Genomic DNA, 286,874 nt, shown 5'->3' on the forward strand with positions numbered 1-286,874 from the left:
AAACCATGATAGACTGAAGACAGAAGTTATCCTGATAGCAGTTAAAACATCACAAAGCCATTTACCTAATGTCAACTAGAAATTCCATTCTTGATATCAAAGTCACTGTCAAATCTGTTGTCATTGTTAGTTTTACAAGTTGTACATGTTCTACCATGGCGACAGTTCAAAGACAAACTCTAAATAAGAAGAAAATTATTTCAGTTATGATCATCTGTAACTAAACAATAAAATGAATTAATGAGCCGGAGCAAATCATTTTAAAAGTAAAAAGCCACCCCACTCCTTCCTTGTCTACACTTCGTTGTCAACACCTCTCCTCGTCTGATGATCGTCTCCTGACTCCTGTCACCACAACAACAACACATGGCCACAGGATGTTAGTTATTGTGCAGCCAAACAATGGAACTCTCTCCCTTTCCACCTACTGACAATTACATCCTTCAAATGTAGACTACAAACGCACATCTGACAACAGTTCACACTTTGTCACACCTGTGTTCGTTGATGGTCAAACATCTCGTCCTGCTCCACTTCCCTCTGGTGTCCCCCAAGGCTCAGCACTCGGCCAGGTTGTGTTTATTGTGTACACAAACTCACTTTCATCATACATCAGTAACATCAAGTCTCACAAGGTTTATCATCAATGCCTTGTTCACGTGTTTAAATCAACTAACTCCGCTTGACAAAGTTCTGATGCTGTCACACTAGGAAACTCGATCTACATTGCTGCGACTTTTTTACAACACTCTGATCCATTGTTTAAATAACAACCACCTCTTGTACTGGCGACACCATCAAATGCAGTGACGCATTTTTGTATAAACTAGTATATACTAGCGGCACCCTAAAATACAGTGACACATTCCACACTTGTCACACTGATCATACGACTGGTGTCTGTGTGACATGAATCTCACTGTAGACGATGTCGCGCCGTGTGATGCTGGCTTTACGAGTCGCCGCGTGTCGTCGTGTCCTTCCTGCTGTGGTGACGACGTGCGATGCTGGCTGAGGCTGCAGTCAGTCTGGTGCCGCCCTCACACCACGTGACCACGTGATCGACCTCGTCCTCCAAATCTTCACTTATGTTTGTGTTTAAACTGTGTTTTATTTGTAGCTGCGTTCTCTGCCACAGAATCGTGACATTCCCTTTGAACTCAGTGCCATGAACATTGTCAGGTAAGTGTCAGATAGGGACAGACTGTCACCATTAGCATCACGTGACGAACAGGGATTATAGTGTCAAAGTTAATGACACGCCCAATAGGACAAAGGGCGGGGACTGTATCACGATGATATGCGATTACTAGACACAAACATCGAGGTTCCTAAATTAGACCATGACACGTCTATAAGTTCATAAGTTCCCCTGGGTAAATAAATAACTCATTATATATACACCATTTAAAATGTATATTCCAAATGATAAATAAAGCAACTTGACGGAGACTTGGGGAGGGGAGGGAACCAGAGAGTGAGAGAGCAATGGAGTCACAGGTCCCGCCAGCAGGTATCGTGCGACCTCACGGACAGCCACCGGCCTGGGAGACAGGCTCCACAGTATCCCCGAGAGGAGATCTGAACCCAGGAAAAGGTAAACGACAGGTGGACAAAACAGACACATTCTATCGGCAGCTGGATGATACCAACGTATGCAAACACCTGTCACCGCAAACACCTGTCAGATATACAAGTACGTATATACAATGTCTACACAAACACGTGGAACTCGTGTAAACCTGTTGTCTTCCATCCCACACTGTACTGACACACATGGTGGAGAGCTGACAGAGACCGGTGTGTAACTATCATCTCTGTATGGGGAATAACAAAGAAATTTTTTTTATTACTTTTTTCTGTAGGTATACAATTCCTTCTGTTACAATAGAAAGAGAAAATTTCGCTAAAACCAATTTATTTCATTTATATCATACTGTAAAGATACTATCCAATTCATTTTACGTATACAGTTAAATTGTCTAGCTATAGAATGCCTTCGACATTTATAAAAAGAATTGTATAGCTACAGAGATAAAAATATTTTAAAATTCTCCTCTTACAACACAACAATATGGCAGTTACAGATGTGCTCATACTATCAATATATACAGAGATGAATACAAGTATATTTTGAAATAATTTCTCTCTCACATACGCGCGCGCACTTTACATCCACATACATTCACAGCAACAATAGAAACAGTCAATGACCTCAGGTCACATCCCGTGCCCCCGGACTTGGCTAACTAGGCCAGGAGGCTACGAGAGAGTCACGTGACTCTACAGTTCACAAGCACGCAATATTCCTAGGCCGACTGTACAACAGTTTCAATTTTCTCCAACCTTCCGCGACCGAGAAAAATAAAAGCGCTCCATTAGACCACTTTGGCTTCGTGAGTGGCGTGTCTGGGTGCCTGGGTCCGGGTGTCGGCCATCAGCTGGGTACACAGACAAGCAAACACACTCGTGCAACCCTCCAGTGAAGGAAGGATGGCGACAGTCAAGGTTTACTACTTTGATGCTGCAGGTCGTGCCGAGATCATCCGCCTCGTGCTGGCGGCCGCGGGAATCGAGTTTGACGACATCAGGTTCCCGTATCTAGTGTCAGATGACTGGGCGACCAAATACAAGCCACGTGAGAAATAATTCTGATCATAGATATTAAATATAGTTTGTGTAGTCGTCGTACATTCATTTAACATATTCTACCTTTATTTCCTTGAGATTTTAAAATTTTCATTGACATGTGAATGTTAGGGGTATCCTGTCTCAGTTTCTTATACTCTAAGATCCATGTCAGTCCGTATAAGACATAGGTACAGCAATAGTTGTGATCACATGACAGAAGTATAACTTACATCAAGTCTATAAGTTGACCGAGCATTGAGCACCTTGATGCAGCGGTATTACAGGCAAAGTTGTTTTTTTTAATTTGGTGATTTGCAAGTGTGGCAAATATAATATTGTGATGATGTGTAAATAAGAATATTGTGAACTAGTGAGTAAGAAATAGCCCACACTTTGACCTCCACTCTGCATTCCTTCGTGTTTTTTTAACCAGTTCATGTTTGTTTATACATGTTGTGCTTGTTTGTACTCGGGTGTGACGACTACATCACACGACCTCTCCCCACTGCCTCTCGTCTCCTGTGAAGAACATCAGATCGCCTTCGTGTGGGGAAGTAGTGTACTATTGTTATTATTTGTGAAACACGAGAATATCAAATGATATCTAAAGCGGTTGGAATGTACTGTTCCCGCTTCAAACTTCAACCACCACTACCACCACCAGTGAGTTGCAAAAGGAAATTGGTGAAAAGATAATTCTCTGGTGAACAACACTCACACAACACTCACACAAAACATTAACTAGACAGGATGCTCTAAACATCCGGCTACTTTTTTCCAGTGGCACCATTCGGCCAGGCGCCATTCGTAGAGTACAATGGAAAAAGATATGGACAGAGCACAGCAATAGCCAAGTTCTTTGCCCGAGAGAATGGTAAGTACCCGGGGTAGATGAAGCTTCTGCGCTCGTGCCTCTCCCAGTCGTGTCAGAGAGTTTGTGAGGCACCCTACTTTACACCTGTGGTGTGCATCGATGGCTGAGTAAATAGAGATGAGAACTATTTGCTTCTCCTTAAGTATGTCGAAGAAAAAGATTTAAAGATTCCATCACAAAACAAACAAGTTAAATGTCCTAGTGCTATCAGACCAAATGAGAAATAAAATGTCGAGACTAAGGGACAGCGCTGTATGACTGTTTGCCTTGGGTTCAACCTCTCGCAGACCAACACCAGTTCTTGTGCAAATCTCCAGGTTTCTATGGCGCCAACAACCTGGAGGCTTTTCGCATCGATGAAGTGGTGGGGCTGGTGCAGGACCTTTTTACTGTTACTGCCAAAATCTATGTGGAAAAAGATCCCGTGAAGAAGGTATTTGATATCCACAGCGCGCTTTTATATATATCTACAGTATATAACAACTGTTATCGTATCGTTTAGCTCTTGCGAGAATCTCGTTGCTAGGCTTTACTCTTGGTGAAAAACTTGTTTCTTTACCAGGAGGAACTCAGGACAGCAATGGTAGAAGGCGACGGTCCAAAGTTTTTCGGTTTCTTCGAGAAACTTCTGCAGGAGAACGGAACTGGGTACTTCGTAGGTAATCAGGTGAGTCACACTTTGTAGCCGATACGTTAGAAGCAGGACTTGAGGGAAAGGGAGGGGTTGCCCCTGTAGGTAGCAAGGTGAGTGACTAGTTTTCAGGCGACAGGGGACAACATCTGCATGATAAGGGTCAAGAGGACCTTACAAATTGTCATTGTTGCTGATTGCGTGTGTGGATGCGTGCGTGCATGCGTGTGCCTTTTTGTGCGGGCTTTTGAGGGTCCTTTACATCGTCTGTGTGTGCGTTCGTGTGAACGTGTGCAATTGTGTTTCGTATTATTCAGTGAGCCCGTGTGTGTGTGTGTGGAGGTGGAAGGCGCACGTGTATGGGTGTGTGCGTGTGTTTGTATGTGCTTACCTGCGTGTGTGTATGAGTAATATGCTGGAAGATGCGATGTCAATGTCGTGTCCATGTTCCAGCTGTCTCTGGCTGACCTGATGGTGTACGACATGGCCACACAGCTCCGCAACACCTTCAACTACGATGGCCTCGCCCACTTTCCAGACATCAAGGCTCTGGTGGAGAAGGTGACAAGCAAAGACAACATCAAGAAATACATCGACAGCAAGAAATGAGCAATCTCTGTTGTCTTTGGTTTGTTCAGCATACAGCAATAAACAAAACTGAACAAAATGTTTGATTTTAAGACCTCGATGCTTGGGAATGAGAGCTCGGGAATAGAAATTTTAAAATATTGTGACATTGAAGAGGCTACAGGATGATTCTCAACTTTTTCTTGCTTCCTGCCACAAGTTTTAAGTCGAAATTTTCTTGACTTTTTGTGATTGTCTTTTCATTATTTGTCCTTTCGCAGTTGCTCTAACAGATGTCCGCTTGGTTTATCAAAGTTCCTGAAACAAGCCCCGAAAGTTTTAGTCCCACGATTTTATTTAATGAGTCACACATTCTGCATTTCTGTGATCGACTGGGCAGTTTCCTCTCTTAAAGAGTATTTTCGTCGAGTTAAATCAAATCAAGATATATATATATTGTGACATTGAAATGTAATTTTTAAATGAATCATACGACCGAGGGTGGAAATGAGAAGTAGAAAGAAAATAGCAGAGCAGTGGAGTGGTAGATCAAGCCACCAAATATCATGCCACGTCACGGAGACACACCTGCCCAGAAGACAGGTGTGACACACACACAATCTTCCTGAACCCTGATCTGAATCCAGGATAGCAGTTATAGGTCACATGGACTAAAACTATCAGGTACATTCTGCAGGTGAACTATACAGACGCAGGTAAACTGTTTGCAAGATTACAAGAATGAAGAAGGATGAACACACACGCAGTTCATCCCTCGACAAACATGTTCAAAGTGTCTCAACCCCCTCGCAAAGCATACACATCATTGATATGCATCGCCTGGAGGTGAGAGTTGATAAGAGACATGATAATGTCGGTCACGACAACCGCTAAAGGTCACGGAATCCCAGACAGGGAGTGCGTGTGTACCTTTACAGAACACAAGCACTCAACATGCTTTTGGAGGCTGGGTCCTAATGATGGAGCAGTTTTCTCCAACCTTTGACCATTGAAATAAAATAAAAAAGCGGTTCGTGAGACCAGTTTTGCTTCGTAAGTGGCGCGCTCTGGGTACTGATGTCGGCTGCAGGAACAAGTTAGAATTACAAGCAGAAAAGCTCGCCAACACTCGACTTCAATAAAGATGACGAGTATCAAGATATTCAATTTCGACTCCGCTGGCCGGACTGTCTGTGAGGTTCCCGAACCACAGTCCTGATTACAGGACTGGGGGAGCAAATACAAGCCACTGGGGAATACTTCTGAATATAGGTACATAAAGATATCATAGTTCATTCATCATACATTCGTTTAATATCGCATTATTTCCTTGACATCCTTTAAAACTTTACTTCATTGAATAGGATCCAGGTAAGACATTCAGGGGCTATGTACCCCGTTTATCCTGATGAAATGACCTGACAGCGGTCCCCCACCTTCCCAACCAAATATCACGACTGGATCATACAACATTGGGATTCTGTGCTCAATTCATGAAATGGTTACATTTTTTTAAAAGAGGGTTTGGTTAAATAATCATTTTGAGACACTTTTCTAATATTGTAAGATGCCAGTCTTCAAGGTTTCCATAGCGACCATTGATTCCTAGCGTCAGAAGGTATAACGGTAGATGACATGGCGGCGGACACCTCGTCAGTTTATCACTTGCACGCAAACAGGTTTTAATTATGGTTATAAGTTACTGTGCCAAATATCATTGATTCATTGTCATGATGATTGTGATATTTTAATACACGACAGGTGTCAAACGATGTTCTAACCGTGTCAGAATGTGGACATTGCTCCTGTTTCAAACTTTCAACTGCCCACCACAACAACCACAAATAATTTCCGAATTTTTAGTTAAAGGGAAAATTACTGACGGTAAATAACTAGAGTCAAGTAGGGAAAAACTGAGCAAATTCAGTTGCTGAATGATATACTGACTTCAGCTGTATAAACTGCAGCCACCACAGTTTGTGAGAGTGTCTGTCCACACAACCCATTCAAACATGTGGAAGTTGTGAAAACATACCCATGCGACCTTTGCTACCCTGTCATGAATACAGATAAACCTGACCTGAAAGGTAAATAGACGGGTATTGTAAGGTCGATCGAATGACTAAGCAATCCCATTCACATACCCCGATAAAGACAGCCATCTGGTTACCAACCATGACTAGAGGACACACGCACGCTTCTCTGGTGAGTGGTTCATCGCGCGCTGTGCGCCTCACTCAGCAAGTTTCTCGAACGTTCCCCGAGGCACATAAAGGTGAGGGTTGAGAGACTAAAGATCACTCGTGTCCCGCCAGCAGTGCGTCCGGAGCATCAACGGTTGCAGCGCAGAAAGCAAAGATGGCGAACGTCAAGCTCTTCTACTTCGACTCTGCGGGTCGCGCGGAGCTGATCCGCCTGGTGCTGACGGCGGCGAAAGTCGAGTTTGATGACGTCAGGTTCCAGGGGGATGACTGGCCCGCCAAGTACAAGCCAGGTGAGAAATGTTGATGACTATAGCTAATAAATATATTTAAAGGTTATGGACTGATATTCATTGATTGAAACATGTACCTTTGCGCGTTTTCACACCTTTCCTGTGATGAGTGTATCACGTGATGGAGTCTGCTGACTGCATATTCGTACATAAATTTTCTCTTTTGTGATTTTAATGCCTTCGATTTTTTATAATGTAATTTTTCAGATTCTTCTACTTACATCGAGGGCTAGATGTTAAAAAAGTATAACTTTTGCTCATTCAGTTACCCTAGTAAATAAAGATTTGTCATTCCAAAGAAATGACAGTGTTGTTCTCCACTAAAGGATTGGGTTTAGCGGGTCTTAGCATCTGCTACCTGTACTCCTAAAGCTGATATATATTTCAGAGATGTAAAAGAGCATGTAAAGATTTTCTTGTGTGGACAAAAGACACGAATGTTCTTGCCATCCTGTCCCAGCTTCCAGTGCTACAGAATCCCATTCTGCAGGGTTTCCATGGCGACGATTGATTCATCTGCGTCGTGGCTATAACGACTTCTGAGCAAATACCAGATGTATAACTTACAAGTCTTATCTAGTTTACTGTGTTAGCACATTCTTTCTCACTCTCTCTCACACACACACACACGACACGCACACACACAACAGTACACGGAGCGCCGACACAGGCTGATACAAGTTGAATGTTTTCTTATCGTTATCGCTATGTTAGTAGTTAGATATCTACCAGTGTTTCTTTATCTGTCGTGATATATAGATAAGAAGACTGTGACACATGATACGATCCATCAGTGTCTGAAGAAAGAATGAACTGCTGTCCTGTCTACACTCACCATACCACGACTACAAATACACCATTTTAAAATTACTCACTACTGAGACATCGAGCCTTCTAGATAATCCAGAGGCTAAAACATGGAAAAAAATCATCATCATCATCATCATCATCATCATCATCATCATCATCATCATCATCATCATAATGCATGATTTGTATTGCCATCATCACGCTCACCAAAGAGCAAGCTCTCAGAGACAAGTAGGAAGCAAGGACAGAGCACGAAAGACAGAAGGAGAAGCAACTGTGCAGACAAGTAATAAAAGACAAACACAGAAGACACAAAGAGAAATGTAACCTAAAATAACATTTTTAGAGAGGAAATCTTTGAGGACAGGAGGTAAAAAAATTACTTCCCCTCAGTCAAACATGATCTCGACCACAAACAATTGTGCTTTCGATTTCTGACTTTTTTTTTTTCGGCATGATCTACAGGACGATTATTAGTGGAAATGGGGATAAATGTTTATTTGAATAACCAATTATTTAGAATTAAGATGCTATTTTACATCGATAACATTTTTTTCCAGTGGCACCATTCGGCCAGGCGCCGTTTGTAGAGTACAATGGAAAGAAGTATGGACAGAGCATCGCAATCGCCAAGTTCTTTGCCCGAGAGAACGGTAAGTACTGGGGTCAATAAAACTCTGAAACTTGCCTACCTCCTGCGTATCATCAAGGCTGCTTGTTTTGATGTCAGGGTGTTTTATCAATGAATTAAAAAAATGAAATCCCGAATGTTTCTTTTCAAAGAGGGAGGGAGAAGTTTTATGAAGAAATATAATTTCAAAGAAAAAGAATTAATTGGAGTTAAATTAAAGGTAAAATTAGTTTGATTTCCGATCATATGAGAATAAAATTGTGTTTAAAATAAAACAATTGCACCTTATAATTGTGTCAAAATCAACATCGTCTTTGTGCCCAGCCTGTCGCAGACTTTCAGTAGTTCTTTCTTCTTGCTTGTCTTCAGGACTTTACGGCGCCAACAACCTGGAGGCATTCCGCATCGACGAGGTGGTGGGGCTGGTGCAGGATTTCTTCACCGTTTTGGTCAAAATCTTTCTGGAGCAGGACCCTGCCAAGAAGGTATTTAGCATCCAGAGCTCACATTCATTCAACGACTGATCTGTCCCTTTCGGCTCATGTGAGGACAGGGAGGTCTTTACCTGGTCTCCATGACAACAGCATAGTGTGTCTGTGTAGAGTTGTAGAGGGAGAAATAAAATATGAGCAGTTCTCGTTACACATCTCCTGTACTAAAGTGTCTACTTTTTTTATTACAATACTTTTGTATCTCACGCTGTTCTTTTCAGGCACTTATCATGCATCATCTTATTTATCAAATTGTTTCTTCCAATATTTTTTTTCCTATTTCGGTGTTGTGCCTTTCTTCACTCGTACATACATTTAAACTAACGCTTCAGTAAAGATGAAGGAGAAGCAGATTTGCTTGCAGTTATGTCGGTCTGTCAGACCATCCAACTCCCTCTGACATAGAAGAGATATACAGTGTCCAAGCCTTTGAACTAACGTTCACGACATTTTATTATTTATGTTTTTCTTGTTTATGTACTAGGAGGAGATAAAGGCAACTATGGAGAAGGACGATGCCCCCAAGTTTTTGCGCTTTTTTCAGAAGCTTTTGCAGGAGAATGGAACTGGGTACTTTGTAGGAGACAAGGTGAGTTAGTGTTTGGTCAAGAGGATAATGTTTATAGTTTGCAGGCGTGTGTGTGTGTGCTTGTGTGTGTGAGAGAGAGAGAGAGAGTAAGTAAATACACACGAGCGTTGATATTTAGGTAATATGCAAGAAAATGTTTCATATTCCGTGTCCATGTTCCAGCTGTCTCTGGCTGACCTGATCGTGTACGACATGGTCACACAGCTCCAAAAAACCTTCAACTTCGATGCATCTACCGACTTTCCAGAAATCAAGGCTCTGGTGGATAAAGTGGCCAGCGACGAGAACATCAAAACTTACATCGACAGCAAGAAATGAACATTGTTTACTTCCTTTCCCAAGCCGAAGAAACAAATAAATGTTGAATACGCTAATAAACAAACTTTGTCATTGAACCACCATCTTGTGAGCAGCCTGCGCCATTTGTAGTCATGTCACCTCGGTGACGTGTCACTGAGCGAGTAAGTGTGAGTCTGCTCACGATATCTTTCGTTAAACCTTTCACCTGTTCCTTACTCTGGGATTTCTCATCAATATTGTATGTCTCCATGATAAGGATTCCGAGAAACCTGCAACTGTCCATCTGGTGACTGCTCAGATCCTGTTGCTAATGCTGAGCAGCTGCTCACGTCACTGCCTGTTGCGCAGGTCCACGTGGTGTTAAACTCAGTAAACTACTACTAAAAACTGTAAACCTACCTCTGCTAGTGTAAACAATGATTGTGATATGTGAGCTAACATGCATAATAAAGGCTGGGCAACATGTCTGATGTTAGGCGTGCAATGGAAGGGACACTGTGAATGCTTGCTTGAGAAACTGATCCCATAGTGCCACGTCACCATTGTATCTCACTAGGCCACCGTCAACATGCCACCACGTGACCGCCTAATGGCATCTCGTCACCACCGACTTGATGTCACGTCACACACGCGACGTTGATTAGCCGGTCACGTGATGTCACATGACTATTGCCTCCCCACTAATCAACTCCTCTTGATGTTACATTGCATCATGCACAAAGAAACTTCACTGACCAGTAATTCCGCATATATTACAGTCTGGTAATATCCAGTAATGTTAGTACGCAATCTTATCATAACATAGGAATCTATATATTGACTGATCACGTGACGATAGTAAGCACAGGAGTGGGTGTTAACTCACCATAAAACAAAAATCGGCCAGACTCTTAAACCATGGATTTTTCTATTTTTATTTCTGTTTTTATTTTATTTATTTATATATATATATTTTTTTTGCTGTTACCGCTGTTTTCTCTGCAACCTCCCATCAGCCCCCTCTTCACCAGCTACATGGTGTTTTGTCACACTCCCCCTAATGCTAAGTAAACTGCAATTATCGCCACATGCTTACACGTGTTGACAGGAAATAAACAAACGCCAACAGACTCCACTGGTCGGCTGTTCTGTGTTTAGCCAAAGCTGGAAAGCAACGGAATGTTAACGGTTGAGAGTATGCAAGTAAATGTGTACGTGTTACGACTTTCCAGATCCCCACAACAACAAAGATATCTCTGGCTGTCTCAAGGAATGTTTGTATAGAAAACCTTACCTAAGAGGCTTCCTTATGTTTTCACTGAAGTGCATTAAACTTTTCATCTTCCATATTTATTCCAGAAATTATAAATGCATATGTTTATGTCCCGCATGTTTACTCAAGGAATTGTGGTAAATGAAGTAAGCATACTATGTAATTTGTTCAGCTCACCTATGATTGTATTGACTGCAGTTCGCTTCTCTGTCATTCAGTGTCATGATGCCATGGAAGTAAAATGTTATATTTTACAAAATCTCTAGCAAGCACACACGTGCAATCTCCCATGCTCGACATGTCGGTCGTACTTCAAATCATGTGACCTTTGCAGGCAGACATTAATTACTGGGAGCAGGTCTCCTCACATCGCTGTTATATCATAGTTATGATGTTATTTTATAAAGTTATAGGTTTATACTACTAAAGTCTTTCCACCGTGTTAAAATAAAGACAGACAAAATCCTTAACTCTGTGACATATCTCAATAACCAACTCGTGCAGCTGGTATTACCTACAAACACCATGTACAGAACGAGGTCAGAAACACAGACATCATTGTACATGAAGACATTTATATTTTCAAAACCTCAGACGGAGGAAGAGCTGAGGCCATGTGTTCACTGGAGGAATCTCGTTAGATGAAAGATGTGCCCGCCACTCGACCTGTAAAAACAAAACTGGAATCGGTCATGTTCGTAGACCAGGTTCATGCCTAGAAGAACGGTGCACGACATCGGGTCATACAGGTTAAAGGTCAAAGAGTAAACGTCGGTCACATTACTGCATGTGAACAAGCCGACGGATGAAATGTCGGATTGTGCTGTTTACTCGTAAGCTGCAAGAGGGGCGGAGCTAAGCCAGGGAACGCAGGCCTGCGGGGGAAAGCGACCCTCAACCCTCTCAGTTCAAGCCAAGGATGGCGGCCGTCAAGCTGTTCTACTCGGATGCTCCTGGTCGCGGAGAGATCATCCGTCTGGTGCTGTCGGTTGCTGGAGTCGACTTTGATGATGTGAGGTACAAATACGAGGACTGGCCCAAGTACAAACCAGGTGAGAAGTGTTCTTGACTTTAGCTTCAGAAAATATTCTTTACGAGATCCACACTTTCCGACACAGTTTCTCTAGCTTACCTACATGTGTTCTTACTGTCTGCTGTCAAGGGGCCTTAGTTAGTATCTCTTGTCCTTGCATGGACCGAGAGGACTGCTTGTTTATCCAGGAGACATATTTTTACTATGCAATCCCGCCTTTCATTTTGCAGTTCTGTTCTCATGTCAGTCAAGTGTTGCTGTGTACCTCTCAATGTGGGTTAAAGTCTAGATTATTTTCTCTTCGTCACTGCCATGCCCTAGCGGGACAGACCACAGTTGGAAAAGCGTGACCCAGATAGATAAAACCCTTTCGGAGAAGAAAAGGTTCCGCACTAGAGAGCAGGAATGAATCAGCAAAAGTAGAAGTCTATGGAAGTGTGCATTTGATAGTAAAGGAACAATATTTATGAACCACTTTCTAGTATTTATGAAGATATTTGTTTCTTATCTGCTGTCCACGTAAACATAAAAATAAATTCACCTTTTCAAATTCAGCTAGGAGAGGTTTTTAAAACTACCCGACAGGAGCAATTGCTGCATCACTCATGAAGACAACGCGCCATTATCTCCCTTAAATATGCTCCACCTGGGACACAAAGCTAAATATTTGAAACATCAGTGGTTATTATTGCAGTTGTCATGAAATTCTTATTTTGGAAATTACCTTCCTTTTATATCATGGGGAAGAAACTGATTAAACTCAACACGTAAGCTCACCAGCTTTCATCGAAGCTTTTACACCGAACTGCAATTTTACCAAAGATTAAAGAAAAGTAACCTTTATTCACACAACTGTCCCATCGTTCAAATGGCTATATTTTCTTCCAGAGGCACCGTTTGGCCAGGCGCCATTCATAGAATACAATGGGAAGAAATATGGACAGAGTGTGGCAATAGCCAACTTCTTTTCTCGGGAGAACGGTAAGTACCCGGGGTAGAGTATCTGGTCTTGCCTCTCACCTTTTGTAGTTGTGTCAGTAAGTTTACAAGTTTTAGACTTCCTGTATGTATGTAGCAACATGTCAATACATGATTGAATGAAAGTCAAGAATATCTTTTCTGACCTTAGATGGTCATGAAGAAGGGGATTATGTGAAAACTAACAATGTTTGGGTTAAGTTTGAATTCTCGCAGACTGACAGAAAAATTTTGTTTTTTTCTCGATTGTACAGGTCTGTATGGCGCCAGCAACCTGGAAGCATTCCGCATTGATGAAGTGGCGGGACTAGTGCAGGACCTCTTCACTTGTCTGATCCCAGTCTTCATCGAGAAGGACCCTGCGAAAAAGGTGTTTACCCAAAGCAAGAACGGATCGCAAACTATCTAATCTCCATGCTAGAGCGGATCTCCCGATCTTTTGTATATTACATTTGTTCTGTGTGTTGTTGTAGTTATTGTTCTAGTCATTTTTTTCTGCATGAGAATTTCTGGTCCAAAGATTGCAACTGTTATTTTCTTTCTGTGTTCATAGGACACGGATGTGTTTGTCCCACACGTGTTTATACTACACTTCGTTTCTCAAGCATCAAATTGTATCTTGTATCATTTGTCTTGTCTTTGCGATGTTGGGCCTTTTATTCCGCGTCCATAAACTTTCATGGCACTGCACCCAAGAGGCCAGAGAAACCAGCTTTTAGTTTGCTTTCAGACTGCATGTCACTATGTCGGAAATGTCCCACCACCAGTCAGTCTGAAGAGGTCCGAGGGGTTCAATAATATAAGAACAATTAAGCTTTTTTCATTTCTAGGAGGAACTCAGAGCCGCGATGGTGAAGAACGACGCCCCCAGATTTTTCGGCTTCTTCCAGAAGTTTCTTCAGGAGAATGGAACTGGATACCTGGTAGGCAACAAGGTAAGTTTGTAGACAAGTGAGACTTTGTAAGATGAGTGTTTGTGATTGTCGACAGGATGTGATTGGGTTTTGTTTCGTTGAAACTAGAAAACCCTTATTGCTGCAATAAAAACTTCGTTTTGGAATATGCTCTACGTTCTTTTTATTTTGTCTACCTGTCGACTCTTTCTGCTCTCACTCTATTTCTCTCTCCCTTCCCCCATCTTTTCTGTGTCTGTGCATGCGCTACAGGTTCTCGCGTATGTTTGAGTAATTTAACGGATTTTATGTCATCCCTGTTTTATGACAATGTTTTATGTCATGTCATTGTTTTATGTCAATGTTTTAGCTGTCACTCGGGGATCTGATAATTTACGACATGACAACACAACTTCTGAAAACCTTTCAATACGACGCGGCCGCCGACTTCCCGGAAATCAAGACTCTAGTGGACAACGTGGAGGGCAATGAGAACATCAAGGCCTACATCGACAGCAGGAAATGAGAATCGAATTTTTTTTTTTAATCCGGACATTCATATAGCAACCTGTCTTTAAAGCTAGTCTCAAAGCTTACTGTTATACATAATACCAAAGTTCTACCTAAACATAGCAAGCTCGCAACTGTTGCCGACTTTTCCATGAAGTGATGCTCGATTCCTTTCCGTGGTGATGGACATGCCTCAAATAAAGTCTTTCTACCGAATGTCCATTTGGCCTTTAAAGCACATTCGCCTGTCCACTCATGTGTTCAGTAGCTGTAAGAGCATGCAACGTTGACAGTTCATGAAAAATACGAAAATGCAGTGGCAAGGGTTTCAGTATTACCTGCCAGTCCCAATATGGCTGCTCATCGCCGTCAAGTGTGTTGCGAGGAGATAACAGGGAGACCATTGTACAACCTGACCCCAGTGACGAAGCAATATTTGTGACCAAGGCCGTTTACAACTTCTTCTAAAGGTAGCACAGGACATTATCTTACCTTTGTCCTGCTAATTATTTAAAAGATGATTTTGCATCTCTGATGTCCTGTGAAGGCGAAGATTGCCAAACTGTCCTTCTAAGTGTTTTATCAGCTCCATTTTTTTACCAACGTCGTATATGAGAATAAAAAAAAATTCGACCAGACTTGACAATCTGTCAGACTTCGTGTTAAGTTCGAGAAGTGTTGAATGTTGTTTACATGCACACTAATGCGCATTGACAAACACGTGTGAGATTGTAGTATACGGCTCATGAAGGTGGCAATGTGAAGAATTAAGAAAGATAAAGATTGGAGCGAGAGATAGGGCATGTTGTGCAGATATTGTGATATGTCGTCTATACATTTTTCTTTCTTTCACTTTCTGTCATGCTGAGATATGGATGAGCGATGCCGTGTTTTCTTTTTTCTTTTCTTTATTTTTCTGCCTTCCTTTCTTGACCATCCCACTAAATGCTGGCAACTCGTTTTTCTGCGAAACATGCCGGACCTGTACACTAAGCTCCCTCTCTCAATTTTTCATGTTGACTGCAACTGAAAACCAACAGCCTCCACGTTCCTTCTTCGTCGTCTGCAGGAGCTCGTCATTGTTTGTAATTCGTTGTACCTATGCAGGAGCAAAATTTAAGTAATTTTTTTACAGTACTAATTAATGATGCCTTGACATGCTCAAATAAATATCACTGAAGAGACATTTACAGACACAAGTGAAAACAATTTTATTTTCTCAAACCCCTCCCCCTCTACTTCCACCTTCCAACCCTGGGTAAACCATGACAAATGTAGCAGTTGACAGCAACAACAGCAACAACAACAACCGACGTATGATCTATCCGTCAGGGCGAAATCAAAAGGTGGAAGGGCAAAACTCCGGGCTTTTCCTGGAGTTAGACTGGCTACCTCACACTTAAATATAGCCTTTTGTTTTGTTTCTGCTACACAAGATGGTCACTTCGGCAAGAACCGTAAAATACGAACTTGACACTGTGTTAATTATTCAAATCATTCCTACGTTTGAATCATGATGAAATCGTGCAGCACGTCGCACATACAGTAATAAAGTATGTATATCTGCAGACCGGACATAAGCAGCCTCCATGTTTTTATGGTTTGTGCACGACCTCAACCCTTCACCATGAGCAGACGACTTGAAGTTGGAGGGTGGAGTGGCGTACGAAAACAACTGGTGACCCTGAGACCACCTATCACAGGTGTACATGGAGAGGAAGATAATCTGTGTCTTGTCAGCCACACCATAGACAGCAGTCAGCGGCTGCTGATAGCAAAGCCACGTCTGCTGCAAAGCCTCGATTCAAATCAAAGATGGCGGCCGTCAAGCTGTTCTATTTCGACACCCCAGGTCGCGGGGAGCTCATCCGTCTGGTGCTGGCGGAGGCAGGAGTCGAATTTGAGGATGTGAGGTTCAAACAAGAAGACTGGCCGAAGTACAAGCCAGGTGAGAGGTGTTGCTGACCTTTTCTTAAATATTCACTAACTTTTCGAAAACGCTTCACTGGGTGATCAACCGGACACTTGTCTTACAGTATGCTGTTCTGGCAAGTTTATTTTTCATTACATAGTTGTTGGCGACAGTTCATTACTATATTGAACAGTGTAATTATATAATTTGCGAGACGGACGGGGTTACAGAAGGTCAGATGTCACTTGATCCCACCCGTTTCCACTCGTCCGTGCACGTACACCTGACGACATGCGAGAGGAGTGCTGGAAGACAAAAGGAAAATAATCGCTGACATGCGATAGCAGTCATCTGATATATTCATGCTATTCTGCTTTATGTTGAGGAGTGACTGTTTCTACACTCAACTGTAGATTAAGGCGACAGTTTAAAGGTGAAGACTAAGAACAGACCCCAGAGAGAAAGTAAACCAAACAGAACTTTCGCTGACATCTTTGACATTTTCCTCACATTTTAATTAGATATTCATAGGCGATTTCTTGTCTCCAGTCCAGTGCCAATGTTAAAACAACAATATATTTTACATCAAACATTTTAGAGTGATGTCGCCTCGTCTACTGGCTGGAAGGGGGCAGAGCTCTATCGTATTTTTGTTTTATCTGATGTCATCCTATGTTTTCAAATAGATTAATATATTTTTCCAGAGGCACCTTTCGGCCAATCCCCCTTCATAGAATACAATGGGAAGAAACGTGCACAGAGCGTGGCAATAGCAAACTTCTTTGCCCGGGAGAACGGTAAGTTACTTCCCTTTTGTACTTGGTAGACTCCCTTTCCTAGCTGCATCCTGTATCAATGGAGATGAACCAGTGTATGGTTCGGATTTGTTGTTTGTGTGTGTGTGGAGTGGAGGGGGAGAGAGAAGAAGTTAGAGGCTAGATAGCAGGGCAGAAGAAACGAAGGACGTCCCGATTTCCGGCCTTTTGATGTAGTGTTTAGAATATTATTGTCAGCATTGCTGTCTTTTCTTGTCCTCCGTAATTATCGAAGAAATTGCCATTTCGGGATAGCGTACGGAGTACGAAACGGGAGGCAGGGGTCTGTCTTGATCCATGTCCACCTAGCTACAGTTTCTTGATCGCCAGAAATGGAAGATAGGGTGATCGGGGTATCTACAAACCTCACTGTCCCTCTTCCCAGACTTCACGGGATCCTATCAAATAAAAGACTCTTGAAGACTGACAGAACATTTTGTTCTTTCTTTGCCTCTACAGGTCTCTACGGCGCCAACAACCTGGAGGCATTCCGCATTGATGAAGTAATGGGGCTGATGCAGGATTTCTTTAACTTCTTGGTCCCAGTCTACATGGAGAAGGATCCTGCAAAGAAGGTATTCGCCATGCTAGAGTGGATCTCAAACTCTCTAATCCTCGTGCTAGAGCAGACCCAGTATTTCACAACTGTTTTTTCTTTGTTGAACTTTGCCCTTTAAAGGCTTGCTGACGCTCTAATCAGGTCCGTCCTGTCATTGCAGTCAAGAGTCTAGTGATGGCAACATTTTACTTACTCATTTATCATCATCATCATCATAATCATCAATCATCATCCATCATCAATCATCATCTTCATCATCATCTTTATCATCATCATCATCATCATCATCATCTTCTAAGCTAACTGTTGGACATTTTTTTCACAAATATCCTATCCTCACACCACAATGTTTTAGAGTAGTGCCAGACAGGACTTTTCACTGTTTTAGCTAACTTTGTCTGTTTCTCGGTTTTATGTATTTTTCATTGTAGAAAGGATGAGCTGTGTGTATGTATGTGAGACTGTCAGTCTGTCTGAAGAAGCCCGATGGGTTCCACAATGTCAAACACATGAACTCTTCACTTGTAGGAGGAGCTGAGGCTAGCAATGGTGAAGAACGACGCTCCCAGGTTTTTCGGTTTCGTCCTGAAACTTTTGCAGGAGAACGGAACTGGGTACTTTGTCGGCAATAAGGTAAGTTTGTGGACAACAGGTGAGTGAGAGTTTGTAGACGACAAGGTGTGTTTGTGGTGGCAGGACCCAAGTTAACACCTGTAGTTGCTTAGATGACAGTTTCGTTTCTATAGGTCGGAGGAGCGGAGTGTACGTTTGTAGACAGTCGGATGAGTAAGAACTTTCTAGAAAGGTTGAGTTTCCATTCGTGGGCCCTAAATTCTTTGAGTTTGTAGGATCCAATTGGAGGGAGCTTGTTTTTGTTTATAGGTAACGCAGGTGAGTTAGAATTTACCTTCCTCCGAAGAAGCCGAGTTTCTTCAGCAACTTCACGAGAGAGGAAGGAAGAATGAAATACCTTCTTTATCTAGGGTTGGGGAAGGGTGGTGGAGCTGTTGGGACTTCGCCATTGTTAGCAACAGGTCATGAGTTTGTGGTTATACTTATGTACGATCACGTGACCTATGTGATTCTCTGTGGACGTCTGACCGTGTGTGTGTGTGTGCGTGTGCGAGTTCGTGTGTAAGTAATGTGGAGGGACAGTTTTTCACTGTTCGTGTCAATGTTTCAGCTGTCACTGGCTGACATTATCGTGTATGACATGGCCACACAGCTCCGGGATGTTTTCAGCTGCGATGTGGCCGCCGACTTCCCAGAAATCAAGGCTCTGGTCGAGAAGGTGTCAAGCAACGAAAACATTAAGAAATACATCGACAGCAGGAAATGAAAATTGTCTTCTGCCTTTCACAGGCCGACAAAAGCAAAATAAGTTCTTAATACACCTGATTGACAAATGTTTCATAAAATCATCACATCGCAATCAACTTGCACGATTTCTAGTGTGACCATTGCTAGTCGCATGACAGTGAGTCAGTGTGAGGGTAGATTGGTCGGTCGGTTAGTGGCTGATTGAGTGATTGTTTTATCAAAATATTTATTTTCCTTTTTCACCTTGTCTGCACTCAGATTTCTCATCTTTCAGTTTTTCTTTGTCCACCATATAATTGCCCTCTGACCTGCCGTCCCTCCTGCTCTGCAACTGTCCATCCCTCAACCTGCTCATGTATCATGTTACTCTCAGCTCTTGTCCTTCTCACAACGCTGGACGCAAAATCTACTCAAGGAAAAATAATATGACTAACTAAGAATCCAAACGATGAACAATACCAGAACTTGAATCAGAACTTTCACAAGAGCTGTCGTCCTTTTCGGCCTCAGTCTTGCGGTGTCTTTGTCATTGATGTGTGTCTCACCCATGAAAGAGAGAGTAAGAGACTATTTACATCTCTTTCAACCAGACATTCACAAATTAGTAACACATATACAGCCTATTAATTAAATGAAAAGGACTGAGCCCTAAAGGGATCCATGTAAAAACTTCGCGGCCATGTCTTTCTAGTGTGTTAACTGACTTCTATTTATGGAAATAAAACATTTTACAGACTATAATCCTTCCTTAAGTAAGTTGTAGTTATCGCCACCTGCTTACACGTGTTGAAAAGAAATAAAGAAATAAAGAAATGTCGACAGACTCCGCTGGTCGGCTGTTCTGTGTGTGTTTAGTTAAAGCTAGTAAAACAACAGAATGCTAACAGTATACAAGAAAATGTTTACGTGTTAGAAAGAACGTACGAGGAAGATGTTCCAGACCACAACAACAAAAGTATCTCTGTCAAACACACACTCACAAATAATATCATGCTTGACATGTCAGTTGTTTTTAATTCAGACAGGTCATTAATTAGCTGGGAGCATGTCTCCTCACGTAGCTGTTGAAGCGTTCTGCTAGAAGTTTCTGTACTTTACACTTTTCGTGATGTCCGGTGGTATGTTACAGCCTTTCTAAGAAAAATCTGATTAAATTCGACAAATTATTTCTCCTTGGACACTTAAAAGGTTACAGGGTTGTAGTACTAAGGTCTTTCCATCGTGTTATACCTGTGTATTATAATAAAAATTATCAAAATACTTAACTCTGTGACATATCTCAATAACCAACTCGTGCAGCTGGTATTACCTACAGACATCATCGTGTACAGAACGAGGACAGGACGAGGTCAGAAACACAAACATCTCGATTGTACACGGAGACACATTGTCCAATCCTCAGATAAAGGACGATCTGGGGCCAGGTGTTAACTGCAGGAATCTGTCAATCATTAGATGAAAGATGTTCACGCCATGTTCATAGACCAGTTTCTTCATACCTAGAAGAATGGCGCACGACGTCGGGTCAGATAGGTCAAAGGTCAAAGACTAGACTTCGGTCACGTGACTGTGACTTCGCAGTATATATGAATGTGAACAATCCGTCGGGGTATATTGAATACTCGTGTGGTGCACTCGTCTACCCTAAGTGCGCAGCTGCAAAAGGGGGCGGAGCAAAGTGAGGGGTTGACGTCGAGGGTCAAGGAAACACAGACCTGCAGGGGAAAGCGACCCACAACCCTCTCGGTTACAGCAAAGGATGGCGGCCGTCAAGCTCTTCTACTTCGATGGTGCTGGTCGCGGAGAGATCATCCGTTTGGTGCTGTCGGCTGCCGGAGTCGAATTTGATGATGTGAGGTTCAAACTGGAAGACTGGCCCAAGTACAAACCAGGTGAGAAGTGCTGCTGACTTTGGCTTTAAAAAAACAACCTTACGAGGTCAAAAGTTCACTAGCTTATCTTCCCACATGTGTTCTTCCTGTCTGCTGTTTAGGCTGTTAGGTTAGTTTACATACTGATTGTACACCATCTGTAGACTATTAATGTGTTCACTCCTTTACTCAGTCTGCGAGGCGTGCTCACCCGGGAAATTGTACTCAAGTAATTACCCCGATGAAATAAAACGACAAAGTGGTTTGACCTTTGTGCTACAGCAAGACTTGTTGGTATTTCCTGTCCATGCATACAACGAGCGGACAATGTCAGTGACTGCTTGTATACAGATTATTAGACTTCTAAAATTCAACCCTCCCTTCAAGTTTGCACTTTCGTAGAAAAGAAGATAAAGATCGTTTGCTAACTTTTGGAGGCAGGTTGGAAGTCAGGGGGTTAAGGTTGGAGACAGAATGATTATTGAAACTTCAGATGATAAATGAAGCAGGAGCATTGGAGATTTCAGATAATAAATAAACCAGAAGAGGGGGTGAAACAGGAATACCAAGAAACATCAGCGTTGAATGTTTGCTCTCACTCATCATCACACTCGCAGACGCGTATGTTACTGTAACCTTTGAGAGGACAGAGGTTGCTATGTAGGACACAGCTGCAAGCTAGAGTAAAACCTGAGTGGAATAAAAGATAAAAGTTTGTAGTGCAGACTGTGTGATATGGTGTAGTGCATGTCATCTCTTTCTGACTCCCCGCCGTGTGAATGTGGCTGATAAATTCTCTCCTGTCAGTCCAGTGTTGCTGTGTACCTCTCAATGTGGGTTAAAATCTAGGTTATTTACCCTTCGTCGCTGACATGAAGCGGGGAGAAAAAAAAACGGTCGAAAACAGTCAACGTGACCCAGTTAGCAAATAACCTTTCGGAGAAGAAAAGGTTTCGCATGAGTAGGAATGAATTGGCAAAAACAGAAGTCTACAAAAGTGTGCACTATATAGACAGGGAGCAATATTTATGAACCACTTTCTAGTATTTGTGAAGAGATTTGTTTCTTATCTGTAGTCGAGGGCAATTTCTCAGCTAGGTCATGTTTGAAAAAAATACCAGAGGTGAGCAAATGCTGAGTCATGCCGGCAGTGCGCCATCATCAACTGACATTCCCTCTATAACACATTTGTTAAACGCAGTCACGTTGACCACAGTTACAACCATAGTTTCCAGCGATTGCTACATATTTCACATTTGGTATCAACGATGACATTCACAAGACTTAGGTTTGGATGAAAAAATCTGTTGAACAATAAAAGCTGCGACACTTATACATGTCTATGACATTTGTATTTCAACCAACGATTTTATGACATCTTCCTTACATATGAACCCCTTGGGACATAGAGCTAAGCACCTGAAACATCAGTGGTTACTATGACAGTCATCAGGAATTCCTCACCTACGAAACTACCTCCATTTTTATCACAGCAAAGCTTTACAAGTGCAATTTTAGCCAAGGATTAACTGGAAAGTAACGTTTATTAACAGAGCAGTCCGTGTATTCAAATAGCTACAAATAGCTACAATTTCTTTTTCCAGAGGCACCGTTTGGCCAGTCGCCATTCATAGATTACAATGGGAAGAAATATGCACAGAGTGTGGCAATAGCCAACTTCTTTGCCCGGGAGAACGGTAAGTACCCGGGGTAGATTATCTGGTCTTGCCTCTCACCTTTTGTAGTCGTGTCAGTAAGTTTACAGGTTTTAGACTTCCTGTATCTATGTAGCAACATGTCGATACATGAGAGAATGAACGTCCAGAATATCTTATCCTCTGATTTTGGATCAAGACATGAAACGAATTATTTTGAAAAAGCCTGTTTTTCGAGGGGAAAATCAGTGTGAGATGGGTCTGCTTACACGAAATTGTGACCAGAAGGGGATTTTATGAACATTAACAATGTTTGGGTTAGGTTTAAATTCTCACAGACTGAGTGAAAAATATTTGTTTTGTTTTTTTCTCTCAATTGTACAGGTCTGTATGGCGCCAGCAACCTGGAAGCATTCCGCATTGATGAAGTGGTGGGACTAGTGCAGGACCTCTTCACGTGTATGATCCCATTCTTCTACGAGAAGGACCCTGCGAAAAAGGTGTTTACCCAAACTAAAACGGATCGCAAACTATCTAATCCTCATGCTAGAGCAAACCTCTCGTCTAGATGATCTTTTGTCACTGACCTTTGTTCTGTGTGTAGTTGCTATTGCTCTAGTCATTACTCTGTGTTCAAACAAGGCAAGTGTTATTTTCTGTCTGTGTTTATAGGACATGGATGTGTTTGTCCCACACGTGTTTATTCTATACTTCGTTTCTTAAGCATCAAACTGTATCTTGCATCATATCAAGTGTTTTGTTTTTGTGATACAGTGCATTTTTATCTATGAACACGTTCATAACTTTCATGGCACTGCACCCAAGAAGCCAGAGAAACCAGCTTTGTGCTTGCTTTCTGGCTGCATGTCACTATGTCAGACTATGTCCCACCACCAGTCAGTCGGAAGAGGTCCGACGGTTTCCATAATATACGAACGATTAAGCTGGTATTTACGAAAACTGCTTTTTCATGTTTAGGAGGAACTCAGAGCCGCGATGGTGAAGAACGACGCCCCCAGATTTTTCGGCTTCTTCCAGAAGCTTCTTCAGGAGAATGGAACTGGATACCTGGTAGGCAACAAGGTGAGTTTGTAGACAAGTGAGACTTTGTAAGATGAGTGTTTGTGATTGTCGACAGGATGTGATTGGGTTTCGTGTTGTCGAAGGAAAAAAAGTGTTTCTAAACCTGTACTGCAGTTGTAAACACTTCATTTGGAATGTTCTTCATTGTGTCTTCTACCTGTCAACTCCTATATTCTCACTTTTTTTCTTCCCCTCCTCTTTCACCTCTTTTCTGTGTCTGTCTGTGGGCGTGAGTATTCCCGAGTATGTTTGCGTAATTTAACGGATTTTATGTCACAGCACATCCTATGTCATGATTTTTATGTCATGTCATTGTTTTATGTCAATGTTTTAGCTGTCACTCGGGGATCTGATAATCTACGACATAGCCACACAAATTCGGAAATCCTTGGAATACGACGCGGCCGCCGACTTCCCGGAAATCAAGACTTTAGTGGACAACGTCGAGGGCAACGAGAACATCAAGGCCTACATCGACAGCAGGAAATGAGAATCGAGTCTTTTTGTTTTCACCTTAACATACAAATAGTAACCTGTGTTTAAAGGTAGTCTCAAAGCTTACTGTTATACATAATACCCAAGTTCTGCATAAACATAACAAGCTCGCCAATGTTTCCGACTTTCCAAGAATAAGATGTTGCCAAACTGTCCTTATAAGTGTTTCATCCGCTTTACTAAAAGCAAACCTTTTCTTTGCCAACGTCGAACATGAGAATTAAAAAAAAATCCTAAATAATCCGGACTTGTCAATCTGTCAGACTTAGTGTAAAATTTGAGAAGTGTTGAATAGTTTTTGCTTTTATTCACATGCGCATTGACAGACACGTGGGATATTGTAGAATAAGGCTCAAGCAGGTTGCAATATAAAGCATTCAGGAAGATAAAGAATGGAACGAAAGATGAGGGATGTTGTGCAAAGGTTGTGATATGTCGTGTTTCTTTATTCCTCCCTTTCTCTGTCGTGCTGAGATATGGTTCAGTGATACCAGGGGTTTTTTTTTCTTTCTTTTTATATTTCTACCTTCCTGTCTTTACTATCCAGCATGGTGTTAGCAAGTGCTGGACCTGTACAATAACAACACTAAAATAAACATTTAACAATTGCCGAGCAACACATCGTCTAGTGCGGAACTTAGACAGCACTTCAGATAAGTGTATCAAGCACCGCTGTCTACAGACTGTACGAGCACATGCGACTGTCTCGACTGGCGGTTGGAAAATGTCGGTCACAGTGACCCTGAATATCTATGGAGGACGAGGCAGCCCCGGTGTGTTGTACTGACACAGTAATGGGAGGATATGCCGTGCTGTCTGGTTCACCGCCACCGACACTTTTCTCACAGTTTTTTTTTTCTCTCTCTCTCTTCCGAAGAATTTAAAACTTTTAAAAAATGAAAGAATTTAAAACGACTGTCCTGAGCTCTGTACCAGAGTACAGACGCCACCCTGCTCACCAACGAGTTATGTTCAAACAAAAAGCTCTTAATGTGAGTTGTTCATAATTGGTGCTGTAAATTTGAGTTGATATATGAGAAGAGGATAGGAGGTTGTGTGGAATATTCAGGTCAGCTCAAGTACAATGACTCAGATCGTTTTACTAGTTGTTACCTAATCAATTATGTGGTTAAACCTTTTTCATCTCATCTGATTCGTCTACTGTGCCTATTGAGACTACGAAGCACTTTAAACTCGTGAGAAAAAAGTATCCTCTATTTTGCTGACAACTACAACTGACTATGAGAGAGAGAGAAGAATAAGTACAAAATATCACTAGGTAAGAGTAAATCTTCCCCTGTAATCAGTGAACAGAAAGTTGTAGAAGCGAATGTTATCCATTATACAAAGAGAGCCTATTACACAGCATGTAACAAGATTTTGCATTCGATTAGAAAAAAATATCTTCTGGTCTTCAACGACCTCCCGAATATCTCGACCATCACCAACCCCACCAATCCATTTTTTTTCTGTTTGACAGTCGTGTCTTTTGTGTGCCTATCTAGCCCAAAGTTCAAGGACGAAGGGTAACTGCTCCGCCCTATTGACCTATTTGCAGATTGCACTTAGACATATCATGTGCAGACCGGCACCAGCCAGCAGTCTCTTGTGGGAAGCAGAGAGATAGGGATGGGGAGGCGGATATTTTGTTTGCTGCTCAAAACAGGGGCTTTGTCAGGAAACTCATGTGTGAATAAAAGTGATGAAATGAAAAAGATATTTCTTTTTTCCATGCATGCTCTCCAAGAGTAAGTACACACACACACGGATTCTGGCATGCACTTAGTCCCACTAAACGGTAGTAACAATCATACCTTAACCAAAACAGAGAAAAGTATTCTGTTAGACGTTTTCCTACATACAAGTTATTCATTCAACCCCATATACACAAATACTTTCATGAAAGCATTCGTCAGTCTTCTTTTATTATGACAACGCCAGTCAGCCACAAAGATACATTTACAGACTGGTAATGAATTCTACTTTCATGTGCTTAGCACACCAATTGCTCAGTTTGTCATTCATCTCACACAACAGAAAGATAACAGGCGAAGAAAAGTGACGGTTAATACTTAATACTAGATATATACTCACTGACTTAGTCCTCTTAGGAACTAAAGTGCATAAGGCATCAGCTAGAGACCTCCATCACTGTCTGTCAGCAGCAAATCTAGATGTGTTGTTCCACATCAGTTTCTGTTCTTTAGTTCTCTCTTGCCATGTTTCTTTTGGCCAACCACATGTATCCTTGCCATCCTCTTGTTAATGAAAGGCTTCACTCTACACACATGCCCTGGCCATTTGCAATTTTCTTAGTGGTGGGGAGGGAAGGAATATATTTTATGGTTGTGGTATTTGTGCATCAGGCACAGAGCATTGCTTCATTAGTAACTGTGTTAGTCCAGAATATCTTGAACAGGTTCCTCAGATATTTGGTTTGGAAGGTCTCTATACTTTATGTTATAACACTCATGCCTTTCTTCTTAATGTTAGATTAGAGCAGCGGTTCTCAACCTGTGGGTCGCGACCCCCCAGGGGGTCGCGACGTGCCTACAAGGGGGTCGCGAAGGTGGTCATTTTTTAAAAAAGTTTCTTATACCGGTATTAGTGAAATTAGTTTACATTGTGTAACCGAGTGGTGAGGGCGATCAAACTCCAAATGTCTTCTCCCTATTCAACTACACTGTCTCGGCATGCAGTGACTTCTCACTTCCAAAACTCAAAACACAATCCCCCTCTCAACAATTAAGCCTCCAATCTCCCTCCTCTCGCCTTTTGCCCTCTCTCTCTTCCCCAATCTCTCATCGCTGACTCCCCTCTCCCTCTCCAGTCACACCTCTCTTTTTTTTTTTAAACATCTAAAAGGCACGCATTCAGGAAACGTCCATCATTCACACCCTTTCATTCATACGTGCTCACTGCTCAGTCCTAGTACTCTATAGGTCCCTGACAGAAGGCGATGACCAGACAAGGGAAAGACACCACCATATTACAAACAACTGACAAGATGAATGCTTTCGTCCGAAACATTTCGTTGTGGACGCAAAAGATACGCCAAGAAAATATTTTTGATATGTTTCCGTGCTTGTGTAAGTGCAAGGCTAACAACTTGAATCTTGATCAGGTGAAGAAGGTAATTATTGCCCATCTAAACGGACTGCAAGAAAGGTTTCAGCACTACTTCGCTGAAATTGATGTGACTAAATACGATTGTATTCGTAATCCATTTCTGGCTGATCCTAGCACAAGCGGGTTGTCCACGGAAGAAGAAGAGCAGCTCATCGACCTTTCGAGTGACCAATCCCTGAAAATGGTCTTTGAAACAACACCAGTGCCAACATTCTGGATTAGCATCAACGGTGCTTTCTGAGAAAGCAATGAAAGTTCTTCTAACATTTTCAACTTCATATATGTGTGAGCAAGGATTTTCAGCATTGGCAGCACTGAAGTCGAAATACAGAAATCGTGTGGACGCAGAGGCTGAGTTGCGAATAGCAGTGGGTACGAACATCGCACACAGGTTCGCTTCTCTATGCAACAGCAAGCAGGCTCAACCTTCTCATTAATCAAAGAGAGTGTCCAATAAAATAATATTTATTACCGCCACAGAATTTGCTTTAGTAACATTTCATTAACAGTTATACTTCTTGCAGATACGAACTTTGTTCTTCCGTTGTTGATTTCCTCGACGCGGCGTTCGAGGTTAGCTAAGGCTCCCCCCCCCCCCCCCGCTCTTCCACCGACCTAGCTGGCTAAGGGGGTCGCGGACGTACCGGTGTTCGTCAGGGGGGTCGTCACATGTAAAAGGTTGAGAACCGCTGGATTAGAGGATCCTCTCCTTCACTCCTAATTGCTCTCAGAACTGCTGCAACATGACTATGCATGTTGATAAAAGTACAGGGGTATATGCAGTTGATAGGAGAATATTGTATTGACAGAAGTACATGTAATTAATAGAAGTACATGTAACTGACAGGAGTACATGTAATTGATATGAATATAATACATTTTACCATATTATGGTATTGACATGTGTGCCTGTAATTAACATGAAGATATGGTATTAAAATGAGTACATGGTATTAAAGGAGCTTATAATTAACATGAGTATACAGTATTAAGAGGAGTATACGGTGTTAAAAAGAGTACATGTAATTAACAGTATATAATATTGACTGGAATACAGAGATGTATGTGAAACTGAGTTAAATAGTGGCCAAATATTTTTCTCCACACATCTGTTCATTTCATAAAAGACATATTAAAGGGAACTTTTAAAGAACAAAAGCCAATATTTGCTGTTAGTTTAAAAGAGATCAAAAGTAGAGAGATATTGTGGAAATGTGAAATAATATAAAAATGATCAAATAATAAAGAACAGAAATATGTTTTAAAAAGCATTATATTTACACATAAATTGGGAAAAAACACAAGATTGGGGAGCACTCCGCCCTTGCGGCAGCCGCCCACTATGGTTTTTATTACTTCCACCCCTACTTACCTCTTTCTCTACACCTCTGGACTTCAAACATAACACAAAAAGCATTGTATTGATGTATTTGATGCATCTCCCTCTTTCAGCTTCTGATGTGCTTTGATGAATTTCTCTTACATCAAAAAACCCATCACAAGAGCTAAAAGAAGGCAACGCATCAAAAGCATATCACAAAAATCTAAAAGAGGATAATTTATCTATCATAAGAAGCTGGGGTGAGACATCTATAACTTGCCAAAAAAAGAAAAAAGAAAAAAAATTGTCAACATTTCAGGGTAGACAACAGCTAACCTTGAGCAGTCCGATCACAAGTTATTTCCCCTTGTAGCGTTTCATTTATGTGTAAAAATTTGAGTCAAACTTCAGAGATGGCTAAAAAAAAAAAAATAGTTGGGTGTCTCTTCCAATCACGATCTTTGTCGCTGATACACTTTTTCTGCGTATGCTTGACAAAGCTCCTGATTACAACTTTGCAACAACACCATTCCCAAGCTGATTGCCGTAAAACTGTCGCGATTGTATCCCCTACAATAGGAGTGATGCTCTTGCTTCCATAGAAAAAGCAAAGTTATTACACAGGTATACATTCACTAGTCTGTCTTATTCCTCCATAATCTACTGCGTTACCTTTAACTCAGTCAACTAAAATCCCGCCAATGCAGTAACTTACTCCAATGTTATCAATGGGAAGTTGCCGCCCTTTAAATATCGCATAGTACAGATTTATGTAAGTATATCGTCGTGATGTTACCAATGCTGCATTAGTATCTAGCACTCAGGTTGTCAGAAAAAAAATGGAGAAAAGGTGTAATTTTATAAAAGGGAGGTAAATCTTGTAGGATGTTTATCTGGTTCAAAAGACAAAAATTATCTCCCCGTTGTCGACCTTTCTTTCAATCTGGCTGTCACCTTCATTCGATATGGGGATATGCGGTAGGTAAATTAGATTAACCACTGCACGTGGACAATTGACACACATTGTCATGACACACAAGACACCGTTGTACACGAGACAACACGAGACCCACCGTAACTCATGACAACCACAGGAGAGTGTGTGTGTGGTAAGCATATAAAACATGAAAAAAACTTCTCACTTCGACAGCTTTTTTATTATTACCGAAAGGCAGGATAAGTAATATGAGCATTGTTCATCAGCGAGTTGACAGTGATGCATTACATTAAAGTCAGTGCATGGATTCCATTTCGATTCTAACATTGAGCATGATTTAGAAGGAATTTCACGGAAGCTAAATGCGTTATATAGTTAACACAAAATTTAAAAGACAATACATTAAATATCTCATGAGCTTTTTATAACAATACATCACTTACACTTCCATAGAAAAAATACTAGCACGTCACAGAACATGTATGGAAATTATTTCAGTCCTTAAATAAGTGGTATTTACAAATGTACAACAATTTTTTTTAAATGTCAAGTGTAAACCGTTAACAGTGTGGAGCCTGCTCTGCAGCCATTACTAGTGTTCTTATACAGTTTTCTTTTACGTGATAATATTTACAGTCGAACAACTCAGGAGCTGTTTTCCCAGTAATTCCGTGATGGGGGAGGGAGGCGCTGAACTAGGTACATTGCCATTTACGATCCTTTTTTTTTTTTTTTTTTTTTTTTTTTTTTTCTTTTTACCGGCGCTGTGATTTACAAGAAGTTGTAAAGAAATGTCACTCAGTTTATGGTTACAAATGTCTGAAAAGCTGTATGTTCTTCCTCTCTTCTCACTACCTCACTTTTTCCTTTTACTGTGGGCTCTTTTCCTTGCAGTTATTGCAATGAATGAGCAGAAGAATGGGTATAAGAATATCACGTGGTCTCTGAGGGGTTGTCGGGAAGGTTAACTAATTCGCTGACAAACGTAAAACTGGAAGATTCCGTTCCAGCGCGCGCTACCCGCTACACAGCTCAGAAGCTTCCACCCGTTCAGTTGTCTGAGATCGGCGGCAGACAGAAGGACGGGGGTGTGTCCGAAGATGACCAGGTGTCCGCCCACCTTGACGCATCGGCTTGGAGGCAGCAACAGCTCCATGACGTCAGCTGTCTTGACTACTTCTGAGTTTAGAAATCTGCCATCAAACCACAATGCAAAACATTAAAAACAAACAATCTACTCGTAAACAAGGCGAAGTAATAATCAAATACCGAAAAATCCTTTACTCAAGAACAGAGAAGGGGTTTATTAGTGCCGGCATTTTTAAAGTTTAAAGCAATGCCAAAGATGTGATGCAACGTCATGCTCTAGAGTTTTAATACGAATAAAAACATGCAAATGTTTATCAAAACCTAAAATCCCAAACTTCAGGTTTAATCGTGAAGAATTATAATATGTTGCGAACATTTCTTACAATTAAAAAAAGTGAATGAAATGGGCCTTTGACAAAGCATCTTTACATTTTAGGTGAGTAGCTTTAAATTATCGTCAACAGTGAAATATAAAAACCTTAAAATATATATATACACGTAGTTTAGAGAAGTGTCACCGACAGCGAGGTGAGATAAAGGTGGGAGGTATGAGATAAAGAGATGCAATGTACTAAACATATTAAATCAGCCTGATGTCAGACGCAGGACGTAAGATGCTAGACACAAGACATCGTTACAAACGGCATCACACCTGCAGAACACGACGTCGACGCTGTTGTCGGCAATGGCCGGCTGCCGGCAGTCGCCGCAGTGAACCTCGTCCAGTCGCGACCGAGCGTAGCGAACCATGTTGGAGCTGAGGTCCTGACCCACGGTGTAGGCGTCAGCAACCGCTCGCTTCATGTCCTCCAGGAAGATGCCGTTACAGCAGGCGGGGTCGAACAGACGCAGACCCGTCTTCTTCAGGCTTCTGAGGAATTCGCGTGAACATTCGCGAAGAATCTCCTAAAAACAAGCACATGGACCACCTGAGTACAAGGGTTAGACTATTCATGTTCATCGATTGTTTTACTTTAGTAAAGGTAACGCCTCCAATGAACTTCATACTTAAAGGTAAAAAAAAAAAGACGATCATTCTTGAATTCGAAGAATAATAATGAAGACTATAAAAGCATTAAATGACAGTTCTATAGTTTAGTTCCAAGTAATGCAGTTATTACCTCGCCCTCCTCCAGCTGCTCCGCGAGCTCCTCGCTGATCTGCCAGCCGTCTGTGGGACAGCACAGCTCTTCACGGCTGACTGGATGCAGGACGGGAAATGGGTAGACCAGCTCAAAGTCCGCCATGTTGCTCTCCTCCAGCAAGCGATGCATGATGAGAAGCTTCTCGGCCGGGAGAAAGGGGCGATAATAGATGACAACCCCATCCTCTCGCACTCGTTGATCTTCCAGAGTGCCCAGCAGCATGGTGGGGGTGATGAGGCTGCAGTGCAGCTCTCCGATCTTACCGGCGCGGTACTGGTGGGACAACAGCCGCCTCCCCACGGTGAACCGCACGCTGCAGCCCACGTCATCGTGGTGTCGGCTGACGCCGCTGTTCTCGTGGCGAATGAAGAAGATGCTCTGCGGCATGTCGTGGTGACTCTCGAACAGCTTCTCCACGGGTCGCCGACCGATGTCCACCCAGTCCAGCTTCCGGTTGGCGTCCAGGAGCTCGTGCACGGCGCGGTCCTGGTACAGGTCCATCTCCGTCAGCACCAGGCGCAGCTTACGTCGGTCCAGCTCGTTGCTGCAGCGGTCCAGCGCCTGGCGACACAGCGACTTGGCCGTGCACCAGTTCCCCTCCGACATGTGCAGCTGCGCGTGCAGAAGCAACTCGCGTACCCCGCGAGAGCTCACCTCGCGGAAGATGCCGTCGAAGATGATTTGGTCGAGGGCGACTAGATTAGCATCGTCTGAATAGTTGTTGGCTGGATACTGCTGCACTGAGCACTGCCGAGGCGGCGGAGATTGCTGGGCTTCGATAGACATGATGCAAGGCCCGAAGCTGATGGACTTTTTCCTGAACATTTACGTTCTCTCTTGCAAAGATAGAGGACAAGCGTCTCTCGCAACACTTTATAGTTCAGCAGTGTGGTTAACCACTGACACCACGTCCCAGCTTTAGGTACCCTAAACACACTACGATTCTAGGCCGACCATCCTACAGAGATAATCACCTGTTCCACTTTTCACTCACAGTAGAGCGATTTCACTTTTTAACCTTTTAACCTTTTAAACTTTTAGGTATATTTATAAATTGGGAATGAGGGCATCTTTAAAACTATTTTTAAAAACTTTATTAGCGGTTATGATGTAAAAAAAATTAATTTAACTTAAAAATCGAATCCTTTTGTACCCAGTATATTTTCAGTTTTCTCCAGGTTAGCATGAAAGGAAGGAGGTAGCCTGAAGTTCTAAGAAATTGCTGTCGAGTTTAGCAGTTTATAAAAAGCGTCGTAACACAAGACGTGGGATGCTTTTCAACGAGCAGGTGGTAACGGTTGTGAATTCAAACTGATGCAAGTCTTCGATCCTTGCAATGGATTGATTAGGAAAGGATCATTTGCTATTTATTTGCTATTTATTTTTGAACGCATCTTGAGATTACCCTTTTGTTTCTTTATATTTGCCCTTCCTATCCACGACGATGGGCTAGGTGGTGGTGCTGATGGTGGTGATGGTGATATTCAGCCCATTTAACACACAAAAAAAAGAGAGAGGCTGATGAAATATATCATCAACAGACTGGTCGAATGTACTATTAAATATGCACCAAGTTCAATATCTAGATTATCCTGGCAATTCCGGATGATGCAACAAATCATCTGCGATCCCAGCTGAGATGGAAAGTCGTGGTCACGGCCTTCACGCGTGCTGCTCACGTGCGGGCAATGACCTCTCACCGGCCGGATGTTTGTTTAGTTTACCGAGGTACGTAAAAACACAGGCAGGGGACAGGTTTTCCCCCGAATCTATTGACTGGGACCTACAGACTGAAACTAAAGCAAACACACATTTTTTATATGTTTGTGAAATATACCGAACTGCGAGAAAAATATTTTAATGCTTCATAACCTACTTCGCAGCTTTCCTGTTGTGACAACTCTGAGGTCACATACAAGCGCCCTACGGTCAACCACTGCCAGAAATGGCAAAATTATAAATAGATGAGAAGAAGCAAATAGGATAGGTATGTATTCTTGGAACGAGGCGAAACCGATAAGGAAAGCACCTGTTTCTACAACAGGCAATGAGAGCAGAATACAGTAGCTGTCAACTCAAAACACGCACACACATATATATTATTAAAATTGTATCCCTGTTTTTTCAAAACAGCAACCTTTTTGAGACCGAGACGCCATCGACGACAACGACGACGACGATCGTGATGATGATGACTAGGAGGAGGAGGAGGAGGAGGATGGATGGATAAGTTAAACACCACGAGCCTACCTCTAATATTTACACATTTTAAAGATGGCGAAAAACTTGTGTTTACCTCTCATGCTTTTATTTACGCAGCTGACAGCAGCTTGTTGTGAGGTAAAGGACATTAACTTTCTAACCTTTCTTGGTGTGAACACGCGTGCATAACTATTCCATCATGGCTTGCTTTGATGTGAAACTAACAGGACTTGAAAATCATCGCAAAAGAAACTAAAATTATATTGTGGTTGAAGAAACAGAAAAACAAAACAGTGCGGAAGAATTAATTAACAAACTCTATATAGTTTATATTGAAATATCAATGAGACCTGCTTGTCATTCGAAATTAAAAGACTGTTGACGAAACATAGTTTCTTTTAATTACAACTTCACCTAGGGTAAAACATCGGGGATAAAACTGGAGAATAATTGTAAATCTAGCCCTCTTTACATTGTTTTAATTTCTTCTGTCTCCTCGTTTTTCATGCTAATTAATAAGCAAACACTTATCAAAAGATTTGTAAGACAAAGGTCATTCATGATATACGTAAGATTACAAATTCTGATCTTGAAAATAACTTTTTATGTATCTTTGCTCATCCAGTGTATATTTATAGTAGACGCTGCTTTGTTTTCTTCGTTACCTTGAAGCAATACAGTCTTGAACTGCAATTCATGTCGAGCTTGTAACCCTGTCCTGTGTCCGCCAAATCCGTGAGTGTTATTATAATACGCAATATGTTTGTTCCTGCAGGTTTTTGATTTCAGGACAGAGGTCATTGTTATCAGAATCAAAGACTAGACGTGAATTCCAGCAGTCAAAGGGGACCACACTAATGTTTCTTCTTCTTGGGAGGCGCTTGGGGTGGTTTCTTCTTGGGCTTGAGGATCTCCATGGCGCGGATCTTGATGTCCTCCCGTGAGACGTAGCCGGCCTGTGCTTCGTCCAGGTCGACGCGAAGGTTTTCGTGTGAAACGTAATCCAGAGAGCGCAACGTGGTGCGAAGATTGTCTTCTGGCAGACGGAGTTCCGCGTAGTTCTGCACCTGTACCCAGCAAGACAACAACTGGTGAATGCACAAAAGACAGCAACGCAACGGCAACAGACAGCAACTCTGTCTAGTCTTCACCCTGCTTTTTGAATTTTCTTCATGTCCAGGTTAGAAAAGTCATGTCCACTAATTGCTGTTTGACATAATAATCCCGTAACTCCTCATAATCGTAGACTACGTGGCTTTTACGATAAGCGGTCCAATGGACAATTCAAGTTTCATTATTTGGTAACGTCATCCGTACACCCTTCAGTGTTACCTCCTTCATGTCCACCTCCGCTTCATTAATCGTCTCAGACCCATACTCATCTAACAGCCGCGTAATCTTGCTCGAGATGACTTCCATGTCTTTCTTGGGCTCACCTACCAGCGTCACCAACTGGCCCTGTTCATGGACACAACGTGCAGTGAACGCAACTCACGAACAAGTAAATCCATCGCAAACAGCACAACAGTCAGCATCCACATCAGCGACTGTGCCAGCACGCAAATATCATTCTAAACGCTGTCACACACACACATTTTTAAGAGCAGATTTTTACTTAGATGACTGCCTACTGGTTTCAGTTTGACGTAGAGGAGTTTGCTGTGAATGGCCACTAAGGCCAGTTTGATGCCGGCGATCACTCGTTCCTTGAACAAAAGCTTGTCACAGAGCTCACGTAGTCTGGCGTGCTGTTTGTCAGCCTCCTTCTGCAATGTCGCCAGCGCCTGCGGGGTTCTGGCACATTGTAAGAAATAATATTGATATGATGAAGATGGAAGATGATGAGAACAAAACGTATGAGCAATAAAGGAAGAAAAGTAGGGGTATGAGAAAGAAATGACAGTGACTCACAGTGCTTTAAAATGCAGGACAACTTTGGATAATAAACTAATAAATGCCGTTGTACTACTGAGCTAAGGCTTCTTCCCCACAAAACGTACATTATGCTTGGGCATTGTAACTCTTTACGAGTTGTTTTGAAGGAAGTGGTGTTTATACTGGGGGAAGGTGAAAGCACAGCTAAAACAAACTTGAAGACTTTAATGGACATGAGTGGGTTCTGTCAGGTCGCTAGGATAACCCCAAGATGGTGCATCAATCATCCCGACGGCTAGGGTTATCCATTCTGTCATTCAACAACTATTCAAACTATGTGAAGTGAGATTGACAAAGAAAAGTATACAAATTGTTTGGAAAGCTTGGATAAATGGACTCTTATATAAATATATTCCCTTGTATATATGTTGTTTTTCCCCTATTATTAAATTTAGTTTTTTCGCATCTTTGCATTATAGAATAATAAAAAAAAAATAGCGTGGCATTAATTATAAAAATAATGCAGCAGAAAAAAACAGTCTCGTGGCAATCTCTTGAAGTGAAATTATAAGTAAATTTCGACATAAGTACTGCCAAGCAAAGCTGTTTCCCCTTTGATTGGACACAGAGACAGAGAGAGACAGAAAGAAAGACAGAGAGAAACAGAGTACATACGGGCCTAGAGGCTTGAGGTCGTATTTCATCCTCAAAAACTCGTACTTCAAGTCGTCCAACTCTTTCTTCAGCATGCTGTAATTGTTGTTGGTCTCGTCCAGCTGCTGACACAGCTGCGAGTAGCGCTGATGCTCATCGTGCACGCGCCTGAGCACGTCCTGTGTGTGGAAGTATTTCACAAGCAAGGCAACTCTCAGCTCCCAGCTCGTTAATTTGCTAACCTCATATCTCGTCAAGTGTTGTGGTAGAGAGGATTTCCACTTAAGTTACCCCTATCCCTAATTATGGATAATATACCCTCTTTATGTCGCCACCCTCGCCTTTTTTTTAAATCCAGAATTTAAATGATCCTGTGATCGAAAATGTTGAGAGCAGCAAGGCAAGCCTGTTTTCGCCATACATTATTAACGAACATTCTAGTATCAATTATTCACAACCTGAAGGCAGCGTTCTACAAGTTAGAACAATAATTGGACTTTATATGTTGTATCCAAAACTGTCGGCATAACTTCCAACACTTCAACATTATTCTCAAGCTTTTAAAGCCTTGCTATTATTCTTATTTCACAAATCACAGGAATACGCCGTCTCTCTCTCTCTCTCACACTACCGCGCGTGCTCAGACCTTAACATCTGAGATCTCCAGAGCGTCTTTGACCATCTCGAAAACGTCCTGGTACGCCTTCAGCTCCGTGTGGATGGAAAGCTCCTTGGCCAGGGCTTTCTCTATGTGGACAGTGAACAGTATTTTCCACGACATCGTTATTAAAATCGACAGAATTGCAGGATGTGATGTGTATTTCGTCATACAAAATATCAATATACTGACAACTGGTGTTGAACACTACTTACACAACAATCTATTCCTCTTTACTTCTCCTGAAATTTTTTCGTTATCTTCCTCTTCTAATTAGCTTTTAGAGAGAAACATTTCATAGCTGTACTTCAGTATATCCCACCGGTTGGGTTACACATGCATAAAGACCAGGTGTAGTCATCATTGATAATAGTAGATAGACTATCAGATGACAGTAGAGAAGTGAGCAAAAAGGCAGAGGGTCTGGAACTTGCATTTTGCTGATGATATCCATGACTCTAGTGGTCAGTAAAAAAATCTAGCTGATCCTATTCAACGGACTGACAATCAGTACTGTGGAGATCAAGATTAAGTGCGGTCAAATCCCGAAGTAACCGAGGCAAAAACTCCTGTCACGGACCAGAACTGGTCGCAGCCATTAACGTGGAGTATAGGGATTCTTCTGACAGGGATAAAGTAGAAAACAGCTAGAAGTCCAGCCAAAATAACGTAGACAAAAACAAAACAGACTGGAGACTGTCAGGTGAGACAAGAACAGGACATTTGGTCTTTCATTGCTGTGTGTTTTACTACTGGTCCCCACAGAATCCAGGCGCTAGAGACAAGATGTTGCTGTAGTATCATATATCTGATTACTGAGATCCGAACAGAATCGGAAAAACCGCTGGATTCTAAGACCTCCTTACTACTGACCCAAAAGTTAAGAGATGGAAGGGTCAGGAAATGTTTCAAAATAAATCAATCTTGCAAAAACGTGAGGACGGCAGGGACAGAGATGGATGGATCAATCTCAAAAAATGGCCTGATCTGTCATGTCATTTAAGGACGGTAGAAGAGATTGATAAAGTCAAAAGTGAGAGATTCTCCAACATTCATCGTTGGTGCCTCAGTAAATTGTAGACAGTAAATTGTTCCACAATTTACAAAAAAGAGGATGAAATGACGATGTGGGTCACTTTGTAGTCCTTCGAGTGCAAAGCACTGAGCTCGCACCTAAATGGGAAAATGCGAATTATAAATTTCATCATCATCATCCTCACTTCCACCACTACCACCATCCATTCACGTCTTTTGTCGGATCCATTATTAGCGATGGACAGTTCAAACAACATCTGCTGACCTCTGTAGCAGCCTCTACAACACTTTCCACAGAGATCTTATACTTTTACTAGCAAATAGCTCCATAGCCACAACTTGACAGTTATCGTTTACCTGGATTGTCCTCTTCATACGACGGGCCCTGAAACAAAGAATATTTTCGTGTGTCTTGTGTGTGGCGCAGTTTCCTTTCGTATTTGTTGTGTAATCAGTCACTTTGTCCTTTATTCTTAGTTTAACTTCTCCATATCACACTCCACCTTTCTATTATCGTGCCAGACAGACTTTTAAAAGTGTGTGTTAACGTTCAGTATTAAAACCTGTTTGAAACTGCTAAATGTTTATGCTATGTAAAACATCCGTTACCTAGTAAATGACAACGATTATTTTGCATATTCATTTATCTTGTTCTCTCCTCGCGCTTTACAAAGAAGCTGGTCTAAGGATGGTGTTGACAGTCCACCTCACCTTCTGCTCTGTTGCAATTCTGGTGTGAGTCTCACGCAGCTGATCGGTGTGCGCTCTTCTCTTCCCACGCAGTGTGGTGTCAAAGAATTTCGTCTTGTTCTCGACATCTATCCGCAGAGGCACTAACTGGTTCTGTGAGACAGTCAGATGAACGGGTAGAGGAAGGAACAGGGGTAGAGGACAAGCGGACACAGATAGACCATCAACTTGTCCAGGGCTCGTAACATTTTGACTTCGAGGTTCAATTACTCCTAACAACAGACGACATAATGCTACTCCGTTTTCAACCCCTATACAAATCATGCGTTTGTTATTCACGAAGTACGTTGACTCAACCGGTGAGCCTACTCCCGATAAATGGATCCACTTCTTGCTGTTGTTATTATTATTATAGCTCCTCTTCTTGCTACAGCAATTCGTGGTGCACATATAAAAGAACTCACGAACACATACGCGCCTGTATCTACACAGAGACACACGCTATGGGGGTAGGAAAAGGTGAGCTTCAAGAGACATTTTGAAGGAAGAGAGAGAACAGATTTTCCAACCCTTTGATAAAAGCGACTTACTTGTATGTGCTCGTACTCTTTGGTGGCGAGCGCTCGAATCCTTCGCAGCTCCTCCAACACCACCTTCTTATCCGCCTTCGTCTTCTTCATCGTCTCAATCTCTTGCAGCATGGTCTGAATGTCCTGCAAAACCAAGCACCACAAGGGCTCACTCTCAGGTCAGCAGGTCACGTCACCATTGCGATTTTTACAGCTCACCAAGGAGCAAGCTCTTATATTAATAATTATAATAATAAATAATAATGGCTACAACAGCAGAAGGAACATGGTTGCTTGTCTCTCAGTTAAACGCGCTACTCTCGATAGACCTCTAGCAATAACCTCTTACAGTCGCATGCCAAAGACCAACCTTTTTCAGGTGGTCCACCATTTTCTTGTAGCACTGAGATGTATTCCAAGCATCATCCCTCTTCATCTTCATCAGCTCCGCCTCGTTTTGCAGCCTCAAGAGTTCCTGTGGTACAGCGCATTGTCACCTTAGTCGATCCATTTTTTCGATGGTCATTCGCCTGAATATTCCTTAGAGACTTTTCTAACTACGTATATATATATAATAATTATATATACACACACATCAACAATATCCATACGCAAGGTTCAATTTTGTGAGTAAAGCACTTTGATTCTGCCTTTTGTGGTGTGGGGAAAGTGCTACAAGTCTCAGCTATTGTTTATTATTGCTACTGTTATTATTGCTATTATTATAACAATGTCTGTCTATATATATAAATGTGAAAGTGATGGAAAAAAGTACTTACAAGGGCCGTACGTATGAAGAGAGAGTAAATCGTTTACCCAAAGCCAAATGGAGAACTCTATGATAAGCAAAGACTTTCCGTCGCTCCGTAACTATCAATCACCCCAAGCTTGATGTTATATCACAACTACTGTAACTAACCCAATGCTATAAATAACATAATGATAACCCTAATGTTATCACTAATAACCTAAACAATGATGGCAGTTCACAGCTACTACCGCTAACATGACGATAACCTTCATGTTATCTCACACTATTCTTATAATCCTCCTCGTTCCCTTTGACCTCCTTCTCGAGGTCTTCAAGAGCCTGCTGCTTTGACTTTAAGGTTTTCTTGAGCTTTTGGGCTTGGTAGTTCAGGTAGCCCAGGTAGCGTGATAGCTCGAAGGTCTTGTGGTCCATCGTGGCCACGGCTTCCTGCAATTGTATTTTCCTCATTAGTCGCGTCATTTCCATCATCATCATCATCATCATTATCTTGGGAAACTAAGAAGATTTTTAACACCACAGGCATATGTCGGAACGATGTCATCGGCCAAAGTCGACGAAAGTTGTTTTCTTTAAAAGTCCAGAAAATCAGTACACTGAAGGACAGCTGTCTACTCTACCTGCACGGCTACGTGTTGCTCCAAGTCTATGAAGTGTACTTACCGTGACATTCTTGTGCATCATAAGGCCTTTTTGAGTCGGACGCCCTGAGAACAACTTGATGACAATGTGCTCTCCACCCTGGAAAGAGATGGCGATCATACGGCTGTAAAATTATTACAAGCTCTTTATTTTTCTTATTTAAACCTCTTGCCTTTCCACTTCAACTGTGTTAGCTGTTTACAAACGTCATACAACGTTTCACTTCTATCCAGCAAAAAAAAAAAATTGCTTGACATGACGATAACTGCTCCATTTTAAAAACGATGCACCTCTGTTTTTCATCTATAGCAGGTTATTATATTATTCATCTTCAACAAAGTGTATCGAATAGGCATCCTCGTCGAGTGTATGATGTGACTTTCATATTAATAAGGACAGTGGTGTAAATTGCCTGATGTGTGCTACGGGAGAATAGATATCACGTGATCTACTATAAAATCCCTACACAACTACTATACAACAAGCCTGAACCAAAAGAGAACTATTTGCAATATGCTATTCTTATCTGGGACTACAAAAATCCAACCACACCCTGTAAAGTCATCTCACTCATTTTCACTTTATTATGGATTAAAAGCACGTTAGCTAAATCCGTGCTCACCCATGTGTACAAGAGGTTTGGGAGCAGAACGTAATGGAGTAGAGGCTCGTTAAGGACAGAGACTGGAAAAAATATCTCAAGCCGACCGTTACTTTATTTAAATAGAAGAGGCAACTAGAAAGGTGTAGGCGCTGACCTTCCTCCACACCAACAGGGGTACATTGCTTTAATACTCTTTTATCCTTTGAAGGAGTCCACAAGGTGTTTTCTCTCGCTCCTGTTCTAATAACATGATTTCAGAAACTTTATGTAGGGGTTGCTAAAAGAAGTTAGACATCTGCTGGCTGAATTATATATATAGACGGATAATGTACCCATTGCGCATTACCGTGCGGTTGAAAGCAATCTCCTTGTGAAGCTCGCAGTTCTCATTGCGCATGTTGTACAGTGTGACAACATTGCGAGCCTTGGCTTCCTCCGACTTCTGCACGAAGTTAACCTGTTCCCGCTCTGTCTCGACGAAAACACATGTTATTTAGTAATTCACATTATTTGACATCTTGTCAGTGTGTATGTGTGTAAGTGGGGAGTTGGTGTGCGCGTGTATGTGTGAGATCGTATGTATGTGCATGCGTCTGTGTATCTGTGTGCTGTCCCCAGCTTTCTTTTCCCCCCTCTCTCTCTCTCTCTCTGCCCCTACCCCTAACCCACCCTCTTGTTGTATCTTCGTAAGCCATAGATCAATCATTGCATGCAAGTACTTTAGCCTCTTCAAAAACCATAACAGTCACTATAGACAAGAGCTTCACGAACCACACCTCAGGGATTGTTTACAAGTACTTCGTGAACTACAACTAATTTACAAGTACTTTATTACACTCTCTCAGTCGCTAGCCGCTTCCTTCACTTACTGACAGACCAAATCTCGTATGACACGGCTACTATACGACACATTCTCTCTCTCTCATATTATGTTTATGCTTTCTTTGAAGTTTTTTTTTTTAAAAACTAAACAGAAACCTTTAACGTGAAGCAGGCCTTTGACTTCATCGTAGGAAAGCGAATTTGTCACCGCTGTAACAGATAAAATATAATGTGTATGTATCGCCGCCGCTGTTGTTGTTGATGATGACGATGACGATGATGACGATGATGATGACGATGACGATGATGATGCGCTATATTAATCCTATCATCGTCGTCATCATCATCACACTCGCGAAAGAGCATGCTCAAAGCATTTAAAACAAATGTACAGAATACGAGGGGGGGGGGGATTGGTGTTTTACGCCGTGCCAGCAACTGAGGCTATATCACGGCAAGCAGCCAGCCCTGTAAACAGATGCCACGTGCAGAGAAAGAACAGCGTGCCCGAGAGGAGAAATGAACTCTGTATTGGTGACAGGCGCTAACCGTTGCGCCACCGGGCCGCTTACAGAATACGAAGGACGGAAGAAGAAACAACTATGCAAACAAGTAATAAAAGACAAACATAGACACAAAGAGGAATTTTTATTTATGGATATCTTTAGTGCTGATCAAATTTCTCTTCGTCTTTTACTTTCGGATAAATCTATCAGTGAAGGTGTTTGATTCTCGCAGATTTCCTTGAAAAGATCAGGCGAAATATTAATTTAGGCTTACGTTACCTGCAAGACGACAAGAAATCTGTACAATTAAAGAAAGATAATGTTTGAAACATACCCATTTTTTTTTCAATGTTTTAGTGAAGACAACGGATGGCTGCCTAGATTATGTTTTGAACATCAGACATGTGTGCCACGTCACAAAGAGATGACGACATTTACTGCGTCACAAAGCTGAGGGAAGAAACTCGTGACTAACTCGCTTCTGTAGGCAAGGTGTTAGCCCCCCTGGCGTGTCTATGATGATGATGATGACGACGATGTTAAGCGAGAATTTATAAAGCGCAATATCTCAACCAAAGGCGGACTCATTGCGCTGAACAAGATCACAAAATAGTAACAAAGATCGCGAACAAGTTCCCAAGTCATTTTTACCGACCGCAATAGCACTTTTAAACAGATCTCGCAAATGTACCTATAGTCTCAATGTATGTGTGTAAGAGAGTAAGAGCAAGTGTATCTGACAATTGTGTCATATGAGGGAGTTAAGCATGAGTATAGCTGCCTGATTAATCTCTTCAGTTTATTATGTATATTTTTCGCAGTTGACTGTGAGAGATCGCAGCAACAAAGAAAAATTTCTATCTCTGTAGCAACCAGACATAGACAATAAAGATCGTTATCTTACATCGATGTATTGTGTGTGTATATATATATGTTATTTAATTGCTATTTGCATTTTTACAAAAATCACTTAAAATCTTAATGGCAATGATCCATACAGTCAGAAACATTTGACAAAATAATCAAATACTAAAAAAATAGTGCTTATATACATCGAAAGCAATATATGTATAATATACAGAGAGGGAGAACGTTTACATCGCCGTGCAACATTTAAACTATTTTACATTTATAATTTGATGTAAAATGTTTTTTTGTAAAAAAAAAGCGTCAAAATACCATTGCAATTTAATGTAGCATAGCTGCGCTGACGTCGTAAATCACGATGAATGTTCAACTGAAAGTTGCGAGCATCGAGAACACACAGACACGCGTAGCAGACGACAAGACTTTCGCGCGCGCGCGCATCAAGGGAGACAATAAGTCTTGTGATTATCGTTCTTGGGACGTGCAGCTCTTCGTGTGTCTCGTTGTTGACATGGACAACAAAAATATAAATACAGAGTAAGTCTTTTAAACTGGATGAACATTGCTTCTCTTAAAAGGCCGGTGATGTCTATATGCTGTTAATTCTCTTTTATACTTTATTTAATTGTCTTGTATTGGATCTTTGGCCATATGGCAAGTGGCGGGTAATTCTGGCATTTCGATTTCGCGTTGTTGCACGAAAGAAAGGAGGACAGTGTAGCTAAATCTTTAGTTCTGTATGAAGCAGAAAATCTCTTAGAATATACTTGGTTAATATACCATCTAGTCAAATGGTGTGTGTGTGGAGGGAGGGGGAGAGAGAGCAAAAGCGATAAAGAACATATATAAGTGTGATTCATATTTCAGAAAGAACGGAGGACGGTAAAGATGAATATTGTACAAGTATTTTTCTTTCAAAGCCTGTATTTGTTAATTATGATCTTTGTTGTTTCTTGTTTACCCATTCACTGTTTTTTTACTGTGTCACTTTTAAATCACCTTCTCAGCTTCTCTTCATCATATTGTACTGATACCATCATCAAGCATTATGTTAAGATACAAAATAACAAAACATTACTTATACAGATTGGCCATGGAACACATCAATAAATTAAGTGCATATAAACATACACGACAGTATTTTTAAAGTAAAATTTTAATTGCATTTTTTACTGTATGGTCATTCCAGCAAATTCAGATTGGTATTTGCTTTTGCTTTTGCTTTGTTTCAGGTTCCCCTCTAGTCCAGTTTGTCGAGCGACAGGAAATGTGTGCTATCCTATCCCCAGACCATCAAGCTCGTTGTCTGAAAGTGTTACACAGGTTAATCATTTTCACTGACATAAAAAGTGGGCACATTTTGTTTATTAAGAACAAAACGTTAAAAGATGTTGCTCTATTTTACATAACATTGTATTTTGATATTAATTTATATTAATGTTTGGTATTCTTTTCAGAATTCTGGTAATTTGACTTCAGCAGGTCCAGAACTGGTACAAAGCCTGGCAAAGGAGATCAAAGAGTTAGAGGGCCAGTTGGCAGAAGTTGAAAACCAGATTGAGGAGCTTAGACAAGAGTTTGTATTATTTTTCTTTACTCTTTGCATCAGTTTATTAGTTATCTTTATTTTCAAATATTTGTATGATCATATGTACTACACTGGAATATTTATGTCTTTGATCAACTAGAAAGTTCTTTTTAGCTCATAATAATAATGTTGATTTATATATCACCTTACCTCACCATCAAAAATTGGCTCAGAACACTTTACAAAAACGACACAAATAATAATAGCTGGTAAGGGCTTATGGTTGTTATACGAATATATTTGTAATATGGGAGGTAATTCCTGAAACCAAGGATATATTAATGATTGTGAGCAAATGAAAAAAATGGAAGGATAAACACACTTCTCTTTGGGAGTGCTGTCAACTGTGTGGACAAAGACAGATCCAAAATCTAAAGAAAAGAAGAAAGAAAAAATAATGAAACAATAAAGTATACACTTGCAGAGAAATGTAGATGATTAAATCCCATAAAGTGAAAAACTTCAGACAACACAGCTAAAATTTCAATGACAATGACCATCTTTATTTGTCCCAGTGGGCAATTTGAGCATGGGAGGGTGCTCTAGTTACAAAAGTTAGAAATAAAAATAAATAAAGTTTGTTACAAGGTGCAGCATTAACAGATGTCAACAGTGAAAAATATTAGCAAATGAAAAAAAAGGGCAAGTGACAATTTTATACATGCTTTCTATGGTATCCAGGGATACTCACAAATTATCAGTTTAATAAAAACTGTGTTTCAAACAGTTCTACATCATTTTATCGCTCCAGTTTATTTGTTAGGTTAAGAAAAATATCTGTGTTTGCTTTGAACTAATTCAATCATGATCTCTGCCAGATTTAGGTGAGTGTAGACCTTCAAAATAGAACTGTCTAGTAAACAATTTGGGTAGGCCTACCTTTATGTAAAGAAACAGAGTTTTAGCTATTGCATCTAGTTAATCAATTTACCCAGGTCACATAGGCCAGTGGTTCTCAAAGTGTGGTCTGTGGACCACTAGTGGTCCGTGGGCATAAGTCAGGTGGTCCGCGGCTGCAGTCGTCATATGTCAGCAAAGTGATGTTTAAAGTGGTGCAATCCTCGTATTAACATTTTAATTACAAATAAGGAGGTAGTTTTATGTCAACTTATTACTATACTACTGTCACAAAAGTACATTGAATTTTGAATTGTAATGAAGCAAATGCGGCAATTTAAATTTGAAATTCATAGTACAGAATGATTTTTAGGCCTTGGTGGTCGGCCATATTTTGTGCTTAAGTAAAGTGGTCCGCGGTCCGAAATACTTTGAGAACCACTGACATAGGCTAACAGACTGGGTAAACATGCACCATGAATATGAGCCTAGATCTGTTGCATTAGCCACACAGTGCATCTTTTGAGTGCATTTTGGGTCTTGAAAGCAGGTGCCATGTCTGTGTGTGACAGCTTGATGTGATGTGTATGATATCTTAATTTAGTTCTTTGACCTAGTTCTTAGTTTATTGACGGCAGGGAGGGGGACATGGGAGATGGCTTTTTTTTTTTCCTCTCTCTGTTCTCATCTCATGTTTTGCATTTACAGGTTGTTTTGTGGTATTTATCCTTACTCTTTTTTTGTTAATGCATATTGATGTTACTAGTAGGTGGGAAAAATTGACTTTATAATTGCCATTATTATAATTACAGTTAGTTTTCACTTATAAGTGGACCATTCTATAGACCAGTGGTTCTCAAAGTTTTTCGGACCGCGGACCACTTTACTTAAGTAAAAGCTATGGCGGACCACCAAGTCCTTAGTAAAAAATAATGCGGACCACCAAGTCCTAAAAATCACTCTGTACTATGAATTTCAAATTTAATTTGCCGCATTTGTTTCATTTTAATTCAAAACTAAATGTACTTTTGTAAAAGTAGTATAGTAATAAGTTGACATAAAACTACGTATACCTCGTTATTTGTAATTAAAATGTTAATAGGAGGAATACATCACTTTAAACATCACTTTGCTGACATATGACAACTGTCAGCCGCGGACCACATGACTTATGCCCGCGGACCACTAGTGGTCCACGGACCACACTTTGAGAACCACTGCTATAGACCTTTATGCATAACGATTTTTATGTGATGTAAATTTGCCTTTAATCGCCCACATAGCCTTCACTAAGACATACACATACCTTTATTAAAGTCGTAAAATGTAGACAACAAATACAGTGTTCCCTCGCTACTTCGCGGTTCATCTATCGCAGATTCACTACTTCGCGTTTTTTTTGAGTGAAGTATCGATCGATATTTTCGTGCTGGGAATTATCGTTCTACAAAATACCATAGATACTTCAACAGGAAAAAGACAAAAAATGTAGCTATATTTGTATTTCTATTAAAATACCATGGTTATTTTGTAGATAGAAAGAAAGAAATAATTGTGTATGAGAAATCCATTGCTATGCGTAAGCGACGAGCCATGATTGTTATCTCCCATCTCGCAGCCAGTTCGCATCAGTTGTATCCCCCGCGATAAACGAGGGAACACTGTACTGTACCATGTCTGCAGCCTTGTTGGAAATAACATTCCTCTAAATGCAGCATGTTTGGGATAACTTTGATGTTTGCAGACCATCTTTTGCATTTTAACCTTCTCAGGACCTGCTGAAATGATTGATCTAATGAATCTTTTTATGCTCAGTTACTGAGCCACTGATAAATGTGGACACACAGTTGACTGGGTGTTTAATTAACCCAACCAGTAATACCAGTAATGACATACTTCTAAGCACTTCTGTATTAAAAGAACTCACATCTGGCCTCCAATTTTCAGAGGAGCTCACTATATTCCTTCAGTGTCCTTTAAATCTAATCCTGCTATTGAAGTGTTACTGGCTACTTGCCCTTCAATAGAAATATTGGAAGCCACACTTGACAAAAAGACAAAGACTCTGGACAAATACGCGCCAGTTCATTGTTACCATCTCACTGTCTGCACTGCATGAACAATGCTACACTCTCATTAACTCTCACTATATTGCTCCCTCGATTTCAAAAATATAATCAGGAACCTCACCTACTATAAAATGCCACTCAGTTTATTTTAAAACTTTACATTAAAAGTTATTTTATTGCTTTAGGAGTACACTTAAAATGATTAAAAACTGAAATAACTATACTCGGGTAAACAAAATTTTTTAATATTTGAGTAGAATGAAGAGAAAGATGACATGAGGATCAATACAACTTTATTCATTCACAAGGGCAATTCATGTCTTCCGTTTTTCGGCATAATTGTGTGTACGCATGGATTAAGAGCCATTCTTTGTTTTCACTATTTAGTGGGGAATGTTATGAGTCAGAAACTGAATGTTTCTATTTAGAGGATGAGTCTTTTCTCGTTTCTGTTAAAAATGATAATTAGGAAGATAGAATAAAATTGTTCATCTAAACCAGACCTGGGCAAAGGCCGGCCCGTAGGCCGCATCTGGCCCGCCTCCTGTCTCTGACCGGCCCGCCCGCCAGTATATATATATACTATATATACAGTATTGGGTAAAACTGAGTTAACTATATTAGTCCAGCCCTCTAAAACCATCCCAATTTCTCATGGAGCCCCTTGGGAAAATTAATTGCCCACCCCTGATCTAAACTGTATGACCACTAGTCATGACTAAGAAACACAAGCTGAACTTTTTGTTTACTTCTTATGGTCACTAGCAATTATAATATGTCAGAGTATTTTTACAAAGAGTACATTATTATTTCGATTGTGATTGCTTTTAATTAGAATTCGAAAGTTTTTTAGCTTTTTTTGTCATAATGTTCAGTGCGTCAGGATTTTCGGATCCATCCTTTGTGTAGAACTGAACTTTAAATATCCTTTACAAAAATTTAATAAATATTTATTTAAGATATTAGAAATGTGTGTGTGTTGGGGAGTCTTTCCCTCATGTTACTACATGGATAAATTGATAATTTTGTAATTATACCAAAACATTTTAAAAAATTCATTTTCTTTTACTTTTCGTTTTCTTTTTATACCTTGAAAGTTTAGTCACATTTCTTTAGTTTGGTATCAGCTAGACCATATTTATTATGACTTTGCATTTGCAAAGAAGTTTATTATGGCAAAACATCACACTGAAAAGACTGAAGTAAGGACCTTTTTTCTTTTTTTTTTTTTTTTTTTTTTGAAACAAAAAATGTATAACTCAACCACAGGTCACTTTCATCATTAGTGAAGCCAAAACCTCATATTACAGTTCTCAGCTCTTTCTTTTTTTCATTTTTTTTTTTTTTAAATAAAGTTGTATATGTTGTATGGGCACTTGAGCAGGAAAACAGGTCCCCTACACTTTTCAATTATCGTGTCAGCCTACTATTATTTTCTGATTTCTTCTTGAGCAAAGTATTCAAGATATTGCTCTATCTGGCTAATCCAGGTAGTTTTGCTGACAGCCTAAACACTGCATCTGCTTCTGAACACTTGAGTCCCTTCGAGAAGCACCTCTGCTCATTGTTCTTTTACCTAACAGATGTCAAAGAAGTCAAACCAACTAGTTTCTTGCTGGGTCCTTTTCCCATCTCCTTGCTGGTTGAGTGGATTGACCCACTTGTGCCTACTATCACCAACATCATTAATAATCTGCCATCTGGTTAACTTCCACCACCATTAAAGTCTACACTAGTAAGACCACTTCTTTGGAAAATGGCTCTGGACCAAAACAACTTAAGGAAGTATCATCCACTGTCAAATCTCACTTTCCTCTCCAAAATCTTAGAAAAAGAGCTCTTAGTATTTTTCATTGATCACTCTTTGTTGTCCTTTCAACATTCAGCATACATCCATCATGCTGCACTGCTACAATTTATAAATGATATCTTGTTTGCTTTATCTCAGTGGGGTATTCCTTATCAACAGTCATGCCATTTCCAACCAGTCACTTGCTGACAAGTAATTTAAAAAAAAGACTAAATATAGAAGACACAAAGAGGAATCAGGGAACAATTCTACACTGCCTTTTTTAGTTCAAATCATTGAGCCTGTTCCAAGTTTTCATGAGGGCTTTAAAGACTTTCTTATTTTGGAAATGCATCTTGTAGTAATTTCATTCTCACTGCAATCATGTGTTGTCCACGGTTAAGATATATGTGTGTGTATACTATGTTCTCCCATCCCTTGTCATGTGAAGTGCAGAGAGCCTGGCCACATACATGATTTGTATGCATTATTATTAACAGTAAATGAATTCATATAATGCTATATTATTATTATGTGTTTGTGAAAGTGGAGGCCTTATTGCTTTTGGAAAATAATTCATAGCAAGGGTTTTTTAAAATGCTAGATATTAGACATTTAAAATTGTTGCTTTGATTCGGTCAGTCTTGTAAATCCCATTATCATCATTGTTGTCATCAGCGGTCTGGAGGAATCTGAGCTAGCTGTTCATATAGAGAAGCTTCATGAATACAACGATATCAAAGACACTGCACAGATGATCCTTGGTCACATAGGTATGTGGTGATTTTGATTTTAGGAAGAGTTCATCTTGCTTGTCATAGAAATCAGCATTTCTTCTTTTAGATGTTTATATTCTCTTGGTGATATCGGCATTGATACAGATAGTAATAATTCTTTCATCTGTTATATTTTTACTTAATGAGTTAGCATTCTCAGACCTGCAATATTTTCACAAGTTTGCATTTAGCGATCAGTTTCACATATGCTAGGCATTTCCAAAAAATGAATATAAGAAAACACATTTTCTGTAGACTTCATATCATTGGTATCATTAAATGTTTAGTGTATTCTAACAATTTTGTGTATTTTATTGTATTATATATACATATATCAAAGATGAAAAAAAATGTATGATCCATACTGCAGGTTACTTTATTCAAAAATTGATTCTAAAATTATGGATCCTCTCTTCCTGTCATATCCCCTTTCAAATGTCAGACTTATTTAACACACCATTGTGGGTTTTATTTCTCTTTCTTTCTTGAATTATTGTACTTAAAAATTAATTTCCATAAATTTTCATATCTGTTCCAGCAACCCTCCAAGGTGTAAGAGCCAGAGATTTGTATCCACAGTATGGGCTGGAGCTTGATGACTGACTCATCCTTCAGCTACTGCATCTTCATCATTGTTCACCCTTCCATTTTTATTTCAGTATTTATACATTACCTTGTATATAAGTATGAACTCTACTAGTCAGGACAAATAGTCTTTCCGCTTTGTTAATAAAATTAACTGTGAATGTTCGAAGTGCCTTTTCCTTAAATGTGTCTTCTGTTACAAGAATGTATTAAAATATGTGCATAAAGCTGAATTACCTTTTCTTTATTTGGATGCTGAATTTTAATACTCCAAGGCTTAAAAATTATGTTAATGTGCTCATATTGACAATGTTTTGTCTATAGAATCAGAGTCTCCTACAATTTAGTCACATTGAGGCATACAGGAAAACCTTCGTTTATCATCCAGCGATAGTGCTGATTTTCTTACTTTCTCAAAGATGTAATTAAATGTTCTGCAAGTAAAATCTTTTCTTCCATCATGATCTTTTATTACTTAGCTGTACAGCACTTGCCGCCTCCATGACCTTGATTGGTGTTTTTCACAGTAATGATCCAAAGGTATAGTTTGAAACATAACCTATTCAGGTCGTTAGTGGGTGAGGTGTTAGAGACCTTACTTTTTTGGGGGGCCAGCTTTATGTAACTGTGATTCCCATCTCCTCTTCCTCACTGTCTTACTGTCAACAATCCTTTATGGAGTTGGGTACTCATTCCCGCCAGCTGGGTTGTCTGGGAGAAGATTGCTGTGCTACTGGATGTCAAACCAGCACAAATTCTAAGAATGCCATTGCTCTAGCCTCTCTGCTTCCTCTTAATGATCCAGAGAACTTGTGGACCCTATCCAGAGTCTGCTGATAGCCTTCGACTTCCATAGACCAGGCTGTTTGATCTATAGCTATAGATCTGATGATCTGCTTAAATATTAGTTTTCTTCTGCTTTCTGGAACCAGGAAGTGTGGCTTCCAGGTTTGCCTCTTATAACCAGTAACACAAAGGTATTTAGCTTCTATAATGAATCTCAAGGGTTTGTGTCTGTTTTATAATCTTAGTTTACTTCTTACGATGTAGATCAGGGGTGGGGAATGTTTAGCCTGCAGAATCATAACACCAGGCCCGCCAAAACAACCCCAGATTTCAGTAAATCTAAAAGTTTTTTCATAGCAATACAAATGTATATTAAAATTAATAAAAACATAAATTATGAGGAACGTCTATCGTGGTATAGACTGGGCACATAAGAGTACATAATGGGACAGGCACATATGCTTCTTGTCAGCTGCCTGTGGCTTTTATGGATATGCTTGGAGAATTATGCATCTGTCACCTTCATCCCAAGCTGATGGTAGTAGACCACTTCCAGTTTGATGTTGGCTGTTGACACAGGTAATGTTCTTCAACCAAATCGACTCGTACAATTTTTTTTTTTTAATTGTCGACATTGTTGTGTACCTTTGAATATAGATCATACCAATATATCCTTTCTTTAAGTCCAGAGGAAGAACAACGCAAAAGCCTTGGCTAGTAAAAACTAGTGTTTATTTGTGCGTGTGCATATCTGTGTTTATCATGCGTGTAGACTCCTTCAACAGGAGGTATGTGTGTACTAGTCATTATTATTATTATTTCATTGCACAACCACAAACAGAAAATTGTGCATTAGGAAAAATATTTAAAAATCGTTTTGTTACTATCAACTTTGCCTTCTGTAGGAACTTTTTAATTATAAACTGTTCCTGGTTAAAGGATCAGACAGGTGTGATTTTTTTAATAATTTTCCCGTAAGAAGAAAAGTGTTTAACAAAGGTAATGGACATTTCCATGACCTTTCGGTCGCTGGGAGTTGCTTTCATTCCGAGGATTGTGCCAATCTTCCCTTCCTCATAGTCTTTGTTCAATCCTCTGAAGTTCATCACATGACTTTTTTTTTTTAGATCATTAGGAAGTGAGGCATTAGAGACCTCAGTTGAATTCCATAAGTAGGAAAAAGTACACTATCCCGAAGACAGCAGCCCAGCAAATGTGCAAAATTTTTGCCTTGGACTCTGTTGATTGAACCACTTGGCTATTTGCTTCAACTACAATCTATTAAGATTTAAGCTGGATGTAATTTTGAAGTTTGCATGTGTTTAGTGCTACTTGCGTGTTATTCTATTTCTTTAATAGGCTTAGACTGTTTTTGAAAAGAACTGGCACCATAAAATAATTAGCAGTGATCGGCATTTATTCTACAGCTCATGAAAGTCATCTTCAGTGTTAAGTACCGTAAATTTTGGACTATAGGCCACATTTTTCCCCCAGCTCTAAATCCTGCAGTTTAAACAGTGATGCAGCTTGTTTCTAATTCTTAATTTTTCAATGAGCTCCATGTAGAAGTGTGAACTGTTCACATTTTTAAATCAAAGCCACGTACAAATGAAGCATTCAGATCATTTGCTCAAGCACACACTATCATGCTGAAACAAAATGACGATGCAGCTTTCAAAATGATCAACCTGGCCATTGTATATATCTGCAGCTTATTTGTGAATAGAGATTTTAATTTAGTGTGCGTGGCTTATATACAGGTGTGCTCAACAGACCAAAATTTACGGTACTAAACCGAGATAAAGCATTGGTTGTGGATATTCATTAAGATTTAGATTCTGCATTACAAATCCAAACTGCCAGCATACTCTATGTTCCCTATTTAAAGTTCTAAGATTGGTTAGTATTAGCAGAGGATTTGACTCTACATTCAAATAGCTAGTTACTTAACTCTTTGAACCAAAATGCTGCACAAAAGGGAACATAGTCTGGTATTTAGAAACCTTCACCTACCACTCTAGTTCTACATTTGTCACATTATGTACAAGAGGTGAACTTCAATCTGTTCAGCAATGCATAAAGTGTATGCATTTGGAAGAAAGCACACCTGTATCATTCAGCAACATATTGCTTCAGCAGATTCTAAATTTAAAACTATTTATGTTGGAAATTTGGTGTTAAGGTCTGAATAATGTAACATATCTTAATACCATATGCTTGTACATGCCTTTAAGTTCCCAAATACACTATGAAAGAAATTATTTTTAATCAGGCTTGCCATCAGGGGTCAAAGTGGGTAGACCAAGTGGAAGCATCTTGTCTCTGAAGCAATATGCAGAAACTACAAACAATTGTTACATTACTCTAGGACATATTTGCCACTGCATTTTTACTACAGCCCCAGTGGTAAGGCTAGGGTGTCTGGACACCATATTATAACTGCAAAGACAAGACACTTGCTTTCGAGTACCCAATATGTCCCAGAATGACATACCCTTGCTTCTAAACAAAAGCCCCAGATAGTGACGCACTTGAGATAAAAATATCCAGACAGCCTGAAGATGCAGGTTGAGTTCAATACAGGCCCCAAATATACATTTATGTAGACTGCTAAACAGTAACACATCAACTACTGGCAAGACATGGTGTTAGGCATAGCAAGGCAGATTGTGAAAGAAATATTTTTGTTTGAATGTGCTGCACATCAACTTGCCAGGCTAATCAAGTAGACAGAAAGGTGTCTGAGAACTTTAATCATATCACATGCCATGTATAGCGGACCATTAAAATCACAGCACATGTGTTACAAATCTTAGGACCTATTGTGTCAAGCAGGACAATTGAAGTACAAGACTGCAAAAAGTGTCGTGTCTGTAACATAAAACAGAATGGTATGAAGTGGATATTTCATTATCCCTTTTTTGCACTTAAGCATCAGGGACAATACTGTACTGCTTGCCTTAAATATTATGGTTTCTTTTCAGCGACACGACACGCTCTAATCCCTTGTTGACTTCACCTGCTGTCCTGCTTGAAGCATAAGGCCTTTAATCTAATCAGTGCTTTTTGGAGAGGACTCTTGTTTGTGGTCATGTTCAATTCACTACTGCACCGAGTTTAGCTCAGAGACCATGTTGATTTGACTTTTGAACACTATTTAACCCATCCAGTCTAAAACATTTCATTACAGATATTTCATTCTTTAAATAGTGCTCAAAATTTTAAGATGTGCAACTATGACACACTTGCCACAAATCACTGATCTCGGATATAGAAGCATTTTTTGCAAGATTGATTTTAGAAAGTTGAACCCAATGCAAGTAAAGGACAAGTCAAGAAAAATGTAACAAAAAAGATACTAACTCCTGACAGCTCAGTTTGTATTACACTTCTATCAACATTTTCCAACTGAATTCTTGAATACACTTTAGACACGTTAGTTACTGCTTGCACTGTAATCCAGTGGCATACAATAAAGCAATACTGGAAAAAAACTTCTGCAACTAATGTGTGCAACTTCCTTGCATGAAATGGCAAGAACAAAACAGCAATAAAAAGCAAAAAAGGAACGTCCCCGAGATATTCTTTAATGATGAAATGTATATAACAGACTTTCTACAGTGACAGTAACATCCTGACTAACTCTCAATTTGGAGTATTTTTCCCTTCAGACAAGAGAGGAAAACAGTTAAAAAATAAACAGGAAAGAAAGGGTGAAAACAAGATGCATAAATTATGATGGTATCAACCATGTTGAAATGAAACCATAAAATGAGATGGTGCATTGGAACACACAATATGGTTATTTCCCAGGATCTAAATTTGTCCAAGTGATACTAAAAAAAAAAAACAAAAAAAAACCTTGATGATAACATTAAAAAAACGACTGTCTGTAACTTGGCCTCACTTCTTCTTGGCTGCTGCCTTCTTTGCACCTTTCTTGGCACCTTTTTTAGTGGCCTTCTTCACTCCTCCTGCAAAACCAAACATACCCACAATCAACATAAGGTCAATGATATGTAAAATGATCAAACTTAACACACACACACAAAGATAATACATAACTTAGCAATCAGTTTACAAACCTGGTTTATTTAATCTAATTAGAAAAATAAAAAATCAACTCTAAAAGAATATTAGATTTTATTTACATGATATGACTGCACTATGTTCTACTGAAAAACTACTACCATACCTGCTCTCTTCTTTGGAGAACCTTTCTTGGGCTCCTCTGCAACAAAAACAGGTTTTTATTTAAAAAGCATGAATCATCTGAAAAGACCATAATGCTTTCCAATAAAAACTTGAATTTCCAAAACTAATCTTGTATAATGCAAATTATTTATCAAGCAAAGCATTGTCCCTATTTGCTTTGCCATATCATTATGTAAAATGCAAATATGGATGTCATAAAAATCTGACATTAATATGACTACTTTTTAGCTGACCTTACCCCCTCCCCTCCACAAATACCTGTCTTGGGGGTATCTTCTGCATCCCCAGCAGGTGTCTCTGCTGCAGGTGCAGCAGCTGCAGCAGCATTGGCCTTTTTGCCCTTTCCTTTTGTAGCTGCCATTATGAAACTGACTGTGAGCTGTGTTCACTTTTCTGTAAAATACAAACACAACTAAGCAATATTTGATTAGGAATGAAGCTTTTCTAATCATAACATTTGAAGATAATCTACCAAGTGTCTGCACAGGAAGCAAACTGTCCAATCTGCAGCAGGCAATACTGACCACAAAGTAAATGAGAAACATACATCAACATCTCAATGTCTATTTATCTTTGTTTAAAGACAGATCAGAAGGAAGACTGAATATGCCATAAACAAAAAACCCATATGAATAAAAAATACTGATGATCTTTCATACTGCCTATTCCATTGTAAGCTTTAAATCACCGGTCAATAGCAACAAATTGCAGCATTGCATCCAGGTTTATTTGTTGGAAATAGATGGAGATAAAATTAAAGGAAGCACACAGGTTCTCTTAAGCAATTTGATTCCAAGCAATAGTGACAGAATAATTTGTGTCAAAAACTGAAACAGTATGCTAACTTAGCAGATTCCTACAGCAAACTGGAAGTAGCCCAAGCATTTTAAGTTTTAGAATATCACTGCTTTATAAGCTTTACAATATTGATAAACTAAATGCACAAATAGAACTGGCTGAAATCTCACTTATATGGAAAATATTCCATAACATTTTTCCAACAATTTTCGCACTTAAGGCCTTCCAAAAAACTTCTGCATGCAGCCTCCTAACTGGTAACAGCAAAATGCAGATATATGTTGCATTAACTCACCAGATGCTAAAAACCTTACATGCCACCTTTTTTTAAGCTGGTGTAACATGAACCTTTTTGAGGTGGGTGTGACCATTAAAATAAATTATACACCACATTCCTACAACATTTGAAGTGTATTACATTATCACAGCAGCCTTTTCACTATCACTGAGCTAAAGTACAAGGTCTAAAAATCAAATCTTAAGATGGAAAGCTTCGTACCTACCTGTAAGCTAATAGCAACCCTCTTCAAAATCCTAGACTATAATCCCCTTAACACCCAGCTTAAGACTCAAAATGCAAGCAATTCAAATTTATATTTAAGATGAATCTCTGTCCTTAAACATTTTTTATTATCTGCAAACAGCTTTAGCACTATCGTTTTAGATGTCAAGAAGTGCCAGGAACATTCGATAATTCAGGAAATGCATAAGACTTCTGTATGACCCAGTAAAAAAAAAATTAAAACGAAATCGTATGTGGGAAGCCAAGCTGTACAAATTATTTTTTAACTTCGCGGTCATGCTGCCAACTGCGGCTACACGTTACTTGATAAAACTTAGGTTCCTATACAACAGGCGCTAATACGCCATCTCCTGGGTGATATTTCCTCACACCAATCGTGAAACCACAACCCAGCAGAAGCACGAAGTGCCATGCTTTCGTTGGATCGCCATGCACATTAAATTCAAGTCAGGCGCATCTTAACGGACATCATAACATTTGCGTGTTGCCCAAAATACAACATGACGACAGATGATGTACAAATGTATTTCTCACAGACCGCAGAACATTGCCCGTGATCAAAAATACTAAAGCTCACAAGCACAACCATTTCCCAATATAATTTCTGAAGGCTTCAACCATTCTTTCCCAGCTGGGTTTTCATTATTCCACGGATGCAACATAAATTCTTCTATAGAACTCTACCGATGATGCAACATAATTTTTTATACAATCATCACAACATATACACGACTTTATAATTTTCGGAGCGGGCGGGGAAGTTGCGACGATCTAAAGGCAAAAGCAACAAGCCTGCTTGCGCGCTCAATACGAGAAAATGGCGGTCCGACAGAAACGGCGAAAACTTTGACTGCAGCTCTTTATTTAATTCTGCTCTCTTCTACACACGAATAAGGCCCAAATTATAACAGACACGAACCTGTGGGTATTTCTTTCATAAAATGATATTACGGCCTTGTTACACGAGTTAATAAAACGAAAACACTTACCCTTTGTTACAGTACCTTTCGCCTGTAGCTATCGGGGACCGATCCCGCTTGAAAACGACGCTACAGTCCAACTGGGGAAGCGCGGACGTTTTTGCATGACCCACATTGAGTCTACCAATGAAACGCGAGCTGACAAATCAAATCTGCACTTCACCAATGAAAGAAGGGTTTATACTAAATCGGTGCAAAAGGTTTCCCTATGACAGAGTCATCTGATTGGTCCGCACTGATGTCGGATCTGAAAATACCGCGATGCAGGTCATTCAGGGGAGCGAATTTCGTGGTCAGCGATACTAGTTTCGATGCTTAAAACCGCCGATATCCCGCGCGCGCAATTTAATAAAGTACCGGAACAACAACAGCAACAAAAAAGGCGGGCTCGTACTTGTTGATTCATCCTATTTTAAAATTTAATCACTAAGTACTTAATCAACTTATTTCAAAGCCTTATTTGAAAATACGTTTTTTTCTTCAAAGAAATGGGCTTAATTATGCAAACATTCAGCAAACCAGTGTTGAAAATGTTAAGAATGCACAAGATGCTGATTTTTTTAAAAAGGCGGTTAGGTTATTTTTCTTTATCGTTGTGTCTTAATTTTTACTTTCCCTATGCATAATATTAAGCACTGATCGATGTTTTCAAACCCAGACATTGCAGATGTGATTTCTCTTTGATATTCTTATACACATTTTAAACACGAATTACAGAATGTGTCGTCTGCAATAATGCTTATAAATGTGGGGAGTGTCGACTCTCCAACTAAATCAACTGAAACAGGAGGTACCAAAAAAATAAATAAACAACGCCTCATTGCAAGACCAAAATAGATGAGAATAAGCGTTATTTCCCCGTTTCTAACGCTATCTCAATTCTGTTACAGTGGTCGAGAACAGGAAATTATGTAACACAAAGCGTAAGCCCACAGAAAAGGAACATAAAATTGCTAATGCCTCAAGCCTGCCACCGGCGACTGATGTACAAGGGCTTTGCTGCTCTTCTTACGCTTATCTGCCCTTGGGGCTCTGTCGAAAATCAAATTGAACGCTTAATCAATAATAAGTTCTTCAAACTATCGACATTACTAAGTTTTCTGATACATTTAATTCACAAACACCATACATGTGTGTCACCATACATAATCTCGGTTTGCGCTGTACGTACCAAGACTGAACAGTTTCAAGATGGTGTGCAGAGCCGCAGCAGATTGTGCGAAGGTTTGCCAGTTGTCGCCCTTGATGCGTTACGTAGCTAGAGGCTGCTACTCGTTCATGTCGAAGTCAACACAGTCACTATACCGAATCCTATTTAAACACGTTCGTAGCTTCTTGCTTTGCTTTTTAATAATTATAATAATAAAAACAACAAAAACATCTCAAATCACCAAATAAAGCAGCTCTAGCCATCATTGCACGTCATTTGTAAACAAATGGTATGAGATGTTTTATGTTTCAAGAAGCGTGTGTTTGTTTTCTTTATTTGGCTATAAGCCATGCATGGAAATATGTATATATTTTCATTTTCTTTATTTGGCCGGAGGTCTTGCATTATTTATGCATTAAATCGCTCTTGGATATTAAAACAGGTGTTTCGACCATCGTGGAAACTTGTGTTCGTGGTATGAATTTATGTAACGCAGCTGCTTACGTTTCACCCAGTGTAAACACAGTTTACGTCTGGTATAAACGTACAGTTCTTGTCTATTGTAAACACAGTTTTCATCCGGTGTAGACGCACAGTTTTCGCCCATAATGTAAACAAGTTTTCGGAAATTATAAGTTTGTGGTGCCGGTCGGTACAAGCACCTTCTACTGAAGTAGCTACTCCGCACCGAGTGTTGAAAATGTCGACGGCATGTACAAATAGTCATCAAGGACACCTGCACTCATTCTGACAAGTAACACACTTTGTCATCAAGCAGACTGTCCAAAGGAAATGCTTTGTCCAAATGAAACCAATTGCTGCAGACACTCCTTTACCCATTCGAAGCTAAAATCGATCTCCTACTATAACCCTACACATTATCCTTTCAACAACGATCCTTTGATGGAAAAAATCATGCATTTTGTTTTGAAGAATAAAACAGATTTGACACTTGACATGCTAGGAGGGGATGTATAGTTTATAACAGGGCTTCTGCTAAGGCTACACTCTTTGGGGTCCCAGGGACCCCTTCAGATTTTTAAGAGTTCCCTGTTCTTCGCCCAAATTTGAAGGAGACCCCATTGACGAAAATTGAAGGGGTCATCCGAACTTTTAATGCGTAATGCAATTTTTTGCGTAAGCAGAAGCCCTGTTATAACATATAAGTAGCAATGCATTGTACTGGGAATCAAAACAATAAATTAACAACTTTGCTGTGTCAAAAATATTTTAAATATATTATAAATAATACCATAACATTACAGAATACAACAATTATGTGAAAAGAGACTTTTTGATTCATTGTTACTCAAAAATATTGTTACTTAACTGGTTCTACATCAGATTATTGATATTTGTTTGTCTCCATTTTTACTGTACCAAAGATTTTATTAATACATAGTAAGGTGATGAAATATAATACCATAATCTAATGAATACATCAATTCTGTGAAAGCTTTTTATAAATTTCATACTTATTACAAATTTATATTATTTAACTTCCTTGACCTAGATTTCAATTACTGTCTTCATCAGATGTCATAAAAAGTTACTGATTTTCCCCCACCTCCCACGACCTTTACAATGCAAACTAATGTTTATGTAGTATGATAAAATAATTGCTATTTTGTCATTTGTGATGCTAGTTTTATCATCAAAATTTCTTTGGGTCCATCCTTTTCACAGACTTTATTTTTAATCACAATTTAGAAGTAATATATTAAGGACGGAAACTGATAGATTTTCTGACAAGCAGCATGTGGTGTAAAAGGACTATCCACTGTGTCCAGCATTCTGTGCTGCAGTGTAATGTGCTCTCCTTTTTTAGTCTGGACTGGTCTCTGATTTTCAACCCATGTTTCCGTTTTATTATATTTTTAAACACCCAGTTCACTCTTCCCGCTTTATCCATTTTGTCCTCTAAATTGGCAGCTATTAGAGTTTTCGATTATTTAAATATTTCTCATGTGATCGTTTCATTACTTGTCACTCCACTCTTTCCCTGTCTCTCTCTCGCTCACTCACACACACACACACTCATCGTTTCATTATTTTAGAGCTCTTTTGTTTCAAGCGACGGAGTAAAAGATCTTTTGGAAGATGCGAAATATTCTAGCTTTTATGTACACTTATATTACTTATCCTTTAACCGATTAAATTCCTAAGAATTTGTAGACACCTTTTTTCGACGCAGTAATTTGTAAAGAATTCCAGTGAATTTAACAATACTTGATTTGTAAAATCGTCATGTTCAACTATTCTAGCGCCGCCACTCTGAATCGCTATAATATAACCATGGAAACATGGCGAGACATAAAAAATGAGTTTTAAAGGAAACAGGATCTTGCGTCAGGCAGAAAACACGCCACGAGCAGTTTATTTACCTTATTTCATTTACACAATGCCAGATCCAGTGAACAAGTGCCTACGCTGACCGAATCAATTTTCATTAACAATTTACAGAGAATCCAAGCATCTAAGTCTTATTCGGTCTGCTAATTACCTTTCTGCAGTTGTATTTGAGTTAAAGGTGCTGTGGAAAGCACAGAAAGGAGCATTCAAATGCCTGTGAAAAATGTGTCAATAAATTGTTAGCTCAGATGTATCATACAACGCAGTGTTTGTCTTTTACAACCATGTTTCAGACCTCCTCCTTGTATTTAACATTTTTCTTGTTACTTTTCCTTTTTTTTTTAACTTTGCCCACTTTGACAATACAGATCTGAGATTTTTCTTTTTATGGGAATTTTTCTACGGTACACACATAGCAACTGCAACCGATAAAATTTTCTTTTTGCTATACATTGGCAGCCAAGCGCCTCAGAAGAATACTTGAACGCTCGTTTGTTGCTTGACGACACCGTTGAAGGTTGTGCGTGTGTTGAAGGCACCTTTAACTCCGCCCTCGTGTTCCCTTGTTTTCATCAGCTTTTGACTCAGCACCAAGTCTGGCGACTCGACTTCGCATTGTCACAGCAGAGTTTGACCAGACTAAAGGTTTATTCTTCCCCTGAGAGCTTTGATGCTTTTGACGGATTTGAAATCATCTTTACTACCTCGTGATACTCCCCGAGGTTCAGAAAAAGGTGTGTAACTTCATCTTTGCACATTTTACGAATGACGTATAGGAAAATGCCGGTTTCTTTTTGTTCTTGGTTTTTGTTTTTTGTTTGGTTGGGTTTTTTTTTGGTTTTTTTGTTTTGTTTTTTTTGTTTTTTTTTGGCATGAAAATGGCATTAATCACGATTTGGTCTTCTACTAGCCAGAGCTAACAGTCAAAAAAAATCTTTGGTAGATGTTTGTTCAGCGTGGTTATGATTACATGATCCAATTTTTGAACATTTAATGCTGGTATATATGCGCAGATTAATGGAGATAAAAGCTTACAGAGATATATATCAGCGAAAAGCGACCAAGCCGATGACTCCATTCGGCGAGATGGAGTATGAACAAGCTGCTGGCCACGAGTACCACTCAGGAACAGAGATGAGAATCCCGTCCTCTCCAGTCGAGATGCATTTTCTGGCGCTCGACCAGTACCTGAACAAGCAAGGATGTTCTGTCCTAAGCAAAATCAGTCATCTGCGTCGGGACACTGCAGGCAGAAACAATTACAGTGTCAGTGTCAAACAGGTTCTCAGACAGACTTCAGGAGGGGCATGGCCACGGTTCCTACCCCCCATCATGACTTGTCGTCCACGAACATGCAAGGATTTCAACGAATGGCGGGCGAGGACACCGCAAGGCTCGTCAACAATCAAACCAACGAGCTCGACACGCAGGGTCAGGGACCAGTTGTTTGTGACCCCTGGACCCGATTTCTTGCAGCATCGCTCCATGTATAATAGTCGGGAGAACTTGCAGACGATGCAGGTTCTAGGCGGACGGCAGAACTCGTCAACTGAAGTAGAGAATGTGTTGCCCGGATGTTCCATCTCTGTAATGAGAGAAAGGACCTCGCACACCAGACAGCGTTGTAGCACCTACGGCTCAGCAGGATGTAGAATGCAAGCTACCCCTGACACATCTATCAATGTAAGAACGTATTTTTATTGTGTTAATTTGTAATATTCAGAAATATTTTTCTTTATTCAAATGTCAAGACCTTGACCATTTTTACCCTCTTCAGATTCTTTTTTAAAGTACGAAAGTGCTTAACACGCCATCACTACTTCTAAAACTACTAAACTCGGAAAGGAAAGGTTTGATTAAATTCCAGAGTTATTTCAAGTGCTATAGCCACAGTTTTATACAAAGTATGAAGTCCATGATTTAACTGAAATACTACTACAACACGTGGGAGCTGTGTTTGGTAGCTGTAGCTGTTAGGACAATCAAGCCTCACTGACTGAGTGTGATCAACATTTTTAAAAAAATCAGTCCTACATAATGCTAATAGAAGACCCTAATTTTTAAGGTCAAGCATCTATGCATGTTCTATATATATATACAGGCGTCTACAAAATGCTGGTCTGTAACAAAGAAATATGAAAAATGGTAAAAATTTCAATGAAATAAGCTGCTACAGATTGACGTTTACAGATAGCAGCCACATTTCTAAGGCTGTGTCATTATAAATAATTTTTGTAAGATGGTGGCTTTTAGCCTAGGGATAAATTAACTAAAAGAATTCGCTTTCAAAAGATCCATTATTCCTTTCATGAGGCATCAAATCTTTAGTGACTGTAATCCAGCCAGGATCCATTGTGACATTCTCGACGTTGTGTCCAGTGAAAGATATAAATAGCCAGGTTCGCGGGACGGCACCGCTTACCAGGCTATCGATGACGTATATATTTGAGTGACGTCTTACCCGCGATGACGCAGTGCATGACGAATCAGACTGGTGCAGTAATGGTGACTGAGAAAGACCAAGACGATAGCGTTTCATCTCAATAGCCATTATGTACCAGTTCAAAAAAGTAAGTCTCCGACCTGACAGAAATGCTGCAACGCTATTTCAGTTCTATTCCAAAAGGTTTTTAATTATTAACATCTCATTCGTGCAATCGTAGACGAAATAGTCTTTATTTTTTGTCACCTGGACCATCCTGATTCTCCTGCTCCGAGTCCTGATTAGTTGCTGAGAGTCGTTAAGACCTGAGTTGTGAGAGTTGAAACTTTCTGTACACCTACCACCAACTTTTGAGAGCTTGGATTCACGGTAGAAATTACCTCTTAGGAAATTAAAATTAAAACGTTTGAAAGTCTACATGTGTCACATGACCTGCAAAAGGCAAAACATCCACAAGTTTGCTACATGCTTACAAAAGATGAAGAAAAAGAAGAACATTTCTTTCTTTCCTAGTTTTACAGGGCTTTAAACAACGGATTAAACGAGGTGGGTATTTTTTCTCTAATCCTTCTGGTTTTGTTTGTCTGTTTTCAATGTGAGGATGTGACACAGCCTGAGCATCCCTTGTATCGCATGTACCGGACTCGACCTGGCGCCTTTGCGAGAGTGCTGTCGCGGGGAGCAGACGTGAGTCAGTGCAGAGTGGTACCTGGCTCCACCTTTGCCTCTCTCATGGAGCCCCCCACATCCGCTTCACGAGAGGAAGCTGGGGCGTTTGAATGTTGCATCCAAGGTGCGGCTGTGTAAGTAACACCTTCCATTATTAGTTCTGATAAACTTTCTTTAATTAGTGAAGAAGGAAATTATCTGTTGCTCTTGGTTAGTGATGAAGCAAAGGAGAGAAAAAAAAGTAGATTTGAAGAAAAAAGGGTTGAAGAAAAAAAAGAAAATAAATCGTTAACAACGGCTCAGTTTTTTTCATAAAAATGTTGTCATGCAATTAATTTTCATAAAAGTGATATATGCAATTCATTTCATTCTGTAGTGCTGGAAACACAAAGAAGAGAAAATCAAAATCTTCAACATTTCAGTAAGTATATCTTACCTTCTCCCCTACCCCAACCACATCCAACATGCCTTTCTTTCGTCCTTTTCTTCTTTTTTTCTGCATGTATCTTTTTTGTCTCATTTTCTTTCACACATATACATACACACGCACGCACAAGCACGCAATCACACACACACACACACACACGTATATATATATATATCAAGCAGTAGTGTATATCTATGTGTCTATGTACTTGTAAACTAAGTAACAGCGAGAAAAAGAAAGAAATATTTCCATAAAACGTTTAGTTATTCTATTAGTCAAAAATTAGTTTGCCCTTGGCCTATCCTAAGGTTTATTTACCTTAATTTATTTTATTGCAGTTCAGTGAACTATGTATGATTTGAGTAAAAAGGCATGAATAAAGGTCAAAGCAAACGAGAGACAGAGAGATGGAATAAATTGTGAATGTATTTATCTGATATGATTTAATCACTAGATGCATGCGTGCGTGCGTGCGTGTCTCTCTGTGTGTAACATGCGCATTAAAGAAAGAGTATGTGTATGTGTATGGGTGTGTGTCTATGTCTGTGTATGTGTATGTGTATGTGTATGTGTATGTGTATGTGTATGTGTATGTGTATGTGTATGTGTATGTGTATGTGTATGTGTATGTGTGTATGTGTGTATGTGTGTGTGTATTTGTATGTGTGTGGATATTTGATCATGACTTGTTGGTATTTGATGCTTGAAAGGTCTGAAGCTATAAGTAATGAAAATAACTTTAAAGCATCTTAATATCATTCAGAGCGGAACAGAATAAACTACCTTGCATCTCACGCGCGCGCGCGCACACACAGACCTTTCTTAAGCAAACTTTGAAATCAGGTCAAGCTGAGGTCAAGCTGAGGTCAAGCTTTACATGTTTTGTCAGCTTTCAAAGAGTTAGGGGTTGGAGGACAGCTCTCGTGATTTCGTGATCTTTCTTCGATTTGAATCCCGTTTATTTTTCTTGCTAGCACTGCAATATTACACGGGTGGGTATGATTAGAAGAATTCTGTTGGATTCACTTTTTTCGCATCAATATCTTTTACATTTTCAGGGTTTGCAATGAGTTGTTGAAGATTGGGATTATTAGTTTTGATGATACACTCCACTTGCTTTAAATCTTTGACATAGCAGCGAAGGGGGTTCAAGCCTATTATCTGCTGTCAGACGCAGCAGTCCGTTTGAAGTATTGACCACCTACACACAGCTCTATCACATCAGCAAAACGTGTCCACGGTGACGAGTCAATCGATGTCTGTCAACTGTCCTTGGCGACCCATGCATCGTGGTAACAGTCGAGGTTTGCATTGGGTACGCGGTGGTTCGATACTGGCTTCGGCTTGGTTCCATGCTGGCTGATGGTGAGAGAGAGACAAAAACAAAAAAAAAAAAAAAAAAAAAAAAAGATGGTGAGTGTGTGTGTAGGGGGGAGGGGTTGGTGCAAAGAAGAGGAGAGAGACAGAGTTCCTTTATCTTCCCAATCGCATCTACGACTGATCCACCAAAAGGCAGTTCGATAACACTGTCTTGCCCGATCCGTGTGGTAGGCTTGACCGGTAGCTCCTACAGTCATCATGGTCCATTCCTGACATTGGTCTTCAGTTAGGATCAGTGGAATCTCAGGTACCCCCACACTTTATACCCTACCTGTCTCTACAACATGTATTACGTGAAGAAAAATGTTCAATAGCATGAAAAGAACGAACAGACCCATCGTGGGGCTGGACCCGGCGGCGGCGTCTACTCGAAGGATCGACACGCCATTTGCACTCCTCTTACAATTTGTCCCGTTATGTGTCTGTTTGTCAACACGTTGGCCTAGCGCTGGCCATTGTTGCCAATGATTAGGAGTAAAGTGGGTATGGGAGGCTGGAGTGATGGTGCGTCACAGCTATTGATCAAACCTGTATCCGTCTCGTGGTTCTGCTTGTAAACAACGAATTTTCTCAGTTCACTGACTTGCTGCTATTACTTCTAGTTGGTCCCGTGCCCAGCTGACAGAGTTTTTGTCTTTTATCTTTGTTGAGTCAAGTGGACGCTCTTCAACAGATGTAACAAAAGACTGTTTGGACTGAACTTTGCATAATTTAGGATAAATTTTCTACTATTTTTTTTTTGTTTCCATTTCGTCTGCTTCGCTCAAGGGAGACATTCAAAAGGACCGACTACATGAACAAACATACCCGACTAGCAAACAAATTTCATCCAAGCCCTGAAGCGTTCTTTACCCGTCCCCCAACTTTTCTCTTTCGACAAGTTCAACCTTGCATCTCGCTGCTATGACAACGAAATGAATATTTAATTGTTCTTATGTGGGGTCGAAAGGTGGCGCTTGCACTCAGCAGCGTGAGGGAGTCCTTTCTCATCAGCACGCAGCACTGGGTGATGAGCTTTGTTGTGTTTAGCGCGTACCTGGTCTCTTGTGAGGATTTGTTCGCTTTCAATGCAGGTATCAAAGAGATTAGGATGTATTTTGCTGTATTTCAACTGCAGCAACTTTCTTACATTTACTTCGAGTACCGCTGCAGGGTGGATATGATTCTCTTGATTTTGTTGCAATTTTGTGGCTATGCTTCTTGGCATAGAGCTGAGCGTCTTCGAAATTTTTAAAGCTGTTCTTCACCTGTTAAGTTGGGAGGAAAACTGAAATAACGATTCACGCATGTCTGAGTAAGTTATATTATGAGCCATTATGTTTCCAATATTACAATATTGAAGCCTCCGCGAGGCTCGGATTTGTGAAGAACTCTCTGCTAACTAATCATGGATAATTAAACACCGTTTTGCATAGATTATCCTGGAATTGAGAGTGAAAATCCTTGAAGTAGCTGGGCTTTTAAACTCCAAAAAGATTCGATCAACCAGGCCTTGTTTTTCTCTTTGCCTAGCTGCGAGCTGCCTTTCCCTATATCCGGGAATTTTATTGCTGACGTCAACATGGCGTTGCAATGGCCAGGACGTTTTAAACAGAGGAAGCAGCTCAACCATAACCGGAAACTAACGTCAGTGACAGTCAACAATTCCAAAGCTTCTTCAGAAAAGGACGACGAACTGAAAGTCCCCACGGCAGCACTCCACACCCTGAGCATCCACCCGAAACAGTTCGTGCTCAGCTCGCACCAGGACGACGTTGCCATGGACCTGGAGAGATGCTCACCGAACGGAAGTACCATCGAGCCTCCCGATGAGGCTTTGCCGGAACATCGGGTGGAGGAGATGAAGCGAGCGTGGGAAGAGCTGCAGGGCTTCTCCGACCTCGACTACATGCTGCCCCATCACCTGGATCAGCTGCTGCGACAGGAAGGGGTTGACGACGGAGTGGTGGACAACACAGTGGCTATGGGCAAGCTGAGACATGACCGAGCGAACTACTTGAACCGTCTGTATCACGTTAAGCGAAGGTTAGATGTGCCTTTGTTTTGGTTGATTCCTTCAAACATCGCGGAAACAAAGTTGAAAGACTTTATCTGTCTTACAATTATTTCTGCACTCAGTGGAGTTTTTGCCTCTAAGGAAAGGAGTCTGTGTCTCTTTGACTGGCAATCTGTCCTCTTAATATCTCGAAGTACTTAGCCGGCCGTCACCTACCTAATTAAAATACTTCGCAGCATGTTTTGTTCGTAACTTAAATTACTTGGCAGTGTACTTCAGTCGTAACTTGAAGTATAATCAGCTGCCAGTATCCAGCTCAAGACTTAAAATACATTATTTTCTCAAAAACCGAGACAGTCAGCGGGTGGACAAAAAGGGATAGCTAGACTGCTGTGTGCGTGTCTTCTCACTCCCTCATGTGATTATATCTATTTGTGTCCGTTTATATAAATATCTTTTAATATCTAATAATTTCCATTATTCGTTTATTCTTTCTTTCTTTCTTTTTTTCTGGTGGTAATTATATAAGGGAGTGCGTCTGTTTTGAAATGTTTGTGCTGCAGAGGTTCTGCTATTTATCGCTATCTGTTTCTATGTATTTCTGCGATTTGTTGCTATCTTTGGCAATGTATTTTCTCTACTTATCACCTGTCAGTATAAAATGACAAATGATAACCAAACCAACTTCTATGTCTGACAATTGTTCTAACAGGAAGTACCTGTCCCGACCAAGTCGCTTTAGCAAGTCTTTGCCACCCATACACATAGCACAGCCTCGCCGAAGCAAGTCGCAGGAACAGGAACCGGAAAGGTTGACGATAGATGTGACAGTAGAGGATCGACGCGAACGACGCAAAAGCCGACAACGGCCATGGACAGAGTCAGCTGCTTCTGGTCACACCAGGGTGGCAAATCTACCCAAAATTCTGCAGCCATCGAAGGAAGAGCAGCAAAACTTATTAGGTCAGTATGTTCTCTGCCTTTTTGGTCTAACCAGCTCGCGCATGCGCAGTGGCACAAACACCAACAGCTGTTGGTCTCGCCAGAAAGGTGAATGACGACTTCCGGTATAGGAGGCACCCTAAGCATGTGTGTATGTATAAAAAGAAAAAATATATATATCAGGTCTTTGATAAATATTAGACACAAGTTGGTGCAGAAAACAATAACAAACAATGTCGACTGCAATCCCCAGATTGTAAGGCCAAAGAGGAGTTTTCTCTCTTCAAGAGCGAGGTGGAGAGACTGCGATGGGAAGCTGAGAGGCAGGAAGAGATGCTGAGATATCCAACTGATTTCATTCAGCCGAGACTCGTGGTGAGAAAACCTGTCTTGATACTGAATCCTACCACATCTGGCCCTCTTGTGTGTTTGTCTGTGTGTGCGCTCGTCTCTCTTTCCCTCTCTCTCTCCTAACGCTCATCTCGTCTACTCTCTCTTTCAAATATCTCCATCTCAGTGATAGATATGTAGTTGGTATTTGCATCCAGCTAGCTGAGTCCAATTGAAGAACTGTAAACGAGGTTGCGAATGAATTGTTTGTGATGAAGGGTACATTACAAATTTTACAAACAGTTTTTGTTATTTTTTTCAGCTGATTTCCTCGAAAGTGCCCCGCTGCAGGTCAATGAGCAAAGCGGTCAGGAAAGGAGATGCAAATATTTTGTACATCATTTACGTACGTCACAACTGTTAGTCTCTGTATCTGTCAGTCTCTGTTTATTTTTGTCTGTTTTTCCACAGACACATACTACAGACAAGTGACACACAACAAGAGACCTACTGGAGGAGGAAAGGACAATGAACGAAGAAGTGTTTAGAAACTTTACAACTGATGTTGAACGATATTCAGACCGCTCGTTTTTTGTTTTTTGTTTTTTTATAAAAGTCTGATCAAAGGTTTATTTCGAGGCTTCCTCTAGCAGTCCTGTCTGCAGCAGGTTGTTTTTCTGTCCCATAGTCTCGATCTATACTCGTTAATTAATGATAGAACTGATAACAATCTGGATTCGCCTCCTATGAAGCGTTAAAGATCTTGACTAGACAAGCTGTTCACTAATTAATTAATCAGATGCTGGCTGAACTGGTTGAGTGGATTTTCTAGGCTTCACACTCCTGTGATTGTCACGTGATTTCATTGAACCATGTCCATTGTTCTCTGATTGCTCAGCAAGGTGCATGTACACACTCTCCAACGCCTTTATAGTAAAATGATGTTGATATTATTTTCATCATCTTGTTTTCATTATTCGTTATATACTCTTGCGATGTACATTTTCGTTGCAGGATTTTGAAACCTGTTCACTTCAAGATCTACTGGGTACGAACAGACTTCCTTCTCTGTCTGTCTGTCTGTCTGTCTGTCTGTCTGTCTGTCTGTCTGTCTGTCTGTCTGTCTGTCTGTCTGTCTGTCTGTCTGTCTGTCTGTCTGTCTGTAACGTACTGCAGTGTGTGGTAATATGTAACTCACAAGGGGTGCGCTCTAAGGTCGGGTGACGTATATGCGAAGTGTAGTCGTGGCGTGACGCACGTGCAGCGTACAGCAGTAATGTGTGACGTACGGCCATGCGTGGCAATGAAGTGTGACGTATGTGGGGAGTGCAGTAGCGCTGTATGTCACACGGTCTGCTGTTTAAAGTGTGTGTTTAGGAGACTTTCATGGTAACTTTAGAGTTTTATGTTTGTTTGTTGTTTCTTTAAGTAGACGGATGGTTGGTTTTTACCTTCAGATTCAGTGCAGTCCAACCTGGAGAGCTGCCGACCTGGGTGTAAAGCCAAGTCAGTGTGTTTGATAAGCCAGGTGAGATGTCTGACCACGGTCTGTGTGCGCTTTGTATGACAAATGTTTCATGCTTTACAAAGATGTTGACCACCTCAGACAATAGGAGGCACGCTTCGATGAACTGTGGGATTTTGAGGCCCTTTTCGCATTTTTCGCATCACATGCCAGTACCTTTCGTACCAGACTCCTCAGTCAATGTTTCCTACTTCCTACTCCTCATTTGTAGTCACAAAGGGTAGGCGAAATAAATTATGTTTGCTTGTCCTTATTTATTTATTTATTTATTTATTTATTTATTTATTTATTTATTTACAGGGGTCGCATGGCTGCCTGTATCTGCTTCGTGGCCTAGTGATGACACCGCAAAAGCTTAGACGTCCTGCGTATGAAAAAGTCAGGGAGTGAGTAGTTTTCAGTCAGCCTGCTAGTAGTAAGCTTTTAGATGTGGCTTGCTTTCTTCCTTTATTCCACTCGATCCCTAATACACAATAGTATTGTTTTATAGAACACAGTCTCCATTAGTATGTTTTGCATTATATAGTATGGAATTACTTTGTGTTGATTTGTTGTGTACATAATTGTTGTGTGCTGTATAGAATATTATTGTATATTATGTCGTATGGTGTTATGTAGTATGATACTGTTTTGTATGAAATTGTTTCGATTTCTTTTGCTTGTGACCGGACATGTCTTTCACACCTTTCTCACTGTACTGGGCAGGTTTCTCAAAGACCTGGCCTTCTTCATCAGCAAGGTCTCTGAAGCTCACGAGACAACACTCCATCTTCTGGGAGGACAGCTTGAGAATGAACAGGGCAGACAGGTATGGACACTACGTCTGAAGGAGGGGTGGATGGGTATTGCCTAGTAGTTTGGTCTTTGTGAACTTACCAAACATTCTCCATCCGCCGTTTCTAACGTTCCTGGTAAACCAGGTAAATGCTGTGGAGCTGTGTAGGTAAACCAAGTATTCACACCTGTACACCTGTGTAGGTAAACCAAGTACTCATACCTGTACACCTGTGTAGGTAAACCAAGATCCATTGCTGTAGAACTGTGTAAGTAAACTAGGAACTTATTACTGTAGAAATGTGTAGGCATGAGAAGTTTCGCGGGCAGGTATCCAAACAGATCTTGAGCGACCTATCTTCTATTCCACAAGAGCACACTATCCACTCATTTATTCCTGATCCCACTATCTACTAATTACTCTTCGTTCCCATGATTTCAGTAATTACTATTAATAACTATAAATTGTCTATTACTATCAGTTAATTACTATTATTTACTATTTCCAGTCATTAATCCCAAAATCGACGTCTAAAACAGATGACGATACTAATGAATTTACTGTAAAAATAAATATAATAATTAAATGTCTTGCCAGTCATCTTTATTCGCTTACAGAGAAAGTCTAGGCTGATAAAGTCTTTGAAATCGATCAAAGGTCCGTCAAAGACATGTTGTGAGGGGGAACTATTTCTAGACCAAACAAAATCAGAGAATTAATAAAGAAAACACAAAGTCGCGGTGAAGTGTGAACCTATTCCACTCTAGGAGTCTGGGCGGACGGATGGTTGGGTCGGTGTTTGGGTGTGTGCGTGCTCGTGTGTGTATGTGCGTGAGTGCGCGTGCGTGTGTGTTTGTGTGTGCGTGTGTGTGTATATATACAAGAGATCAACTCTAATGTACCTCATCTCATGTGTTTTGTCACGAAAAGCTGATCGAGGAGATGCAGAGGGCGATGCTGCCCAACTTTATTAACATCACGGCGATTGACGAGCGATCACGGGCAGGTACGAGCGCCTTTTTATCATCTTTTCATCTTTGCTGGCCTTTAAACTTTACGCTTTAACTGTTTTACGATACCTTTTGAATAACACTAACTTTCTGAGGCAGAAAAAAGCTTAAGAAAAGAATCTATATTATGTTGGGCCATACATGTGTTTGTTTTCTCGTAATTTTTAAGTTCATTTTTTGTTCTTCTGTTTTTCTATCGATTTGGTGATTTGTTGACTTACTGATTTACCCAGTCAGATAACAACAACCTTCGTCTAATGACCGTCTACTACAACAACATAGGGTCACAGAATATTTAGTAGAAACAATGGAACTCTCTCCACTTCCATATCCGCTATTTATCCACCACTGAATCTTTTAAATGTGGCCTGAAAATGCACTTCTTCCCTGGGCATTACTCCCAACAACAGTCCGCACAATGGGAGTCCTTTTTCAACCTCTCTCCTCCTCCCTTTCCGTTTATTTCTAATTCCCTACTCGTCTTCTCTACTGATTCACGACACTCTTAGTTCTTGTTACCTGATTCCTTCATTGCGTTTTCTATATTTGTCTTTTATTAGTCATCAGTCCTGTTGTTCATCCTTCCGTTCGTATGTTGTCCAAGCGCTAAGAGCACGCTCCATACGAGCATGAGTATGTGCTGTATAAATCACGCGTTTATGTTTTATTATTATTATTGTTGTTGTTGTTGTTGTTGTTGTTGTTGTTGTTGTTGTTGTTGTTGTTGTTGTTGTTGTTGTTGTTGCCTTGTTTATTACTTGACTTATGGATTTTTTTAAGGGCGAGAAAATATCGAGCAGTACTTCAACTTCCGCAAGTTCTTGTTATGGCGAACAAAGGTGGACAGCAGACCGGGGCTGATGGATTCTTCTGACGTCACACGGTCCTGGTCATCACTGGCAGAAGATGCTGAGGGATACTTTGTACATACTGGCCAGGGATAGAACTTCCAGGACCTCAGCCAGTGATTCTTTGTGGACTCATAACGGAAGGTAGTGGTAGTCGAGGAACCCTCAAGGGAAAGAGACTTCATCCTGCAATATTTTGTCGGATAGTGGCATCATATGTATTTGTGTTGTCGCTGTTATTTACTGTCTCTGCATCTGTCATCATTTAGTTACTCCACTGACAATTTCTCTCCTTTGACTTGTGAATACGTACACATGCTAGCTGCTAAGTGATCATTTATAAGAATACAGTTTTGAAAAAAAAAACTCTTTTTTGTCATAATAACTAATCACTCCAGCTATTGCTTCAATGATGCTCTTTGTGATGCTTCTACTGATGATTCTTGATGATGATTATTATAATTATTATTATCTTGTTCTTGTTACATGTATTTGGTTCCTCTTTGTGTTTTCTGTACTTGATTTTATTCTTCGTTAGTTTATTCTTTTATAGTTCCTGTGTTATTTGTTTGTTTTCCTGTCCCTCGTATGCTGTCCATGTTTTCGTTCTTGTTCTTAGGCACTGAGAGCATGCTCCTTAGGAGTGTGAGTATATGATTTACACATTTTGCATTTCTTCTTCTTCTTATTATTATTATTATCGGAAAACATGGAGATAATCAAACTATATTTTCATTGTCTGACTGACTTGTCCTTTCAAAACAGCAGACGTTTCGGTAAGGAGAGGCCGAACTACAGAACTTGTGCACTTGGTACATGTAGTAGTAAATGTTCAACGACGTTCCTCTGTGAGAGGGAGAGAGAGAGAGAGAAAAACTCAAGAGATGTTTTTGTCTAGGTCATGATTTTTGTCTATATCGTGATGTTTGTGTCTCCATCATGATCTAAAATTTAATAATAATTAATTACTGTTAATCTGGAAATGAGATCGGAAATGTTTTTCTTACTATTTTCTTCTTCGTCTTGGGGTGTTTTTTGTTTTTTTTATTTAGCTCCTGGATGTTATCCGCCTTCTGTGCCTCCTTCACAACCCTGTAATCAACTTTGGGTTTAACAGCAACAGCAGCAGCAGCAGCAGCAGCAGCAGCAGCAGCAGCAACAACAACAACAACAACAACAACAACAACAACAACAACTGAATTATGAAAGTGAATTTTCTCATGTCGATGAGGCATCAATGCGCTGCACACGAAAGACTACAAACAAACCGTCAGCAAATAGTCCACTGTGGGCAACGTGTACAAAATGCATGGATGTAGAACTGAGGAGTGAGTAGAATGTCAGGCTTGATTGTGCCAGATGTTTCTTAAAGAGATGGCTTCTGAGACCGGATTTTATTGAAGAAGAACTGGTCCTATGTTTTATTTGTTTTGACATCACTGTAGCGGGTCAACCTCCCCCACTGTGTACAAACATAGTTTGAAATTAGGTTGCTCAGAGTTTTTGTCGCTGTACCGGCTAACAGTTTATCTCTGTTGATGGTGCTATACATTTCCAACTGTTATTCTGAAAATGAAACATAAAATGTCACAACATCAATAAAATTGATAATTCTGTACTCAGCGATTTTAATATTTTTAATCCTTCTGCTAGCTGGATTACTTACTGTAAATGAAAGTACGAAAACCTAATATCTGCGACAATAAAGTTTTATTTTATAGAAAAAACGGTGTTCATCGCCCAGCTAACAAATATTACAACTAGTACTGCCCGCGTTAAATGAAATGTGGTTTAACAGTTTTTTTCCCCGGGTGAGATTGTGGACCTAACAATTTATATCAGGTGTGAAAGAGAGAGAGAGCATGTGTTTATGTGCATGACAGAAATATCAATGACCATATATTAAAAACTGTAATTACTCATCGATTGTAGACGTGCCAGCTCTTATGGACGAAAAGGAGCTGCAACTCCGTCAAGCAAGTAATGTTCTTCTATTGCGATTACCTCCCGTTGCACCTTCCGATTTTTTTTTTTTTTCTTTTTTCTTCGGTGCTAAAGGCTTACATCGTAACACAAACGGATGATGTCCAGATCACGTAAAGGGGAATTCGTGTGTAATTCATGCAGACACCTGCTGTCACCAGTACAAGTCCGGAGACAAGGACAGATGAGTCGTCAGCCTTTCAGTATAGGCGAGCATCAACATCTACGACATGTATGTGATGACGACTTCCTTGGAGGATTTTTGCCACTCAGATATCCCAGAGGTAGAATATAAATAATTGTTGCTACCTTCGATTTTCTTCTAAAAATCCGAAACGAAAATCCAATCAAAACTGTCTAAATAAACATATGTACAGGATACACTCCATCTAAATATGAATAAACACCAAATGTGAGAGAAAATAATGACAACTCACTCACACACACACAATCTTCTCGACTGTTCATGGCCATAGGCCAGCCAGACACATAACTAGTTAATATCAATATCTTTTTCAGAATTAAAAAATATAAAAAGATTTACTGCATAATTTCCTTTTCATTTGTACTGACGAAAAGATTTTGTTTATTTGAAGTAGAGGGGAGGAGTTACATCCAAATATATAATGGAGACAAAAACGCACGCACGCATATAAATAAAATAAACACACACACACACACATATATATACTAACACAACCCTACACGAATATGCAGTATATATATATATACACACACACCACATACACATGCAAATTAATGCAAAGTTCCTGCCTCCAACAGCGTCTACTGCAAAAGAGGTGAACCTGCTGTCAATCTAAGGTTTGAAGAACATTTATAAAACTTTTTAGGTATTTACTGCTTATTTAAAGGAAAAAAAGTCAAATCAACGTTGGACACCTCAGCGCAAGCGCAACAACCAAAAAAAAAAGAAAAAGTAATAATAATGAGATCTTATAGTTTCTCGCGCCATCTCTGGCACATGGTAGTGTCCCGAGTCCTGAGTCACGTGACTGTCAGAGAGGAGGCTGGGAAGACGAGAAATCAACCAAAGTGGACGGCTGTCTGGATGGCCGCTCTCTTGCCCTGATCGCCAGCTCGAAGCTGTTGTGGGTCGCCTAGCAACTGTTGAAACGATAAGTAATTGACCAAACATCGCGACACCTCCAGCTGCTGCAACACTTGCTGCATGTTCTGACCTCTGACCTTCCCTGTGACCTCGCACGCGCGTCGTATCTCTACCCGACAGAGATGCTGGAGCGTCGGCACGTGACACGTGGCCCTCAGCAGCCTGCGGTGAAGGTCGCTGACCCTGTAAAAATGTTTGTCTCGCTGAAGGTCGCCGATCTCCTGTGAGGTCACCAGTTGGAATCCCATGCGGATGAGGATCAGCGCGAGATTTTGACGAGATTTGGCGTGAAACGCCGACTTCCGGGCTGCGTGCGCCGACTTCAGCAAGACGTAGAGCGGCGTCTGAAGTCCGTCATTCAACTCGTTCACGCGCGCTCCTGCTCGGACGAGCGCGAGGGCGGCTGCCTGCTGGCACTGAATGCACGCCACGTGCAGAGGTGTGTTGCCGCGGACCAGATCACGTGCGTTGACGTCACATCCGGTCTCTACCAGGAGCGGGATCAGGCGCGGGTTGGCAGAAACGGCCACGTGCAGCAAACGTTTGCCTGAAGATGACGTCAGACCCGAGCAGTCGGCAATCAGCGCCTTGAAGTTCTGCACCTGGACAGGTGAGAAAACGGTCTACTGGTGGAACACTTTTTCTTGATATTGATAGCAAACCCGAATCAAAAAGAAAATCTAGCTTAGCCAATACATTACGCTCCAAGTTACGGACATTTTTATTAAACGTAGAACTCAATAATCTGTCTTTCCTTCTTCGTCCTTCTACAAAAGCATCTTATTAGGAGCAATAACTTCTAGTTGGAATAGATGTAATAAATACAAGGGCCAATAGATGTAAACATCTGTTATGTCGACAAATTGTGTTTTATGGGGAGGTAATTTCCTCAGGTAGAAAATCTGCCAGTGTTGTGGAAACAAGTAACATCTCTCTCTCTCTCTGATGTCAAAGCGATTACCTGTGATACAGATGCTAGATAACTACCTGCAGCATAGCAATTTATTGCGTAGAAATATTTTACTATGGTATATCAGCGATACGTAAATATTATAGATAATGATGATTATTATTATTATTATCATTATTATTTTAGATACCTGTGATATATATATATAATTGTAGAATAAAAGCAGTTACCTGCGACGTGTAACTATTAATTGGGGTATAGAGATAAACATCCTGTGGTAGAGAAATATTTTACCTCTCCTACAGAAACAAATACCTGTTGTATAGAATTAAATATGGAGGATTCCTCTTTCGGCAAGATGCCGTGACGAAGTAAACACAAAATCACATCACGGTTGCTTGTGTAGACCGCTGCTTCAAAAAGCGATTTCTTTCTCCTGTCGGTCAAGTCGGGTATTCGCCTGAGAACATCTTCCATGTCGTCAACATCGCCATTCAAAATGGCGACTTCTAGGCGGCGACTGGAGCAGTCGTGGTTACCAAAGCTGCTGTCCATGAGCCTAATTTTGGCGAAATACCTGTCACTGGGAAACAAACCATCCTCTTCATACAGTGCTTTATAAATATAGTGAATGCATTTTATAGGATGATATTACGACCGATCTATATCAAACCAAAAGTCGCATCGACAGTTTGAAATACACATGTACACAAGCCCATACACATGTACACAAGCCCATACACATGTACACAAGCCCGATTTCCCACTTATTTTCTTGATCTATTCAACAAAACTTTCTTTGCGATCGCTATGGTGAGAAACCTCATCTTCAGCCATTGTTTTATTTGTAAGCCTAGTGAACTTCTGATCAAGAGATCGGTGTAACAAATGACATTTACGTGACAGACTTCTACTAATCGAGGTTTGTGTGTCTGTATCGGGTATTCACGGGTGTCAGCTTTCAGACGTGGTGGTGGGAGGGGCAGGCGAGGTAAGTCGGGTGGTAAGAGAGGAAGTGGATTTTGGCAAACATACAACGGTCGTCTAATGGTTCTCATTCCAGACCAAGTTACGGACACGACATGGCAAAGACCGTTGTGTGGCAACAAAAAATATCAACACCTAGGTATGGTGATGTACACAAACCAGGAATTGAACTTCAAGGTTCATGTAATCACCTCTTCACCGATGGGGAGACAGGAGATACATTTTTTGTAAAAGTGATGTAAGGAACCCTGTACTAACTGTTCGTTGGTTCAGAAAGAAATTTCCAAAAATAAATAAATAAACAAGCGAACGAATGAACCATTTTTAATAAGCGGTTCCTAAAGACCTTCCACTCTACGACCCAGAAAAGATCGAATAGCAAGAACTGTGATCTACTTCTGCTGGGACCTTCAAAAACCAATCATTTACAGCTGGAGAACAGTCTGTTGACCTTTCTAATATTCATTCATTCTTTTTGTGCTGCTGTTGTCATTGTTCTAGGACAGAAACTAAGTCAGTGTTTGTCTCCACTTACCACTCAGAGTTGTCTGTCACAGACCCTCAGACTTTGACACAGTGTGACATAGTGCAATCTTTGCTCTGGCACCAGTCATGGGACAGCCACGATCATAGTCACCTGGCTATGTGGCACTAGGTCCCCACACACCTACTACCTACAACCTCAGGTGAGAGTCAAGAGGTGTAATGTGACATCACCATCGCCGATACCTTACTATGCAGCCATTCTGCGAATGGATGATACATTTTGATAACTTCTATTTGCTCATCAACTGCATGTTTATACACCATTTCGGTACAGTTAGAAACTAGATGTCTGATGTTAAATAACAAATATCTTTGAAGTGTATACAACATCTTATAGACGAGATCGGCTGACTTAATTCGTGAGACTATATACTTTGAAATTTCCACAAATACTAATATTAACAGGGTGATGCACATGGAGTCATTCCCGAGGTAAGGGACCATCGTTTGGTTTTATTTCAAACATTGCTCGATCCATTCCCTATCGACTTTGGCTGTTTCGTTACACCTGTACTATGTGGTGTGACGTGTTCAGTCGATTCATAGCTCAACCGCCTGTACAGGGACTTTTTCTTCCCCATTGGCGCAATGATTTATGAACGAGTCTTGCCTTTCACTGTACGTATACAATCGTTATCTCACAGCTGACAGTCGGCAGAGTGTAGTTCCACTCCATTGTCTCGGTGGTCGGGCGACTTCTCAATCAGACTGTTGTTAGAATAGGATTCAGGTTTGGTAGACGGACAAAATATGTTGGATTTTATGCGATGTAACAACGCAGCTCACACTACCAAGTACACGCTCACCTGCACACTGAGAACTCGTGCACAAACTCGAACACACTAACCAACACTCGCACACACACGCACGCGCACACACAAGCAAAGACGGAGAGAGAAGACGAACATTTGCTGGTAGCAAAGCTTTAAGTTTCTTTTCAGTCAGGCAGCTAATGTCCGAAGCTAATTAGTGCATGACCTTTTTAGATTGACCCTTTGAAAGACGCAGGTAAAGAAATGGTTTCGTTCATGACAGTTCGGCATTCAGAGCGCCTGTCCTTCTACCTTTTGATACACCTGTCATTACCTTCACCAGGTAAACTCGTAAGTAAAGCACTTTGGGAAAAGGCCAAAGTACAGTACTTAAACACCTGGTACTAGGGGGTGTCCTGCAATGGGGTGTGAGAGAGAGAGAGTGATCGTCTGTGTATGTGAGGGAGAGAGGATAGGAGGGAGAAAGAAACAGTGACTAATTATGCGTGTGAGAGTGTTCCAGAGAGTAAGTAATTAATTGTATCTAAAAGAGAGATAGAGGGAAGGAAGAGAGAGAGGTAAAGGTAGATTGATTGAGAGAGAGAGAGGGATGGTAGAACGAGACTAAGAGATTGTGTGTGTATCCCACTGGTACTTTAAGGACAAAAGCTCATGTTAGTTGCTAGCATATGCATCCACAAAAACATGCGCACGCACGCACACACACAAACACACTACCACCAGCAACACCAACACACGCGTGGGCGCAAAGAAGTATGTTATATGTATCTCTTTTATTTTCAGTTATTTTCACATTCTGCACATTTTTGCAGGGATGCCCGCATATACACACAATGATGTGACTAGTTGAAACCTTTCTTTTATCTTTCACGGCACGATTTCTGCTATTATTCGTTCTTTTTTTCAGTCAAGCCGAGACACAAAACCGATTACTAGAGGCTGCACATACACGTACAAATAGACAGATATACACAGACACACAGAGACACACAGACACACAGAGACACAGAGACACACGTGAAGATAAATACACACTTCATCTCTCTGTCTCTCTCTCTCTCATGATGTCAGAAGATCCAATAGTTAACACTATGAATGCTACATTTTTTAACGGTTGTAGTCTTGTTTCGATGTAGATGGTGGTAGGACTTTCAACTCGGAGGCAGGATCCAGTCTGCTAGGGTTTGTTTGCACATCGAATGAACTTTGTGATGAAGGTTTGTACACTGAACGAAGAAAACAGAGTCTGACAACCTGCCAGTCTCACCAACACTAAGCCGATGTACGTGCAGGTGAAAATTGTTTACAAACAATAGAGGGACAGGAGAAAGGGCGCATCTGTGTTGACTACAGGGCAAGACCAAGTGAACCTAACACGAGTTTGTCAAACAGAACACGAATATTGCCATGAGGGTGTGAACAGCCTCTAGTCACCTGCAACGGACATGAAGAAAATTATTGTTTGCACACAATCACAGAAAGGATTGACGATGATTGTCAGGAGGCAAAGTTTTATCTGCCCAGGATGATGCACAAAATATCAGAGCTGTTTGAATATAGTTTGTGGCAGTATCAAAGAAATCATTCAATTATTTCACACCCTGTCCTGTTCCAGACTAAACCCAGGTGGCAATGACCACCTGCCTGAACTGAAGCAGTAAATGACATTATTTGTGAAAACGAGGTACACTCAGTAATCAGGGGCCTGAGATGTGGTAAGGCATGTGGTATACACAACATTTTGGCAGAAATGTTGAAGGTAGGAGTAGAACGTGTTCTGGGATTTTGAACAAATACTTTAACAATGTGTTTGTGAATGGGAAATGTCCCCACTTGTGGAAAGAAGTTGTCATTGTACCATGAGTCCCACATTAATTACAGAGGAATCTCTCTGCTGTGATTGGCAAATGTTATTCGTCAGTCATTCAACACTGAATTGTATGACTGGCTGTTTCAAAACAAAGTTATACCAGAATCCCACACAGGATTTAGAAAGGGACAACAACCTTAAAGGTACCGACAATATTAGCAGACTCTAGCGATCTTTTTCCTGTCGTTTGAAAAAAAAACCACTGTTGTAGACAGAACAGATGTTTAAGAATGTTGCAGGATCCTAACAATAAAAGAGGCAAGACACAGGGGATAGGGTAAGCCTGGCCTTTCTGGAACTTGAATCGGAATATTTCTGAGAAATGTCTTGAATTAACTTCTTTGGATTATAATTCGAGATGAAATTAATTAACTTCTTGAGAATCTTGATCTCTCGGAACATCGTGAAATACATTGTTACCCGTTTTTTTGTATAGCGCTTAAATTGACCTTTAACCTCTCCAAACATCTTCTCACCTCTTCCATGAAAATCATGCACATCCACCCGTCTGTTATCATCACAGCATCAAGCTTAAATGCATCGGCTACTACAGCATCCAGTCAATGAGTGTCACACAGAACATCTGTTAACTAACATTGGGATGAGTCCGCGTAGCCAATAGTTTGTCTACATTGTGTCATGTCCACATTGTGTCATGTCCACATTGTGTCATGTCCACATTGTGTCATGTCCACACTGTGTCATGTCCACACTGTGTCACTTTAACTCCGCCAGAAGCTTCTGCTTTTTCCTTTGCTGCTTCTCTCTCTCCTGCATCCGGGCCTCGATACGAGACTCCATCATCACTTTGGTGATGACTTGGTGGCGCAGGTTAATAAGCCTCATCTGATTGGTCGCTTGCCGCATGCGTCGCCACAAATGGTCCAATGAGCCAGCAGCTTTCTTCTTGTGAGACATGCCGCACGGTTTCCTTGTTCTGCAAGGAGAGGAATCAGTTTAGAGGAGAAAGTGCAACACAAGGAGGCTTTCATTCATCCATTATGTCATCAATGTATCTGGAGGTTGAGGAGGGAGGTAAAGGTGAAAGGTTATCGAACTGAGGGAAGTCAGAAAGTAACCAAGTATCTGTTTCGTGGTATAAAGTAATTTCTAGACATGGGGAGAGCAAAGAATCTGCTCAGACACGGAAACTGAAGTGTATTTGCTCATCAGTTGCGGGAAGTCGCCATGTATGAAGCCAATGTTACTCCGTCACGTGACCAGTAGCCACACCAGGATGTGCACGGCGAGTTGTAGGAAGCAGGAAAAACAAGAAACAGAATTTGGAATTTAAATTGCAATTGAATGCAGATGAGTGAGCGATAGGCCACGGATGGAAATTCGAAACACATTGCTCGTACTGAGTGCAAACCGTTTCCGAGTTGAACTTCAGAGGTTTATTGCTCCTAAACAACCTTAAAGTCGAGTTCAGAGGTGTCGTAAAAAGACAAAAGAGACAGAATGCAGCAGTTTTTAGACTTGACACAACACAAACAAAGACAAGTTTTGTGCTCGTGTGTCTCCGTCTCTCTAACTCACTCGGCTCCTTCCTTGCAATGTCCTTTGTTCGACACAATAAAAAGTCTCGAATTCTGTTTCCTTGTCCGCATTTGTCTATTAGTATTATACACGAATTGAGCCGACACATTACATTCAAACATGACAAGAGCGGAAGGGATTACAATTAAATACGGAAAAATTATAGAGGAAAGTGAAGATGCCAGTGGCCGCAGTCATGACATGAGAGTAAGTTGTTTATTAAAGAACGCTTGGGAAAAGCGCTTTATTTTGGCAGTGCCAATGCCATGTCCACACCCTGGACACTTTAGGAGGTTTTTTCTAACCCCGATGGCATCGTAACTACAGCTGCTGGTGTGCAACATCATCTGCGGGGTCCGGACTCCGTAACTTCGAGACAAGAAGATCGTCCTTCAGTTGTCCATGTTGCTAAGGGGGACAACTTAACCTCGGTTTATGACTCCGGCCCCAGAGGAAAAGATGGAAAACAATTGTTTAATAAAAGTGGTGTTGCAGTGGCTACAGTAAAATCAGATGTTGTAGGTTCACATCTTGGCTCCCATATACCTCTCTCACGAGGGAACTATTGCTCACAGGGAGGATCAACGCTTTCTGAGACAACGTCTGTGTGTGTGTGTGTGTCTGTGTTTGTGTGTCTCTCTGTGTCTGTCTGTGTGTCTGTGTGTGTGTGTGTGTGTGTGTGTGTGTGTGTGTGTTTGTGTTTGTGTGTCTCTCTGTGTCTGTCTGTGTGTCTGTGTGTGTGTGTGTGTGTGTGTGTGTGTGTGTGTGTGTGTGTGTGTGTGTGTGTGTGTGTGTGTGTGTGTGTGTGTGTGTGTGTGTGTGTGTGTGTGTGTGTTTGTGTTTGTGTGTCTCTCTGTGTCTGTCTGTGTGTCTGTGTGTGTGTGTGTTTGTGTTTGTGTGTCTCTCTGTGTCTGTCTATGTGTCTGTGTGTGTGAGAGGCCTGTTCTAAAAGGCTGTGCGTTCGTGCGCCTGTATGTCTGCCGTATCCCCAGGGCAAAACGAGGAACTCAAGGACAAGCTTCCTGTTTCCTGTGATAAACCTTCGTCCAGACCCCGGGGTCACTACTTTTTTAATGTTTCCTTACCCCAGGACATCTTTTCCATCACTTTATAATTATGGCACATGGGTTAAAACAACATCTGGGGTAGGGGTTAGGACACCGCTGTATAACTTCGGGAACAAAACATTTCTCCTCGAGTTCCTCGTGTTTTTCAAGGGAAACACGTACCCTTGCTTCATACCTACCTTCCCTGGTAGTTCTTACCTATCAATCTAATGACTGGTTGGACCACACAGAGAGAAAAGAGCACATTGCCTTAAAATGTAAACATCACACTGCTGGTTTATTTAAGGTCCATCTGCTGTCGACTTTGACGAAAAAATAAATGTGATCGTTAGAGAAGGCGATGTGAACGTGGAACGACGGAGAGAAAGGAATAAAGGCTACATGTGAGTAAAGTGAGTCCAGGCTAGTACATAGCTATATAGCTATAGTCTTCCTTTTAGTTTTAAACTCAGAGTAGCGATACAACTCCGAATTCTTCAGGAGAACAAGAGAGAGAAAGACTACTTACGAAGTAACGAGAGGTCGGCTTGCAGGTGTCGGGTCCTTTAGGTCTGACCTGTGACCCTGGATCATATACCGGTCTCGGAGGATGTTGATGATCTCCGTGGCCAGCAGCATGTACAGAAGAGACACCAGCAGCCACTCCACTGGAAGTGACCCGCTGACCTGCGGCAAGCGCGCCGGACACGCCTCTGCCATGAAGTGTGCGACCCCTGCAACAAGGGTGAGCTGCGTTCACCACCCGGCGGGCACGTCTGCTCTCAGACACTTAGTCATCGCTTTCTGAGCAGAGAACCTCGTTCCCAGTCAGAAGCCATTCTCACTCTGGTCGTGTTCAAGACTTGCACTCACTTGCAATTCCGTGTGAAAGCAGTTTTTTTGTTTTAATCTCCCGCTGACTGCAGACATACCCGGCCTTCCACTCATAATGTGCACCCTGCTGCTTGCGCTTCACCCGACTCACCCGCAGGGGCATGGTTAAAGTACTTGTAAGTCCTTCCTTCTGTCAGGGCAACGGCAATTTTTTTTCCTCCATTAAAATGTAGTACTGGAGACCTCGCACATTCACAGATAGTGTGAAGGGAAAAGAGTGGGAGAAAGATACACACTGGCAGACATCTTAACAAGGACGCACTTACAAACGCAAATATGTATGCTTGAAGCACCCACTTACAAACGGGCATGAATGAATAAACCTCTACCAACAAAAGACATCAACAACAATATAACTTTATTTATCTACGAGTGGTATGGACAGTCAGCAGTCTGATAACAAATAGAGAAAGGCAATAACAATAAATACACTTGTAACACAGTTAGGTTAATAGCAGAACTCTCTCTGTCTCTCTCTCTGTCTCTCTATCTCTCTCTCTCACACACACACACACTTCAATAATGCTCTTCCAACACAAAGAATGCAGACCTACCTTTGCTGTATCCGGCCCGAGGTCTGGAGATAATTAACATCAGTCCTGAGCGAAGACGACTCGTGAGATTTAACTCATCAGGAAGCCTTAACCACACATCGTTTGTGTGCTAACCCATGTTTTCATTATGCCAATCGTCATACATGTTGTGCTTCAGCCGTCTGCCAATGCGGAAAAGCTTTTCTGTCGGCAGGACGTGTCAGGGTGCATCGATACATCCGACTAAAAACTGTGTAATCCCTTCCTTCAACGTCCGTAGGTATTGTTATTACAGCTGAGTGGCGGGTGTGTGAGCTGCAGACAAGTCTGGGATTGCGGAGCCTGAACTTTGTCTCTCTGTCTGCAGCAGGACCCAAGCTGCCGAGCATCTGTATCAAGTTCCGGCTGCAGATCGATGGCATTACGATACACTACAATCTTCCTTATCGGCGGGAATCGGCGAAACGCAACGTTGAACGGTCTAGATCATTCGATGCTCGCTTCCATGATTTATAGTTTTATCACATGGTTGCGTCAGTTTGTTTGCTTTCCTTTTTTTTTTTTTTTTCACCCCGACGACAACTTCGACCGCAGATTTGAAGTCGAGCGATAAGGCGAACACAACGTCCACAGGGTTCTACCCACCGCCGCCGCCATCACCTGAGGCCACTGTAGGGTCAAGGCTGGTCAGGTGTCCCTCAGGTGAGGGGATGTGATGAGCGAAGCTTCCACTCCGAATGAAAGCATCTTGGGAGGATGTGTACAGCACCACCCAGGTCGTTCGTTCAACAGGTGGAGGTTCTTACACGGCGGGTATGCCAGACAACGGAGCTATCATCACAATGAACCCTCCCCTCAGGGTTTGGATGCACCTCCCAGTTCTTGACTCTGTTTATAATTCTTCCAACAGAAACAAAACCTAAACTCCTCGGCAACAGCTCTTCAGACGCCGGGGTTGTTAAGCCTGCACTTTGTTCTTATCACCTGTAACACCTGGTTGTTACCGTTCTTGTATCATGTAGCAGTTACCTGTGCAGGTAGGCGATGGATCGGAGTTGACGAGTGGCGTGTGACAGGAAGAAGAACTGTGACCACGCCCATCGTATTGACCAGAGCAGATGAACCTGTAGCGGCATCGGAAACGACGCTGCGTGGTGCGCTTACCTGTACTTAGTCCGTCCGGGCAGGTGGCAACCTTTCACACAGGTGTGGTTCTCACGTGCTTTACACCGGCCTTTCTCAAATCAGTTTACGACGGGGATGCCAGTGAAATAATTTTGAGAGTTCTCGGATTCTCTGAAGAAATCTTGGTATAACATGAAAATTAGTTAATGCATACATACACTCTGTCTCCCTTTCTGTCTCTCTCTCACTCACACACACACACAAACACAACACTCACACCACGACGTGTTTACTCAAGACTTTTGTAACAACTCTACATCCGCACGTGCACATGTAAATAAAAACACAAAAACTTAGGTCCGAGTTAAAATTGTATTCAGGTCACCATCAACTTGAACAATATGTACATGTGAACACCACATACATAATACAAGGTTCTTTCTTCATCAATGAGTTAATGATGTAGGTGAGCAGTGTAAACATACTCCAGGGTTGAGCACTACTGTGTGTACCTGTCAGCAGGATACACGCACAGGATAAATATCATCTTCAGGAGCGTACAAAGGGCAGACAGGAATGTAATCAACCGACATTATCTAGAAATCAAATAGAATGCTGAAGCCTTTTCACCTTTCTCTGTACTTTGTGTCGTATATATTTATTCATTCAAGCTACTAAACAGTCATCACGTAGAGAACACGTAGAGAACACGTCAGACGCTTTTTTCCTTCAAAGAAATCTCTGGTCGTTTGAAAAAAGAAGGAAACGACAAATAAAAGGAACACGAAACGCCGGCCTAACAAAAGCTCTTGTTTTTTGTTTTGTTTTTTGTTTTTTTGTTTTTTTGTTTTTGTTTTTTGTTTTTGTTTTTTATTTAAGCTTCTTCTTGTTGTTGTTTTTGATACACTAAATGGACTTGGCAAAGCTTTTTCGTTTGTTGTTTTTATTACCTCAGACAACTGAAACGACATTCAACATTTTGTTTCTTTGGCGGTTTTCCAACGGCCTAACAAAACAATGCAACATCGTCTCCATGGCGATACAAACTAGTAACCCACAAAACATTCCTCTGCTGGACAAGTTCATCACAAACGATTCATTGCAGCTTTATTGATGGCTTTGGAGGAATTAGTGAATCAGTTGATGAACTACTCAAAAGCTGAACTCAAGAGAAGAGGTTGCAAGAGTAAGTGTGGGTTTGATGCGAGAATATTTACCTGCAATACCGTTAATCTGTCTTCACCATGAAGCTTTCCGACAATTAGGATGAAGCGGAAATTGAAATAATTTCTTGTCAGACAGCATGTCAGCATCCTCCTCCTATTTGCGGGCTGCTTACAAATAATTATCATCTGTAGAGACCAAAACAAGAAGAACCCAGCCACCCGACTGTAAATAGCTCAGACATTGTTCTCCCAGCGTGATGCCTGTTCTCATCCATGGAAACCAAAAATCCAACAAAACATGAAACCGGCTCAGGTGAACACAAGACCTTGGGAAAACACAGGTGAGTAAAAATAGCGGGTATCGGCGATAAAGCCAAGGTAAAACGAGACAAATAAGGAAACAAAAACACGGCCAGATGATACTCGAGATGCAGAAGTGCTAAATGACGTGCAGGCCTCACCCACGGAAAGCAAATACACCCACGGGTATCGAGGCTCAGACGAGGATCGAGGTGGAAGAAAGTGACGTGCAGGTGTGACGTATCGATTGTACAGGTGGCGTGCGGAAAAAAAGCAGATTATCAGTCTTGGAAATCCCATTCTGAACAAATAAACATGGGCTCCTGCCCCCGACACACCCGGAGATGTGTGGCCATTGCACTCCTTTTATCCTTGTTTTTCTCAACCGGCATGCAGAACTTTTATTTTTCCTGATTTAAATTTATTTAAAAATGTTCTAATAAGTCTTCTGTGAAAGTTTTCGCTTTTTCAAACTAAACTGAATACATTTTTAAGTCCGTTTGTTACGGCTTCCGAGGGGGAACTTCAGCTCTGCTACTAGACAACCAATCTATCAAGCAGAAATCCCCTAGGCACGGTGAACCACTTAAAGTTCACTACTGATTACATTTTCCATGATCGCTTACACACAATGTAAACTGTTTAATCGTCGTTTACACGTGACTAAAGCCGATGGTATTTGCACACACGTGTTGTTTGCACAGTTGTGGAACTTTACGTGGTCTGATCACAACAATCAAGTGATCGAATGTCATTTCCGCTTGACAAACGAGTCCCCCAACAAATCATATTCTGCGCGTGGCAGGTCTCCGCCTTTACCCTGTTTGTCGTCTCGCGACAAACGATGATATCGTCTCTCTTAATGCTGAAATGCAATTTCTGTGATTAAATCTTTCCATCAAAATCTCAAAGTTTATTTTTTTTTCTTTTGATATATCACAGGTAAGCCGACGAACCACCGTCCAGTCATCTTCCCTTCCTGAACTCACTGGTTCCAGCTACCGACTAAAGTTGTCATGTGACCTTTGATCAGGGGTTAACCTGCTGAGGTAAGAGCGGTCAGAGTTACGAGGTAAGTACCACGGGGACAGGATGTTAAGGAATAAGCATTATCAGCTGGGACAAGCACCTCGATGCCGCCACGAACAGGTTGGATTTGTCCCAGTTGCTCAGTCGCTGAACATCGGATACTTTCCACCAAAAGTCAGACATTTTCATTTCAGACAAACCTGGATTCGATCCTCTACCAGACATTTCCAAAAGTCCTGCTACTGCTTCTATACTTGCCTTGTTACACTTCCAATCGCAGCAGTCGCTTTTAAATTCCTTGTTTCCTGGGCTACACGTGACAGAGTTCGTGACCCAAGCACATTGTGCCACGTCTGACATCTTCAGAAAACAATTATTCTGCTGAGTGTCACCTTTATCGGCAATATGCTTGGCACAGTTGACCGCTCTAAAGTTTAATTTCGATAAGGCTTCAGGGCCAAAAGATTCAGCATCGCATGAGTCATGAACTGGACACAGAGCTGAATCATCACAATTTATCACGTGATCCTTTTTCTGAAGGAATTCTTTCGTGACCGGTTGAAAAGTCTTTGGAGAGGGACGAGGCTCTGAGCATAATCCAGGGGCAGGAATCTCCTGGGGCAGGGTATCGAGCTTCCATGGGGTATCCCCGGGAAGGTAGATAACGACTTTGGTCTCCAGGCCCTGGTAGGTGTACACCCAGGCTGCAGGAAGGGACACCCCATCGGGCTGGTAGAGGGAGTAGCACTGCAGTTCGCGAACAACCCTCACCGGGACTTTTCTCTCGCGAGACCTGTGACCAGTGGACACGTGTCCAGGTACGCCATGTAGTTGTCGAAGTCCTGCCGCGTGGTATCCAGGAACCCTCGCGAATCCGGTTCATACAGTTCACGCGGAATACTGACAAGCATGATGACGTCAGCCCACGACAGTCCGCGGCAGCAGCGCACCTTCCGGGGCAAGAGGTCATCCAGCACAAAGGTCAGCTGCTCTGCACACAGGCTGCATTCGGTCAGTGTTACCTGTGGGTGGTCCCCGTGACGCACGGATAAAGGTGTCAGACCCGCGGCGAACAATCCATCATCGCTGGGCTCGAGCTTGTAGTTCGTCTTGCGGTTCGAATCCCAGTCCACGGCGTGAAGAACCTGTTGAACGCTGGGCGGGCATCGGAGGACGACGAATAGGTCTTCTTGCAGGAAGCCTGGCGGGTTCCTGCTGTACAAGCCAGCACACCAGATGACACTCCGGGGGAACCTTGTGTCCAGAGCCTCCAGCACGTAGCACCAGTAGTCTTTGACGTAAATCTCGTCGATGATGAACATCACGTCCTCGGAGTCAACGTCGTTCGGAACGTAGCGGAGAATCTCGCCGAGAAAGATCTCTTTGTCGAACTTATGTTCGCTGATGTCAACATCTACTGCGTGAACTCTGGTTGATAGGTCAAAGGTTATTTCCTGGGCAATAGCTGTGGCTTTGCTGTCGTCACTTTTCTCATCGACTTTCTTCTTCTTGAATTTTCCCTTTCCCTGAAAAAACAAACTCTGAAATAATTTTTTACATCGTGCCAAAACTACTTTATTAGCCAAAAGCAAGTTAAGAAACTGTCATGATCTGTTTGCTATCACGTGACACCGTTTATTGGATTGCCCAACACAAATACATACAAACTTGTTCATGACGTCACAAACATACAGCATTGTTCATGACGTCACAACCGTACATACAAACTTATTTATGAAATCACAAACCTTGAATTTCTTTGTGTCAGCTGGGACAGGAACACTGAAGTTGGCCACGGACTCGGCCAGGAAGTGACCTATGGATCGACCTTTGGCCCCGCGGTACATGTTGATGACGACGACATGACCCCCCTGGCGGACGAACTGTCGCGCGCGCAGTGTCAGGAGGACCGTTTTACCAGACCCCGGGGGTCCGCTCAGATACCTGCGCTGGCATGGCTGGGTCAGGATTTTCTTCTGCAACAAATATCGTTACAATTTACAAGACTAGCAGACGACAGCAACAGTACATAGCTACAAAGCTAAGGTACGTGGTTCGATACTCGCCTTCCGAACAACGATTAAGGAGTTTGACACAGGTAACTAAAGGAGAAGGCCTGTGAAGTTAGTGATGTTGAAAAGTCAAACTAATTTTTAAATTGTAGCAAATCCAAGCAGGGAGGTGTTATCAGAAAACTCACGCACGCGCGCACACACACACACACACTGTCATAAAATACAGTATAAATAACAGTAATCGTAATCAAACAAGTGATGTTTGTTGGAAGTGTCGTTGGTGAAGGTTGGAGAATGGAACATTATTACAAAGGAAGTTAGTGGCTCAGAGACAGAGGGCGGTAACTCGTGGATAAAGGGCAGACAACTCACCTGCTGCTCGTTGAGGAGGACGCGGCGGAACATCATTCCGCAGACATCAGCCGCCTCCGACTTGCTGCGAACCTCCCGCCGGATGTTGTTACCTGTGTACACCACCACGGCGGACAGCAACCCCACGTACCTGCAAACAGGTGTGCTCAGGTAACTCCACCTTACTCAAACTCGTCAGGGTCTAGCGAGGAGGGATTGTCTTCCTTGACAGGATGAAGCTCTGAACTCAGTTGCACAACACATGTCTAAACCCAGGGCCGCCGAGAGCCAGCCCGGGCCCCGGGACAGACGACCTCTCCGGGCCCCTTGTACTTGTAATCGTAAATTATTTTCCCAGTATATAATGTATGTTTACAATTCGAATCTCAATATCTACACTCAAACTCAACTTCTGCATGTGTAATGCTTGGGTGTTCTGTCCTTAGACCTTTCTTTAAAAGAAAAAGAAAAGGAGAAGAAGAAAAAAAATCCACTGACCAAGGCCGGGCCCCATTGACAGCCGCGGGCCCGGGTACACCAGACCCCCCTGTCCCCCCCTCTCGTCTGGCCTGTCTAAACCTTAAAAACGGTTTTGTGGAAATTAAATTTAGAATTGTTTTATGAAAATGCTTTTAATCCGCTCACAAACATTGTGTTAAAATCTGTTTGAACATAAGACTGAACTGTGTTTACAGTTACACGTGTTGTGCAACTCAGCCCTGTACTCAGTACAATTTAAAAAAAAAAAAAAAGCAGGGGAGACAACCACTTAAGTGGAGGGCCAAAACTCCAAGTTCCGCCTCCAGTCTGACTGAGAAGCGTTTCTCGTGTCGTCTCGTTCCTGTTGTGAAAGTCTTTGTGGGCAGGTGGAGAATTTACCTGCTGACGATGTCCTTCATAAACTTTTGTGGGAGGGGGCTGTTCACGTGCGACACGTTTGTCTCCCACCAGCGCAGCAGCTGCGTCACATCCGTTTCCGCGGCGGTAACGTCAGGCCCTTGGTAAGGGAGATCATCCTTGCACATGAGCAGAACCCCGTCTGCCTGCACACACACACACCGCGCAAATCTTTGTCAGAAGCAAGATTAACCTCATTTGTCACATCACGTGACTTTGTTGTTATGCCAGATACGAGTATTTAGGTGGTGAGACTTGTTCCAAGGGAAGCAACTGTCGAGTACATACGTTATTATTACTATTATTATAATTGACAGTATACTAAAGTGAGAGATTACACACCAATTATAATAATGAGGTGCAATAAACGGATGAGCTCTGTTGTCAGAAAGGAGATGTAATGAATAATTGCGAAATGACAGAAATGTAATGTAATGATGAGTAATGATGATGTAATGGGGATGTAATGAATCACATTTACATGAATGAAGCGTGAGTGTAATAGGAATGAAGCATGATGACGTGTCGGTAATGAGGTAATGGGAATGTCATGTAATGTAATGCCGCGTACGTCGTGGCTTTCCTCCGAATCGGGCTCCAGGTCCGAGAGCGGCCACGTGACCTCCTCACGTGACAGGTTGGGAAGCGCCACCACGCGGGTGACACGGCAGTCGCGGGCCTCGGGCCAGTCCTGTAAAACCCACCGGAAGACGTTCTCGTCCTTGCGGAGTTGTCGCCCTCCTTGGAGGATTCTCATTTTGATGTTGTCGTCTGTGTGCGAGGCGGGATTGTCGCCGACTGCCTTTACCTGGACAAAGAACATGTTATTATGGGTATTATTGGTTTATTAAAGTACTAGGGCTGACAAGTGATATCTTTTCATGTATGTACCCCGATATCATTAAAACAAAACAACTTTTTCGCTTTATTTATTTACTTCCGGTGATATTTTTTGGGGGATGCCTGTAAATAGCAAAGTTAAGCGTCTTACTTGAATGAAGACAAGTCCATGATGGGGGTGAATGGCCATGATATCGATGTCTCCGCGCTTCTCCACATCATCCGGGACGTGTGGCGTCAGTTCCGGGTGCGCACGCACCCACTTCAGCATGTTGTCGTACTCGAGGCCGCTGATGATAAAGAGCGGCTGGCTGAGCTTGTTGCTAAGCAGCTGTTCCAAAACATTGAAGGACTAAAGTGTAACTCTTCTTCCAAAGACGGAAGTGTAGAAGCCTGAGGGTCTGCTAGTTACAGTCACACACTTGAAAAACAGCTTCAACCCTTATTAATGTACAATTCTTGAAAGATCAAGATAAGCGGGTACGTGAACAGAGAAAGTGCTGATGGGTATTCTTAACCACAACATTCGAATTGTTTAAAGTGTTGTGTAAAATTATACCAAACATGGTCACATGCCAAACATACATATTCGCCAACCATAATCACAAATATTTCACATATGTCCGGTTTAAATAACCCAAGGTGTATTCTAAAATTAATTGAAGACGAATGAAATCAACGGGTACTTACATCCATGGCCCGTGTGACGTAGTAATGTGCTTTCTCTCCCTTGGGAGAACTCTTCTGAAAATGTTGCATCATGTCGGCCCCGGTGGTGTGATCGTACCGCGAGCTATGTTGGTGGACGAAGATAGGTGGCACCACGTAGCTTTTTAGTCCGACATCCGGGTACAGACGGCTGGCGTGCTCCGCCGCCCATTCCAAGAATCCTTGCATCTTGTCCCCCGTCTGAACGATGTAGTTCTGTAGGTTCTGCTTGTTACAAATAGATGAAATGGTTGGTTGGACATTGGACCTCGGGTCTCTCTGTAACCCACCCCTATCACCATTTTTCTCCTTCAGAATTCGCATTGAAATTCAGACGACTGTTAGTGAGCCTTGGGCCAGCTTGTACGCATTTTAAAGACAACAGACACCGGCATTAAGTTCAAACCAAAGTTCCATAAAAATTAAGCAAACTCTTTAATTAATCCAGTCAGCTCAAATTTCAATGATCTCATATTAATTTTTTTTTCAATTAAAAAAAATTAAACCTGTTCGTTGTTGTCTTGCTACATTTCTTGGTATCACTTCTCTTGATGCTCACGTTTGTGGTGTAAGATTGCTCACATAGCTAGGAGTAAGTTCAATGTCTACATAAGCTCAGGAGAAGGGAGGTGGTAGAATTTAAATAAAAATAGTCTTCAAAGACTCGAACCTCCTACCTCTAGTTCCTGTCTCGCGCTCTCCGGCTCTGATGTCGAGGACATGTCGAGGACTGACCGCTGCTTCACCTGCATACCTGTCCACAGGTGGTCGGGACGGTGTCATTAAGAGAATTTTACCTGTCGAGCATTCTCGAGTGTGGTGTCGTAATACTTCGTCACCCTGATCTCAAGGGCAGTCCCATGTCACGTGTCCTTACAATATCTGCCAAACACAAAAATATCTGCCAGCAAACATTTGCCATAGACATTCAAGGATATCCAACTGTGTGTATGTGCATCTCGGTCTGTTCATTTGTAAGTTCATCTGACTGTACTCCGGAGGCTGTCTCTGCGAGACAGAGGTAAAGCCATCTAAAGTAAATAATAAATAAACACGTGACTTTTATGTAAATGTGTTAATAGTATATTAATGTTATATAAATAGGTTAGTATTGTGTATGTTTTAATAATACGATCAAGATGTGTAAATATGTTAATAATGCGTAAAATTAATTAATATTGTATAAATATAAATTAATCGTCCGGAGTCACAAACCCGTGACCAACATGTCTACGCGCAGGGTACACTTAGCCGGCAAGAAAATGAACAAACCAGCCAAGTCCAAAATATAAAAAACCTGCAAATAAACCAGGTGTGCCACTCTCGTCTACAACAGGATGACATATCCTTAAACATGTTTACGAGGCAGCAGACGGAGGTGTGTACAGTGTACACAGGGGCAGGTAGTGGGGCTTCCTGTCAACCACCCTGGACCTCGTCTCCGGGAGGACGCGGTGCACATCCCTGGGCATGTATCCTGTTGTGTCAGGAGCTCGTTGGTTATGTATCCTGTTCCGTCGAAGCTCGCATTTGTCTTCTGACCAATCATCTTCTGATACCCAGCCCTCCTCTCACTCTGTCTTCCTCCTCCTCCTCCATCTATCTCTCACTCGCAGGCTCGAACTCACACGCACACATAAACATACAAGCACAGACACATTTGTTTGAGAGCTGTCTCTCTCTCTCACACACACACACAACCTACAACCACGCAAACGTGCACACAAGCACAGACATTCACACACACACACCTATCTACATAAACACAAACACAACAAGGACACATTCTCTCTCTCTCACAAAGAGAGGGACACGCGCGAGGTGCAGGTAAGCAGACAAATGTCAAGATCAGACAGTAAATGTATTTCTTACCCACACAGTAACAGCCACAGAACAAAGATCGATGCAGGGCCAGGTGAGGACAGGTATTGTTACACGGTGAAGGTCCGGGACTCAGTAATAAAACATAAAAGTACGAGCTCAGTGTATCACTTCAGTTGCTAGGAACTTTATTTGTGTTTCTTGTTTATTGTTTACCTGGTGACGACAGGAACGGAATTAGCCGCTATACTGAAAATTCGATAAAGTAACCGGTAGATAAACAATGTGGATTATTAACAAACTCGACTTCAGAGCTGGAGGTCGCTGGTTCGATCCTCACTCAGGCCCGGGCTGTAAGACTACCTTCCCCCAACTTTTATCCAGCCCTCTAGCACAAAGGTGTTGGACTTAACAATCAGGGTCAATGACTTCAGAAAGAGAGGCCATGATTCCACACCACCTCATTCCCTTGCGATTTTTAAGACTTTAACTTTGCTTCTTAACGTTGTGTGACAATGGCTTTACAGGTTCCTTATTATTATAAATTCGGATTCGAAAGGCTTCTCCTCCTTCTTCCTTATTTCTTCCATTATTATTGGCTGTTTTAAACTACTTTTTCCATTATTATTATTATCATTATTATTGTTGTTATCATCATGTGCTTTAATCGATCAGCACGAAGGCCACCATGGCGCCTTGCTGTTCATGCCGGACGTGAATGTTGTTCAGGCAGCTAGTGATTGTCGGGTAGGACCGCTGCTACTAAGGTAACAATCAAGCGGGTGTCAAGTGTTTGTGGTCGGAGTTATCGACTGCTCAGGGGCGGATAACTTGTTGGCGCTAATGACGGTCGCGAAGCCAAGGCAGGTAATCCTTGGCAACCTGCTGCGGACAGAGAAACATGGATGTAACTTTACTGAGGTTTAGCACCTGGACTTTTCTCTGTACTGTGAACTGAACTTACAGGGGACAAAGAGTTTTTTTTTAAAGTATCCACATTGTACATACGCGTAAGAAATATAAAAGTATCTAAAGTGTACGTTAGCGTTGACGATATATATATAATTATATCAAGCTAGGGGCACAGAGGTATTGAATGAATAAAGTAGTTTAAAGGTCACGTTTCTATGGTGACCGCACCCCACGGTGTCCTAACGTCCCAAATCGACCGACTCCGTTGGCGCAGAATGCCGAAAACATACGGGTTCCATAGCAACTATAGGGGACCATGTCTTTTACCAGGGTATTTGTGTCAATCTGGCATCTTTGCTGCTGTGGCAACTGTACCTCACACATGCAGCAGCATCGATTCTAAAGAACATTAGAAAAAATGTCTTTTGTTTTGAATACCCCGAGGGATTCATCGCAAACTCACACTCCTGAAATAAATTTAAAGGGATGTGATGTAAATACTTGATTCAATTTGTCAATGCAACAGAAGAGTTTACTACAATAATAACTATTTTTAAGTTTTACAAAATTTACAAAATGAAGTCCAGATGATGATCAGCAACAAATGATGAGATTCTACTGAAGCTGACATCTCGTAGTCTTAGTCCAGAAACAATGGCCTGTCCTTGCCAACCTCAACCTGAATTTTCGGTAACTCACTTTGTTACATCCAATCGCTTGGTTCCAGTTCAGCCGGACATGTTCAAATATTTGAATAAATTTAGCAAATGTGTGTGGGAAGATTGGGGACTTGGGCGATCCTGGTTCAGAAAGTCTGCAATTTTAATTGGCATCCTAACAGGGGTCAAGACTGAGGCAGATATTTGTATTTACAATCTCGACTGACCTGAGGTCAGTTTTATAAATGCAACACGATTTTCAGATGTAGGTTTTGAAAAAGTTAGCTAGAAGAAATTATTTACATTCCTGTTAACGCTGACACTAATTATTGCGATAGTTTGGTGACAAAGTCTGTTTGCGCATCCTACCCCGGGTGGCGAGTAAGTCAAAGTGGTGGGAGTCGGATTTAATCCGACCTTTGACATTAGTGCCGATGATTCTGATTGGATGAAATGACCTTTTCAGTTAAGGTATATTTAGACAGATTTCTAATGAACATAGCACGCACTTCTAAAATTCTGGAACCCATGATTAAAGTATTTTATTCCTTATAGTTCTTAACTAAACACAGGTCAGCGAATATTTGTTATGTGACTATGGGAATTTTATATTACCATCATTTAGGTTACATTGTGTTGGGTCATAAAGACGGAAGGTTTTGTTTTGTTTTGTTTTGTTGTTGTTGTTGTTGTTGTTGTTGTTGTTGTTTGTTTTGTTTTGTTTTTTTTTTGTTCGGGGTTTGTTTTGTTTGGTTGTTGTTGTTTTTTTTTTTTGGTTTTTTTTTCTTGTTTGTTTGTTTGCTGATTGTTTAGATTTTTAGACAAAGTGGGGGGTGTCAGTTTTCCGGGATGTTTTTCTGATTTGTTTGAAAGTAAACTGACCCGGTGGGGATTTTCTGGGCTTATTTTTATTTTTGTGTATTTTTCCTATGAGCTTGTATGTATACTCACTGACTCACCGATTCGATTCTTTAACAACATACAGCTTACTCAATAAAGACAATAATTTTCTGACATCGGTCCTGGACTGTCCAAGTCTGTATCACGGAGGTGAGGTAGGTGGCATAACATATTAGCTAACGATTCGTATGAAAATGAAGACAGAATTGTATCAACAGACAGGTGAATGTGTGACATACATGCGTGTGTAACTTAATTAGTTGTTGTTCTACAACATTTATTAACAATCAGAGCCACTGCATCAGAATCTAAAAGCGTCCACACTAACCAGCTCTCCACAAACATCATGATTCACCCTGATTTTCATCACAAAAGCTACCCCTGAGATAACCGACAACTCTTAAAATGAGAACAAGTGGACTGTGAAAGTCAGACTACACCAAAATGACCATCTCACTTGTTCTTTAACAACATTTCCTAAATAAACTCCTTCTCCCTATGTTTCTTTGAGTCGAGCATATTGTTGTTGAGCACATCACGAAAAGGATGTACGAGCATATTATTGTTCATTGATGCAGTTGGAAAAGAGGGATGAAGATGAGGAAGAGAGAGTGTGTTGGGGTTGATGGAAGTGCTCAGTCATATGCCACGTCCTCGCCCGGATGTTGGCGAGGGGCGCAGGACACAGTTTTGTTTATTAATCACAACTTTGACCTTTGTCCTGCTTCCGGACCGTGTCCCACAAGAGACGATGGTGTCTGTGGTCCCGTCTCTGTCATCTCGACAGTTCGTGATTAAAAGGAAATGGAGAGAGGATGACTTGTCCCTCGGTCGCTTGACATTTGCGTCGCAGTAATAGTGTTGTAAACAGGTTTACACTCTTGTTTACACTCCTTACGCGTGGTTGGCATACTTTCTGTTCTATAGAAGACTAACATATAAAGGCACAATCCTTCTTTTCTCACTAGCTCACTCCTTCTCTACCCTCTCTCAGTTCTTTCTTATTCACTTCATTCGAGGATAAAACTCATCTCAAGTTTCATGATACACACCCTAACACCTCCCAGTAAGATTGAGCTTCTTATCCACCACAAGTATATATAATTATTGGGTCAGATAAAATATCTAAGTGTCAGGGTGTAGTTACTTTATCTGAGTGTGCTATGAAAACACACAAGGTGTGTACGGGATGTGTGTATGTATATAAGGGAGCAGGCAGTTAAAATGTAAGATGTGATAATATTGATGAAGTATGTAGCAAGGTGGGAAGAAAAAAATCTCTCTCTCTCACTGACTCACACATTCTTTCCCTCTCTCACACTCACTTGACAACACCTGAGATCTGTTCTGGAGTAGTCTTCAATCTTGCTTAGAGCAAAGAATTTTGTTTACTGCGGACATTTTAACACCTGCTTCGTTGTCGGGCTTCTACATGATATAAACTAGATTTATACACAGAAGTTGCTAACCACGTGAGGGAAGCTCACAAAAAAATCCTCATTCTCTGTCACTCAGTCACCCACTCCTGGTCAAAATGTTGATATTTTGTACTACATTTGCGACTTATCTCTTACAAACAACACTTTTTACTTCAGGGACGGTTTGTAAGAGTAAGTAACTTTCTCAACACGTGTTTCAGATGTTGGATTAACGGGTATCAACAATACTACTGCATAACCCTCCTCCTGCAGGTGTTTGTTAAAAACCTCAACACTGTGGCTTCCTATAATTACATGATCACAATCCTGTTAGCTAAAACCAAGGTGTTGCTTACCTGGTGGGTCATTTGCTTGTTGACGGCTGTGATGTGTGTGACGAGGACGAAAGATGATTTGTTGATTACATATTCATAGTCCAAACGGTCCCCGCAAACTAGAGTGCAGGCTCCCCAGCCCCGGTCATGGCTGTACATCCGAACGAAGGGCAGGCCGGTCGCTGAGTGCAGACGCCTCGGGCGTCAGATGTTTACAGTCAGGGGTGAGACTGTGACGTCTGCTGGCGCTCCGTGCACACAGCCACCGCGTGTCGACACGCCTGCCGCACCACCAGCGGACGCTGCAGCGACACTTAGTCCCCCACACACTGAACTACCACCGCCTCTACTCCCCCACACATCCAAGCTACCCCCACACACACCGAACTACCCACCGCCTCTACTCCCCACACACCCAGCTACCCCGACTCTACTCCCCGCCACCTTCGCCGAGCATGCGCACTGCCGGGACCCCCCACCACCACCACCACCCCACGTGACCTCAACAAAAGGTCGACAGTCGCAGATTAATTACCTTGTTGACGGAAGGTTCCAAAAAAAAAAAGTGTCATGAAAGCCTCTCGCCAGTCATCTTCTACTTAAGAAGCCGGAAGTTGCTTTGCTTGCAGCTCGCTGGTTGGCGTGTGTAAAGTGTTTGTTTACACGTTCATTGTTTTGTTTTCTTCTCGTTACCAATGTCGGACGGTTGTTTTACCGAGGGACTGTTCTGTGCCTAACTAGCTGTGTGGATTATTTTTCTCATTCTTAGACTGAATTGTACAGTATCATGTCGCTTGTGTTGATACTACATTTATAAGTTTGCAGTCGAGTGTTGATTAATAAACAGAATATTTTTTCTTTTTTTTTTCCCGCACTATCAGTGGGGGGGGGGGTGAAAAGCTGGGTGAGTCTGGCTTTGGCTGGGGTACAAAATGTTATAAATTCTCCGTTTCATGTTAATGTTTAGGCAAAAAATGTCTGTAATCTTTCCTCCTAATACAGGGTATATCAGCAACAAATTTAAAGGTTAGTTAACTAAGTTTATTTACCAAGTTCGCCTCCAGTTGAATGAGTTATCACCATCTTGATTCTCTCCCTGTCTCTGTATCTCTGTGTATTTCTGTCTGTATCTTTCTCTGTTGAGATATTTATTTATTGCCACCTACTTGACGACTTTCACCCATGATTTTCTTTTTTTAGGGGGCACATTAGCTCTGTCTGATGCTTGCCACGGTGACATGGCGAGACTGTTTCAGATGCAAATGTTGGCAGTGTCGGCATGGTAGGAGCACAGACAGGTCAGGTCAGGTCACATTGCGGGACGGGGAGACGGAGAGAGTGAGAAAAAACTATTCTTAGGTTTCAAAAGAAAGATGTAGAATGAAGTTGAGTTTATAAAATTTGAACAACGGCTAAATTTTACACTTTCCGTTGAGACGGAGGTCGTCAAGGTGAATGTTGGAGTGGATGGGTAGGAGGAGATGGGTGAGGGGGACTGTGCCTTGCTACTGTGTTTACCCGAAAATAAAACCGGGTCTGATAGTAATTTTTACTCCAGAAGATCCGTTAGGCTTATCTTCAGGGGATGTTTTATTTTTTCACGTACAAAAAATTTACATTTATTCTAATAAACTACTTCATCTTCTTCTGTAACATCGTCATGGCTAATAATGTTTGTTTATATATTAATATCATTATTGTCTGCTGACAATCTTAACTCGGGCTTGTATTTGTAGAAGGGCTTGTATTACTAGCATCCTGAAAAAAATCATCCGGTTAGGTTGCAGGGTGTGATAATTATGACTTTTATGTGTTTGCTCCATTTCCGGAGAACCATCTTTTGGGGGAAAAGCTAAATTGTTTGGAATCGGGTTTTCGAAAAAAAAAAACCTACTGTTTAATTAAATACTTACAACTAAGGTGGCAGCAGAAGTGGATCTTGCAACAGACTTCATTAGCCCACAGAACAGCAACCTCCCTTTGGTCACGAGTTGAGTGAAGGGTCACCTGTAGGGTCAACGTTTGATGTTGGAGTTCAGAGGACATAGGTTCTCGAATGACTTTGTCCACACACGTGATGCTTCTATCATGAGACCAGTGAGTACACAGTGAGTACATACACAAGTGATGTGTATACACAAGTGATACACAGTGAGTACAAACACAAAGATGGTCCTTACCCGGCTTCAGAGTTTGAAGACTCGTAGGTGTGTTCACCAGGACTGAAACTGCAGGTGAGGACTGATTCTGTTGTAATAACTTTCCCAGGTGTCCATTGCCGTGTGGAGGATATTCTGGAATCCGAAGTCTTTTGGAATGGTCTCGATAACAAACATGGAGTGTCTTGTGTCTCCTCCACACACACATGAACAGTGTTTAAGGAGTGGGTGTATAATAAAAGTGGACAGGGCCTGCTAGATGTAGTTTGTGTGGAATGAAAGAAAGTGGAAATGTCCGGATGTATACGTGGAGACTCGCACAAGCACCCTGACAATACGACTATCAAGCAGACAGCTAAATAATTATAAAATAATAATTTAACAACCATTTAGCGGTCACCCGATCTCTAATGGATGTTAACCGGATTCGGGAGGCTGCTGAGATGAAAGTTTGTATCAGAACTGCAAACTCATCAGCAGCAGGAAACATGCGACCCTGACCTGCATGGTGACCCGACCTAGTTTGAACTACCACACACACACCGCCTGCTGGTATGTGTTTATTACTGGTGTGAACACAACATGTTTACCGTGAACACAAGGCCAGTCGTCATTGATTCCTCTGTTGTTATTGCTGTTGAGGTTAGGTTGTGATAGCAATGAGCAGTGTGGCAGAATAGATATATAAAGATCACGATAGATAATATGTGTGGGTTTTTTTTTCTTTCTTTCTCTCTCTCTCTGCACTTCTCACTCATACACCCACACACACGCACTCCCTCACACACACACACTCATTCGCACACACACTCATACTTCAGAAAGCTTTGATCCTCTGATTACTGATTTGAAGGGCCGATAAGGTTTACTTGAAATAATATTTTTAAAAGACCACATTCACTTACCGACATACAGTTATACAATATACATTTGTGAAAACATTTTATCATTCTACATGCTAGGTAGTAGATAAATACATTAATCACACATTCCTTAGTTTGGATGGAAAAGTGAATGTTCATGTCAAAAATACTTATATTTCTACATTGATGTAAGTATATGCAAAGCATGCATTGGCATATGCTACAGAATTTATATTTTATTTGTAATTTATTTTTAGGTAGACAAGTAGGCATGTACAAGACATATATTGTACGAGAAGTACAAGAGTTTATCCCACCACTCCTCAATTCTTTATCCACTCAGTTACTTTCCATTTATGTGTCTTCTGTGAGCTGACACTTGAATGTTTGGTGTACAGTTGACTGGCGGTTCCTTTGTAGTCTTTGGTAAGTTGCTCCTGTTCACACGGGGAAGTACTCCTACAAAATGGTCTATTATTATTATTATTATTATTATATTATTATTATTATTATTATTATTATTATTATTATTATTATCATCATCATTATTTTTTCAATTAACACAGGCAAAGCACGCTTGTGAATTTTCTATTATTATTGTATAATTTTCAGCCTTGGCATATCAAGGGTTGCAATCCAGCAGATGTTAATCAAGAAGCAGTTGTCTTTCCTGCCCTTGTGAGCTTTCGCCGCTGGGCGGACGCATGGAGCTCCCGGTAGCGCAGTGGTCCAATGTTCACTTCTCAACGCTCATGTGTCACGTGACAAGTGAACCAGCCAACCAGCTGTCGCCGACACGGTTGGCGTGTTGAGAAAGACGTTACGGATATTGCACTGGCCTTGTGTTGCCGCAGATGTGATGGCGTCCCGGATGTGACGTCAGCTGAGGGTTGAGTGAAGTTGTGCTCAGGAAACCCGATGTGACACAGACCTATCTCTCGTGCCTTTTCGTGTGCAGTTTATTTATTATTAGCTCGTCTTCCTTTTGCAAAATCACGATACTCTTGGTCCTTGTTACTTGGTTATTCTTTGCGCTTATATATTTGTGTGTTGGAGGGACGGGTTCTTTCTTTCTTTCTTTCTTTCTTTCTTTCTTTTTTTTTTTCTTTTCTTTTCTTTCTTTCTTTCTTTCTTTCTTTCTTTCTTTCTTTCTTTCTTTCTTTCTTTTTCTTTCTTTAATTCATGATCGGAACTGGTGTTTTTTCTTCCGTCGTATATAAGCTGTTTGTTCTTCTGTCCCTTGTATGTTGTCCTCGTCTCGTTGTTCTTAAACGACAAGAGCATGCTCCTGCATTTACTATTATTGTTTTATTGACAGACTAAGGGAAGCTGTTAACAAAACCTGCATATGTGTACAACCGATTTGAAATAAACGCCATCTGTTTAAATTATACACCGTAAACATTGCTACTGTTTGAAAGAAAGACAGCCTGTTTGAAGTATACACAGTCTGTTAGCTGGCACGTGTCTTTAGTTAGTCTCGTATATAACAAATATTTAAAGTCTGGGGGTGGTGTGGAGGTTTGTCCAGATAACATGTAGTCTTACACTGTAGGGTTAGGGTTACACCTTTACAACTGTATGTCCGTCTTCTTAATCTGTCTTTAGGATTGTGTGTGTGTGACAAAAGAACTTTGACAGTCATTTGGTATCAGACCGCTCTAATGGTCGGCTTATGAATAATTTAGATAACAAAGTCCTGCATGCCAGTCGTGCACACCATGACAATAAACTAAGATGTGTGTAGCGCTTCACTTTGTGTTCATAGACTTGGAGTCAGAGCTGCTATCAGTTGGTATTTGACAGGTCGAGTCCGCTCTCATCTCGCCCACTTTCCTCATGTCTTGGCTGTCCTCTTAATCTCTCTCTCTCACACACAAACACCCTTTTTCTCTTTTACTTTCTATCTTGTTCACTCTGGGTGTTCGAGAAAAAAAGAGAAGTAAGATCTCCCCTATTAATACCGACGCCTTAGGGAGTTCTTTTTTCAGACATAATTATCAAGTGGCGATGGCTGAGACGTAAACAGCAAAACAAATTAAAAAGAATTTTTTTTTTGCCTTGAATGCCACACGATGTTTCCATGGCAGCCAGTCAACCCACTGGCCCAGAGTATAATACAGTGTATTACAGCCTACCCTAGAGCTATCCTGCCCCACAAAAAGATGTTTACAATGAAAGCCATGATGACGGAGGATAATGTAAGACAGAGACCAGAGGGAGGTTTTCTTGTTCACTACAAGATATTATCTCCTTGCGTTCAGCGCTGGATGAACATTCTAGTACGATCACCTCATGCCGTTCTCGGAAAGTTCGCTTCCAGGCAGGTTTTTTAAAATAAATCCTTGACGTCAGTTGTTACGCATGCGCAGTGCCAATGACATCTAATCGCAGATGAAGGGTACTTGAGTCGTTACGACTAGAAAAAAATCACAGAATAAAACTTTGAAGATGTTCTGTCTCTTAGTGATACACTTGACACTGACCTTTAGGAATGGAACAAGCAGGAGCCAAGCACGCATGCGCCTTAGAAGGGTGAACTGACTGGCAGTTAGGGCTAATCCGAGATGATGATGATGATGAGGAGGAGGAGGAGGAGGAGGAGGAGGAGGAGGAGGAGGAGGATGCATGGAAGACACTGAGACAAACATGAATAAAGCTCATGAAAGAAGAGGAGGAAATTGAGAGAGGAGCTTTTTGTTGCCATAATGTTGCTGCTAGACATTTTTGTTGAAAATACTTTATTCACAGAAGAATTAAAGCTCTCAGATGAAGATTATAAATACAAAATCGAGGACAAGTAACAACCAAAAAAAACCAATCTGTGATGACCAACATAACAAATCAACATGTCATAAATAAACAACTCAAAAGTGAAGCAGAAAACAACCACAATGCCGCAGTTTTCGGAAGCCAGAGATTCATTGAGTCCCACCCCATCCTTCAAAGTTGTCAAAGTTTCAAAGTATTTCATCGACCATGAAGCAGGACAAAGCCAAAGGTTTGGAGCAGACGACCCGAGCGATTAACGAGGTTGACAGTTGTCACCTGAAGGTTGCACTCACAGGGAAGAGGAAAATGTTGATGAGTGGCACAGAAGAAACCAATTCCGAGAAGAATACGAGTAAAGGCATCGCACGCTGAAGCCAATGAGAGAAGCATTCAATAATGTCATCAGTACACCACGTGACAACAGGGATACATACATATGTGGATATGTATATATAGTTAGTTATATTACTGTTGTAATAGGTATAGTTACAGGCAGTTGACTTTTACTGAAAAGATTTCTAGTCGAAGAAGTAATAAAATTTATTAAAGTCTTCCGGAATTATGAAAAGATGTAATCCGTTTCCCTGCTCTACAGAAAATAATGCATTTCTTTGTCAAATTCTTGTGAAGATTGAAGTAAGTAACTGGAAAGCAAATGTTTGTTGTGTTTAGTTTTAGACATAGGGATTGCTGAACAACAGTAACAGTAGACATGAGCCTTCTCACTCATAATCTTCCTGCTCGGAAGAAAGTAGTGCCAAAGTTTCTGACAGAGGCAGGGGTCTTTATACAGAGTTCCTCTTCCCGTCATGATCAGTAGAAGTATTCATGACTTCAGATGAACTTGTTTTACATCTTTAGATACTGTATGTTTGTCTGTTTGCTGGCTTGCATGCTGTTATTCTACGAGTCTTGAGCGCTTGTCCACGCGTTCACAATGTCATGGCGCCAATAATTTTCATTGTTTTCAGACACTGTGGTGTTGATTTTTACAGTGAGTCCTTGCATTTAGTTTTACTCCTACAAAGAAATGTTCCAAGAAGATTCGAATAACCAAACGGTAAACATCTTGGCTTCTGTGTCTTTTTTTTAAAGATGGACCCGTTCCGTCAGTGGCATCAGAGAAGGTTCTGTTGTAAATTCCTTCTAACCGGACTCATTACTCTAAATTCGTGACAAAATTTGGCGAATGTTGATGTGATGGTCACGCAGGAGGCAAGACTTTGTAACACTTATGAGGAATGTGAAAACTTGACTTTTGGTTCTGGTAAACATGTCTTGGGATGTTTTGTCCCATGATGTGATGTTTGAGCAGAAAGGATCACAAGATCCTGGAAAATTGTTTATTCGCTAAAACAAACCCGTTGTGATTGCCAGGATGGAGGTTACCTCAGTCTTTGTGGTATGTTCAAGGTTCTGGAAGCATTGTGGCATTCCAAGTCCATGCACCCTTGTATTCCAAGGGATGCAAGCATTGTGTTATGTACAAGGGAGGCAAGCATTGTGGTGTGGCAGGTCCCTGCAGGTGTCGCGGCTGTCACTGTAGACTCTGTGGTATATCCATGGTCAGAGCTTGTACGATCCACGGGTCAGACTTGGAGCCCTCTCGGAACTCTTCTTTCGTTAACAAGTTGTCGTGATTCTGAAAACACACACAAACGGCACATCAATTGAAGAAAATTGCATTCAGCGGCAGGAGTCTCGTGATTTATCGTGATCTCTCGTGATCTCACGCTGTCACGTGCCAGTCTCTGTGCGCCTGTGGCTCGTTTGAGCGAGGGTGTGTGTGTGTGTGTTTGATTGGTTTGAGTCTGAGAAGCAGGAAGAACAGAAGGGAGGAATAGAAAGGATGCATAGAAATGAGCTTCAGTTATCTGCTCCTTACAATCGTCTGCTTCTTTGGTTCAGAGGCTCAAAGCATAGGAAGATAAGCAAAAGGAAAAGAGCATTCTTAATCCTCGTGACAGTCCATGGACTGTCTAGCATGGTTCCTCTATATCTCGGGTAAAATTTATCTATTTTTGCCTCATCATTTCATTTCGTCTATTTTCAAAGCCTCGCGTTTCTATTTCTCTACCTTAGCAATCTGACAAACCCAACGAATTTCGTTATATGTATTATTTATTACTTTGTGCATTTACCTGTCTCGTGAAAACCCAATGTATGTTTTTGTAATAAAGTTGCCTTGTGAACGCTGCTTTGGCTTTATTTATTCATTTTTCTTCAGAGTTGTCTTCTTGAAAGACATTCGTGGCCCGTGATTGCTCAGCCAGCGTCACAGGTCATGCCAAAGGTCATTGTCCCAGTTTGCTTACCATATCCATTCTGGAGGAAGATTTTGGTGACACGTTTTTCTGGGGTGTCCTCGTCCTTGGGCAGGTCCATAAGGTTGCCCACCATACTGTAGATGGCGTCCACGATCTCCACCATTTCCTGCTTGGTAATGAAGCCGTCATTGTCGAGGTCGTACAGGCTGAACGCCCCTGAAATAAAATACAGAGAATAATTGAGATAGAATGCAGAGAATAATTGAAATAAAATACAGAGAATAATTGAAATAAAGAGCAGACGAATAATTTCAGTGGGAGATTGGGGGATGAAATAACAAAAGGTGGCCATGAGATAATAACAAAAGAAGGGGCCATAACTGGTAGTTATAATCTAGAGGTACATTATTACCCTTGGGTTGGGTTTACCTCCCCTCGGTACCCACAGCCCTAGCAAACCCTCTGTAGACATAACTGTGAATGGCGGCCTCTAGAGTTCCAGCCTCTAGGTCTTCATCTACTTTAAGACCCCGCAATGCCCCTAGCTACATCTACCCTTGAGGTATTGTTAAGACTGCTTTGTGATCATGGCCCCAGACATAGATGCAGCTGAAATAAAACGGAAGCGAGCATTTCCAACTGGCAGTGAAGATGGACGAGGGGAGAAACAGAGGGGGAAGTAACAGCATTTTGTCTCATGCCAACATGATAGATGCAGAAACAATCAGGCAAAGGGTTTACGAAAAAGATGGCTGGAGAAAGTAATTAACGATGCACCGACAGAATGTCTCTGGTGACCTCTTCAGCCAGTGGTCTGCAGGTCACGCAGAGCTCGCAATCTTCCCCCGTAGTTTCGTATTCGTCATTCGTCCAAGCTCCCTTTTGTTCTCCCCACAGCAGTGTAAAATTTCCTCTTCTTTCTTCGTTTTCTTTCTTTCAGTTGAAGTTCACACTTTGAAGAACCAATAACAATACAAGATGATAGTTTAAAAATACAAACACGAAAAAGACTCACAGTCCAGTTTCTCATCCAGCGTCCCTCGAGAGGTTAATGGACAGAGCCTGTATGAATTCCTTGAAGGAGATGAATCCATCCTTTGAAATAGAAGTGTAAAACAGGTTAGAAAATTCATGTTTGGCTACCAAATTTCTTCAAATGCTCTGTCATGGCTAATGCATTCAAATAAGAACATTTACTTGTCTTCTTTCACAGTTTATCAATTATTTGCTGTAAGATAATTCCTACTTGCGAAGACGATAATGTCAAGGACACCGATGATAACATCCATTGCTGATCACTTTCTTCAACAATGTGTGAGCATTTCTTGTGAAGAATGGATTAATTTGTATTAAACTGGAATCTGAAACACTAATCTCAAGGTTTTTTAACTTTCTCTCAAGTATCCAAAATTTTTCTTGTCTTTTTTGGTTGTTTAACATTCTTAAAAGATTTTGCAATAGTGAGTTTCATGACCGTATCTGGTTTCTGTGTAAACCACCTTGTTTACTACTATCTATATACTACAGTCTATATACGCATACACTAAGCAACTAAAATGAAACCAGAAGCAGTTAACCTTATTAGTGTCAAACGCTTTGAAGACATAGACAGCGAACTTGGAGGGATTGCCATGCGGGAAGAACTGCTGGTAAATATTCTGGAACTCCTGTCGGCAGAAAAGAAAAAATAAATAAAGATTGATTTTTAACTAGCGGCGGAGATCAATAAGGTGAGTGTGAAGGTGAGAACACGAGCGAGCTACAACGTGTATCGAGCGGACTTGTCGTGTATTTACCAGTCTTTCGCGCCGCATTTCTGGCCAAATCTGGTTTGAATCGGTTTCTGTGGCGTCAGGTCGGATGCAGACTAGTCTGCACCTGAATGAGGCGGCGTGAGATTGCATTTTTGTCAGCCGCTTGTTAGCAGAATATATCTCTGTGTTGATCGGTTTAATACGCGCGCGTGTGTGTGTTTGTGTGTGTGTTTGTGTGTGTGTCCATTGGTGCGTGAAACGTTCTCACATTCTACCAGCAAAGTGAAACAACTCACTCACTAGTTACAACAGTACCGGTGGGATATTGTGGGACTGGCAGAGGTCAGCTGGCCAGGATTTGGAGGGACAGCAACTGCTACAGAGTATAGGGGGGGATGACCAAACCGAGCATGTCGCAGGCTCCTCGTGTACTGTAATACGGTTGAAGCAATCATCAACTGTACACTCATATCCAGCAGGCAATCTCCATAGATACTTCAAATCATAGACACCCAACATGACCAGGATTGGGATATATACAGGCGCTGACACAGGTAGCAACAGGTAGCAACCATGAGACTCCTACCTTGTCTTAACGACCCTGAAGATGAAGTGAAGCTCGAGCACAATTGTTTTGATTTCGAGAAACTGCAAGGCCAGAACTTAGCGAAGGTCTTCAAGACCAAAGCTACAGGTAAACTCTCTGCTCTGAACTCGGTGGTCTGTGATGTAAACACCCTGCTTGGAAACATCAAAGAGGCGTTACTCCCAGGAAGTGCTAGGAGTCAGAAGGTTAAGAAACAACCTTGGGTCCTGAACGACATCCTGCTTGTGACCAAAGGAGGATCTCGAGGAGAGAAAGGGAAAAATAAGTCCGAAGCAACTTCCAAGTACAAAGAAGTGAATTGGTCCATCAAGAAACTGATGAAGGCAGCTAGGGAGAACTTTATCGAGGGCCAATGTCGGACCATTGACAAGGGAATGGCACAGAGTGACTGTAAATAAAGGCCAACTCGCTAGCAAGAACCCTCACCCAGACCGGTGACCTCAGTCATCAAAGACACCAATGGTCGCCTTGACACAAAAATCACTCCTGTAGTCTACTGACGGATTGAATATTTTAAAGACTTGTCCAGTTTACAGATGAAGACAGACATCCTTCAAAACAACCGGAATAGACCCTCAAACCTTCAGGCCTACCAGTCCTCCGAGAAGAGGTTGAAAGAGTGGTACACAGTCTCAAGTGAGGAAAGTCAAATGACTCTGACAAAGAGCTGTCAAGGGTTAGGGTTAGGATGAGATGAACAAAGGCCCTTACTGTTCTATGCCAAAGAGTCTGAGAACAGAAAATGAGCACTCCAGCTGATGAACTCCTATCAGAATAGCAGGCTAGCCGCATACAAGGTAAGATCAGAGGTGAGATGATCTTTAACTGTCACATCCTGATATCGAAACATCTTCAGCATCAACGAACCCTATGTCGAAACTTCATCAAGGCTTTTGACAGAGTCTGTCAAGAAGGGTTCCTGAATGAAATGCAATATCGAAGGCCTCGCCCAAGTCATCGAACCGCTGTCTGAGCTCAACAAGTGCAGTAGAGTTAGAAGCTTATTTTCACATGACAATAGGCTTACCTGTAAAGTTCACCATCTCGCGGAATACTATTCGTATTCGACCAGCACATTCCATTTCCATGGGTGCAAAGCCGATTTATAACCTTCTCTTTGCAGACATCGATCTGATGGCAGGCATCGACAAGACCTTTCCAGCAGACTGCCAGACAGTTCGAGGTGATGGTTATTGGCAAGGGCAAAGCAGGGATCTTGGTGAAGGGAGTACAGTTCAAAAAGGGAGCAGCTTTAAGTACTTGGGAGCCAAGCTGTCGAAAGACGACAGCTGTAGGACAGGACTGCGGCAGCAGCAGCGACAATGGCTGGGTTGGATGGGACCTGAAGCAGCAATGGCATCAGGTTTACTACACAGTACGATCTATACAAGTCCCTCGTACCACCCATAATGCTTTGCGAATGTCAATCGTGTTTGTTGATACGGAAAGGAGAACCCAGGCGTTCAAGAACACGTGACTGATGGGGGCTGCTCCGGATGTTGTATGGAGAACATAACACCCATGACTTTGGACAAAGCACGGCCTCTACATTCTGAGGACACCAGGACCAGCATCAGTCAAGTGGAGTAAACTGGTGTGCTTTGGTCACGTGACTCGGCACGACACTGTCCAAGATTGTTCTTCAAGGTATCTTGAAGGAAGAACTGGCTTACTAACGGGAAAGAGGGAAGTGGAGGTGCAGGACCTGTTCAACTACTACGTCTGTCCGTGTGCCTTTCCCCCACAGCATATGTTCGCAATACTGTCTCTACCTGTCCTAGGTACAGGACATGGGAAGAAATACCGAGCACATGTTGAAATACCTTTACCTGAAGTTTTTCTTGACATCAGTTTTTCGACCTGTGCCCAACATTCCTGTCCTGTCAGGCAAAGACCACGTCGGCCATTGTTTACAGTCAACATCTGGAATTGTTGACACGGAACCATTCACATTACGAAGTCTCTCTCACCCTGTTCTAACGGGAGAAATTCAGTCAAGGATGACCTGCCATAGGTCAGTAACTTCTGACCTCAGATCACGTGGGGGGCCAAACGAGGATTGCCAGTCTGCTCCTTACAATGCGAGCGTCCAACCTACAGACTTCCGGTCTCGGTTAACTCGTTAAAGGCCTCCCCTAGGGCAATGTTTGTTTAACCACTTGAGCGGAGAGCTAGTTTTGTTACTTTTTCTGGGTGTTTTGTTAGTTTTTTGTTACTTTTACTCACAAAAAAATTGTGTGGTACTTGTTCTTCTTATTCTTGTCTTTTTGTCAACGCCGTCTTCTTCTTTCGGCCACCACTAGTCATAGCATCTGCGATCCAGTAGTCTTTGTCCCTCTCTCCCCAATGATTGTTGTTCTGGCCAATCTCTGGCTACCTCAGATGTGTTTTAACGTCTTTCTTCTATCATCAATCAATCTCTAGTCACGAACTAATCAGCTTTTACCATTCCTTTGTTGACCAGGTTTCTGGACCAGAACTCTCAGTTATACCATGGTAGTCAATGAGGCAAGCCTAAACAATATTCAGTTTCATAGGACGCCACCTGTCTGACGTTGCACGAACGTCAGTTTCTCGTCTTTAGAAACAAAAGAGCAGACGACACTTATTGTCGGGTACGTCCTGCCATCCAGTCACCCGGAGATTCCGACGAACCCTGGTCTCACCCCAGCAGAGCCCGCGCTCACTGAACCGAGTCAAGACCGGTATGCAAAAGTCATCGAAGCAACAGGAACACCGTGTGGAGTGTAATGACACCGTGGGAACATTACCACACAACACATCGTCATTGTTGTCCCAAACATCACATCAAACTCTCGTCATAGTAACACCACACCAAGCCTACATAGACATTGTCACAGAAACAATACCACACTGTCATTAATAACCTACTGACACTTTGTACTGTCGTGGCAATATTACACCACTGTAACAGGGTATTACAGGGTCATGTAATGTTGATAAATATTCAAAATATATTTATTTTTACGACAGCATGAAATATATATATATAACATGAAACAAGAGTTCAAGAATTATGCTCAGGAAAATCCTTCTGAGGGCGGCGCCCGTCGCCTCATCCTCGCTATCTTACCTTCCCCACCCATCTAAAGGGTCGGGTACCCACTCAACAGCTGGGTCAGCGTCACCACACGGGTACCCAGCCATAAGAAATGTGTCTGTTGTTGTTAGTTCGCTTACAACAGACTGTCACCGAGGTCACTGCCTCACCCGTGAGTCCTTCGATCGGCAACATGGAGTCAGACAAATCTTTCTACCGAGAAAAAAAAATAAAATAAAATGTCACGATTGCCGGTTTTTTAATAGACCTTTCTCTGTGTCTCTCTCTTTCTCTCTCTTTCTCTCTCTTCTTTCTCTCTCTCTTGCTCTGCCTGCCTGATTGTGTTTCGATCATTTGTCGTAGTTCAGCGGATTCCCTGACGTGTTCAGTTGCTCTTATGTCTTCTTCGTTTCCTTATTCCTTTATTCTTCTCCGGCTATCAAAATGCGCTTTAAAGGTTTCACCTTGATTTGTATGTGTGTGCGTGCGTGCGTGTGTGTGTGTGTGTGCGCGCGAGAGAGATTCCGTTGATCTCGGTGCGTTGTATAGAAACTGTCTTCTCCAGCTGTTATCTGTTATCGGCTCACATGCACATCGCGAAAAAAAAAAAAAACCAGATCGACAAAACTGACTGTAGCTGTAGATAACAGACTTTAACAGCACGGATGAAACGTCACATACGCATTTCTGTGGTGTGAACGTCACATAAACGTTACAGACATGTAGTGAACGTCACATACACGTCACAGACATGTAGTGAACGTCACATACACGCATTGCTGTAGAGCAAACATCTCAGACATGCATCACTGTGTAGCGAACGTCACATACACGCACTGCTGTGGTGTGAACGTCACAGACGTGCATTAATGTAGAGCAAACATCACAGACATGCGTTACTGCCGAGAGAACGTCACAGACGAAGAACCGTCAGGTGTGTCTTTCCAGAATGGTCGATTGGAGTCGGCTGTAGGCAAATCTCTCAGTTCTATCTGACTGTCCTTTTTTCCATACCGTTCAAACAGTGTTTATGTGTGAGTTTGTCTTGTCAGGATCTTAAGAGACGAAAGAAAGGCCTGCCATGATGAACAAGCAGCTCAGGAGACGCGCATGCGCTGGAGTAAGCTAGACACTTCATTTCCGGTTTTCATGTACGCAGTGCGTTTCTAGGGCGACACTTGTTGTTATTTTGTTGCTTGGTTGTTAAAAAAAAGTCCAAGAAATACTTCGAACAAATGTCGACACGGATAAAATTATTCCCGTGCTAATTCCGATAGGTTTGGATGAATTCCACTGTTCTTTCCTTTCCTTCACGCCCTTACACGCACAGTTCAAAATGTCCACCCAATATGCTTTCTACCTCATTCTATACCTCCGGTTTATTTGTGTGCTTGTGAGTGAGAGAGAGAGAGAGAAGGACAGTAAGGATTTCAGATTGTAACTGATACTTCTACCTTCGCCACCATGTTGCAGGATTATTCGTCTTGTGTAACGAAGGGTCAGCAGGTTCTGTTAGTTTCCAGGGAGCTAAGTTCCAACATACGAACAACTAGAGATTGTTTATGTTTTTATAACATCCATTCAATCCACGAGGCCATTCAATGTTTGGGGGAATGTTTCTCGCAAAGCACGCTTGGAAATAATATTTTATGTGATTTTACAACCTTCTAATGGCTGTCACAAGAGGTGTGAATAAATTAAGTGCTAGTGACTGTCTCTTCCAGTATGTACAAAGCTCTCTGCTGAATGGCAACATCTTGACTTTTCAAGTGAATGGCGGTCGACAAAACACTTTGAAGTTCGATAAAGTAAACAAACCTACTTCAGCGCATTCTTTCTGTCAATAACCAGACAGTCTTCGTCGCCAGACTCAAACCTTCCCAAGGTATTATACTCTTTCATAGTAACCAGTACCCGGGACATGTCCACCCCAACCCCGTCCAATCTTTTGGTACCCTGTTGGCCCGCTTTTAATGTGGTGTTAGTACCCTATTCGTTCAGCCTTCTGTCTGTCCGCTTTCTACATGCGTTCTTAGTGCCCTGATACTTCTGTTTGCCTTCACTGTTGACCATGTTTCTATACGCTGTTGGTACTGTTGGTCCGCACTGTACACCCACCTCTACATTGATTCCTCACACCTTCACTCCCTCACCTAAGCTTCCACTGTTCTCAGCATTTTTGTCTTTTTTTTCTATCTCTCTCTTGTTTTGTTTTTTGGAGGTTTTTTTTTTTTGTTTTTTGTTTTGTTGTTGTTGTTTGTGGGGGGTGGTGAGCAGTGGTGGTATTTTTTTTTTTTTTTTAATCCACCTGCAGCTGTGCAACAGGTTCTCCTCGCGGAGAGCCACCTTTCCATGTTGACATCTCATTGCCGCCTGCACTTGGCGGCTGGCAGCTGCTTCGCGCCAGGAATTCCGCCATCGATTGCCTCATCCTTACCCAGCAACCCCCACTGCCCTCCCCAGCAACTGCTGCATCAGCCTGGCGACAGCCTCTCCTCCTTCTGGGCAGGCGCTATAGGTCACGTGCTTCCGGCGACAGACAGGCCGGTACTACACGCACACAAACACGTGCTACTCGCGCACAGCCGGGCATGCCGGGCCGCAACAGCGGGTTGCAATGGCCGCCCGGGGGGTGAAGGGGAGCAGGAGACGGGTAGCTGATGTCGTGAAATGAAGGCAGGGAAATGACGGATAATTTGTGTTATTCAAAACCCACACACACACAATTCACTCACACGAACAAACAAAAGCAGTAGTTGCTGCTGATGTGAACTCTGTATGGGTGTCTACACAACCGTGTCTATATACCTGTCTCTCTCTCTGTGTATATCTCGGTGTCTATATAACTATCTATATGTGTGTACTTCACGACTATTACAACTTTATTACTACTAGTCTGTAATATCAACCATGTCACCATATCAACGTAACTACCACCATCTGTTGCTGCAACAACTGCGCAACAACGCTCAACTTCCTAACAGCTGTCCTAGTTTTCGTTGTTGTGTTTTACAATTATTATTTTATTATACATAATACTACTGTGCATTACTGTGGCTAACATTTGCGCACTAACTCTTTCAGCTGTCAATTGATTTCAGCTTCCGGTCTATTGTTTCACTGCTTCAAACTTACTCATGCTCCGTGAGAAATATACCCTTCCGTAACTTGACAGGTTGACAGTTTAATGTTCGACGACGGAGGCAAGGGATAAGTCGGGGGGAAAGAAATGAGGTAGTGCCAGCCGCCAAGCATATCGATTACTCGTTCATTTCCCCTTCCTTCCTTTACTGAATTCTTTAGCTTCCTCGTAGGATGCTCTCTCACATTACGACCTTGTCTAAATTTGCTCGGCATGATAGACGAGAGGCACCGACCTGTACCTCTCTAAGTGAATGCCACAGACTTTACACATCCTCCTACTCTTTCTCCAAAGCTACAATGTTGCTTTCAACCCAAAACTCAGAAGCGGCCACAGGACGATTCGATTCTTGATTTGGTAACACCAGAGCACTTTGAACTTTGACTCCACGTTGACACAGTAACGGTCCGATTCCCACATTAAGTTGATAGTGTTAAGTGAGCAAAAAATATTAATTAATTTAATTAATATTGATCAATGTTTCTTAATTAACATTAGATAATTGAGTTTTATATTATTAAGATTTTGCGCAACAGATATGGAAAATCTGGTTTTAACGACAAAAGGGATAATCAACGTCGTCTTCATCGTCATCGTCGTCGTCGTCGTCGTTATCATGACAGGAATGTCATCACCATCTATCGCTATCATTATGATCATAATGAATGTCATTCCCATTAACATTGACTGACATACACTGAAGTTCTTGGAACCCATGAAGGTGTTTCGAACCTGGAAATGCTGAAATGAAAGTGCAAGTAAATACTTTCTTTGTCTCCTCACTGTAGAGTGAGTTGATACTGCCATAATTAAACTTTAACATAATTCCGACCAGATTATAATTATTTTGCTGTCATTTTATGTTAATGGGATGATTACAAAGATGAGAAGGTGGTTAAAGTGAGGCTGCCTCCAGTTGACTCCAATGGGCAGTCTTAGGTACAGAGCTTGTCGGCAAAGCAGTTTAACATCGTGGGTGTGAGTTCGAAACTCGCATCTGGCACACATGATTTTTCTCTAAACATATTACTTGGACTATCTCGCCATGATGTGGCTCCTGCTGCTGATTCGCCATAAGAAAAATGCAAGAGGAGATGAGAATTGAGTTACCGGTCTCAGCAAGTCTACGGGGGTTATGGACAAAAATTATCGCCCTTATAAAATAAAAAAAATGGAGGATTTGCCTGGCATTTTGTCGGGGATCACTTTGCCTCCAGTTGTGGGTCACTTTGCTCTGCTCGAATTGAAGCTGACTCAAGCTCTCAGGTGACTCACACTCCTACTTACCCTGACTCACGCTGATATCGACTATCAGTAAAAGGAACCTGTAACCCGGATCACCCGGTGCTGTCGTCTATTTTGGGAACCAGCACGTTCATCATGTGACTCAGCCAGCTGTCACGTGACTTTATATCCCTGGTTTTATTCGTCAAATGAAATCCCTTATTACCTGGCGGTGGTCACAAACAATAAGAGGATTGTTGTAAGAGTATTAATATTACCAACACAATAAAACAACATAAGCGAACAGATTGTCTACTGTACCAGCATCCACACTCATATCAGCTCTACACCGTCATGTGAAGTTTCATCTGTCATCTATTGATGCAGTATTTGTGGAGGAAGACCAAAGTCCGAGTGCACGTGTTGATTTGGACAAAGTCATTTGGCAGACGAGAGCAACAGGAAATTAATCTCTTCAGCAGCACTGCGCATGCTCCTGGACAAATCCTAGTTTCGATCAGCTGCTTGAACAGCTGCTCCTGTGGATAATGAAAAGCCACGTAGCTGCTGAAGATTACTGGTTGTAACTGCTGGAGATAAGGGCCGTAACTGCTGGAGATAAGGGCCGCAACTGCTGGAGGTAAGGGCTATAACTGCCGCTAGAGCGTGAAGGCAACATCGAACCGAAGTCTGTGGTTGTTGTGACCTGTTCCAGGGTGCACAATTATTCGTGTCGACTTTTGTCATGCATAAAGGTGTTCGTAAGATTCGTTCCTCTGTAGCTTATGGACTGTTTTATGTATGGGAATGAACTACAAACCTTATGCAGCCTCATGCCTGCAGGACTCTCAACTCCGCGAAGCGCGCATGGTCTTCTACTATAAAACTATTCCTCAGCTACTCGAAATATCTTGCCAAGAACGAGTCTTCCAGTGTAGTCAAAATATTATGCGATGCAGTCAAGTATCTTGGCTTGCAATGAAGGATCTTGGACTACAATGAAGGATCTTGTCATGTGAAAGCAGTGGAACAGAATCTTTTAATGCAGTCAAGTATCTTGGGATGCAGTCAGACAACTTTCTCTGGCTGTCTAACGATACTTCATGCAGTTCAACTGTCAAACGACTGCAGAAAAATATTTGTCAGCGATCCAATTATCCTAAAGGAATTCGATCTTCTCTTGCTATCAAAAGATTTATTGTGCAGTAAAATGATGGAGGCGACATAAAGATGATACATGATCCACAATTGAGCTCACTGTTAAACTACTCCTAACCCACCCAGCAGACCTCATCCACCTCAACTATTCCAGGTCTCATGAACTTAAAATATTTCTGACAGCAGATCTCACGTTGTAACGTGGCTTCACGTAGTTTGGACGTAAAGCCACTTCGCTGTTGTAGAATAATTGTCTCGTTTAGTCGCGCGCTTCCCCGTGCAGTCAGACGAAGCCCTTCATTCTGTAGCCCTGCTCCCTGAGGACTGGTTCCCTTAACGAGATGCCTTTAGCTCCGAGCTCTGCACTTCTTTGGCGGCTTCATCGTGTCGGGTCTTGGCACTCATCACAGCTCTCGTGTCTTTTCTTCCACAAAGTAGCCTTGTCCCTCTGCTGGTGATGACCCGGCACGGGTCACTTTTCACTAGACTTCCTGATTAGCGAGTTTACAGCACGGTTCTAAGTAAGTTTTCAGGGGAAGTCTTGGTTAATGATTGAAACAGAGGTGGAGGTCGTTTTTAGAATAATGACCTGTCACCTGCTTGTCTTGAGTGCTGAGAGTACGCTCCTTTACGAGTGTGATTGTGTGCTGTATTAATCCCTCGTTTGTTGTTATTATTATTATTATATTATTAACGGCCCAATAATCTAAAAATTGCGGTCACTAAATTTAGCAGGCACGGATCGAACCTGGTTATCCCTCTTTCCCTGCAGGTGTCTCTATTTGTGTGCGTGTGGAAGAGCGTCACGTGTGTCACAATGCGTCACGTGTGCCCTCGAGCACGTTTCCAGTACGTGCATGCGCGCCCACGTCCCTTGTCACGTACAGATGGAGACTCACTGTGTAATCCCCCCTTCTCCTCCTCCTCCTCATAAACGAACCTCAGGTGATTTGTCTGGTGCCCTTGACCTCTGTAATCGATAGTAACTGTCGAGACTGAGCCCGTTACTCAGCGTTATAAACATCTCAGTGCCCTTTGACCTGGCGCTCGGCGGACGAGGAGTGATGTACAAGGACCGTTGTTGTCTGCCCCTGATGTCGACATCGTTAACATTGCCTAATAAAGACATCAGGAGGTGACGCTGTGTGTGATTATCCTCGAAAATGTTACCGCTAGATGGCGTTACAAGCCCAATGTGCACAACCTCAGAAGAGCGAAACGCGATTGGCTAGTTTTTTTCTGAAAAACAGGGGACAGCACTCGCAGCAAAGCTCGAGCAAGTTCAGGAAAATTGAAGCAGCTACTCTTTAAATTTTGGGGCTAGGCAATCAGTCCTCAAGCTAAATTAGTAGGAGGGACGAAACACAGTTCTCAACCTAAGCGTTCAGGCAGAACAATGTCGAGCTAATTAGGAGGCAGAACAGTTCTCACGGCCAATTATCAAGGGCGACAAACAGTCCTCAACCGACATTTTGTAGCAGTGCAGACAGTGCCTGACATTTTGTCTGACGACAGAAGCTAATTGTGTCCTGTTATACAGACATCTGCTGTGAGGCAGCAAAACACCACTCCCCATGGAAACAGTAAATATAATCATATTAATGACTATTAAAAATGTTCCTTAGGGATTAATATAATCAAGGGCGTGTATACGTGGACTGCTGTCTGTCTGCCAAGACCAACGCTTAGTTCTTCGCTGTGAGTCTCGCGAGCCTAAACAAAGAATGTGACTAAACCGGAAGCTTCGTACACATCAGCCTCGTTTTAGTAGTTAACTGGAAAAAAAATCGTCTGCCAGCAGTCCAGTAATACAAGTTCGTGATGTAATGAAACATGAAGCGAATTATACACAACATAATGGAGGCGAGTTTACTGGCTTATCTGTCGAGAACAGAACAAAGCGGATTTTTTCGGTCATTATCAGAAAATAGTTTCTCACAATGAACTAAATCCAATTCTGTAAAGCTTCTGTTTGATCATGTCTGTCTGGAAGTCTCAGTCTGGACCTTCTTCAAATGGCTAACCTTTGACCCTAGCCTGGTGTAAGTCTAGCTGATGGCTATTTCTTCTCTTGGATTCATCACTCCACCGCTGTCTCTCCATCAACCTCACCTCCCATCGCCGCGGTGTGTACTCCGACACACAGCACAGCCTGCGATGACAACCATTAATCAGAAATCTCGCCCACTCTATCAGTAACCCCTAGGGCTACATGTTACTCTCCTGGAAACCCCCAAAGCTATTTGTACCCTCTGAATGACCATATTTTATTCTCGGTTTTTCTTCCATGACTTAAAGCTCGAGTAGGGTGCATTTTATCGACGTTTTCTTTCATCGAAGCTAGAGACAGTCACGCTTGTGAAACGACCCAGAAAAAAACGACTCAAAACATACTGTTTCTCAAAAGTTTAGTCAATAAAGAACAAAAATGTTGTAATTTGCAGCTAAAATTATTTAGAAATAACTCACTAGACATTCGTCATTATATATCACAGCACTCGAAAGTTGAGCCTGAAAATCCAACAGACGCGAAAGTGTTTACTTGTCCGTGCGTTTGTTTGTTTGTGTGCATACGTGTGTTTATGTGTGTGAGAGACAGAGAAAGTGAGAAGTGCATCACATCACTCACTCAAAAATGTCTTTAAATATTCTAGTTTTGCTGTACACACAAAAGTCTCTCAGTCCTCGTCCACCACTACCACAACCACTACAACCACGACCTACTCTGATTAACTTTTTTCAACGTGACAATCCATTCTAAGTATTTCAGTCTTTTGGCCGCCATTAAAATGTACATACCACCGAAAATAAGTCTGCTAATAATTTTCCAACCCCATACCTCTAGCTAATCTTCACTTTTTTTTTTTTGGCATGCATATACAATACTTTTTTATATCTACAACTTTTTATACTGGCCTTCAGGCAAAGGTCAAAATAATCTTAGTTCCTGACATTAAGGGTTCTGTTTTCGGGGTTGGTTTTTTTCTTTTTTTTCCCCACACGCGGTCTTTTTTTTTTCGTGATGACCATCTATCCCAGCACGTGTCCGGGTTTTCCGAAAGTACGCCCAATATAATGTCAGAAGAATTAAGCGGATTGCTGGTAATTGTTCCCAAACAAGCAGCCCGCCATCACCCATCCGGAGAACTTGAAGACTGCAAATAATTGCATGACGCCCGGAAGCGCTTGTCAACAAATAATTGCCACGGCGCATGCGCGAGCCCACGCTCAACAGGCACGTCACGTGACACCCACGCAATCCTAGGGAAAGGTCTCCTCCTGTCTCTAGACTCGTTTGATGTCGCACCAGGATTGAAGCCAGTCCATAAATGTGGACACGATGGCTCCAGCGGTATTTAAAAAAAATGTAAAAAAATAAGAAAAAAAAGTGATGCGAAGCTGCGGCGGCAGATAAAATGTTTCGGTTAGCCATCGTCCATTTTCCTCGGAAGTGAATGAACCAAAGAATATTTCTACGTAAACAGACTTTTCTTACTAGTTCTATGTTCAAAACCTTAAACACAAATAAATTTTACATTCAATGAAGGGAATTAATTTTGCTTTAGTAGAGATGTGTTCCCCGGCACAAGCCACTTATTTTTCGGCGCCTCCTCTGTCTCGTGTCCGTCAAATAATAAAATTATTTAATAAGAAACTTCTGTCTGGCACTTGTGTCTGATCCCTAGCCTCTTCGACGACCATTCTTTGAAAATGAACATTTCTGCTTGAAGTATTTGTTGGACATGACAAAGCCATTAGTTCTAACTCCAAATAGATATCCGTCGGTAGTGTGGGCCTATTTGATTACTGTTCGTTTGGAAGATTTGCGTGCTGTTCACTTTAAAAAATTTGTACTGTTCATTTCAAATGTTTACATATGCCTTCAATTTGAAGGTTTGCCTAATGATCAGTCGCTAAATATAACTGACACAAGATTTTCCATGAAGTTTGACTCACACGTTGGGTTTTCACCTGCATCAAGTTGCAGTTACCCGAAGCATCTCACATCACTACCTGGTGCTTTCTTTGCTGAACTAGGTGGGCGCCCGGCTCCATGTCGACCCAGACGTTTCTATTGGGTGCGAACTTAGCATGGTATGCTGACGTCATGCGCGTCAGCCGCTCCACGATGGCGTCCAGCTGCGCGGACGTGACGCACTGCTGCCCCTGGTAACGGCGCTCGAGACCATGAATGACAGGGAGGGTCTTTAGCTTCGGCGTTTTGATGTACTCGAACTCCTTGCCCTGCAAGTCCACGCCACCCCGGGTGGACACCGTGGGCTTGGTCACTCGAGCCACTATGCCGTCCAGCTGGTCCGGGGTGGCCGTGCGGCTGTTGTACGGTGACGGATACAATGGACGACCCCGCCACGGGAAAATAGGGGAAGCGGTGCGAGGCGAATGTTGCTTGTTGATTCGAGCCAAGCTGTTGCTGCTGTTGTAGCTGCCACGACGCAGATCGACGTCCCCGCCATGACGATGCTGCTGGTCCCACGTGGGACGTTGTACAGGGGAGGCAAGCCGATCTGCAAGCTTCAGTTGGCGCTGATAGTCGGGCCGATCCCAGGGTCGAAGCCGTTCTCTGTCGGAATCCCTCATGTCAGCAGCACTTCTGGTGGACTTTCTTGGATTGTCTGTATCCATGTCCTATGTCTCCGGTCGGCTTTTCTCCGGTTTGACGCTCAGACTCGGCTGCTTCTCGTTTGGTCGCGATGAACCAGCAGGTCGGAGATTTTCAGTTTCTTTATGAGTCAGACCTTCAGCTCCTGGTTCTGTGAATCGACCGTTATATCTTCACAACTCTGCAAGCCGTGACACGATGCCTTAATGTCACGTGGACAATAAGTTAACGTTGATTGATGGCGCAATAACCTGGACCTCACAATATTTTAAAATCGACTAGCACTGGGTGTTAAGTCGCCCAATACAACAGGAGTTAATGTCGACACAACGCTAATGTTTCGTCTCTAGAAACACCGAGTCCTCTCATCGCAGCCTGGGCTGGAAAGGTCTCCAAATCATCTCGCAGGTCTTTTATTCTTCTATGTCTTCCACATCTGACCAGAGTTAATCCTCTTTAAGCCAGGAGCTCGCCTCGCTGCCCTCCCTGTAAGCCTGGTGGTAGGTTGTCGGTGTGCAAGGGCTGCCACTCCCAGGGCCTTGTGTTACTCTGGATTCCACAGTTGAGACCCTGGCGGTGACCCGTGACTCCTAAGAATAGAAACGTTTTATGTGACGTGCTACTAAAACGGAAACTCGACAATCGGCGTTCTGCTTAATGAATTATCGCCCTTGAGCAGGGATTTATTTAGACTGGATTGCTGACTGTGGTCATGAGTCAGTAAGCCTCTCACCCTACCCTAACTCAACTTGAGGTTCAAATATCCATTTTCCATCAACGAAAAGAGTTGTCTACAAGGTTTTTACTGAATTTTTTCTAGTATTTCGCTAGAATTACTGATACTATTTCTGATCCCTGCTTGTTACTGGCGCCCAATTTGACCTACCCCTTGGAACCTCTGAGGAGGTTTTTAAATAAACACAAAAAGACGGTCAGCTGTCCACCTGTGTATATCCGTACCTACCAGCGCACCTAACAGCAGAAATGTAGGTGTGGAAGCCAACATTTAGCCAACGTGCTACGAGGTGAAACGAGAGAGGAACATTTTGCAACCTACGTTGGAACAGGCTCACGTGACGTGAGTGATGTGTCACGCAACGTGCATTGTCTCGGGTAATGTGACGTTTGTCCTCTGTGATGTGACAAGAATTCCACTAACAACTTCCTGCTCCCTGTCAGTTAACTGCATCTTCGTGCGCCGACAGGTGAGACATTGCACGACTACAGAGAAAAAATAAAATGTCACATCTCTGAAGAGAGTGAGCGCGGAAAACGATGTATTACACGAAGTACCCGAGGTAAGCTACCACCGGTACTGATTGAACAAGTCTACACGGTTCCGGACAATTAAGTGTATGGCATGAGATGCTGGGTGTTATCAGGTCTCCTTCATCCTTCTTTAGTTCTTTAGAGCGATCTCGATTTATATTTTGCAATCTCTTCAATAATTTGTTAGAAACAAGGAAACCTTACAATATGTGTTATTGTTATCGTCGAGAATTGTAAACAGACTTGTCCTGTTTGTCATTTAAACCCAACTTTTAAACCCTTGCTTTTCCCTTTAAGGTCATTAAGTGCCTCGTGCATTTCGCGTGTTGTGTAGTAATGAGTCGTTAATGTTGCTTACAGGGAGGTAACTAGCATGCTCTGTGGCAGCAACAGATACATGAATATCTTTGTCCTTCAATATAAGTTATAAAGCGACAGCAGCAAATAAAGAAAAAAGAAATCCTGTCTGTAAACTGAATTGTTACCATGAGTAACAACAGTGTTGCTAAGTGACAGCAAAGTGTCGAAAAGGGGGACAACCTAAGTGTCCAAATTTCCGGCTGACTTTAAAAAGTCTTTTGTGCGAACATAGAAGAAAGCTACGATGAAAAGTTTGACGAGACGAGCTACAAGAAAGCGAATAGTAACGAAGGTCTTGACCCTAGCTAGCCGGACAAAATCTTGATGAAATCGTCGATTCGATTGGCTGCTGAAACAGGTAAACAGGTGTAGCACGAGCCGACAGGTAGGCTTCAAGAAAGTGAGGAGTTGGCATATCGCTGCTGCAGGAAATGGTGGGGTAGAGAGCGTCGCTGCGCAGCGGACTGCGACACTTGAACTTGCCGTGCAGCACGCGATCGTAAATCTCGCGCAGCGCCGTACACGTCGCGGTCAACAGACGCCTGACACTTGACACCTCACCTTTGACCTACTTGCGCTTTGACGAGCACACGTGGGGATAAAATTTAATTCTTTAGTTTCTTGTTCAACTACCGTGGTTTTACGACTGTAAATATTCGATTATATTGTACAGTGTTTACCTGTTTACTGACTCGATGGCAAATAGCAAAGGTGAGAATTTCTCAGAACAATATGACATAATGTCACTTCTCTGTCACCTTTACCTTTAACAAACAGAGAATACCACAAATGGAAAACGAAAAAGAATATTTTAAGAATTTTTTAGTTGTATTCCAAGGAAAAATAGAATTATTTCTTCGTTCCTTTTCTTCTAACGGAACTAGTCTATTTAGAAACGTCAATGCTGTCGTAGGTTTTATTCCTTCATTAAGTTCGATCCTAACAACGATATCTGAAGCTTCCACGTTACTGCTGTCTACTCTCAAATCATTAATGATAACAAAAAAGAGCAGGAATGAAAAGTTTCACCCTGCAGTGAGATATCGATGAATAAATAATGTCAGTGTTTCTCGTCTTATTTTTTTTTTCCTAAGACTTGCTAAGTTTAGTAACAAATGAGATTTCAAAACTACCTTTCGTAAAGTTCGTTTGTCATTGCGTTTAAGACATAGGAGTCTCTTCATACCTATTCATCTGTCATCGAACGTTCATCAGTGTCGTCAGTACGAGGCTTGATGGTCTACCCTGGGTCCCTGCGTGTCCAGGAATCCGTTAGGCGAGAAAGTAAAGACTCCGGCCTGGAGTAGAGGTTATATAGCAACCACCAACCCCTTCCCCTCAACCCCTCGCTTTGTTGCGAGAATCGACGAGATTTCCTATTCAGTGACCTGCGGTAAAACCTCGAGACCGCCACAGGGAGAGTGGGTGGTGCGAAAAGTCACTCGTGTCGTATTCACGGGGCCCACCCGGGTCTGGACACAAACATGCCAGCGCTCGGTGGAAATGGCGAAATAAAATGTTCAAGCCGGAACCCAGAAATTTCTTCCTTCCCGTGTGTGTGTGCGTGTTTTCGTGTTCTTGTTGCATTACTGTAACTTCAGCCATGAGCAGTTAGTTGCGGTAGACCAAGGCAGTGTTAGCAGGAGCAGTAGTAGTTTCCAAGGATGAGTTGCAGGAGCGGTGGTATGAGTTATATGTTTAATAGTAGGAGCAGTAGCATAAAGAGCAGCTGGTAGAATCAGTCATACTTTCGTAATCACTGCAGCCGTATCATCGTCATCATTGTTGTCAACGTAGTCACCGTCGTCGTCGTCGTCATCAACATCACGTTGTTGTCATCATCTTCATTCATATCGTTTCAATGAGACAACAGACAAGAATGCTTGTCGACCTCAAGAGAAGACATGTTAGTATTCTTTCACAAGCTTCTCTTGCTATAAAAATAAAATATATGGAAGTCACAGACTGTTTGCTACTTGTAGACAGCGTGTAGATGAACTGTAGACAGCCTGTAGACATTCTACTCTACAAGATGCTCGTTCCCGATCTAAGTGATCACCGACCACTACTAAGGTCAACAGACGACGGAAGTTGGGGTCACACACAGCTGACTTCCACACAGAACGAAGGCTGAGAAGGGGAGTCATCTTCCACCTCATTTAGCTTCCAGTACCTCTTCAACCCACCTGAGATAAGAACCGAACTTTCCAGAATATGTTTTCTCATGAGCTTGAACTGCAATCGGAACAACTCTTCGGAAGAAAACCAGGGTATATACGCATGTAAGTGATATGGGTATGAACCAAAGGATGATTTTAAAGATTTCAAACAGGTACTTTAAAAAAGTCCACTACTCTCATCAAACAACCAAGAAAAAAAAAAGGTGTGCATTCAGTGTACCTGTCGTCATAAATGTTAGCTTGCCTTAGACATGTACCTCCTCAAAGTTTTTCTAAAGACATTGTCAAAGCTTTCATCACATCAAATCCCGCTTAATCCCTGGCACAAAGCTCCGTAAAAACCACTGACTCCATGAAAGCACTTACTCCACCTTTGCTTTGGTTGGCTGCCCTGTTGCGAGCATTCTCTCCATGTAAAAGCAACCTCGCAACCGCCACGTCGGTGACGGAAGATGACAAATGTGACAGAGTAAAGGTGGAGAGAAGTGCCTGTCCTTTCCATGCCTCTCTCCTGCGAGTCTGTCCGTGCCTAAATGTTCTTTTCTACATGGATTCGCTACCATTCTTCTGCAGGTCAAAGTTCCAGTCTCTGCTGACGTGAGCGAGTCTTTTGACAACTCGACCATCGCACGTCACACGAGGGGAGATAATTATCTTGTCGTGCGTTCTTCCGATCAGAGGTTAAAAAGCGACGAAGAAAAATTGTCACACACTTGACGACTGGTTGTTACGTCACGCACTCGCCAAAAGAGTTTGGCTTTAATGACATTAATAAATAAATAAAAACACACCGGCTTAAGTTGCAGGTGTTCTCTTTCTGCAGATCTTGCTTTAAAAAAAAAACAGTTTAATGGCTTTTAATGGGTCTTCTTAATCGGCCACATTGTGTGGAATATGTGACTATGCTCAGTAATTTGCTATGATTGTCAGGGAAGAAAATTTGCCAAGAAAAGAAAAGTTCGACGAAATGTTAAGAATGCCATTAATGGAATCCTGCAGCGGTAGCGTTCGCGTGGGGAGTGACATAACACCATGCCTACGTCACGCCAAGAGGACATGCTTGTTACATCATTACAAGTGTTCACAGAGACAGGCTTGTGTCAAGTGCGGCTATTAAACATGGCCGCGGTGGGAGGGAAACATTGACCTCTGCATACCGTTACATCACACATTTCGGGTGACTCACTGACTTCCCAATGAGGTCACAGACTAACTGAATCAGTGATGTCAACGGCTCACCAACCTCCGCGTGACGTCAGTCTCACCCTGACGCTGCGTTGTTTGTGACGCCTCTGAATGTGTGATGTCACTCTCGGGGCGCGAGTTCTTGGTGTTTGTGTCCTGCAGGCTCGCCAGTCGGTTCCATTCCAAAGTTCCTGCAGGCTCGCAGACGGTACATCCCTTGCTCTTCTTAACGCTGGCGAATCTTAGTCTATTTTTACTCTTTCACCCTCGAACACCTTTCGGGCTCACACGCGCTCGTCAAACTTTCCCAATCTCATTAAGGTGAGAGGAACATTTGCATAATCACTTATCTCGTGGCCCCATGTTTCGCTAGGAGGGGGAAGGGAATGAGCGCTCTTTCACTTTTTGCGTGGCGTCCAAGTTAATACAAGGCTAACATCCACGAGCTGATGCCAGACTGGCGCCATGACACCTCGTCGTGAACAGCGCCGCCGCCATGGGCAAACAACTCTCCCGCACATTGGATCGATGGAAGGGAGGAGGGCAGAAAAAATCTGGAGATTAAGGAGGAAGTGCACGGATGGGCTTTGGCAGCTTAGGGTACACGTGTCCTGCTGCTGATGGCGTCTTGTGGGGGAGAGGGAAGAGGGAGGGTGGAATACGACAGAGAGCTGATGATGTTGGGTGTGAACAAGATGGAAGATGCTAAGTGACAAAAAACTGTCTCTGTGTCTTGTGGAATGCAGCAACCATTCAGCTTGTTTCCAGAACTGCCACCTGCTCATATTGCAGACTCCAGCACACAACAGCGCCACCTGGGTATGGGGGGGGTGGGGAGGAGGGTAGCTCAGCGAGCGAGATAACTCAGTCTTTAAAATATCAGTTACAACCATAATTTCTATGAACATTAATATAAAAGTACTCACCTCTTTCTTCAGATACCCAGATGGACAGTCCTTCATAAAATCTTTGAACCTGTAGTTTGATGTTAAATATAAGACATCATCATCATCATCATCATCATCATCATCATCATCGTCGTCGTTCGTCGTTGTACTGTTAAGCAGTCATGTGTATTGTAAACATAAATAGATAAATTGATTCTTTACAGTTTCTATTGAACATGAAAAGTCGAGAATACACACTTATACTAAGAACAAGAGTCAACTTCCAGACTGAAAAGCGTTAATGATAATTGGCAACCACAAAGGGAAAGTTGCATTAAAACGTTGACTAGCAAGTAAAGCAGAGGCCAGGTGCGCAAGCACGCTAGCTAACTCATCTCTGAAGCTCAGCTCTCAGCTAATTTAATTGTAAAGTATTAGCTGGGTAGATGACCATTAGCCGCAGTCTGTGCACCTGGTTCCAGACTGTCGGCCACGAACTCAGGCAGCTAGCCACCCAAAGTAGCAAACAGTCAAACGAAAAGATAAACTACACAGGCAGACAAGTAGATAAACAATTAAACACAATTAACTCACCATTGCTGCAATTCTTTCTTGTCAACTGCAACCAAAGCAAGAAGTATGACAGTGTCACGTGATCAAACCTGACAGTGGGCACAATAATTTATTTCGCTTTTTTCCTTCCACGCCTCATATTCACTTCTTTTATATGCTTTTTGATAGTTTTAATGCTTAGATGTCCTTATCCAAGAATCTTAAATGATGAATAGGAAAGTTTGTCTCGTTACAAATCATTCCTAAAAACTTCTATCCCTTCATGAGAAAATACCTTTGAGGTAACTGGAGTTGAACTGCTTTTTCTCTTTATTTTAGATAAAGTTTTCCTAGCAAAACATTTGCTCACCTATAAAGTAGACGTGTCATTCAAGGCAACACGAAATCGGATAAAGCATCATCATCATCATCAATTTTTCAAACTATATTTTTGCAAATATTTAACCTTTTCCTACTGATGGGCGAGTGGCAAGCCTCAAGAGCAACCGAGTTATCACTCCCTCCCCTTCCAACCACCTAAAAACAAACAAATAAAACAAAAAACGATTCCAAAGAACACGTGCCCGTCGTAGTTTTCCTCTCATTTTCCTCTCATGATCACATGTCACGAGCCCACAAACAAGGCCGCAAAACAAACAAACAAAGCGTGCAGCAGGCCCTTGTGTGAGGCTCGTGCGCAAGTTGTCGCGACCCATCAGCTGCAATTATCACGTGAACACACCTCTTAAAAGCCTCTCAGACCCCTGGCCACGGTGAACCCAGGTCACCACCAGAATAGACCCGGATGGAAGTAGCTTTGTTAGTTCAGGTAAAAGGTGGGATCTCAAAACTTTCATGATGGAGTCCGTCTTTATCTTGAGGTGCGTGTGAGTAAATACATTATAAATGTATCTGCAAGTGTAACACGAGTGATAATTAAATTTGATAATGGACTTCATATCCCCAACACTCCACTCTGCTGTCCAGCGAACCTTTGCACACCCTGACCTCTAACCCTGTTCCGCAAAGCTGCTTCTTTGAGTGCTTTTCGAGCGCCTGATGAAAACTCATCTCTTTAAACATTTTTTCAGCGCCATGAAATGTTGTCTCATACACTTCATTCATTCGTGTGATTTTTACAGGACATTTCATTATCTCGACCTTGACCTCGCAGTTCTCTGAATATGATTACGTCACCGTCAACCGTTAGCTGCTCCAATTTTTAGTGACGTCATGACCAATCATATCGCGCCCGAGGGAGAAAATAATGAGTTTGTTTGCCTGATGTCGGACAAACAGGTCACGTGTCTAACAGCTTTGGCTGTAAGGCTGTAACGAGGCAATCGTGGAAAAAAAAGATGAAGCTGGGGTTTGTGCAGCTCCGACTGTGCAGCTCCCTGAAAGACTTAAAGGGATCGTAAAGGCAAAATAAACTGCTTAGAATCTCGTAAAGAGTAGGATCAGTTCGAATCTCGTCTATTTTCGTGTCTGCTCATGTGGGAATTTTGAATGTTTTATAGGATGTTGTGTTTAATAAGGGAAATCACACGGGACTCTTTCATCTCTTTCGTCCTCCGATGACAACTCGATCCCAGCATGAGCTGATAAATGATATGGTTGGACATCGTTCATAGCCATCTTGACTGTTATGACTAATATATATCACTAATCCAACTAACGACACACCGCCGATCACTTGGAGTTCAAATCCTAACAATGACCGCCACTTCCTGTCCCTCTCTGACGTCACATAGCACGCCACAGCCGTTACTCTACCTTTAAGGACTTGAAAGGACTGATCTCTATTTTTTGTCTCGCCTGCTGTCTTCTTCTGTCACCGGACTTTGTCTTCACGTGTTTGGGGGTCGCTCTGCCACTCGATGTGATGCCCCCTTTCCAAATGAGTGGCAGTTTCCTCCCACCGAGAGACGTTGGCATCGACGGGAAAAAAAAACTGCCAAAGTTGCATCGCAGGGACAATAGACTTGCTCGGCAACAAACCATGTTTGTCTCAGGTCGATCCTTTGGCCGGAGCGAAAGAAGGAGTTACTAGCGGTTAATATCATTTTATTCTGTGACCTCCTTATATCTGATCTGCAGACATGAATATTGAAAGAAGAGCTACACAAAGCTTTTGTTGTTTCTTATGATTTCTATGATAACACTACCTTTTAGATATTATTGTATTGTACTTTCTCTAACTCATGTGTGAGAGAGTGAATGTGTATATGTGTATGTGTACATGCGTGTATGTGTATGTGTTTGTGTAAATGTTTGTGTGAGTCTGAGCTCTGTGTGTCGGAGAAAAGTGAGAGGTCCATGTGAGTGAAAGAAGAAATATTACTTTCCTGATGTATAAAGTCTGTTAGAGAGTTGGGCTATAATTATCAGCTATCTGCTATTGACCTGTCACCACTAATTTAGAAACCTCTGTATGACCGGCTCTGTGAAAATGACCCAGTGACTTATTATCTTCCGACAGACTATTATTCCAGACCCTAACCCCAACCTAATTCCTGACCTAACCCATTAATATTTAGCCTTGTTTCATTCGTTGTCAGCACTTGTCAGGATGCGTGGCCGAGATGCTGAAGCCCTAGCAGGCAGTCGGGCGTGAAAGTCTGGTCATGCCGGCCTCCTGCACGTGACTCGCAGCAGACGACAGCAATTAGGGCGGCGCCACTGTTCCTTTGCTGGCCTCCGTGTCTGGAATGCCTTGCTCCTCTTACATCGCACACTAAGTCTCTCTGTCGTGAAGACCTCCAGTACCTGGTGAACTCCTCCTTTAACCGCCATCTCTCCCTTTCCTCTCCAATTTTTGTTATTTTTACCGTACTCATATTTCTTTCAGCCACATTGAACTTACTGCCAAAATGTTGCTGCTGTTGTTTTTGTTGTTGTTGTTCAGTGGGACATAATATTGTCTTTTTTTTTTATTTTCGTGTCCAGTATGTGGTAAATTTGCTTTCGGCGCCCCATAGCGATACAAAACCCGGAGCTAGGACATTGCTGGACTAATTCTCTCTCGTGCACTGTGCAATAATCATTCCCTCGCTAATTACGGTGCTGCACGTAGCCAGTCCAGCCGCCGTGTATCGGGGTCTTTGGGGATTCGGTTCCTGGCAGTCTATAATTATTTCTCACGCGGGGACAATGGCGTCTGATCCTCGCGTATTTGCTGGGGAATCTCGATGACTAGGGAAATGTGCCAAGGAAGTAAACTGTTCTAGCCTACACTTATCTACTGTACAGTGTCAGCATACTTCTACATCTACTGACTGTGACAACGAAGAGGGCTTTGTACAGGTGCCTCTGTGTGTATCTATGTTTGTATTTGGAGCAAAAGGTTATGTCTCTCACGGGGACAACAACCAGACAGCACGTGCATGTATACATGTCATTATGCGTGTGCGAGTGCATGCGAGAGAGGTGGAGAACTGTATGCAAGCTTGTATCTATATCGATGTATGTGCTTACTTCACGGACGATGTTTCTCTCTTGTTTGTTAAGGAGTCAACTGGTTTTTGTAAAGTGCGGTACCAATCTTTATAAGATATGATTGCTGTTGTTGTCATTATTATTGTTGTTTTTGATGCTGCTGCTGCTCCTGCTGCTGATGATGATGATGATGAGGAGGAGGAGGAGGAGGGAGGACGATGGAGGATGGTGGAGGATGGTGGAGGTTGGATGGTGGTGGAGGAGGAGGATCATCGATGGTTGACGATGATTGATTGATAATGGATGGATGAAGATGAAGAAGAACAAGAAGAAGAGCAAGAACAACAGCAAGAAGAAGAAGAACAACAACAACAAGAACAAGGACAAGAAGAACAAAAAGAAGAAGAACAACAACAACAACAAAAATAAGAACAAGAAAAAGAACAAAAAGAACAACAAAAATAAGAACAACAACAAAAAGAACATCAACAATAACTATAACAAAAAGAAGAACAAAAAGAACAAGAAGAAATGGCTCTGGCAGTGGTCGCCCGGACATCCTGAAAGTATCGCGGTCACCTCAGGCTTCCATGGTCTTTTTTTCTGGAAACCTATTTCAGTCCTCAGGGCTTTATTATTTCCTAGCACCGCCAGCGCAGGCAAGAAACTTGTAGTGAAGGTTGAAGAGCTTCCTTGAAACTCATTGAACTTATATGGCACTAGCATCCCCTTTCCCCTTTCCCCTCCCCTCACCACACGGCTGAGTACCTCATTTTTTCAGTTCCTCCCTTCGCCACAAAATGTACATCGTAATCATGGTTATGATCGTCGGCTGTCATTACTTCCTTTTCTTCTTTGTGTGATGACCGTGATAAAATATTTTTGCGGAGCTTCCTTACGTCTCGTGCGCCGAGCTTTGAAGATGAGTCATCTATCCTCGCCAGACTATTGAAACTACGAGTTGCTTGTGAACTTTATTCTTCCTTCCCTTACTGGATTAACTTTACAGCAAATACAGACTCGCTGCACCTGCATCACTAATCCCACACGACTCATGAGCTTTGTTTCTCAGTTATATTCTATTTCCATTGCTTTTTAAGATGAACGAACAATTTTTATTGCGTGCTGCGCATGTGTAAACTCGTGGATTTACAGAGCGTGGATTGCTGAATTTGATTACGTGCTCCACCACGTCCCAGCGAGGTTACAGGCAGGTCACTTTTCTTCTAGACATGCTCAACGGTGATTGAATTTATGTAAATCCACAGATCTTATCTCAACAGAGAAAGAAGTGTTCTTTTACCTCCATAATTTGTTCACTTCGCGTATTTGGCCATGTGAACATCGCAAACGGTCTTGGCTGTACAAAATTTGACTCTCTGGAGACATCGGCTATGATCGCAGTCAGCTAGCCATTTATGGATGTCACCCGACATTAGCTGTGGTTAATGGACTTTAAACAGATAAATATCGTCCTTATTATCTTTGTATTTTAATCTGTTAATTATTTGTGGTATTCGTTCTGTTTTGTCGGCCGTTTTACACGTTGGTGATGGCGGTTCATTATTTGGTATCTACGAAGTCTCCCATCCAAGATGGTGCCCAGGTAAGGACCATTTCCACCTCCTTGTCGTGGATGACACTTACGGGACTCGGTAGAAAATTCCAACAGAAATCAAAGACAATATCGTTGGTCTTACTTTAAGTTAATAGACATTGTCATCGCACCAGCAAATAAATTGATCCAAAGCTACTCCATAGGTATCCACTGGCCTGCTAATAAGAGAGATTAATGTTATCAGAGAATTTGACGAACTATTAACCCTCATGGTTACTGCGAGAACTCTTGGTACATTGAATAAACAGAGGCGGGGATAAAATACAGCCTTGAAGTGAGCCGGTGCATGTTGTGTTGGAGTCCGAAAAAGTGTCATTGCTCATTGCTTACCTGTCAACAAAAAAGTGAATGATCCATGAAGTGAATGAAAATTCTTCAAGGATGTTTCTAGCTAGGATATGTAGTGGAATATTGTTGAAAACCGATGAGAAATCAACGAAAAGCAGTTGTGCATGCTCATATAATTCTCCAGGTGTTTAAACAAAGTATGGAGGATAAACAGTTCAGCATCAGCAACACTTACTTTGCACTGGTATACAAATTGCAAGGGGTCAAAATATTTGTTAGTGGCATCTAGAATTAGTGCTTTGATGATTGTCTCCAATACTTTAATGACCAACGATGTTAAGGTCACTAGTCTGAAGTGATTGAGATGCTGAGCTGAAGCTTTCTTCGGAACTAGAACAATGGTAGAAAATTCCTGAGCAGCAGGGATGGACAGTGAATCCATAGATAGGTGAGATAGGTGTTGGAAAATGTCTCCGACTGGTGTGCGTAGAAACAGAATGTTCTGCCGCAAATACCATCTGGACCTGAAGCCTTGGAATCTTTACAATACAACGTTATTGATCCCCAGCAGCAATTCAAAACTCACTGAAACAGCTCTATAACTTGTTCTTGGCGAATAGACAGGATGAAGAGAACTGAGCACAACTTTTTTTTTCCCACGGAGAAGTCATGTTTCTCGAAAAGAGCAAAGAAATGTCAAGTGTGGTCTTAGAGTAGTAGGACAGGTGATACTTTGACTGTATGTGTTAAGAGTACCTATTGATTCTATCAAATACATAGCTTTCCTACTGTCAATGTTTCTTAAGGCGCAGATGATGTCTACTATGCCTTCAGACTAGATAACTGCACACCAACCCTAAACATTCATTCGGCATTCATCATAAACATGTGCTACTATGACGGTTACCATGGTGTCTCGTGTCGTCTGCTACTCTCGGAAACTGGTCCTCACTGCCGGCAGTGAAGTCTAAGTAATGTTTTAAACCCCCAACAAAGCTTTCCTATTTGTCTGTATCTTTCTGACTACTTTTATAGGTAACTGCGGAGTCCCACTGGGCAAACTACAAAGAAAAAGCATTTTGCGTTGGCTGGAGTTACGCAGCCTTACTCGCTCTCCTGCCCCGAAGGTAAAGAAAACTTCCTTTGAACAGATTTCTATGATCTGTGTCTTTGAATAAAACTATTTACATCACAGACTTCTGATTTGGATCTGATTTTTTTTTCGAACATAAATCAGCTGCCAGGTCTTATTTTTATTTATTTGTTTATTTACTTCTTGTGCTAATCGCCCTTCGGCCTCGATTCCTTACTTTGTGTGTGCCTTTGATCTAGCGACACCCACAGCCATCTCGCCTCGTAGTCTGTCCGTGTCATTGATGCGAGCTGCACTGTGCTTCGGTCTGTCTTTGATCTCGATGTTTTTATTGCTGGCATAAAGCTCTTGACACTGATGACCTTCGTGTTATTTTCGACTTGCTGTGGATCAACTTTCGCCTCTTGTCAACAGTCAACAACATCTTGAATGTTTGGCCCCGTGAACGCCAGGAGGTGACTAGTCGTGGCTGTCTATACTGGCTGACTCGTCAGTTCATATTCACTGGACTAGTTAATCAGTACTTTTAAATTTGTTGTCGTCACTATTTTTTAATATAAAAATTCTAATCACAATTCCAGTAAGTAAAAACGTAGAAATCAGTTTAAACGCCAAGAGAGTGCATCAACCGAGAGGCGATTTTGTCTATGAGGGAAAGGAAATGGAAGGGAGTAGAAAATGGAATACTAGAATAAACCTCCTGACTGTTAGGCTGGTAACAGGCGTCAGTCACTTAAAGTGTCTCAACACGAGATCTGAACCACGGACCCTTCTGGGTCTAGCTGCTGTGGTGACAAGCAAGTATTTTGCCGGGTGACCCCACGAGGAAAGTCCACCACTGGCTGAAAAAAGTGTTCTGAACGTTTCTAAACACTCTTCCATACTAGAGGAGAAGACACAGAACGAAAAATAAGAGAAACAAGGAAATTAAAATAAAGGGGTCCACAGAAAAGCTAGTGGCAGCCATCTTAGTATCAGCGTCATTGCGTTAAACGCATATTGTTTCAGTTACATCAGTGAGACACACATCTATAATCTGAACGGTATAGTCATCTATTTTCTCGTCACTACTGTCATTAATATGAGCGGCTGTTATGTCAGCCGTGGGGTTTGACAGAGGCGTACATTCTGTGAGTTCGGCCTAGTTCTAAGGATACAACTCTACCAGAATGATTGATATAAAACAATGAGTTAAATTTGTCTTCACAAAAATCTGATTAACTCTTTGCTGTGCATGCCTGCGCGCGCACATACACACACACACACATATGAATACATTTTCTACCCTTTTCTATCCATCTCTCGCACTTCTTCATCAACTGCACATAGTTCTCTGGCACTGGAGTGGAAGAAACGATCCCTAATCAATTAATTTATGCCACTCTGGTAATTTCGCAGTCTCCCGGGATAGGCCTATTATGTGTGGCCGATACCGCACTACTTTGTCTCATTCTGCATTCAACTCTCTTCACACTACAATCCATTTGGCCTAATTCCCTTTTACTATTTAAGTGGTCAGTCACCTTCTGGTCCATAACAATGGTTGGATGTGCATGTGGCGGTCGCATTTTGCGTCCATATTTTTTCCCAATCCAGAGACATTCTTGTCAGGTCCATCAATACCAATAATTCATAGAAAATTAGAGAGAGAGGGATAGAGTAACGGGTTGTGTGGCATTAATGCGAATACTAAACTCTTCTGACCGACATAGAAAATGGAGCAGTGAGAATCACACAGGCAATTAGTTCACAGGTTAACTCACGGATGAGTGGTCACGTGAGACCATGCGTGGATGAGTTCCCGTCTTAAGGAGGTTTATTGACTGGTTGCCGCTCTGTCATGTGTGAGAGGACAAAGCGCCGTACACACAATCTGTTGCATGCACTCAGCACGCGCACACGGCTCAAACATACATCACGTGACCCTGGCAAAGGCTCGCTCAGTGTGCAGGTGACCTGTCGTCTGCATGAGGGTGATGGAGTATGTGATCAGTCATACAGATTCTGTCGCCAAGCGACGCTGTCATCCACGTCGTATATATATATATTTTACAACCAACCTTTCAAAACTGGACAGAAATATTTTTAGGGTGCTTCCTGTAGATGATAAAAATGTTTCTAATGCTCTGCTTGTCCAGGACAAATCTTCCTTGTGCTGCCTACAGGGATTATTTCTTATAGCCACCGCGTGCTACATAGGACAGTAAATGTTCTTGATGGTTACATGACCTAAAGTACAACAAAAGTGTGAGGGGAGAATGATTGGAAGTAAATACAGAGAAAGCCTTGTTTCAGCGGTATCTATGCCTAGATTAGTATACCAAGGTGTTTGAACCCAGTAGTGATTGTATTTGTTTGTATATGTTCCAATTATGACTGGCTGTTATAGATGGTGCAACTAATTAGTCGCGACACACAGGTCAGGTTAGACCATGATAAAACTGTTTAGTGTTGGGTCTACTGGTTATGACAGCTGCACAAGTATATTCTTGTATTATTCTACTGTTAAGAGACAAAGGTTCGCTTACCTGGGCGTCGTTTAGTTACATGGACATATTTCAGCTACTTGGGTGCGACTATCTTCAGCATTTAAAGAACGGTGTTTGGCCTTAAAAACTATTTTATTAAAAAGTACTACTGCCAAGTTATCAAGTTCAACAAAGAATACTCACAATAGGTGCACTGCTGCAAGTCTTTAATTTCCTCCGCCGATAATTTGGCTGCCCTGGCGCCCATGATGAGTGTGATGTCCACCTGACAGCATTCAGTTTCAGAGTTCGATTCCGATGGCGTCACTAACGACAAACGATAGTCAGTTCACCTGCATGCCGACATCATCCAGTTTGGGTGAGGTGTGTGGGGGTGTCAGTGGTGAGTATCACCAGAAGCAGGCATAGACCAGGGCGAAGTATTCTCTCGGTTTTCCTTCCGGCGGTTATCTCCCATGCAGACCACAGAGGGCGTCGGTGAGTGCGATGCTGTACACCTCAGTGTTCAAATTTCAAAGACTGCAGAGTGTGAATCGTAAACCGAATAATGAAAGGAGCCACGAGGTCCAAACGTGATGTTCACTCCAGTGTGAACAGGAACTGAACAGCAGACTTCGTCGCACGAGACATCCGCACGCTGAAGCCGCAGTGAGTGAAGGTCTCCCGTGCGCCAGCCATTCAAATAAGTTCGCAAAACTTGGGCAACGGAAATGCAGGAGGATGAGGGTGTGGGGGGTTGAAAGCAGGATCGGAGACAGGGGATGGGATGCGGCTTGCCCGTCCGCCCGCCCAGCCGACCGACCGCCACTGAACCCTGGCCTGCGACAGCTGCGGGTAAGCAAGCGACGGCAACGACAAAAGCGCAAAGCCTCCACCACCACCACCACCGCCACTACCGGCACAGTGATTCACACCGCAGCAACGCCTGCCTTCCAACCGCGACAACACCACCAGCGACAGCAGCAGCAGCAGCAACAACAACGTTGGTCTGTCTCATTGCGAGTCGTGCTCGTGTCGTGAGCTGGGCGAAGGATGTGTGTGTGTGTCGGGGATGTGAGTTTGGGAGTGAGGGGGAGGGGGGAATTGTCCGTTGGCCACGAGCGTGACGTCATACTTCCGTCTCCGAGCGCCAGCATGCCTAGCGTGAAGCCTCGGCCGCTAGATGGCGCTGCTACAGCAAAGTGAAGGCATGCTGTTACGTACAGGGGAGGGAGTTGCAAAGCTGGTATCTGGTTGACATCCCTTTTTGCAGCAGACAAAATAAAAAATAAATAACGAAGCCAGGATCAGTTCCCGCCCCTGGCAGCAAAAGTCGATTACACGAATATTTCACGAGTTTGGGTGAGAAATGCGCTTAGGAACACAACGAACATTTTTATTATTATTAGTGAGAAGCCAAGGATCGTGTTTTCTTTCAAATAGCCAATTGTCAACAGATCGTGTTTTAGATTGAATAGCCAAAGACCAACACATTTAAATCAACACATTTTCATAAATAGCCAATGATGGTGTTGTCTCTTGAATAGCTAACGATAGTACTACTGCAGCTTCATTACCAGCATGTTTAGGAATGAAGCCTCTTTTCTATTTTAATACTTAGCTGTTAACACTGCACCTGTCTGCTTTGAAAAACGAAGCAGCATACAGTAAAACTGCATGAACTCTTCAAAACAGAAAGCTGATTGGTTTCATTCGTTAAACTACATAAAAGCACCCAAAACTTGCATCCGGCAGTTGCTAGCATACAAAGTAAGCATCCATGCTCAAGCTCTCTCTCTCAATCTGTCCAGAGAGAGAAAAGAAAGTCCCCACGAGGAGGTCAAAAGTACTCGCTGCACGTAGTCACATACGTGACTGTGACGTACTTGGCCTACATACGTGATATCACGTTGCAAACCATATATATAAAGTACACGTACATTTTCCATTAAAAGCGTGGATGAGTCGATGTGGTGCAATATTTTTTGCTGTTAGACAGTTATATTTTCTTGATATCCCAGAAAAAGCAGTTCGCAATCTTTTCTTGCAAAACTTGAAACAAGATCCGTTTTTCTGGGATTTTCTTTGGAGGTAGAAGACTAAAGAATATCGAAACAGGGAGTGTGCAAGACTACAAGTGCAGGTTCACTGCCTGGTTTTAACCCTAACCCTAACCCTGGCATTTAGTCAGAACGGAGAATAAAGTTTGTCAGGATCTGACATTTGTCCCAATGTGGTTTTTCCAAAAGTAAAGTTCTTCAGAAAGTAGATGGTAAAAGATAAAACATTATTAGTAATTATTATGATAAATGTATGATATGTATACAATGAAGCGTACCTCTTAGCTCTTGAGACAAGAACGAGACGTGGACAACATACGAAGGAAAAAAAAAGGTTGAGCAACAGTATTGATGACTAATAAAAGACAAATATAGAAAAGAAAGAGGAATCAGGTAACAAGAACTAAGGGTATTGTGATTCAACAGGGAAAAAGCAATAAACGGAAAAAGATAAGAATTAAAGGAGGAAGAGCATTCTGTTTGATGTTGTTAGGAATGATGCATTGTATGCTGGTGACATAGAGACTCATATGATGAATATGAGACATAATGATATAACATGTTACTGTATTGCGTTTCGACAAGCTTGTACAATACTACGGGACCATGATACTGTGTACCAACCTAAGGTTTTGCAAGAAAATCTATTCCTCTAAAAACTTGAACCTTCGTGATGTTTCCCCTAAAGTTCGGATTAGCTCTTTAGCAAATGTTATTTAGTTTTACCGAGTCTCTCTCTATGTCTCTCTATCTCTCCTTTTGCGCACACGCACGCGCATACTACTTGTCTATACTCAGTCACCTACATGGGTACAACTATGACAAAGCAAGCCGACCATGACTATGTCATTTAACTGCATTTTCATTCACCATTCCAACGCTGGTTTCAAACCTGCGGCATCTTTACAGTCTGGCAGGTCGCAGACCTTGTTGCTGTCTGTCTCCAGGAGGCCACACCTAGTCACGGAGTGGGTTTCATCTGTATCTTTTCATCATGCTGACTGACTTTCTTTTCTTTTTTTTTTTTTTGCTTGTGCTGACTATTTAAAAGTTTGATGCAGACCAGTTATTGACTAGTGAAAGAGCATTTACCAGTCTTACTGCAAAAACTGTTAACCGTGTCAAGTCGATAGATCCTTTGGTTCTTTGTACAATTCAGCCACCTGGCTGTGCTGTGGTGTTTGAAAGGGGGGAGGTAAACTGCGAAACTGAATTAATTGTTAATCTACAATCTTGAACTGTAAGAAGAGTCGCAAGAGGCTGACTGACACCTCTGAGCGCCATTACTCTGTATTCATGATGACTAGGATGACACTAACATTTGTTTTTTTTTCTTTTTTCTGTACTCATTGTGTGAGTGCGTGAATGACGAAATTTTTTTCTTTTTCCGTGCAGCGAAAAGATCCTGCTGTAAATTGTAATTGTACCATAAAAATCATCGTCGCCGTCATCATCATCATTATCAAAACTATGGGTTCAACGACAGTGTAAAATGAATGTGACAGTTGAACAAGCTATCTGCAAAGGCGGTAACGGATTTGCTGAACTCGATACCAGAAAATCAAGAATGAGAACTGATGACACAGCAGACAGCTAGATTTGCCCTTTAGAAGTAGGGTTGTTTTAACCCCAGTTATGCCAGGTGAGAGAATAGATGTTCGTTTCGAACTAGCTCTATGGCAAGCAACACCTTTAAAGTATTAGGATCCATGGCTTCCCTACATACCAGCAAGGAATAAAAAGTGAAGAATAGAAGAAATAGATTATAACCCGAACAGTGTTTAACAAAGCAAATATGATGTTTCTTGTCCAAGGACTACTCACTGATTGGGACCTTCAAATTCAACCCAGCGAGCGGGGACCAGCTGGAGGGCGAACTTCTACCAGGTCACCCAGTGAATAGAAACGAACATCAGTGAGGTCTGCCTCTTAATGCTCGTGGTTTGCAAAGTTTAAAAATAGTAGATATTTTAGAGAAGTGTGTAGGTTTATTTTTATATGATCATATTTGATATTTAATTAGTTGCTTTTCAGATCGACTGTAATCGCACCTTTTTGTCCAGCAAGCGGGAAAAGTTCCAGCAGTTGCCTTCCATTGACTGGGTGACCTGCTAGAAGTTCGCCTGCCACACACATACTGGTCGGTTTATGACAGCTAATAAATTTTTTTTTTAAACTAATTTTTTGTATCACTCATTCTTCCCTCTGACAGCCTTTTCATGTATACTGCATAAATAATCAAATAAATCAAAACACATAAACACATGTCAACAAAGGATATATTTTGCATATGCATACATCATAAAGTTCAAAGCCTGTATGACTTGCCAGTACTTCATCCATGTTATATTGGAGAAATAAAGAGTGTACTCACTGCTAAAGAACATGAAAAGATTGATTAGTTTTGTGTTGCTCTTAATTCTGTTCTAAGAAATTGCTGCCAAAGAAATGTGTTTGCTGTTTGCGACAGGAACACCAATGCCACATTGCACCAACATGGTGGGTTAAAGAGATCCAAGTACAAACTGCATAGATTAATGGTATCTGATGTAGTAATAAAACAGTTACCACGATGCAAAATGTAAATGTTATAGGGAAATGACAGCACAGTTGTCACAAATATTTTATAATTCTAAGAATTCTCTCAGACATTAATTACAGCTTATACCCATATTGACTTTTAGATGTTATTTACGTGCATGCAAATAATCAGAGAGATGGTATAACTATAAGCTTTAAAAAATATTTTAAAGGCAAGTTGATCAGATTGGTCCTAACAAGTGCTTCCAAAATACTATACTTTCAAACCTTAACAAAGTCCTCCAACTTCACAAAGTCCTCCATTGTGGATCTGAATGTAAAATTATCAACAAACCATTGCATGTGAAAAAAGTCACTTTGATTAAATGTACTTTCTAAGAGAGCAATATTCATAAAATTTATAAATTTAGAGCATGTTACCTCATTAAACTTCTGCTATGTAAATCCTTCAATGCTTGTAAGTGTTGTAAACTTTATCTTTCACCTGAAATGTTTTCATCATATGTTAACATTATATCATATTATTAACATTACATCATATATAATGCAAATAAATTAGACATTTACTTGTATCAGATTTTAAATAAATATTTTTTCTTCTTAAATCATACACAAGTTTGTTTCAACAAGTGTTTACATTTTCCCCTTACAAAATATGCAAAAAACATCAAAATGCCTAATTACATATATAAAAGTCTTGTTGAATCCTTCGTCTGTCGGTTGGTGCATACATCAGCATGGGATGAGCTCACACTTTTTATAAATGATAAGAAATGTTGGGGTACTCGTCACGTAAACACACTGCGCTGTCTGCCTGTAGTGTAGGCTCCCTCAAGGAGCTCTTCAGTGTGGAGATCAAAGAAGTCAGTGGAGCCGGGTAGTAGAGAGTTCCAAAAGCGAAAGTTCTGAAAGAGAGCCACGTATTGCATTTAATATTTTCAAGTATTATTTTCACATTGTGCGGTTATGCTGACTAGAATTCTAAATCAGATGACTACCATTTTCCAGTTCGGATATGTATTCGATTGCTAGACATGTAAGTGTGGTTTATGGTTTATTAGTCGAGTGGTACTTTATATACATATATTATCAATTCCACGCATGATTTGTTGAAGATGCAGTGAAAGATTTAAGAATAATGTGATATAAATAAGAATTGTACATTAATTTTTATTAGTAACCTTGTTAATTTTATTCAATTTCAGTTGCTGTCATCTTAATATTGTAAATAATAATGATGGAGGAGTTATCAGAGGGCTTGGATTTGCTAGAGGTTGGTTGCCTTGGTAGTATAGAGATAGTGACCAGAAAGAAAGGTGTGGAATGTATTCTTCCACTAAAAACGGTAAGAATTTTGTTTTTGTTTGTATTTTGTATTGCTATCATTTCATTTTGTTGCTTTTGTCATCAAGTCTTTGTCCACTCATCTGCCTTTACTACTCTTCGTTTTTTGTTTATTTTAACACTTCATACATTTAAAAAAATGCCTCTTCAGATCCTTAAAATGGACATCAGAGACAAAGCTGGTCTGCAGTTTATGATTTGTTTGTGTAAGTGTTTGTTTACCAGGAAGACTTTTTTTAGCTTTAAGAGTAGAAGAACTTAGGAAATGGGAACAGACTGAAAGAAAGTTGGAACGTAGTGCATTTTCGTAACTACTTGAGAGTAATGAACACATTCACACTTGTCATATTTAATTCTCAATTCATATTGTTTACCTTAACATTTCAGTACTTCTACTGGCGGTCAGCAGTCAGATGTTACCATAACATCCATAATAAAAAAAAGTAAAAACCAAGTACATAAATAAAATGGGATGTTAATGGGAAAGCCTTATTGTTTTGATGTTCAGTTCTCTGTTCGAAGATTGTGACTTTCTCTAGGAAAAGGTTTCCTTTTCAAATTTTTTTTAACCTTTAGGTGCCAGTTGGTCTACCTCCTGTGCTACCAGGAATTTATGAAGATTTGGAGAAATACTTAACATCTCCAGAAGCTTTGTCCATCCATGACTTTAAGCGTGCTCAAAAGTGAGTAGCTTTCTCTAAATTATACTGATGGAAAAAATACTAACTTGGCATCGAGGACAATTAGTGAAACAGCTGTTCTTGATAAATATACAGTACAGCTGGATGTTACTACACGGTATGAAATTCATAACGAACTTTGCCTGTGGAAATTTTGAATTTATTCTCCTATAGATTTTTCATATTACAGACTTTGGTTTTTTTTTTTGGGGGGGGGGGTTGGGAAAGGGGGTGTCATTCTTTCTTTCAATATAGTAACAAAAATGCCAGGGAGAAAGAAGTCAGGGAATTTGCTTTATGTTTCTTATGGATTCCTGGGGGGGGTTATTTTTGTTGAAAAATCGTATGACTCCAGAACGAAAGTACTTAACATGCCTGCAGATATCTGGACTTGATGGATGTTATGTTAGAGATAGCTTATGAATTAGTTTGAGAGGAACATTATGGGGGAGGGTAGTTTTAATGATCACTAATTCTGAATATTTGACACCTCTGCACTTCAAGTATTTCAATTTTAGCTATTGCAAAATGACGTTTAATTACTGCTAGCAGTGAAGTCTTTGTTGTGTTGTCAGGTATGTGCCTCGACAGCGATGTCCAGAGAGACTTTACCATACACAGATGTGTCCAGTGCAAACAACAGTAGTTGTGGAGAGAAATCCTTCTACAGGTCAGCTGCTGGGATATAAGGAAGTAAGTTGATAATATTGTCTCTTTTTAGAAGTTTGGGTGTCTGAGAGTCCCAGTTGAATACACTTAACTCTATATATAGTATATCAGCTGTGGTGTCTCTCAACTCTGCACTTCATCAGGGGCCTGTCCACTATAAACACTTTCCACTGCAGGTCTGTGCACACTTTCCCAGGGGATTTTAAGGTCTCCTTGGCATCTTTTAACAGATAATCAGCCCATTCGTTCATGCTGCAACCAGGTGTCCTCACAAGCTAGCTTTTACATTCTCCTAAAATATGAGACAGCTTTATATATTCCTCTTGCTACATAGACAGGATTTTTAAGTGAAGCTGTGTGTACTGTGAATATGGTCAACATGTGAACTGAATTTTCTTGGATTATTTTTGTCACCAGAGTAAAGGTAGACAATTTTCCTTACTTTTATTGCCATGTTCAAGCTTTTTCCTTTCCAAAAATGTATAGGTTTCTTGGTCTAATGTTTACCTGAGAGCAGCAACAACAAATCTCATCCACTATCGTCTTCACAGTCTTCAATTATAAGCCATTGTCTTTGTATATAATTATATTTTTGTGCAGTTTTAAGAGGTTTAACAAAACACCAAAGATGATGAATGACTTGTCATCTACAGTTTCTGCATTTTATGTTGTTAAAAGGCTGAAACAACAATAGTAACTGTTGCGCTATATTTATCACTCTCTTACCAGCAAGATGAATGACTTTTTCTTCAAAGTGTAAATATGCATTCTTTCTGTTGCAGGAGTATATTCCAGACAGCAGCAAAACAGCCAGAAATTCATTGTCTTTGAACCGAGCACCATGCCCTTCATATTCTGATATCCGTGGTTCTTCTGCAAACTTTCCATTCTGGCCAGGTAAATTTTGTACCTATGGGTCTTTGGCCAACATGATGTTCAGAACAAATACTGAATAGTCTCTATATGTTTGTATTACTACAGTGTGGTATCTGTGTGTGTGTGTGTGTGAAAGAGAGATGTAATGTTTCAGAATTTTATAGACACTGCTTGAGAGAAAAGAGTTTGAAAGAACTTTAACTTTGCTGTGTCATAATCATTTTTAATTTTATCACTTTTATTTTAATAGATGCATGTTGTAATGCTTGTATCTTTTGCAGGAGGTCTAGATGAACCATTGTTGGAAAACTTAGGAGAAGAGAATGTGTCTCAGTCTGACCTTAACTTTGAAACAGGTAGAGATTTCTGATCATGTGATGTCAGGACTCCTTTTTTTTTTCCCCCAGCTTCAACTTTTAAAAATGTTTGTGAGCTTTCAGAATGTCTTTACGGATCTGCACCAAGAACTAAAGCCAACTTTCTAAAGAAACTTTAAGAGAATCAGACAGGCTCGATCAAAAGTTATGCAAAGTTCAAGGCATGATGTTGTCCACAGTTGTATGATTGGAATTTCCAAGATATGTTGCAAAAGCTGAGTATTTTGAGAGTAAGGTGTTCCCATTTTTTGCTTCCTGAGAATAGAGGTTTATAAGTTTTTATATGACTTCCTGCAGTATACTTTTGTTGATGCATAGCTAGGTTTCATTTATTTTGAGTGCTACATTATTTTTTAATTTAATTCATGAATCTTCTTTTCCTGGGAAAGTTACTGTAATAATTGCTGGTTGCAAGGATTCCCTTAGAGCTGTATATGAACATTTATATATGTTATTTCCAGACCTTCTGAGTATAGCACCTGGCTTAGATGAAGGAATGACATTCGACATAGCCAGTACGGAAACAGAGGTCATAGGGCAAGTAGAAACCTTAGCCAAGGACACCTTCAACTTAGCAGACATTTTTGCCCAGAGTGATGATCTTGACCTTGGGGACAGCGATGAGGAGCTGGAGGAGTCCACAAAGAAGACACAACAATACCAACTTGTGAGTTTGCAGCGCCATTGTGTCCCTTTTCAAAAAAGAAAAGAAAAAAAGACTCAAAGCTTGAGAAGGAAAAATTAAATAAGTAGCCTGACCATATTATTGTGCTTATGCTTTAGGTGTAAATAAATCAAGTCAGCTGTTGTAACTTACACATGGGATCTCTGTAAATTCTGGTGCTGGTTTGATCCAGATACATTATTTGCATATTCTCAGCCAAAAAATGTTTTTAATGAAATGTGTAAATAATGTCACACATTAGCAAGTATCTTTGTCATGCTTTTTCCTGCTTTTTTCTCTTTTTCTTATTTGTATTAATTACATTATCATTACATCACAGTTTCATCATTATTATTATTTGTTTATGTAGGATTCCAACAATTCTGGTATTGGAAGAAGTGAGAGCTTAGAGGATCTTGTTGCAGTGAGTGTATGTTTAGCATTTTCAGCCTAGAGTATGTTAGAATGGTCAAAATTACTCTTTTGAAGATTCAAGCTTTTGATAGAAGCTTTTAACTATAATACAATCAGAAATCATTGGGTTAATAATAATAATAATAATACAGATTAAAGTAAAGTACTTTTTCTCCCACACTTTGGAGCTCATTCTAAGATGGTGAAGACTGACATATGCATATAGGCTAACAGTATACAATACACCTGTAGCAACACAGAAGCACACAGGTACACAAGATGCTAAAGGTGTGTCATGTCTACACCCATAGCAAAGAAATTCTAACAAAGCTTGTACAAGGATTACTTAGGCACTAAGAGCATACTCCTTAGGTATTGTATGTGCTTTACAAATTTTGCATTTATTATTATGATGATGATTATTATTTTAGGACAGCTAGATTTTGAGATTTTATGTCATGTCCCCGAGATGTCAGAAATTTCTTTTGTGAACTGACACTGTTGTAGTGTTTCCTGCAATTCATCTTTAACTTCTTACAGTTTGAAGTTTCTTTCTTATCTACTAAGTAGGTTTTTTTTTAAACTACAATTTTACCTGTGAAGAGTTAACAATGGCGTTTAAACATTTAGTTGGAAAGAACTATGCATTCTAGCACATTCCAATTACATGCTTGCACCTCAGACTCAATTTTAGCATTTTTATAGGCAGAGCATGTCTGTAGAGAAAACCAGGTATTCCAGGTAGGATTGAGACATTCGTGTGTTTGGCCAGGTGGAAGTAAAGCCAGAGATTGTCAGCACCCAGGTAGAGAAGGTGACTGAGAAACAGGAAAAGTGGGCCATCAAGGTGGATGTACACTCACCTGTAGATGACTTCTACAAGCGGGTACCAGACATGGCTTATAAGGTAATCTTGCATTTCTGAGTGTATGATGCTTGTATATAATAGTAATTATTATAATCATAATAATTCGATTTGTAAAGTGCATTGCCCTGTTTTTATGCAAAAGTTTACAAATGAAAAGTCAACCATAAAAATAAAGAAAACCATAATCAACAGCAAATAGATGACATCATGGCAAACATAAACTAAGTGCATAAATGAAGAGTGAGGAAAATAACACTCTTGATTGTGCAAGATATTTCTTAACTAGACGAGTTTTAAGGTGGAATTTAAATGTGTTGATCATAGACACATTTTTGTGAGAAAGGGGCAGAGAATTCCAAACAGTGAGACCTAAATGCCAAACAGTAGTTCATCTGGAATCTTTGAATTTTTTTTCATTATGTAGAAGGCAAATCTCCAGGCATGTTCAGCTGGTTCAATTGCCTTGAACAAACACCCATCTGCTCAAGTCAAGCACTAAATCGCCTCCCTTCATTGCTAAGCTGATGTATTGCAATTGTTTACTATTATTATTAAGACTTTTATGATTGCAGTGGCCATTTGAACCAGACGTTTTCCAAAAGCAGGCAATCTTGCACCTGGAGAAGCATGAAAGCGTCTTTGTTGCTGCACATACTTCAGCTGGCAAGACAGTGGTGGCAGAGTATGCAATAGCATTGTCAATGAAACACATGACACGGTCAGTAAAATTGCAATTTAAGCAGTTTTCTTGCATGATCATTAGCTTAAAGATATTTGTATCAATTAGTAATTTAAACATCTACAGATCTAGGTATCTTTGTATGTCAGTATTGAATTGTTACTGTCTCCCCCGACACACACACTCCACCCATACCCAAGTGGGCAGTCGGGTGTCACAATGGTTAGTGCCTGTCACCAATACTATGAATTTTGGCTGTCCTGGGCTCAGCTCTCATCTCGGACATGTTGTTCTTTCTCTGCATGTGGCATCTGCTTACATGGCTGGCTGCCTTGCCTTAGTTGCTGGCTTGGTGTAAAACACCAATCCCCACCCCATGTTTATCCAGTGTCTTTTTTTAAACTTTCTGTTCAAAACTTCAGTGATTGTCACTTTTGGTCTGTAGCATATCTTCCCTAACTGATGTCTTATAATTCTGACAAATTATTTGCAGCACAATCTACACCTCACCCATTAAGGCTCTTTCCAACCAGAAGTTTCGGGACTTCCGGCTGACTTTTAATGACGTGGGTTTGATAACTGGTGATGTTCAGATCAACACAACAGCTGCTTGCCTCATCATGACAACAGAGATTCTACGGTGGGTGATGTTCTTCTCTTCTCCAGTGATATTTCCTGCTGGTGTCTTTCTATAGCATTTTCATAGTCATGCATAGCCAGGTACAAAATTGGTATGTAACCATTAATTCCAGCACATTTTTTTCATGCCAGAGTAGCTATGTTGGTCTGACATGAGGTATTTTTCTCAGGCTTGTTTTTCGTCAGTGGGAATTATTGCCATGTGAATTTTTCCTGACATGGAAAGTGTTTTTCTTTTGTGGTGTTATGTATTATTGTGTAATATGCAAGTATCTATCCTATTTTTATGGATGTAATGCCAGAAATTTACAATGGAAAATAAAAATGGCTTTATGTGAATAGATATATATGTGTGTTTTGTACAGATCAATGCTGTATAATGGGTCTGACATTGTTCGGGATTTGGAATGGGTCATCTTTGATGAAGTTCACTATATCAATGATTCTGCGGTGAGTTGGTGACAGTTTATGACAGGTATATCAGTTGAACAGGAATCTTTGTTTCCTTTGTTACATTCAGGTTTATCATATAGTATTCCATGTAATTTTTCTTTATTTCTTATATTTATTATTTTTTGACTATAGGTAGAATGGGATTTATTTGTATGTGTGGTATATGCAAGTCAATAATTTTTATAGCACTTTGCTGCAGAGATACCTTTAAAAATGAAATATTAGTGATTGATTTGCTAGAGATTATTTGTGTATATGCTTGCAATGTGTGTAGGAGAGAGAGAGAATGCATACAAACTCTTTTTTTCACACATATTGCAAGCATGCACACAATTATTACCAGCATTATCAGCAGTAGTGATATTAAATGACAGTAAAAATATTAAATTAGTACGAATGCTGTATGTACAGTATCCATTGTGCGTGTATGTTACAGCGAGGGGTTGTGTGGGAAGAAGTGTTGATTATGCTTCCTCAACACGTGAACATCATCCTTTTGAGTGCCACAGTACCCAACACAATGGAGTTTGCCGACTGGGTTGGGTATGTTTTTAGCACATTGTCAAGGTATAAAACACCCTGAGTGCTCAGCTATGTCTAAATGTATTGTCTTTGGACTAAAGGCTGTAAATCTGGTTTGGTTTGGGCATAAAGTTCTGAACACAGCACTGCATTTTTTGGTGGGACAGAAGAGTCTTTTCACTAAACAGTCTGCCTTAATTCAAGGCATATATAAAATTTCATGAATGAAAGTGAAATTATCACACACTCGTGCTAATCAGAAGCGATCCCACATTGCTTAAGACACGTACATTGGTGAATGCATTCAATACTTTATGCCCTTTTTTTTATAAATGTAAAGAGTTTTATGGTGTATCACTACATTAACAATAACTTTTTACAACTGTGCTGTTTCTCGTTGAGTGCAGTCCATGTTGTGTAATATCTGCAGACGGATCAAGAGGAAGAAAATCTATGTAATCAGCACAGCAAAACGGCCAGTGCCTTTGGAGCACTACTTGTATACTGGGAACAGCAACAAAACAAGCAATGAGCTCTTCCTGATCCTGGATGCTAAAGGAAGCTTCCTCACAACAAGGTACAGCTGTGTGTTTTCTCTTTTTATTGTACATATGGCATGGTAGACAGTGTTAAAACTTATTTATCAATGAATTTAGACCTTCATTTGAAGAGAATTATGGCAAAATTTAGATTAGGCATTTCAAGATTTGCTGTTTGAGAGAGTTTGTGTGCATGCTTGCAACATGTGTGTTTGAGAGAGAGAGCAAGTGTGAGTATATATATAAACTGTAAATGTGTAGTGAACATGCCTTCTACAGTTCAAGAATTTTTCATGAAGGATCATTACATAACTCAGAAAGAATCTGAAATTATCAGAAGTTTTATTTGTGGTTGATGCAAAACTCCACAAGTTTTTTTTAACAGTTACAGCAAAGCCATAGCTGCAAAGAAGGAGCGGGCAAGCAATGCATCCGAAAACTATGGAGCAAAGGGACCAAGAGGAGGCAACCCCAGCCAGGTGAGTTAGAGGCTGATCCTTTTGGTTTTGGCAGAGTGAGTGAATCATAACATTGATATGTCACAATGGAGCTGTTACAACTCTGTGTGGCTGCACCTACAGAGCATAGCAAGGGAGATAATAACTTTCTCGTTTTTGGGTGGAAAGGGCTTAGTCGTGTATCACCAAGTGCATTTTCTTGTTACCACTGGCATAGGGCATTCATATCTGCACATTTATCCTTGAATTTGTGAGGATAAACAGCAGTCATCATATTCTGACACACATGTACTATATGTATCAATGGTTTTAGTTATGTTGTTGGCATTATCTCTCTAAGAGGAAACAAATTGTTCATCTGTCTGCTTCAGATTTTATCCCAGCTGAATTTATGGGCTAGAAAATAAGTATTAAAGAGCTGTTCCTTATAGTAATTATGCTTTTGGAATTTAATAATTATAGTAAGTATAATTCAATTGCCAAAAAGATCATGGGAAAAATTATAATGCACACAGGATCACTTTGGAAAGCTAATTTGATGTCCGATACTCAATGTGAGATCTTCATATCACTTCCTTAAAGGACAAGAACATATGGCTGTCAGTAATTGAGATGTTAAAGAAGAAGGACAAGCTGCCTATGGTGGCCTTTATCTTTTCCAAGCGACGCATAGAAGACAACATCTTCAACTTGCAAAGTGTGGACCTCACAACAGCAGCTGAGAAGGCTGAGATACACATCTTTTTCCGCAAATGCATCTCACGTTTGAAAGGAGAGGACAGTAAGCTTCCCCAGGTGAGAAGTCTGGGTTTTAATGGTGTTCAAATAAAAAGATTTTGAGCTGAACAGATGAAAAGTAAATACCTAGAGTACAGGTAATCATTTTAGGCAGCACATGTAAGACATTTTAATGAAAACTTGAGCAGAGTATTTTTATAGCATGAGAACTTCATCATTTTCACTTTATTTGCATGTTACCAGTATCATTTGGTTTGCGGAATTTTGCCCTTATGGTGATTTTGGCTTTTTGTTATAGGAATTATTTCAAATAAGTTGTTCCTAGATCAGGGTTTGCAGATGGGTTAAAGACAAAATGTTCTCTCAGACAGATTAAAAACAAACTGTACTTTACAAACTGTTTGAAAAGTGCTTAAAATACTTTGAACACAAACAGTTCTTACAGCTTCAAGAAAAACTGTGCTTTACTCATAGATAGACTGAAGATGAAATGTGCTAACAGACTTCATTTGTTGACAGGTACAACACATGGAGGGTGTTCTGAAGCGAGGTCTGGGAGTGCATCACAGTGGAATTCTCCCCATATTGAAAGAAGTAGTGGAGATGCTATTTCAGCGAGGTCTTGTAAAGGTCAGCAGAATCAGTGTCGGGAAATGTTACATAGTTTGACAAGAATTGAGGATTGAATTTCTGCCACTTTTATGAAGCTGTCTATTTAGCATGGTATATGTTGACATATTTTCATGCAATAGTGTCTTAGATGTTTTAAGAAGAAATCATACAATTTTGTTTCAGATGTCAAATGTATTCTTGTCTGCAAGTTATGATGCTGGAATATACCTTTACGTTTTATGCTGCAAAAACAGAACTTAAGTTATAACTTCACTTTGTTTCTGTAGATTCTTTTTGCAACAGAAACATTCGCCATGGGTGTGAACATGCCTGCTCGTACAGTCATTTTTGACAGCATCGGCAAGCACGATGGCACCCAACTTAGAACTCTTCTGCCTGGTGAGTATGTCCAAATGGCAGGACGAGCTGGTCGCAGAGGTATCGACTCAACAGGGACAGTAATTGTCCTTTGCAAAGGTGATGTTCCAGAGACATCGGAACTTCATAGAATGATGCTTGTAAGTCAATGTTGTATTCTCCATATTCTTTTGTTCACAGAATGATACTGTAATCCAGAGTGACTTCACCCTTTTGTGACCTCACACAACTCTCAGTCTTATCTTTTTTCACCCTTTTCTTCTTTAAATTGATTTCTGCAATCCTCGGTCCCAAAAAGCAGAAGACAATACTCTTTTACGCTCATAACTGGAGATAGAATTCTGATATCATCAAAGATTTTTGTTCTCTGCTAGATTTCTTACTTTTGTTGGAAGGGGTGAAAATTGTATTTTATGTTCTTGTCACATAGCAGCTGTCAGACTAACTTGCCAGTTCTTTGTTGCCTCATGACAGGGTAAACCCACACAATTGGAATCTCAGTTCCGTCTCACTTACAGCATGATCTTGAACTTGCTTCGCGTGGAACAGCTGAAGGTAGAGGACATGATGCGGAGGAGTTTCTCAGAGTTTCATTCGCAGCAGAATGTAACTCAACACCGGGAGGCACTGGAGGAACTCAAAGGTAACCTGCAACAGGTGAAAGACATAGAATGCTTCATGTGTTCTCTGGATCTGGAGAAATATTACCTTGCATGCAGAGAATATCATCTCCTGAGAAGACAGCTCCAGGTGAGTGGGTCAACGGTGTCTTTAAATAAGACGTGTTTATCCCTACAGATAAGCTGTGCATTGTTTATGATGGCAAAGAAGATGTTAAATAGGTAGTGTATGCATTAGTCTCGGTTTTTATGTGTCAAAGATCATGTAGTTTGCTGATTGATCAGCATAGGATCACCTTGGGGTGAGAGCTAGCAAGATAGTGTGGTGTAGTGCATGACTAATGTTTACAGAACTTTATTTCTATTGGCTTCAGGCTATTATTGACACAAAGCTTTGAGTGCTTCCACAAAAGCTTTTTTGGAGATAGATTTATCACGTGTGTTGTGGGACTTAAGACTGCCACAAAATGTATTTATGCTTAGGTTTGTCATATATCTTGCAAAAGATCATATTGTCATAAAGCTTATTTGTAGACAGGGTTATCTTTTGTTACAGGAGGTCGTATTGTCTCATCCAACAGCAATCAAGACCCTGTCCCCAGGGCGTGTTGTTATTGTCGAGAATGGTGTCTTTAGCAATGTTCCCGGGGTTGTTCTCCAGACCAGCATGGGTCCTAACAATGTGCGGACATTTAGCACTCTCATTATCTGCAACAAAAATGGCTCAACCACTGACTCAGGGGAGACCACCTCTTCACAAGGCCTGCACGTAGCCCCTGTCACTGCAAGAAACTTGTTCATCCCAGAGACTGTATGTTGGCACAAACTGCTAGAGTGCAATGCCACCAACATCAATATCATCACGAACAAAACCATTAAAGTAGATGCAGACAAAATCCTGAAAGATATTAAGAAAAGGGAACAACCGCGCTTCAAGTAAGTGAAATTTTGGGGACATTTTCACATTTTGTCTAGTGAATTTGAACTCAACCTAAAAAAAAAAAGAAAACACTTGATTTCTTGAATGTTAGCTTCATTTTACTCATAAAGGTATGCTAGGCTGAAATTTTGGACCACCTGTTAGTCTTTTTTTCACCTTGATTTTTTTTTTTTTTTTTTTTCGCTGGGGTTGGGGTGGGGTTAACGTTTGTAGTTTCAGTGCTGTACACAATAGGTAGGTGCTTTCAAGGCAACAAAGGAGAGGAGATAGGCACCGCCTTCGCATAAAGCTGGTCCCAAGAACAGTGAGGTCTCTGAGACCTCACTCCCTATTGACCAGAAAAAGGTCATGGGATGACCTTTACCTTACCTTATTTTGACAAAAGCAGTATTGGTCATAAGAAGAGTGAGGCTGGAGGAAGACAGTAAGGAGAAATTGTAGCACTAAGAGCATGTAACATACAACAACATGTGCTGTCACAGGGATGACCCTCCAGGGCAGTCTGTGACCGTGGCAACACAAGAGTTGGTTCGTTTGGCAGAGGAGAATCCTCAAGGTCTGAATGGTTTGGACCCTGTGAAGGATCTTCACATCCGTGACATTGACCTTGTGGAGCAGTTCCGGTCGTTAAAGTTCATGCAGGATAACTTTGCCGACTTCCAGTGTGTCAATTGTCCCAAGTTCGAGGAACATGTAAGTTGTCGTGTTTCTTGTCGTGTATCAGAAGATAAACCACCACCATACTGCATTTCTTGTTGGTTATGCAGTTGACCCATCATACGGCTATTTCCAGACGACTAAAACTTTTTATTTCCAGTTTACTTTTAACAAGGATGTAAAGTTGTTGTTTTTTTAAGTTCCAGTGGGAAAGCTCTACAATCTAACAGATGAGATCACGTTTATAGCAGAAGATTGCTGGTTGAGATGTTTCCTATGCACTCGGCAGAAAGAGTACCTGCCTTTTTTTTCTTTTTTTTTTTTTTGGCGGAAGCTCAAGAGCTCTGCTTTCCTCAAGCTTTTTCTGTGCCCTTGACATAGTGAACTTCCATGTTCACTGTTTCATTCCCCATCTTCCCCTCCCACCCTCACCTTTACTTTTACCTGTAGTTTTGGTAGATCTAGATAAACTTAAACTCTTTTTTACCTTCTTGGCACATGTTCTCAGTTTAGATATTTTACCTGTGAAACTTTCAACCTTTTCTCACCAGAGGTTTTCCAACTATTTCATCTTTCAAATTATCAGTCAGTGCTCATTTTCATTAAAACTCAAAGGTCCTGTGTATTACTGGGTAGTTTGTTCCTAAGGTCTTGACATACACCTTGATTCTTGTGCTGGACATTTTATAAATTATTATTATACAAGAAATGTAGCATTTTAGAATTCTTTCGCAGCCAAAATAGCGACTGTACCTAACACTTTTGCAGACCTCTTGTTACAAAGTAAACATTGATGATATGCAGTAAAGCATGCTATAAATGTAGCATTAAAATTCACTTTGAAAAAAATTGTAATATTGCATCCATGAGTGATTATTCCTACTAATTAGTCAATCTTCTTAGCAAGTTAGCCACAAGTTTGAATCTTAATACTGGTTCTATTAATAATAATGATACATGAGTCATTACTTTTTCCTTGAGATGGAGAAATGTGTGAGTCTGTGTTTATGTCAGAAACACCAAGGTCAATGGTTTTAGTCCAGTCACATTATGAGAGGGCATCTGTGCCTGTAATTCAGATGAACTTGCTTGATTTCTTTCAGTTTCGGCAGCTGGACAGCAACATGAAACTAAAGGACGAGTACCAGCACCTGCAATTTCTGCTGTCAGATCAGAGCTTGATGCTGCTCCCCGAATATCAACAGCGCATGGAGGTAAAGGATTGTGTGCTGTATTGGTAGGATTGTACACTGCATTGGCAGGATTGTGAGCATTTATTTATAGGATCGTGGGCTGTATGGGTAAGATTGTGCTTGTAATAGTTTGTGATCACAGAGTTCTTTCTTGTAATAGTAACTGCTGTCCTAGTGTGAGTTTCACATTGTTTGTTCAGGCTGCTAAATCATCCTCCAGTTTCAGCTGTGAGCATGTAAATGGCTGATGTGTTAATGTAAAAAGTTCTGTAGTCTAACTGTTAACATAGAGTCAAGAAAATGGGACTCCTAACCTGACAATAACACAGTGACATCTTTCATTTTATTCTTTTATTTTATTCATAATCCAGCAGAATATTACACTTGCTTCTCATTTCTTCTTCGTCCCATAATTTGCCAACATCTATTTATGATGCATAACAATGGCATTAGCCATTTGCCAACATGTTTCTTGTACAGTGACCGCTGGTTCATTTGTAGTCATTCGCTCGACAAATTCTATCGTTTTTTGTAGCCATTAGGCATTTAGTGCAGGCTTGGCTAAGTATTTGGGACTGATGGGTTTTTGACATAGACTTTAAATATTTTCTGTTAATTTACGTGGTGATCTAGGGTTATCGCTGTTTTCATAGGGATACCCATTTTGTTACCATTGGTGAGAAGAGATTAGAATAATCTATCTCTTAAAGCATACTGTTGGGATTTGGGGAAAAAAATACATGATGGTCTGTGGCACAGGTGTTAAGAAGACTTCATTATCTGGACAATAGCAAGGCTGTGCAGATGAAGGGCAGAGTGGCATGTGAGATCTCCACTCAAGAGCTGATGGTAACAGAGCTCATCTTCGAAAATGGATTGACTGACCTACATCCCACAGACATTGCAGCCCTTCTGTCCTGCATGGTCTTTGAGCAGAAGAATTGCTCGGAACCAAAGCTCACACCAACTCTAAAGAAGGTGAGTGCAGTATGAATGTATGAAAAAAAAAGGTTTTAACTTGCTTCTTTGTACATGTGCTTGTGTACAGAGTAATATAAGACTGAATGTCTCTTTGCATGATAAAAAGACAGCACTGTCTTACTGTTTGCTTCATGTTTCAGCTTGTCTTCTTTACTGTTCAATTTTGTTTCACAGTTTATTTTGCTTTTCATCATTGTTTCACAGTTTGTTTTACCATTCAGTTCTGTTTGTTTCTCAACGTTCTTACAGTGCAAGGCCATGGTTTTGGAAAAAGCAGAGCAAATTGGTCGACTGCAGAAAGAGGTGGGAATGAAAATACCTGTGGAAGATTACAAAGAAGAATTCCACTTTGGTCTCATGGAGGTGGCATTCGAATGGGCACGTGGCATGGTAAGCAGTTCAAGGGGGATGGGGTGTGTCTTCGGGTGGAAAAAGTAGAAGAGGAGTGGACCTCTCTAAAATGCGTCCTCCACAAAGTGATGTATATGTGCAAATATCACCTATTCTTTTTACTCTCATTTATTTTATTGTTTTTCAAGATCATAAATAATAATATTTTATATTTTATGCATTTTTTATTATCAACATTTTCCAGTAGACACCTATTATCATGTGTGTATATATATTACCATGTGGTGAAAAGATGTTTGTATTCTGCTTGCAGCCTTTTGCTGAAATCACAGCTCTGACAGATGTGCAAGAAGGCATCATCGTACGATGCATTCAGCGGCTACATGAACTGCTGCGTGATGTTCGTGGGGCTGCTCGCATCATTGGTGACCCAATTCTCTGTTCTAAAATGGACGAAGCCATGACTTTGATCAAGCGAGACATAGTGTTTGCAGCCAGTCTGTATACACAGTAGCTTCTGTTTTACACAGGCAGGAAATGGAAGCTTTGGTATCTACTGTCAAAGCCTATGCATCACTGTGTATACAAGACTAAAAGGATGCTTGTTCCTTTTGTCAGCATACACAATAATAGACATATACCATGCCAAGCACCAGACCTTCTAATAGAAATGACAAAGGCACAAATAACAGTCTCAGGTGTGTGAAATAATAAACTTTAATTCAATGTTTTTGTTAAATGACTTTGTTATTTGCATTCTGATGGGCTAATTTTCTCAACCTTAATATTTTCTCATCAGCTGGAATTATTTTGAAAATAAACTGTAATGACATGAACATTCAAACTAGGACTGATCAGGTGTATTTGTGAGTGATGGCCTGTCATGCTGTTCTCTGTGTGCTTGATAAAATGGATATAGGGCAAGGTAAACAAAATGACAGAAAATGGGGGAAACATCCACATGTGTATTCCATTCACATTTTGCTCACTATACCACAAAGGATTTAAATTTGAAAAAGACCTGTCATACAAACCGGCAAGTAACTTGTAGAGAAATGATTCAGCTTTAAAATGAGCTATTTTTTGTTTCTGTACCGTTAATCATTCGCAGACTAAAAAAATAATAAAAGCACTTTACACATGAGTACAGTGTGACTTCTTAAACAAGGCAAGTCATTGGCTGTGACTTGCCGGGGCAACCACAATGAGTTAAGAGACCAACAACTGGAAAACTTTTTAGCAGATATCTAGACTCATACCGGCCATATAATTTTTATACCCACCTATACACCTGCTAAGGTGGACACCTTAAGTAAATTTTTATTGTACAATTTTTCAAATATTTACCCTTGAAGAGCATGTGAGGCCACAGTATGGGCTGCAACATAGGTGAGTATAAAATATTTATATAGTTAACAAAACAAGACATTGTGCTTTACATAAAAGACATCTGGAGGTAAGCAGTTGGTGCAAGGCCCTCAATCATTCATTAGGAAATGTCCTTGCTTCTGCAACCTTTCTATTGGGGTGTTGGGTAGCAGGTAGAAGAGGATGGGTTTTCACTTCTTTGTGAAAATAAGTGAATGAGTTTAATTGTAATGCTCTGAGCAATACACCAGGGTTCGCTTGTTTTATATTTATCCACGACACATCGCAGCTGACAATGAGTTAGATAAGGCGTTCAATTGAGTAATACAAAATGCAATGTCCAACAAGCCCTTGCGAATCTTCCACCATCACGCCCCCCCGATCGTCACCTACAGCTCACCGATGATTAGTCAAAAACTCATATAATATCAGAAACGAGCAACAAATTTCATGTGAGGAAATCATTACCTCCATAATTATTTTTTGAGCCATTTTTCATCTATTTAGCCAAGGTCCTGTTGTAAAAATCAAGGTGTGGTACACACCCACAGATGACAAATGTAACCAATGTTGTTTATTGCATTGAATATTAATTTTATTCATTCACCCTATTTTCTCATACAGAGCTAAATAAAATAAGTAAATATAAGACGGTGTTAAAGAGCTATTCTAAAGCTGACTGTAGCCCACGTCATGAAGTGCGTTTGTGTGCGCGCTATGCTCTTCGGCACCATCATCAGTCTCATGGCAACTAAATTTTGCTGGATTACTCCCCTGAAAAGATCTTTAATTATGTTGGAATCATCTATTGAGTATGTTGATCAAGGGAACATTATTTCAATCAGGGGCGTAGAAACCGGACAGCCGCCTCCTCATAAAAGATGCTGAGGAGGCAAGAATGTGAACGTCGCTCACTGGACGTTCACAGTTAGCATGAAGTTAGGTCCCTTCATACCACCCCCACCAATCATAAATGTCTCAAGCTGAGCATCTTTATAAGTGTCACGACCCCGGTAGTCTGACATGGCGCATTCTCACCAAACGTCACGTACCGGCATTGTGCATTGCGCATTCTTGCAAAAGAGAAACACGAGATCACTTTGAGGTTGGGACGTCCGTTAGTAATAAACACCAAAACTTCACAGTACATAGCAATGCATACAACTTTCAACCAGAACAGTTTAAAATCAACGCTCAGGAAGCACATTAAACCACTAAGGGTGCACTTCATAGACTAAGGGTGCACATGCACCGCTACTTAATACAAATGTCTGAGTCTTTCAGTTCGCTTCTCGAAGGGTCTCAGTTACTTATTTACAGTTCAAACAGCTCTTACCCTGATCCTCCTTTAAACTGCATGAACGTCACATTGTCCCTTCCACGTGGGTGCCGAAGGTACTCAGTCTCTGGGCACACTAGTCAAGTCGCTCCCCCGCAGTGGAGTTGCTGACGACCGGCCTTTACTCCCCGCACACAGTAGTAGTGTTGTAGAAGACACGCTCTTACTCCCCGCACACAGCAGTGGAGTTGCAGAAGACAGGCTTCCTGTCGGCGCTCCTGTCGTCGAAACGCCCTCAAGCTGTTCCGGAAGATGGTGGGGGGTTCCTCTCCTCAGGCCACCATCATTCCTGTTACTGGTGTTGTCGTCGTCGACGTCGACTCCGGCTGACCAACCTCTAGCCGTTCCGAGCCCGGCGCCGCACTCCCCCGCACACAGCAGGAGAGTCACTCTCCGCTCCCAGCAGAGACTTGGAGACTGTACAACGTCTCCGGTGCACGACACACCTCGCGCGCACCTCCAAACAGCTTCTTCACATACACACTCTCTGTGTTGATCGAAAACAATTGCCCCCCCACCCCCCCCCCCTGGGCTTTTCTACGCTCCTCTATATATACACCCTCTGTCACCATCGACACGGGGTGAGCTCTACATGCCTTGCTCGTGAGGTCTGAAACTCACGGGGTATCCAAAATTCACGAGGCCCACCATTTCTACTAACATTAAGACATTCACGAGTGACAACCTTTCATCCACTCATACCCCTGTCCGCTACAATAATTAGCAACTGTCAATGTTTAGTGCCCGAGTTGCTACAAAAAAAAAAAAGCAACATGACAGCTTTTGTCAAATATTTTCACATGACTGATATCTACACAATTTTAATGCAAAACTGGGCTGTCAAAGTTGTTAAAGTGTCATCATGAATACAGCGAGGTCGTGAGTATAAGTGTTTCGCCTTTTTCTCTGCATTGACTCCACACGTAATTTATCAAATGAGAAAAAGCTCATGACAATTAGGTGGGAGATTGAAGTCTGGCTTAGTCTATCAAAATTCTGAGGTCTACTCTTCAATTGTGAAATCTACCTGGACGACGACAACATCGTAGTTATGGAGTATTCTTTGAAAATTACCCATGTCCTTGCCTCGCAACCGCTCAGACTGCTTCCCCTACTCCACATGAGCTTTGATGGAGAAACTACTTCTCGTCATAGCGGTGGACATGCACCAGAAAAACGCTACCTATATTTTCGAGAATCTATATATTCAACAATACAATCTTATAACTACGGTTATTTTTATCTCACTATTAATAAATTAATGTAATAGCTAAAGTTGTTTATAATTTTCAAAAATATATCTTTAAACTTAATATCGCATATATAATTATAAATTCTTATTTTAAAATCATTTCAAAATGTTAAACTTGTTATTGTTAAATTACATTTTAAATGGAAATTTGATTTGTAAAGTTGCTTCCCCTGCTTATATGTTACCGACTTCCTTTTGGGCTTACTGAGCAGAAAGGTCTCTTCAAAAATTCTTGCAAAGACCGATTGCACACCTCAGTTCCAGAGCAAGATTAAGTTTAGTTAGTTTAGTCCTTGTTGCTCCTTTGAGGAGCATAGGGCCGCAACAACACCTCGCCAGCGGACCTGGTATAGGGCAGCCGCAGCCTCCTTCTGCTGGGCCCATGTGGTTCCCACGTACTTTGCCTCGCTCTCTACTGTTCTTTTTCAAGTCTGCTTTGGTCTCCCAACTCTTGTCTTCCCTGAGGGTTCCAGTCAAGTGCCTGCCTGGCAATGGTGTCAGCTGGTTTGCGCAGGGTGTGTCCTATCCAGCCCCATTTGCCTTTGTGATGTCCTGGCTAGTGTCATTCTGGTTAGTTCTTTTCCACAGGCTGCTGTTGGAGATCTTTTCAGGCCATCTTATTCCCAGAATATGGCGTAGGCATCGGCGGCTTTCGATGTCATGACCCGCTCCACCGTCCTTTTTGACAATGCTCCCCAGATAAGTGAAGCGGTCTGTTTCCAGGATGTTCTCTCCTTGAAGTTGGATTGGGAGTTCCTGCTTGTTGTTGATTCTCATCACTTCGGTCTTCTCTCTGTTGACCTTTAAGCCATTCCTCGGCTAGCTTACTCAGTTTGGTTTGTACATGTTGTTGCCGATGAGATAGAAGAGCATGATTTAATCCTTTAAACTCAGTGGACACTACAATGATAGCTAGGACATGTCCCCCGTATGGAGAAAACTATTCCACAAAGGATTTAAATATGAAAAAGACCTGTCATACAAACCAGGCAAGTAACTTGTAGAGAAATGATTCAGCTTTAAAATGAGCTATTTTTTGTTTCTGTACCATTAACCATTCACAGACTAAAAAAAATAATAAAAGCACTTTACACATGAGTACAGTGTGACTTCTTAAACAAGGCAAGTCAATGGCTGTTACTTGCCGGGGCAACCACAATGAGTTAAGAGACCAACAACTGGAAGACGTTTTAGCAGATATCTAGACTCATACCGGCCATATAATTTTTACACCCACCTATACACCTGCTGGGTGGACACCTTAAGTAAATTTTTATTGTACAATTTTTCAAATATTTACCCTTGTGAGCATGTGAGGCCACAGTATGGGCTGCAACACAGGTGAGTTCAAAATATTTATATAGTAAACAAAATAAGACCCTGCGCTTTACATGAAAGACATCCGGAGGTAAGCAGTTGGTGCAAGGCCCTCAGTCACTCATTAAGAAATATCCTTGTTTCTGCAACCTTTCTATTGGGGTGTTGGGTAGCAGGTAGAAGATAATGGGTTTTCACTTCTTCATGAAAATAAGTGAATGAGCTTAATTGTAATGTTCTTAGCAATATACCAAGGTTAGTTCATTTTATATTTCTCCACAACACATTGCAGCTGACAATGAGTTATATAAGGTGTTCAATTTAGTAATACAAAATGCAATATCCAACCAGCCCTTGCAAATCTTCCACCATCACGCTCCCTCGATTGACACTCACAGCTCACCAAGGATTGGTTAAAAACTCTTCAAATATCAAAAACGAAAATGCCCTTAGAAAAAAATCTCATGTGAGGAAATAGTTATCCCCAAAATTATATTTTGAGCAATTCTTCATCTATGTAGACAAGGTCCTGTTATAAAAATTAAGGGGTCGTATACACATCAACAGATGACAACATCAAAAATGTTTATTGCATTAAATAATAATTTTATTTATTCAGCCTTTTTTTCTCATAGAGAGCTAATTAAATGTACAAGTATATATAAGACAGTGTTACAGAGCTCTTTTAACACTAACTGGTCCCAAGTCATGAAGTGTGTGGGTGCGAAAACGTCGGCCAGACACTTCTGGTCGTTTTAAATTCATATTATCTATGGCGATCTTGCGAGTGCTCAGACTGCCTCCCCAGCTCCACATGAGCTTTGATGGAGAGACTACATCTCGTCATCGCGCCCTCAATCTCCGTGCTGTTTCAACATCTCGGGTTTTTGCTGCAGGACACATAGATAGAATAAGATATACTTATAATTACGGTAAGTTTTAACTCATTATTAATAAATAAATATAATAACTAAAAATATAAAGAAATTTCTCAACGTTTTTAATAAACTCAATGTCTTATGTATATTTATAAATTCTCATTAGAAAATAATTACAAAATATTAAATTTATTATTTAAATTATATTTTAATTGAAAATCTGATTTGCTAAGTTGCTTCCCTTGCGCCTTCTAAGCAGAAAAGGTCTGTTCAAAACTGTTCAAAATGATCGGCTGTACGCTAAAGTTCCTGAGCCTGATTTAATCTTTTTAAACTCAGTGGACACTACAATGATAGCTAGGACATGTCCACCGTATGGAGAATAGCATCCTCACAAAAAATATGTTCTATGGCGAACTGGCATCTCGGAGGAAAAAAAGAGACGCAGTTTGTAGAGAAAGAGTGGGTGGGTGGTGTGGAGTAATCGTTATTAGTTCATATCCCGAGATGATTGGATTTCCAGTTGATGTCACTTGAGTTTATAAAAATACACTTTTATTATGAGCAATGGTCGAGTCGCTCGTGTGTTAATGGGCTTATATATATATCCACTGCCTGACCAACTTCATAGGAATGTGGTGGGAGTTGGGGGGAAAGAATTGAGATTTTACGCCGAGACAGCAACTTAGACATGGCAGGCATCCCAGCAGTTTACACAGATGCCACATGCAGAGAAAACAAGACAGCGTATCCGACATGAGAGATGAACAATTAACATCAACCTTCACTGAATTGACAGGCGCTTGAACTGTATAGAAAATTTTCTCTCTCAATGCCTGTACCATCTGCTCAAATTGAACAGCTCAGAGTACGGAGGCTCACTATTTATATAATTCCTCACAGTTGCAACCGCTCAGAATGCCGCCCCTTCCTCCAGCTCCCCACACAGGGAGGAGAGGAACGGTCATCAATGATGCAGTGACGTAGCTAGAGCCAGCCACGACACTCCACCCGCTTCGCGCTCAGAAGGGGAGGCTACGTCTCGTCCTCGCGGTTTGCGGACCTGTCAGAGTTACCTGACGTCTCGGCAGAACAACCTTTAGAAATGATCCCTAAAAGTATGATCCTAGGCGACAAGCTCTCATTGTAAAACTTGACAAAACAAAATTATGTTAATTAGTGGGTGATCTTAGCGATTTGCATATAATGCAATATAATTATTACACTTTACTTCAAACAATGATGTGTGTAATAAATTTCAATAAAATTTTTAATATCCATAAATTAGTTGTAAATATTTCATCATTTGTTTGGGTAATGTTTTTTATTTTTATTTTTTACTGTTCAAATAAGAATTCAGTTGTCGTGGCCCGTGGGTATGACTGTCTCCCTTTGTTCTCCATGCGGATGCAAACATTTTTTTCGGATTAAGCTGGCGAACGGATAGCCGAGTGGTTAGGACGCTGGTTTCCGAATTGGGAGAGGATAAGTTCATTACCCGATTTGGTCTTTTTTTTTTTTTTTTTAATTATTTATAGTCATAATGTGGTGTTTATAAATTTTAGTCATCTCAGTAGTTATCTCTCTTTTACATTTGATTTAATTCCTGTTTATCTCGCACCATGATGCAAATTAACTACAAATAATCAATATTTCGTCTTGGATATGTGTACCTTAGGTGATATATTATATCTATAAAGTCTTTGTGTACAAATGTTCATGTAGAAAGGCAGACTGACCGAAGTTGCAACTGTACAGAATCAAAAGTTCAAGATTTTGTGTCTTTAAATTAAAACTTAAATTTATAGATGTATATACATGTAACTGATATAAGAGAAGAAGACCAGAGGACTAGAAAGGAGATTTTATATGAAATTTTCTAAACTTAAAAATTTAAGCTATCTGCATACATTCACTTAATTAAAACTGAATCCAGAGTACTGAATCAGAATTAGAAGTTATTTCTATGCATGAATGAATGTCAAGGAAAACAAGATATCTTGATGTTGACAAGGTTTTATAATTCATTGACACTTCGCAACCTCTCAGAATTCCTCTCCTGCCGTGGATGTTGCTCCCCTCGAGTTCAAGAGAGACTATATATATATCGTCATCTCAATACACTGACACGTGTCTCGTACCTCCCAGGATGCTCTCTGTCATGGCGATCTAATTATAGCCATACATCCGACATGGCGTCCTTATAATAAAAGTTAGTTTTATCTAATTATTAATAATTTCATATAGTATTAACTAATTATTTTTTTCTCAAATGTTTTAAAATGTTATTTCTAATATTTCATTAACAAATCACTTGTCAGTGAGAGGGGAAGTGGCGTTTATGTCTGTACATGTATTTGTAATTGGCCACACCGATGGTGGGATCGTAACCAACCGTTAGCTGTTAAAATACGAATTGTGGAGTGAGTGAAATAATTGCTTGATTAAATTAATTTTACGAGAGATTTGTTTTGAGCGGAGATTTGAAGTTCGAGCGTATATGCAGGTGGTAGAGAAAGATCGAGAAAAGAAACTGTTGTGAGTTGTGCGAAGTCTTGTATTCAGTGTCATGAGCTGTGGCAGGTCTTGTATTATCTTTGTAGCCACTTTTTTATTCGCTTCACTGCTGACACTAATTCTGCTCGCAGGGCCAAATGATGTAACCCAGTGGTGGGGGTTGTGGTGTGACAGCAACTTTCTCCAAGGCACTCAGAGGCAGGAACTAGCCAGCACGTGTACGACTCTTTAATGCACGTGCTACGTCACGTTGCCAGAGGCGGTAACGGCAGGGCTGTCTCTTCTCAACTTCTCTGCCTCATCTCTCTCTTCATCAGTCGGACTGTCTCCACTTCAGACACACACTATTTATACCATCCTAGTCTTTATTATTTATAGCTGATAGTCTGTGAGCTCGGTGAACTTTTTCCATCAGTTTGCTCCTCAATAGTTCACTTTTTTTTTTCTTTTCAAGGAATATCCACTGAAAGAATTGTTTGTGCATCAAATAAAGTTCAAAGGTGAACATCACTCTCTCTAGAACAAACACCGTTCACCGACGTGGATATGTCACCGGTGTAAAGGGCGTGTTGACTAACAAAGAACTACTCTTCATAGTCGTATTATAGAGCCACCAGCATTTAACTGCTCCATGGTTACAGACCACATGTACTCTTATTATAGAGCCACCAACATGGAACAGCTTCATAGTCACGCAGCAGACCTCACAATCACACCTCGCTGCTAGGAAACACATAACAGTGCAGGTAGGACGCATAAGAGTGTTGCCTATTAAACAGTCAGTAACTGGTCCTCCATCTTATCCGTGAACAGTCTGATGAGTTGATTTACGTTTCCTGGATGATGACTCGGTGCAGCCGTCCCCAGGCCAACCGTTATTAGTAATAGCTTGCTTCAGGGTAAGACTTGTACAAAATGTTGAAAAGTACACAGCAGCCAAAGAAGATCATCAGAACAAACATATCCAGCCACCCGGAATTCGTTGACCACGGGTACCTCCGACTGTCTGTGAGAAAAGCTCTGCCCAGCAAGAGTCCTGAAATGAGAGATAATTTACGTGTGTAGACAATCTTATGTAAGTATGTACGTGTGTAGTGTGTGTGAATGTGAGAGAGAGAGAGCTGTTGTGTGTAAAAGTTGCTGAAAATCTATTGACTTTGCCCACAAAGCAGACTCCCAACTATGCATACCTGCAAGGATGCCACCTGCGTGTGCCCCTATTCCCACTTTATAAGTGGGGTAAGTCGGGCAAAACCGACGATAAATCGCCAGAGAAATCTGCACGGCAGCTACAACAAAAGACATGTTCAGTTAAGTTTTAGATACACAGATGCAAGATGTCAGGCTTACACAAACAACAGAGAACAGAATACACAAAAAGAATCAGAAGTTGGTATCAAGCTCTCCACAATAAATGATGTTGATATCAACCTGTCTATAATCAGAAACTAGTATCTACCTACACACAATAAAAGATGTTATTAATATCAACCTACCTACCCACATGAAGGTAAAGAATGTAATTGTCTACCAACAAAACAACAACAAAAAAGTTTATTTATCTCAGCAATCTGTCTAAAATAGAGTGATGGTAGTATCGATATACCGGCAGTAAAGAGATCAGCCTCACAACAACAAAGGTTATCAATGTATCAGCAAGGATTAATTGTATTTAAACCTAACTACAAGAAAGATGGGATGTTTGTATGAACCTTGCCACAAATGAGAAACTGGTATCAACCAACTCCTAAGTAGGAGAAGACATTATCCACCTGCATACTATGTTACAACTATCAAGGACAAAAGCGAAATTAGGCTTAATCTCTCCACATCAGTAAGGATGAGCAGTTAGTCTCGACCTACCCACAATAAAGATGAGAAGAAGTCGAAACCAAGGCTTGGCGAACCATTTCGTAGTCTTCTTCTCGCTGTCGTCTTTGCCATTGAGTTCGGACCAGTTCTGTCATCAAGATGAAAAGATAATTTAGATTATTTAGCAGTGAGAAGGATTAAGTGGGCAAAGGGATAGCCGAGTGGTTAGGAAGCTGGTTTCCTCACAGGTTCAATACTGATTTGGTCTATGCTTTTTTAATTTATAGTCATGATGTAGTATTTATAAATTTTAGTCATCTCAGTAATTTTTATGAATCAAATTATTTCTCTCTTTTACATTTGATTTAATTCCTGTTTATCTCGCATCATGATGCAAAGCACATTTTTTTCCAAAAATACTTCACAGTTTAATTTTCTTGCATGTGCTTCAATTTGTGTGTGTGTATAAATGCAGACAGTGAGAAGCTTTAATCTATAACTTAACACAATATAAGAATTAATATAATTATTGTGTTACATCTGTCGATGATCATAAACATTCAGCATCAACTTCATATCTTCTAGCCAATAATGATAAATGCCTTCACTACGTATGCTCAAGTGACTCCAAGACTGGACACAGACAAAGTGATATTAGCCATCAGAATGCCAGTTACAAGTAATGCTCACCATCAAAATGCCAATGACATGCCCTGTTACAATGGCATAAGTTCCTCCCGCAGCTCCGGCCAACCCCACGCTGTGGTCACTGACTGACTGAAGCAAAGAACCTGTAAAGAGAATCAAAGAAAGATTATATGTGCCATAGCATAGTAAAGTATCATAAAGGTCATTCACTAGCAAAACCTAAGGGCCTACAATTTCTACTCTAATGGTTAGTCACTAACTAGAGCAAAGTACCTTAACACCACTATAATGGTAACTCACTGAAGCAAATAGTCAACAATTACATTTTAATGGTCACTAACTGATTCAAAGAATCTGCAGTCTATATAATGGTCACACAAAGAAGCTGAAAAAGCCTGAAACCTAGTCAACTGCAACTTTAAACAGGTGAGGCATGTTGATCTAACAATCTATACTTTCAATGAGGCAGTCTGCCCCTGACTAGGTGTATTCTTCTTACCTGTGATTATACCGATCACATAAACAATAGCCATTCTCCACCATCTGAACATTACTTCCAGAGGAAACCCCAGCAACACCTGTAGGCCAAGGTTGAGAATCAAGTCGACCCACCTTGAGACAAGCAGAGAAAGATTGTTTAAAAGAATGTGTTATCAGGGGTTGTGCATCATATATGTAACACTGGTGCTTATTTTCTTTTGCTCCAGTTTTACACCTTTTGTCATGTGACAGGCTTGTTCCCTTAGATCAGAACATCTTCCCTTTTCAACCAGATCAAACAGACCCCAGTAACCTCTTTCTTTCTCTCCTTCCCAATGTACATGACTAATCAACTGCATCTTATAAGCTTGATAACTGTGATTCCATTTTCTAGCAAAGTACAGGGTTGCTCAAAATGATGCGAACACTTCAATGGTAGAAATAATCCATTAGTGTTAACATGTTTTGACTGACCCTGTATAATCAGAGGACAGATTGCCCCAAACTGTGGACTGTATCTTGAAAGTATCTTAAATCTCTGATGACCCAGGTATCTGCCCAGTCATTATCCTGTCTGTTTGAGCACCTAGTGGCTGATGTCTTACCCCTGGTGCAGGAATATGTAGGACACAAAGCGCCAGACCTCCTGGCGTTTGTTCTGTAGGTACATCAGTGGACTGTATGCTGCTACACCATCCAGTAAGTGCACCCGGCCCCCCAAGTGGTAGATGTCAGCAACATAGTACAGAAAGACTGCCAGCTGTAATATACAACACACTTTAGGACGTGCGACAATTTATAATTTTAAGATCTAGAATGGATTATAATTTTATTATATCTTATTTTAAGCATATCCACACATGTACATGTTTTCATACAGTAATTTGACAATAGCATTTCTACTTCTGCATCAATCTCTGTAGGGCTCTATAGAAACATATGAAACTTTGCAAATATTGCGCACTGCCCTTTACTGAGGGTCTTACAAGATTTGCACTACAAAAGGGGATGATAAATTACTTACCTGAGCCAGAGAGATGGTGATCATAAAGAATGGCGGCGGAATCCATCGGTAGGTGGCCAGGTAATCATCCACCTCTGCCTGGGGCATGGTGTTGCGACACACGCTGTTCATCCAGGTTTTCTTGCGTTCCACCCCGTGTGGCCGGCCACCCAGTTCACCATCTGAGCTGTACGTCTCTAGTCCGCCGGTCACCTGCAAGACACGCGGGATTAAAGCATGTACACCGGTCGCCAACATTCACAGACCTATCAACTGTGATGGACAACTGACCGAAACCCTGATTGTTAGCACATGTATGTAGACGGTCATATGTTAGTAAATCTATTACACCAGTCATGTTAGCACATGTATGTACATCAGTCATGTTAGCACCCATATGTAGACAGTCATGTTAGTACGTGCAGAAAAGCGAGGAAAACAAATTGCTTAATGAAGAGGATATACTCACAATTTTAACGAACTCCATGTACGAGATGGCCTTGCCAGGGTTGAAATCGACAAGGTCAATGAGGTCATAGACTTTGTCGGGAGGCAAAAGGTCACGGTACGTCTCGTCTTGTAGCAGACGACGCAGGTCATGACTCGCAATCCTCTCCCCGCCATACACGAACTGCGCATCACGTGACAGTATAAAAGTATATTTACTGGCCTTCACGATTATATGAATTAGCACATTTAAAGCATTTTACACTTGAACCACTTACGATATTTATGTCTCCATCCTTCTCTCTCTCTTACCAGTTACGATCAAACTCGATGCCGGAGGGTAAAAAAGTATCTTGTCTGCTTCAGCACCAAAACTTACAACAGGGGACTAATAGACAATTAATGCACAAGGTCTTAATTAGCGTCTGCCCCACCTCTCACGTAATTATACATATTCTGTAATTCTAAACTAAATTAAATAAAGATACTCACTCTCTGAAAGATTGGGCGGAAGTGCTGAAACAAAGAAATTACAAAGAATTACCAGAATAGCACATTAAAAGATAAGATAACTTTATTGTCCAGCAAAGGAGATGTGTCTTCCAGCATGCAAGCAGTCAGAGGAAAAATCAAAGACATCAACAATAACATCAGCAATGGCAGAAGTGAGCACACACACACCCACACACACACACGCCCGCATCAAAAGGACAATACATCAGTTTCCATGACTACATAATGACAGCGATAACAGAGATGGGATTACGTCATCCCCATTGTGTGTAACACTACTAGTCGCTTATAGTCTTTTGTTTGTTGACAGCAGAGATGGCTGATGGGATGAATGACCTCCTGTAAACGTTCTTTTTCGCAAGAGAGACCCTCAACCTCCGTCCTGAGGGCATAGGCTCGAAGCGGGGGTTGAGTGGATGGATGGGGTCAAGCATGATTTGTGTTGCTTTCCGGACAAGGGCTGAATCGTATTAAAATCACATTAAAAGCAATCAATAATAATAATTATTATTATTTAGCTGAGCTGTTTATTTACATACCGTGTTATTTAACTCTCAGATAGGGTTATTTACTACGATGGAGTGAGTATACTTCAACTTTTTAAATGAAAGATCGCCAACGACCCGCCCTCATTCTTGACAAGTTTGTGAAAAGCATTTGGTGATGGTGATTTCAGTGGTGACTACAGCGGGAGCGCACATCATTAAGATGGCCTCCATAGATTTACACTGGTCTGGTAGACGTCTGTCATAGTGTAGCTGCGTAAAGAGCTGGACAGGTCCATGAACGACGGTGCCAGTAGTACTTGAGATGTAAAACGCAACTCCGCAAGTGGGCTGCATTAGCGACAAGTTTGTTTGTTGATGATGCACTACATTGAATTGATAATTGTTTGTTGGGTAGTCCGCAACCGCTCAGAATGCCGCCCCTTCCTCCAGCTCCCCACACAGGGAGGAGAGGAACGGTCATCAATGGTGCAGTGACGTAGCTAGAGCCAGCCACGACACTCCACCCGCTTCGCGCTCAGAAGGGGAGGCTACGTCTCGTCCTCGCGGTTTGCGGACCTGTCAGAGTTACCTGACGTCTCGGCAGAACAACCTTTAGAACTGATCCCTAAAAGTATGATCTTAGATTGTTCAGTCGCAACACAGACCTCGACAAAAGTAAATTATGTTAATGAGTGGGTGGTCTGAATCATTTACACATAATTCCTAATAATCATTATATTTTACTTTAAACAATAATGTGTATAAATATTTTAATAAATCTTTACATGCTTTAAATATTATTTGTAAACATTTTATTTTATTTTGTTTTTTTATTACTTTCAAATTAAAATTTAGTTCATTATAGTGAGATTATTTCCCTTAGTTCTTATGCTTCCGCTAAGTTGCTTCCCTTGTTTTTGAGTTGCCGACTATTTTTCAGATTAAGCAAAGGTTAGAGTCAGATTAAGACCACATGTAAATTACTGAGTTGACTAAATCCATCCAAACTCAGTGGACGGTACCATTCAACAGCGCTAAGAGTTGACAGCTGGCTCAGCGCTCAACACCATTGAAAATAACAGACAGTAAAGCTGGTCTCTCTATGGCAGCTCATGCCACGCACCAGGAGGAAATTCGGCAGTTAGCACTCGAAAATTCTCTCTTTCTTTAAATATTGCGTCTTCGTTCGACTTTCAAAAGCAGCTATAAAAACCCATCTCGTTAAGAAATAGCTTGCAAAACCAAGCGTAATTGTGTAGATAATAATTTTTAATCAGCTTTTACGAGTAACAAATATTAGTTGTAAATGTTTTATTTTTTAAATTATTATTTTACTATTGAAATGGGAATTTAGATCAGTTGAGTATGATTAGCTGCCTTTGTTTCCTTTGAAATACTCGTTTAGCGCAATTGACCAACTGGCGGAAATAGATACCTGACTTATTTATTCACGTGATATTTTTGTTACACGCGCTTCGTTAAATAAGGACAAAGATATTTATTTTAAAAATTAGAATGTAAACGGTTTGGGGAAAAGATTTTTTGGCCTATCGTTTGGAACACATTTTGCCCGGTTGTAGCCAATTCCGGCAGCCAAACACTTTCAGAGATAGGACAGATAGACAGATAGACAGATAGACGGGGCTGATAACTAGACCCTTACCAGTTCCAAGTTCTGGTGAAGTTGTCTCTCGAGCTCTGTCAAGTCCTCCTCCACCGAGAAAACTGTACTTCGACCTGCTGTCGCTGATGACGCCCGACTCTCGAGGTGTCCGTACTGCCATCGCCCCAGCATCTTGGTCTGGCTTCACCACGATACACCTGTCTACCTGTCACACCTGCCTGTGGCCTTGGGTTCTCCGGGTGTTACTCGTGATCTGTCGCTGGATGTGAAGAGTGAGGGGGAGGATAGGAAGGAAGCATGCAATATCTCCCAGGCACTCCGTATTCCGTAATCAGTACTCAGTCCTCTGTAAGAAAATAATTGTCACATTTTCGTAATTTATCTTTTTATACAAATCCAAACGAAAGTTTAACCAAGTTTCTACTATAACTGTTTGACTGTTTACCGTCTTGTTCCGCTGTGGTCGATGGAATAGAGAGCTCTGTTGGAAAAATAGTCGCAACCTTTATTTTATTCACGGATTATATTTTTGGTGAATATTCTTTATTTAATAACTAAACCTAATTATGTGAGCTCTTTTAAAGTAGAAAATAAAGCACGTACTTCCATCACTCATACTCATAGAAATTTTTGAAACTGATATGTGTCCGTGATGTCAGCTGATGCAGCAGACTTGTACATTTCAATATGGTTAATGCAACAACAAAACCGAAATATTAAGTTTAAAGTTGGCGTGTGCTCTGTCGCGCCATGGATAACTCTTTTGACAAGTATTCACCCACACCTAGTTACAGCGCTCAGTACTACATGTCCATTCACCAAATCAGTAAAATATATATAAATGAATGAAAAGAATGTAATAAAACAGTACATATATACAGAAATAGTTGACATTTAGGTCCAAGTACAATTCTTAAAACCTATCTCTCGACGTCGATGTCGCTCGCCTCATATATGTTCACCGTTAGTAATCCAGTATTCACCGTTTGTAATCCGATTTCACTGTTCAATGTTCACAGTTTGTCATACTACATTCACAAATCACTTCTTTACGTACATCAATAATCTAAGTCTAACTCGTGCTGGTGTAGACTTCCAGTACACTATACATTCACTATACATTACACTGATTACACTATAGTATACATTCACTAAGTCCAGCAAACAACTTTCTAACGTCTCCTCGAGACGGACCTCCACTCGCCAACATGCGAACTCGGAAACAGTGTCTCTCACGCTGTCCCTCTCCCTACCTGTGGGGGGTGTCTGGTCGCCCTTTGATCTTGGAAGTTCCCCGGTACTAACACTAGTCAGAGAGTTAGAAAGTTAGGGTATAATGTCTCTGCACTAGTCTACCCCGCGGGTCCGTGTCACAGGTCAGATTTATGGCCCCGCCTGGACCATCCTGCCCTGTCATTAGACTGAGCGGTGACTACTTGACCAGTTGACGGTTGGTGGTCCAACTCTAATTAACTTTGCTAGAACTAGAAAATACGTACGTTTTCTACATTAACACCCATGTAAACACCGTGAATTATCTGTGTCTTTCTAATATGTTGATATTTTATACCTTATTTTTGTTTATGTTAAGAAAAGATTTTGCCATACGTTCCTCCTCTGCGACATGCTTGGACGAACATCAACATTAATGATCTCCGACCTGTTAATGATTCTAAGTTCTTTCGTTTAGACTTACTGAAGCAAGCCGAGCAAAACTTTCACAGAGAATACAGCAATACGTTTCAAAACTGCTTTACAAAGTTTTCTGAGGGTTGTAGTTGTTTTGTTGTAGATTTATGTGTTTGTTTGACTACATGCAGTGTTGTGCCAGTCGTGATATGTTTATCAGAGTAACGATATGCGCGATCAGAGCAGGTGTCTACAAGGATCAAACTCGAAATAATTCAGTTACTGTAAATTTGTGCACTGTAAACTGTAAATTTCTGTAAATTAGTAAAATATTTGTACAATTATAATTGAATGGGAACTCTTAAAAAAAGTATTCAATGATTAAAGTAACATTATCAAGTACAGTACGAACCGGATGCCAAAATAAAAAAAAACGTACCCGTAATACCACCCGCAAATGACGACACCTTGGTGGAGAACACGTACGTTGTGGGGGTAAAGTCGAATGAGTTAAAGCAGGTAGAGAAAATCTGGGTATTACTGATCTTGTATGTGACCTTGATTGTGGTGGTGGTTACACCCGATGTACCAATACACAGCTGTGAAGCAAGCGACGACTAAGTCGATGAAGTAGTCGGCAACAAGTTTACCCACCTTCAGCCAAACGTGTGCTGCACCTAAACTTTCAACCTAAGAGGGTACGTCTTTGCTTTCAATAGTCAGCACTGACGCACCCGGGGTATATGGCGTTCACCTCGATGATCGCGAGGTCCTTCATCTTCTTTGCGAACACTCGCTATTCTGAGATCCTGTGACTCCCAACCTGGGAAAATTTGGCGAGGGCACAATGTCAGGGCGCGGCTGCAAGACTGAAATTTTTATTTACCCGGCAACACCCGTTGGTGCGTCAGAGCTTGCCGGTCGACTAGGCACAAAGGTTTGGAGGACAGGAGGGGGTTCGACGAATTAGGAGGGCGGTCTCGTGAATGGCCTGTAAACAGTATCTTCAGGTATGCGCGTAAACACAGAGAGAGAGAGACAGACACACACACGGAGAAAACAACTATAGCATGCACATACTAGCCCGCGCGCACACTAGTCCCTTTTCCCGTTCTTGACATACACCTGATGCCACAATGGTCTTTCAATCGTGTTTCGAGTTTCACAACATGCTCTCAGTCAAAAATTGTTTTCACTCAACAAAATGGCTGGGATACCCACGTCCCGCTAGGAAATATACTGGAAATTTTGTAGAGCTACCAAGACTCAATGTTCATTATTCTTTGTGTATTTGCCGTAACTTTCTAAAAATCATTGAACCTTCTGTTAGGTAGGGAACTGTGGTGTATAAATTCCTTACTATTATCACTATCTGAGCAATGACAGATGTAGATGAGTGATTTTAATTAATGTGTGCACATTTTTAGTTTCTTTTGCTCATTAAGAGACTCAGCATCCGATGTTATCACCAACCATAGGCTGCTCACTCGGCAGGGGATGAGGGGTATACTGCAAGGCTACGATGAACTCGCTAACCTAGGTGTCTCCACGTTTTTTTAAAACAACAACAATTCCCATTCCTTCCCCGTCGCACTTCGGTAAACACTGCCGCAGATCTTTGCGCACTGCACGAAAGTACAAGTCATGTGACCTCTTCTGGTGTCCTTTATAATTATAAATATCTTCCTATATAAGCCAGCCAGCAGTTTGCTGACGACATTATTAAAGCTGGCTGAATAAGAGAAGGATATCCGCCAGGCTGAAATCATCGCCCACCGTATGTGTTATGTTATTACAGGCTTGGAATGTCTCCAATGTCACTCCGATGGCAGTTTACACCTTTACTAACGATTTCGTTAACGTTTAATTTGTGAAGAGTACCTAATATGATAAAGCTTAACATCTGCGTTGAACTTTTGTGGGAGACACTTCACTATTTATTGGCTTTAGGCATACGAAGCAGGTGCCTAAGCCCCCATATTATATGAGCTGTTTGAAAGGTTTTAACGACACTTCGGTATAAACAATTGTGCGTGGATTTTAATATGTATGCATGCATGTGTGTACCAAATGAAAATAAACAAGTATAGAACTACACAACATACATATAATGAAACTAGCCTGTTAAAGACATGGAGACACTTTCCTAATTTTTACATGGTTAGAGAAAAATAAATGGGGAATATATACTCAATAACGTCTGCTGTGTTTGAAATCAAACTCCACCGATATAAAACAAAAGACTAGCCAAAAAAAAAACAGTGTCAGTAGCACACATCCATATCAACGACTGACTTCCAGTGAAGTCGGCTAAAACACAAATGGAAGTAATTTCTTTGTGCAAATGTGTACCGAACCGTAATGTAAAATTGTGTGTGAATGTGCTCTGTAAGATTCAGGGGAAGCAACTTCTTATGTCTTGTCTGAATTGTGATATGGTAGATTATGTCCCTTTCACCGCGCCATTATGTACATTCTGTACTCTATTCAGCGTGAACTGAGAAAAAGTTGAAGGTTATTCAGTGAAAGTGATGACAGGGTTTTTCCCCGCCTTTCTTTCCTTTTGTTTTTTTTTTTAAGGGGAAAAATTGTAAAAGTACTTTTTGGTTTAAGATCCACCAGAGGTCTGCAAAGTTCTTTAAATATGTGTGTGTTATAATAAACCTGTCTCATCTGTGAGTAGAGAGATTCCCTAATGTGTGGTTAGAAGTAGAACACTTTACTTCTAAGCAAATTGATTGAAGTTCCAGGGTCGGGATGCCTCGCATACGCTTACTCTTTTATCCAACCACTTTGTTCATGTTTTTGTCATGGTGTCATCTGTTTGCTCACGCTTGTGTTTCTTTTATAGCTGACTGTCGGTTCGTTTGTAGTCCTTCGTGTGCCCCTCTTCCATCTGCCTTGGACTATTCAGGACGAACCACTCACACTGTGCAGTCCTGCAGGCAAGGATCGCTTTCACTTCATCAGACTTCTAGGGTACAGCACGAGTTTCCTTCGCACTTTACCCATTTCATATGCCTGGAAAAATTTCTTGCTGCATCTGAGAGCACAGATATGTATTTAACAACTGCAACCTTTCAGCGTGCTTGTAATAATCCATATTTCTGTAAGTCACTCTCTATTTTTACATTTGATTAATTATTTCTAAGAAAAGCCTGCCATACATCCTAGGACTTACTGCGCCTTTCTTGAGAGGATTTGCTATTTTGGTGGCTGACACCGACTCGCGCAGCTTAGCACTGTGTAATGAATTCACTCCTTAGGTAACCCTGAACTTGGTTTCTAAGGACTTTACCCAGTAATGATTTGGTATACTAAAAATATCAAGCATTAACGCCTCGGCAAAGTTAATCATACTTTCCGGACGACTGCACTACCAAAATGGTGCCTGATGGCGTCACAACCCTCTCACACTTCAGAACTCTCGCTGAAAACGTCTTTTATACCCGAATACACCCAGAAATCATGTCCACCATGCATCATCACTAACCCTGGGATGGATCAGTGTAACGTCACCTTCTCGAAATTTTGCTGGATTCCCCTGTCAGCAAAAGAGAATCAGAAAACTTTGTCTGTGGGCGTTGAGGTTGAAAGAGTTTATATTTGATAGTTGGGCGTCCAGTGCCAAAGATGGTTCGGTGGGATAGCAGGAGTGTTTAGGTTTATTTTCTGAGGTCCCCCTTCCGTGCTCCACCCCTCTTCCTCTCTTCCTTTTCTGCGTCCTCACGGACATCCGTCATGTAAGACGTGAAGAGAAGCGGAGGAGGCTGGATGAGGGCCTTGCACCGTTGTGAGCCGTTGCGTCATTTTCCTGTTCCCAAAACTCACCGACGAGGCTAAAATTAGTCTGGAACGTGGGAGCCAAGTTTGGTGCCTTGGCACTAACACCAAAGCATCAGCAGACAACTTTAGCAACCGCTGGCTCTTTTTTTAAGCTGGTGTCGACACCTTGCCTCCTATTTTAAGATTCGCGTAAGCGATCCGTCGCTTGAGAAGGGATGATGCTGAAACGGGGTACCAAAAAAAAAAAAAAAATCAGTCTGAAGGCGGGTGATAATGATAAGATGCAGTTGTTAGCACTTTTTTTAAGTGATGCATCTCCAGTAATTCTATAGCTGGAAATGAGGGTAAGGAGAGGGGGATAGGCAGTGCAGTGCGCTGACATTTTAGAGACACCTAGTTCGCATCTCGTGGTACCATGGACATGTACCTTTTGTATTTTCCATAGCCTACTCCACATGTACAGAGTGAATGTAAAATTAATGTCAAACCAAGTCATATAAGGCTAGTTTCAGAGCCTAAAGGGCCTTCTTATTGCCACCCAGTTACATTTCCAGTCTAGCACACATGCATGAGAAGCAAACGCAAGAGCAACTCGTTGGCGAAGTAGTCTGAACTGAGCTCACCATGTGACCAAAGTTCCAACCCCAAACGTTAGCCACTAAACCACTGTTTCCTATGATAATCACATACAACTTTCTAAACGTTGGTCAAACAGGATATGAGGGGCACGTGGAAAACCTTTCAGTTAACAGCGCCATCATGCACAGAGTTAACGTTTGCGGGAGGCGGGGGCCATTCACCGACTTCTTCCAATGACGTAAGCGAAGGGAGGAAGAAGGGAATCATGTCTGTCTTCCTCAAATATTGCTGTACACAGAACCAGTAATCTGCACTACGGCTTCTGGGTGCTTTAGCTTCTTGGGTGTGCATATGCACACTACACCCATCACGTATGACGAGACCTATGCTTCCTCACGCAAGTGGGTGCACGGTAAACTGACCCGCAGCTTTCGTTTACCCTTCATTCCAAGACAAAATACAGGACAGAAAAATGTTTTTAGGTGTTTTCCAATACGGTAACAGGAAACAAAAATCTACAATGTGAACAGTTCCTCTTTCCTTAAATATTACACACTGGTGTATCGGTGACAGTCGCTGTATAGGTGGATCTCTACCCTGTCTGGAATCTCAAAGCACGTGGAGACCAGCAATGAATGAAACAAATATTTTGGCAAGAAGCACAAAAGGAAGAACGGAAAAAATAAAATTAACAAAGCCAAACTTAGCGAGAAAGAAAATATTGCGTGGTGTAACCAGTTAGAAAAGGTTTACATGTGGTTTGGGGCTTTGTGGGGTTTTTTAAGGGGTAACCGACCTCGATGATGTGAAAGAGATGCCGGCAACAAACCCTCGGTCGTGGGAAGACGATGTTAGCGCAAGGGCATCTCAGAACATTCAGAAACATCCCCCATGCCACCATGATGCTCTAACACGTGTGCTGATGACGGAAGAAAATGACAGGGAAGGGGTGTTTGCATGTGGTAGCTACTAGGGTGTTAGGGGCTTCGTTCCCAGGTCCTCGGTGTAAATTGTTCATATATGCATGTTTAAATCAGTTCTTTAACTTCGACATCCTCGCACTTAGCTGGTGGTCGATCATCGAACCAACACCCAGGTGTGTGTGGGAATCCAAATCATGAAACTGGAAATGTTCTGTCTCGATGACCTCAGATGACTTAGCAGTCACGGGAGAAAGGGCAAGGTCGTCACCTACTGATGAACTACCTTCTGCCTTCCTGTCTTCTGGAACATTGCCTTCTCTCTCTGGTGGGGTAGGTGGTGAGTACCACAGAACTACAGATGGTCACGAACATGTTGGCGCTGAACAGGATCTTTGTCGCGTGCATCCTCAACTGATTGAGCTGGTGTGCATCGGTATTGTTACTCCTCTGATTAGTTTCATCACTTGGCTTTCTCTAGAGGTTCCTCAAACTTTGACTTAGAACTCTAATCATGGACCAAAGTTCGAGTTCTCTTTGTTTATTTTTTGAAGGTGCTCGAGAGATAACAACTGGTGGTACGATGTCAAGGGATTTAGAAGCAGCCTTTGGTTCATTCCGTACACCGATTTGAGCTCAGATTTCTACTAAAACTACTTTTCTCCAGCAGAGTTCTCCAATTAAATCGTGCCACCAAAAAAAGTTAACTTTGTTCCCCGCCTTTCATTTTTTTAAGAATAAAAACCAAAAATGTCTTCAAAAGATGGTAAGCTCGTCGAACACCTCTTACAGTACACCCGACCAGAGTAAGCAAAACATATGTCAGACAAGAAAACAGACAAGCAACAGCAGACAAACAGATCAGCAAGCAAGGCAACAAAACCAGAACGTAATAAATGCAAACAGAAGTCATGTGATGCAATTAAGTTCCTGTCTACGACAACAACAGACGGTTGACTGTACTTCTCGTAGATCACTCGATCCCCACACTTGTCTTTGTTCCGTGTCGCCACTCGCTAGCCTTCACCTCGGTCGCCAGGTAGGACTGGAGAAGGTGGGAACGCAAACATAATGACCTTTACATTGTTGTTTACAGCCAGCCGGTGCGTGCGTCACGGACTGTGACGTCACCGGTCGACACGGCCGATAGCCGTTGGCAGTAGTCACAGGGCAACGACCCGTGAGAGAGAGTGTGTGAGAGGGAAGTGTGTTGGGGGAGGAGTCAGGCTGACAGGCTGACAACATATGCGCAGTTGTCCCGGCGAACCGCTCGGGGTAGTGGTGGTGGTAGGACGGGAGGGGAGGGGTGGTGAACACCTTGGGTGCGGAAAGTTCGCGGTTACCGATTCCAGCCTGGAGTAGTACGAACGGCTGCTGACTGCACACAGCGAGTTTGAGTGCAAATGGCTGCCACTGCGTGTGTCTGGGATGTACGTGCACATCGCCTGCACATCGAGATGCGTGTGACGATGGCGCCGACGTCTGTCTGGTTCCGCGGTGGCGCAGTGGTAGCGCGCACAGGCAAACAGGATCTCGTCACGTGTGACTTGTGACTATACAGTCTTTTACGAGGGCTGCCGTCAGGTTTTATTGTCAGAGTATTCTACTTCCTCTTGATTTATTCCTCCTTCACCCTTATTCCATCCCGCCAGATGGGATAAGCTATAACCAACCTTTGTGTGTATATGTATATCAGTATATTTTGATGTATATGCAATCTTCATATGACTGCCCCTGTAGCCACCCCCTCTACCAGCCGAACTACATATAGCTGACTATATACATAAACATTTACTATTTCATAGTGAAGAGAGAGGGAAGCGGGAGATGGAAACTAATGAAAAGGAGAATTATCTTTAAAAATTTCCTCAAATTATTGATAAGTATATTCCATCAAAAGTATTTAAAATCCTCAACAACAGTGGTGTCCCGCAGGACTACTTTTTCTGAATGTCACCCTGTGGCTAGAAATAAGAGTTAAACAAAAATAAAGGTGGTCAGAATAAGGGACACGTCCGGGCTCAACCTGTACAACGGAGGACTGTGGTTAGGGACGTTAGAAGGGGTGTGGGGGTGGTGGTGGAAGGACGTGAGTGGCATGCGGACATTTATAACACCCACGAGGCTCAGACCTCCCCTCTCTCTCCTCCCTCCCCCGCAGCAATCATTAGCATCTACTGCGCGGCTTATGTCTTCCATCGTTGACCGCGTGTCCGGCCTGACGCCCGGCCATCAGACATGGTGGCGCGTGCTGGCGTGGGAGCGCCAGGCTGGGAGCGGGCGTCATCCGGGCATCTGACAAGCCTGGTGGAGCCTGCGTGACCGAGCCCAGGGCGAGCGGACTAATTACATCTTACAAGGCGGAAACGTGTTGTTTTGCCACACTCTTCGCAGTCGTTGCACGCCGTTATTTATTTATTTTTTTTCTACACTTATGTCTATGCAATTGTGTACGCCATTCTTACTCCGCCTCTGTTAATGCCCTGACTTCCACTTTGCCTTCCAAAGCTTTATTTTATTTTTCTCACACACACCCTCCTTCCTTTCACCGTGATGTAGCGTTAGTTGCTGGCACGGCGGAAAACAAACAAACTAACAAACAACCCCCTTTCCTCTCTTTCCGTGATAATGTTCGATTAAGATAACTCTTGACTATCAATCGTTTGAATAAATCTTACTTTTTATCTTATTATTATTAGAATACATTTTTCCTCCTGGTCATTTTCCACTTTATTTTCATGCATTTGACGTCATGGGTGGGGGGGGGGACTATAAGGTCAAAGGTGAGGTGAATATAGGTCAAACTATTTCCGGTATAGCGGTTCTCGCCCCTTGGCACCACAATATCTAGTTTATTTGCTACACTTCGATAATTGTTGCACATTCGCGGTGTTTGATGTGTTTTGGTGGAAAACCCGAGAGTGTAGAGATTAGTTTATCTTTTCTCGCTACATTTCTCTCTCCATCACTCACTCACACGCACGTGCTCAGCTTTATATTTTGTGGTGGTGTATGAATAAAAATACCGAAAATTCCACTAGACGCATCTTTAATAAACCTGTTTATCTTTGCCAGAATTATCGACTTTTCCTGTCTAACTTTTTTTTTAAAGTTTGAAGTCGAACTTGTAGGAAATTTTTAACTTAAAATGTCGGGGGTGAAAGTTGATTTTTATCTTGTGACAAGATTAATGCAGCTCACACTTCATTCTGTATCATATCTGGTAACACAATCCCATTGGGTTTTCTTCCAAACAGCTGGAGAGAAAGAAAAGGAGAAAATAAACCTGAGAAATAATGTATACCTAGACCCACAGAACATCATCTACTTCTTGTACACAAAACCGAGATTGTGTTTGTGTGTTCTTAATTGTCTCGCCAAAGAAAGGAAATGCTGAAGAGACGTCTTGGCTTTGATCTTTTACCGGATGTGCGTGAGGTGTGAGAGACAGAGACAGAGTGAGTATGAGTGATGTGTGTGAGAGACAGAGACAGAGTGCGTATGAGTGATGTGTGAGAGACAGAGACAGAGTGAGTATGAGTGATGTGTGAGAGAGACAGAGACAGAGTGCATATGAGTGATGTATGTGAGAGAGAGAAAGGAGGAGTGTTTGAATGTGTGAGTATGTCAGTGTTGCATGCTATGTACGTGCGTGTGTGTGTGTGCGTGTGCTTTATCGCACGTACACAAAACTAGCAATTTTCTTGCCATTCATTAAAATAAAATTACTTACACTATGTCTATGTCAAGAGAAGACAGTCTGCATTGTTACAGCAATTCCCGTACACCCACATCCACTCCAGATAGCGGAGGCGCTGTACCGTTACATACATCATTACCTACCATTACACATCATTACATCTGCCTGTCTCACCTTCCAGGAGACAGCAAAGGGGACAGGTAACTGCCCAGGTTTTAATCAACCGAAAATACATCGTCGCGTCGTCGCCGTCTGATCCGTTTCAACTTACCGCCGATCGGCAAAGATCAACACAGAATGAAAGGACTATTTTTAGACTGGGTCCTCAACAAGACCGAGAGAACCGTTAACGAGACAGATTAGCGCCGCCGAGGAAAAAAGACAAGTCACTTCTTGTCACAATTCAAGGTGACTGATGATGCTGACGTCTGCTGTGGCACGAGTGTCCAAAGATGGCGAGGGAGGATTGGGGGCGCGTGCTTGACGTCATCGCCGGGGCGTTCGATCTCTTCAGTTCTAAACGGTCTTTGCGGCGGGGCTGTGGTGGTGCTGGTGGGTAGGCGGCCACGGTCAATAAAATACTGGAGAGGACGCGTAGGTCTGTGTGTCTGACTATCAGTCTGTTTGTCTATCAGTCTATCCGTCTGCCTGCTTGTCTGCCTGTCTGTCTGTCCGTCTGTCTGTCTATCAGTCTGTTTGTTTATCAGTCTGCCTGCCTGCCTGCCTGCCTGTCTGTCTGTCTGTCTGTCTGTCACACGGTGGGGGTAATGGGGTAAAACAGCGATGATATAAAGGGGGAGTAGGCGCATATGCGGTGGGCATGATTCTAAACAAACAAACAAAAGAAAAAGACAAGAAAAGAAAAAAAAGAATTAACGAAGCTCTAAATCTCGTCAGTGTGTGTGTCGAGGTGCTGGGGTGTTAGAAGCTCGGTTTGCAAGTTTTAACAGGTTTTCAGTTGCTAAATTTAAGAAGCAATCGTCTGTCTCGAATGTCAGGGCTTCGAGTAGGCGAAGAAGGGTAAGAGATAAGGCGATAACAGCAGTCTGAATAATTACAATTCCATTATAATGTTATTACAATGTTATTACCAGGTTATTGTAATGTTATTATATTGCGATTGCAAAGGTATTGTAATGCTATTGGTGTTATAAGTCCCGATGACATCAGGGTTGTTGTTTTTAATGATACTAGCAAAGGAGGGAGATGAAGGTTTCGTGGGACTTTTTTAATCTCTTAACACAGCTTATGTGTTATTGACTTATTCTTACTTTTAATTAATTAAAAGGAATGAGTGAGCTGATGTTTATTTGTTACATGTCTAGGTGTCCAATCTCCAAGCGTATCCAACCTTAAGCTTTTTCTCCGGGAAAGGTCGTACTCAATGCGCTTTACATACAGACAGGCGCACGAACACACAGGCATCACACACACACACACACACAGAGTGGGAGAAACCGGTGTAACCCTGAGAAAACCACTCACGATCAGCCCTCTAGACAGGTGTCACATCCAAAAGAGAGGTATGTCGGAACCGGGATACGAACCCACGATATCGGATTCTCATTGTCGCCGTGACAGGCGCTTTAGCCGCGGAGGTACCAACAGCGCGAAAAGGCTGGAACTCTGTTTTGTCCCCGCCCCTAATATTTATAGACATCATCTGCTTATTGTAAAAAAACAAACAAACAAGCTAAATAAAAGCTGAGGGAGCACTCTTGGCAGTTGGCGTGTACGCTCGTTGGTCACCTCCCACTAGGCCCATTACGTCACCAACGCTTGGTGGGCGGGCAGCAGGGGACGCGGGGGTGTGTGGGTGTGGAAGGAGGAATGCTACCCATCCTCTGCGGCATCAGCGGCGGCGTGGGCTGGCCAGTGACGTCAGCAGCCTGACAGCTCGTGCCTTTGACGTCATTGCTCGTCCCACGCAAGTCTGTAGAAGTGATGTGAGCCACTCTCCCCCATCGGGCGCCGCGCCCCACAACGTCCGTGGTCGTCGTAGCAGTCGCTGCTGGCCACTGAGATCGTGGACGATGAACGTCTACAGCAGATGAGGCGGATTTAGCGGCGCGGGGATGTTGCTGGCATCTTCCAGCTTGACGATGACATCTACTGTTGTCATCGTTCTTCCATCATCATCGCTAGCTTTCTTTCTCTCCTCTTTCATCTATCACGCGTTAAGCATCAAGAAGACACAATGACCATCCTACTATTGCCTTGTTTATATACTTCTTCTGCAATGAGTAACAACAAAGAAGCTAGATGTGATAATTAATGAACAGACATCTCTATGCAGCACATTTCAGTGTGTGCGTGCGCGCGTGCGTGCGTGTTACAGCCCTCTCTCTCACTCAGTAAATTTCCCGTGTTTGCTTACGGTATTGACCAACAGGTGACATTAATGTGAGTGTAAACACGTACATGGATGATGTTTATCGATTCGGAATTTGACCTGGCGACGAGCACAACAGGGCACAACACTTGCTGTCGCTATAGCAACCAATCATCACAGATGATTATGTCATGGACCTTCTGTGCGTACACGGAGATTATTTTCTAGACGTGACAACACACGAAACAAATCACTTGACTCATACAGCGGAATGCAATTACCAGACATCTTCATTCATTCTGTTCACAGAAGTATTATAGCAATCATGTGTCTCAGGAGCATGAATACAACTGTTTCACCTGGCGGCTACCTCGCTGCACGACTGTGCACACAGGTGTCTCGCATACGGTGAGCATCTTGAGTTTTGAACCGTGCAGTTTTCACCTACGGCGACATGTTTCATTTTGTATTTGTTGAGATGGAAACCGCTCAGAATGCCGCCCCTTCCTCCAGCTCCCCAGACAGGGAGGAGAGGAACGGTCATCAATGGTGCAGTGACGTAGCTAGAGCCAGCCACGACACTCCACCCGCTTCGCGCTCAGAAGGGGAGGCTACGTCTCGTCCTCGCGGTTTGCGGACCTGTCAGAGTTACCTGACGTCTCGGCAGAACAACCTTTAGAAATGATCCCTAAAAGTATGATCTTAACCTGTTCAGTCGCAACACGGAGGTCGACAAAAGTAAATTATGTTAATGAGTAGGTGGTCTGAATTATTTAAAAATAATTCGAAATAATTCTTTTATTTTACATCAAACAAAAATGTACATAACTAATTCTAATAAAACTGTACATGGGAAATATATTATTTCTAAAAATATTTATTTTATTTGTTTATTTGATGTATTATTATCGAAATTAGAATTTAGTTTACTTGGGTTGGATTGCCTCCCTTAGTTTAGTTGAATAGTGCTTCTACCTTACGGCGATTTTCTTCTAAGGAGGGGAGGTAACCAGAGTACCGGGGAATGGTTCATTTTTAACCCTGATGTCGACTTGAAGCTATTGTTTCTCACGATTCATAAATTCGTTAACTGTAGGGCTTGGTGCTAAATCTAAATACTCTTCCACCTCCACCACCATCACCACTACCACCACCACCTCCACCACCATCACCACCCTCTGGAATCTCGAGGGCGATTCAGTGGCGCATCGGTTAGCGCCTGTTACCAACACAGTGAGGACTGGCTGTTCTGGATTCAAATCTCGTCTCAGGCACGCTGATCTTTCTCTGCATGTGACATCTGTTTACAGGGGTAGCTGCTCTGCAAGGGTACAGACTTAGTTGCTGGATCGGTGTCAAACACCCATACATACCCCTTCCCCTTGTGGAATCCCACTTCCTCTTAACTACGGAAGATGTGGAGGTAAAATGAGTGTCAAGGAGGGTTTTAGAGGAAGAGGAAGACAGTATCAATCTGCTTTCCACAATCCGCAATACTTTCCAGGGGATCCCGTCTGCAAGGGGTCACCGGAGGTCAGCCGCCTGGGAGGGGATTTCCGCTAGTTTTCACGCACACAGATTGTGTGCCACACCTGCAGCCGTGAATACCTCACCTGGACTGAGCCGTTATGTACCTCACCTGTGTGTTGTTTGTTCGTCTTACCTCCCACGTCGAACACCAAAGCCCGAGATCTATTATGCAAGTTCTTCCGTAGTTCCTTCATTCAGACCTCTCGCGCTGTTCTCGCCGTGACCTCGACAAAAGGAAGTCGTGACCTCTGAGATACGCGCTCGGAGATCTCAAGAACAGCTCGACAGGCAGCCAGGTGGTTTATACAGGTGAGCTTATCTCTTCCAAGAGCTTGTCGCTGCTTGAACTGAGGTTTCTTCCTTTCCCCTGCCTTCCCCCACCCCCTACCTTCCCGAGCAAACTAAACATTCCAGTGGTTTCCTCGCGGTCGAAAACCAATCTGCCATATTTTGTAGGAATCACACAGCAGACATCAAAAAAACAAAAAAACAAAAATCCTCTGTGCTCTAAACTGAGACACATGCGCATGCGCAGCGAAGGAGGAGGAGGAAAGACAGTCGAATGGAGATCGGGGAATTGATTACACATTCGCGGCTTGTCCAGCTATGATCGATGGGCGAGTTCAGATCTCCGCTCCAGGACATTGACCCCGTGAGGTGAGCTCAGCATTGCCGAATATTCGTGAAGTCATTGAGTGTGACTCCCACAACTTGGAGTCAGTGATGCATGGACTTGTATCCTGTCCGCGAGTGGCGAGAGAAAAATATTAATGTCGGAGTTGGTGGGTGGGACGGTGGGTGCTCGCACACTGCAACCGTCATACAAAAACTTTGACAAAGCCATCATGTTGTAATATGAAGCGCTGATGACCCCTAACCTCCGCCCATTGTTTGTGGTGACAGGGGTGTCGCGACCTGTAGGACTGTTTACCGACAAGAGGTAGAAGATAAGTGGTGTGTAGTGGTCTCTCTTGCAGTCTAATGTCCACTACGTGTCGCTGAGTGTTGAATGAGTTGTAGGTCCGCCAAGAGTCAGCACGGACCCCGGGGCAGACCATCTCTCCGGGTCCCTTGTAATCATTTTCCCAGTATTCAATGTTTACAATTCGTTTGACCCCTTCACACCCGCGAGCCCTTACAACATTCCCCCAGCCATCCTCCCTACCCACCACACACCACCTCTCCTCAGGTTGTAGGTCTGCGCAAGGTGTGTGCACTCACCTGACAGGTCATTGGGTGCTGTCTACCAGCGTCAGCTGGTGTATCACTGGCATGTGGCTGTGTGTGAGAGAGACAGAAAGACGAAAAGAATGAAAAGAGACGCGGAAAATATCTGCAACCCACTAACCGAGCCCTTGTAGTTCTGACTCACCAATCACCGCAAGCTGTTGCTACAGGTAAATACCTGCTGTCTGCAATCTATGTTAAATATTATTGTCCGTCTCCAGGTCGTCCTATCCTGAGCCGCCATGTTATCTACAGAGATGTGTAGGCGCGCGCGCTAACTCACAGACTCATTCACGAGCACATACACAGTTGTGGTAACAGTCTTGTCGTAATCAGGTGCACAGTGTAGCAAAACCTACTTAAGTATACACATCTCTGGTTTAAAATAATTCTGACACTGATGACGTGGAGACTTAGCGAGGTGAGCGTATTCTCACCTTGTGGAAGACAAAGGTAGAGGTCATCCCATGACCTTTGTCAAGACTTTAGGGAGAGAGGTGTTCGAGACCTCTCAGCCAACCATCTAACCAATCGACTTGCAGTTTTGCCTTGTGTGGGTGATGATTATTACCGACATTCTCTTGTTATCTATTATCTACTACACCGTGGACTACAGTATGCTGCCTGCACCTCTGGTCACAGAGCTACATCTCTGTGAAGCTGTCCCTGGCCTTGCTGATGGTCATCTTGCCAGCAATACGACAAAAACCTGAGTCCAGCGTTAGCTGCTGAAACTGGTGCCAACACACAACACACTGTACTGACAAGTAAACATCCGTCATGCACGTGACCCACAGCGCCTGGCAGCCATGTTGTAAGTGGGATTCAGTCAAATGAATGCAGCGACAGACAGGTTGCCATGTCCTTTCCACCCCAAACGTTTCCCCCTTCTCGAGGTCAATGACAGGGGGAGGGAAAAAAGAGGAAGAGGTCAGGGGTCAGATGTCAGGGGGAGTCTGGCGCTCCGTTGGTGAGGGCGTGACTTGCCCCTTCGGAAAGGTCAAGAAACTCGGCGCGTCGAAGGTGAAGGTCGGACGAAAGCGCAGCCGCGGTTTGCTCACCTGACTCAAAGTTGTCACACCATCATTAAAAGCTTTCCTCTCCTTCACACACACACACGTACAGTGTGCATGAATTAAGTATATGCTAACCTTTCAACCTTTTTTTAAAAGATAACGGTTATTCCCCCTCGAACCCCAGCACCCCCCAGAAATCCTACTCTCACCTACCAGGTGACAGAGATTTGCACACACCCATGCCGTGCACCGTAGCATCATGGGAACAAAGAAAAACGAAAAGGATTCCGGATGCAAAGCTTTACCACGAGGAAGTTTTACTTTTTTGTGGTACGTGAGCGTGCTGCCCTCCTCTTCATCCCCACCCCACCCCCCATGTCTCTCTCTTACTCCCCCTCTCGACACACACATACCTCACAGATGTATCCTGGTTCGCAGGACAAAACCTGTTCGCTCTCGATACCCTAGCAGACACCCGGATGTCCTGACAACAAAGGCGGCCAACTGCCTGTGTCACACCACCGTCTCCTCCACTTACTCCTCCTCCCCCCACTACCTACAGCGGCGTTAGGTCAGCAATCGTACAGCGGTTGTCTACCTCTGACCTCACCTTTGTAGACCCCGTAGGGTTATAGGGTCAAGGTTACTTTCACCACTGTAGGTCACCGAGAGTCTGCTTGGCAGGGTGTCTAACCACCCCAGCACCAGTCCACGTGACAAGTGCATTTGCTGGTCCCCTTCCGGGTCACGTTATGTAACGCCGAGCGATGCTTTCATTTCCCACCCGCCATTTTCTTGATGGAGAAGTCCTGTCATCAAAATTATTCGTGGAGGTAGTCCCAAACATCTAAATCCCTCAGGGCGTTAGCCCCATCATCACAATCACTCCCTGTGAACAGACAGCAGCGCCAGGGCAATGGAGAGAGCGAGAGGGAGATAAGCCGGGGTGTGGTGTGCGTGACCTCAGTGACGTGCTGTCTGGTAGGTAACGTTCACGTTGACAACTCGTCGGGCGTGACACGTGTAGTGTCACACGCCTAGTGTGACCCAGCCTGGCGGGGACACCCAACCCTGCAGTAGCCTTCGGATCATGAACATCTGTCTTGGTCTTGCCTTTGATCTTCAACACACAACCTTTCAAATGAAAAAGCTGTTGATTTGTAAACAAACACAAGACAGACCATACACACTAATGACCTCGCCATAATGCGTGACCCAAATCGTGGAAGAACAAAGAAGAGGAAGAATAGCGGATGTGAGAAAAGGGATAGACAGAAGAAAGCTAAAGCTAGTTGGGTCCCCGGCTTGTTCAGAGGCCACTTTCACTGTCACCGCCATCAGACCAAGGCAAACGTGGGACAGCTGCAAGTCCTGACGACCTTTGACCTGGTCAGACGTGTCGTGGACGTAAAGTGTCAGCAGGCCTTACAGAGCGTGTCAGGAGAGGAGATGTGATGGTCACGTGGCTGTGAACACAAAGACGAGAAAGGAAGGGGTGCTAGGATGGACTGAAATGAAGGAAGAGTAAGAGAGGGGGGAGGGACAAACGAGCGGACTGGGGGAGGTGGATTGATGTATTGAGGACTGGGGGCAGAGGTCGTGCTGTATGGGAAAGTCGACGGAGGGTCTGGCTGTGTGGGACACTTGTCAGGCTGGACTGAGCACTAAGTGGACTGCCGAGGGTTATTTTTCTTTTCATAACATTAATTTAGAGTTTTAAAAAAAATTGGGGTTGAAAGGTAGGCCTTCTCGTTTCTGGATTGTTACTTATTTTCTTTCCTTGCTGCGGTCTCTCATCGTCTCATCTCTCTCTTTCCCACACACACATCCAGTGTTAGTGTCTCGTGAAGAATTGTCATTCCGGGTATTTTGTTTACTTGCTTGCACGCGTGCGCGTGCATGTGTAAGCCTGGTAGGGTTAGGGTTAGGGTTTTGTTTGTTTGTTTGTGTGGGGTAAGTGGATGTTTCGTGTTCGGGTACCCAGCTTTGCTACTCCACCACAGCCCTCCACCTTTTATAAGGCGAAATTACCACTTTCACATCACATACACATGCGATGGAGTCAGAAACAAAGACAAGATGAAAGCAGTCGGATGCCACTAACGTAGGGCTTCATGGGATTTTTCCGTATTCAGTGTATTTTTTTATTTATTTTTTTTTTTTAAGCATTACCTAGATCTTCATCCTCGATAGTCAAGAAACTGTTCTACTGGTTAGAGACCTTTTTCTACACATGTAAAACGTGTGTGTGGAGGGAGTTTCTTACACGTGAATAATAAGTAATGCAAAATAGCAGCTGTAACAATTACCGTCTAGTTAATTACGTGGTTTCTACGTGATGTGGAGTACAGCAGTGAGGTGGATGTGACGTAGTCACGTTCCTGGCACAGTGACCGACATTGGACTCCACACACCAGACTGGAGACCCCACAGGGACCTCCACCCACTCACCTATAACTTCTTCCCTGCCGGTGGAATCACGTAGGGGTGAGGCGGAGGAGATGAGGGGGAAGCTTGCTCAGTGGCGATGTCTTTGGCACGAACGATCGTGATGTTTGGTGAGGACAGCAGCGACTTGGGGGTGAGAGGGTCTTGACCCTGAGAGCTGTCAAAGGGAGATCATCCAGGGCCGGGAAGTACGGTGAAGTGAAGGAGATAAGAAAAAATATCTTGACCACGGCTTTTTTTTTTCTATTTATATATTTTATATCTCGGTTAGCAGTGCCTTCAGTCCAGTGATATCTATGTTTCTAGGTCATATATCGTGTCTGGTCCATTGCATGATGGGAGTCCATCTCTCCGCCGCCTCCGCATTTGCTGGGCGGTAAACGAGGAGTTTTACAGCCACAGTGGGACTCGAACCACCCACCTACTGCTAGTCGAGCGCATCATCTACCAAGACTCGGAGCTTCCTACAAAATGGTTTGACTCGCAAGCTTCAGTTCTGCTTCTCCTGTATCTTTGATGCTGCCCTCAGTCTACTCTTCAAGTCCTGATTTAAATAGGAGAGTAAGAGTTTGTGATTTTGTTGAACTGCTGCTTTCGCTCGCATGTCGTCTGCTATTGTTCAAAGCCTCCTGACCCAGGCTCCAGTCTGCGCTGGCAGTTCACTGATAACCGAGTTACCTTTCCGGAGTCCAGCCTGTACTTTGTACTCAAAGGTCTGATTTTTTTTTTCCTTTTTTTTCAGAATTTTTGTTTGCTTTCCCGTCTGTGGACAACACCCAAAGATTAAATAACTGAAATTTTCGATGCTGTTTATTGTTTCTGTCATATTTATGTTGCATAGTTTTGTTTTCATTCCGGAAAATTGAACTTTTATGACAGGGGTTCCGATTCATTTCAAATAAATATCGGGAGGAGGTTTGTTTTGCTGTTGTTGGTTTTGTGTGTGGTTTTTGTTGTTGTTGTTTTGTTTTTTTGGTTTTTGTTGTTGTTGGTGTTATTGTTGTTGTTTTTTTGAGGAGGGGAGTAAAGTCATTAGTAAGTGTGCAAAATTTCCAGCTCCACACATTCCTATGATAAGCGCCATCTTCGCCGGATGAACGACTAATATAAAATAAATGTAATCCTTTTATACGGTTTTTTCTACACTGACTTCATCTATCTACATATCTATTTATCTTTCTCAGTGAATTAATGATAAGCATAATTTTTATATTTTTTTTAAACCCTCAGTCTCTTCATCCCCAGCTACAGCCGCGGTTGGACACACACACACAGCTACATCTGTATCCTAGCATCAGATTCGTGTGTCTACGACTACCGGCTACTCTCTCCCCACCCCAACCCCACTCCTCGCCTTCTCCACCCCGCTGTGCTCGGGCTGACAGACCGAGGTCACGTGATCCATCGATGCCTGGAAATCTCAACCTCCGATTCCGCGCCGACTTGTATCGATTTCGCTCCCTTTGCTCGCGGCACGTGGCAGTCGGAGGAAAACAAGTACGGGGGGGGGGGGAGTGGGGCCTCGTGTGTCGGGTGGGGGTGGGGAGAGGAGAGTATAGGCTGTGAGCGTGGGTCGGTCGAGATAAAAGACAGGGGATGCGGTGATAAGGAAGTAGGGGTTGGGGAAGTGGGACGTGAACAAGCGGGAGGGAGTGACTGACGAAAAGAAAGGTTTACAAGAGTGCGGAACGTGCGAGGGATGGGTGCACTTAGGTGTCGGGGAGAGAAGCTAGAGCTGGCGGTTCTGTCTTCGGGGTAAAAGTGTACGTTTGTTAACAAGTCCGTTGTTCTGGGGCCTGGGGGGAGGGAAGGGATATCTGCAAGCAGTCGGTCATCATCCGAAAATATCGAAGCTTGCTGCACATGGAGGCGGGAAAGGAATTAAATTATCATCTCAAACTGGACGCCGGAAATATTTTCTTATAAGCAGGGATGGGAAGTGATGGGATGGAAAGTCGCTATAGCTTAGCTGGTGCTGTCTTTATATCTAATTTACCTGTTAATACTGTGTACGGTACCTGTACAGTCCAATAAAAGTAACTTGTTGATGGCGTTTGGACACAGTCTTTATGTCACGTGTCTCAAAGCGTTGACCCCACCTTCACCGCCATAACAAGTTGTCTTTTCTGTTCACTTTCTATATATTCTACCGATCTTTATAATCGGGCAGGGTTAGAAATGAAATAACAGGAAGTGACGTAAGCAACAAGAGGAGATAAGAAACTAGTACACGCACTACCCATCGGGAAAGGAAGGAAAGGGGGAGCAGAGGGCGTGGCACACTAAAAGGGGAGGCAAGATGAGGAATGTAAGGAGGATAACCCCAGGTCAGGTGGGTGAGACACGTGGAACTTCGTCTTAGACTTTTACTGTGGGTGCACAAGACAGATAACCCACGGTTGCTCCGGAAATCCGCTCATCACTGCTACATTTGCTCACCTTCACCCTCCATACGCACGTGTGCGAAGTAATTACTTTGAAAAAAAAATACTTTCTAATATTCTGTCGAACATATGAGGGACCCACTGTCCCCTTCTGTCCGTTGACTGCCGGAGGGCTTTATCTCCGGCACAAAATGCAAGTCAGTATTTCCACAAAAAGTTGGATTACTGATGTAAAATACATGATTTACAACTCTCTAGAAAAAGATGTTAGCGCCTTGCACGCTGATTCGAGGATCGGGTGGTGAACCTCCTGTCACCCTTGTCTGGTACAAATGTTGGATTATTCAAAGTTATGGCTGATGTACAGTCATCGGATATGGCAGAAGGGAGTAGGTCACGTGGTTTGTAAAGTGTATGTACAGTCTGCCACGTTTTATCCGCTTTTTCGGCAACTGACAGGGTCTCTGAGAGTTGAATGGATGAATAGATAAAATGCTTCCATCTAGGGATGATTCAGGGGGAAGTTAGGACAAACAGCAATACTTGAACAACCCTTCAGTGGACAGATGAAAATGGAACACAGATACCAGGCATTTTATTTATGAAATTTTTTTAAAGCATTTTGAGCCTGCTTTTGATGGTGGTGTAAAGTGTTATATAAATTAACTTAATTATTTTGTCAGGGCTGGTTTGTTTCAATATTTTTTCTTATCTCTGGGTGTAAATGAGAATATCCAAATAAAGAGAGTTTAAAAAAAAAAAAAAAAAAGCCCACCCAAAGATACAGACTTGTTCCAGTCCACTGCCCCTAGAAGCAGCTCCAGCAGACGACACAATCTATTTTTAGCCATTTCTATGAACACCAGCAACGTTGACGGCGCGATTGCTTACAAATGCTGCGTCAATAGATCATCAGAGACGAGCGAGCATCTTTATTGTTATCGACTCTAACATCAGCAAGTGCATGGACAGTGTTAGGACAGCTACAACCGGGGAGGAACACTTTGCCGGCGGTTCCATAGCAACTGGTGATGTGGAGAAAGTGATACGGCTTCATGAACCCCTCCCTCACCCCAGCCTCCACATCCCGTATCGAGCGAAGCGAGAATAGCAACTGAGACTAAAACCCTTGTCTGCTTTTTGCTGCCTCCGCGTGCTGTACCTGTGGCCTGTGGACAGCAAGCGATGAGCAAACAACATTAACGATTGATGATAAGCTCGGTTCGTTAGTACTGATAATCACAAGCTGTGGACAGATGTCTCATAGAAATGTTTGTGGTGAGCAGACCGGACTCCTTGGCCAAGTCCAGAGCTCGCGCTGACGCCATGGACATGCAGGGTGTGACAAAATCTGTGGCAAGGACATTCAAATTGATGAGACTTCTTCCTGGTCTTTTTTCCCCCCCCCCCCGTGTGTAAATCAATAAAAGATGCTCTCAGGGCAAATAAAAATGGTTTTTGAATTTTGTTTTCATCAAACAAGCATCGATTTCATTAGTTTTTCTACATTTTCAGATTCTTTGAGGCCAAGTGTGAGCCACTGAGGTCATGAGATATTGTCACAAGCTGTTCTTTCGTGTGTTCATGAAAAATGTGCGTGTGTGTGTGTGTGCAATTAGGCATTTGTATATAGTCTATAACATATATTGTTATTAATATGTCTACTCACGTATTTATCACAAGCTAAATGTTTTAGAGCGTTAAAAGATAAACCATGCTAAATGTTTCACTGTTGGTTAAAAGGTTGGTCAGCTGACAGAGGCAGCATGATATACAAAAGTGCTTTTAACAGGGCAAAGAAGGAGGGAGGGAAACATCTAGACTCTAGAGGAAAGTATGTGTTCCTCCAGGTGGCATCCGATCCTCTGACCACAAGATGCTTGCTGGTGACAAGTTTTATCATCGTGCTACCGGATCGCCCTTTTCTACTCATGAGCTCTGTCCCTTGTGCTAACATTACTAATCTCGAGTCCTTGTGAGAACATTACTATTCATGAGTCCTTGTGCTAACATCACTATGGGCTCTGCATTTTGTGCTAACATCACTATGAGCTCTGCATCTTGTGCTAACATCACTATGAGCTCTGCACCTTGTGCTAACATTACTACTCGTTAACTCCGCATATTGTGCTAACAGTATTACTCACGAGCTCTGCACCTTGTGCTAACATAAATTTCTGAACGAAAGCATCTCTCTTTCCCTCCCTTAATTCCCTCCCTCTCTTTTGATCGCTCTTCTCTCTCTCTCCCCTGTATTGATCTTTTCTTCACTGACAGACTGGGGAGGGGGTGCTTTGTTCCACTTTGTCGCGACACCGCCTATCGAGGAACAGGTGACGAACCTCCCTTGTTCACCTGGGCTGCCACGTTCAAAGCAGTGCGACATTGTTTACCTGCCTGCCAGTAAGCAAACCAACGTGCCGTCTCCCCTTCACGAGCCATGTCACGTGACTTACTTTTTTTTCCACAAGTGCAAACATCTGTGTGTGTGTGCTCGCTCACACGTGACGTTCATGTTAAATGTTAGTTTTATTTGAATTATGTGAAGTAGGTTTGATGCTCTAGTATATTATTTAGAGATAATTTACCTTGCTGTCTCGTATTTTTAGCAAGGCAGCGGTGTATGTCAAGGGCCATTTGTGTAACCCACTACCTTGTTTTGATTTGTGCATAGAAAGAGTAGGACGCCGAGAGAATCTACAGATGCTATACACACGTTCTACCTCTACATTAAAACCTTGTCGCGAACAAAGCTTTCATCAGTATCAACAACTCAATGCACTTCGCCGAGTCTCCCCCGTTCTTTTAATCCACTATTTATTTACTGTTTTCTCTCCTCGGTTTGTAGACTATTTCACAGCCTCCTGTCTGCACACGGGACATCTTGGGTGGGGTGGTGAGAATCCTAATCATTTTGAAAGTTTTCATATTCGCTGTCTTTTACATTTACATCAACCTCCTCTTCCTCGCCAAATTCTGCATTCGTTCCTTTCACACAGTGAGTGACTGGTGCTCAGTGTAGTGTCGGTCCCAGCACGCCTCGGGGCAGGGGCCTTTGTTGTCGCCGAGAGTGCTCGCGGCTGTCGGCTGCTGCAGCAGGCTACAGGATGGAGAAAGAAAGGGACTCGAGAAACGGTGGCGGTCGGTGCGAGCCTGAAAAAAAAAAAAAACGAGCAAGGAGGCGTCAGTGGAGTGAATCAGAGAACAGCTGGCCTGTGCTGACTCACCTTTAGGGTTGACAACATGACAACTTGCAGTACATACCCTTGTCCGGATTGCTGACACACACTCACACAAACGAGTGCACACTTCATTCTCATCTATGCATGCACACGAACAAACAGATCGTTCAGACATGTTTACTCACTAGCATCAATCTCTGACCTTCTCACTCAGGGAGAAAATGGATACATTGTGAAAGCACCCATCGTTCTCAAATGATTTCTCTCGGTCGAGACTAACCCATCCTTCAGCCATCGACAACACTTGACTTTACTTAGTGTACACGCAGCTGTTGCTCTGTGTGTGTGTGTCACCATTGCTCTCAATACTGACCTTTCAACCCTGGTCTGTCCAAACTTGTTTCGCGGTAACTGTCATCCTCACCACGAACCTGTCAACAATTAAATAAATGGCGTGCATATTGCAAGTGATGAACAAGTTGACCCTCATCATGTTCATCGCATTTTTATTGATGAGGATGATGAAGACAACACACATCTATCTTATCAAGCGAGAAGACGCTGAAGTTTTCTCCCATATCTTGATGATTTTTCAAAACTCATTTTATTTTGACGAGAAAGTACTCACGATCATATCCGAGAAAGAGAACAAATGTCTCTGTCAACAGTTTTCAAGGACAATTCTCAAAAAAAAGGGAAAAATATCCTAAACTCGTATTTTCCCCAAGCTCCTCCTCTTCACGTTTCGCAAGCACGCTCTGTGACGTCACGGGCAGCGAGACCACGTGGGCAGGTGCGCACGCACTTTGCATGGCGCCGCCCACTGCCGTGGGGAGCGGGAGAACTATTTTTAACTACGGGACTTTTCCATTGGCTGATAATGACGACAAGTGCTGCGGCCCCGCGCGCATGCGCGGAAACCCCGTTGTTTGTGAATAACCTCAGCTTCGCGGAGTGAGTCAGGGCGGCGACGACAAGGGAGCTTGTTTCTCGCGCTCCTAACGACCGTCCTTTGCATAATTTCGCGGAAAACGATAAGCCACATCAAAACAATGTCGGGTGATTTGACCCTGAGCTGTTGTGTTGAGAAACGGGGTATTAAATCGACTGTCCCGACAATGATGGCAGACAAAGAGGGCGCTTGTTGGAACGTTTAATTTTGTTGTTGTTTTTCGCTCAGGTTGCCCTCTTTATTTTCTTTCTGTTTTTAATTAGGATCCTTTGGCCTTGGCACTTCCTTTCCAGTCCAGAAACAAGAGGTGTGTTGTGGTTACAGCTGGGAGAGGCAACAGCCATCACTGAAAGCCAGGTGTGTTTTGGGAGGGTAGCCGTCTGCTGATCTTTTGTCTAATTCTCTCAATAAATGTTGTTTATGGGTAGTTCCTACTCAAGCATCCATTACTTGCTGAATTTTCTTCACTAGTCAGATCCTTTAGAACACAGAGGTCGCTGCGTGACCAAAATTTGGTCATAAATATAAATATTGTATGTCCTGTTGGTGGGCTTCCCCGATAGACGCATACGACAAATAATAAATGCAAAGGGGTATCCTGCTCTGACTAGACATCCGTGAAATTGTAACATTAAATATTAGAATTGAACATTATTATTAAACAGTTTGTAGAAATTACTGTAGTGAGGCACTAAACGCACTAAAAACACTTCAGATAAACATCTCGTTGACGTGAGCATACGATGAACACACAGGAATGTCAGTAAACACATGTGGACCTTGTCCCTGCTGCCTCATCATGAATGAAGGACGCCTTTTGTGCCTCGCAAACTGTTGATTTGTGGGTGTTTTCGAGTCAAGAACAGTGCAGGTGTCCTCGACATATCGGTAACCTTGTTTGCTTCTGGATTTGTGGTTTATAATTAATAACTCCTTAAGAGCAGGTCGTAGTCAACAAAAGCCCGGTAGTTGTGCTATTGCATTCTCGCTATTAATGATGACTAAAATAGCAGTGAACATCTTTTTATCGTAATCTTCATCTATAAATTATATGAGACGCAACTAAAAAAAGAAAAAAGAAAAGAGCCCCCACACAAAACAAAACAAAAACGGTCATAACAGCTTTGGGTGCTATTGACTTTGTGGGTAGGGACACTTGCAGTGTTCAACATTAATTTTAGCAGCTTGTAAATTATCGAACACAATTAACCGACAAAAATCACGCAGGTCCTTCTTAACCAGACCTTTACCGTTAGATATGTGACTGTTGCGGGTTGGGAGTGGAGGGTATAATTAAATGATATCGCACTGCAGTGGAGAAAAGCAAGCAAGATACTGACGCTTGAAGAGACAAAAAAATTAAATAAATAAACAGCAGGCAGCTTGAACCGGATTGCTTAACCGGATTATAGCCGAGGATTGCCTCAGGGAGTTGAAACAGGATGATAACACCACTCAGTCTCGAAGGTCAAGCACCGCCTAACAGTGCACCAGGCTTTCGTTTGCGGACGGTGCTGTACTCTAGCGTTCGAAGCCATGACAAGGATGTATGACCACCGTATTTTTTTTTTTCCCAAAGTGGAAAGTGCGTGCGTGCGTGTGTGTGTGCGGGGAGGGATTGGTGTTTCTCGCCGAGCCAGTAACAACGCTTACGTCACAGCACAACAGCCAGCCCTGGAATCGAAAGCGGAAACGTCACGCGCTGGGTGTGTAGGGGGAGGGGTCATGGGGGTCTTAACCGACTTTTGAACCACAGACGCCAGATACACTTCCCGGGATATGAGGAGAAGAAATGGAAAAACAGCATTCATTTACTTTCTTAGAAAGCTCGGAGATAAAGGTCTGTGTCTGCTTATGTCTAGATAAGGTGAACCACTTACAGGTCACCTCCTTCACAGCCATTCTAACCTTTTAAAATTAACATTGTTATACGATTGGCGGATACGCCGCTAGCTGGCGAACACGAGTAAATAAGAAAAACACAGGTAGAGCCGTGGGATGCTACCTGATCGCGAGAAATTGCTTTGTATTGTTGCTGTTGTCCTTGCCACTGTTATCGCCATCAGTCATCGAGTGCGAACGTAAGCTCGCTCCGCGTGGAGGGTTGGTCGTGACTAGCAGTCCCTGCGGCTTACGTCACAACCACGCACGTGCTGGCTTGTTTACGTCAGAGCAGTGTTGCTGGCACAGTCTAGAAACTTCTGGCAGTACGGCTTACGTCACGACCACGCGCGTGCTGGCTTGTTTACGTCAGAGCAGTGTTGCTGACACAGTCTAGAAGCCTCTGGCAGTGTCGGCAGCCATCAAAACAACGCGTGCAGTGCGTGAAGGTCGGTCAACAATCCTTGTCACGCGCTGCCACACAGGAAGTTCTGATTCTCCTCCCTTCTCCTCCCTGTAGTCGAAATCACCTCAAGGTGAACATACAGCTAGATTTTATTGTCTACCTTCCTGATACTGTTTTTTTTTTAATTTTTATTTATTTATTTTTTTGTTCTAGAACAACCTACATAGTTCTTTATTAATCTCCATATACTCTATCGGTAGACTGATCTATCAGTACGAGTTCACCGTTGAAGTCATATGCCAAGGACAGAGGCTCACCAGAAGCTAGGAATAAATATTTACAGTTTTTTTTACACGGATCACGGACTGCGTGACCCGTAAGCACTTGTCGAACAACATCGTGACATCATCGCCCTGTAGGCGGAAACCTGGGTCACGCTATAAACAGGAACGGAAAATAACAGGACACCCTGAAACATAAGATGTGTTGTTATGCTTTAATCCACCCGAGCTGAATAATTGCTTATTATATAAAACCGTTTATGAAACATGCTTCAGATATGAAATCACAGCAGTCTTATAAATCTGTTTTCTGTTTTTGACGGTGGTTGAGATCGTGACCAATGAGAGAAAGCGGGTGGGGTGGAGTCAGGGTACCTACCGACCGTACAGCATCTGTCTAGCGACAGACTACCAGGCTACCCTTGATCACAGAGGTTAGATTCCCTCCCTTCCCTTTCAAGACTGTTGACTACAGCATTGTGTGATGATTGTCCTCGCTCTTGTCATCAACACCACAGGCTGCGAGAGGAGGAAAGGTTAAGTTCCTGGCGATGCTGCCAGTGAGAGCCGCGGGTGGCCCTGTGCTGGGTGTCGTAACATTTTGCTAGATGTCTCGACCAGCCTCCAACAAACAGGAAAATCCATCCCTCTCCGTGTTTGTGTGGAGGAAAGGGGAGGGCAAGAGAGATGCAGGGAACCGGTATTCAGCCATCAGGATGCTGGAGTAAGCGACTTGAGGGTTGGAGGTGAAGGGGTGGGTAGTAGGGGAGGTGTTGAGGTGAAGGGGTGGGTAGTAGGGGAGGTGTTGAGGTGAAGGGGTGGGTAGTAGGTGAGGGGTTGGGGTGGCTGCTGGCTGTTGATCTGCGGTTTTGTCGTGGCACGCTACTGGGGCCTACCCACAGCGACCTTGGGTCTTTGTTGACACCCGGCTTTCCTTGTCCTTGCGTGACGGGCTCAGACCTTCACCCTGGTCTAAAGATAGTCTGCACGGCCTGTTGATTTCACAACAAAGCGGGCAATGTCTTCTTCTTGCTCAATCAACAGTTTGTTTTCATTCTTTCCACTTCCGGTACGTTTGTTTGTGTTTGCAGAAATGAGTATGTGAGAGAGAGTGTGTGTGTTTGTGAGTGAAAGAGAGAGAAAGTGTTTGTGAGTGAGAGAGGGACAAAGAAAGTGTGTGTGAATGAGCGAGAGAAAGAGAATGGGATTTTGATGATGTCATCGGCTTTATCAAGAGGATGACCTCATGTTGGGGTCAGATTACTAGCATCTCTCGCGCCATAATGCTACTACACTGACATCAGCTATCGCAAAACACAAAATATATACAATATGACCATATATACACCGGACAAACACACCAACGAGACAGCAAGGATATAACATGCTCAATGTTTACTCTCCTGTTCTAAATTTCCTAACTAACTAGACATGTTATCACAGGACATTCCATCCACCAGTCATTCTGAATATTTATGATAAGAACCTTGTTACATGTTAGATGTCTATACTAATAGTCAAACAAGTGTTTAACGGACAGGTGTGTCATGCTATGTAAACATGTATTTATCAACCGTCCAGAATAATGTTAGAATACTTCGCGTCTGCGTGCACACACAAACTATCGGGAAAGTGCTTCTACCTAAAGGTGATTTGGGACTAAACGCGATGAGGGTTTCTTGAGGTGTGCAGGACGGGTCACTCTTCGATGAAGCTGTAGATGTTGACCTTTTTGTAACATTATCTATTTATCTACGTGTATTCTTCTGAGTAAGACCATTTCGATCTGTGTACTTCTTACTGCTGTGTTGTGCTGAGTCGCACCAGACTACAAAAGTCGTTTATGGCCCTCGGGGTACATTCCAGAAGAAAATCTACTTATTAGTAGGCTATCATCATCTTCCTCAATGATACAGATCAGCACTAACGGTTCGTGTGACGTGCCACTCAAGTGGATGCGTAAATGTCACAGGATCGGCCTGTTATCGACTTCGGTGGCGGCCCGAGAAAAACAGCAATTCATCAGCTGACGTCACTGTGACGTCACTGTCGAGGGCCAGAAAAAGTGTAACACGGGGGAAGACAATTGTCGTGATTGAATGCAGCTAAAATTATCCAGTTCCACGTAGAGCAAGATAAACAGCGCGCGGCGGTTTTACTTTACAAGTAGCTATTCTTGTCTTTGATGAGATTTGTTTTCCGGAGAGAAACCAGTGAAGGGTGCAGTTAATGTATTATTAATATTAATTATAATCGATGCCCTATAAAATATTATCAGAATTGTGACTTGGTCTGTAATAAGAGCGGAGGAGAAAAATTAAACAGTTTTTTACCATGGTGGTCTTATGGGGTAGTAGTAGTTTAACATGTCAATGTCCATTGTTGAATATGCCGTCAACCTGTCAAGTTAGAGAAGAGCAAGAGTACCCGTGCTTGCTACACCCCGTATGAATACACTGATGGGATTTGCTGACCCCCAAAGTTACAATTCTAGGCTGCAAATACGCGGGAGGTCACAATCGGGTCACTGAAGTAGTCTGGGTCTCAAGTTTGTTTATTTACCTTCATGTTGTGACCTTTCCGCTGTGCCACTCGGATCTGCACTGTCGTGCGACTCACGGACTTTGTTATCTGTGGTTCGACTATCTCCACGACTACGATAATGATGTGTGTGATGGGCGTTGGTGAAAATTCAGTTACAGTACAGATGACTGGTTTTATAGTTGTAACGATGCACTGTGAATAGAGTGTGTTTCGGGTTCTGTCAAGTAGGGGAAAAAATAAATCAAAATGAGATCATTTGACACGGACTTTAGAAAGAAAATTTAGAAGCTCTGGATTTTCAAAAGAAAGTTGTAACAATGTCATCCCGCAGAAGGAGCGGCGAAAGCGACAGTTCATCACGTTCCGGGGTCAGAGGTCACGAGAGGTCGAGACCACGATGACTGCGCTAGCTGTTCATAGTGTACAATCCTCGTCCCTGCCGACAGTCTTTTGTTGACCCTCTCTCACCTACACACACTCCATCTCTCGACAGCGAGTTGCTTCGCGTCATGCCTTCCGCGCGGTGGAGCGAAGCGGCAGATTCCCGCCCTCAAGCTTGACTAGGAAACATGTCAGCACCGCCGCGCCAGTCAGCCATTCCACAACCCTTCCCCCCCTCCTCCCTTCCATGCAGCTTCCCTGCAGTTTATCTCGTTTCCATGACTCCCCCTGGTGGCCAGACACAGAGTGCGGTCCTAACGCTGTACGACTCACGCGACCCTGGGAGCGGCATCTCCACAATTTGCCGCCTCCGCGCTGGTTGCCGCTCGCAACGGACCTCTCTGACTCCTACCTGCCTCCGCTAACGGATTACAACGATAAGAAGGGCTGGGCTGGAGATGCTTTGTCGTTGGAGGGGTTAATCCGTTGACCTTATCGCACTTATCCTCCCGGTGCTCGCACACGAGCCCATAAATCTATGGCAGACGCTCTCACCAGTGACCTCCTTGTCAACCGGTGTTCATCTCAGAGAGTTGACCCCAAGGAAATATTGATCAGAAAAGGAGGAAGTTTCCGGAACAGGAGGGAGGAAAGGTTAAGGGTTCAGTAATGAAGGGAGGGAGTCTGTTTTGGCAGGAAGTTGTTGCCGCCAAGGGGAGTGGCTTTCCTTTCCATCGCTATCATCTCCCTCAAGCCCATCCCCCAAATTCCGATTATCACGGAGCCACATACCATAGTCGTTAGAGCGTGACCAAACAAGTTCATTCTCTGTGACGGGGGATCACGGATGTAAATACAAGATGGTGGTTAGATGGAGCCCACTGACTCCACACATGCGTGGAATGGCGGAATTTATCCCCAGTGGCCGCCACGCAGCTAAATCTTCAAGCCACGGAAGTGCACAAATGTATGGCTTCGAAAGGTCAGAGGGATTCGAAAGACACGTGCTGTGCACAAACAAAAGGAAAACAAACACGTGAGGTGAGGCGGACTGGGCTCCGGTCCAGCGCGCGTGCTGTCCAGCAGCCAATCGCAGGCCGCGTCTCATGCCCACGTGTGAGGTTGCTGTAACTAGGTCACAGTGAGGAAAAGTCGGCCACACCAAGGTCCTCCCTTTCTCTGTGTCGCGTGGTCTTGATTCTAGACAGACTGCCACATTCTCTTGGCTTGCCCTCTCTTTCTCTCTCACACACATATTACCATTATTTTTCCACATCCACATCATAATCATGAAAAAAAATCATTGTTCTAATCTATAAACTATAAACTTTGCAAACAGATTTTAATTATTTATTATGCTGTGTGAAACGATTATGCAAAATGCATTATGTCTTAACGATTATTAATGTCAAGAAAACCTCAGCTTGATACACCTGTCTTGTCCCTCTAATGTCAGGTCGTCCCATGAACAGTTTGAGATAAAAAAAACAAACATTGATGATGCAGTATATAGGTTTTCCCCGGTTATTAGGGAGGGAGAGGTGTGTGTGAGTGTAGGCATGAGAGCTTTGTGTACTCACTACACCTAGCGGCGGTCACGGTTGGCTGACAACGTGTCATTGCGGACGGAGCGAAGGGCGTCCTGTCCCTTTTGTCCTCAACATGTCAGCCAAGCTGCGAGGCAAAGCACTCAGCCTAGATGCTCAGTATCTTTAGTACACCTCATGGCAGCTTGAACTCTTGTAGACATGTAGTTTTTATTTAATTTAGAATGTTTGTATGGTCAGGTATCACAATGGCCATGTTTAAGACCTCGGGCGGTCCGTTGGCGCAACGGTAAGTGCCAATCACCAACACAGAGAGGGTTTGCTGTCCTGGGTTCGGGCGTCTGCCCCTTGAAAAGGTTTCATAAATAATCCAGAACATTATTGCTATTTCGATTTAAGATTATAACTTAAACTTTTCTAGCGTTCTTTCATTTTTGTCTTATTTTTAAACTTTTGTTTTAACTTTTTTTTTTTGGTCAACTCTTTTCATTTTAGCCGTGTATGGGTGTGTCCGTCTTTTCCAAGATTAATGTCGCTTTTCGTCTACAATTTTTGTGATCAGTGTTGCGACATCTGTCAAGGAGTGTTTATTTTTCTTAAGTGTTTGCATGTTTGCCTCTGTGTGTTGTTGTGTTGATACAGTTTTTAAAACTCACGTGTAAGAGTGGCCTTCATTCAAATAAGGATGCACTTTTAAAATGGATAAATATCGTTTGACTAACTTCACCAAAGCTGCGTGTAAAGGACCATCGGAAACCAGCATCTTCGGGGTGAAATTTTAGGATATTGCAACTTTGGTCAACATGTTTGAACACTGCCCATACAGAAACTCCTTTGACTTTCGCCAATAACACTTCAAACATTCAGACCAGCTACAATATTAACTTCCCTCCAATGCAATTTCAAACATCTACTAAGAGCAGCTAACCTTTGACCTAGTGACCTGTACCAATCAAATGTTTTACGGGTAACGCCCTTTTAGGAATGTGAGCTGTATCCGACAAATGCAGAGAAACAAGAGATCTCGGGTGGATTAGACCCGTTTATAGCTCCTATTTTGGCTACAGGCGAGGCACTTGCCTGTCACTGTGTCGGCGGGTATTTAGGGTGTCACAGCTGGATGACACGGAGAGAAAGGGGTGGGCAGGACTGCTGTCTGTGTCACCCTGACATTTTCCAGTGCTGACATTATTCAGATCTTGCAGTCAGGGTACAGACACGCAACAACTTGCAGTGGCAGCCCCAACTTGACCCCCGAACCAGAAAAATTAGTAACATGGTAAAGTGCTGTCACGAAACTGAGAGAGCAGGTTGTGTTATGTACGGGTATGATTGTTGTTAATATTTGTCATTTGTTGCTAATGCTTATTATCAGCATGCAATTCACTTTCTGGAGTTCACGTCCATGACTATGTAGTCCATGTGTAAAAGTGTAAAGAGATAAGGTGGGGATCGGGGTGTTGTTACCCTGAGAAGGAGAATGGAGCTGAGAGTACAAACTTTTATGAATTATGAATCATGAACAGGTGACGTCACACGAGGGATAGCATCTGTTAAAAAAAGAACTTACAAAGTTTGGTCATGGGGTCACGCGGTCGTGGGCGGCCATGTTGTTGCATTGTACCGTTAACTGTCTAGATCTTATCTGTAGCGTACGTGAGATACAAATAGCAACTGCCACCAACCCGTCAACACTGTGTGTGTCAATGTTGATGATGGAGGTCAATGTCGCTGAGGACGAATTTAGCGAGGGCCGGCGAGTGACCTGCCAAATGTCACGTGACAGCATGACACACAGGAGACTGGAGACGTCGGTACGTGACGCGAGATGATGTGCCATGTCACAATTAATGTGTCATTTTTGTCACTCGGGTGACGCTGCAACGCATGATAGTGTCTACAACTTACTAGGTCTGTTTCCTGTTCAGTCGTGACATGTCACATGCCCTCTGTCCATTTTTCTTTCTTTATTTCTGGTTTTTATTGTCCATTCGTGTGCTCTATCACTGTTTCTCTCTTTCCTCCCACTCTTTCTCATTTTTTCTATTTTCACTCATCTCCTGTATGTATTTCTTCTTGCTCTTTTCTCTTTCTTTTTACTTAACTTCTTCTTTCTTTGCTCTACTCGGCTCTTATCCTGTCCAGGGTTCTCTGGAGCTAGCTGCACAACGTGTTTCTGAAACTCAAAAGGGTTCTAAGGTACATGTAGCAGATATCAAAACAATTTTTTAATCGCTCCAATAACATTTAGATGCGCTGCAAGCTGACGGAACCGGAAGTCTGATATTCAAACAATTTAAAAATGTTCCAAATTCGTGCACCGTGATTTTATACAACTGATTTTCTAAATATTTTGAAAGCCTATAAGTTGAAAACATGTTTGGCAGCTGGCGCGACGCTGGATACGACAGCGAGTTCACCTGTCCTCGGTACAGTGCGTGTGACCCCACTCACACTCCGCCGCAGCGACTGCCTTAGGTCAAGCGTTCGATAAGCCAAGTGTAACATCCTAGTGAATGTGACTGGGGGCGGGGGATGGGGGACAGGACATAACAGAGTGAGATATCAGCAGGCTGACGAGACGGGGGGTCTGTTGTACTGGTCTTGGTCAGTGGATTGATTTTCCTTCTTCTTTTCCTTTTCTTTTAAAGAAAGGATGGCGTAGCATTCCTCACTCTGGGGATTTTTTCCTATGGGGTCCATGGGGGCTGTCGGCGGCCCTGGATACCAGTGGGTAGAGCCGCAATGCAGGCTGGGAAAAATCGTGGTGGGCGTCTAGAATGAGATTTAGACAAGTCTGAACTAGTTTTTTTTTTTATAGTTTACTTATCATTGGGCTGTGGTGGCTCAGGGTTAAAGAATCAGGTAGGAAGTACAGTGTAGTGGTGCTATGAACATGATGTCATCATGCTGTGTAGTCCTCACTGTGTGCTATCCTGTGACCAACCGATAAGGATTGGACAGGATTGTTAGCTGACTCAGTATTGCTGGGACAGTTGATACTGAGGTCATCAACTGGTACGAAATTTGTAGGTATGAGTATGTGTATGTTAATGTGCATGCGCGTTTGTGTATGCACGTGTATGTGCATGTGTATGTATATGTGCATGTGTGTGTACGTGCATTTGTCGATGTGTGTGCATTTGTGTCTATATGACTGAATCACAGAGATTGTGAACGATCGTCTCAAGGGAGAACTGTGTTAGCACACTCCCCTTCCTCCGTTGGGAAGGGTCGAGTTGGATAGTATCTACAGTAATGACATCAGAAAAAACACAACGACGACGACAATTCTGCTCCTGAGAGCAGACGAGAGCCAGTGAAGGGGTTATGTGCATGTTCTTGGCGCAGGAATTTGTGTTCGTGCTGCCGACACAACAAAGTCCCCGAGTGTTGTGGCAACGGCGGGCCACGCAGATAACGACAGCTTGCCGCCCGACCCACTTCCTCCGTCGCCTGTAGACACCTCTACACACAGACCCCTCCTTTGTCCCTGCCACAGACAAGACCTACCCCAGGGGTAGGCAGGGGTCCGAAGGGCCAACTTATCGGAGTCTGACAGACTCGCCTCGCCTCGGTAGCTGTTACAGGGGAGGCGGGTGCAGTCTACCGTGTCTCAACAAACCTCCCGCACAATCTCGGAGGCTGTTTTTGTGATGGCGAACATGAGGAGTAATACGAAGAAGACATGAAAACGAATATGAAGACAATGATTACAAAGATGATAATAAAAACGAAGATGAAGAAGATGGATACGATGATGAAAATGTATATGAAAGTAAAGAAGAAGAACACGAATACGAGTACGCTGACATCCACCTACAAACACACACACACGTGTATATTTACATATTCACTGTGTTAGTGGGACTGGAAGGTGTGTGATGTCAGACGATAACCAGATAGTTGTGAGGGAGAGTAGAGTGGAGTATCGAGGACCGGTACCAGAAAGAGTGGAAGAGGTCAGAGGGGAAAGTTTATAAGCTGTGCCATCAGAGCCTGGCCGCCAGTGAAGAGAATGATGTCTGTTATAAGGCTAGATGATCTGTGGACACAAACAGAGACATTTTGCAGGCTGCCCTATAAGCAGCAAAAACAAAACAAATCACCTGGTACTTACCTGATCCTGTATGTTACTGGAACTGTTGTGTGGATAAGACCATTTGCTGCCTGGAGTACAGTTTTTCAAACGAATCAAGCAAGCTGGGTGGTTATATTTTATCTCATTTGGTATTCAATAAACAAAACGTTTGTATGTCATGTTCCGTGTATATTTGTAATTCTTTGTGAATCGCCATGTTTGCCCATAGTGCCGAGATATGGCGCTGTAGAAATTAACTTAATTATTACTGAAAGTGGATGAAAAGAAACCGAAAAAAGATGAAAAGGAAAAATAGCGAATACAAAGACCAGTACTAAGAAAGACAAAATCAGGAAGAAAAGGAAGAAGAGAAATACGTAGATTAAAAAAAAAAAGAAGAAAGGAACAAGAATAAACCTGCAGAGGAGAAGGAAAAGACTTCGCAAGTTCGCAACCGATATTTTACAGCCGGACTGACTATGAGACATGTAGGCGGGATGAACAAGCTTCGGTTGTGGAGGTTTAGAGTGAGAGTGAGAGGATAGAGGAGGGTTGGGTGTGTATATGTGTGTATATGTGTGTGAGAGGATGGGGAAGGGTTGAGTGTGTATATGTGTGTGTAAGGGATTGGGGAGGGTTGAGTGTGTATGTGTGTGAGAGAGGGTGAATGCCCCACATGTGTATCAATAGATTTGTTAGAAATTCCGACACCAAAGTGCAGTGGTGTGTGCGAACACGGCTGAACTGCCAGACCCTCCCAGCGCGGTGTGGTATTTAGGTCATGCTTGCCTCTCCTCCCCAGAAAAAGCTGAAACCCAACCTCCTTTCTTCCTTTTTTCTCGCTGCATACCCCACCCCAAAATATTTCTTGACATCACCGCATGCACATGTACAGCATGTAGGCAAGGGGTTCATTAGCTATCACGAACAAACAGGACATGACCTTTAGTCACAGTTCGGATCACGAAGGCGACTTCACCTCAACTAAAAGGTCAAGGCTATAATTGTCGCGAGACTACGAGAGGAATTTTTTTTTTTGAGGAAACAAAAAAAACCGCCTTCTCGCATGCAAGCTGGCAATGTCTGAGTGACCTCTGGGGTCACGTGACGCAAGACCACGAGCGACTATAATCATTCCCGCGAATGAAAATGTAAAAAAGAAAAAAATGTGTTCTTTGATCTAAAGGGTGGTCGCTTCCTTTCCACGCAAAAAAAGAAGAAAAAGGGAAAAGCAATTTTATCAAGGACATTTCCTTTTGTGTGTGTCTTGATCGTTGGCATGGCACGTATGGACACGGAGGTCATCTCATCATCAGATTTTGAGAACTTTGATCTTTCCTCTGCCTGACAACTCATAAAATCTGACAAGTGAAGTTGTTGAGTTTAAAAAAAAACTGACCACACACATGACTTGTTCTGTTTTTTTTTTTTATGACAGATGCTATCCTGGGGCTGCAGTTACAAAGCGAGAGTAAATTGTTTCCCCAGGGCACCGTGGGGAGCTCTTGTCTCGTTAGTCCCCATGCTTTGTCAATTTATGTTCCTTTACCCCCAAAATGTCTTTACCATCGCTTTATAACTGAGTTTTAAAAAGTTCTCATGGATATGAACACAACTTTACAACTTCGAAAACCAATCGCTTGTTCTATCGTTCTCCGATGGCTACGATGCTTCACGACTAAGACCTCTAGAGGTAATTACTGGAATTAAAACAATAAAAACAGACACGTGCAACAAGGTTGTGTTCCTGATGGACCATTGGTCTTCTTAACCGGACACTGTGTTGTTGACTTTTTAATTACACATTCACCATTCATCTGGTTAACAATGCTCTTTGAACCGGATGTGCTTTTCTTTAGCTGCCGGAATTGCTGTACAGTCCTTGATAAGATATCCTAGACAAGGGCGTGATCACACACACTGAGTTAACTGTGATATAAACCTGCCAGCACTTACAAACTGACAGACAACTCTCGGGTTTATACTATATCCTCTGTGTAGGTTCATTGCCACTTGCTTTATGTCACCAAGAAGTAAATAAATAAATAAACTAAATAAATAAAGTATAGAATGCCAGCACTTTGTCATGGGGTTTCCGATACACAGCTACATAGGTGTGTCCGTCCGTCCGTCCGTCCTTTTCGAGCCACACTCTGCAAGCTAATTTTTAGAGGGTTAGTTTGCCTGCTTAACTGTACAAAGTCATTTAATGAGTGGAGGACACACACACACACAATGTGATTATGTCATCAACCCGAGAAGTGTTCCTCGGTACACAGTTTCGAGATAGTTCGCCGGGTTCAACCGGAGTGTAGGGGGAGGAGGCTCGTTTGTTGATTTCTGTCTCACTCTCAGCTCAATTGGTTAGTATTTATAGAACATTATTTAAGTAGCTTTAAGTGCATGCTTTTAACTATCCCTCCTTGATATAATCTTAGTTGCTGGCACGGTGTAAAACTCCTACAACCAACCTTTTTAACTATCATGACAAGGAAACGAGCCGGGACAAGCCGGAAAATGCGGACAGACCTCCTGACAGTCATCCCCGTAGACAGGTGCTACGTCCCCGTAGACAGGTGCTACAGGACGTTTGTCTCAGTCGAACCCTGAATCCAGGATCATTGGCCTGTTGTCTTCATAGTAAGCTGGTGGGGATGGGAGGAAGATTTTATACTTCTTTAACTTGAAGCCGCCTTTGTGTGGCACTACTGATCTGGTTGACTTCTTATCAGTAGGTGGTCGCTAAATATAGCCATACCGAACTCATACCCAACTCATACCGAAGTACTGTGATAATCAGAAATAATAATAATTAAAAACAATGTCTGTGTTGTGCTCAGTGTTGCTGGGCTCCCACGACAGACTTACAGTTGTGAGATGCTGTTGTACAGAAGTCGGTAGAAACACTTGGTGTTTGTCTATCATGCAGTCACGTGACAGGGCGTAACGGGACACTGGAGTGAGGCTGTCGATATCCCCTGTGGGTGGGGCCCTGTAGGAGAGAAAAGTCTTGCTGCAGCTTAATTGGAGCTTGGTGTCAGCTCGTGAGTACAGTTATAAGCATCCTGCAGTCTAATATTTGTTGAGTACATACAGGCGATTGTTTAAACATCCACAGCTCACACTTTAATGATGTTTGAAAACGACAATCTTGACTTCAGGGTGCACAATGTTTTAAATAGGCTGAAGCACGTGAGTTGTCTCAAAACTGATCCCCCTGTCTTCGTTTTCCTCCCTTCACTTCCAATGACTGGGATAACGCAGAAGGTACCCTGCGAGCACGCACGCTCTCACACACACTCCCTTCTATCCCCTTTTGAGAAGTTCATAACCAAGCAAAGAAACAAAAGGTCAAACTCAACGTAGCTCATATAACAGTTTAATTCGAATTTTGTAATCAGAGGAGGTTATGGTTGTTATTACTTCCACCACCATCCTCACCTCACCTTGCCACAAATATTCTTACATGACTTTTAAAGAGGGCATCACCCTGCTGAATAAAGTATTTGTTTGTATTCTCCCTATTTGTTTGTTGGTGTTTTTAGTCAACCATCCATCTAGATTCCAGGCAAAAATTTCGAGCCTGGAACTTGAGGTGCAGCAAGAGGAAAACAGAATAATTAACAGAACGAAGCCACTGTCGGTAGAGATGTTGGCTCCACTTTCAGATTTATCCCCCCCTTTCTCAGTGGCTGACCTCCTTACTCCTACCCTCCCATCTTGCCTCATCCTCCAGCACTCACCTACTCGTGTTGCTAAAAATGGTAAACACTACAGACTTGTTCTGGTCTCGCCTGACGGTAGGCCGCGGTTGGTCTATCAATGAAGCCTTGTTTCCGCTGGGATGGAGTCACCCTCGACTAAATTCTTAGCCCCCTGCTCCCTCTCTCTTTCTCGCTCCTCCTCCTCCTCCCATCCTCTGTCCGACGCCTCCCTTCCCCAGAGGCGCCAGCAAGGAGCAGTTACCTCTCGTGACCTGGCTGGGGTCGTAGTACATACTTCCGGTGTCACGTGCTCGTGCTGTTGCTTTTTTTCGACAGAGTAGGCTTTTTTCTGATTTACTTTTTTGATGAATTCAATGACATGTTGTGCTCGGAAATGAAAAAAATGTTGTTAGAAATAGAAGTTGGGTGCGGTACATTTTCTCGGTATCCTGTTTCACGCTCTGAAGTAACCCCTTCTCTATTCCACCCCATCCACCATCCACCCCGTTTGTTCGTTTTGCGGCTTTCTTCTTCTTCCTCACGATGAGCTAGTAATATAAAAGTGTTCACAGCTGGGAACAAGAAAGGTTTGACATTGATTGATCGTTTGAATGGGATACCTTCTCGGTTAATCTAACACCCGTATTAGAGAAGCAGACAGCAGTCCACCCGCACTGTGGTCCAGTGTACTTGCAACCAGAGCATAGAAGATATTTGCACAATATTTAAACAACAACCCACTGATAATGGGATGGTAAGTTCACAGCCGCACGAGAAGTGAATGGTTCACTGTATCTCGAGCACAGCATCGGGAAGGCTGAGCGCACCCTCATCTTGACTGCAGCCCACGTGACCGCAGACAGACGCCAGCCTGAGGACTGACACTGAGACTTCTTACTGTGCCATCAAGGGCCAGGGGTGGGGTGAGTGACAAGCTGTACTCACCCTCCCCACCCTTGCAGCAACTGGTTCGAGTGACAGTTGACTTCCTTCAGCATCACCGGAATTATTGGAGCTTGCAAATGCGATGTCTAACGACGACGAATGCTTCATTAGAATTGCTCCATACTCGAGCCTTGTGTTAACAGCCTAACTTTTTTTGTTGTGCTTTGAGGTAGAAAAAAAAGAAAAGCCAGTGGTTTTGACGAGAAGATCGATGAGCTTTGTGCAAGAGAGGAAGGGGAAGGGGAGGGTGTGCAAGCTATACAGTGTCGTCTGCCAACTGGGGGAGCTGCTGCACATTGATAATACTTCGATCCGTGCGCGTGTGGGCGGAGTCCGGAGCACGAGCGCTGTTTTTACAAAAAGCTCGCCTCCAAAACACGTTCGCGATGAATTCAGAGCAGAAAGTTCACGATCTTGCGCGTGCAGCCCTCTGCTGCCGCCGGCAGCCATCTTGCGCGTTTTTAGCTGCGTCAGCAGAACTTGAGGCCTCGCAACGTGACCTCTCTTGACTGCGCAGGCGCGCGCGTGAGGGTGCTAAGTGGGTCGCCACGTGGTGCATTGCTGACGACGAACGGCGGGCTTATCGGCAACGAGCTCCCTTGCTGCTCGGCGTGAGATTGATACAAGGAAGTTTTTACTTTCTTGAAAACCTTCCTGACGACTGCCGAGGGCCCCAGTTCACCTGTTTTCCCAGGATGACGTGTTGGCATCGAAACTGTACTGAAATCTGGAGGGTCCCTTGTCTTGCAACTTGTGCGAGGTTTCCTTGTAACCCCTTGTCAGCCAACCGTCATCCTCATAACCTCCATCTACACCCTGATCTTGCTTATTACATCCCAACTTACATCATCTAACCTGTCCTTCTCGCACCTACCCCCTTTCCATCTCTTCTGTTTGAATATTATATCATTAAGTCGTTTATTTATAAGTTATTCTTACAGCTTGCAGTTAACACATTTCCTGCTAACACGTCTTCAGATTTCACATCCGTGTAATTCGTCACAGTTCATCTACATCCGGGGCTGCAGCAGATCATGGCTCGCTCGCTCATTCCATCCGCCTATGTGGAAATGAGCGTTAACAAGGAAGTAGGTGGCGCTAGCGGACTTTTCGCATCCACTTCCCTTTTTGTTTCGGGTACCTGAGTGAAACCTGAGCACCAAGCTGAAACAGGAATCCCCTGCTACGTGGAAACAAAGAATTAGTTCCAAAGGGGAAACCCTGTGTAGGAGGGAAGGGAGGGAGGTAAGTGGGGAAGCCCAGCCGATAGTCGCTCTTGTCACGTGACTTATGCCCGCCGTCTGAACTCTCCCCCCCCCCTCCTTTACCACGCCATCCACAACCACCCCTCTCAGCTTCCAACCGTCTGCCGCGCTTCGCCTACCACCCCACCCCACTACCACCATCTCTCTCTCCCCCCTCCATCACTCACCATCCGATTCCGTTGCGAACCGCGCCCAGTCTCTGCAGCTTCTTCCCCGCCCGACATCGACCGGGTTATCGCTGCTGTCGCGGCCGCTGGTGGAGCATCCTCTCTTTCCACCCTCCCATCCCCCACTTCCTCGCCATCCGTTGGCCTCTCCTGATGTCGGTGTAAGCCAGGCTGTACTACACTGTGGATGTGCGAGTGGTTGTTGTTGTTGTGCAGAATCCTCTCGTCACTTTGTTTTCTGTTGTGACCCATGACTTTGTGTCCCCAGTCTTAGTGGCCGATCTGTGCAATAGTCGTTGATGAGTGTCTGATATTGTGACCGTTGGTGTGGTAGCTGGTGTACTGATAAGATGAATGATCAATCCACACACACACGACTAGTTTCGAGCAAAGTGTTTCACCAGTTCCTCGTGAGCTCTCGGTCGTTCGATTAGCACCTGGTGTAACGCCTACCTGGCGAGGAATGTCATTCGTTGAGGTTACTTATGTCTGCAGCAAGCTCTGCACTCACACACACACAAACAGACAAGCGGAGAGGTTGCAACATGGCGCAGTCAATGAATATGCATATTCAGAGCCTGGTGGATTGATTCCCAACCATCTACCGGAAAGACAACAGCTTGCTTTACTAGTTTGGGTCCGGGCCTCGAACCGACACGCAGCTGATGTCAGCTCCTCGTGCTCAGCAAGGTTGTTGACCTCCCACTGAAGGTAACTGATGCCGTGTATCTCGCACAAACAAACATACCGAGGGCTGATCAGTGTCAACATCCAGACACCTTGCTTTCCTCGTGACTATCTTGGGGCCTGGTATCTCACCCAGCCAGCCAGGCAATCATCATTGCTTATTCGCTGAGGGGATAGATAATATCTTTTAACCACCTCAGGATTCTCTAATCTGATGATCACATGAACATGACATTACCCGCCCATCACGATGTAAAATCCCGAACCAAATTTGCAATAAATGACAGTTATGTTTCTCACGGAAGTTCTTTGAGGTGGCAGTTGAAGGCTGAATATAAACTTAGTTTGAACCCTGGGCTGTCATATGAGGGGCAAGCCAAGAATTACAAATAGAAATGACTGTAGTAGTATGTCTACTAGCTGGAATGCGACCTCGTGACCTCTGTATACAAACCAAGTGGTCAAAGCAACCTGCAAGTGATGTTACAGCACTTGAGGTCTCTGCTGTGGAAGTGGTGTCGCCAAACTTCGCCCAGACAAAGTATCTTTCTGTTGACACTCGTGCAACAGTCAGCGTGGCTTGTCATACACTAATCAGGGAAACTGTGATAACCGTGTCATCTACTCCCTCCTCTCACCACCACCTCCCGATGATGTCACGTGACCCACCTTGTTGAGCAGCAGTGCGTTACTAGGTCGTTCGTTGCTAGTCTCATTCATCGTGGGCAGCTAGCTATTCCCCGCGTGACCTTTGACCTTGACAGTGATTCACCGTGCGATGGATTTTTCCTCAAACACGTGACACGTGTTTTCCGTATGTTTGTAGAACATTCTAGTGCTGAGTAAACAAGATGTCAGTGTTTAGAAACATCCAAATTTTAACTCTGCGTCTTACAGAATTATTTTTTACGAGGTGTTTACAAGTTGGTCAGCTGTTTACAGCAACACCTCCGTTGGCAACTGGACCAGGAAGGTCTGCGAGCTGCGCCCTTGGCTGACGTCACAAAGCGAGAATCTCGGTCAATCCTCGCTTGCGCTTCTTACATTAAAAAGAACATTAAAGTCGATGGGTCCCTTCCAACCATTTGGGCGAGAACAGGGACCCCTTAATCTGAAGAAGCCTGGGACCCAAAATTTATTGCATGTCTGGATAATGGTCTATTGTTTATCTAAATGTTCTATTATGTATCAATAATGTGAGTCTGCATACATTTTCTTTTTAAAAAAATACCTACGCAGATTATCAACTGTGGTTTTTTTTTAACGTGCTAGACGATGAAATATTTGAGTTTAGAGGCGAGGCGATCAACGTGAGGTTAGGAAGAGAAGCTGAGAAATATCGATGGCCAGAACAGTTAAGAAACAAGCATTATTATCTGACCTAAATGCAAGGCTGACTCAGTATGTCTGGCTGATGTAACCTGATTAACCGATGTTGTTGCCCTCGGCACCTCACAGCACACGTGACAGATCCTGCAGCCATACTTTTTCACAAACACGATGGTCACGCTCTCACACATAAACATGTATACAGAAAATCCACCAAAAACTTGTAAATTCGTGTCATCATTTTTTTAATATGACAATAGTTTCATGTGAATGAAATGAACGTTCATCAGGTGACTGTCATCGCACATCACGTGAGATGCCTGCTACGCACCTGTCATCCTCATCCAACAAACGGGGTCAAGTGTTGAGAACAATGAATAGATTACTTCACCCGCAACTCTCTCTCTCTCCATCGACTCAAAAATAAATTAGGCTTCTCCCTCTTTCATCACATCCGGCCTTGCGACAGAATGTTCAGCACACACTGTCAAAAGAGTAGAGTTCAGTCACCTTTCACTACAGTCACCTCGGCAGCAGACACTCGTTCTTTGTGATGTGGGAAGGCTTCTACAACCTCTACCCCGTGTTCACTGGAACATGAGTCACGCACTGCACACATCCTCTCCACCTTTTGTGTCAGCCTCGTACACCCCCCTACACTAAAGGCAACGCCCTACAACCACGTGAGCCAGGCAGCAGGGTGGGAGGGTAGTAGGGGTGGGTGGGAGTCAAGCTATCCTTGTCAATCTAGGGGTAGGGGTGGGGAGTGGAGGGAAAAGCTTGTCCGGGCTTTCAACAAGGAAGGGCAAACTTGGGTGCAGCCATGGGGCATGCCACGGGATGGGTGGAGGTGGAGAAACTACGCAGCACAAAAGGCACAGTTCTTCCCCTCCCAGCTGCGCACCCCTTTCACACCCTAATCAACACGTTGCCATACAGTCTGGTCAACAACAACAATCATGAATAACTGCCACTCGCACATACACTCTCCCTGATAAACCACCATTACGGTAGCTGGTCAACTGTGAGGCAAATATCATCTTTTCATGCATGCAGCATCAACAAAACATTTCACATCAGATGTCTGTTACATCCACCACACTCGAAACAATAATCCACACACCACCATTCGGGGGGAGAAAACATTTGCAAGTTTTTTTGTCAGCAAGACATTCACACGGCACGAACACCAACCTTCGTGAAGTTCTAATCCACAGGAGCGAACATGTCCGTGCGAGTCATACATCCATCTTGAGTATTTGATTGTCTAGCACAGAATCACACATCCAGTTACACAGTGAGTACAATGGCTTGTGGCACACTCTCCAAACATGTTTTCACTTGCTTCCCGCACATCATGTTCGACTCCGAGGCCAGGTTGTGGGCGGACAAGACTGGCGAGGGACACAGACCACTGAAGCTGTTGCTGAAAATGTTCACGAGACTGGAAATCTGAGGCGACTCCGTCTGCATGGGTTCCGGACAGTCAAAGGAAACTTTCGCCTCCAGTATGCGGACTTTTGGAGCCACAATATTCTCATGGTCTCTGTCCGTGGTGCGCCGTCTCTTCAGCACACAACACGATTTGGAAGAACTGCTGACGTAATCGCGCGCGCCTGTCGTCTGCTGCGCATGACTCACGAGCAACGACGAAGAAGGAGGTCCATTCATCTCTTTCGTCGTTTCCGCGGTCGGGACTGACCCGTTCTGATGCAACCGCATTTCACAGTCTGACGACAAAGAATTTGTTGGAACGGCATGGTCCGGAGCAGACGACACAGCCGAGGGCGGGGTGTTTTCTTTGTCGTGCTCGTGGCCCCGCGCGCGAGTGACGCTGCTGCTGTCGGTGGCTGACCCACTTTGCACTCGGCTAGCCTCGTGGCATGGCGCCGAGACCACGCTCTGACCTGCGGCGGGAGGAGAAGAATGCTGACACACTTGCGAACCGTCACTGTTCGTTGGGACAGACTTGACGACAGGAGGTGCTGCTGGAGTTGAAAGATTGTTATTATTGTTGTTATTCTGAGGTGCGGTCTGTTGCTGACCACGCTTGGCGGCGGCGGCGACCTGCAGGTGACCGATCATGTACGCCGTTCGTGCTTTGTGTAGAACAGTCGCGACGAGGAGGTTCTTGTGGAGGTTGATTCCTCCCCTCTGACCTCGGGACGCGGCTATTTTCCCCAAGCTGACGGCGATTAACCGCTGAGAATCTGCTACTTCCATTGTAACGAAGCTCGTGTTCAATCAACGCGCACTGTGGAGGACGTCTGCGCGCCGGGACTGACTGGGTCGCTACTGCGCTCGCCACCGACAGTTATGCTGTTTTGAAAGGCGTGACGTCAATCGCCTGGGATGCTGGCCAATCGCAAGGCAGGGGAAGTATTCGCGGAGGCGACGTCACTTGGGATTGGCCAATCGCCGTGCTGGGGTGGGATGGCTCGGTTTTTGCGTTGTCCTGACCCGGAAAGCTAAAAATAGCTGTGACTAGCCGCCAAATAAAGGCAAACATGTGCTTGCAACCATAGCACCCCGGTTCAAGTGCTGGCTTGTGAAGCGAAAGAAAGGGGGGACTGAGTCACGATGCCAGGCGACGTGTCCTGGGTGTGTGAGTGAGTGTGTGATGAAACAGGTGCTCACGTGACAAAGCGTCAGTCCCTTGTGTGTCCACGGACCGAGCAGCTGATAAAACTCTTACCGTTCGCCATGACGCGAGGTGACTTCAGTTTTTTTATCGGTGATTTCGTCGTTGAAGTGTAAATCCTACTGTTATCAACAGTCTCAGGTTTTTTTTACCAATCGTCCAGTTTATATATATATTTGGAGGTAGAGGACTGCTGACAAACCTACCAACCCTCTGTTTCCCAGTAACGGAAGGTAAATTTAAAAAAAAAAATTATTGTAACCTGTTTTTTTTTTCCCCCAACTTTGTGTTCCGGGAATTTCACTTTCCACGGTTTGCTAAGAAATTTTGTCTGGCTCTTTGTTTTCCGATGTCAGTCATTCATGCTGTGGGTCAGCTCATGCTGACAGGAATAAAATGAAAGAAAAAAAAAATGTGGATGGGTTAGGGGTGGGTGCTAGGAACAGACGCACGTGGTGACTTCAGCTTCCTCGAGAAATTCGGAAGTTCGTGCGTGTGTGTGTGCATGTGTGCGTGTGACTCGGTGTGTTTATGTCTGTGTCCGACGTGCGAGACTGGATGCAGACACCCTGCAGCCTTCCAGGGGTGGGTGGGGTAGGATGCGGTTCGGTGATTGGTGGGAGCGCTAACTACCCTAAGCCTGAAATAGGCATTATCAAAGCTGCGGTTTCACTGCCTCGGGGGCTGTTACTACGTGGCAGGCTGCTCCCAGTGGTCGCATACCCGCTCTGTGTAGAGTGCTGACTGGCAAAGATGAAGCAGCCACAGCAGCCTCTTGGTTCCCACGCAGCTTCCTGTACCCGTGGATGCTTCCCTCCACCTACACATCCCCACCCGTCCATTCCCCATCCCAGTCTGCTTCTTACGTGTGTCTAGACATAGGCCATTCTTTGTTCCTAGCAGGAAAAACATCTTTTCAGAAAATTTTAGTTCTGGACTATTCGGAAAGTTAAAAAAAGAAGGTCAGATAGTACAAGACAAATTGCCGTTAGAAAGTCATCTGTGATAACCCGAAGATTTTTCTAAAACAAAAAGTACAAACTCAAGGAAATAGTCCTCCTTTTTCGGTTGCTTTGCCTTATTTTCCAGACTCCCTTTCTGGAATTACTTGCTCTTGTTTCGGTTTCATCATTGCAAGGTTTCGATAAACAATTCTCATCCAAACAACTCTTGTGATAACAAATTTCATCAATTTCTTTTATTCCCCATGGTCCAGAAGATGCTTTGTTTTACATTCAGAGGCATTAACATTTTTTTACATTGTTTACTTTTTTAATTTGGAGCTCGAGGTGTAAAAAAACATCCATCATCATAATCATCATCATCATCAATGAGGATGGGGAATAAGATACACAAATGTGGCTTCGTTTGAGGGAACAAGTCACATGTCTTTCATTAAAGACCTCGTCCGTCTCAAATTATTTTATTCATTCTCAAATTACTCGGAATTTTTCGCTGTAAGTGGTTGGCCGTGAAAGCCTGCAGGTTTTCCCCGTGTGAGAGGTTGTTTTCCCAGGAGCCTCTGTCACTTCCTTGCGTGGGGCAGGGAACAATCAATGTATGACCTGTGCTGACCCCGGCCTACTTTCGACCCCTACGTCAGCAAGTGTAGGGCTACAAATACGGTAAATGTGCCTCGACTTGGACTTCTCCCCGCATGAAACTTTCGGGAAATCCCGACAAACACTTTGCTTCGTTTATCCGAAACCTAATTTAATGTGTCACGAGTGGGTTTGTCGCCCCAGTTCTATGTATCCCACGATGCACCAGTCAGTGGTAATCAGTACAAACAGAAAAAAACCCGCTCAGCTGATGTCTTTATAAAGACTAGAAGTATATTTAAACCTTTCGTTGCCTGATTCTGGGATTCCCGTTTCTTCTTTTGCTTCTTTAGTCACTTTTACGAACCTCCTATTTCTGTCTGTTTGTCTGTCTGTCCCCTCACCACCTCAACTATTCTGTAACCATATCTCTCTTTCATTCTCACTTACCGACCATAGGTATCTTGTAGACAAAACACATCTGAGTTTCTTCACGATCCTATTTTTATTATTTGTATGTTTGTCTTACTTTCACTTCTGTCTTTCATTGTTAAATTACAAAGAAAAGTCTCTCATTCTGCCTTTCATGTTTGCTTGTTCTAAAAGTGTGAGGTCACTCAGGTCAGTCTGATTACTGCTTCAACATTTATTTGTGACTGTTTCGGTTTTGTTTTTGTTTGTTTGTTGTTGGGGTTTTTTTTTCATCGTAGTGCGAAAAAATTGTTGACTGCAGTGTTTGTACTCCTGTAGTTTAGTCTGACTGGTGTCACTGTAGTTCACTTTGATGTATTTGAGAAGCAGCTGTGTGCGGTGTTTGTGTCCACCACAATATTATGTGTTCATCTGTGTAGTAGGTGTGTTCATCTGTGTAGTAGGTGTGTTCATCTGTGGAGTAGGTGTGTCCGCCAGTGTTTATGTCCTTTCATTGTGTAGTGCGTTCGTCAGATAAGAGACGACTACTTTTTTTTTTTTGGCAAACCCTGACCTCATTAATGATCGATATTTGAAGATTATTGGGTTGACTAATTCTGATAAACAAGATGTTGATCTCTCTTTTTTTTCTTTTGTGTTTTATTTTAGTTTTTCTTAACTGTTGGAATGTCTGTACGAGTAATATTTTCTCAAATGAATTGCCAGAGCTGAACTCACGTCGGCTGCTGGTAAATAGTTTTAACCAGCAATCTCTAATCTTGATGTTCGTAGTTTGTTGTCTTCACACAGTACTTTGTCCATAAATTAGTCATTTAACCTCAGGTTCAAGCCTGGGGAGTGACAAATGCTCGTCAGACTGTGTCCCCTCGATGACTAATAAGCAATGCGCCTAGTTGCCACCCGCCCACTCACAGTGTCCCGCGTGTGTTGATGGTTGTATAGTCACCCAGTCAGGAATTCCGTACACAACACTGAGTATCTGTGACCACAAGGTCGTCCTTCACTTCCGGCAAAGAGGAGAGCCGAGTGGCTAGAGTGCTGGTGTCCGAACTGAGAGGTGTGGCGGTTCGATTCCAGTGTAGCGCAGCTGGAGGGAATGTTTACTTGACTCCAGTCCAACAGGGCTGTCGAAGAAGATAAGGCGAAGGGAGAGGAGATAGGCATCACCATCACTCCGAGAAAAGTGAGGTCTCTAACATCTCGCTCCCCAATGACCTGACAAAGGTCATGGGACGACCTTTACCTTGACTTCCGACCCAGCTTGTGTCATTCCCTTTGATGAGGTTGCCTGTCTTGCTTTCCTTTTCTCATCTTCCTTCCGCATTCTGTTTTGACCCGCTTTTGTTATTTCTCATATTTCCGTGAGGAGTGTGGGTACCTGTACAGTAAACCCCTTGTGGAATCGACCACCGGACTGTTCACACACCACCTGTGAATGACGTCAGTACTGGGGAGGGCACAGGTCAGGTGCATGGACGTAGGGTACAGTGCACCATCTGTCTCCCCCATCTCGCCAGCTGTTCCTCCGATCAGTACTCTACTGCCCTACTCCCATCCTCCCCTGCTGGTGGTAGGGGGTTTTTCTCCCCCCCCCCCAACTCCACCCCACCCCTCTGACAGGCTAATCAACCCCCGGGCGTTCAGCAACGTGTTCGCCCGTCGTGGTTGCCACTGGTTACAAAAGTCCCAGTTGTGGTGCGCAGAGTGCGGGTCAGAGGTTAGTAGTCTGAACACGGGGTTGAACGCTCACAGTGAGGTTACATCAGCTGGTGCCTCACAGTCTTGATTGTTCCATGCCTCCTCTTCACTCATTCTACATACGCTCCACACCCAAACTCTTGGCTAACACAGGGTTCCAGACTAAACTGAACGGAGCTGAACTTGTAATGGCTGTCCCACATTCTAGTCGTTGGGCATGCCGCACATTCCAGGCTGTGTGCTTTTTTTCTCTCTCTCTCTCTCCAACATTCTAGGTTCTTACACATGCTGGGCTGTAGTTGATGGTCTGCCCCGGCTGTTGGGCTGTCGGTGCATGCATGCCCCACATTGTGGGCTGTTGGTGTGTACGTGCCTCGCATCATGAAGTGGTGGTAGGTATGATAGTATGGACTGTTTGTTGTAAGTGTGCCCCTCATTTTCGTGCTTTACGAGTGCACCAGGTTGTGGTGCAGGATTCATGGTGTGTGTGTGAGGAAGCAGGAGCATGTTATATTTATTTATGAGTCCTTCTCAGAAATGTCTTTAAGCAAAAACGGTGGGTAAAAACTCTAAACTTTATATCTAAGGATCTCATTTCACAGGATCCTATTGCTGTGGTGGTTTCCGTGATCTGACTTTTCTGTTGACTGCAGGCTCGGCAGCCTTGATGGCTGCCATCCTGGTGCGGGTGGTGCTGATGTCAACGCTGGCTCACCTTCGCGCCAGGTGAGAAAACACCGGGGTGTATGAGATCAGTGCGGGTGGACTGTAACAGTCACACACTACAGACAACTACATCAGGGTGACACACTACATCAGGGTGACTGGTCCTGTTTGTGATCAGAAAGTTCACTCCTCCTCCCAGTCATCATAGCCAGTGGACCACTTCCTTGTGGCAGCCCAGGCGGGTGGATTCAGTGGCCCATTCACTAGAAAGCAGGAGGGAGATAAATCTGCCTGGCAATTCCCTTGATGAGGATGCTGGCTGTCTGGGTCATAAAGATATTGATATTGCCATATGCACCTATTTTTATTACTGTAATATGCGTGAAATGCTGCCAGTCCACTTCTCTTTGTATATCGTTAAGTATTCCCGGTTTATCTCCTTTGTTTACAGGGCTACTTGCTTGTCGTTGCTGGTTGCCCCTCCTCCACACTTCCCAGCACACTTCCATAAGTCCAAGCTGCCATACCTGTACTTCTGCAATCACTCGCCTCCTTTCCGTTCACAGGACAAACACCTTTGGTGAGCGCGTGTTCCTCCGTTCAGCATCACCTTGTGGAACACCCTCCCTCATGTGATCCGTCACCAGAGGGCAGTAGAAAAAAACTCCCCTTAAGGAATATTTGCTTAAGAAATATCTCAAATTCAAACCCAATCGTTATTCTTCCATATCCTTGATAGCTTTCATTGTTTTTCCTTTGTTGTGCAGCTTCCGCTGTTCGTGTTGCATGTTTACTGTGGTGTAACCCTAACCCTGGCTTGTTTTGTAAATTGTTTATTGCTCAGTTGTTGTAATACAACACCCTAATGTTGTGATACAACACTACACAAATGTACATGTTTATCATTGTTGTTTTTATTCTTTCTTTTTCCGAGGTACACCTCATTGACCACTTCGTCTTCGGAGCCGCCCACTTTGCAGGTTTGAGATGATCAGATCCGTGAGACAAGATGATGGCAGAAATTTCTGTCTCTTATTGCACGTGCCAGGTGTCCTTGTGGGGCTTGTTGGCGAGCACAAGGTCCCTGCATGTTGGCCTCCAGTCCTCGCGATTCTGGACAAACAACCTGGAGGGATAGACGGGGGAGGGGCGACATTCCTCCGTGTGTCACCACAAGGACTGTCTGACAAGCAGGTCAGCTGGTTGTGGAGAAGCCCTTGACCTCTCAGCGAATGCAAGAAAGGAGCTTTCTGTCTTTCGTTTGTTTGTCTTTTTTTTTATCTTTTTGCCAATTTAAATAGCGACTTAGCTTTGCATCTGCCCTCCATCCCCTACACCAGCAGCGGATGTGTCCTTCATCTATATCCGCCCTGCTCTCTGTCATCTCTCCCTCTCTCTCTCTCAGACACTCTTGGTATTGCTTGTCCTGTCTCTCTCGTCCCCTCATGTCCCTCGATCCCTACTTTTTTCTGTCTGTCCCCGTTTTCCCCCAACCCTCTTTGCTCAAGTTTGTTTCCGGTCCGCAGGTGAGCCGCCTGCTCCCCAAACTGTTGCTTTTGTGTCGCAGTTTTTAGCTTCTGAGTTTTTGTTGCATCCGTTGGTTGGTCCCTTAGCTTTTTGTTGTCTCACACTCTAAATTGCCGACCCTAGACGAGCCCACAGATCCCTAAACACATCCCTGCTGCCCACAGCACAAACAGGCACTGACACAGTCTGCCCTCAAGGAGCCCACATTGGCAGAGGAGCGATGGAAAAAGACAGGAAAACCTGGAGATGACAGTCGGTTCCACACCAACAACAAAACTAGAAGTGGAACAGGCGAGTTCCTTTGAACTCAGAAGAGGCTGTAACCTTTTGTCGCAACTGGGATCGGTAACCGCACACCAGAGCAAATAACTGATCGCAAAGCCGCGACCGACTTTTCAGGGCCATTGGCCCGGCCTCCTCCCGTCCTGCAGCAGGCACCTGAGACTGCAGCAACCTTAGAGACCACTCCTCCATCCATTCCCCATCCTCCGGCCAGGATCCCGTGACCTGTGACCTGGCAGCATGCAGCATGGTGGTTTGCACTTAGCTCTATATCTTTTCCTCCCGGCCTTACCTTTCCTAACCGTCAGTGAAGCCAGGTATGCGCCTGTCAAACTGGGTCACCTGGATGAAATACAGTGCGGCATACGGGAATCGAACCGACGAGTGCTCGCATTTTCAGGTTTGAATGTCGACGGTCTAACTTAATCTGCTGCCTTCCCTTTATTACTTCGTAGTCTGGAAGCAATAGGCTATGCCCTAGGTGCATAGCCGGCTATACCATCTCGGTTTGTGCACGTGCACTCGTACGATGTTGGCACAACGACCAAAGTGCCTGATGACACATTTTCCACCTCGTGTCTGTGACTGTATTTCATCGATACTCTTGTTGCTGCATCAATACTACCCGCCCTCTCCCCCCACCAACCACTCCTCCCGGTCCGCTAACCCTCCCCCTGCTCCCTCCATCTTCCCATCCCCGCCTTTTTAGGTGCTCGTTCATTGATTTTCCTGTAGGCGGCGCTAGTGACGTGGATTTCACGTGTCATTTCTTGCCATCGTGACAACAGCTGCCATGATGAGGCAAGATGCGGTTAGGGAGCAGAACCCGAGTACAAGACTTTCACAGCCTGCTTTTGGTGTGTTTGTGCGTCTGTCCCTGCGTGTACACGTGTTGCATCATGTGTGTGCTTGTGTGTGTGTGTGTGTGAGCAAGCACGTGTGTGTGCATGTATGACAACGCAGATGAAGAGAGTGAGGTCCCTATTCGCGAACATTGAATTATGTCTCCACAGAATACAGTTTTTCTTTCACGAGGGTGTAACAACTTGTGGAATCGGTGCCCAAAAAGTTGGATTGGAATGATGCTGCCTCTGGGGTAAGACCATCATACTCCAGCCGTGGATCAGGAGTATCACCATCTCGGAAGTACCAAAGAACTACCTTGGAGGTAGCTGTGGTCAACCAGCAAACATGCCTCAGAGGCTGGGTGAAAATCTTAACATTCCCGTCCTGTTTCTCCCCAGGGTATGTAACCATGGTAACGCAACCCCACAGTTAGGCGCAAGTCCCCAGTACCTACACCTTCAATAAAGTTCTGTCTTTAGTTCTAAACTTACTGATGATTCCTGGGGTTCAGCGCCAAGCAAAACACTCGACAAGAGATGAAACCCTGTTTATAGCCAGGAATGTTGGCCTCTACATTCCGTGCCGGGGTCTTCCTGAAGAACAGTACATAACCACTGCACCCTTAGCTTTGCTTACCTAGCAACAGGAGGCAGAGAAAATTAAAAAAAAAGCTAAGAACAAACAGGAAGATAAAATAAATAAATGAATGAAGAAAGAATACAGCAAGCGGCGAATTGAGAGAAGGAAGAAAAAAAAAGGGATAAAATCAGTAAAATACGGACTATTTTTTTTTTTAAATTGGAGACCAAATCGATCTTCTTTCTCGGTCAGGGCTGCTGTCCCCACCCCACCCAACCCCATCTTCATTTGCCAATGAGAAGCTACCCCACCTCTCTCTCTATCTGCTGGCCTAGACTAACGGTCTCGCTTTCCTTTGCTCCTCGTTTCGCAGCTCATGTCCGCCTAGGTTATCGCGAAGGGTGGGATTGATGTGCTGAGGGAAAGGGGTTGATGTGGGAGGGGTGGACTGGTGGGTTGGTGAGTAGGGTTAAAGTGCATCGTCGTTAGTATATGGAGGTTAAAGCGAAGGTTTGGTTTGTAAATTTGGTTGAGGAAGGCTGATGCGCCATGCGCGGTAGTTGAGTGCGAGGTTTGCGTGCTGAGGGTTGAAGTGAGGGGTTGGGGTGTGGGATGGAGGAGGGTTACAGCGCAGTTAGGGGTTAAGGTGCTATGGGTTAAAGGGCATTTTTAGTGCGGGAAGATCAAGGTACAGAGTTAAGGTGCTGGGGGATTATTGCGCAGAGTCGAGGTTAAAGTGCCAGGTACGTGCGGGTGGGTGACAGGTGCGGGGTTAAGATCCGGGTGGAGATGGAGTGGTTGATGAGCCAGGTTGACGGCTATAAGTTCTGAGTAAAGTTGCCTCGACTGTTGGGGACACATTCAAGATACTTGAAAACGATTCGTGACCATCTTTAGTGCGTTCATTCCCTACCTCCCTGTACCCCTACAGCTGTTTGGATTTTTCCGTCGAGCGTTGGTTGATGGGGACAGGGCACATTGATTGCCGTGTTGCCACGTGCACAAGTGGCGATGAGTGTACACGCGTATATCATGCAATCAGTGCGCCACCTGTATCCTCAGGCGACCGCACCTCCATTCACCTGCTAACACCACCGTCTTCTGGTCCTCACCCTGACCTTCCTCTTGTATTTAGTCTCGCTAGCTCGTACTCACGCGCGCACACACACACAAACACATTCCAGTCCCTCCCACTTTAACTCACGCCCAAACGTCACACCAAGTCACGCTTTGTGAAAAAAAAAATTTTTTTTTCCACATTTGACTACCCGCGGCTCTGACCCGCCCGCCCTCCAGTCAGCGTGACGTCATCCGCGAGCAGAACCTGACGGGCGCGTGCGTCAGCCCTCACAGGAATGCCGCACGCACTCACCAACGTGAGGGCCAGTGGCCGCTAAAAATAGAATGGCGCTGCGTGCTTGCTGGGGTCTGACTTGCGTGCCGTGCGCAGAGGAAGGCTTGAGGGGTCGCGGGGAGCCAACCTGGAGGGTGGTGATGCGGATGGAGGACAGATTGCATCAAGTTTGTGGGGAGATCTTGTCCCGTAACACGAACTCCGCCTCAGGGGTGAGAGTTCAGCGCGCGTGCGTGTATATCCTCCAACGCCTTCATACTGTTTAGTTGTCAGACGAGACTTGATGAGAGAAAGAAGAAAGTGGATGAAGGGAGGGAGGGGTTAATAATGTTTGCACTGCGCAGTTTGTCGGCAGTTCTCCGCGAAACATTTGTGTCAGCTTGTAGGAAAGAGAGAGATAAAAAAAAAAAACAACCCACAATCATCGGTTCATGGTCACAGCCCTCACTTGACTGAATTCTTCATCTGTAAGTTCTCTTGTGCCGTTAAACCACTCTACGGTCTTCTTCAGTGCTGACACGCTTCAGCTGGAAAGGGAGAACATGGCCTCTTTATTTTTTATTTTTTTGCTTTTTTTGAAGGTAGGGCCGGGATGTAAGTGAGATGGAGGTCCACAGTCACGATTTGTGACACAGCCAGTCACAAGATTAACTAGGCCGGGTGCGTTGATGCAGCATTACGTGTACTTTGTGGGGTAGGGTCAGAAGCAGCACGCATGCGACCTAAATACCAGTGGATATCACCGACTTTGGGAGAAAATAGTTTGAGACTTTAGAGGGCAGGCCGCCTTCTTTTCTCCGCAGTCGCCTTTCTTTGTCGTCGGACACAAAGTACAGCAGAGGCTCATGTTTCTCCGATATTTATACCAGCTGCGTGGGTATCAAAACTTATATATGTACAACTCTGTTTCTGCTCATGCGATCCAGACAAAGGTCCTGCGACTACCGAGATGATTAAAAGGTGATGGATTCGAATCTCATGTCGGTCACTATACACCTCTTTCGCTTTGTGACACTTGATTTGTTCGAGGCTTGCTGTTTGGGGGCTTCCTTCAGTTTCCTCCCACTCCCCTTTGTGCATGCAAAATGGCTTCTTTCTTACTAAATAAACCAACCCAGCAAGTGATGAAATGGTTGTTTGTATCGTACCAGGGACGGCTGACACATTCATACGAGACATTAAATGACATGCAAAGATACACACCTGCGACACAAACACCTGTGTTATCGTTAATAGAAGGGGTAGGTGACGAGGGGAGAGATAACGGTGCATGAGTAGACACTTCGTTGAGAAAGGAGAACTATGTCACGTTTGTGTTGCGATAAATATCTACCTACATGTTACCTACATGTTACCACCAGGTCTCTGAGTTCAGGCTGGCCATGAGTAGAGTAGGGCTGATGTTCTATTCCCGCAGATAACATCGAGATAAATTATGAAAGTAATACTTACAGGTAACAATCTACTTGCGGTGTATTTGAAACAAGAAAAGAAGATCGCTATATTTTAGTGGTTGTAGAGGCAGTCAATGTAAGTGTTCAGGGTTATCAGTGCTTATTCCCGAGTTTCAGCCTTGTTTCAGTATCAAATTCACCATCGACCCACACTTCACTGGAAAATACAAAATCACAACGCTCGGTTGCTATGCAACGCTCTACGGTAAATAAAACAGTGCTTCGCATTTCTGTATTTTTCGTTCGATTTAATAGCATTCTTGACCTTTTTGAGCAGAACAAACATGTCACGGTCACCTTAGTACAGGAACCGACTTTTATTTATTTTGTGTCGATATTCGAAAACTCTCCCTTAGGCCATATTACACCTGCACGTGCCTCTTAATTAAGGTTTATTGATATTATGTTGTTGGTACTACACACAGAGCATGCTTATGGAACAAATACTGATCGGTTTGACTGCGTGGTCGTGGTCGTTGTAACGGGTTTGGGTGGAGAAAGACCGAGAGAAGAACTTCTCGAGCTCGCATCCTGCCCGGATTCCACGTCAACAGCAACACACCATGGTTACCGAGTGGTGGTTGCCATGCCTGCCACAGCTAGCGTCTGTTTTCCCCAACCTCATCTTCGGAGGTCTGTCCCCTCCCACACAGAGATGGGGAGGGAGAGAGAGATGGGGAGGGGGAGAGAGAATGGGGAGGGAGAGAGAGGCCAGTCAGAGTGGGTCTGTTGGACCACCTCCTGAGCCTTAGCAACAGCTGGCACGACGACAGAGGTTGCCCGCCCCCGCCCCACACCCTCCCAACCATCCCCCTGGTGTTTCCGTTGGACGTCAGAGCAAGAGGATATCGATCTCTGCCCAGGACATCGAGGAGATCGATGGACTGAGCCACTGGTCGTTCGCGCCTCCCCATTCACTCCCGTGCGCGCGGAGAGCTGCGCGCACACACATGCACGAACGTGGGCAATGTGGGTGATACATGTAAATACTAGTAATAAAGATAACAATATTTAAATCAGACCTCCCACCCCATGTAAATAAAATGAATAAGGTTTATAAGTCTTGTTATTTACTGTTCATTATGAAATGTATTTATAAATTGTGTTTGCTGTTCCTCCTTCCTTGGTGTTGTCCATTTATCATAATGTTTGTTATGCTGTCGGCAGAAGTGCAGAAAATGTTTATTTACTAGCTCTGTTTCCACATACAGTGGAACCTCGGTTAGCGAACGCCTCGGATAGCGAATTTTTCGGTTAACGAACAAAAATTTCGCTAAAACTTTGTCTCGGATAGCGAACAAATTTACCGGATAACGAACAAAAATTCGCTAAAACTTTGTCTCCGATAGCGAACAAAATTTCGGATAACGAACAGCCACGTGAACCACACGTGACCGACCAGCATGTAATCATTCGCGCTCGACACACAGTTACGATCAGTCGTTCCTTACCTGTGCGCATTATCTAGTTTAGAGATTTTTGTGCTTTATTTTATAAGATAATTCCTCATCATGGCTCCAAAGAAGATTAAGAGCAATTAATAGTAGTGAGGTAAATGACAAGGAAGCGGCCAACAAATGAATTGGAAATTAAATGATTTCAAGTATGAAGTTGGCATGCGTCTGTCGGATATGTGTCGTATTACTGAAGAGTTTTTTTACAAGACAGAAGGAACAGACACTGGACAAATTTTTTCCTTTACCCTCAAAGCCACAGAAAAGGGAAGTTGCCCCGATTTTATAATGTCACGTGTGCTCATGAAGGGAATCAAAGCAGTAATTAACCGCCTTTCTCCCCACACCTGCTCCACCCACGCCGTCTACACGGCAATTTCTGATGTTTAAATGCTTTCGTTAATGTTTGTATGTTTATTGAACTCCATTATATTGCATTATAACTGTCTCATTAAAACATACTATATAGCCTGTAACTTTCAAATATTAGCGTGCCAACAGGGTGGGACCAATTAAATCTATTTCCTTTATTTCGTTATGGAAAAATTGTTTCGGATAACGAACATTTCGGTTAACGAACAACTTTCCAGAACGGATTAAGTTCGTTAACCGAGGTTCCACTGTAGTTTCCATTGGTCTAAATGGGAGACAGCCACACGAGGTGACACACGTGTACAACCGCGGATGATAAGCTATCAGGGCAGGGGTTAAAGGTTTTGACCTTATTTCATGTTTTGGGCCACACACAGGCACAAACACGAAACATACAGGTAACACACAGGTGGGAAAGTCCCACACGTTGGTGTACACGTGAAACATGCATTCGTGCAGGAAAGACACACACACACAGACAGACAACTCACACTTACAACATGGCTACAGGTGTGACATTTACAGGTTCAAGCATTTATTAGCTGTAAACAAACAAACACATCGATGCGATGGGTGCAGGTTACTGTAACAGCATTGTAACATTTTGAGTTCCATCAGAATCGAATGCTGAGTGTATTGAAAGGATGATTAGTTGTACTTATAGTTAACACCAGCCAGTAGAGCTCCGGCGTTGACCTGCCCTTGTCTTTTCTTATCTGATGCGTTGCGTGGGCGTGGCTGGAACGTCAGTCTCAGGATGCTGGGCGTCAGGTTCCAGCTGCCTTTACGGCCTCGGCACTTCTCTCGGACTTCTGACGCCCACGCCTCTGTCTCCCTCTCTGTCTGTGCGCGCGCCCACGCTGGTGTGGGTGCGAGTGTGTCCCCTCCCTCCTCATCCTATTTTGTTCAGCTTCTGCAGCTCACCGACCCACCGCTCTCCCCATCAAAATGCTGGACATGCAAAGCTGTGCGACGATCCGTGGTCTGTACTCCACACACCCCGACACACACACAAGCATATTCCCACCCCCACACACATATTCCCACCCCCACACACATTAGCCCACACACTCGAGTGTTCACATGTCCGTAACCCCCCACACCAGTGGTCCCACGTACCGTCGGTCCTCATACACATCACACGTGCACGTGGGGTGGCTGCTGCCCGCAGTCGGGTGCACGTGAGGTCTGTGTGAGGTGATCTGTCTCGTCCGGCTGTACGTCAGTTATCTTCCCCTTGCCTTTCCCACTGTTATCTCCCTTCACAAACACATCAAAGAAACCGCCATCAGGTTGTAATACAAACCATTTTTTTTTCTTTTTAATGCGACAAAGAAAATCTGCCTCCAGTTTCCATGGCAGCCAGGTTTGCGCTGGGCTAGTGCTATTAGATGAACAGGTTTGTATTTCTTCTAATTGGTTGAAAGATTACATCCTAACTTGTTTCGTTGTAATGTTAGTAACAGTAACATTATTGTACTGGGGAGGGAAGGTGGTGCTGATTTTTTTTTTATGACTGGGAAAAATGAACTGCAAGAAAACTGTTGAGCTGCCGGATCATGAGATGCCTTCACTGTACGATTAGTGTCATACCTTTTTTTTTTAAAAAAAAATCCCTATTGTGTGTCGTGACCTTTCAGTGTCAAAGTTTGTGTTGTTTGTTTACCGTGGTGACGTCCGTGCATGCTTCATGCGAAGCTGTCTGCAGCTGTGTGACAGCTGTCCCCCTCACTCTAGCTCTTGTCTTCCGGAGAACGTTTCTAAGCAACGCTGGAAGCTGAGTGCGCATGCCTAGACATAGGCCAGGCATCCTTGTCATGCACGTGATAATAGTAAGAATGTGTGATGAGTCAAACTGACTCACGACTATGGAAGCGCTCACAACAGCGAGTCAGGTTACTCATTTCTTTAGAAGAGACATTCCTGTGTGAGTCACTCGTCCATGTACCATGGATCTCACCCTTGGCGTCTGGTAGTTCTCTCTCTTCACGTTCTCCTTCATTTCTCTCTCTCTCATTTTGTTTAGCAGTTTAAAGATGTGTAGTTACTTTGACAGATGCTCACACCCTTGCTGATCACCATCCATCTCCCTAATGTTGTCTCTGTGTAGGACAATATATGTTCCTGTGAGTAAGACTGTGAGTAGAAATGACTCACTATACTTTAAATTGTATTTGGCTCACTAACCAGGGGGTAAGGAAGCCGAATCAAAGATACAAATCTGTGGCACGAAGATGCTGACAAATGGCAGCTGCATTGCAGTGTCGAGGTCAGCATGTCTGACCCTATGTTTCTCAACCGTCCTTGGTCGGGTGGATTTGATCGTCGCCAAGCAATTGCGTGCCACGATCAGGGCCTCGTGCTGTGGTCACGTGGCTGGCCACAGAGCACACGTGGGCGTCATTTCACGTGAAAGGTTCCCAGAATAACTGTGCGTGTCTGTACAACTCTTTCTATATTTATAAATCCCTTCTCCATCACCAACAAACACAGACGGGAGAGATTTAGAAGCCGCACAACTGTAAGGTGACCATATCCCCTGGGACAGTTCCCTTTCTCGGATAACTGTCCCCACTCAGAAGCATGTCCCCGTTTGGAAAAAAAAAAAAAGAAAAGAAAGTAAAATGTGACATACAAAGGAGAGTTCAGAAAACTTGGTCGTGTGGAGTGGTGGACCTTGTGGGAAGCATTGTACCCACAGAGATCACAGAATTGTACCAAAGGGCGTCCTTGATGTAGCTCAGAGTGAGGCTGCTTGAGTCCCCCCTTCGAGTGCACGACACCACGCACCCATTCACCTTCATTGTCGAACGGGACTGAACGCAGGGTGGGGTGGAGGGGTGGGTGTGAGGAGAGAACAAGGTTATCTCCACCCGGCGATCCTTTGTGTCGCACGCCGCGCCTTTTGTCCTCTTTCGCTTTCACCACCGCGTCCTCCTCCAGGGAGTCGGAGCGGGTGCACAGGGGTAGGGCTGGGGTGGGGTACAGGGAAACACGTGATACAAACACGTCACAAGGGGCTGGGTCGTGACAGGTCACAGCCTCGACAGTGGAGAGTAGAGCACTGATTATGTTGTAAGCTCATGTCCTGATGTCATCAGCTTTTTTTTTTTTTTAGGCCCTTTCACCCCTCCTGGGGCATAGGCCATCGACTACAGTCTTAACTGTTGTCGATGTTTCGGTAGCAAGGATTTGTTTTACGGGATGGGGTGCTGGCCCACGCCCAACCCTCTCCTTTTTCAGCCGGGCTTGGGACGTCCTTGCGGAGAGCAGGCAGCCCTGTAAACAGATGCCACGTGCAGAGAAAGAACAGCGTGCCCGAGACGAGAAATGAACTCAGGGCAGCCAACCTTCACTGTATTGGTGACAGGCGCTAACAGCGTTAACCGTTGCGCCACCGGGCCGCCATGTCATCAGCTTAGTGTGGAGTATATTCTCGTTCGTAAATAGTTATGTCCCATCCCCTAAATAACAATAAAGTGAATTTATATCGTGCTTTACCTTATCAAAGGCTAGCTCAACGCGCTTTACAAAGAAAAAAAAAATATACAGACATAATAACAATAGTCTCAAAACAAGTTCACTGTGTTCACAACATAGGTGCAGTCACACAGCTCAGTATTAGTAACAAAATATCCACTTCTGGCCTCTACTTCTTCTCTGACAGTCATTTGCCTTGCAGCTATGATCGGTAGTTGTCATAGCATCAGTGGTAATTGTAGTGGTGGTGACAGCAGCAATGTTGGAGCAACAACATAAAGTTGTCCACAATGACAGTGACAAAATAAATGAAGCAGGGAGGTTGCAGACAAGAGGTCAGAGGGTCAAGTCCACGTAGACCAAGTCCTTGTTGACCCACGTACATCCAAAATTAAAAGTATTGGTAAAATGCTACGAGAAAAGTGGACCTAGAGTAGAAAGCATGTTGTACCTGCGGGGTAGTGAAGAATTAATCCAGCAAATGAAAGCCCGGAGTAGAGATGGCGCAGATATGGCGTTTGAGACCATCAAGCGATAAAGAAGACAACAATGAGGCACAGACTCAGGGAAAGTCGAAATCAATGGCAGACAAACACAGCTAAAAGCAAAGATCAACAGTATTTAACAGACACCAAACACAACCAAAACTCTACAAAGTTCTGTAACAAGTTTGGAAAAGCATCAAAATACAGTTACCTATCAAGAAAAAAAGTGTCATTTCAATTACTTTAAGTAAAACTGTTCTTTGCATTAAAACGAATCATCCTATAACAAGTTTTACTGCTATTACTATAATCAGACTATACAAATCTGCTTGAACTCTATCTTTAATAAGAGTGGTTTGAAACATTATTATATTTCACAATTAATTATTTTACTTTTATTAATAAGTTACCTCGCACTCATAAGGCGGCCCGGTGGCGCAACGGTTAGCGCCTGTCACCAATACAGTGAAGGTTGGCTGCCCTGAGTTCATTTCTCGTCTCGGGCATGCTGTTCTTTCTCTGCACGTGGCATCTGTTTACAGAGCTGGCTGTCCTCCGCCAAGGACGGTCCCAAGCCCGGCTGAAAAAGGAGGAGGGTTGGGCGTGGGGCCAGCACCCCCACCCCGTAAAAACAAATCCTTGCTACTAAAACTGTCGTCGATGGCCTATGCCCCAGGAGGGGCGAAGGGCATAAAAAAAAAAATGTTTCATAATTTCGTACTCCATTCATACAAAAATTGCTTTATGTTTCCCATTGGTCTGGAAAGAGATTGCTAACATTTTAACATTAATTAGTATTTATCTGTCAATGTAAAACCAGGTGACATGCCAGAGTATATTTACTGCTAAATCTAAACTCTGAATGGCCCCTACGAATGACCACTTCGAAGCAGCAGGTATATATTTTCGGCAGAACGAGAGAGAAGAATTACCAATGTAGCTTTGGTACAACATATTGTTAGATAGTTATTTTATATTTGATTATGCGTCATAAATTGTTGTTAACAATCTTTAAAACAAAACAAATTTTTTAGTGTGGTCACCTTAAAATTTTATATATTTAGTTCGGATAAGTATATTTGGTTAATTATTATCATTGCTCTTTGGTCAACATTGGTCGAGCCCACAGAGCATTTTCTGCTAAAGAAATATGAAAACTAAACTTTACACATTCACACGATAACAAAAGTAAAATAATCACTGATGCAGCAGAATAGAGACTACAGCTATTGAAAACTGATGTTAGTTTGTGTTTCATCTTACCTATAGCTGCTACTTATTCAGTATTTTTTTTTTTTTTTTTTTGTCCTGTAGCAATTATAATTCTTCGACGTCTGCTTCTGTGAATTTCTGTGAATGCTGCCCATCCGCGGAAAATAGTCCTAATATTTCTATACTCGCTTTCTCCACTCCTTCTCTCTCTCTCTCGCTCGCTTTCTCCACTCCTTCTCTCTCTCGCTCGCTTTCTCCACTTCTTCTCTCTCACACGCGCCATTGCACATACACACAAACGTTCTGATCTCTCGCATGCATTGATGCACGCGCGCGCGCACTCACGTCCACAAAATGCAATGAGTTCCTTATAAACCAGTAATGTACACTGTCTCAGCAATGACTCTTCACTTCAACTAACACAATATCTTCAACTCACAATTAAACGTCCAATGTCACGTCCACTCGCCATTTGCTCCCTCCCCCAATCGCTCCTCCTCGCTAACTGCTCTCCCCTCTCCCCTTTTCTTTCTTTTCTTTTTTTTTTTTTAAACATCATAGAGACCCGCATTCCGGAAACTTCCATCATTCACGCGCTTACATCCTTGCACTCCGACTACATCTGTGACAATCATTAAACAAATAACAGAGATGACATCAAAATTTGGTGCTTGCAATATTACCACATATATATGTGTGCGTGTGTATGTAATTACACATTACACTGCTTGACACAACCACCAGATCATCTAAAATACAAATATTCACAGCTATACAACACTGTGCACAATAACTCAATATAATGTAAGCACTGCTACACACCTTAACAGGTGTAAGATAGCATTCTAGTACACACACAATGGAATGCATTACATATGACAGGGTGCAATGTAATACAAATAAAGGAATGTCAACATGAGGGTATATGTGTAGACAATTTGTTTTTAATATACTACTAAAACTTCTCTCACCTGATAACTATCTCTTGTCTTTCTTTCTGATCATGATAGAACTGTCTGTCCTCACTAATAAATCACTGACAATTCTCTCATTACTGTCAAGTTACTGCACTGACCATCATGTGAGATGCCAGTAAAATATTGGAATGAATCTTATCAGGCCCCACCATGATGATTGGCGTTATGATATCATCAGGAAATGTGATGCTACTGCTCTTGACCCACAGAGGGATCTTGACATCGACATCTCTTGTCGATGTTGGCTACTTAACTGGTTGGTGAGAGACCAATGGCTTCCCTCGTTGTATGTGTCGTGCGAATGTGCAAAGTAAAATAGGGAATGGAGAACCAGCAAGACACTTCTCGGCACGTCAGAGTGGACAGAGCAACTGGTCAGTAGTCAAAGTGACTCCAACATTTCTAACACCAACTTCACCTTGTACCTCGAGACTAGGTCTTAAGTCTTAAGACTCGGGAGGAAGGACACTTGGATTAAAGGACCTTGAGCAAGGGGGCGAGTCAAATCAAATCAGACTTTATTGTCTTTCAAGGAGACCAAAGACAGAAATTTTTCTTTTGCTCACAAGATGCAGGCATACATACTCACGTTGTCCAATGTGATGGTCATCACATATTAGCTCACAGTTGTTGTACATTGTGGTGGATTTTTATAGGATATCACTTGGTAAAGTCAACCATTATTGGCAATTTGGTTAGGCATGGGTGAACCCACCTCAAGCTTTATGGAATTGTATGATAAGGAAAATATTGTGAGGACTGATATCTAAGGCTGGATAATGTCAGATTATGATCATGACACAACATTCAAGGCACATTTTTGTCCAGCATTACAGGTTTATAAGATAGATTAAAAAAGACCTCACATAGATTATAAGAATGGTTATGCATGGATTAATAGGATGGATTGTGCGCACATACTATGCGTAAAAGATACTGATTATTAATTTTGTCTGTTTTTTTTTAAAATCTGACATTTGTAATATTTCAACTGACCTTGAAAATTGAAGGAGGGAATCTGTTGAGGAATGTCTTCTTAACACTGCTTCAACCTGCTAAAGGTTTTAGATTAGGCATTCCATGTGAACACCCACCCAGTCACCCCAGATCCTATTTGCGCGTGCCCTCGTTCTTGAGGTCACGTGCACTGCCACACACAACAGTGAGAGCGTCACGCGACGTCTGCACATGCACACGCACGCACGTCGACACAGCGTCAAACGACATCTGCACACGCTCTCTCTCTCACACACACATGTACGCACACCCTTTACACACACACATCTCTACACTCGCACGCAATACACACACTCTCTCTCTCATCACTACGAGGCACGCGCCATGCACCTGCGTGCGCCACGTGTCCTGCTCCATTCACGCTCCCCACCCCGCCGTCCACCCTCATCCTCACGGCCGCCGACCCCCAGCACAGGCCCTGGGGCAGACGAGTCAGACGACCTTTAAAGGCTCGACCCTTGCATTACACTGATCGTTAATTAGCTTTTGTCCAATTGTTACAAAGCTTACAAGTCGACTGCTTTTTTCTTTGATAACTACGATAACGAACTGGGTGAGTGGCTCATACAGGTTCAACGTGCATTGAACATGCTCCCAGCCTCGGCCAAAACAAAATGAAAAATCAGCAAAAGTAAAAAAAAATAAAAAAAAAATAATTAAGTTTTTAAAGCTGGTGTCCAGACCAGTATCTTCATTGTCTTAGTCACCCATACCAATACTCTAAGGTTCAAATCTACCACAGCCACCCACCCTCACTCAAGGAAAAAAATATCAGCTGCTACACACAGCAACAAAGAACATCAATTATGCTTTTCACCAATTAAAATAACAAACGAGCTGAACGCGCGACAACAAACAAAGGCCCATCTGTTTGTATTCTTTTTCTTTTAGTAAAACAGCATGGTGGTGATAGGCTGCTCTGCGCCGTGATCGAAGGACATATATACTGAGCTCTCTCTTCACCAAAAAAAGGTTTGTTCTGGTATAAAATCTTTTCTTGAACTTTGCTTTGCCAAGAAAGCTACCCCATTGGAACTAAAGTGTTAAGAACACTTAACTTTTGCGAACGAAAGGAACACAAATGAATGAAGCTTGTAACAACACTCGAATGTCCCTTTTTTTTTTTTTTTGGTATGATTAAAAAAAAAAAAATCAAAACTCTCTCACACACACACACGCTAGGTGTCCAGCGGCAATCCGACAAAAAACGTGACGAGAACGGAAAACGCGACAACATTGGTTACCACGGAGTTATACATACATATATATTAGATATTACTCCGTGCTGCCTACTCAACGCTACTCCACCATTTCACTCACTCCCCATCCCTTCCTGCGGGCTGGGAATAAATAGCCCACTGCTGTCTTTAACTCGACATCACCACGTCTACTGCTTTGCTATTTCCCCTAAACATTTGTAAATAAAAACAAAGCAAAAAATAGGATCAAAACAAAATCGCACAGACGCCGGGTTTTTTCCATATTTGTTTATTAAACAATAAAAACACAGATATACAAAAATATTTACAGGTTAGCCCCCGGTCCAGCAGCCCCATTGTCCCTCCCTTTCGTCAGCTCTGCGCATCCCGATGAGTTTAGACTTTTTCAAAGGTGCTTTCATTAGTCTGCATCTAGCATAATGTACAGATTATGCCAGGCATATCAAATACCACTTTAACTCGAATCAACAAGACGAAGGAGAATGCAGAAAATGTGCAAAAGAAACAACCGTATAAATAAAGACGCAAATAAAACAAGATACAATACACGCCAGACAGTTTTATTTGGTGGAGATAAATTTGGATAATTAAGCTGAAAACAGCAAAAAGACTTTGAAAGAAAATTTCCGCTCATAGAAAGTAATATAATGACAACGATGACATGTTAATAATAATATGGCGAGTCAATAAAGAATTGTAAAAAAGAACTTTGCAGGTATTTTTTTAATGTCAGTGTGTCCACATGATGTCAATATTCTCTAATACGCTAAACGACGATATTAATTTTTATTGTAAAAGCAGAAGCCATAACCTATTGCAGCCTTTGTTACTCTAATTTGCTCCAGTTGCAGTAGGAATAATTTGTCACAGTGGTCTACCACCATTTCCTCTTCAGTTGCATTCACGACCTACAGCATATACGTATGCATACCACAATTCGGATGGCCATCATAACTTCCTGATGCTATTAATTAACACGCATTAACAACAAAAACAAAGCAATAAAATCAAACTGATCCATAATGGACTGTAAAATGCATATGCGTATATGTCTTTTTCTTTAAGATAAAGACTGATGAGGAACAGGTGAATGATCGACCTCTTTGATCATGGCCTATACTGATCATTATTACTGCAACACCACATTCCCCGCGCAGAACGGATTTCAGGTCATCAACTGAAAGGAAAAGTTGCTTTCATTCAGATGGTAACAAACAAAAACAGAATATCACAAACACGTATAATTTCCAATTCCGACAAAGTTTGTTCAGGTGTCCTTTGTCACCCACCGGGTAGTTGCTCAGATTTGTTGTTATTTTGGAATAATCAAGAATAACTGTCACTTAGTCTGTGTGTTTTATTTTTGTTTGTTTGTTTTGTTGTTTTGGTTTTTTTTTTTTTTTCGCTCGGGAAATCAATTTTTAGTTGCTCTCAATGACAATAATATACAGTCTACAATATTCCTTAGGTGTAAAATACCAGTAGGCTAAGCAAGTACAGGGAGGCTACTCTCATGAGCAGCGCAGAGTGAATGCGTACAAAATGGCGAACTTTCTGAGGTGAGTTCACAGTGGAGATTACTTCAAGAAATGGCTGTTACAGAACGTTGGGTTAATGACCAGCTTTACGACATTCTTGGCATCTCAGACAAGTACATTGGTCAGTTCTTCATCGGGCTAGCAACTAAGTCTACCTGCCCGGAAGATTTCATCCAAAAGTTGAGAGACACCGATACCGTTGAAGTTGATACAAATTTAATTGCGTTTGCCAAGGATCTTTTCCACAAGGTATTTATTCGCATCCTGAATATCATTTGATAAAGGGATAATTTATTAATCTACCTTTGTTTGTGAAACGTACCTGCAGTGTCCAGCTATTGACTTACTAAAGACTTGTCTTACGAGCGTACGTTGACGACACAATACTATAAATGCTGTCCTGCTAGAATAGTAGCTTTTAACAAACGGTTGTGCAACAAAAGACCCTATTGAGCTACAGTATGTCTCTCAAACCGTTTCCTTTTTGCCCGCAATCCAATATAAGGCGCTATAGTTTTGTTTGGTATTGTTAACCTTTATTTTCATAGTTTATACTTGAATTTGAATTTAAGAAGAAAACCGTGCGTGGAGTACGTGGTGGGAGGAAAGTTCGAGCATGTAGACTTGCTAATTCCCGTTCAGACTTAGTGCAAGTGTTAGCACCAAACTCTGGCACCAGTGAGCCTCCAGGACTTACAGACTCTGTGGATAGTTTGTCTTTGGGGCTACGGCCCTGTTCCTGTAATTCTTCATGCTGCTGGGATCACTGCGCATTGAGCGTATCTCTGTGATGCGGAAACTGGCGCGTTATAAAACTACATCATCATCATTTGATCAACATCATCATTCACGTACTGCAAATCACATTTACCCTGTTTAGTTGGAAGATATTATACAGATGAGTTTAGTTGGTCTGGGGCCATAGACACATTGCGCCGCTAAGGCACTTAGGGGCATCAAAAGTTCGCCCACCCTTTATGTACAGCAAAGGTCGAGACATGTCCTATTTTGACTGCGCTAGCAGGCGTTTCCACCCCTAAGTGTAGAGACAGCCCTCACCACCTGTAACTCGCGTGAGGCTCGTTTAAGATGGCTGCTGTATACTTTATGCTGTATGATGCGGAAAGAAGTCTTCACAGAAACAGAATATTTCGCGATCAAACTAATCCCAATGATTCACGGAAACTGAAAAAAATACAAACCCTCCAGGGACAATTGCTTAGTTTTGACACAAGTTACGCTATCACTAGAGACAGTCTTTGAAGGCATAGCTGTACAAATAATAAAAAGTAGGAAGTACCTGTACACAAATGTTTTATATACGAAGGAGCAGTATACACGGATGCTGCTTCTAATACATGTTGTACAATGCATTAGTCGAGTCAACATGTATCAGGCTAGTTAGTATATTTGTCCAGTTTGCCTTCTCGGCTTTTTATTTGGTGGTATATTATCTTCGTCTCTCTTCCCATCTATTGCTGACAATGACATAGAAATGTGTGGCCTATTTCACCTGAATTGTAACAATACAAATAAACAAAGGTGTTCAGTACCAATGTTGTCATTTTATCTACAGATTAAGGACTTCGTACGCTATACTCAAGAGCATTTCTCATAAACGCTTGGTTCTTTTCAGTCAGTTTAAGACGCTTGCTAGTCACTGTCATTGACACTGATTTGGATGCCTTCTCAAATACTATTTGCCAAAAAAAAAACAACTGAAAATCACTGAAACATATCAAATAGACTTTAATAGAACATAATACTGTATATACCATACACACAATATGCAGCGTATTTCAGCTTTTTGTCAAGAGCGTGATGTGAAAAGATGTTAAATTGTCCTCCTTCAATTGTTGGGGGAAAACCCGCACGTGTACTACGAGTTGGTTCACGCATGCGCACACGTGGATTTCCCTAGTTATTCCCTCACGGTCAGGGTGTCGACGGCTGGATAGCTGATCTGTGGTCAAACAGGTGACGCTGCTCACGCATGCGGCACTCACTTGGCGACCGGACAGCTCATAGGAGGTTAGAGGTTTAGCGGTGCGGAAATTGCTGGTGGGATGAGTCTGCGACCCCAGAGTTGTATAGTGTTTGGATAGGATAACTTTAACGAGTGCTCTAAGAGATGTATTTTATGTTTTTATATGTAGGTGAGTTTTTTAATTGTCTTTCCCTTTGTGAATGCCTTGAGTTTCCCTATCAAGTATGTGCATCCTAAATTGTCCTCTTGTCATCATCATTATCATTTTTAATTAAACTATTTCATATACAAGATTATGAACCTTTTCATTCCAAAGGTGTGTGTTGATAGTTCTGTTTCTGTTTACAGGTGCCTCACAAGGAGAAGCAACAAAAACAGCTAACAGTAGAGCAGCAGCAGGCCATAGAATTAGATCAGAAAAACAAAGCATTTCAGCTTTTAGATGATGATGATGATGACGACGATGGTGGCGGAAATTCTTCCCAACCACCAGTTAAGGTGAGTAATGAACAACTTTAGAATCAGCAAATGGAAAACATATAAAAGAAATCAATGAAAACATTTATAGAAGTATTCCAACTTACATTCTCCTAAACTTTGGATTTATTAGTATCCAATATCTGCAACATCTTGAGGTGGGTGCAGCTATGACACTTTCATAGCTTAAGAAAAATATTTTTGGGGGGAAACGAACTTTGATTTACATTCAGAGAAGCGGCCATCAAATTAGGCATATCATTTATTATTATTTATGCAATACAAATATGACACTTTTTATTTTGTATACCATAACTAAAGCCATAGTGAGAATGTTTTGTTTACTGTCCAGAAACAGAAACTTGAGAAGAAGAGGCGGAACATACGCCGGAAGCAGGAGAGCTCAGAGAGCAGTAGTGATTCTGAGAGGTAATTCAGAGTTGGGGTGGCTTTTGTTTTTTGTATATGATCAAAACTTCACATCTTGTTATCCATATATTTGCACTCATTGGAACAACTAGATGATTTTAATCTGGTGATTTTAAGTGCAGGCCCAATACATGTGTCATTAGAAGTAGTGGCTTAATGTTAGCATTTTATTTGAAAAATATGACAATAACCAGGTAATTAATAATTGTATTAATATATGATTATGTATGTATAGGCCAATTGAAAAGAAGCATAGTCTCTCAAGACATATACTAAATCACAGGCACCATGTATAGTAGGCTTCTGTTCATTAAAAATTGTTTTTTAAATAATGATTTTTCTATTGATGCAAGTAAAGTAGATATTTGTAAGTTTAAAGAAAGATGTATTAACTACCTTGAAATAAACCTGAGCTATATTCCAAGCTTAATTTTGTATCTAGGATCCAATCAGGTGGCCCTGAAAAATGTTTTAGGTTAGTCACTTTTAAAAACAATTCCAAGCCCAAGTAATGCTCTGGGCTAACACCGAGGAGGCTAAAGTACTGGAACAAAATTATTTTTTTGCACCAGTCTTACTTGAGACTATTAGAACAGGGAAGTAACTTTTTAAGGTGTCCACATGAAACAAACCTTTGCACACATCTTTAAATGCATTCTGTACACACTGAAGCAGCATCTTCAAATTTATATAGCATGTCATTCTTTTTTGTCTCCATAGCCCAAAAGCAGGGCCATCAAAATCCGATTCCACTTCTGAGTCTGAGGATGAGATGGACCAAGAAGAACAATTACGGCTGTCTGACCTAAAGGAGAGGGATGAATTTGCCAAGCGACTAAAAGATAAGGACAAAGAAAAAACACGTAGCATTGTCTCAAAATCTGAGTCCAAAGTAAGTTTAATTGTTTTGTTTCATCGTGATCTAGAGATACCATTTTTCATGCAGTAAAAACACAGAATGACAATAGCCATCAGGTGTTTTGATTTTTTTTTTTTTTCAGTCCCATATTCCCGTGTAAGATTTGCAGAACATTATTATGTGTATATTATAAAATAGTGTTTGTTTTAGATGATTTTTGCTTTCTGAAGGTACATGTAAAAGTTCTGAGATTGTTTAAGGCAGACTAGGCTGCTCATCTGAAGGCTCATGTAAGTGTTCTGAGCATGTTTAAGACAGCTAAACTGTAATGTTCACTAGGTCATTTTCAACAGATACCATGATATCTTTAACTTGTGATGGGTTAATTGGGAAGTAAGCTATCAAGGAGTCAAGGAGCAACTGGACTGGGATAGTGAGGGGACATATCAATCTTAGGCAAGCTTTAAAGCAGCAGCCTTCTGGTCTCAGGTCAAGGCCACCAGTTGCATCTCCTCCAGAAAAGATTATTCACTGTCTGTTAATGTCCAGATTCTGCATAGATAATCCATTAGCCTGTTTGGCTGGAAACAATTTTTAAGCTTCCTGTCACAGAAGTTCAGGTGCATGTAGATACTGATTGCCAGGAACCTTGTTCTGTGCAGGCTGTTAACAACTATTATAAAACTGCCTTATTTCAACATATATGCATAAGTCATTGACACTGTGACAGAAAAGGTTTCCTTTGGCCTGTATATACCCAGTTTTGATAAGGATTATTTTTTTGAACAGGCATATGAAGAGGCAAAACGCCGGCTTCAAATGGAGACAGAAGATCGTCGGCGTGTAGTTCCAGAGCTGAGAAAGAAGTCGCGTCGAGAGTATCTGAAAATGCGTGGGGTGAACAAACTGGATGATCTCGAGGCAGAAGTTGAAGATGAGAAATACTTGTTTGGGGATATGAAGTAAGCTGGTGTTTATGAAATAGTTGTATTTTATGGGCACATTTACTAGCTGTGATGGATAACCGGGAGCAAAAGAAGATTTTTGATCCTCTCCACTCTCGCACACATGCCAAAACATCAAATCTCCCAAATCACTTGACCATATCTCCAAATAAAAGCTGCTGCCATGTCAGCAATTGTTAAGCAAGTAACATATGACCAGTCTGGAACAAATAGATCCTACTCCCATATATCAAGCATTTTCACTCACTCCCAACGAACATAAAGATAAATATTTGTAACACTTGTAAATTATATGTTTAATCATAAAAGTAATGTTTAAAATATATAACATTATTAATAACTCACTACGTAGATGCATCTTACACTACGTAGATGAACCTTACCAATTAGTATGCCTAGCCTAATATCTTGAATGAGTTGTGATTAGAATTATGATAAATAATTGTTTTGTGGATATAGATAAGAGCAACAAAGAACACTAATAGGCACAACTAAATGTATTGAATGAGTTATAATGATTAGAATTATGATGAATATTTAAGTGTTTTGCGGATTTAGGAGAAGCAAAGAACGCTAACAACATGCAACCTTAATGTCTTAAATGAGTTATGATGATTATAATTATGGTGGATAATTGTTTTGTGAATTTAAATAGGAGCAACAAAGTTAGGTCCAAGAAAGTAATACTGTACACAGTCTAACTTACATGCTTAGCTCTCTTTAGTTTAGGTGGTACATAAAGCATCAGCTAGAGAGCTCCATTTTTGTCTGTCGGCAGCGTTTAATTAAGTTGTTCCAGGTCAGATTCTGGTCATTTTATTGTCCACACAAACTAAGCCATTAGGTACAAGTTTGTCATGGCTTCAATATATATATATTTGTCATTAGTTTTGCTCTAATTTTTTTTCACCAGATTGACAGAAAAAGAGAAAAAGACTGTGGAATACAAGCAGACAGTTCTTAAGTTGGCCAAAGAACACAAAGCAGCCAAAGAAATAGAACGCGTCAACCGCTACTTCCTGCCAGAAGAGGATATGAAGCCACAAGAGAAGTATGTTGAAGATGCCACAGAAAAAGGACCAAATTATGAACAGCGTCGTTGGGAAGAAGAACATTTGCATGCAGCCATGATGAAGTTTGGTGCAAGGGATGCCAGTGAGAAAAGCAAACAATCTAGTAAAAAGTATGAAGTTATCATGGATGATGAGATTGAGTTTGTGCAGGCTCTTAAGCTTCCAGGCACCGGGAAAAATGTAGATAAAGACACCAAACATAAGGTTGGTGTCAGATGCAACAGTTTTCTTGAATAATAATAATAATAGTAATAATAATAATGATGTTAATTTATTTACATTGCCTTATCCCGGCATCAATGGTGGGCTCAAAGTTTTTGATGTCACATACCTGAAGATGCACAACAACAGTTAATCACTGGGAATCAAGTATGTTTTACAAATTTACTTTCTTTCACACCATAAATCTCTCTCACACACACGCAATTGGGCCAAAAAAAAAAACATTCAGAGAGGTGTGTGTCGCACCTGAGATCTGAACCCTTGAATCCCAATTTCTGCTTTTGTAGTGGGAAGAGCTGTAGCCACTGTACCACCAACTGCTACTTCATATTTACAAGTTATCATAGTTATGATTAACAATGGTTCTTTGCTACATTACTGTTTAAAAAAGGCAACAAATAAAACTGTAATATACATTTATACATGAGAAAAAGAATATATACATGTAAGGTGACGAACCTACTTATTTTCAATTTCTTTTTCTCCAGACGGAAGACTCTTCCTTGAGACTTGATGAGATGAGTGACATAGAACGAAAAAGACATATGATTAAAGAAACAAAACGGAGCTTACCAATCTATCCATTCAAGAAAGATTTGATTAATGCCATTCGTGAGCACCAGGTTTTGATTATCGAAGGAGAGACGGGTTCCGGCAAGACAACCCAGATACCCCAGTATCTTCATGAGGCTGTAAGAACTCTCGTTGTTCTCTTTTTCAAACATTGCTATTTGCTAGACATTGAGGATGTATTTGCATTTGTAATAATTGCTCGTGGAGTTTCCTGCACATCTGAGGGACCAGATGCGTATGAATACAGATGCACAGGTGTGGTTGGGTTCACAAATGAAATAAAGTGGGACAAGATGTAAAGTGATAAATAATAACAGCTTCTCGTGCTAAGGAATATTCTTGAGTAACACAGTGGCAGTGGGGACCCTTAAGATGGAGATTTAAGTTAATGTTATGTGTTGTGTTGGATATGGGTTAGGTGCTACTAACCAAGGACCTCCATTGTGTGTGTGTGTTGCATGCCTGCATGCAGGTGTGTACATTCATTTGTGAATCAATTTTATAAATAAAATAATAACTAATGATAAATGTTCAGTTATTAGATTTACAAATGTACCTCAGTTAATATGTAATAGGACAGCATCCTTAAATTTGCTTTTGTTGCAACTTGATAGCCTGTGCTGTAAATCCCAGTTTGGTATTTTCCACTGAAAGCACTGTAGAAACTGTATACAAAAGTTTGAATTTGGCTTTACTTTTTTTGTTTTTTCCAATCTCAGGGCTTTAACAAGGATGGGAAGAAAGTTGGATGCACTCAGCCCCGTCGAGTTGCAGCAATGTCGGTGGCAGCACGTGTAGCAGAAGAGATGGGCTGGAAACTAGGAAATCAAGTCAGTCACACACATCTTGTGTTTGTTCCTAGCTAGTATTAGCACATTTCAAAATGAGTGTCAGGATTTTATTTGAGCAGGAGGGCTGACAGCAGAGAGGGATGCTGAAATAATGCTTGATAATTGCTAGCTGCATCTCTTTGTTTCTGTAAACGATTTTTATTTTGTGGTCATGCCGGTCTCCTTTAGGCCCTCTTACGATCTTTCAAGCATTTATATGTGATGTCAGGTCTGTTTACATTGAGCCTTATGAAGAGTGCTGATAAGATAACTCATAGTTGAAAGGATTCTAGTAGAGACTGTCCTTTAACCATCAAACAGAAGTAAACTTTTTTTAAAAATAAAATAGAAAGTACATGTAATAAATCTGCCTGTGATTTACCAGACACTACTGCCATGCCAGAATCTGCATAGACACAATCATTAACTTGACTTGTCTTATTCATCAATCTGTGCATGTACATATTAGACCTGTATGTTAAAAATGTAAAATGTGTCTCATGTCTGAGTTATGCTCTTTTGCTAAGGTTTAGGATGTTGGTTGCCTCTGATCTTTCATGATTTTGATTTAAATCACCCCCATCCCCTTTTACATCAACCATCAACAACAGGGTAGTGACGCAGTTTTGATGAATCTCGGATCGACATTTGTCTTAAGTTGAGCAATATCATGGATACTCTTTTATCCTGGACCTGCAGGCTGATTGGATCTTTTTCACTGATTTCTAGCTTGGCTCATGTCACTAGCAGTATTTTTTCTGTTAGCAATGAGCTCTGAGGAACTTTACTGTTTAAAATAAAATTATAGGTCAAATTCATCTTTTCTTTCAAAATTTGTTTTTATGAAGATAGTTTCTCAGATTTGGATCTCCAGTTATTGCTCAATGCTCTGTTGGTCTTTATCTTGTTCTCTGTCTTCATCATCAACTGTGAGAGAAATTTTTTCTAAGAATTCTTCTTATGGATACTATGGAAGTGTAAAAGGATAGTGTGCAGTGGACTTGTGTTCTATATAAATGAACTGTCTTGTATTATTATTAATCTCAAATTATCCAGACAGCCAAATAGTATTAACAGTTCTGACTTGACTTTTAGGTTGGCTACAGCATTAGGTTTGAGGACTGTACATCAGAAAGAACCATCATCAAGTACATGACGGATGGCATGCTATTGCGTGAGTTTTTAGGTGAACCGGATCTTGCCAGTTACAGGTAAGCCCAGCAGCTCTCAAAACCCCTCATATCATTTTTGTTCAAGTGTATATCTTCACATATATTGTTCAGATGTTAAATATGCAAGAAAAAGATTTTAGTAATCTTTTCATCTTTATCATATTGAAAGTACTTTTATGAGCCCACATTCTACATAAATTTTAGTTGCCCCTGTTTAAGGTGATTCCTTTACCATCTTCAGTTGTGTTTTTTCATCTCAACTTTGCAAAAACTCCAAATTGTAAAAGATCATGGTAAAAGTGTTCGAGTGTTGTTGAGTGACACCTGAAATCGCTTGTGCCATCTGTGGTCCTGCTGCTCAACCTCAGATGAAGTGTCTGTGGTGTGTGTGTGTGTGATGTCGGTGCGCACATGATTACTTTGGCTGTAAGTTTGTTGTTTGTTTTATTATATATATATAATTGTTACTTGCCTTCTTTTTTCATTGCTTATCTTTTTCATTTTGACATCTTTTAACGCTGCACCTTGCAACAAACTTTACTCTTACTTTTATTTCTAACTTGTAAGTAGAGCACCTTCCCTTGTTCAAATTGCCCACTGGGACAAAGAAAGTTGATCATTGTCATTGTTTGATCACTTACATTACCTTCAGTAAGACTTGAGTTTAAATTTTATATTTAATTTTTTTGTGATAGGATGTGTAAGTTAATATTTTTGACGATAAATGTTTTATTTGCGTATTTAAATTATAGTAGTCACAGTGAATGTTAAAGATTCTAAGCCTTGATTATTGATATGTTCTCAGTGTCCTTATTGTGGACGAAGCTCATGAGCGCACGTTGCATACAGACATTCTTTTTGGGCTGGTGAAAGATATTGCTCGATTTCGACCTGACCTCAAACTGCTTATATCCAGTGCCACTCTTGATGCACAGAAGTTTTCTGAGGTTTGTAACCTTCTTAATAGTTATTTTGTGTTTAGGCATACAGATTTTTATCTTCTGCATTTGTGCAGTTAGTGTGCTGGCATGTTTAAATCATTTCAATTAAAATTAGTGTCATTCTTTTCCACTTTGCTGATAAATGACAATAGATGTAGCGATGGTCGTTCACAGATGAGGGTGGTCTGCACTGTCAGTTGTTTCAGTCCACTGAGAACTTTTGTGAAATTCATGTGACTAACTAATCCTTGTCAAAAGTATGGGGAGAGATAGCTTTCTTGCAAGAAATGTGGGTTGCATTCTATAGGATGGTCCGAAGACATTTTTCTGAAAGTCAAAACTCTGCTCACATTATCTAGAGTATGTATAGAGAGATGTTTAGCAAAGCAGGGGAGGGCACTCTAGAGGCACAAAAAAAAAAAGGAGAACAAAACTGGGATGTTCACAGATATGGGAAAATTATCTTGACTTAACTTCGGCCATTCATTAGAAAAAATGTGTACCACCAAAGCAGACCGTGAAGACCAGGGATTATATTCATCTGTAATAAAAGAGAATGCTGCTAGCTTAAGTTTGTAGTTACCATAGTAAATTTAATTTTTGCCATCTTTTAGTGTCCCCACCCCTCCCACCCTACTAAAAGATTATTTAGCTCTATGCTTATTCATAATTGAATTTGTAGAGCACAATGAACTTTGCAGAAAGACAGATGACACCATAGCAAACACAAAGTAATTGGATGAAGACAAAGAAGTGAGGAGTGAACAGAAGAGTTTGCTTGATAATGAATGATATTTCTTTTACATCTTTTTCAGTTCTTTGATGATGCTCCCATTTTTCGAATTCCTGGTCGCAGGTTTCCTGTTGATATTTACTACACAAAGGCAAGTTCCTCATGGATTAATAAAGTTGTATTGTAGGTTCTCACTTTATTTACTGCTACAATTCAGGCCTTCAGTGCAGTAAGAAAAAGAACTTTCTTTAGGAATAATCAAATTTGCTTGCTTTTTCCCTCCAGATTACAAAGTCTTAGATGCTGTTACCATTGTTTTTCTTTGAGTAATAGAGGCATGTTAGTCAGTATGTCAAAAATAGGTTATAATTCCAGCATACATCTGGTTTATGCTACAGGCTCCAGAAGCAGATTATTTGGATGCTGCAGTAGTGTCTGTGCTACAGATTCATGTTACTCAGCCACCTGGTGACATCCTCGTCTTCCTGACAGGACAGGAGGAGATCGAGACTGCCAACGAGATGTTGTTGGTCAGTGGTCTACTTCTACTTTTATCTGTTAGACTTTTTAGGCTGTTGTATACATTCATGCTCAATTTGACAGATATCTTTTACTCACTAGACCATGGCAGATTACTGTGTAATTCTGACTACCATTTGTTAATATACACAGATCTAAGGTCACACAACAGCTAGTCACTTGCAGGGCCTAGTGTGATATTCCATTTTAAAACATTGATACCAAATAGACTTTGGAGACAAATATTCATGTGGAGACTAGGTATCAATCCAAAAATGTGAAGGAGATCAATTTAATTTATGTTACCCTCACTATTGTTAATTTCCCCTGATATTCATCTTCAGGCATATTGCATTCCAGAAGCGATACAATATATGTATACTGGCTTCAGCTGTAGGTTGACCATCTCAAGTACTATTACACATAATCATTTTTGTGCATCCAGGCTCTTGCAAATACATCAATTCTGTGTGCACAGTTAAACTTGATTGCATCTAAATTTGTGTAAATTAACTTGTGAATTATTATGAACATGATGCTTTTTGTATTTGAAAGAGAGCCAGCTGTATTTCAAAATTCCCTAATATTTTAGCCCCAGTCATTAGGGAATGCTGTTAAGTTTTATCTTGTACAGCTACCAAGAGAAATGCCTTGGCATAGATTTCAAGGCTTTATTAGCTGAGGACATTGACAGCTAGCACTAGAAGCGTAGATAAAGTTATGCTTGCCATCTTATTAAACCAAGCCTTTTCAAGAAAGGTCTTTGCAGATGTACACAAGAGTTGGCTGTGTGCATATTTTAAGGCATTGTTTCGGAGTTAATGGTAACTTTCTACTTTGTGTTATATATTTTATAGTTGGCCTTTTTTTTGGTCTTATGTTTTTGATTTCCCATTCTTACGTCAGGGTAGGGGCAAACAGGTTTTGCAGTGGTTTAGCAATTATGCAGGTTTAAAGGCTGAACTTTCACCGTCCAACCGGAAAGAATGGATTTGATCTGGAAGGAGGTGGGTAAGGCTACTTGCCAGGCCAGGTGGAAGCAGTTAATAATGACCACTTAAGTGGTTGGCACTATATGTGCTCATCTCCCTCCCATTGATCCAACCATTCTTTGCCACCAAGAGCTGAAAGTTCACCCTTTAAGGCTTCATTCCTAATCATTGCTTTTCAGGAACGGACTCGAAAGCTGGGTGGAAAAATCAAAGAACTCATCATTCTACCTATCTATTCTACTTTGCCATCTGATATGCAGGCAAAGATTTTTGAGCCTACTCCACCAGGTGCACGAAAGGCAAGTTATTTTAAAGCTGATCCATCCGCAGCATCATCAGTTCTGCACTGCAGAGCAAGACACAGTTAACATTTTATGTACTTTAAAATTCCTGCACCTCTTTGCCTCAAAAGACCTTTAATGTAAAGTTGCAAGAGCATGAGAGTTATGTATTAAGGGTAACAGCACAATATTACTTTTAGTTTTCTTTTATATGTTTTGGCCAGTATTTGACAGAAATGTTAAGAATTGCAGTTAAACGTGTCTGATTGTACTGTTCAGTAAAGCATCAAATTAATTTCTGTATATTATCATTGGTTTGTTTCGTAGGTGTTTTTAATGCACAGTAACACAACTGGGAAAGGGGAGGTAAGGGAGGAACAAGCTATCCGAGGGAGACATTAGCTACATTGTGATTTTTCATGTGTCCACCCAGTGCCTGAGAAGAGACTTTATTTTGCTCGCCACAAAATTTCCTCTTCTACAAAAAAGCACCTTCCTAAAAGACTTTTTGATGATTTGATGTGTATTCTCCACTTAAATTCGTACTTTATTAGGTTTATCACATTCTTTACCTGCAGACTGGTTTTCTTTTAAGGCATTACAGGTAGGAGGCAGGAAACTGATAAAAGTCAAACTTGTTTGTAAATGAATTCTCTTTTGTTGACAACTTGTCAGCGGTTTTCCAGTAGGCAGCCAAGCACCAATTTAAAAATGTGCATCAGTTGCTGCTTTTGACATGCAATTACTAACAGCAAAAAAAAAAAAAAAGCAATCTTTTATTAAATTCTTTGCGATCCATTTATGATCAAATATCAGTTTTACTTGTATCTTTCAGTGAGTGGTTTTTATCCACCAAAAGAAAAAAAAAAAGGAAACAGAGGCCAATGCTGAATTAAATTATACTTGCAAAACTGCCTTCTTAAAATCATGTGCCAACGAAGGATATTTTGTGTTTTGTGCAAGTTGCCCCCCCACCCTCCCATCAACCAAAACAATTAGTGCATGCTGTACATACCAAATTCTCACTTGTAATCATTAACTATGCTGTAGCACATGACCACATTTTGTGGCACAATTGCTTAACAAAAAAAAATTGTCAGCCATAAGATGCAAGGTAACACTTTGTCACGTGTTTTGCAGGTTGTTTTGGCAACCAACATTGCGGAAACGTCTTTGACCATCGACGGCATTGTGTATGTCATTGATCCAGGATTTTCCAAACAAAAGAGCTACAATGCACGCACTGGCATGGAGTCTCTTGTTGTCACACCTATATCAAAAGTATGCCAACAACCTATTTCTTACTGGATCATGGGGGTTAGAAAGAGACTAGTAACTTGAACTTCTTATAAATATGAATGAGAGAAAATGTAACAATTTAATTGTGCCTTTTGTAAAATTTGTCGTATCTTCTTCAGGCCTCAGCCAATCAGCGAGCAGGTCGTGCTGGAAGGGTGTCTGCTGGTAAGTGTTTTCGTCTCTACACAGCCTGGGCCTACAAAAATGAACTGGAAGACAACACAGTGCCAGAGATTCAGCGGACTAATCTGGGCAATGTGGTGCTACTGCTGAAAGTAAGAACATCATTCTATTTAATATGTTTTTGTTGAACAGAAGTTGCTTCTTGGTTAATTCTCATGAGTGACAAAGCTGCAAGATTTCTGTACTAAGCCTATTCTTTTCTATTTTTTTTTCCTCCCCCCAGTCCTTGGGTATCAACGATCTACTAAACTTCGACTTTATGGACCCTCCACCCCATGAGACTTTGGTTTTGGCTCTAGAGCAGCTCTATGCCTTGGGTGCCCTGAACCACATGGGTGAATTGACCAAGCTGGGTCGCCGTATGGCAGAGTTCCCATGTGAACCGATGATGTCTAAAATGATTCTGGCCTCTGAAAAGTAAGTTATATATTTGGGACACACTACTGAGTCTGTATGGGGCGGCCCGGTGGCGCAACGGTTAGCGCTGTTAGCGCCTGTCACCAATACAGTGAAGGTTGGCTACCCTGAGTTCATTTCTCGTCTCGGGCATGCTGTTCTTTCTCTGCACGTGGCATCTGTTTACAGGGCTGGCTGCCCTCCGCCAAGGACGGTCCCAAGCCCGGCTGAAAAAGGAGGAGGGTTGGGCGTGGGGCCAGCACCCCCATCCCGTAAAAACAAATCCTTGCTACCAAAACATCGACAACAGTTAAGACTGTCGTCGATGGCCTATGTCCCAGGAGGGGCGAAGGGCATAAAAAAAAAAAAAAAAAAAACTGAGTCTGTATCCCCTACTGAAAGAGTCATCCTCCTAATAGACAAATCAATTGTTAGCCATCCTAGATCCATTTGGAATCTTCCACCACTGTGATAAGCAGTATAAGTTTGCACTTCTCTCCTGTTAATAACTACTTTTAAATTATTTTTGTGATGACTAAAGAGATTTGTGATAACAGATCCAGTCTTGTCTCACTTGCTGTCCTGAACAGGTACAAATGTTCTCAGGAGATCATCACCATTGCAGCAATGCTGTCTGTCAACAACGCTATCTTCTACCGGCCCAAAGACAAGTTGGTCCATGCTGACACTGCTCGGCAGAACTTCTTTTGTCCCTCAGGTGATCACCTGACACTGTTGAATGTGTACAATCATTGGGCCGAAACGGACTTTTCCACACAGTGGTGTTATGAAAACTTTGTGCAGCATCGATCTATGAAGCGTGCCAGGGACGTCAGGGACCAGTTGGAAGGCCTGCTAGAGAGAGTTGAGATTCCACTCACATCTAATGAAGGAGACACCATCAGCATCAGGAAGGTATGCCAGCTTACAGGTTTAGTTTCATTATTCCCTTCTCTAGCCCCATAATTGTATCATAACTGTAAACTGGTTATCTTTTTTTGTTTTTGGTGCAGGCAATCACAGCTGGTTACTTTTACCACACTGCACGACTCAGTAAAAGTGGCCAGTATAAAACAGTCAAACATCAGCAGACAGTCTTGATTCATCCCAACTCCAGTCTCTTTGAGCAGCACCCCCGGTGGCTTGTGTACTACGAGCTAGTTTTCACCACAAAAGAATTTATGCGTCAGGTCAGTCTTACAATTTTATCAGCTGCATCTCCATGTCAATGCCACATTAGTACATTTCTGTTAAGCGAACTCATGTCCCATGCACTCATGTCCCTATTCTTTGTCTTCTGCAGACAATAGAAATTGAGAACCAGTGGCTGTTGGAGGTTGCACCCCACTACTATCGAGCTAAAGAACTGGAAGATGGCTCTGGCAAAAAGCTACCAAAAGCTGTGGGGAAATCTAAAGATGATTTGGTGCGCAAGTACTGAAAAATATTGTCATGGAGATACTTTGACCAAATTTCATGTGTGATTTTAAGAATGTGTGGAAGTGGCGTGAATGAATATCAATTAAAAAAATTCTGAAATTATTAATTCTGAATGATTTTTAATATATATATAATGTCCAAATGTGAACATATACAAGTCAAAATGTTACTGCCATTCAACACATAAAAAACAGCATTAAAAACTAGACTGCATGCAATTCTTGCTTACATGACATCAGAGCTTCATAAAGAACTGGCCAACATATAATCACAGCTTTCATAAAATGCACAGCTGTTTAGGCCAAAGGTGGTAACAAGAATCTGGAGGGCAGCCAAGAATACCCAAGTGGAGAGAGGTTAACAAATAGGCTTCTGGGTCACAGACCTAAACCAAACAATTCTGCTTAAAACAAAGCACTGCTCACATTGTGAACCACAGGCTAATGATGCTCCCCAGGTGCTTCAGCTTAAAATAAATGCCCCTGCTGATTTTAGTGCTGCTGCCATTATCACGTTTGCCTTCCCAGCATGCACTGCAACTTTCTGCATATAAGAAAGTGCTACTTCCAATTATATGAAAAAAAATAAAGCTCCCCAGAAGCCACAGAAAAATCCACATTCGAATTGCTTCAATAATATGTGACATCACATCTTACTTGGAAAAATGTCAACTCTGATTCAGAGAAAGAAACCAAATTCCATCAGAAATCAAGCAGAAGCAGTCATTCTATTTCTGCTCCACAGAATAACTGTTAAAAATTTATGCTGAATATGTGTCATCCTGCAAAATAACCATGCTACAAAATTTGCAGCAAGCTACATATTTTCTCATTGGACAAAATAGCCTATCTGTCGAGGTCTTTTTCAATTATTTAAAATTCTGAGAACAGCACTCAGGTATTGACTTTGTACAACATCAAAATTGTTCAACTTGCCAGCTTCCAGCAATCGAATCCAATTTTAGATGGAATATTATCTAGTTGACTTGTCACAACATGAGCGGAAGAACATGACTTGTCTAATTCTTAAAAAAAAAAAAAAAAAAAAACCACCCTATCGTCCAGACAAAAGTTGAACGAAAGGAAACATGACAGATTAGTGCACTGATTATTTTCAAAGTCACTTTTCTGTCGCCAGCATATTCAAAATTCACTCTAAGAACATCACACAGATATACAATCCTGGTACGGCATTTAAAAGATATCTATAAAATATTATATACTTGCAAACTCCATCAAAGCAGAGTGACTTAAACATTTCAATAATCTCTCAAAAGTCTTATTATGGTAGTTTTGCATTTTTAAAAGTGAACGAAATTGGTAGTTACAAGTAAAATATTTCACAATGGAAAACACATTCCTGAAGAAAAGTTCATAAATATAGGAAAAACATAAACTGAGCAAATATGAGTAGCATGATCAAATGTCTTTATATAAACATGGCATACAGGCTCTCACTAAAGAGCTGCACAAAAACACGATTTTTGTACTCCAAATAAATCTTAAAAATCGGGTAGTGCAAGGGTTGAATGCATGCTCAGCAGACCTTACTAACACTGAGCTATGCACAGTCACTTATGACTGCAGAAAATACACTGCATGCACGCAGAGCAGACAGTTACACTAGTGTCATGCATGTCTTTCAGAGAGGCTGATGCAAGCTTGAGTCATTTCCATTCTGAAAAGAAAAACAGATATATGGAATATATATGGAATACAGTGTATATATGAAAGTGTACTAAAAAGTTTCTGAACAGGATTAATAAAGATGCATTAGCTTAGTTACTGACTGCAATAATACATTTCAACTGTGGGAGCAAGTGAAACTGTAAATCATATAATATTTTGAAAAGAAACGTATTATGAGCAATTATGATTTACAACAAAACTGTAAACTACAGCATATTTTTAAGAGAAATATTTATCATGAAAGATTAAGATTTACCAGGCACATAGTAGTTTCCTGGAAATACGTTCTTCACTCCTGTTCTTGCCTCCTACACAGAAAAAAAAAAAAAAAAAAAATCTTTGTAAACCCAATTCACCCAATAATTTCAAGTCGTCTAAGATCCACAACTTGCCATTTGTCAAACTGTCACATAATTTCCTCTGCCTGTAAGGCATCAGACATTTTTCTTGCTCTTTAAAGTTTCCTGTGCAATTAAGGCGAAATGTGCGAAAAGGAGAAATGCATACGTAGCAGTAGGTGCTTAGTGAAATTTTCTAAGGACATTTATATCTAGTTCACACCATATTTGGGGCCCAGTTTGTAATAGGAAGAGGAAGCAGTTCAAATAGTGAGCTAGGGCAGTATAAACAAAACTGTTCTAGTGGGAAATTGGATAGGGGCAGTTTGGATGGTGTGTGATGACATGCTCATGATGTATACAATAAATGTGTGAAAAATTAAGGCACAAGAGAACTTACACACCAAGTAAAAACAAGGTTTCTAAACAAAAAAAATTATAGTAGGGCATGTCCAATAGCTATTTGGATGCTCCTATAGTGTACACAGCATACAACAGTGCAGACATTGCATCTACCAATAAAAAAAAAACAAGAGAGAATGACATTCAACAATTAAAACATTTGCTTGCTCCTAAAACAGTGTTGAAAAACAACCAGCTAACCAATTAAAACTGCTCCTTCAAAGAACATGATTATTCTGACGTAGGTGTTAATATTACCATGGGATGGAAGGATCTCTCCTTCAGATGCACGTCTCGTGTGTCTGCTTCTTGTAAAAGCTCATGTATTGGCTTTGGTGTTTTGCCAGTTTTCTGCAAATTTCAAACACAGGTCTAGATCTTTCTGCAAGATTAAAACATACTTAGCTTCACTTTTCAAAGTAAGTTTTATAGAAAAAAACAGACCCTCTTGCAAATATAACTGAGATACCTTTGAAATTAGTTTTAAAGTTGACATATGAATCAATCCTTAAAGTATTTGTGCACCAAATATTTTGGAGATATTTGAAGATCATCTTCAGTATTCTTTTCATGACATGTATCTTGCTCAAAACTATTGTTGAATCACATTTCCCCAAAAAATGATCTGACGGGGCTGCGCCAGCTTTTAAAGCACTGTGGAAAAACTGCTTCCAGAATAATTTAGCTCACAGCTTATGTTCCATATTTTGGCATTGTTTTACGCCCTATAATGATAAGCTCCATTTTTTTTTAAGCTTTAGGAAAGATGCCAAGGCACTGGCCTAGGAAAGCGCATCATAAGCATCCTGATCAGAAAGATACTAAGTAATGAAAACTTAGCCATCTTCAATGACTGACCATAGAAATCTGCAGTTCAATGGACTGCAGCTGCAATGCCAGACGCTGGTTGGTTGTTGGAGCAGCTATGGCACTCTTCTCCAACTGTTGCACCATCTCAGGAATCTTGTGTCTCATTAAGTCCTGCCCCCTGTAAGAAATGGCACTAAAGTCTTTACCACAGACTTTGTAATTTTATCATATAAACATCTTGCTTTCAAAAAAAAAAAAAAAAAAAAAAAGCAGCACAAGCTCAGAATAACAAAGCTATTTGAATGTACATCACAGCATCATCTGCATGTAATTAGGATGCAGTAACCCTATGTTTATCAGAATGTTAGTTGAAATTATTAAAATACACACAGCTGCCATAATCTAATCAAACTGGCCAAATCAACACCAAAGAATTGCAGTCAAAATATATTTCATAAACACACACCCCCAAACGGAATACATGGAGTAGGGTAGATTATCTGGAGTAGGGATGGTAACTGATGCAGTCATTTTGGGCTTATAAATGCTGGGCACCAGTGCAGACACAGGATAAGGTCGATCCAGTGGCGTCACTGACAGGACTGGTGTACACTTTGTGCTCTGAAAGATGACAGCTTCAAGTTAGTTTTTCAAAGATCATTTATATGTTCTATTTGATCACTGAAGCTTCTTGGCTTGGCAGGTAGGAATTTTTTATTCTTCACTTCTCCCCAAAATGTTTTTGGATAAAGAAAACGCAGAACCACCAAAAAAAAAAAAAAAAAAAACAAAATTAATTTATTTTTAACGATATATATATATATAGCATATTTAAATGTAGAATTATTCTCTACTTTCACTCTTTAAAAATATCATACAATCAAAACATTACTTAACCCAATACCATTTAATATAAAGAACCTGATTTGGTTTTAATTTTCTGAATGAAATACTTTCTCTGGATATTTTAACAGCAACATGTCATTCAGTTATGACAGCTGAGAATTCTCTTCACCTCTTCCGCAGTGACTTGAACAGGCATAGAGTTCATCTCCTTCAAGCGGGCCCTTGAAATGGGTCCAAACTTCGAGACCAGTGGAGGGTCAAATGGGATGAAAGAATCATCTTCATCATCCAGAATAGTTGAAATACTGTATGCACACACATATATATAGGTGACAGTTTCAGACTGAGACTGCTTTCTATAACACACGTAGAGCAAGATGAGGATTACAAATATATACAAACCTTATGCCTGTGAGCTGTCATCAGCTGCACCCCAGTCTCTAGCAGACTTATCTCCATCCGAATCTCTGCTCGACCGCACAACATCACCATTATACAAGTGTACGCCCCAACATCAGAACACGAAGATGAAGAGGTTGAGGAATTCTACGAGGAGCTGGACAACATCATCAAGAAAACTCCGAAGAAAGACATCTTGCTTGTCCTTGGCGACTGGAATGCTACAGTCGGCCCTGACGCTTACCAACAATGGGCAGGAACAGTCGGCAAGTTTGGCCTAGGCAACACCAACGCAAGAGGCCTACGGCTACTAGAATTCGCTCAGAGTCACCGTCTCACCATTGCCAATACCCTCCACCCGCACAAGAAGTCAAGAACTGTAACGTGGCATTCGCCGGGAGGTCTGGTCCATAACCAGATTGACTTCATCTTGCTGCCTCAGCGTTTCAAATCAAGCATCAACAAAGCACAAACGAGGTCCTTTCCTGGCGCTGACATAGGCAGCGACCACAACCTCGTCCTCACTAGCCTCAAGTTGAAACTGAAGTTGAGACGTGACAACAATAAGAGCCCTCGCATCCGATTCAACCTTGAGAAGCTCAAAGATCCGGACACAGAGAGGATATTCCAGGCCCAGGTGGGGGGCAAATTTGCAGCCCTGGCTACTATAGACTGCGACATAGACGCCCTTGCTGGAAGTATCAAAGAAGTGTTACTCTCTACTGCAGACGAAGTGCTGGGGAAGCAGAGGAAGCGCAAACAACCCTGGGTGACAGACGACATCCTTGATCTTTGCGACGAAAGGAGAGCCTTGAAGAAAGGGAGAGGTCGAGACCCGACGTCAGCAGACAAGTACAGACTTGTCAACCAGCAGATCAGAACAAGGATGAAGGAGGCAAAAGAAGATTGGATCGAAGACCAGTGTTGCAGCGTGGAAATAGGCATGGCTAGCGGAGACAGCAAGAAGGCATATGAAATACTGAAGGCCCTCACCAAGACTCAGCAGCGACCAGCCACAGTCATCGAAGACAGCGCCGGACAGCTCCTTACGGAAAACGCTGCTGTACTAAGTCGTTGGACTGAATATTGCCAAGACTTGTACAACTACAAGATCGAGCCAGACACCAGCATTCTCCAGCATCACCAGACTGGGACAAGAGAGGCTGAAGACCTGCCAGTCCTCACTGATGAGGTGAGAGAAGCTATGCACAGTCTGAAGGGAGGAAAGTCACCTGGTGTGGACAACGTACCTGCTGAGCTGCTGAAGCATGGAGGAGATGCAACAACCAAGGCCTTCACCACACTGTGTCAAAAGATATGGGAAGAAAAGAAATGGCCAAAAGAATGGGCTCAGTCTATCATCATCCCACTCCCTAAGAAAGGGAACCTGCGGCAGTGCCAGAACTACAGAACCATCAGTCTGATAAGTCACCCAAGCAAAGTAATGCTCAGAATCATCCTCAACCGCTTAAAACCTATTGCAGAGGAACTGCTGGCAGAAGAACAGGCTGGCTTCAGGGCTGGAAGAAGCACGGTAGAACAGATCTTTAACTGCCGTGTTATGATAGAAAAACACCTGGAGCATCAACGTCAACTATACCATAACTTCATCGACTTCAAAAAAGCTTTTGATCGTGTCTGGCACGATGGACTCTGGCAGGTCATGAGATCATTCAACATAGAGGAGGGACTGATCCAGATGGTAGCAGCACTCTACAAGAACGCCTCCAGCGCGGTACTACTCAACAACCACCTAGGCGAGTTCTTCGCGATGACGATCGGGGTCCGTCAAGGGTGCCTACTCTCTCCCATCCTTTTTAACATCTTCCTTGAAAAAATCATGCAGGACACCCTCCACAACCACCTTACCTCAATCTCCATTGGTGGCAGACCCCTGTGCAACCTCCGCTTTGCAGATGACATTGACCTCATGGCAGGCAGTAACAACGAACTTCAGGATTTGACGGACAGACTCTCCAGGCGAGCGGGGCCTATGGCATGGAAATAAGCTCAGAAAAAAGCAAAGTAATGATTATTTCCACCACGACAGCAGCAGCAACATCGTCATGAACGGCCAGAAACTGGAGGAGGTCAACAGCTTCAAGTATTTGGGTGCCACCCTGACTAGAGATGGTTGCTGTACAGCAGAGATCCGTATCAGGATTGGTATGGCAACATCCGCAATGTCCAGGCTGGATAGGATCTGGCGAAGCAACTCAATCAGCTTCAGTACCAAGCACAGGCTGTACAAGTCCCTCGTAGTGTCAATCCTACTCTACGGCTGCGAGACTTGGACGCTGCTTGCCGCAACGGAAAAGAAGCTCCAGGCCTTTGAGAACAAGTGCTTGAGAAGGCTGCTCCGCATCTCGTACCGCGAACACAAGACCAACGCATACGTACGGAGCACCGTAACCTCCCTCGTGGGCCCACATGAGCCCCTTCTGGCAACAGTGAAGCGGCGCAAGCTCGCCTGGTTCGGTCACGTCACCCGCCATAACACCCTGTCCAAGACGATCCTACAAGGAACCCTCGAAGGGAGCCGTCGTCGTGGTCGTCCGAGGAAAAGCTGGGTCACCAACATTAAAGAATGGACCGAACGCGAGATGCCATACCTGCTCTCATCTGCTCAAGACAGGACCGGGTGGAAAATTCTGTCTGTTGCTGCTGCCGGACGGTCCCCCCTACGCCCGGACCGGGCATGGGACTGACCTGACCTGACCTGATGCCTGTGAAGCTTCAAGAATGTTCAATTACAACCAAACTTTCTCTAAAGCTCTATAAGACAAAGGCCCATAAGACTTTCTATAAAGGTGTCACAAACCTGGGGCAGGGTCCGTAGATTTGGTAGGGGGTACAATTTCTATCACCGGTCCAACACACCGTCTATACCCCCACCAAATCCACTTCGACACTTACCGCATGCTACCACACTAAATTGCTTATTAATTACCCACTTTAATCAGCTCGAGCCCCCAAGCACGCATAACCCCAAGGGAAACACGAGGCAATTTAGTGTATTAAAAGAACGTTAATTATTATTTCCAGAAGTTCATACAAACCAGAAAATGTTACAGTTACAAAGTATGAACAATTGATCATTGTCTAGACAGTCCCGTTTACCTAATTATTTCCCCTACTTCTAATATGTCCAGATAACTGAGAGCTAGATCTAACCTTATCTGTCATACGCACAATACTGCTCACACAACACTGCACACACACTCTCCCCGTACAATCCTCATGCACACGCCACTTAGCCGTGTTAAATGTCTTGGTTGCTTGACATCTTAGTCCTTGCCGGACATACACACACAGTTGTCACTGGTTATGCGTAGACTATTATCGTTGGGAGAGCTTTCTCGCCGTGTTGCAGAAGAAATAATGTCTGAAGACTTCGGTCGACTGCTGTTAGGTACACGACGAGAAAGTTGCAAAGAAGTTTGGGATGATTCCGCACCTGAATCGTCCCCGTGCACCCTGTGCACCTTGAACGGACGCCAGTAGACCTGGTGCTCCTCACTTGAACTCCAGTGACGACGTGATATCCACAGCAACGCAACTTGTCCGTTGGGTTGGTTGGAAGGACGAAGGTTGCTTATCCGTACACGCAAGTACGTCTGCAGGTACGGAGCTGAAGATCAGGACGATTCCTTACATGAATCGTCCCCGTGGATTCCTTACATGAATCGTCCCCGTGCACCCTGTGCACATAGAAACAGACACTTGTAGGTCTGACGTTCCTCTCCTGAATGTCAGCACCGGTATGGTGTCCACAGCAACTTGTCCGTTGAGTTGTTTGGAAGGACAAAGTTACTCTCTTAATAAGCGCAAATGCTTCTGCGCGGCTTAGTCGCTCTCTCGGTTGGATTCCTACTCCCTCAAGACGGTCCACCGTCCAAGGTTAATGGAAGAATGCAGGGAAGTGAAGACGAACGCACGAATTATTCTCGTGTCCTCTCCCTCCGAAAGTCCCTAGCGAAAAGCGCTTCTTTCCATCCAGAAGCGCTGACTTTGCATCTAGAAGTTTCTTGTGGAAAACGCTGAGCTGGCATCTAGATCTTTCTGTCCAGCAATCGTTCTGTTGGCCAGTCATGCCACCTGACACACCACAACCAATCACGCCTCACAGCCACCACGAGCCTAAGCTCCCACCCGCACCCGCGTAAATGACGCAATTTCTAGAGAGAGAAATTACGTCATATCTAGAGTAAAATAGATGTGCAAACCCACACTACAGCCCTATCCCACTCTTTCACGACAAAAGGTTATAATGAAAACACCAAAACCCTTACCAAACCACTCTCAAAATCTATGTTCCTGAAGGACACTTGTACAGCCCGGAATACCAGCATATGGCCAAAGAAATGAATAAATTATGAAAAAGAAATACATGTACTGCAGAAAAACGGAAGACCAGAGTGGTCTGTGCAGCCTAGTTACACGTCCAAGATTTAGAGGTTAGATCTGCAATTGTTTATCATCAGGGAAGTGATCAGAAAGAACAGATTAAGAATGCTCAATATCAACCTACACAGGTTAAACAAGCTGCAGAGTTTTGCTGCCTCTAGTCATCAAGCAGTTTTGTCACACTGCACAAAGTTCATTTCACTGTCAACATGCACAAACAAGAAACTGGATGGAGATGAAAATGGCATCGCTGAAGAAAGGACTGTTAGTCAACGGATCAGCTGAAGTCGTAGAAGTGAAATAAAATGTCATGATCAAGTAGTCCAGTACATCGCTAAGATCACAACAGGGGAAACGATGGACTCAAAAATCAAAATTAATTCAGAAGAATAACAAAGTCCAAAGTAATCCGGAGAATATAGTCCCCTGGTAAGGCGAAGGGTCATCACTTTTCTTTAAAGAAAGTGTCTTTGTCTGCCAAAGAGTTAGTTCCCCGTGCAGCCTAACAATAGTGCAATAACTAAATAAGATATAAAAATAAGACCAAATAAATGAACTTAAATTTATAGATGTCTGAAGTCATGGTTCATGAAATGAAAGCAGATTAATTAATCTATGACCCTGATTTTAGTGGATTTTAGCAAGTCTTAATAGGGAGCCTTTACTGTACACCGAGGTTTAAAGGGAAAAGCTCTTTTAAAACATTAAGTACTCTCTCCCTCACATTCTACTTGCCGCACACACATGCACAATCTTAATTATCAATGACTGTCAATATTTTGCATTAAATAAAAAAATTATTCTCTTATTTTAAAATGATCTTACCCTTTAAAGTCTGTCTCTTTCACTTCACAGTCTTCTTCAAGGTCTTCAGAAGGCTCAGCCTCTTCAAATTCATCTTCTTTTGTCTGGAAATAATTTCAGGCACATTTTAAACAGCAGTATTTTCTATTTATCTTCTGAGGCAACTTTTATTTCTTCTTAACGACACAAAAACGTGTGATTCTAAATAACCTACGCAGTGTTACATTTCCTCAAATAAGTCATATGTAACTAAAACAAATGTCATGCAGCATAAACATATGCAGAGACAATAAAAGATGAAATCTGTGTTTTAAAGTGGGACTGCATGACTTGAATTTCTTCTAAGTAACTTTAGTGAAAAAACATTGACAAATAGCATAGCAGGAACACCCATTAGCTATGCACAGAAGGCATGTAGATTGGAAAAGAGGTGTGTCATTTTATAGTGCTTTTCCTAAATGAAAATCAAATGAGCTGTATTAATAAAAATTTATACCAAGACATGTAACGATTAAGCCCTGCACTTCTAAACATTTAAAGCAGTAAAAGTGTTTTAGGCAAAAGGTTTTAATTTTATTGGCATGCTGTAATTATGAATGTTTTTTTTTTAAAACATTTATTTTGTCTCACAAATACATGAAATAGTAATTATGAATGTTGCTTTTGAAAAACTTTGATTTGGTACCAGTAACATTCAAACACTGACCACAACATGTTAAAGAAGTTTTGGTTTTTGCTGTCTTTTTTAATATATTCTTGACCTTCAATCAAACAACAGCTCATTTGTTTAGAGATCAAAAATTTAAAACAAGGCTGATGAAGCACCATGACCCATGGGTTATCTGGTCGTTTAAAATGCCACACAGCTTTAAAAATCAAACCACAAAAATATAAAACAAAATCACATTGTAAGCACATATTATTAGAGACTTGTAAACAATAATTTGAGCATAAAAAAACTGTTTTTGACTTAAATCTTCACTTTGTTTTCCAACACCAAAATCGCATCCCTGTACAATGTGTGCTTGAGGGTTAGGAAGAGCAAAATTATTAATAACCATATTTAGATCTATGCATTTAACTCTGTTTAACAGAGCATTCCATGACATGACAGTTTCAAGCTGGTCATCCATTTAAAAAAGAAATGTAATTATCATTACCCTCTTCACATAATAATATTCTCATTGTTTCATCTAGTTCATACCCTAACGGCCTAACCCATATTTTGTTGGTGCTAATGCGCATGTTGGTCGACATGTAACTTATGCCAAGCTTTAACTCACAGCAGTCAGACTAGCAAGCCGGCTCACCTTGTTTAAGAAGTCACACTGGACGTGTACTATGCTTTTTTTTTAAATTCACAATGGTACAGGAACAAAAAAAAAAAACAAAAAACACCTCATTTTAAAGCCGAATCATTTCTCTACAAGTTACTCCCCTTGGTTTGCACAACAGGATATCCAGTCTTTTGCAAAGTTCTTTTTAGTAGAGTGAGAAAAATGTGGTAGAATATAAAGGTCGATGCTCCCCATTTTCTGTAAGTTTTGGCAAAATCACCCAAATTACTGTCTATCTTATGATTTTCCTCATTTTGAGTAACATGTATTCACATTAGGACTAAAAAAAGTTTACCTGTCTGTATTAATAACGAGAACTTTTTACGTTCATATCGCTGCAGCTCTACTTTCGAAACATGAATTTCAAAGGCAGATTTGGGCATGCTGATATATGTGAATTTTCTAAAAAACCAACACACACCACTTCTTAAAGGTTATTTCTGCTAAATGTGATATTTAAAATTATTCAAAATTATAGTTTGATGATACACAGCTATTTTTGTGTAATTTTTTGAAAAATAGCTAAAATGTGGTGACTAATGAAGATTTCTTGTCTTAAACAGAAGTCACTATATTGAGTTAAAGGTTTTGACTTTAAGCAGAGACTTACAGGAAACCAACTCTATAGAGAAATGAGTTTCTGAATGCAGGAGTTTCTTCCCTTACACACACTCCATGAACTTGTATGACTGGACTGTCTGCAGATGAATTTTTTTCCAGTTAACTACTAAAACGAGGCAGGTGTGGACAAAGCTTCAGTTTATTCACACTCATTGTTTAGGCACTCTTAGACCAACAGTGGAGAACTTCACAAGAGGCTAAGCATTAGTCTTGGCAGACAACAGTCCACCTATACACGTCCGTGCACCCTCCCTAGTTTTTTTTGTGTGTGGGGGTCAGTTACTTAAAAAAGAAACAAAAATACCTGCCAAGTCTTTTTTTAAGGACTGTGTACTGAATAAAAATCAACAAACCAACATGCCTCAGTAGATGCAGTCATCCACTCATCTCTTAAAAAAAAAAAAAAAACGGACAAATTATAGTAAAGTAAAATAGTAAAATCAAACCTTAACAAGGGTAGGTGGCAGCACTTGTGTCTTGCCTGATTGTGGAACATGACAAGGCTGGCTGACAGTTCTCTTAATCAAGGGTTTAACATTTTCTGTTTTAACATTAGTCAATTCTCCTGCTGACCACTGAGGATACTTCGTGCCACCCAGATCTGCAGTAAACAAAATTAATGTGGACAGTATTTATCTTTTGGTCCAAAATGCTTTACGCCTCAAGACAATTTATTATGTTTTCACAACAAAGCTACAATCACAATCTTGCCACATAAAGTTACATCCAAACTTTTAAACGAATGAAAATGTTAACAAAAAAATTAACTGATCAATGTTTATTCTCATAGACATTACCAAAAACCAAAAAACTGCCCAGCATTCCGTGTTTATTTTATCACACTGTCAATGTGTCCATAAAAGCCCTCCAAAAAACTTAAGCTAAGAATAAATGGAAAAAACTAAAGCTAAATCCCAAGACGTATCTTCACATTCTGAACAAATCCTTTCCAATATATAAAAGCATGTTTATCGAACAAATTTTGACATTAAGAGGCAAGAGAAAAATCTGAAGTCAACAACTTGTAAAGGTTCCCTAAAACGAATGGGCCTTTAGTGGCAGATATAAAATGTGCAACAATACCACTCTGGTCTTTGATGTTTCAAATTTCTGAGGTGAAACAAGCTTCCACTATGCTCAAGAAAATTGTTTTTCTTTTGACCTTTTTGTTACATAAATATAACCATCACAATAAGAACAGAACTAAGAACATACCAAGTTCTTCAAGTGAATGTGTGGCACGGGTGGCAACAAAACTGTTGTTGACTGAGTGTGGAAGTGGACCCACTCCCAGTCTAAGGCCACTGGCTAACACTCTGTCCAAACTGGCTGGTCCAGTTGTCCCATTACCATTCACCATGCCAATAGCTTCACCTCTCAGATGTGAAATTATCTCCGACTTCCGATTTTGTAGTCTTTCCAAACTCTATAACAGTAAACACAAGAAAATAGGGTTTAAAGCATTCAGAAGAAGAGCATACGCAAAACTTAAAGAAAAAAGTTCATTAAAGTCAAAGCCTTTTGAACATAACTGTCATATGTACTTCATCTTTTTGATTAAAATCATGACGATTCCAGTCTTTGCCAAAATGAAGTTCAAAAGGTCAAAGAAGTAACTGTATTTCTCTACTAAACAACAAAAGCATCTGTCATGAGAGAAGGCTGTAGCCAACACAGGTGCCTCAGTGTTTACAATGAGCAATCTGTTCAACATGCCAAGACCTCACACACTGGGCACATATGTCACCACAAGTCTCTTTCTGTTATCTTTAAATAGAGTTTTCCACAATGAGCAAATAGCATACCATTTCCTTCAGGTTTACACATTTTGATAGGATTAAGCTGATACTGCAAGAAACGTTTTGGTTGCTTGCTACAATGTGATATAGTTAATTTCGTAATTTATTCATTGTACACTTCTTAACACGAACATCCAATAAAAATGGTAACATATCTTATTTCCTAGAAACATTTATAAACCAAAAATCTTGCTTCTTTGTAGTATCAGCCTGTACATAAAACTGCCTAGACAAGTCACCAAAGAGAGGAAGAAATCGGAAGGGAAAGATAGGATGGATGCAAAGAAGAAGAAACATCCACACGAACCCGGGGTTCAAGGACAGAAGTGGTCGCACAATACCTGCCCCCTTTTCTCATCAGTCAAAGGTCAGCACGAGTGGACGAACCAACTGCTGTTTCAGCAGATAAAACTAGCCCCTGATGTCAAAGACTGCAACTAAACAAACTCCACACACATACACGGCCCCTGGCTCTTGTACACAATGTTCCAAATCTTCAGGGAACATGTCTCTGTGTCATGGCCCAGTCCTTTAAAGCTTTTTGGTTGCTTTTTTCAAATTATAGAAGAAACACTGATGCAATATTCTTTTATGACTATTTTCAACACTTTCTGCCACTCTTGAAAGTTAAAGGTGCCTATAAAGGACTATACAATATTGAAGAGCAGACTGAGGGAATGACACACGTGACTAGTCCCTGGACTAAATGCCACTCTAAGGTGGTCATAATACATGGAACATGTGCCTATGGGAAGACATAGCCAGAGCCAGGGGTTATGACCATAAGATTATTCACCCAATACGTATATAGAAATGTCGAATAATTCTAATTATAAATTATCTTATTTATATTTCCTTTCTTAATGAATTGAGTCAATCACAGGTTTGTATGTATTTTGTTTGTATTTTGAATACCCTCTTTATTACTTTCTTTAGAGCGTTATCTGCAATTAGTAACCTGTTTTAACCCAACAAAGAAATGAAACAACTTTAAATCACTTAGTATTTTCTAAAGGACAAACTATTATCATCATCTTGCCCTTTGTGGCAAATCATTAACATGCCTGATATGGCCTCAAAGGAGTTAAATTTCTTCCAGGATTCAAAATAAAAAAAGGTCCAAACTGTGTCTTTTTCCCCCTCATTTAAAGAATTAACATTGCTGTGCAATGATATGCTGCTAAACTATGCTAAACAATGATATGCTGCATAAAACTTGATAAACAATCACCTAGTCAACATGAGAAGGCACATGAACGAAGTATTTATATAAATACTGCTTAAGATCAGTCTAAATATCAATCTAAGTAGTTTCATAAGCTTTCCATCTAAAGTTACTTTTATACTGAATGAATGATTTGTCTTCAAGAACTCTCAAAAACTTGCTTTACACATACATGAAGAATGACCTTGAACTGCACCTGTGTAGTGTTGGGAAACACAAGTTGTGAGATCCTAATCCATGTTTGTTTTTTTTTATACTTCAAATACACATCACCTATGCAAACCCACAACTGCTTAAGTCTACAACTTCTGTCCTCCTCCTTTTCAGCATCATCATTTCAAAACCCCATAAAACTAGAGATTCAAGATGCAGGCAGTAATGATGCAAAGGTGAATGATTAATAATATATTTCTACCATCATAAACAAAATTGTAATAACTTTATTTCCTCAGAAATCTGTTGCACATTTGCATGAAAAGACTTTGCAATGCATATGTGCATGCACACACCCCTTCCTCCCTATGAAGATGCATGACTTGAATGTAGTTCTTACAGCTGTATATCTCCTTGTGCCTTATATGATAATATATTCTCTTGCCTCTGTATAAAGCAACATGCCAGCTGTTTAGCAATGTCATGGCCGGCTCTATTTCCTTGTCATTTTTATTAGCACATTCACCTTTACATCTGACGAAATAAGACTGTTAAAAAAAGTGTTTCCTCCTCAAATACAATTTTAAACTGAGATTTCATGTGTATTACTATTTTGTTGGGGATCGGTGTTAAGAATGTAATTTTGATAATTTACAAATACAACGCAACAAAACCCTCTCCCTTTTTTGCCCAATAAAACCTTTCCTCCTTCCTTCCTTCTCGTTCCCACAAACACACACATCCATGCACATGCGCACACACATCCATGCACGTATGCAAGAACATGCTCATTTTTCTGATAAGCGATAAACAATGCACATTCTGAAATGGAAATATCAACTTCTGTGTCTATAGAATTTCAACAGTAACAGCTAAAAAAAAATTAGGAACTTTGTGGACTAAGTAATCAACAATTAATAATAAACTTAAATAAAATAAAACATGAAGTAATAATAAAAATGCATGCACAACTTTACTATTCTTTTGATAAATGTTAAAGATATGCATTGCCAAGCCTTATAAATTGATTAAAAAAATTAACAAATTACTGCTTCTTAACCTTAAAAATATTCTTTATTCCTTCACTGACCACTTGAACATCAAACATTTTCTCTCTCGTTCTTTTCATAAAGGTCTAAATTGTATAGGCCTCAATGCAGACCTTAATAAAAATCATTCATGTTAAAAGTCCCAAAGAAATGCATGTCGGTCTCAGTCTCTTTAAACTCATAATTATTAAGAACTTAGTAAAGCCCATCATTGGCAACAAGTAACACACATGCAGTCTTGAAATTTTGTATTGGACACAGTGGCGAGCTTGTGCAGGATGTAACAGGTAAAGCATCTAGCTTCTGTTTACTACTGCCCACTATACAAGCTGGTCTTCAACTCCTTGTATCTCTGTGTACAGTCTCACGGGCACTGTCGGTCATGTCAACATGTAACTGCGCCCCACAAAAGTGCATTTGTTTACTGGACAGGTCAGGTATATGGAACAATTGGATATATGAACACAAAATCCTCTGATTAAAGCACTGCCAAATTTAGCACCATCCAAGGTTATTCAAAGGTAAAAACTATATGATGAAGATAAACTGTACCAATGAACAGTGAACAACACCTACAATGTTTGACCTTTCTTTGCAAACTGAACTGTATGATTATAGTGTTGGTTGCAGTTGCTAATGGGTCAAATATTCCCAACTATCATGCACGCTAATGAATAAATCATCAAAAAGCTAAACAAATCTGTGTTGGCCTCTTCCTTGAAAAACATATTTTTGCAGAAAATACAAACTAGGGTGTTTTGTTTAAGAGAATGGATAAAAATACAAAATAACCATCAAATACCTAATTCTTTACATTTCTGTTAATGATTTCTCCTATATACTAATGGAAAATAGTTTCATTTTCCATGATGGGAAACAAACTGCCACTGGATACCTTCTGAACTTTGTTTCTGTTAGATCAGGGGTGGGCAAAGTTTTCTTTTTGCGGGCCAGTCTCAAAATCAGCACATAATGGCATTCACTTACCCAATTTATTGTGTAAAGTGAAACTCTTTAATTCGCTCACAATAAAACTTTAAAACCAGCCTTTCCTTTGAAGGCAGCTGCCCCGGTGCTCTCACAACTCTATCAGACATGTCAGCCATGTTATTTGTTATCTTTGTACCTTGTCTATGTTAAAATGTTACGGACTGCTGATTTCTAACGCTGTTCTACTTGATAAATTTCAATCAAATTAACCTAGGCTGAATAAAAATATGACATGCACTTCACACTCTGGAAGACAGCCCAGTCCAAAGATGTCCGCAGGCTGTGTAGTTTGAACACCCTTATGTTAGAACCACAGAAATAACTCTCCATTTACATAGGTATCTTGCCATATCACAACCAGTCTCTTAACACTAAACACTTAATATGGAAATCATAGGACTGACCTTGGCTGATCATACTGCATTTTGTCTCGGGCTAGTTTCTTCGTATTGTGATCTCAGTTGCACTAACATATTTCTTTCTTACTTGATATGGACCAGTGTAGACCTAACAATGTTCTATACAATGACTTACTACCAGCTTACTAATCACCTTCCAATACTACTAAACTAGTTTTATGTTAAAAATATAAAATATCATGGCATTAACAATCCATTTGTTGTTGACCATAGCAAGAAACTTGGATCTCTAATCCTACCTCATTATCTGATTATTTCATGACTAAGTGATGATGATGATAATATTTTCCAACACCAATTAACTACTTTTCTATTTACTTTATTTTCTATTCTAGATAATGAAATCGAGAGCTGGGGAGTCATGCAGATCATGAAGTAAACCCTTTAGCTCCAAACCTTTACAATTTGGTGATAACAATTTTTAAGTTTTACTACTCTCTTCTCTTCCACAGCCCTTCTTCAACCACATATTTACAATTCATCTTCAACATGAAGAACCTGAGCAGTGCACACACTGACAAAGCCAAGACTAAGGAAAATTGGTCTCGAGGAAAAACAATAAGACAGGAAGTGAATTTTTACAACAGCCAAAACATAACAAATGTCTGGCCTTCAGCATGTCCTTTATCCTGAGAGATGAAATCTCTCTTCCGTAACAGACACATTCAATTCCAGAGACATCATATAACAAACTGCATAAGATAGAGATTTCAAAGGTAAAACCAAAATCGCAATTCTTTCGTAGCCTTGACTAGTTTGGAGTGCTTAATAAGTGTGGTGCCTGGTGCCTCACCAAGATCATATCTCATAACCAATTATTTAATGAATTTATTTCCTGCCCTTAACAAATGAGCTCAGGAATAACTTCTCAATATAAGCTTCCAAAACAGCATGAGGTAATCCAAGTCTCATAGTGACCAAAAGCAAGAGGACAGAATTCTTCTCAAATGACACAAGAACGTGTGCACATGTGTGTGTGTGTGGCGTTGGTGGTGGTGGTGTATGTTTAGGAAGATACCGAGGTACAGTTAATAAATCAGGCTATGAATTTTTAAATACTGGAACAAAGTTGATCTTTTCTCAATTCCTTGAATGAGCCAGAAGCATTCTCTAAAAGTTCAGCATGCTAACAAACTTTCATTTTTCCAGATGCACCTGTCTATAAGGATATAAATGTATTTAAATATCTATATGCAAATGTCTGCACACAAAAAATTAAAATTACAAAAAACATTAAAAACAACTACCATCTAAATAAAATCCTGTTCCTAAAACCCTTTAAAACAAGTCTTCGAAGGCATTAACTAATTTTTTTCTTTAGATCATTCACACACACAGCCTGATATGAGCTATAACATCAAGAGGAAATTTACTGTAATTCATATAACTCACCAAATCTTTACAAAGTAATGCTTTATTCTGAACTGATGCTTTCCTTCCTACTTTGCATAAAATATAACCTCTTAAATAGCTTAGTAGTAATACATTAGTATTCTTAAAAATCAGTTTCTGAAGGGAAAAAGAGAACCATATCGTGGAATGTAATTCAAGCCATATGCGTGTGATGTTTAAAGTAAATGTCCATGCCTGTCTTGTACAATGGTCAACATTTCTACAAGACACACATTTGCCCATTTTTAAAGAGAGGTTAATTGAAGCCTGCCATGTGAAGATTAATATAAATGAACGGACCTGCATTCTTATCTATGCAACAAGGTACTTAAAACTGAGTTATTTCAAAATTTTGTAAGACAACTCAGCAAACTGCTACAACCTTCTACAGGACTGTATTAATGCAAATGTCACAGTGCAAATGGCACTGCACATGCTTGGAGTATTCACTGCCTGAACCTTGATCAAGTACAAACATGCTATGAAGCAAACCAGATGTGCTATAGACACAGATATGCTTTTTGTCATGACAATTATAAGATTTTAGTTGTCTTTAACTGCTCTAAGAATCAACTGTCTGCAAACCGATTATGATGGAATGGCTTTTACATTTATCTGCTAGTAACAGCACAAAGTGTGTCCATCCCAAAATTTAAAAAATGCTGACGTTAATACAAATATTAAGAGGTGAGAGAAATGCCAGCTGGATTACTCGGCGGCATCTGATGGATTTACAGTAATGTATGTCTCATCCGTGCCTTGAATAAAAGGTTGTGCTCGAGGGTCAAGGTCACTTTGAATCTCAGGCACCGGCACTTCGACCACTGTGAAGCTAGTGGGTTGGTTGACTGGAATAGCACTGTAAATTCCATATGTCTGAAAGAAAATCATACACCTTAGTGATTTGTCCCAACAGAAGCTGAAAAAAGCCAGATGGCAAAATGCCTGCCTAAGAATGATAACCACTATAGCTGACTCACAAACCTTCTGCAATTATCAAAGTCCGTAAAGCTGTGGCTGGCTGAAAACAAATATTATAAGAAACGGCAAATGCATATAACACAAGAACAAGAACCAGAACAATTTTTTATCCCTGACTTAAACTAATCATCAGACACTACTCAATGCAAAGTGAAAGGCTCACAAAGGCTTCTTTTCCCAGATTTCAGGGATAGTACATTTTCTAGACAATTTTCAATGACAGAAACATTTTCTGTAAAGAAAAGCAACGCTATACACTTTTGGATGGGTCATGGTATGTATGCACAAAAGTTTTCACTAAATGAAAATGAAAGATTTGGTTATGAAATGATGATGCTGATAAAAACAGCCTCTCAGGTGCCAAATTCCACAAACCAAACAGTTGTTTGAAAGTTACTAATCTTTACACTATGTATGGAAATTACCTCACAGCTACTCATGCCTAATAAGCCTTGTGAGCACACTTTCCAAACATCTCTGATCTAAAGGCTGACACATTTCCTTTTCTACTTACCTGTCAGACAATAACAATCAGATGCCTAGGCTTGCATTCATCTTAATACAAGGCCATTGTCTAAACAATTTATTTAGAGAAATGTTAAGGTCATTAAACCTGAGAAATGAATAAAGCTACAGTCAGATTCTACAATATCCCCAATGTCCACCTTCATGTTTTAAACACACAGGTGTTTCCTTTCATTATTGACTTCAGTGTTTATCAGTAAGATTCTACGATATCCGCAATGTCTACCCTTTTATGTTCTAAACACACTTGTGTTTCCCATCATCACCGACCTTGTTTGTATTTACCAATAAACACATACTTCAGTAAAAATCATAATATCAAAAACAGCAATTCACATGTTTATCATAAAACTGACATCTTCCATCAACAAATTCAGATGCTTTAAAACAAACAGTTAAAAGCAACTACTCTGTCACATAAAACAAATTATTTTGAACATTTTTACACCAGGGAAAAAGAAAAGGCAGAACAAGTGCAAGCAAATGTGTCAGCAGTTCTACTAAAACCAGCAGGTGACTGGTCTAGTGACACAACCTTGTGATCTTGGCAGATTTAATCTAGCATGGTAAAGTGAGCTGATGAATAATATACTGATGTATAGCATGCATTTCTGAGGAAACAATGATCTGCATCGAACTGCCTTATTTCCACAACAAAGGATTCTTGTCTGTTTTAATGAACGTTTTGAGAGAAAAAAGACCTACAACCAAATAATTGTATCATAATGGTTGTGCATATCTAAATATACTAGTTTAATGCTACTGTTCACATTTTTTAATTTTTGCTTTCTTTGGGTTATTTACGGTTTTTATTTCCTTTTTTTACCCCTGGGTCTGCAGCCTTTTCTGCAGAAAAAGTATACTAAGAAATGACTATATGGAAGCCCTGGCATTAATTTAGTTTATTCCTTGTTACTTCTTGAGAAGCATAGGGCTGCAAGGAAGCCCTAGCATGCTTATAAGTAATGCCATAACTAAATCCTAAAATAATTTCATTACCTATAGTTCCTAAATGGTAACTATTCTTTCACAAGATAACTATTTTATTTTGCTTTATAACCATCTGGAATGCCTTGCCCCTGCTGCTTCAAAGTTATCATCTTGCAGCTTGTAAGACCCTCTGTCAGGATTACCCCCACCTCCCATTTGTTCTTGTGGTTTTCAAACTGTTGCTTGATGATTATTATTAATCATTTACATAATGAGTTAATGTTAATATTTCTATTTCTCCATTACTTTAACAAGAATGTCAAGATTATCTGCACGGCAGAAAACATTGCACTGATCGTAAGAATACGTCAAAATATAAACAAGGACATTACACCCCTCAACCGCCAACACCTCCACAAAAGAAAAGAGAACGAGAGGAAATAGAAGAAAGCAGCAGTTATAAGTTCTAAAACATACCCACCAGAAATATAAACATTTGTAATATTGTTTATATACTGATGATCCAGATGTTCATGTTTGTCTTTGTACATGATCCCACGCACACTAATAAACTCAATTTGCGAGGCACTAATATGAAATGACTTGTATTTTAATAGTACAATTTTTTTTCTTAATGGCACAGAACAGTGCACTATGATAGTTCAGAAACCACATTTTGCTTTTGCATAATGACAGATTTTTCAAAGTTATTTCCTTTCTCTGCCATCTAAGTCTTGTATATTGCAGATTACATGCTAGTGATACGACTATTATGCTAAGAACAACTTCCAAGTTGTATGTTATTTTTGCATGCTATGTACACACAATCAGAATAAAAGTGTTGATCACCTAAATATGAATGTTATAATTTCTTTACAAAATAAACGTGGTATATAATAACACAAACAGTAAAATTGAAAAATAAATTTCTGTACCTACCTGCATAATTGGCATGGCAGCTGGAGCCAGGCCCTGCAGATCACCAGCTGGTCCAACCACATATGGCTCCACTGGATAGGGAACTAGGCCTGGGGTCCCACTGTAGACTGGGCCTGGCTGCTGCAACAGCTCTCCTGCTATGTGATGAAGAGGACAGGCAGCTGCTGACGCCACACCCATGGAGGTCAAGTCAGGCACCCTTGCAGCTTCCAGCAAGATCTGGGGAGGTGCATGCTGAGAAGCAAGGATTTGGGCTGCACCCATGGGGTTGCCCATGCCACTGGCCACAGGGGGAGGAGAGGGCCCTGCCACTGGTCTAGGAACCAACTGAGGATTTGCAAATTGGATAGTCTGTTCCGAACTATGAAGTCTCAATGGCACTTGCTGAGGGTATTGATGGATTGTTGGACATATCTGCTCTGCACAAATGGCTGCAACCAAATATTAATGCGCAAATTGTCAATGCCATAAAGCAGAAGGATTCTAGTGATCAAAATCAAACAAAAGGTATTTACACTCTTCAATTTTTATAAGAAACATACAAGTGGGTTTCCATTTCTGCAAGCAAAATTAAACACTCACCTTCAGGCAAATTAGCACCACTGAAGGTCAGCCGTGTGACTGGGCCTGACAAAGAACTGCTAGTGGACATCCTAGGCCGTGTGATGGCATATGCCCCACCAGGCATAGGAGATGGTGTGGGTATGGGAATGGCAAAGCCAGGGCCACCTATCTGCAGATGCTCCTGCACTGCCTGAGCAACAGCACTGGGTTGTGCATAGACAGATGAAGCAACAGCAAGACCTGCTATAAGGTTTGTCAGCTGACCAACACTAGCTGCTTCCCTGTAAGAATAATTCAAAGACAACTACAATCACACAAGGAACCATTCACTCAATCAGCAGTTCTTCCAAAACAAAAATCTTTGCTGTTACACAGTTATCTGCATCCTGTTTCCCACAATAACACTTTGTTCTGGATTTTTCCCATGCAACATGTACAGGAATGAGGCATTAGGATGGTCACTTTGAGGTTTATGCTCTTGTTGGAGAGAACATTATCTGGTGCTTATCCATCTCTCGCTCGCTTGAAAAAATTTATTTGAAAATGAAAAATACCGAAAATCTGTAAAATATATCTATAGGGTTGAACTCTGCCATAATTACTGGTAAAAAATTAGAACCATTAATTTGCAGAGTGGCTTATAAAAATGTAATCCTGTGAAGCTGTTACGCAACTCATTGTATTCAAGTCATGCTGCACAAGAACATTAACACAATACAGATATGCCATGAAACTCTGCTCAGGATACAAAAGAATAACCTTTCATTTTCTGGCTCACATAATTAACTTCTGAAAGTCAACAACAACAATGAAGTCTGCTCACCCTTCACCAGCTATGCCTCCTATAATGTCTGCAGATCCACCTGATTGCCCCTGGCCACTTGCCATTTTCTGCCGAGAAGACTCCTGAACTTGTGCCAACTCCAACTTTTGCTTTGGTGTGAGAGAGTTATAGGCGGACATGGAACCAAACCCTCTGTTGCTTAACTTCTTAGATCGTGACCGATACCTTAGTTGGATGAGGGGGGAAAAAAATCAAAAACATGCAACATCTGCACACCCTTCGGAATTGTAGTAAGCCTTAAAGAAATTTAACACTTCTCCATTAAAAGAAAAAGTTTTAAAAAGTGCATCATTAACAAAGTTTGAAGTATACATCTTGTAAAAAAAAATAAACATGGTAAAGGAAATTTTTCCTAAATTAGTTTTAGTACGATCAGAAATGTATACTAAGTGCCTTTATCCTACTTGATCCTGTAACATAGTATGATCATTATGGTCACCAATGACACTATCAGAAAAAAATAACTCTGACCCTGTAATTCAGAATTTCACTGATTCTTGTTGCTGTCACCAAAGAAAGCACAGAAAGCAGAACATTGTTTTTCACATTAAAAATCTCTGGAAGGCGTAGTTCAAGGGCTTAACAGTTCCTGTTGCAACTGGGGGTGAAAGGGAATAAGAAGAGGTCAATGTTGCTCCCATAGTCAGTCCTTGAATGCCTTCAAGGTACAGCAGAGTGGTAGCCCTAGATTGTAACAGGTTGCAATCTTTTTCATTAAGCAGACAGAGGAATTCTGCCACGTAGCTGGTAATTGCTCCATAATCAAAGTTATAAGAGAGGCACTCTTATCAAAGAATGACATGCCTCTCCCAAAAATTGGTCTTTGGCATTGTAGATTTCTCTTTGCAAGCATTTCACGTCCTCAGAGGCCAACTTCTTTTCAACCAGCTTCTGTTTTGCATATTGTAATTCGAACAGAGTAGAGTAAAAAAAGAAAAAAAACACACACACATATATCATGATGTGCATATATAAATGAAAACTGTTGGCACCCTTAGGAACTGTTCTACTACGAATTACTTTCCTTAGGGAGTTAAAATATCAGGTATTCTGTCATATTTAAAACTGGGCAATGAGTCAGTTGATCAAGAGCCATGTTTGAGTTGGTTGCCAGTTTCTCAATTTGACATAAATTTGTACTCCAACAACTAAAAATGACAATAGTAATATTCGAAGGTTAATGCATATTCTAATAAAATATTTTATTGTTTGGCAAATTATGTTTGTATACATTGTGTAAATAACTATTTTTTTTAAATGTCTGCCTCGTAATCTACTTGCACAACAGGAGTTCTCCATTCCACACAGCTACCATTTTTCATTTGAATTTAATAACTTGAATTTAGTACAAGAAATAGTTTAGTTAGTTTATTCCTTGTTACTCCTCAAGGAGCATAGGGCCGCAAACAACACCTTGCCAGCAGGCCCAGTTTTGAGCAGCCCCCCTCAGTTGGGCCCATGTGGTTCCCACGTCCTCTGCCTCACTCTCTACTATTCTTGTCCAAGTCTGCTTTTGTCTCCAAACTCTCCTCTTCCCCTGAGGGTTCCAGTCAAAGTACAAGAAAACAGTCAAGCTTCCAGGAGGGAAATAAAACCCTTGGGATCGGTTGTAGTGATAGTAAAAGCTTTAAATCAATCCCAGACCAAATGGTTACTAATGCTGTTAATCAACATAGCCTATGGGTCCAGGACTGGTGAGACAATGGCCTGGAGTTAATGACTAAAAACAACACAAATGTATTATCACCTGTACTTGGAAATAAGGTGTGAATTCTGTAAAATACTGCTATGTCCAGGGTACTTTTTTTTCAGGAGAGTTTGCAAAGTGAAAATTCCATCGTGTATGACACCTCACATGTGCTGTGATTGTAATAAGCAACCAGAAACATCAACGCCTCTCACATGCATATATGATAGAACAATCTAGATGATCCATGATGGAAAATGCTAAAGCTGCATGGCGTGGTCAGCAAAGTCTAAGCTATAGGCTGCTTTTCTTTCTTGATAACTTGAGTAAAGAGAATCTACGTTTTGATGAGACAAGCTAAGAACACAGCTCTAACCGGAATGG

At 41.9% G+C, this 286,874-nt stretch overlaps 16 protein-coding genes, 3 long non-coding RNA genes and 3 other non-coding genes across 28 annotated transcripts in view; 7 read left to right on the top strand and 15 right to left on the bottom strand.

Annotated features, from left to right (window-relative positions):
• Positions 1 to 2,289: 2,289 nt before the first annotated feature.
• LOC112575643 lies at positions 2,290 to 11,132 on the top strand. Its single transcript, XM_025257619.1, has 10 exons — positions 2,290 to 2,638; positions 3,413 to 3,505; positions 3,793 to 3,938; positions 4,068 to 4,172; positions 4,590 to 4,742; positions 6,990 to 7,197; positions 8,568 to 8,660; positions 9,008 to 9,123; positions 9,614 to 9,718; positions 9,881 to 11,132. Exons 1-10 carry the CDS (start codon positions 2,494 to 2,496, stop codon positions 10,034 to 10,036), a joined length of 1,320 nt encoding a protein of 439 aa, XP_025113404.1. The 5' UTR covers positions 2,290 to 2,493; the 3' UTR covers positions 10,037 to 11,132.
• A 906-nt stretch (positions 11,133 to 12,038) lies between these two features.
• LOC112575644 (glutathione S-transferase S1-like) lies at positions 12,039 to 20,113 on the top strand. The gene is made up of 10 exons (XM_025257620.1): positions 12,039 to 12,322; positions 13,192 to 13,284; positions 13,536 to 13,651; positions 14,112 to 14,216; positions 14,545 to 14,697; positions 16,410 to 16,632; positions 17,301 to 17,393; positions 17,871 to 17,986; positions 18,499 to 18,603; positions 19,154 to 20,113. Exons 1-10 carry the CDS (start codon positions 12,190 to 12,192, stop codon positions 19,307 to 19,309), a joined length of 1,293 nt encoding a protein of 430 aa, XP_025113405.1. The 5' UTR covers positions 12,039 to 12,189; the 3' UTR covers positions 19,310 to 20,113.
• A 790-nt stretch (positions 20,114 to 20,903) lies between these two features.
• LOC112575978 (glutathione S-transferase 1-like) lies at positions 20,904 to 24,635 on the top strand. The gene is made up of 5 exons (XM_025258170.1): positions 20,904 to 21,182; positions 22,766 to 22,858; positions 23,201 to 23,316; positions 23,795 to 23,899; positions 24,234 to 24,635. Exons 1-5 carry the CDS (start codon positions 21,050 to 21,052, stop codon positions 24,387 to 24,389), a joined length of 603 nt encoding a protein of 200 aa, XP_025113955.1. The 5' UTR covers positions 20,904 to 21,049; the 3' UTR covers positions 24,390 to 24,635.
• Positions 24,636 to 29,982: 5,347 nt separating this feature from the next.
• LOC112576256 lies at positions 29,983 to 32,939 on the bottom strand. The gene is made up of 3 exons (XM_025258558.1): positions 31,992 to 32,939; positions 31,523 to 31,776; positions 29,983 to 30,974 (listed from the first exon to the last, which is right to left on the bottom strand). Exons 1-3 carry the CDS (start codon positions 32,838 to 32,840, stop codon positions 30,746 to 30,748), a joined length of 1,332 nt encoding a protein of 443 aa, XP_025114343.1. The 5' UTR covers positions 32,841 to 32,939; the 3' UTR covers positions 29,983 to 30,745.
• A 1,659-nt stretch (positions 32,940 to 34,598) lies between these two features.
• Positions 34,599 to 43,484, bottom strand: LOC112576228 (early endosome antigen 1-like). The gene is made up of 14 exons (XM_025258524.1): positions 43,376 to 43,484; positions 42,692 to 42,745; positions 42,060 to 42,181; positions 41,131 to 41,208; positions 40,732 to 40,896; positions 40,069 to 40,173; positions 39,720 to 39,842; positions 39,151 to 39,282; positions 38,797 to 38,824; positions 37,393 to 37,493; positions 36,768 to 36,925; positions 35,849 to 36,011; positions 35,550 to 35,675; positions 34,599 to 35,284 (listed from the first exon to the last, which is right to left on the bottom strand). Exons 1-14 carry the CDS (start codon positions 43,377 to 43,379, stop codon positions 35,072 to 35,074), a joined length of 1,572 nt encoding a protein of 523 aa, XP_025114309.1. The 5' UTR covers positions 43,380 to 43,484; the 3' UTR covers positions 34,599 to 35,071.
• Positions 43,485 to 44,332: 848 nt separating this feature from the next.
• LOC112575415 (DNA repair protein SWI5 homolog) lies at positions 44,333 to 55,230 on the top strand. Of its 2 annotated transcripts, XM_025257279.1 has the most exons (6): positions 44,333 to 44,445; positions 44,776 to 44,790; positions 45,141 to 45,231; positions 45,366 to 45,484; positions 50,870 to 50,964; positions 51,506 to 55,230. In XM_025257279.1, the coding sequence occupies exons 1-6, from the start codon at positions 44,420 to 44,422 to the stop codon at positions 51,568 to 51,570; spliced, it is 411 nt and encodes a 136-aa protein (XP_025113064.1). In that variant the 5' UTR covers positions 44,333 to 44,419; the 3' UTR covers positions 51,571 to 55,230. The 2 variants fall into 2 exon arrangements, with proteins under 2 accessions (XP_025113064.1, XP_025113065.1); XM_025257280.1 differs by lacking the exon at positions 44,776 to 44,790 and having other exon boundaries at positions 44,346 to 44,445.
• A 675-nt stretch (positions 55,231 to 55,905) lies between these two features.
• On the bottom strand, positions 55,906 to 59,011 carry LOC112575416. Its single transcript, XR_003101630.1, has 4 exons — positions 58,864 to 59,011; positions 56,812 to 56,946; positions 56,534 to 56,569; positions 55,906 to 56,312 (listed from the first exon to the last, which is right to left on the bottom strand). It is a non-coding gene; the product is annotated as an uncharacterized LOC112575416 (long non-coding RNA).
• Positions 59,012 to 64,530: 5,519 nt separating this feature from the next.
• LOC112575943 (NMDA receptor synaptonuclear signaling and neuronal migration factor-like) lies at positions 64,531 to 76,319 on the top strand. Of its 2 annotated transcripts, XM_025258093.1 has the most exons (14): positions 64,531 to 64,926; positions 65,400 to 65,602; positions 65,845 to 65,889; positions 68,788 to 69,300; positions 69,984 to 70,234; positions 70,467 to 70,588; positions 70,866 to 70,949; positions 71,558 to 71,591; positions 72,001 to 72,071; positions 72,369 to 72,454; positions 72,774 to 72,876; positions 73,774 to 73,849; positions 74,634 to 74,845; positions 75,754 to 76,319. In XM_025258093.1, the coding sequence occupies exons 1-13, from the start codon at positions 64,909 to 64,911 to the stop codon at positions 74,795 to 74,797; spliced, it is 1,770 nt and encodes a 589-aa protein (XP_025113878.1). In that variant the 5' UTR covers positions 64,531 to 64,908; the 3' UTR covers positions 74,798 to 74,845; positions 75,754 to 76,319. The 2 variants fall into 2 exon arrangements, with proteins under 2 accessions (XP_025113878.1, XP_025113879.1); XM_025258094.1 differs by lacking the exons at positions 64,531 to 64,926; positions 65,400 to 65,602; positions 65,845 to 65,889 and adding an exon at positions 68,274 to 68,348.
• Positions 76,320 to 76,531: 212 nt separating this feature from the next.
• LOC112575944 (serine/threonine-protein phosphatase 6 regulatory ankyrin repeat subunit A-like) lies at positions 76,532 to 80,373 on the bottom strand. The gene is made up of 3 exons (XM_025258096.1): positions 80,246 to 80,373; positions 79,039 to 79,306; positions 76,532 to 78,415 (listed from the first exon to the last, which is right to left on the bottom strand). Exons 2-3 carry the CDS (start codon positions 79,276 to 79,278, stop codon positions 77,729 to 77,731), a joined length of 927 nt encoding a protein of 308 aa, XP_025113881.1. The 5' UTR covers positions 79,279 to 79,306; positions 80,246 to 80,373; the 3' UTR covers positions 76,532 to 77,728.
• Positions 80,374 to 81,473: 1,100 nt separating this feature from the next.
• Positions 81,474 to 90,601, bottom strand: LOC112574747. Of its 3 annotated transcripts, none has more exons than XR_003101485.1 (3): positions 86,933 to 90,601; positions 86,014 to 86,508; positions 81,474 to 83,836 (listed from the first exon to the last, which is right to left on the bottom strand). XR_003101485.1 is itself a non-coding variant. In XM_025255984.1 (3 exons), exons 1-3 carry the CDS (start codon positions 86,479 to 86,481, stop codon positions 83,617 to 83,619), a joined length of 549 nt encoding a protein of 182 aa, XP_025111769.1. In that variant the 5' UTR covers positions 86,482 to 86,918; the 3' UTR covers positions 81,474 to 83,616. The 3 variants fall into 3 exon arrangements, 1 of the variants encoding a protein (XP_025111769.1); XM_025255984.1 differs by lacking the exon at positions 86,933 to 90,601 and having other exon boundaries at positions 86,014 to 86,218; positions 86,358 to 86,918; XR_003101486.1 differs by having other exon boundaries at positions 81,476 to 83,836; positions 86,014 to 86,218.
• A 555-nt stretch (positions 90,602 to 91,156) lies between these two features.
• Positions 91,157 to 102,187, bottom strand: LOC112574745. 3 transcript variants are annotated; one of them, XM_025255982.1, is made up of 9 exons: positions 101,409 to 102,187; positions 96,020 to 96,224; positions 95,325 to 95,567; positions 94,786 to 94,924; positions 94,366 to 94,602; positions 93,777 to 93,940; positions 92,919 to 93,048; positions 92,280 to 92,507; positions 91,157 to 92,057 (listed from the first exon to the last, which is right to left on the bottom strand). In XM_025255982.1, the coding sequence occupies exons 4-9, from the start codon at positions 94,903 to 94,905 to the stop codon at positions 91,299 to 91,301; spliced, it is 1,638 nt and encodes a 545-aa protein (XP_025111767.1). In that variant the 5' UTR covers positions 94,906 to 94,924; positions 95,325 to 95,567; positions 96,020 to 96,224; positions 101,409 to 102,187; the 3' UTR covers positions 91,157 to 91,298. The 3 variants fall into 3 exon arrangements, with proteins under 3 accessions (XP_025111767.1, XP_025111766.1, XP_025111765.1); XM_025255981.1 differs by having other exon boundaries at positions 94,786 to 94,965; XM_025255980.1 differs by having other exon boundaries at positions 94,786 to 94,965; positions 95,325 to 95,570.
• A 77-nt stretch (positions 102,188 to 102,264) lies between these two features.
• LOC112574748 lies at positions 102,265 to 104,612 on the bottom strand. Its single transcript, XR_003101487.1, has 2 exons — positions 103,568 to 104,612; positions 102,265 to 103,470 (listed from the first exon to the last, which is right to left on the bottom strand). It is a non-coding gene; the product is annotated as an uncharacterized LOC112574748 (long non-coding RNA).
• Positions 104,613 to 107,133: 2,521 nt separating this feature from the next.
• LOC112574746 (neuronal calcium sensor 1-like) lies at positions 107,134 to 141,669 on the bottom strand. The gene is given in 9 exon segments (XM_025255983.1): positions 107,134 to 108,823; positions 109,497 to 109,511; positions 109,513 to 109,664; positions 110,464 to 110,497; positions 110,499 to 110,543; positions 111,026 to 111,115; positions 130,936 to 130,984; positions 131,491 to 131,515; positions 140,558 to 141,669. Coding segments are annotated over 9 exon segments (579 nt in total). The 5' UTR covers positions 140,622 to 141,669; the 3' UTR covers positions 107,134 to 108,718.
• A 4,149-nt stretch (positions 141,670 to 145,818) lies between these two features.
• Positions 145,819 to 161,450, top strand: LOC112575828 (helicase SKI2W-like). The gene is made up of 25 exons (XM_025257884.1): positions 145,819 to 145,990; positions 146,160 to 146,299; positions 146,875 to 146,981; positions 147,554 to 147,671; positions 148,430 to 148,544; positions 148,805 to 148,879; positions 149,362 to 149,567; positions 149,935 to 149,988; positions 150,751 to 150,885; positions 151,419 to 151,564; positions 152,019 to 152,165; positions 152,530 to 152,614; positions 153,054 to 153,160; positions 153,570 to 153,716; positions 154,064 to 154,157; positions 154,719 to 154,931; positions 155,394 to 155,504; positions 155,774 to 156,004; positions 156,339 to 156,614; positions 157,041 to 157,420; positions 157,907 to 158,117; positions 159,185 to 159,295; positions 160,034 to 160,252; positions 160,505 to 160,645; positions 160,920 to 161,450. The coding sequence occupies exons 2-25, from the start codon at positions 146,189 to 146,191 to the stop codon at positions 161,118 to 161,120; spliced, it is 3,741 nt and encodes a 1,246-aa protein (XP_025113669.1). The 5' UTR covers positions 145,819 to 145,990; positions 146,160 to 146,188; the 3' UTR covers positions 161,121 to 161,450.
• A 6,218-nt stretch (positions 161,451 to 167,668) lies between these two features.
• On the bottom strand, positions 167,669 to 167,888 carry LOC112576379. Its single transcript, XR_003101820.1, has one exon. It is a non-coding gene; the product is annotated as a small nucleolar RNA U3 (small nucleolar RNA).
• A 1,603-nt stretch (positions 167,889 to 169,491) lies between these two features.
• Positions 169,492 to 178,789, bottom strand: LOC112575857 (rhomboid-related protein 2-like). Its single transcript, XM_025257944.1, has 11 exons — positions 178,361 to 178,789; positions 176,332 to 176,638; positions 174,160 to 174,183; positions 173,690 to 173,851; positions 173,242 to 173,433; positions 172,823 to 172,977; positions 172,237 to 172,349; positions 171,780 to 171,880; positions 171,141 to 171,237; positions 170,468 to 170,566; positions 169,492 to 170,313 (listed from the first exon to the last, which is right to left on the bottom strand). The coding sequence occupies exons 2-11, from the start codon at positions 176,461 to 176,463 to the stop codon at positions 170,156 to 170,158; spliced, it is 1,233 nt and encodes a 410-aa protein (XP_025113729.1). The 5' UTR covers positions 176,464 to 176,638; positions 178,361 to 178,789; the 3' UTR covers positions 169,492 to 170,155.
• Positions 175,090 to 175,309, bottom strand: LOC112576378. The gene has a single exon (XR_003101819.1). It is a non-coding gene; the product is annotated as a small nucleolar RNA U3 (small nucleolar RNA).
• A 10,933-nt stretch (positions 178,790 to 189,722) lies between the features above and the next one.
• LOC112576374 lies at positions 189,723 to 189,942 on the bottom strand. Its single transcript, XR_003101815.1, has one exon. It is a non-coding gene; the product is annotated as a small nucleolar RNA U3 (small nucleolar RNA).
• Positions 189,943 to 200,321: 10,379 nt separating this feature from the next.
• Positions 200,322 to 203,245, bottom strand: LOC112575484. Its single transcript, XR_003101651.1, has 3 exons — positions 201,654 to 203,245; positions 201,399 to 201,456; positions 200,322 to 200,996 (listed from the first exon to the last, which is right to left on the bottom strand). It is a non-coding gene; the product is annotated as an uncharacterized LOC112575484 (long non-coding RNA).
• Positions 203,246 to 221,423: 18,178 nt separating this feature from the next.
• On the bottom strand, positions 221,424 to 223,506 carry LOC112575529 (immediate early response gene 5-like protein). Its single transcript, XM_025257464.1, has one exon. It carries the CDS (start codon positions 223,416 to 223,418, stop codon positions 222,486 to 222,488), a length of 933 nt encoding a protein of 310 aa, XP_025113249.1. The 5' UTR covers positions 223,419 to 223,506; the 3' UTR covers positions 221,424 to 222,485.
• A 22,433-nt stretch (positions 223,507 to 245,939) lies between these two features.
• Positions 245,940 to 262,367, top strand: LOC112575205 (pre-mRNA-splicing factor ATP-dependent RNA helicase DHX16-like). The gene is made up of 19 exons (XM_025256889.1): positions 245,940 to 246,219; positions 248,306 to 248,455; positions 248,787 to 248,863; positions 249,584 to 249,755; positions 250,512 to 250,684; positions 251,601 to 251,964; positions 252,471 to 252,674; positions 253,275 to 253,385; positions 254,481 to 254,596; positions 255,363 to 255,504; positions 256,314 to 256,382; positions 256,630 to 256,761; positions 257,922 to 258,041; positions 259,164 to 259,304; positions 259,442 to 259,597; positions 259,729 to 259,922; positions 260,492 to 260,816; positions 260,915 to 261,091; positions 261,205 to 262,367. Exons 1-19 carry the CDS (start codon positions 246,022 to 246,024, stop codon positions 261,340 to 261,342), a joined length of 3,159 nt encoding a protein of 1,052 aa, XP_025112674.1. The 5' UTR covers positions 245,940 to 246,021; the 3' UTR covers positions 261,343 to 262,367.
• Positions 261,441 to 286,874, bottom strand: part of LOC112575204 (roquin-1-like) — a 33,544-nt gene continuing 8,110 nt past the window's right edge. Inside the window, exons 8-19 of the mRNA XM_025256888.1 lie at positions 284,783 to 284,968; positions 283,978 to 284,240; positions 283,396 to 283,826; positions 274,209 to 274,419; positions 273,440 to 273,594; positions 271,057 to 271,139; positions 265,595 to 265,730; positions 265,046 to 265,200; positions 264,628 to 264,757; positions 264,028 to 264,120; positions 263,286 to 263,337; positions 261,441 to 263,018 (exon numbers count right to left, since the gene is read on the bottom strand). Coding sequence (XP_025112673.1) covers positions 263,008 to 263,018; positions 263,286 to 263,337; positions 264,028 to 264,120; positions 264,628 to 264,757; positions 265,046 to 265,200; positions 265,595 to 265,730; positions 271,057 to 271,139; positions 273,440 to 273,594; positions 274,209 to 274,419; positions 283,396 to 283,826; positions 283,978 to 284,240; positions 284,783 to 284,968 — 1,906 coding nt within the window. The 3' untranslated portion in view covers positions 261,441 to 263,007. The remainder of the gene's footprint in view (positions 263,019 to 263,285; positions 263,338 to 264,027; positions 264,121 to 264,627; positions 264,758 to 265,045; positions 265,201 to 265,594; positions 265,731 to 271,056; positions 271,140 to 273,439; positions 273,595 to 274,208; positions 274,420 to 283,395; positions 283,827 to 283,977; positions 284,241 to 284,782; positions 284,969 to 286,874) is intronic.

Source organism: Pomacea canaliculata, linkage group LG11, assembly GCF_003073045.1.
Source record: "Pomacea canaliculata isolate SZHN2017 linkage group LG11, ASM307304v1, whole genome shotgun sequence".
Lineage (NCBI taxonomy): Eukaryota > Metazoa > Mollusca > Gastropoda > Architaenioglossa > Ampullariidae > Pomacea > Pomacea canaliculata.

Excerpts from the sequence above, each read along its gene's own strand:
- LOC112575644 (XM_025257620.1), top strand. The coding sequence starts at position 12,190 with ATGGCGGCCGTCAAGCTGTTCTACTCGGATGCTCCTGGTCGCGGAGAG. Across the intron at positions 12,323-13,191 it reads CTGGCCCAAGTACAAACCAG|AGGCACCGTTTGGCCAGGCG; the intron begins GTGAGAAGTGTT and ends ATTTTCTTCCAG. Across the intron at positions 14,217-14,544 it reads GATACCTGGTAGGCAACAAG|CTGTCACTCGGGGATCTGAT; the intron begins GTAAGTTTGTAG and ends TCAATGTTTTAG.
- LOC112575529 (XM_025257464.1), bottom strand. The coding sequence starts at position 223,418 with ATGGAAGTAGCAGATTCTCAGCGGTTAATCGCCGTCAGCTTGGGGAAA.
- LOC112575857 (XM_025257944.1), bottom strand. The coding sequence starts at position 176,463 with ATGCTGGGGCGATGGCAGTACGGACACCTCGAGAGTCGGGCGTCATCA. Across the intron at positions 173,852-174,159 it reads TCCGCCCAATCTTTCAGAGA|TTCGTGTATGGCGGGGAGAG; the intron begins GTGAGTATCTTT and ends CGTGATGCGCAG. Across the intron at positions 172,978-173,241 it reads TCACCATCTCTCTGGCTCAG|CTGGCAGTCTTTCTGTACTA; the intron begins GTAAGTAATTTA and ends TGTATATTACAG.
- LOC112575205 (XM_025256889.1), top strand. The coding sequence starts at position 246,022 with ATGGCTGTTACAGAACGTTGGGTTAATGACCAGCTTTACGACATTCTT. Across the intron at positions 250,685-251,600 it reads TACTTGTTTGGGGATATGAA|ATTGACAGAAAAAGAGAAAA; the intron begins GTAAGCTGGTGT and ends TTTTTTCACCAG. Across the intron at positions 253,386-254,480 it reads GCTGGAAACTAGGAAATCAA|GTTGGCTACAGCATTAGGTT; the intron begins GTCAGTCACACA and ends CTTGACTTTTAG.
- LOC112575415 (XM_025257279.1), top strand. The coding sequence starts at position 44,420 with ATGGACAACAAAAATATAAATACAGA. Across the intron at positions 45,232-45,365 it reads TGTCTGAAAGTGTTACACAG|AATTCTGGTAATTTGACTTC; the intron begins GTTAATCATTTT and ends TATTCTTTTCAG. Across the intron at positions 50,965-51,505 it reads GATGATCCTTGGTCACATAG|CAACCCTCCAAGGTGTAAGA; the intron begins GTATGTGGTGAT and ends TATCTGTTCCAG.
- LOC112574745 (XM_025255980.1), bottom strand. The coding sequence starts at position 96,094 with ATGCAGGTGAAGCAGCGGTCAGTCCTCGACATGTCCTCGACATCAGAG. Across the intron at positions 94,966-95,324 it reads ACGTCACACGGGCCATGGAT|CTGCTTAGCAACAAGCTCAG; the intron begins GTAAGTACCCGT and ends GTTTTGGAACAG. Across the intron at positions 93,941-94,365 it reads ATTCGGAGGAAAGCCACGAC|GCAGACGGGGTTCTGCTCAT; the intron begins GTACGCGGCATT and ends GTGTGTGTGCAG.
- LOC112575944 (XM_025258096.1), bottom strand. The coding sequence starts at position 79,278 with ATGGACAGCAGCTTTGGTAACCACGACTGCTCCAGTCGCCGCCTAGAA. Across the intron at positions 78,416-79,038 it reads TATTTAATTCTATACAACAG|GTGCAGAACTTCAAGGCGCT; the intron begins GTATTTGTTTCT and ends TCACCTGTCCAG.
- LOC112574747 (XM_025255984.1), bottom strand. The coding sequence starts at position 86,481 with ATGCCCCTGCGGGTGAGTCGGGTGAAGCGCAAGCAGCAGGGTGCACAT. Across the intron at positions 86,219-86,357 it reads GCTTTCACACGGAATTGCAA|GGGTCGCACACTTCATGGCA; the intron begins GTGAGTGCAAGT and ends CCCTTGTTGCAG. Across the intron at positions 83,837-86,013 it reads AGCCGACCTCTCGTTACTTC|AACAAGGAAACCGTGCGGCA; the intron begins GTAAGTAGTCTT and ends CTCTCCTTGCAG.
- LOC112575943 (XM_025258093.1), top strand. Across the intron at positions 69,301-69,983 it reads CTGTATCACGTTAAGCGAAG|GAAGTACCTGTCCCGACCAA; the intron begins GTTAGATGTGCC and ends TTGTTCTAACAG. Across the intron at positions 70,589-70,865 it reads TCATTCAGCCGAGACTCGTG|CTGATTTCCTCGAAAGTGCC; the intron begins GTGAGAAAACCT and ends TATTTTTTTCAG.
- LOC112575978 (XM_025258170.1), top strand. The coding sequence starts at position 21,050 with ATGGCGGCCGTCAAGCTCTTCTACTTCGATGGTGCTGGTCGCGGAGAG. Across the intron at positions 21,183-22,765 it reads CTGGCCCAAGTACAAACCAG|AGGCACCGTTTGGCCAGTCG; the intron begins GTGAGAAGTGCT and ends TTCTTTTTCCAG. Across the intron at positions 23,900-24,233 it reads GATACCTGGTAGGCAACAAG|CTGTCACTCGGGGATCTGAT; the intron begins GTGAGTTTGTAG and ends TCAATGTTTTAG.
- LOC112576228 (XM_025258524.1), bottom strand. Across the intron at positions 35,676-35,848 it reads TCTACGTCAAACTGAAACCA|GGCCAGTTGGTGACGCTGGT; the intron begins GTAGGCAGTCAT and ends GTCCATGAACAG. Across the intron at positions 35,285-35,549 it reads CGGAGGTGGACATGAAGGAG|GTGCAGAACTACGCGGAACT; the intron begins GTAACACTGAAG and ends TGCTGGGTACAG.
- LOC112575828 (XM_025257884.1), top strand. The coding sequence starts at position 146,189 with ATGATGGAGGAGTTATCAGAGGGCTTGGATTTGCTAGAGGTTGGTTGC. Across the intron at positions 148,880-149,361 it reads TGACCTTAACTTTGAAACAG|ACCTTCTGAGTATAGCACCT; the intron begins GTAGAGATTTCT and ends TGTTATTTCCAG. Across the intron at positions 153,161-153,569 it reads GAGTTTGCCGACTGGGTTGG|ACGGATCAAGAGGAAGAAAA; the intron begins GTATGTTTTTAG and ends TAATATCTGCAG.
- LOC112575643 (XM_025257619.1), top strand. The coding sequence starts at position 2,494 with ATGGCGACAGTCAAGGTTTACTACTTTGATGCTGCAGGTCGTGCCGAG. Across the intron at positions 3,939-4,067 it reads AAAAAGATCCCGTGAAGAAG|GAGGAACTCAGGACAGCAAT; the intron begins GTATTTGATATC and ends TTTCTTTACCAG. Across the intron at positions 9,719-9,880 it reads GGTACTTTGTAGGAGACAAG|CTGTCTCTGGCTGACCTGAT; the intron begins GTGAGTTAGTGT and ends TCCATGTTCCAG.
- LOC112576256 (XM_025258558.1), bottom strand. The coding sequence starts at position 32,840 with ATGTTCAGGAAAAAGTCCATCAGCTTCGGGCCTTGCATCATGTCTATC. Across the intron at positions 31,777-31,991 it reads AGCAGCTGGAGGAGGGCGAG|GAGATTCTTCGCGAATGTTC; the intron begins GTAATAACTGCA and ends GCTTGTTTTTAG. Across the intron at positions 30,975-31,522 it reads GTCGACGTCGTGTTCTGCAG|ATTTCTAAACTCAGAAGTAG; the intron begins GTGTGATGCCGT and ends GTTTGATGGCAG.